We start from the raw sequence: 288,358 nt of genomic DNA, 5'->3' as shown, positions 1-288,358 counted from the left end.
AGAAGCTGTGCTGTGCTCCACTATATTCCCACTCTGTGGACCGTGCCACCAGAAGTCGTACTGTTAAACCCATACATACTGTAGGAGCGCAGCACACTCCTAATTGTATTACCTTTTATAAGAAGAAGAGAAAGAGCATTTATGCAAACAAGACTATAAGATAAATTTACTTCATATAGGTCCACTGTTTTGGCCCCTGATGAAGCAGATTTTGGCATGAAACATATGTCTGGTGTTTTTCCAGGAACTGTCTGAAGGTTTGCGGTACAGATTTCCCTATTTATGGTCTTTTTAAGAAAATGTCATAAAAGTGAGGTTTAAAATACACCTGTGTAATAATGATCTGCTCTTATACTAAACCCTATCTTGTACTGTACATGACTGGCGCTCTTACAGTAAAATGGCACCAAGCCTCTGCATCTTGGATCAGTCTCTGTGCACACTTATGATGCTAGCTTGCCGCTCTCCAATTAATGCCACCTGAGGCAAACATTTCACCCTGCTTCATAGCTAAACTAGCACTGCTTACACTGTTAATAGCAGAGGCCTCAAACCTGGTACACTCGGTCATTGGGTGACTGGGGTTTACATTCAGAAAAGGGGGCAGAGCCACAAACAGCCAATCAGGTTTGTTTAATTTCTATGGGAAAATTTAAATTATTGATGCCAAGAAACCCGAAAACTCACAAACTTGGTCATAAACTGTCTGTGTGTTAAAGTTAGAAAAAGTGGGCAGAGCAACAGCCAAATAATGTAATAATAATAAGCCAAACATTTGTATAGCGCTTTTCTCCTGTCGGACTCAAAGCGCTCGAGATGCAGCCGCTGGGACGCGCTCAGGAGGCCACCCTGCAGTGTTAGGGAGTCTTGCCTTGAACTCCTTACTGAATAGGTACTTGACCTAGCCAGGATTCGAACCCTGGTCTCCCATGTCAAAGGCAGAGCCCTTAACCAGTACACTATCCATCCCACCGCTGCCACCACTGTCACAGGAGCCCTCGTGGCTGACCGCAATTGGCCTTCTAGACGGTGCCAGTGCACAGATCGTGCGAACTCTGGTCAGTGTCAATGCGCAGGAACCGTTAAGAATTAGCCGCAGACAAACCAGAAGGGAGCCTGTGAGATATGGGTGATTACAACTCACACACGATTCAGGGTATACTGCCACCACCACGGGTAGGGGCCCGTGGACCCGACTGCCTGACTGATCCTGCGAATAAAAACGGTTAAAACACGCTATATTCTGTCTAGCCAAAAACAACCAATAGTAGCGTCTCTCCAGAGACTTGGGATCAGTTCCTGTGTACGGCTGAAAAGCAGGGTAGCGGAACAGTGAATGACTTGGAGGAAGTCGTTTATTCACGGCAATATAAATAATTAATATATACAGACAATTATTAAAATCAACAATTATTAAAACAGTAATAGCCAGTATGAAATAAAAAGGGAGAAAATACTTAGGGTTTGTGGAAATATGTCCTTTTGTGGGAAAATCATCAGGTCCAAGCAAACGGTTTCAAGTTCTTAAAGTTCTTTGTTCCAGAGATAGATTCAAAGTTCAGCAAGGTTTAAAATCCAAACAAAATGGAGGATGTCCTTTGTTTCAATTCAGACAAGATGGCCGATCAAGATGGCCGCTAGCCATGTGTCCTCTGGCTAGCACCAGACAGCTCTGTACAGATGGAATGTGGAGGACTCCAGCCCGCCTGCTGGCTCTGTGCTTTTGATGAAGCTGGTTTGGGGGTGTGGCAATGCCGGCCCCCTCTGAGTTACCAACAAACGACAGTTCATTCCCTCTGAGAGATTTTAGAGCTAAACTTATGAATTGCTGTAACTCCTGAACCATACACGTTATATTTAGGGGGGTAAGAGATTCATACTTGTTGGAAAATACAGATTAATATGGCATCAGACATGGCTAAGCCAGCGGGTCAGGCTCCTGAGAAGATTCATATCTCAATACCCGGATGTGCCATCACAATGAATTTCATATCAACCCGATGGCCAGATTTTACCGAACAAGACTATATGAATATCATAGCTGTGCAATATACGGTTTTCGTATACTGACAGGAAATCCTACCACCCATGCTTTCATATGGCCCGTGCTCGGTGCCGTTGAGTCTGGAGTGGGAGCAGGTTTTGAATAGCCCCCTGCTGGGATTAGCTTCCTGGCTCTCCCAGTTATGAAAGGCTCTGTTGGTTCCTTTAATTAACATCTGAATGTGAAATCAGCTGGGACAAGCTTTCTGAACTCAAGAGTTTGTCCCTGCTCATTAGCATATCAAAAGAGCCATCCTGCAGTTAAGGTGATGCTATCTCTCTGCTGAGAAAAGACTGCAGACTCTCCTACACAATAAATCCCGATTCTATTGATCTGAAGCGCAATCGATGCAGAGAATCGAGTGCGATCGCTTTTTCTTCACGGGCGGTTCGACGCGTCTGTGGCCCCGCAACCGTCCGTGACAGCCCCCCTCTGGTCTGCGGCTTAGAAACACATCCGCAAGATGTGTGGCGGCGCCGCTAACCTGGCTGATGGGTCTCGAGCTGCCGGCACGGCGGGAAAACCCATTGGCGCCTGCGGCTCGGTTCCACTGGATAGGTCGCGGTCTGCTACCTTCAGGTTTCACCCGACATGGACCGTTCTGGACAGGGCGTTGGCGCCACTGCGGTCGGATGTGGTGTCTGCCAGGACTGCTGACAACGGGCAGTGGTTTGGGTAGGTCAACAGCCAGCCCACGCAGGGGTTCCCTGCGAAGTGGCTGTGGACCTAAGGGAACCCCGCGGGAATCCCTGGACCTTCCCAGCTCCTGACAGGCGGCACATGCTTTGCAGTGGTTTGCTACATCCCTGTTCATCCTGGGCCAATAAAACTGCCTCCGAATACATGCAAGTGTCTTGCGGACACCAGAGTGTCCTGTCAGGGAATCATCATGTGCGGATTTCAACACATGTCCCCTGAACGCACTCGGGACCACAAGCCATTTGGTATTCGCATGTGATCTACCTGTAGGGGGCTGTACAGACTCGCTGTACAGTCTCCCACCTTCCCAGTACACCTTGAAAGCGGCCCCGTCTGCGAGGGACTCAGTGGCTTTCCTCCTGAGCACCTCCAGGCTTGGGTCGCTTTGTAGTGCTGCTGTGAATACAGCGCTGTCAGTTTCAGCCAACTTGCTCATGTCACACGAGGCCAGCGGCTGAAAGGTCTCATCCCTGCGGTCAGAGGAGGGGGAGGAGGCCGGAACCCCCTCCACCTGTTCTGAGCTCGGGTTATGAGCAGTACAGCTGCGCGGTACTGCTAGTACAGGTACACCTTTAGAAGGGCACAGACGGGCATTACTCAAATCATCGTTGCAGGCATTAATGACATTGACAGGTATAGACATTTTTTCATTACAGACAGGTTGGACAGTAAACTCAGGTACAGTTACATCATCATCACAACAAATACATACCCAGGCAACGTTTCAGGAAAGTGGTTGGAGCCTACAATAGCCAATCAAAATTCACCTTTTGATTTTCAAAGGGAATATTTAAACAGCTGCAATTCTTACACTGTTAATGGCAGAAGCCTTAAACTTGGTACAGTCAGTCACTGGGTGACTGGGTTTCAAATTCACTAAAGGGGCGGAGCCATACACAGCCAATCAGATTTCTTTGCTGGATAAACTGCTTCCATTCAAACATTTTTGATACCAGGAACCTAAAAGCTCACAAACTTGGTCATTGATTGTCTGTGTTTTAAGGTTAGAAAAAGTGCTCAAAAATATTTCACTGGGAAAATGTAAACTGCAGTCATTCTTACACTTTTAATGGCAGGGTTCTTAAACTTCGCACAGTTGGTCACTGGGTGACTGGGAAACTGTGGTTAATATTCCAGAAAGTGGGTTTTTTACATTGCTGCCATTCTTACACTGTTAATAGCAGAGGCCTCAAACCTGCAACAGTCGGTCATTGGGTGACCAAGGTTCAGATTCACTAAATAAGCAGAGCCACATACAGCCAATCACATTTCTTTGCTTGATAAACTGCTTCCATTCTCACATTATTGATGTCAATGACCCCAAAGCTCACAAACTTGATCATTGAGTGACAGTGTGTCAAGGTTATAAAAAGTGGGCGGAGCAAAACACATTTTCACTTTGAAAAATGTAAGCTGCAGCCATTCTTACACTTTAAATGGCAGGGTTCTCAAATTGGCACAGTTGGTCACTGGGTGACTGGGATTAATATTCAGGAAAGGGTGTGGAGCCTAAATCAGCCAATCAAAATCCACCTATTGATTTTCAAGGGGAATATTTAAATTGCTGCCATTCTTACATTGTTAATGGCAGAGGCCTTAAACCTGGTACAGTCATTGGGTGACTGGGGTTCAAATTCAGAAAAGGGGATGGAGACACAAACTGCCAATCAGACTGCTTTAATTTCAGTGGGAAAATGTAAATTATCGATGCCAAGGACACCAAACCTCACAAACTTGGTCACTGGGAGACTATGGGCTTGATTCACTAAGACAAATAGCATGCCTTATCAAAGTTAACACGCCTTATCAGAGTAGCACAGTGAGCACTACAAACTTATGTTATGCCTGCTAATTGGCAATGACAAGAGCTCCACTCGACCTGCCCTGAGCCCCTGCGGGTTCGTAGCGCTCGCTATGCTACTCTGATAAGGCATGTTAACTTTGATAAGGCATGTTAACTTTGATAAGGCATGCTATTTGAGTGAATCAAGCCCTATGTGTCAAGGTTAGAAAAAGTGGCGGAGCCAACAACAACCAAATATATATCTGCCCATAATTATGCTGGCTGGATAGTATAATGGTTAAGGGCTCCGCCTCTCACACAGGAGATCTGGGATCAAATCTCAGCTCTGCCTGTTCAGTAAGTCAGCACCTATTCAGTAAGGAGTTCTTTGGGCAAGACTCCCTAACACTGCTACTGCCTACTGAGTGCGCTCTAGTGGCTGCCTCACAAGCGCTTTGAGTCCGACGGGAGAAAAGCCATATACAAAAAAGGAATTATTAATATGATTATAATTATTCATACCTGTAACGATTGTGGAATTCTCTCCGTGATCAGCGCACCAGACGTGCGCTGACACTGCGGAAATCCTCCACAAGCGTATAATTTGAGGGAACCCAGCAAAAGGTGCAATGCACCTGTAGAGGGAAATTCCTGTCGACAGGTGGAGCTGTGGAGTGCAGAGGAACAGCTCCTCTGCCCTGCCACAGACGCCAGACAGGAATTGTACGAAGGGAAGAAACGCAGGGCAAGATAGCCCTGAAAGAGAGAGATCAAAGCGACAGAGGGTATGTGTGTCCACCAAACTAGTCGCCACCCTGCGACGACGAACACACAACCATGAAGACAAAGTGAGAAGGCAATCGCCAGAGATGGCGATTGCTAACAGCGACACAAGACCGAATAAGCACAGATGAGGAATGTATGTATGTCCACCAATCTAGCTGCCAACCTGCGACGGTGGACACACAACAGAAGAAACCAAGTGAGAACACAATCGCAAGAGAAGCGATTGCGGAAGAGAATGAGCACAGGGACAGAAAGTATGTATGTGCCCCAATCTAGTCGCCAACCCGCGACGGTGCACATACAACAGCAGATATGAAGTAGGAACGCAATCGCGAGAGAGGCGATTGCCAGAGGTGACACAAGGCTACAGCAAGGCAGAGCACGAGAGTAGCAAAGGCACAGCAAATCATACAATGAAAATAACAAACGCTAACTAAACGCGAACACCGCACTCATTCGCAACAGTGCGCGCATTTATGCGCGGTCTCCGCGTGTTAAGCACAACAGAGACAAGCACACCTAACTAACAACCGACAGACAAACATGAAACAGAGGACGCGAGCGATTGCTCAACGGTTACCTCACCGAGCCTCCAGCAAGCGTTCGCAGCAGACAAGACAGATACACGAAAACAGGAATAAGTGAGAGATACGATCCACTGCTCTTTCCGCCAGAGCGAGTGCGATCCAAGTATAGAAACAGAACGAGCTGGATCCACTGCTCTTTCCGCCAGAGCAAGTGCGATCCAAGTACAGCAAGAGAGATGGAGATCAGACGGATCCACAGCACTAGCACAAGGCGAGTGCGATCCAGGCAAGACAGATCAGATGAGATAGCTGGTAGCAACCGATGCTCCAGCTATACTCCAAGAACAAAGATCAGAACGACTTCCTGTCGACCACCGCTGGGACAGGACAATCGCAACAGACAAACAAAACAGATATGCAATCCTAACTGCACTAGGGAACCTGCCTAGTGCAGTCCCAGGAATTACTCTAGGCTAATCTTCAAACAATGAGCAAGGCTGACACTCCAGGAGTGTATCACAGGACAAACCCTTATTATCAGCCAAGTACTGTGGGATCACATGGTATATATAGAGCAAGCCTACAAAGGATGTGGCTAGGCAATTTGCATGACAAACGTATGCAAATTCCTCAGCAGCAGCAAGCTGCAAAACTGACAAAAGGTCTCTCTTCCAGAGACCTGCAGAATGCAGACCTGAACAGTGGTCAAAAAGCTGCCTGCCTGCGCAGGCAGCCGATCGGATCATCACAATACCCCTGGCAAATTTTGACTTAAAGTTACTTTTATTCAACCAGCAAGTAATTTTTTGATGGGGAAGGTCATAGGTGTCTCCCAAAAGTTAATAAGAGGATGTACAAGAGGCATTATTGTGGGAAAAAAACATTTCTCAGCTTTTATTTACATTTGAGCAAAATGTGTCTAGTCCAAAATGATTCATACCCTTCTCAATAATCAATAGAAAAGCCTTTATTGGCTAGTACATCAATCAATCGCTTCCTATAATTTCAGACCAGCTTTTTGCATGTCTACACAGGTATTTTTGCACATTCATCTTTAGTAATGAGCTCCAAAAATTTCAGGTTGGAGGGTCTTCTTGCCATCACCCTGATCTGTAGCTCCTTCCACAGATTCTTAATTGGATTTGAGTCAGGACACCCCAAAATGTTAGTGTTGTTGTCTGCTAACCATTTCTTCACCTCTTTTGCTGTGTGTTTTGGGTCATAGTCATGCTGAAATGTCAGTCACTATTGTTAAGGGAGATAACAGTTAACTTCAGTTTAGTTCATAAGTGCAGGTACCAGTAGGGATGATCAGAATTGCTAAAGCCTTCCACCCCTTCACAAAGTTCCCTCTTTTATGACTGACATTTATAATCAACCTAGGGTACCCTTTCAGCAGAATTTCATCAATGAAGACGCGTAGCTAGTTTGCATATAATATCCTTTTCTATTAAAAATGAATCCAAAGTCGAAAGGTGACTAAAGTAAAATAAGTATTAGAGAAATCCTAAGTTCTGATCATATTCAAATAGATCAAAGATTACCTAATCCAGGCTCAATAGTATCCTTTCTCAACCTTTTTACCATGGAGGAACCCTGTAAATTACATTTGGATCTCAAGGAACCCCTGCAAAAAATGTTTGGTCTCGAGGAACCCCTACATTTATTTTTCAGGAGTCAAGGTCCTTAAAGAGACACTGAAGCGAAAAAAAAATGATGATATTATGATTTGTATGTGTAGTACAGCTAAGAAAAAAAAAACATTAAGATCAGATACATCAGTCTAATTGTTTCCAGTACAGGAAGAGTTGAGAAACTCCAGTTGTTATCTCTATGCAAAAAAGCTATTAAGCTCTCCAACTAACTAAGTCGTGGAGAGGGCTGTTATCTGACTTTTATTATCTCAACTGTAATTGAACTGTTTACTTTTCCTCTGCTAGAGGAGAGTTCATTACTTCACAGACTGCTCTGAAAGACACATTTTGAATGCTGAGTGTTGTGTAATCTGCACATATTATAGAGTGATGCAATGTTAGAAAAAACACTATATACCTGAAAATAAAAATATGAGAATATTTTCTTTGCTGCTAATCTTCTAGTAATTATTCATAGTACACAACCAATTCATTATATCATATATTTTTTTTCGCTTCAGTGTCTCTTTAAGTAGGTTAGGCTGCTAATTTCACTATCTCCTATTACACTGCCACTCATTATACTGTCTCCTGACCCCCCAATTTAGTGCTTCTTGTTACAGTACCACCTATTATAGTGTGCTCTAATATACTTCCCCACGATGGGGTAAAATGCCAAGGAACCCCTGCAGAGTTCTCAAGGAACCCTGGGGTTCCAGGGAACCCTGGTTGAGAAAGCCTGCTCTATAGAGAATCAAAAATAGTGATTTATTAAGACTGCAATACAAGAGGATATTAATGTCTGATTTCTATAGAAAAAATGTTGGAGATTGTTCATTCCAATCTTAAGTGCATGCAAGTAACTCAGTGGAAATGATACAAATTGCAGAATCTGTAACTCATCCTGAATTGACCTAAAGCTATAAACCAAGTCTCCTTGATTTGGCTATGCCCATAATCTCTATTTTTTACAGTGGAGTCTTTAAAAGGGTTGTTCCTTCTAGCCACATATGCCCTCCTTTTTAACACCTCAAAGCACCGGCGTACCTACCGGGCATGCGACCCCCTCAGCCGCAGGGGGCCCGGGGCTGCTCTAGGGCCCGCTCACTGTGCGCGGGGGGAGCGCTGCTCTGGACCCCCCAGCAAGGTGCTCATTCCCCGCTGCCCCGCTCCAGCAGCCTGCATAGTCTCCGGCAGGCAGAGCAGGGCTACGGCAAGATGGCCTCCGAAGAAGCCCTGCACTGGAGACTATTTGTGTCTCTAGTACAGGGCTTCGGCAGCCATCTTGCCGTAGCCCTGCACTCTGCCTGTCAGCGCGGGAGATGTGCTGCAGGAGGACTCGGGGAGCTGCGAGCCAGATGCCGGGAGAGGAGAAGCCTTCTGTCAGGTAAGTGAATTGTTTTTTTTTTCACAGGTGCATTTTTTTTCTAGTGTCTGCTGCCTACATTGTGATTTTCTGGTGTCTGCTGCCCACATTACGATTTTCAGGTGTCTGCTGCCCACATTACGATTTTCTGGTGTCTGCTGCCCACATTGCGATTTTCTGGTCACTGCTGCCCACATTGCGATTTTCTGGTCACTGCTGCCCACATTGCGATTTTCTGGTGTCTGCTGCCAACATTGCGATTTTCTGGGGTCTGCTGCCCACATTGTGATTTTCTGGGGTCTGCTGCCCACATTGCGATTTTCTGGTGTCTGCTGCCCACATTACGATTTTCAGGTGTCTGCTGCCCACATTACGATTTTCAGGTGTCTGCTGCCCACATTACGATTTTCTGGTGTCTGCTGCCCACATTGTGATTTTCTGGTGTCTGCTGCCCACATTGTGATTTTCTGGGGTCTGCTGCCCACATTGCGATTTTCTGGTGTCTGCTGCCCACATTACGATTTTCTGGTGTCTGCTGCCCACATTACGATTTTCTGGTGTCTGCTGCCCACATTGCGATTTTCAGGTGTCTGCTGCCCACATTGCGATTTTCTGGTCACTGCTGCCCACATTGCGATGTTCTGGTCACTGCTGCCCACATTGCGATTTTCTGGTGTCTGTTGCCCACATTGCGATTTTCTGGTCACTGCTGCCCACATTGCGATGTTCTGGTCACTGCTGCCCACATTGCGATTTTCTGGTGTCTGTTGCCCACATTACGATTTTCAGGTGTCTGCTGCCCACATTACGTTTTTCAGGTGTCTGCTGCCCACATTGCGATTTTCAGGTGTCTGCTGCCCACATTACGATTTTCTGGTCACTGCTGCCCACATTGCGATTTTCAGGTGTCTGCTGCCCACATTGCGATTTTCTAGTGTCTGCTGCCCACATTACAATTTTCAGGTGTCTGCTGCCCACATTACAATTTTCTGGTCACTGCTGCCCACATTGCGATTTTCAGGTGTCTGCTGCCCACATTACGATTTTCTGGTGTCTGCTGCCCACATTGCGATTTTCTGGTCACTGCTGCCCACATTACGATTTTCAGGTGTCTGCTGCCCACATTACGATTTTCAGGTGTCTGCTGCCCACATTACGATTTTCTGGTCACTGCTGCCCACATTGCGATTTTCAGGTGTCTGCTGCCCACATTACGATTTTCAGGTGTCTGCTGCCCACATTACGATTTTCAGGTGTCTGCTGCCCACATTACGATTTTCAGGTGTCTGCTGCCCACATTGCGATTTTCTGGTGTCTGCTGCCCACATTGTGATTTTCTGGTGTCTGCTGCCCACATTGTGATTTTCTGGTGTCTGCTGCCCACATTGCGATTTTCTGGTGTCTGCTGCCCACATTACGATTTTCTGGTGTCTGCTGCCCACATTACGATTTTCTGGTGTCTGCTGCCCACATTGCGATTTTCAGGTGTCTGCTGCCCACATTGCGATTTTCTGGTCACTGCTGCCCACATTGCGATGTTCTGGTCACTGCTGCCCACATTGCGATTTTCAGGTGTCTGCTGCCCACATTACGATTTTCAGGTGTCTGCTGCCCACATTACGATTTTCAGGTGTCTGCTGCCCACATTACGATTTTCTGGTCACTGCTGCCCACATTGCGATTTTCAAGTGTCTGCTGCCCACATTGCGATTTTCTAGTGTCTGCTGCCCACATTACGATTTTCAGGTGTCTGCTGCCCACATTACGATTTTCTGGTCACTGCTGCCCACATTGCGATTTTCAGGTGTCTGCTGCCCACATTACGATTTTCTGGTGTCTGCTGCCCACATTGCGATTTTCTGGTCACTGCTGCCCACATTACGATTTTCAGGTGTCTGCTGCCCACATTACAATTTTCAGGTGTCTGCTGCCCACATTACAATTCTCTGGTCACTACTGCCCACATTGCGATTTTCAGGTGTCTGCTGCCCACATTACGATTTTCAGGTGTCTGCTGCCCACATTACGATTTTCAGGTGTCTGCTGCCCACATTACGATTTTCTGGTCACTGCTGCACACATTGCGATTTTCAGGTGTCTGCTGCCCACATTGCGATTTTCTGGTGTCTGCTGCCCACAATACGATGTTCTGGTGTATGCTGCCCACATTACGATTTTCTGGTGACTGCTGCCCACATTGCGATTTTCTGGTGACTGCTGCCCACATTGCGATTTTCTGGTGACTGCTGCCCACATTGCGATTTTCTGGTGACTGCTGCCCACATTGCGATTTTCTGGTGACTGCTGCCCACATAAGGATTTTCTGGTGACTGCTGGCCACATTAGGATTTTCTGGTGTCTGCTGCCCACATTACGATATTCTGGTGACTGACTGCTGCCCACATTAGGATTTTCTGGTGACTGCTGCCCACATTACGATATTCTGGTGACTGCTGCCCACATTAGGATTTTCTGGTGACTGATGCCCACATTGCGATTTTCTGGTGACTGCTGCCCACATGGCGATTTTCTGGTGACTGCTGCCCACATTGCGATTTTCTGGTGAACTCTGCCCACATTACGATTTTCTGGCCCACATTACGATTTTCTGGTGAACACTGCCCACGTTACGATTGTCTGGTGAATGCTGTCCACGTTACGATTTTCTGGTGAACGCTGCCCACATTACGATTTTCTGGCCCACATTACGATTTTCTGGTGAACACTGCCCACGTTACGATTGTCTGGTGAATGCTGTCCATGATACAATTTTCTGGTGAACGCTGCCCACATTACGATTTTCTGGTGAACTCTGCCCACATTACGATTTTCTGTCCCACATTACGATATTCTGGTGAACGCTGCCCACATTACGATTGTCTGGTGAATGCTGTCCACGTTACAATTTTCTGGTGACTGCTGCTCACGTTACGATTTTCTGGTGACTGGTGCCCACATTACGATTTTCTGGTGAACTCTGCCCACATTACGATTTTCTGGTGAACTCTGCCCACATTATGATTTTCTAAAGGCCCACATTACGATTTTCTGGTGAACTCTGCCCACATTACGATTTTCTGTCCCACATTACGATTGTCTGGTAAAATCCTGCCCACTTTACAATTAATTTACAGTGAAACGCTGCCCCATTACGATTATTTGGCACCTATGGGGGGGCCCCATCCGAATATTCGCAGGGGGGCCCAGTGATTTCTAGTTACGCCCCTGCCTCAAAGCAATTGGATGTAGACTCAAGGAAAGTTAAATCATGACATTAATTCCATCAAATTTAGGACCCTAGCTTCCCCTTGTAACCCCAAGGACCGGAGACTATAGAAGTTAAAGAGGAACTTTCACCCAGGACTGAACTTCATCCCAATCAGTAGCCGATACCCCCTTTCCCATTTCATAAAAATGTCAAGCTTCTTCATGGAAGTCTATGAGCCATTATTTTCTTCTTCTTTTTCAATGAGCCACCTAAAGGGTTAATAGGCACAGTGATTTCAATAAAATGAAGACACCTACACAGCTAAAGAAAAGCAAGATACCTCACAATTCACATTGACAGTTTTAATTTGAAAATTGGTTTTATAACATGGTGGGACAGTCTGATCACAAAGTAAATGATTGGTTTTATTATAATAATTTTTCCTGAAGTTTAAAATGTAAAGTGACATGGAAACTTAAAAAAAAAATCTTTCAAGGTACCCCTCAGTATAGAAATGGTGTCAGGGCTGGTATGCCCTTTTCCAGTTCATTACCAGCTTCAAAATGGACCAATTGAGATTTGAACAAAATTGAATGTGATTGCTCCATTTTTAAGCTGATTAAGTTTGCCTTGGAATTTTGCATAATTCTGAAAGAACACAGAGTTTTTCTCATTACTGACCATTTCTGATGAGTAGTCACATTGCTAGTTGAATTTTTTTTTTCTGTAAATATGTACTGATCTTTAAATTTTTGCATTTGACTAAGGCTGCATTAGCACTGTTTTACCAGGTTTGTGAATGCATGTTCACGGCCAACACATGTGTACATACGTATGCAGCAAAACATACGTTCTCGACAGCAGCACAATAGTTTTTATTAAAAATGTGTATGTTCTGAATGAAAAATCATGCCATTTTTATCTTATGAAACTATCAAAAATGACATATTTTGGTTAAAGGTACGTGCTGTAATTCCAAAAAGCCTCCTTTGAAATTTCTGAACAAATATTGCGCACAAGTGGTAATAACTTGGGAAACTATATAATTTAAGTCCTCTAAGGAAAATGAAAGGCAGTCTTCTCTCACACAGCAATGCTATATTAAATTTCTCAAAATCAGCTTAAATAGCGCTTCGCTGATGTAGATGTGAGATTTATATAACTGAACATATTTGATATCTTTGGCTGTTTGATCAGACTGACTGTGCAAATGAATGCTACACCCACCCAAAAGCTGACAAACTCTGAAAATGAATGACCGGTTTGTTTATCTCTAGGTATTGTATATATCATTAGATGTGAACGATGATGACGTCAATAGGTGTCTATGTAAACCAGTGGTATTGTCTATATGAATCTATACCCCCTCAGCTTCCACACCCACACTGTGCTTTTCATCTCTGTGATACAAGGCTGTATATGCTTGTTTGTGTTTATACAGCTGGACCATCCAACAACTCTCCTAAGAGACAATTGTTTCTTCTGGGGATAGGGAACTGATGCTACAGTAAGATACATACAAGAGAGACACATAGATGTTTTTCAACTACATCTGTATTTGGTAAGAGTGGAATTCCAGTTTTTGTGAGAGAAAACAATCGTAACCACATAAACAATGAATACTGCAAGAATTTTAGCAAGTCTTAAGGTGGCCATACACTTAAGATAATTTCTATCAATAACTGGCTAATTTGACCATTTGATCGAATCTGCTAGAAGTCGATGATACAAATTATTCCCAAACGATCGGTTGAATCAAGTAATCAATTTCCAGTGAAGGTATCACTCAATTGGAAGCAGGATGGTATCAGAATCAGAATCATTTTATTTCGCCAAGCATGGCTGGGTCATGCCCGGAATTGTTTTTGGCACAAAACATATGGCTCAGGAGGAAGGCATAGATAGAAAAGATACATAGATAGATAGCAGCGACGGCAGAGGCATCAAGTTAGCATTACAACACAATATACATCAAGTTAACATTGCAACACAATATCCATCCCAGTCCCCAGTGTGACACTGAGATGACTGGCAGTTAGTCTTATGGGCTGGTAGGTACGGTCCGCTGATCAGCCGTAGCGCAGCTGGCCCCGTGGCTCGTTGGGGCTTGATTTGTCGGTAGTATGTGGAGAGAATTTAGGAGGTTGACTGTCGAGGGGAAGAAAGAGTTCCTGTGTCTTGCGGTCTTTGCGGAAATGGCCTGTAGCCTCCGGCCCAATGGCAGCAGGCTGAAGTAACGGTGGCCTGGGTGTGAGGGATCATTCGCAATCCTCAGTGCCCTGGATTTCAGTCTTTTGTTGTGTAGGAGGGCAAGTGAGGGGAGGGGGCACCCAATGATCCTTTCCGCTGACCTGATGACCCTCTGTAGTTTGTCCCTGTCATAGGCGGTGGCACCAACACACCAGACCAGGATGGAAGAGCAGAGGATCGATTCAATGGTGGCGGAGAAGAAGTTGGTTAGAATTACTTGAGTCATGCCGAACCTTCTCAGCTGGCGGAGGAAGAATAGTCTCTGCTGGGCTTTCCGATGGGTGGCAGTGATGTTGGGCTTCCAGCTGAGATCACTGGAGATGGTAGTACCCAGGAGCCGGGCACAGGGTACACTGGCTACCTCAGAGCCATGAATATAAATTGGAGGTGGGGTAGGAGCAGACTTCCTGAAGTCAATGATTAGTTCAATGGTTTTTGCAGTGTTAAGCACCAGCTTGTTCTCCTTGCTCCAGTTGCAAATTCTCTCCACCTGCTGACGGTACTCCTGGACGTTATCCTTGGTGACAAGGCCAATGATGGTGGTGTCATCTGCGAACTTGGTGACCTTGACAGAATCTGCCTCAGATCTGCAATTGTTTGTGTAGAGGGAGAACAGCAGTGGTGACAGGACGCAGCCTTGAGGAGCACCTGTGTTCGTGGTCGCAGCTCGAGAGTGAATGTCGCCCAGTCTGATGACTTGGGACCTGTTGGTGAGAAAGTTCGTGATCCAAAGTTGTAGAGTTGGATGGACTTTAAGTGCAGCTAGTTTCCCTTGTAGAATGCGTGGGCAGATGGTATCAAAGGCCGAGCTGAAGTCCAGGAGTAGTATTCTAGCATATGTGTCTGGCCTGTCAAGGTGGTCGTTGATGCGCTCCAGGCATATATTGATCCCTGTAGGCAAACTGGTAGGGGTCTAGGTGGGGCAAAGTGGAGAGCTTAAAGGGAAGGTTCAAGCAAAAAAAAAAAGTGAGTTTTACTTACCTGGGGCTTCTACCAGCCTCATGTAGCCATCCTGTGCCCTTGTAGTCACTCACTGCTGCTCCAGTCCCCCGCTGGCAGCTTTCTGACCTCGGAGGTCAGGGCCACATTGCATACATTTTTACGCATTCCAGCTAGTGCAGGAACAAAAATTTACGTGTTGCACCACTAACACGTAAAAATGTATGCATTAATGTTCCTGCACTAGCGGGAATGTGTAAAAATGTACGCAATTCGGCCCTGACCTCCGAGGTCAGAAAGCTCCCAGCGGGGGACTGGAGCAGCAGTGAGTGACTACGAGGGCACAGGATGGCTGCATGGGGCTGGTAGAAGCCCCAGGTAAGTGAAACTCATTTTTTTTTTTTGCTTGGACCTTCCCTTTAAGGAATGCGTACATTTAAAAATTGCACCGCGAAAAAATGGTGCAGGGTGATGCCAATAATGGTATCTTGCTACTAAGGGTAGTTAGCATTTCAGAATTATCCTAAAATGTTAAATAACCTTTACCTGGTTCCGGCGATCCGTCTCCTCTCTACTTCCTGTTCAGTGTGCAGGAGCCCTGCAGCCAGCCAATCACCATGCGGGGAGTGAAGCCGCATGGTGATTGGCTGGATGCAGAACCTCAAAGCCCGCTGCCTCTCTCACACTAAACCTTACCATTGCACCCCCTTCCTAAATTTAACTAATGTACCCCTGCTGCGCTGCCTGCACCTGTCTTACTGCCGCCTGAGGCGGTAATAGTACAAACACCAATTAGAGGCAAGAAGTTTAAAATATGCTGCCCGATAAATAGCAGGCGCTAGGCGCCCACTATTTATCGAGCTCCATAATTTAACCTTTCTTGCCACTAAGCACGGTTAGTATTATTGCAGCCTATGGTGGCGCCATTTTTATAGGCGCTCGTGTTGCGTCATTTTTGCCTGCTCCCGGAAGGAAGTGTGTCGCTAGTGGCGTTCGATTTGAGGCCGACTGTTGCAACACGGAGCTCACCTTTCCCCTGTGCTTCCTCCTGTGTCTTCTCTTCGCTGTGTGAAAATCTGTTCACACTGCCCGCTGGGTCTCAAAGTCTCCCAGTCAACATGAAATCTATTTAATCTACATCTGTGTGTAGTGTATGGAGAGATTCGATCAGATAGATACCTCCCTGATCATAAAATGATCTGAGAGTGACCTACCCAATGGCCACATTGACTAGTATATGGCCACCTTTACACTAAAGTCTTCGCCTAAGTCCTCCTTTCCATAAATGCGGCAGCGGACACTCTAACACTGGATTTTCTGAAATAAGAGTGTTGTATGGAAGTTCGCCTTTTCTACAACTACACAGCCAGTGCAGGTACTGCAATAAGTAATGTTGCAGCCTTGGTTTCTTTTTAGATCTGTCGCAGCTCTCTAAAATACTTATTTACTAAGCCCCCAAAAACGTAAGTGCAATACCACTGTATATACTTGTGGGGAACTCTATGGTCATTTTCCTCTGGAGTCTGGAGTTTCCAGCATTAGTTGCATGCTGGAAATAGAGATGGCCCGAACAGTTCGCAGGCGAGCAGTATTCTGCGAACATCAGCTGTTCGCACTCGCGGTGAACAGCAAACATTTGGCGTGTTCGATTTGCTAAACTTTGACCCCTTATCTCACAGTCAGTAGACACATGGCAGCCAATCAGCTAGCACACCTTCCTGGACCCCCCACCCAGGGCCGGTTTAAGCAACAATGGGGCCCCAGGGCAAAATAAACCTGGGGGGCCCCCCAACAGATACCTTGGAACAAAAATTAAGGGACCTTTTTTGCAGCTGGAATAGTCAAGGTGTGAAGCCCCAATCGGTCGGAGCTCCACATTCTGGCTACCCCAGCCTGCATGGGGGACAAGGGGTTAAAAACTTTCGGGAGGGGGGATCTTACATAATTTAAAAAAAAAAAATTACCACACTCTAAACATTAAAAAAAAATTGGGAAAATAGGAAAAAATGCCAGGGATCTTCATGCAGCCATATTGCGGCTGTATAGCGATCCCTTGCCAAAGCGCTGCGGCTGCGTATGGACCCCCTGGAAACCCCATCAGGAAATGTATTGCTCTTTCTTTGGATACATGTAAAATTACACTACCGTTAGGTTTGCTACTAAAAGTGACATTTAACGCATTTAAAAGTATACTTTTTTCCTTTGAAACTTTAAAATCGATTTTCTCAAAAACTATACAGTCTTTTGAAAAATTGTTTTTTCCTCTTATTCCAAATGATCTCCTTAACATATCTTGCAAATTTAGGGTTTCCAGCATTTAAGGTGGATTTGCTATTAACCATTAAAGTCGGCGGGTTTTTACATGTGTATTTTCTTCCTTTGAAACTTTAAAATCAATTTTCTCAAAAACTATAAGGTCTTTTTGAAAAAAAAATGTTTCCCTTTTGTAGCCACTGGGGGCCCCTACAAGCGCGGGTGCCCTGGGGCAATTGCCCCTTTTGCCTCTATGGTAGCGCCGGCCCTGCCCCCACCCCCCTATCAAAAAGCAGTTGCTGTGGCAATATTGGATCAATTCTCTGCTGGCTGCTGACTGTTTGTGAGAGCAGGGTCAGACTTGCTGCAGATAGGTAGGGAAAATATTAGCAAGGCCTGTGTTCGTGTTCCTTACTTGCTGTGAAAGCACTCCAAAAGCCATTTTGAGGGCTAGCACAGTCTCCTGTGTTTTTTTTTTTTTGTGTGTGTTACACTCCAAAGCCCACTGACACACAGAGCTGTGTGCACACTACTGCTATTGCCTCATTAAGTTGCAGGCACAGAAGCACTCCAATGCATTATTATTTCACTGTATTCTGATAGTACTATCGTATATCTCTGTGTTAGACACTCCATATACCACTGACACTCAGAGCTGTACATAATGTGATTTCTGCCCATTAGGTTTATAACCCGACTTTGCGTCAACTCCATAATTTTTGGTGAGATTTTGGCATGGATCCCCCTCTGGCATGCTCCTTTCCAGGTGTTAGACTCCTTGAAACAACTTTTTCATTCCCTTTGTGGCCAGAAACAGTCTTTGTAAGTTTTAAAAATCACCTGCCCATTGAAGTCTATGGCGGTTCTCCATATTTTCCTGTTCATGAACATTTTGCGGGACTTCACTTTCACCATTCGCAAACAAGAAATTCTATGTTCGCGACATCTCTAGCTGGAAATAGGGTTGGCACATTAGTGTGGCGGATAGTACTCTAGCCTGGCAGTGATAAGTCCTCATTTAGTTTGTGGGCCAGAACACTATCTACATGGATTCTGCTTGCTTGCCCCCTCTTTGCATGAGATTCTTCTGAGCAGTCCCGTTTCCTCCCACATCACAAAAAAGTAAAATTAACTTAATTGGCTTCCTCCAAATTGCAAAGCGCTCACAGTTTAGCAAATTTCCATGATTTCCATGAGCGATCTCGATTTGGCTACTGTAGCCACTGATGCCCACTGCTAGTGCGACCACCCCAAAAGGGATCCACTGGCAAAGCGTTCTACCAATCGCCGCGATTATCAACTGCTGCCAATGCACGCCTAGTAGGTTACAGCCCTGAGTTATATTTAGACATAAATTAGAATTTATCAGCTTGTAAAACTGTTATTTTTCCCATCTGATTTTATTATTTTTAAGTCAAAATTCAAAGGATAAAGTTCTTCATTTGACAAGACAAAACAAATTTGATATAAAATGAGTTTACGTTAATTTGCATGTTGCTAAAAATGTTATGTACACTTTGAAAATTGTACAAATTTTGCTTATTTTCACTATAAGATGCAGACACATGAAAAACTCTGTAAACAGAACGGATGGTAAAAATAGTGGAGCAAAGCAAGAAGAATGTAATATCTATTTAAGAAATATAATACATATAACATATCTGTAATGTTTCTAAGATTGTGTTGGACTTTTGAGTAATGTTACGGTCACACTATGTGCATTGCATAATGTGCATGTTCCCACGCAGGCATAATGCACCATCACCGTGCACTCTGCATGTAGAAAAGTCCATATTTCATAACATATTGTGAATGTACGCTAAATGTTCAAATTGACCCTTCATTTTCCAAACTGATAAGGGACTGTTAATTTCTCAAGTACAAACTGAAAAACACATTGATCCGAAACATGCAATTCTTTTATTTTAGTTTAGAAATCAAAAATCCGAGAGTGATGTGGTGCTCTATTGACACCTGTCTCTCACAAGCAGTACTGCAGCAGCTGTGCTTCATTTTTCATTCAACCTACTTTTATACTTCACTTCTTACCTGCTGCTCTCAAATTCCCAAACAAGACACGTGAAAATAAAATGTTTGCAAACACAGTTACCGCTCTTGCGTTTCAGTATTATCAAGCATTTCCCATTTTAAAGGGACTCCGAGCAGTGCAGTAACTATGGAAAGATGCATACCATTTTGAAGCTCTCTTTCTCCTCTTTCCATTGATATATAAGCCACTCTATGCCTTTTAGTTTTCGCTATTTTCGCGATTGAAATCGCGTCCGTCATCTTGGATTCCTTATTCAGCATTGTATTGTGCAGGACGACACTTACTCCAGTGTCGGCAGCTCCATTCATTGCAATGCAATGAAATATAAGGAACCCAGGGGGATATAATTACAAACATCATGCCGGTAGGTGTGAGGATATAATGAATTAGTTGTGGGTATGCTTAAAGGCATACCCACAGGCACTGCTCGGAGTCCCTTTAAATCTATATATACACCATTATAAATCAATAATAATAATGATAATTTTATATTCCTGGGCTGTTTATTTTGGTCTAAGTTTTAAATCAATTTTGTAATGTGTTTAGATTATACAGTATATGGTTTGTTTAAATGTTTGATTATTGACGCAAAGGGATTTTGAAAACATGCCTTCATTTTATAATTGCCATCTGTCAACTTCTCAGCAATATGTTAGGCTCTCCACCCAGGCCAAAGCTGGATGTTATCCTAAGATATGCTTTCATAAATTACCATTTTTACTACAGAACCTAGGCGCTTGAAGATATGTTGTTCAGTTTTGTTTTGTTTTGGTTTTTTGTTTTGTTTTTTTGTGTGAAAGCCACATAATTGTGTGTGCATAAATGTTTCAACATTTTGTTTCCAAATAGATGTTTTTAATTGTAAGTTTCTATAAAGTAAAAAGATCCCAAAATAGGGTACATATTACATTCAAATATGACTATACTGACTTATACAATACCTAAAATATTCTAATCTGCATCTTCCCTGTATATATTCAGTTTTCCATTATTTGGAACTGCCATCTTGGAATGACCTAGACAATAGAGTGTGCTGCTTTCAAGTGCTCTGGTCTGCCAATACAGGGCATCTCTATGGACGGTATAGTAGAAGTGTCAGAGGTCATCCTGCTGTGATACAATACTATAGTGATCTATTGCATGAAGTTGAAAATCAACTAGATACAGTTGGTCCAAGAGGCTAGCAGAGGCTTGGATATGCATAACACTGCCTGACTCAACAGGAAACCGTGAGATCAAGTAACAACCATCCAATAGGTAGCTTTAGCACTGCACTGAGTTGGTAGGACAATAATAATCTTAGATAATACATTTTCTTAGTTAATATTTCATGTATAATTTTTGGCAGTTTTAAGAAGCCAAAAATTATTTTCTACATAGCATTTTAGCAAGGAGGTTTTTTGATCCCTTACATACTCCTAGGAGTTTTGGTTCACTCTGAGCCTGCTGGGGGAGTCTGTAACTCTGCATCTTCTAAGTCCTACCCCATCAGCCATATTAACCCATGCCATGCACTGATGAGGATCAACCAATCCAGAGGTGTCTGCATGTCTGCATGCATGTTGGATTAGTGTTGCTCTGTAAATTCAACAAGTTGACACACCATTGCATTCCAGCAGTTCTGGCGGTGTGTTTAGCTTACAGGGACATTAAAGGATGATTTTCATATTCAGTAGTGATGTACTGTGGGGCACATCATATGCTCACTCCAACCTGGATAATAGCAAAACACCTTCTGTTTTAAGAAGGCATAATTCTGTTTTGCATAGCATTTTAGTAAAAAGGCTTTTAGAGCCCTTTCAGCTCCTTGCACACTCCTAGTTCTGGTTCACTATGAGCTTGATGGGAATCAGTAACTTTTGAGGCCTGGTTCAGTTAACTTCTCTCTTGAGTTTTCTCACAGGAGGGCCCTTATTCAATTCACTTTTTCTCCTAAGTTTTCTCCCAGTCGATATTTTTACAACATATCAATAAAATGTCCCAAAAGCTACCAACAAGCAAGAAAATATAATAATTTTGACAGCACTTTTTTTTTTACAAACCTTTTGGTACTTTTTCAAGAGTGCTACAAAAGATAAAAGGAAGATGAAAAATTATCTCCTAGGAGAAAACTTAGGAGAAAAAGTGAACTGAATAAGGACCAAAACGTTTTCCTACTTTATCAGAACAATACATTTCCATCTATCGGCAAGCATAAAAGCTGTCGAAATAGATTGGCCCAAACTTACTGAACTTTGATATAACATTTTTTTATTTTTTATATTTTTTGTGTGCACAAAACAATCAACGGGAAAAGTTAATTGTATCAAGGCCTTGGGCTTTGAAGAGATTTCATATACTTTGCAAGGGTTTACAAAAAAATCAACATAAATCTTTTCGTTTTCATTAAAATGTCCAATAAAAAACATTCTAAAAAAGCTTGATCTTCTGTTCTTAACTACCATGGCTTCATAGTGTTTATTCAGCTGGGTCTTAAAATTTAAAGTTCGAGCATATAATCTGTCCACCCACTTTCCTCCTTTATGTTTCTTAGTCTAGCATTTTAATTTTCACGCTCAAGTCATATTTTGCAAATGCTGGTAGGCATGTGACAATTATTCGCTGGTCACATTCTCCATTACAGCGCCCGGGCACAAACATTGCCATCAATGTGCTAGAACAGATGTTTCTTTCCACACTGTTAGAGCCCTCAAAGAGTTTAGCAGAAAATGTATTCCTCTCTTTAAAAGAAAATGTAGCAGGAATATTATACCATTTAATATTTTTATGTTCTGGGCACAAAAAATTGTACATATGATTTTTTAAAGAAAATTATTAACATGGTTAAAAATAAGAAAATAATTGTCCAGACTGGGTGGCTGAAAAAATCACTAAGGCCCCGTTTACACTTAATCAGTTGGTACGCGTTTTTTTTTCTTCTCCATAGCAGTGCATTGTGAAAAATATTTCCGTTAAAACGCGTTAAAGGACCACTATCGCGAAAAAAAGTAGGCATTTAAAATCTGACAGAACCGACAGGTTTTGGGACAATCCATCTCCTCATAGGGTATTTCAAGGGTTTGCTTTGTTTTCAACAGCATTTCCTGAACAGCAGTTTAACTGCCAAAATAGCAAGATACCAGCCGGCCTCCCTAATCCCATGCACACTATTATGTCAGTTAGATTTTGCAACTGTTGTTCAGGAAATGCTGTTGAAAACAAAGAAAGCCCTGAGAATCCCCCTTAAAAAGATGGACTGGCCCAAAACCTGTCATCTGTCACATTTTAACTGCCTACTTTTTTCGCGATAGTGGTCCTTTAAAGACGACCTGTACTGAGTAAAATTATTTAAAATAAACACATGAGGTAACTTCAAATGAACATTACATAATTACCTTGCCATCAGTTCCTCTCAGAAGCTCACCATTTTCTTCTAACAGTGATCCCTTCCAGTTCTGACAACATTTTGTCAGAACTGAAATATATCAGTTGCTGTCAGTTTTATATCAGTTGCTGTCAGTTACAGCTGAGAGGAGAACTGATGTGTCCATGTTTCCCTATGGCTCAAGTGGGCGATGTTTACAGTTTAACTGTGTGCTGACCAGGAAGCTGGTAGGAGGTAATGGCCATTTTCAAAATGGAGGACGGAGAATTCCATTGATCACAGTGGACAAACAGGACGCGGGAAAGGAGAAAGACACTGAGGAGTAGACTACACAGCAGGTAAGTATGACTTGTGTATGCTTATTTTGACTATTAATTTTCAGTACAGGTTTTCTTTAAGTGTGAAAGGTGCTATAGGAAAACATTGGACTTACTTTGAAAATCAGTTGAAATTTCAGTTATAACTGAGAGCAACTGATTAAGTGTAAACGGGGCCTAAGGGCCCGTTCAGATCAGAAATGCGGATGGCCATGCGTGCGGAACGCGTGCGGACCGCAACGCGTACGAACGCATGGCCATCCGCGTTTGTGTGCGTTGCGTGGCTGATCCCATCACTGAAAAGTGAATGGGACAGCCACGCGTTTTTGAAAAATCTGCGTGCAGCATGCGTTCCCGGACCGCACAGGTCCGGAACGCATGCAGTGTGAACATCAGACATTGCACTCTATGCAATGCCTGATGTCGTGCGTTTTGGCCACCTGCACGCGTTTCCAAAACGCGGCTGGAAACGCGTGCAGTGTGAACGGGCCCTTACTCTGAAGATTAGAAAAGAGTTTACATAGGAAATATTTGAAAATTATTTTATTGTGTTATATTATTTTTATTATAACTTCACTAGGGAGTTAAAAAGCAATTTACATTTTTTTTTCTAGTTCAAAGTGGTCTGAAAGTCAGCATTTCTATTTTGCTCTAAAAGATTCCTCACAGCTTGAAAGCTGCTATCCCAGAATTTTTTTTTTAGCAGAACATCACTAAAAGGGTTAAACAAAGCTCTTTGTCCTGCTATTCAGCTTCAAATCCGCATCCAAACTGGAGAGAACAGTATCTTTGTTTGCATTCCAATGTTGATACATGTGTGTAAACACAGTGTAACAAGTGAAAATGAGCTCTCTGTGAAGCTCTCTGTGCTTCAAGCACACAAACAGCTCTGAACAGCTAATTAGAAGATGTTATTATATAATAAAAAGCAGTTTGAATAAAATGCAATGGCAAGTTTTAGGGCAAGATAAACTACACTTTGGAAACTTGTAATTTGTAAACAGACAATATTACTTGTGCACAAAAGCAAATATGATAACTGTATGAGTAATAAATAGTAGGAAAACACATTTTTATTGAATGTTATGTTGGAGTTTCAGACCACTTTAAAGGGAACCTAAACTGAGAGGGATATGGATGTTTCCTTTTAAAAAATACCTTTTGCCTGGCAGTCCTGCTGCAGTAGTGGCTAAATTACAGACCTGAAACAAGCATGCAGCTAATACAGTCTTACTTCAGTCAGAGCACCTGATCTGCATGCTTGTTCAAGCGCTGTGGCTGAAAGTAGTAGAGACACAGGATCAGCAGGAGAGTCAGGCAACTGCTATTATTTAAAAAGGAAACATTCTTATCCTTCTCAGTTTAGGTTCCCTTTAAAGAAGAATTTGACAATGCATGTATCTAACAAGCCTTTGTGTTATATTAGTTTCATTAGTTTGTTTTAAGAGTAAAAAACTGAACAAAATTATTTTAATCTGATTAGATACTCAAAATGATTTCCAGGCTCTCTAATTTACAAAGTATGAAAACCAGTTTGCATGAAAAACTTGTGCTATTATTATTATTAATTTATATAATGCCATCATCTTCCATGGAGCTATTACTGATTTTACTTTTTTAACGGCTTATTTTAGCACTAGCAGACCTAAGCACGTTTAAAAACGGGCTCTAGGTCTTTTTTCTACCGCCGCCAGTCAGTGTGCATGCACATGCACCCACCTCGCTCCCTGGTCCCGTCTAGCACACATGCGCAGTAGCAAAAAACAGGGACAACTGGATGCAGCGACACAGGGAGATTATAGAGGATGCTACAGACAGTAAAGGGTGTTATGGTGGATAGGTTCTATAGCTGCTGTAGATTTCTCACAAGCTGTTGTTTTTTAAAAGGTTGTGACATGTTTCACAGTGCTTTATTAAGATATGTAGTCTTGTGGCTAACTGTCCCTCAGAGGCGCCCCCAATCTATTCCCTCCCATAATCATACTGTATGTCCATTATAGTCAAGGTCCAATTTTGGAGCCAAATTGTGTTTGAGGGGAAAGATGGCAGCTAGATCAATCTACGTGAGGAGGCAATTAAAACAAACTCTAATGACAAACTAATGCTCTTTGCATTATAAAATATTAGTTACATTATAGACAAAAATACAAAAGGGCCTGTATGCTAGCCTTTTTTTTCAAAAGACAAATCATAAAGTTGAGTTTCCATTTGAGCGATTTCTGTTCCTTCCCCCACACACAAATTTAGATGCAGAATTACAGCTCATTGAAATCAATAGGCTTCTTCAGAATTTGACTGTGGGGAAAATAGGGACAGTTGGCACCTTTTTTTCGCATTATGCAAATCCCCATAGCTGAGCATGGCATGGTGTCTCAGAGAGATACACCGACACAAGCAGAAATGAGCCCTAAATCAAAAAAGGTGATGTGTTTCAGTAAAGACAGGATGAGAGCTGAATGGGGTTTTTATTGTTCTCTGCTGCATTACATGTGGAGCAACCTCCCCTACAGTAACACAGACAGCAATGAAAACCATGTTGAAGCTCTAACTCATTGCTACTAAATAAAAAATGAATTGCATGCTCTTCCTATTCAGTAAGCCAGCACCTATTTAATAAAGAGTTATTGGGCAACACTCCCTTACACTGCTACTGCCTACTGAGTGCGCTCTAGTGGCTGCCTCGCAAGCACTTTGAGTCCGACAGGATAAAAGCGTTATACAAATTAAGGAATTACTAAAGAAGAACTCCTAGAAATGCAATTTATAGTTAGTTAGTTAGTTAGTTAGTTAGTTAGTTAGTTAGTTAGATAGACAAGAAATCAAATATACAGCTACAGTACCTTGTTTGGCTACTAAAGATGATCTGCAAGGAGAATTCATAGAGAAGCACATGAGTGATCAGGTGATTGATTTCTAGTTCTCTGATTGGCTAGTCACAATCCTGCCTCACATTTTCTTTCTGTGTAGGCACAAAGGGGGACAGAAAGTGGCACAAAGGGGGACAGGAGACACAAAAAGGGACAGAAGGAGGCACAGTGGGACAGAGGAAGAAACAGTGGGTGCACAGCTGGGTAGAAGTGGCACAAAGGGGGACAGAAGGAGGCACAGGGGTACAGAGAGACACACAGGGGGACAGAGGTGGCATGGGGGGCAGAAACAAGCACATGGAGACAGAAGGAGGCACAGGAAGGCACGAAGGGGGACAGAAAGTGGCACAAAGGTGGACAGAGGGAGGCACAAAAAGGGACAGAAGGAGCCCAGTGGGTCAGAGGGATGCACAGGGGGCAGAGGTAGCACAAGGACAGGAGTGGGCATAAGGGGACAGAAGGGGGCACAAAAGGAGACAGAAAGAGGCACAGGGAGACAGAGGGTGGCACATAGGGGCACACAGTTGGGCAGAGGTGGCACAGGGGGACTGAAGGAGGGACAGAAGGATGCACGGGTGTGGAGGAGGGGGCATAGAAGGACACAGTAGAGGCTGCTTGCAACTTCTGGACCTTGCGATCTCTGCTCTCCAGGGACCGGAGATGCTTCTGATTTTCAGGACACCAAACTACCTGCTGCTGTATACATGCAGCAGAAGCAGGTAATCAAGCACTTGTGGTAGGGAGGGCTTCATTTAGGGGCAGGGCTCCGTTCTGGGGTATGGTGCCTCCAGGACCAATGGCACTCCAGGCAATGGCCTGGAAAGCCTTTGCCTAAAAATGGCCCTGTGTCTAGGAGAACTCATGGAGAAGCACGTGACTTGTTTGATCAGCTGATAGATTTGCAAAGCTCTGATTTGCTGAGATCACATCCTGTTTTAGCACATGATCATGACTAGCAAATCAGAGACCTACATATCTATCCCCTGACCAAATTGATCACATGCTTCTCCATGAATTATCCTACACATGACCATCATCACCACCAAGGTTTAGTTTGTTTTCAGTTCAGTTCCTCTTCTGTTTTTTCTCAAATGACCCATGGGGAGGTAGATGGTAGTAGTGACAGCAGTCAGGCTTGTTGAGCATTTGAAAAGGAAATACACTTTCTTTAGTATTTCAAGACTTCAAGCCCTCAGTATCAGGGTATAGAGACAGTACAGTAGCAGTTCACATGGTCTGGTTCACATGGGCACTCTGCCGGTGTTAAACGATGGCCACAGCACTCCTGCCCTCAAGCGATATCCATTCAATTAAATGGAAAGCAGTAGTACCGTCGTTTACCATTGATCACACAAATACTGCATTGCTTCTCGTCACCTTTTTCAGCCCTTATAGTTACATATAGCTTTCAGGATCGCCTAAGCAGCACACTTTAATGTGCGGGTCAAAAACAGCAAATGATGGGAAGCGCCTCTGAAGGTTGCCAAATGATTTTCTGCTCACTGGCATAAAAACATTTGAGCGAGACACCATGCTGCTGGTTCAGACGCCAGACGCCCTAAGACACCTGTGCAGTACACTCCAGAATACGTAACATCAGCAATACCGCGAGCGGCTCTCGCGCAGGCGCAGTAGATGTTGACCTGGCGAGGTCGCCATCTGCACCAGAGGGGATCCCGGACGACCGACTGTAGGCAGAACTGCGGCGAGGGTACAGGACGGCTGCCATGGGCTGAAGGAAGTCCCGGGTAAGTAGATCTTTTTTTCTTTTCTTCCTTGGATATTCCTATGTAGTGATGCAGTTATTGCTGATTAAATAGGGACATAGCTAAAATGGCAAAACTGCTTTGGTAGTTAAGGGAAAAAACAGGCTGAGATGCAAAGTGGTTAATCATTCTAAAATGCACAGTATAAAGTCAGAGTTGAATTTAAATTTAAATTGTACAGTATATTCAAAGATTCAAAGCCCCCAAGATTGCATTAGATCACTGACCTTTACACTAAACTTACCTATTAACGGTACAATTTTTATTTCATCAAATAAATCAAATAATGCTGCTGCATATGGTGGTGTAGGGGAGACTAGACTACTAGGCACCAGGGAAGCTTATAGGGACCACCAGACTCCAGGAATATATATCGGGGACCAATAGACACTAGGGACATATACATAGAAGAAGACCACTAGACACCCGGGATATATATAGGGAACCACTTGAAGACAGGGATAAATCTAAAGTGGACCACTAGACACCAGGGAAAAATATATAGGGGACTAGTAGACACCAGGGGTGTATATAGAGGACCACTAGACATCAGTGAGGTATATAGAAGACCGCTAGACACCAGGCACTAATATATAGGGTACCAGTAGACACCAGGATGTATATGGGGGGGGGAGAGAGCAATAGACCACTAGACAACAGGGAAACTTATGGGGATGATTAGACACAAGTGAAAATGTATAGGAGACCACTAGACACCAAATAAATATAGATTTACATAGACTAGATTTACAAAGCTTCCCTTATCTTGTCCTCAAGTACCAGCAACAGCACGTCTTGCAGAAAATCACAAACAGTAAAAGCTTGTGCCAGTGCCGCTGTCAATCACTCCTACATGGTGTGGAGTGTACTGCACAGGCTCAGAACTCCTGCACCTGCGCATTACACTCCACACCACCTCATATGCATGCAACGGAACAGAAATATGAATTAAACAAGCCAAATCTTATCCTGCTACAAATGAGTAATGCATGAGCCAAAGACAGCTGATAGAGAAAAGCGCAGGTGTTGTGGCTAATAGTGACTGTAACACAGGGGACCGCAAGGCTTTGCCCTGTCACCTGCCTCCTGTTATCATGTGGCAATGTCCTGTGTAAAGAACAGTAAAGGGTCAGTATGAAGAGCACACACACAACAAGGCCAAATAGGATGATTACAGTACCTGTACAGAACAGGAATGTCACTGACCCTGGCGGTACACAAGGAGGCATTGGCTGAAAGTTTGTGCTGGCTATTTATCATGCTTTCCAGGAAACACTTTAAAGGGAAACTACTTTTGTTAAAAAAAAAAAGAAAAAAAAAAAGAAGCCCCTCTTTTTCAGGTCTAGCAACAACAAGGAGATGTGTGCACAGTGGCGGACATACGGCTGTGCCACGGTGCCAGCACACGAGGGCCCCTCATGTTCCGTTTCTGAGGGGCCCATTCAGTTTCGTCCAGTTTTTTTTTTTTTTACTTTTTTTTAATAACAATTTTTTCCCCGGGGCCCGACTCCTATCCTACCAGGGGCGTAGCTATAGGGGTTGCAGAGGTTGGGACTGCATAGGGGCCCTTAGGCCAAATGACCCTGAAGGGCCCTCCCTCAACTACAGTATTAGCTCTCTATTGGTCCTGTGCTCATAACAATCACTTCTATAGATACTTTGAATAGTGGTAATTATTAACAAACTGTTCCCCGTCCCCTTCTTGCACCTCAGACATAGTGGTTGTCCTTGGCAGGTTTTGGTGCACCGTATCATTTGCTATGTACAGTATAGAGTGCTTGGTGGGCCCCATTGTTCAAAATTGCATTGGGGCCCACAACTCCTTAGCTGCGCCACTGTATCCTCCCCCTCCCTCAGCTCGGCGGGCCCCCCTCCTATTATGAGCGTTGGAGGAGCAGCGCTTACAGCAAGGCTCCGACGGGGTAATCAGATGCTAGAGGTCCAGCCTCCCGATCTTTGCTGTCTCCTCTGTATGCCGCTCGCACTGCTTCCTAGTTTAGTGTGAGTGGCATACAGAGGAGACAGCGTGGACCGGGAGGCTGGACCTCTATCGTTTACTTTATCACGCCGGAGCCTTGCTGTATCTGCCGCTCTTCCGCTGCTCATAAAAGGAGTGGGGACCCCCAGGTGAGGCAGGGAGGATAGGAGTTGGGCCCCTCACCCCCACTAAGCTACCTGTCTGTCTACCCTACCACCCAGCTACCTATCTGCCCACCCGGCTACTTATTTGCCTACCCTCCCACCCGGCTACCTATCTGCCTACTCTGCCACCCAGCTACCTAACTGCCCACCTGGCTACCTATCTGCTTATCCTGCCACCCAGCTACCTAACTGCCCACTTGGCTACCTATCTGCCTACCCTGCCACCCAGCTACCTAACTGCCCACCCGGCTACCTATCTGCCTATCCTCCCACCTGGCTACCTATCTGCCTACCTTCCCACATGGCTACCTATCTGCCCACCCTGCCACCCAGGTACCTATCTGCCCACCTGGCTACCTCTCTGTCCACCCTACCACCTATCTGCTCACCCTGCCACCCGGCTACCTATCTGCCCATCCTGCCACCCGGCTACCTATCTGCCCACCTAAATACCTATCTGCCTACCCTCCCACCTGGCTACCTATCTGCCCACCCTGCCACCTGGCTACCTATCTGCCCACCTGGTTACCTATCTGCCTACCCTCCCAGCCGGCTACCTATCTGTTCACCTGGCCACCTATCTAGCCACCCTCCCACCCGGCTATCTATCTGATGCTACCTATTTGCCCACCCGGCTATTTATCTGCCCACCCTGCCACCCGGCTATCTGTCTGCCCTCCCGGGTATCTATCTATCTATCTGCCGGCCCTCTCACCCGGCTATCTATCCGCCCACCTTGCCACTCGGGTGTCTGCCAAACCTGCCACCCGGCTATCTATCTGCCTACTCTCCCACCTGGCTATCTATCTGCCCACCCTCCTATCCCCACCCAGCTATCTATCTTATCTGCCCACCTTCCCCACGAGGCTATCTATCTGATCTGCCCCCCCCCCCCCAGGCTATCTATCTTATCTGCCCACCCTCCCACCCCCACCAGGCTATCTATCCATCCATTTATCTATCTGCCCACCCTCCAACTCCCACCAGGCTATCTATTTGCCCACCCCTTCCAGGTAATCATCCAGCCACTCACCCTCCCGACCTGGCAATTGTTTAGCCCACCCACCTTGAGTGTTCAGGCGCGGGGACAGACCGGAGGACATTGACCTGAACCGATCAAGCAAGCACCATGGTCAGTCAGTATCGGTAAGCACTGACATCTTCTACAGCACTTTACAGAGTACATAGTCGTGTCACTGACTGTCCTCAGCTGAGCTCACAGTCTAATCCTACCATAGTGTAATGTCCTACCATATTATGATGTATTTATATAGCACTGACATCTTCTGAAACACTTTACAGAGTACATAGTCATGTCACTGACTGTCCTCAGAGGCGCTCACAATCTAATCCTACCATAGTCATAGTCTAAAGGCCTCCCATATTATTATTATTCTGTATTTATATAGCACTGACATCTTCTGCAGCACGTTACAGAGTACATAGTCATGTCACTGACTGTCCTCAGAGGAGCGTACAATCTAATCTCTGCTATATGTATAGTAAGTAGGACATCATATTTTTATTAGGAGAGGGGGCTTCATTCAAAGTTTCCTGTTGATGCCCACTGTCAGTGAATTACTAACTGCTGCTAAGTTCATGTACTTTTGGTCCTGCTCATGACCCATCATTACCGCGCCCAGTGCACGGACAAGCCAATTTTTTGCCGCAGGTCGCCTGCCCCTGCGGTGGATCTAGCGCTTGCATAACACCTGCAAAAAAAATAATAATCTTGGAGCCACCCACTGTTTACAATCCACTGCCTTATCTTCCCAGTGCACCTCCTGCCTCCTAGCTCACTCACCATCTGTACTAGGTTCCAGCCAGGTAGTCTAGATTGCAGACTGCACCGTCTTTGCCTAGATTCATTTGCATTTGCTCCAGTCAGCTCCACACTTCAGTCAGAAACATCTGATTTGCATGCTTGTTCAGGGTCTATGGTTAAATGTATTAGAGGCAAAGAATCAGCAGGACAGCCAGGGCAATATGAATTGTTTAAAAGGAAATAAATATGTCAGCCTCCATATCCCTCTCACCTCAGTTGTGCTTTCAAGTATAAAAGACAGAGCCTGTCATGACATGCTCTGTCTTGATGCAGGATTGGGGTTAAGTTTTGCTTTTGTTCAGTTACTTGTATAATGCAGATGTTACATCAAGAAATATTTCTGGGCCTCAGGGAAGGTTGCCATAGACTGTATTGGTAAATATATGCAATGTGTAACCACACCCAATTTAGTTATGGGCACACCCACTTTTAGTTGCCTGTTAGGGGCCCACAATTGGTATTTTGCACGGGGGCCCACTGCTGGCTGTGTCCGCCACTTTGTGTGCATCACCAAGTTAAACCTGACTCACCTGGCTGCAAACTAATGCTACATACACACCAGCTTTTACATTGACCGAGATACCACTGCTGCAGTTTAAGCCTGTACAATATACAGCAGCCGGTGGAACGCAGGAAGAACCACGGGAACATCCGTGGGATGTGACGTCACGACTGCTGCAGCAGCTGATCCAGAAGCTGCACTCCACAGCGATACACAGAGCGGGGCTCGTGGAGAACAGCGTGAACGGCGTCTCTGAACGCCGAAAGGACAGATTGCCTGCATAACGCAAGGAGGGTCACCGGCCGGGACCTGACTGATATCTAAAAAATCCTACAGGAACTGTAAGTTATTCATTTTTGGGCAATAGACCAGACTATAAGGAAAGAAGTCAGGGAGACTGACGCAAATGCTAGCACCAGAAGAGGTCTATAATGTTGTTTTAACACTTGCTTCAGGAACTATTTGGTATATGATTTCACTATAATGTTTGCTTTGGCAATAACTCTCAATTACCCAAGAGATAACTGGAATTGTGTAGAATCATATATGTTAAGGTATTAAGCAATATAGTTAACCTGTTGCCGACTACTCCATGCCAATTGGCGTGAGCAGTGCGACAGCCCCAGGACCACTCCACGCCCATTGGCGTGAACGGTCTTCTATGGGGCTAGCAGGAGATCGCGCGCTGGATACGCGCACTGTCACAGAGACCCTGGTGGCCAGACCGCAAATTGCCTTCCAATCGGTTTCAGCACATAGACCATGCAAGCTGTGGTCGCGATCAGTGGGCAGAAACCGACAGAATTTGGGCAGCAGCCCGACCAGAAGGGAGCCTGTGAGGTACGGTAATTACAACTTACACACTATTTCAGGGTATAACTGCCACCACTTCTGCTTTCCTGGGCCAGAAGCACCCACTGACTAGCTATTTCTAGACCTGCAAATAAAACGGTTAAACACACTCTATTCTGTCTAGCTAACAACGAAAGTAGCATCTCCTCAGAAGTCTGGGTTCAGTTTCTGTGTATAGCTGAATAATAGGGTAGCTGAATAAACAAAGGACGTTTGAACGTTGTTTATTAAATATGCAATATGAATAATTAATATGTACAGAAAATTATTAAAATCAACAATTATTGAGACATGAGATAACACAGTATGAAAATTAAAGGGAGAAAACACGGATACTTAAAGTTCATGGAGACATGTCCTTCTGGGAAAATCTGAGCACATGGAAAATATGCTTTATTTCAGTCCAGGAGCAAAGTTCAGACAAGATGGCCGCCACTTGTTCCTCAAAGTGGCAGCAGCTCTCATGAAGGTGGAAAATGGAGGAATGAGGTCCGCCTGCTGGCCAGGTGCTTTTGATAAAGCTGGCTCGGGGGTGTGGCAATGCCCGCCCCCTCTGAATTACCCACCAATGACAGTTCATTGCCTCTGAGAGATTTTAGGTTTAAACTTATAAAATGCCGTAACTCATAAATGAGACATGTCATATGTAGGTGGATAACAGATTCATACTTGTCGGAAAATACAGATTAATATGATATCAGACGTGACTTGGGTAGCTTCTCAGGTTCCTGAGAAGATTCATACTGCAATAACTTGACGACATATTGCCCTGAATTTTATATCCGCACATTGGGCAGACTTTAACGAATAAGACTATATGAATTTCATAGCTGTGCGATATACGGTTTTCGTATACCGACAGGAAATCATACCACACATGCATTCAGATCTGCCCTTCATCGGTGCCAGGAAGTCTGTGGGAAAGCAGGTTTTGAATAGGCCTCCTGCTTTGAGGGAAGCCTTTCTCTGAATAGAGTCACCATTTGGTGACTAGGGACATCTCCCTGAGGTAATTAAAAATAAACATTCTACTTGGACATAAGCATTGTCCAAGCTAATTAACACCTCCCCCCCAGCCTTCTACAGGAATTCCCTCAACTAAGACCAAACCTCCCAGCTGCTCCTAGAGCAGGGGGAGATTACATATCACATCTCGGTTTAACGATTTGTGTCACAAACCGACCGCGATTGCATGTTGGCCGACTGGGCATCGCCTGGCATCACACGCGCATCTCCTGCTTGGGGGGGGAGGGGGGCGGAGCTCCGCCCTGCCTTCAGTCTCTGAGCGGGACTGTTAGACGGCGGTTTTGTCGTCTAATTACTTTGTACAGCGCTGCAATCTGCAGCAGCGCTGTACTAGGGACAGCCATGTGACACAGCTGTCCCCCTGGGACACTGGCGAGCGATCGGCTCTCATAGCCTGAAGCCTATGAGAGACGATCGCGTGATTGGCTGGCTGGGGGGGGGGGGGGGGGAGGGAGGGAGGGGAATGGGGAAACAACAAAAAAGTTAAATTTATTTAAAAATCTTGTATATAAATATTGATTAAAAAAATAAACAATGTGGGGGCAATCAGACCCCACCAACAGAGAGCTCTATTGGTGGGGGGAAAAGGAGGGGGGAATCACTTGTGTGCTGTGTTTTGCGGCCCTGCAGCTTTGCCTTAAAGCTGCAGTGGGCCAATTAAGTAAAAATGGCCTGGTCACTAGGGGGGGTTAACACCGCAGTCCTCAAGTGGTTAAAGAGGTAAAAAACTCTGGAGGCTCTTAAAGGGGAATCAGATGATCCTTGGATGCATGGAGGTTGTGTGAATGATGATCTTGTATGGAATGTAGTTCAATTTATTCGTAATTTATGCACACAGAATTTTGTGGAGATTGTATAGATATTTTTCCTGAGGATATTGACAGTATATATGATGATGCTGTAGTACATATGCATATATGACCATGTTGTAGGACCGGAAACAGTCCTTAGGATCCCCATTTTTTCTGGAATTCTATATATAGTTTTTATATTCAAAAGTTTTATTAAAACATTTTATAGTGTGAATCAAACCAGCGCCACTCTCCAAAAAGTTATTGGCTTCTTCTGTATATGTGGAGGGGAATAGGGGGACATCCCCATCCAATGGCTGCGGACTAGAAATTGGTTCAAGGTTGGAAGGTAGAAGCAGCACCCTTCAAATTCCTGTTTTTTTTTAATGCTACATACACATAGAGATAAAAGTCTTTGGAAAAGGCATGATCACAGATCAATTTTACCCCCATGTAGTATGAAAGTATACTCTACACAGTCTATTCTATTGAGCTGAACTCCCCTTCAGATAAAAATCTTTGCAAGATGCAAGATACTGTACACAAAGATGTTGTACACAATGAAAAGATCAGTATCTACAAAAGATCACTTCCTGCAAAAGGCATTCATAGTCTATAGGCCCATACACACGTCGGATTTTCGTGAACTACGGGTCGTTTGAACGTCCCGTCGTTCAGTCGTTCGCCCGCCAAATCGGGCGTGTGTACAGACTGTGGTTCGCATGATAAGACTGAGTTTGAGCGATCCGCCCGGCGGATCGCTCAAACGCAGTCTTATCCCGCGAACGACAGTCTGTACACATGCCCGATTTAGCGGGTGGACGACTAAACGATGGGACGTTCAAACGACCCGTCGTTCGTAAAAATCCGACGTGTGTATGGGCCTTTAATCTGCAGATCTCATACACACCTTGTTTAACAGATATTTATCTGCAGATCAGATCCACCAGGATGGATCTTCAGATGAATGTCCGTTAAACAAGGTGTGTATGAGATCTGTGATATCATAAACTATGAATGCATTTTGCAGGAACCGATCTTTTGCAGACACTGATCTTTTGCATGTGTACATCTTTGTACATCTTGCCTTTTCCAAAGATTTTTATCTCAAGTGTGTATATAGCCTTAAGCTTCCCATACACTGGCCCGATTTGCCGCCGTTTCGACAGCAGATTCAATCACTTGGATCGAATCTGCTGCCAATCGTTCGCGCTACACGCCGAATTTCGATCCATTTCGTCCGATCCCGTCGATCGCTCCGTGCGGAAAATTAACGTCGATCGTCCGCGGGTAGGGAGCGCGTCGCTAGCCGACGCAATAGAGCGGCAATACATTACCTGCTCCGCCGGCGCGACTACCCCCGGTCACCGCTGCTCCTTGTCCGCGCTGGTCTCCGGCATGCTTCAGTTCCTCCTGCCCGGCAGGAAGTTTAAACAGTAGAGGGCGAAGTAAAGGATGCCGGACCTGGAGACCAGAGCGGAGAAGGCAGCGGAGACCTGGGGACTGGAGTCGCGCCGGCGGAGCAGGTAATGTATGCGGGTATGCGGGCGGGGGAGGCGGCGGCAGCACCACCACCACCATCACAACAGATTGTGAACGGTTTCAGGCTGAAATCGGTTCACAATCTGTTTGCAGTAAAGGTAGCCATACGATCCCTCTCTGATCATATTCGATCAGAGAGGGATCTATCTGTTGGTCGAATCTGATGGCAAATCGACCAGTGTATGGCTACCTAAGGTGCCCATACACTCGTCAGATTGGCAGCAGATAGATAAGAAATGCATCTGATGATCTATCTGATGCGTTTTTAGAACATTTTTTACAAGGATAGAATTCCAATAGATTTGTTTTAAATCTATTGAAATTCGATCTGATGGCATTTTTTTGCCATCAGATTTCCATTAAGGCCAATGCAAAATGATAAGCAATCTCATCAGATCGACCTAGATTTTCCACCCTGCCAGTTCGATGGAAAACATCGAAATCGATTGGTCGATTAGCCAACCGATTTGCAATCGATCGATCGATTTGGATCGATCGGTCGGCCAGAAAATCGGCTGAGTGTATGGGCCCCTTTATGGTGTGTACACATTTGAAAGATTAATGAAAGATCACAGACCAATTTTACCCCCTTCCATGTAGTATGAGAGCCATACCTTCACAGTCTATTCTATTGAGCTGAACTCCCCATCAGATAAAAATCTTTGCAAGATGCTGCACACGAAGATGCTGTACACAAGCAACAGATCAGTATCTGCTAAAGATCAGTTCCTGCAAAAGATCAGTTTCTACAAAATGCATTCATAGTCATGATATCTGCAGATCTCATACACACCTTGTTTAACAGACATTCATCTGCAGATCAGACAATTATCTGCAGTTCTGAAGATCCATCCCGGTGGATCTGATCTGCAGATGAATGTCTGTTAAACAAGGTGTGTATGAGATCTGCAGAAATCATAGACTATCAATGCATTTTGCAGGAACGGATCTTTTGCAGAAACTGATCTTTAGCAGATGCTGATGTGTACAGCATCTTTGTATACAGCATCTTGCAAAGATTTGTATCTGATGGGGAGTTCAGCTCAATAGAATAGACTGTGTAGAGTATGGCTCTCATACTGCATGGAAGGTGGTAAACTTGGTCTGTGATCTTTCATTTTCCAAAGACTTTTATCTGATGTGTGTACCCACCTTTAACCACTTGAGGACCCACCCTTTACCCCCCCTTAAGGACCAGCGCTGTTTGTTGGGATCTGTGCTGGGTGGGCTCTGCAGCCCCCAGCACAGATCAGCGGGCACGCAGAGCGATCAGATCGCCCCCCTTTTTTCCCCCCTATGGGGATGATGTGCAGGGGGGGTCTGATCGCTCCTGCCTGCAGGCATGTTGCGGGGGGGGGGCACCTCAAAGCCCCCCTCCGCGGCGACATTCTCCCCCTCCCTCTCCTATCTGTCTCCTCTGGGGATCGGGGCTGCACAGGACGCTATCCGTCCTGTGCAGCCAGTGACAGGACGTCCCCTGTCACATGGCGGCGATCCCCGGCCGCTGATTGGCCAGGGATCGCCGATCTGCCTTACGGCGCTGCTGCGCAGCAGCGCCGTACAATGTAAACAAAGCGGATTATTTCCGCTTGTGTTTACATTTAGCCTGCGAGCCGTGAGCGGCTGCTTCCTGATTAATCAGCCTGCAGCTGGCGACGCAGTACTGCGTCGCTGGTCCTGCAGCTGACACTTTGCCGACGCACGGTATAAGCGTGCGGTCGGCAAGTGGTTAAACTAACTATACCGCCAAAAATGTTGCCCATCGTGCCCGCATTGTGTCCACCATTATTGGTATACAAATCTGCAAAATGGGTGGGACTTGCACGCCCATGCAAAATGTTTTGTGTGGACTAACCTCCACAGGGCAGTAAAGTTAGTTTTAGGCTACTTTCCCACTAAGACGTTGCGTTTTAGGGGACGTTAAGGTCGCATAACGTGCCCCTAACGCAGTGCGTGGTGGTGTTGAAGTTGGACATCAGATTGAGCTGCGTTATGCAGCTCTCAAAGCAGCCGCTCCAGGTTAGTGATAGGAAGTCAGGATCATTTTAAGGATTCGGATCAATTGAATCGGATCATGGAAAAGATTCGGATCTTTGAACCGAATCATTTGAATCATTTTACTAGGGAAGCAGACTGGGTGAAATTATTAGCAGGACATGACTTTCCCTGCACTGCACATTCTGTATGTTCCTGTTTCTTCCAGACAGACATCCACTGTGAACCGAATCTTTCATTGTGATGATCCGGATGATTCGACTCACAAAAAAGATCCGGATCAAATGAATGATTCGTTCATGATCCAGACAACACTACAGTCCTACCATGAGTCTCTGCAGTGCAGTGAATATTAATTAGTCATTCCTGACTGACAGAACACAGAGAGTATCCCTAGGACCTATAATGTCCAAACCTGCACCTCTACAATTCGGAGTGCCACAAGGATCAATCCTATCCCCTCTGCTGTTTGCAATCTACATGTTGCCACTCGGTACACTTATCCAACGACATGGCCTGACGTACCACTGCTACGCCGATGACACACAGCTATACCTGTCCTTCAAACCTGGTGGAACAGACCCTACCCCAAAAAAATAAACTCTTGCTTAGCTGAGCTTCAGGCATGGATGAATGATAACTGGTTGAAACTGAATGCTGACAAAACTGAGGTCCTGTTTGCCCAAAGCCAGTGCTCGCCATCAAAACAGCTCTATCCTAAAGCAACACCAATCAGGATTGGGAATTCAGACATAAACAGCTCCAACCTTGTGCGCAGCCTTGGCGTACTAATCGATGGGGAATTGAGTTTCAGAAACCAAATTTCATCTGTAGTTAAATCTTCCTTCTTTCATCTGAAGAACATTGCAAAGATTAAACATCTGATTCCCCCAGAGGATCTTCCAACCCTAGTCCACGCCTTCATCACATCACGGCTGGACTACTGCAATGCCCTTTATGCTGGCCTCCCTAAAAAGGACCTGCGTCGCCTGCAATTAGTGCAGAATGCTGCTGCCAGATTGCTAACAAACCAGCCTCGCCACTGTCACATTACACCGATCCTTCGCTCACTGCACTGGCTACCAGTAGAATGGAGAATACTCTTCAAGATTGGACTGCTGACATTCAAATCCCTGCACAATCTGGGCCCTGGATACATGAAGGACTTGCTGAAGCTGCACCACACCTCTCACAACCTCAGATCAGCAAGTTCTATAAACTTGGTCACTCCCAGAGTGCACCTCAAAAAATCTGGAGACAGAGCCTTCTGTCATGCTGCCCCTACTCTTTGGAACTCCCTACCACACCCAGTAAAGACAGCACCATCCCTGGAGCTATTCAAATCCAGACTGAAAAGCCACCTGTTTAGCCTGGCATTTCCAGATTTATAAAATTCTTCCCCTGTACCACGATGGTCGGAGCCATGCTTATGCGCTTTGAGTCCCACGGGAGAAAAGCGCTTTACAAATGTTATTTGTTGTTGTTGTTGTTGTTGTTAATTAGCCATGTGGCTGGCCTCGGAGGAGGAGGGGAGAACTCCTCCTCCAACATTACTGAGCATGTGCAAACAGTCTAACGTGGCTTAGCCCAGCATAACGTACAGCATGCAGCACTTTCTTTAAACGTGCTGCGTTACTATATAACGCAACGTGTGCACTGTGAACAGCACAATTGATTTTACAGTGCTGTGAGTTAGGCTGCGTTACTGGCTGCTGTAACGTGGGACTTTAACTTCCCACTGTGAAACCAGCCTAAGGCCCGGTTCACATTAGCGGTGGCTATCCGGAATAGCCGTGCCGGAGCCGCACCGCATGCTGGCCGGACGAAACGGACGCACGGCATAGCAATGTAAGTCTATGCCAGGGTTCACATGTGTCCGTTTCGAGAGAGAGAGGAAGAGAGAGAGAGAAAGAGAGAGAGAGGAAGAGAGAGAGAGAGAGAGAGAGAGACAGGAAGATAGAGAGAGAGAGAGAGAGAGAGAGAGAGGAAGAGAGAGAGAGAGAGAGAGAGAGAGAGAGAGACAGGAAGATAGAGAGAGAGAGAGAGAGATGAAGAGAGAGAGAGAGAGAGAGAGAGAGAGAGAGAGAGAGAGAGAGAGAGAAGAGAGAGAAAGGAAGAGAGAGAGGAAGAGAGAGAGAGAAAGAGAGAGAGAGGAAGAGAGAGAGAGAGAGAGAGAGACAGGAAGATAGAGAGAGAGAGAGAGGAAGAGAGAGAGAGAGAGAGAGAGGAAGAGACAGAGAGAGAGAGAGGAAGAGAGAGAGAGAAAGAGAGAGAGAGAGAGAGGAAGAGAGAGAGAGAGAGGTAGAGAGAGAGAGAGAGAGAGAGAGAGAGAGAGAGAGAAGAAGAGAGAGAGAGAGAGAGAGGAAAGAGAGAGCGGACTCCGGTGTCCGTTCCAACATGCGCTATTTTTTGGTCCGGCTCCTCCGGCAGCCGTATCCGGGGCGGAGCCGGACTGCACCATCCGGCCAATGGAAACCAATGAGAACCGGAGAGCGCACAACACACTGGCAAAAAATCCGGATGTTCTACCCCACTTCCTATGAGGATTGTTGCGGCGATATTGTATCGGGGACACATGGGCAACCATTTTGGAGTGGAGCAGCACGAGCTGGAGATGTTGGCAGCATGTTGGAGGTGGAGGTGAGTGCTAAACAGCGGAGGGCCTGATTCCACAGGTCCCCCTTCTGCTGACCTCCCAGACCCCAACATTTTTTTTTGTTTTTATACAGGTTGTTATCTCTTTAAGAATCCGGATCCGGACCGCAACCGTGTTCATACCGCACGGAAACCGTATGCAACCGGACCGGATCCGGACAGGAACCGTACGGTTCAGGTCTGATCCGGCTCCGGTGCGGTCCGGACATCCGGTGCGGTTTTTGCAAAACCGCAAGTGTGAACCGGGCCTAAGGCTTTATATATTCTGGAAAGAGAAAGCAATCTAACTTTGCATAAGCTATGCCCTTAGTTGAGCCAATCAAGCTAGAGGTGCCCAATACACGGTACAATGTTTTCATTTTTTTTTCTTTCAGAGAAGTTCAATCAATTATTCAGTTTGGTCGAATAGTTTTTCATATGCTTTTCAAGGTACCATACGTGAATGTTCGATTTTTCCAAAAATCTGAGAAAAACCATTGAATATGAAGAAAAAGCTGGTTTTATCTAATAGTATTTTCTTATACAACCTACCATACATTGTAAAATTTCCCAAGCAATCACCCAGATTTTTCCAACATGTCTGATCAGATTTTATAGAAAACAAAAATGAATAATTGTTTGTTTTTTTCTTGATCGAAAAAAAAAACAATTATTTTCGATTTTCACTCTTTTCGAACATTTTGGTCAAATAAATGGGAAAATTGAATGTTTTCATTGTACCGTGTATGGGTACCATTAGTTTACAGCCAGATGAGTCAGGTTCAGCTTGGTGATGCACACATCTTCTTGTTGTTGCAGTCATTGAATTAGGCCATATTTTCAAAAGGTGTACAAATGGCTCATCCTCTGCACAGCTGCACATTCTAGGCAGCCCATAGTCCAGAGAGAATGCATTTTCTCACCATAGATGCTTTCTCTTCTTGTCTACAAAATACATTTCCCGCACCCTCATCCTGCACCCGGTATCTTTCACCCTCACATGTCCAAGTTAATCCAAATGAAGGCAAAAAAGAAAAACACCCTTATTTGTATATACTCCCCTTAGCTAGGATGATATATATACCTTTAGTTTGTATCTGTGATGCCCCAATCCTCACTTCCTGCCCTGTTGATGACTACAGAGATAGTAGCCAGCTCTTTTCACTGCCCTCCTCCCTCCTGTCAGTTGTTTATGAAAACATGTAGAGGGAGAAATTAACTGTTTAGAGTCAGTGTCACCTGCAGGTAATGTGATTTCAGAATTTGGAGAAAGCAAGATGGCTTTTGTAACACAGATAAAATTAATTTTGCGGCTCTGGTCAGAATGAAAGGGTACAATACTTTGATGCTGAGTTTGGGAAAAAATAGAGTTATGCTGCCATCTTGTGTCAGAGTGCAAAACATGCAACTAGTATGCTTGTAATCGCTTCCCTTTCTTCAAAAACAACCTGAAGGCTGGTTCACACTACAAGAGCTTTTTAAAGGAAACCTTACCTAAACCAAAGATAAAGAAAAATAGTTTCACTTATCTGGGGCTTCTACCAGCCTCCTGCATCCGCCCTGTGCCCGCACTGTCCTGGAACGATCCTCTGGTCCGCCGCAGCGGCTACGTTTTGTTGTCCACTGACTGGCCAGTTGATGGCCACTGCACCTGCAGGGCTCCAGCTGCGCACTCCTTTGTTCACACTCCTGACGGTGGGAGTGTTCTGCACATGCGGCAGAAGTGCGAACGAGGCATAGTGTCCAACAACTGCCCAGTTAGGGGAAAGCAAAACTTAGCCACTGCGGGGGATTGGAGGATCGGTGAGTGACGGCGCGGGCACAGGGCCACCACATTACTCAAGTGAGAACACTTACATAGCATTATATTAACAAGTGTTTTTAAAACCACAAGCGCAGTGTGAACCGGCACTTAATGCATTATTAATGTGGAGCAACGGATGGAACCATGCAAATAATTCCATTTTACATTTGTATGCCAGGTATGTATACAGAACTACAGGTTTATAGGCCACCTTCAACTCTTCATTGCACAGCATACACAAGGACATCAGACAGTGCATAGCAGCAATGACTGATGGGCACACTTATGCACTGTCCAGCAATACGTTCTGTCAATGCACTACTGCAAGTATTTTGTGCACAATGCAGCAAGCCTTGCCTCATTAAGGGCCCATTTCCACTAGCTGCTGTGTGTCCTGCGAATCCCGGAAGCCGTGTCATGCACTGCTATGGGATTTACTGCTGCCCACATGGAAAAATGCTGCAGTGTCAGCCGAATCGCTATGGCAAGCGATTTGGGCGGCGGCAGCATTATCCCCTATGGCAGAGTTTCACTGCACAATTTGCCTGAATGTGTGGATTCGGCCCAATTTCCACTGTAGTGAAAAAAGGCCCTTAATGTAGTAGAATGGTACCAGTGCTACAATAGAGATTAACATAGGTGTTGTGCATTTTTGTTAAAAAGAGTTTGTTTGGTCCCTAAGCCAACTTCAATACCGCTGTTTCAGAGATAGTCACATTGGTAAGTTTGCAACGGGTATGCTACAGCTTCTCTACCGGTTTGAGTTCAGCAGTGTAATTACCTTCCTATGTTCCGTTCTTATAACTTAATGTTGAGTGCACGTTTCCTGCGCTATGCGATTTTTGGTGTGCTTGTCCAACCCCCACTCAATTATACTGAACGGGGTTGAAATGCAACCACACAAAAAAATGCAACATGCAGTATGTTTGCCAGTCACAACACCATAGGCAAACGCAGGGGGGGATTACAGTTGCCCAGAATCCCCGCTCAGACCAGGGCTGGTGCAGTGTCTGGGGACGGGTACAGTCAAAAATGGCGCGGCAGAAAAAATAGCACATGGTGCAGCCGATAAAACTTTTAAAACGATATTTATCGTTTTAGGGATATGTAGTAACTTTGAACCGTTATTTATAGTTCCGCCTATTCCTCCCCCCCATGTCCCACTGTGTCCTCCGGTTACCGTCTTCTGCCCCTCCTCGCATGTCCAGCCTCCAACCCTCGCATGTCCAATTTTGCCTCCCGGTGATCTCCTTTGTCTCCCGGTGATCTCCTCTAACTGTGCCCCCCTGTTTTGAAATATAATCCTACACGAGCAGATATTAGGAGCAGCTAATGGATGTACCTGCAGGCTGGAAGCTGTACTGATCCACCAATCATGTAGGGGGCGCTGCCCCAGAACCGTCAATCACAGCTACTCATTTCTCTGCTCAGTCTCCTAATTGGACCCAATGCTCCCGCCTCCGAGACCAGCGCGTCCAATTAGGAGACGGAGCAGAGAAATGAGTAGCTGTGATTGGCGGTTCTGGGGCAGCGCCCCCTGCATGATTGGTGGATCAGTACAGCTTCCAGCGTGCAGGTACATCCATTAGCTGCTGGTAAAATCTGCTTGTGTAGGATTATATTCCAGACCAGGGGCAGAGAATGTACACTGGGGGGGAAGGGGTCTGGGGGTTGAGGAACCATGAATAACGTTTTAAAGTCACTGGTACTACATATCCCGAAAACGATAAATATCGTTTGGCCTGCGCCATAATTTCTGGATCTGATGCGTGCGCCACAATGTAACGCTCGAAAACTTGCAAACATCGTTTACCATTGATTTGAATGGCCGCGCCATAATGATCCAGTGGAGCTGTGCGCCATTTTTACCTGCTCCGCTGGGGACAGGCACAAGTTGAGACACCAGAATATCTGCAGGTATCCTGAAGCTCACAGCACTGCCCCCTTTCTTTCCCTGCTACAGTTGACTTTGGATGTAGCAGCAGCAAGTGTACAGAGCATGGAGCAGGAGTGTGTGTACAGAGCATGGAGCAGGAGTGTGTGTACAGAGCATGGAGCAGCAGCGTGTGTACAGAGCATGGAGCAGGAGTGTGTGTACAGAGCATGGAGCAGGAGTGTGTGTACAGAGCATGGAGCAGCAGCGTGTGTACAGAGCATGGAGCAGCAGTGTGTGTACAGAGCATGGAGCAGCAGCGTGTGTACAGATCATGGAGCAGCTCTTGGGAACTTCACAGAGTCAGGTATGAGCACAGCCCTGTGCCCCTGTTGGGTGAATGCTTCCCTTTCCCCCTCATTAGCAATGTCGGGTGTCCTCATTATTATCTGTATCCAAACTGCTCCTGATCAATCTCTTTGTTGATCGGGAGCAGATCGGACATTTAAGAAAAAATTGTTAGGTCCTGTCAGTCGGACGGGAAATTGCATTATGTGTACCCAGTATGAAGTCCTACGATAATATTATACTGTATTGTGCGTGGCTGAGGGAGACCTTTCAGGAATCCCCACCTTGAAAATCCTGGGTTTGCCCCTGAACACATCCCATCACATTAAGCACAGCAGCAAGATATGCTTTCTATGCATAACATGCACAAAAACAAAGAATAGCTTGTGCATTGACTCAGCACAAACTAAAACCAGTCTATTTTGGATGCAAATTGTTCCAAAATTATGCAAATTTGTATGCAAATGTATGCAGTTTGAAAATGGACCAATCAATTTAAACTCAGGTTTAAATTAACTGGTCCATTTTCAAGCAGTATACATTTGCATACAACTCGGAACAGTTTGCATATCTGTGGTCATCCCTACTAAGAACCTCTGTTTTTGCTACTGAATACAATTTTGCAAATAGTTGTTTTTACCACTACTAGACTTGCAGAAAGCTTGTTTGAAAAATAACTACTCACTTCAGCACTTGCTTTTCCCTTTGTTCCTTATATAAAGGACACCAGAGCCGAAGGTTTTAGTAAAAAGTGCAGTGGGTAGGGGGGAATAAGCAAACACTTACTGCACCTCCCCTTCCCCTCTGTCACTCGCCGTTATCCTACAATCAGTGTTGTTATTCTGGGCGACTCCAAACCCGGACATACTGCACCACGCATGCACAGTATGTCAGTTCTGCTCCCCTGTGGCCGTGCAGAGTGATGGCACAGGACAGGAGCACCCTCGCTCCCCCCACGCCTCCACTCAGCGTGTGATGCTCACTGCAGTGGAATGCGCATGTGGTAGGAGCAAGCGCGCTCCTGTCCTGTGACATAACTGCTCGGCCACAAGGGAGCAGACATATTGTGCATATGCGGCACAGTATGTTCGGGTTTGGAGTCATCCAGAATAACAGCACTGATTGTAGAAAGGGAGTGACGGAGGGGAACGGGAGGGTAAGTATTTGCTTATACCCCACTGTACCTTTACTTTTTATCAGAGCCTTTTGGCTCTGGTATAATTTAAAGGTACACTTAAAGCAGCAAAAAAAAAATGAGTTTTACTCACCTGGGGCTTCTACCAGCCCCCTGCAGCTGTCCGGTGCCCATGCCATGTCGTTTCGATTCTTCTGTTCCCCGCCGGCAGCCACTTCCGTTGCGGCGACAGGCGCCGAAAGGTCTGGGAACTCGAGTGATTTTTCGCGTTGCTGGCCGCAATAGCAGTATAGAGGGCGCTATTGCGGCCAGGAATGCGAAGAATCATTCGCGTTCAAAGGTAAGTAAAACTCATTTTTTGTTGTTGCCTTAACGTGGATCCGAGATGAACTTTTACTCATTGCATAATTGTGTTCCTTTCCTATTGTTTATAGGGCATTCCTCAAGCCAAAAATGTTTTTGTTTTAATACTCTAATTCCCTATAAACTAAACAATCCACGCCCACAGGTTTTCAGAGAGCCAAGGCACTTTCAGACAGTAGCAAGGGCTCTTGGGAGCTCAGTCTGGGCAGAAGGAGGGGGGGGGGGGGGGGGTTACAGAGATTTCAGAGGCACAGGGGAGGAGGGAGGATTAGGTTTTTTTGCTCAAGATGCAGATAAGCCTGCCTCTGTGTAATGTTTACAGACAACATGGCTGCTGTCATTGTATCACAGGAAGAAATAATCATATTCTATTAAAGCTGTTTGCAGCTAGATTTGCTGTGTAAACTATCCAAACTTTAGATAAGATATATAGACAAGTTACTTGTTATAGTTAGTTTTTCCTCTCGGATCCGCTTTAAGTGACCCTTTAAGTCCCAGCAGGATAGGCATGGCAACCTCTCTTTGTGTAGGTGTCATTGTTATCATTTCTAAGAACAGAAACATAACACTGGTAAATAGCTCCAGTTCAAAATCCCTGCAGCCCCTTTTGGAAGCTAAGATCCTTCACTTCTGCAACCAAAACGGAAAATTGGATACTTACCTGACGGTAATTTTCCTTTCCAGATGTGTCCATGGCAGCACACTAGGGTTTAGCCCCGCCTCTTAACCCCCTTAGGACCTTATCTGTAAACTACTTCCTATTACTCCTCCCCCTAGTGTTAACTCGGCATTACCGAATCTAGGGTGGGAGCGTTGTGCTGCCATGGACACATCTGGAAAGGAAAATTACCGTCAGGTAAGTATCCAATTTTCCGTTTTCCATATGTGTCAATGGCAGCACACTAGGGAGTTAACTAGCACAAGAAATACACAGGGAGGGATGAGGTGTAATGCTGAAAAATTTATTCAAACACTCTCAACGTGAACACTCAATACATGTTGACCAAACTGTCTGGTCGAGTTGGCCGCCGGGTCAACTCTATAATGTCTCATGAAGGTATTCACAGACGACCAACTGGCCGCCTGGCATACCTTCTCTGCCGAAACTTTAGTAAATGCCACCCACGATGCCGCCACACCCCTTGTGGAGTGTGCCAAAATATGCTGTGGGGGAGTCATTTTATTAGCCTTATAAGCATTCTGTATACTAGTAACTATCCAGTTAGCTATCGTTCTTGAGGATGCGGGCTGTCCCTTCCTGTATCCCGTAGGTATGATAAACAGCCTTTCTGTTTGCCTACTTTGTAATATATAGTTCCTTAGGACATCTCCCACATCCAGAGGATGCGGAGTCGATTCTTGTTCACCAATTAGGGTTGGTAATGTCCATTCCGGATTAAAGTGGAATATTGTTGACACTTTAGGAATAAAATGCTGGATTGGTCTCAGCACTATTCTATCTGGGAAGAAAGTTAAGAAAGGTTCTTGCCAACCTAGTGCCTGAATCTCGGAGATCCTTCTTGCCGATGACATTGCCACTAAAAAGACTGCCTTGTGTGTTAATTGTACTAGGGAACAGTCTCTGGAAGGTGAATACGGTGACTTTGATAGATTCAGGCCCGGATTTAGGCCAAGGCCACCTAGGCCCTGGCCTAGGGCACCACAGGAACAAGGGCGCCAAAGCAGCAGGCTAAACTGGTGCAGCATTTGCAAGCTTGGAAATGCTGCAATGCAGGGAGATCAGGCGAGCGCCTGACTTGCTCTCTGTGCGCGTTTGCATTGGGGCAGGCATCTATGGACTTGGGCAGCATTGGAGACAGAAAGGAAGAGGAAGCTTCTGCACTTGGAGACGAGTGGAGAAATGAGTGACACTTTTGGCTGCTGCGGTAAGAAGGCAAGCTGGCTACTTATATTGAAGGGGGGTGGGAAAAGAAGGGATTAAGGGAGTCATCTGGCTACCTATACTGAAGGGAAAGGGGGGAGCGGTCATCTGGTTACCTATACTGAGGGGTCATCAGGCTACCTATACTGGAGGAAAGGGGGAGGGGTCATCTCGCTACCTATATCAAACGGGGGCGGCTGGGGACAGTGGCCTTGGGCGGTAAAGAGTACAAATCCGACCCTGGATAGATTATCTAAGACTAACGGCAAATCCCACTTAGGAAATAGAGTTTTCCGAGGAGGTCTCTCCTTCATCACCCCTTTTATGAACTGGACTACTAGAGGGTGAAACTCTCATCTCTTGTCAGTTAGTGCTGAGATTGCCGATATCTGCACTTTTAATGAATGAAAGCCCAGTCCTTTGTCCATACCAGTTTGTAAAAACTGTAGCAGTTGGGTAATTTCTGGCTTCAAGGGGTCAAAATTAGAGTGCTTTGCAAATTCAATTCATTTTGCCCATACTCTTTGATAGTGATTATTTGTCGACGGTTTTCTGGCCTTTAGGATCGTGTTTATCACCTCACATGAGAAACCTAAAAGTTCCAACTTCCGCCTCTCAATTTCCAGGCCGCTAGTTTTAAACTGGACGGGTTGGGATGACGTATAGGCCCCTGCGTCAGTAGGTCTGGAATTGCTGGGAGCATCAGTGGCTGTTGCAGTTTCATTTGCCATAATAACGGAAACCACGGTCTCCTCGGCCAGTAAGGGATCACAGCTATGAGGGTGACATCTTCCCTGCTGAGCCTCATCAGTAATTTGTGAATTAGTGAAGTAGGCGGGAACACATATGCGATGTCGAACGTCCACTTTGCCACTAAGGCATCTATTACTAGGGCTGATGGTGTGTATCTCCTCGCAATAAAGTCCTTGCACTGGGTATTGGCTGGGGATGCCATCAAGTCCAGCTGAGGATATCCGCGTTCTTGACATATCTGGAGATAGATTTCCTTGTTCAGACTCCACTCGTTGTTGTCGATATCTCGTCTGCTGAGGAAGTCCGCCTTCAAGTTCTCCGGGCCCGGAATATAGATCGCTGTTAATGTGTTGAACGTCTGTTCTGCTAGTTGGAAGATCGGTGCTACTTCCTGAAGTAACGCTATAGACCTTGTTCCCCCCTGCCATCTGATGTATGACACTGCTGTGCAGTTGTCCATGCGCAATACTACATTCTTCCCCCGTAAGTGTTGGCTGAACCTGTACAAAGCTACCTTCGCTGCCCTGAGTTCCAGTATATTCGCAGGTGTGTGTCCTTGTAAGGGGCTCCATCTGCCCTGAATGGACAGGGAATTCATTACTGCTCCCCAACCTCTCTGACTGGCATCCGTGGTAACCGTGGTCTGACAGAGGATCTGTATGGGCAGAGGTTTGGCGAGATTCTCCCTTTCCGTCTACCAAAAGACACTGCTCCTCATTGATGGAGTAATAATTATCTGCTGATTCATCCGTTTGCTTTCCCACTGGACTAGGAATCCTTTCTGCCAATGTCGACAGTGCCATTGCGCCCACTTGACCATTGGAATGGTTGAGGTTAATGTTCCCAGAAAGCTGAGGCCAGGGGCGTCGCTAGCCCTATTTTGGGGTGGCACGTGCCCCCAATCTGTCCTGGGGTGCCACGGATCTCCGCCCGGCTGCTCTGTCAGCAGCTCCCTCCAGCCGCCGCCGCCTCGTCACTCAGACCTCAGGATCAGGCGGCGAGCCGGCGACCAATCGTGCGGGCGCTAGGACCCAGCGCCCGCACTGATATGCGGAAGTGACATCACTTCCGCATATCGAGCGGGTGCGTCCGGCGCCCGCTGGTACTGGTCGGGTCGGGTCGCCGCTGATCCTGAGGTCTGCCAGGTGAGGGAGGAGCGGCGGCGGCTAGAGGGGGGGGTCTCCCTGTCACTCACTCACTACCTAAAGGGCCTCCCTGTCACTCACTCACTACCTAAAGGGCCTCCCTGTCACTCACTCACTCCCTAAAGGGCCTCCCTGTCACTCACTCACTTCCTAAAGGGCCTCCTTGTCACTCACTCACTTCCTAAAGGGGCTCCCTGTCACTCACTCACTCCCTAAAGGACCTCCCTGTCACTCACTCACTACCTAAAGGGCCTCCCTGTCACTCACTCACTCCCTAAAGGGCCTCCCTGTCACTCGCTCACTCACTCACTCCCTAAAGGGCCTCCCTGTCACTCACTCACTCACTCACTCCCTAAAGGGCCTCCCTGTCACTCACTTACTTCCTAAAGGGGCTCCCTGTCACTCACTCACTCCCTAAAGGGGCTCCCTGTCACTCACTCACTCCCTAAAGGGGCTCCCTGGCACTCACTCACTCCCTAAAGGGGCTCCCTGTCACTCACTCCCTAAAGGGGCTCCCTGTCACTCACTCACTGCCTAAAGGGGCTCCCTGGCACTCACTCACTGCCTAAAGGGGCTCCCTGGCACTCACTCACTGCCTGAAGGGGCTCCCTGGCACTCACTCACTACCTAAAGAGCCTCCCTGTCACTCACTCACTGCCTAAAGGGCCTCACTGTCACTCACTCACTGCCTAAAGGGGCTCCCTGGCACTCACTCACTGCCTGAAGGGGCTCCCTGGCACTCACTCACTGCCTGAAGGGGCTCCCTGGCACTCACTCACTACCTGAAGGGCCTCCCTGTAACTCACTCACTGCCTAAAGGGCCTCCCTGTCACTCACTCACTGCCTAAAGGGGCTCCCTGGCACTCACTCACTGCCTGAAGGTGGCTCCCTGGCACTCACTCACTACTTAAAGGGCCTCCCTGTCACTCACTCACTCACTCACTCACTCCCTAAAGGGCCTCCCTGTCACTCACTCACTTCCTAAAGGGGCTCCCTGTCACTCACTCACTCCCCAAAGGGGCTCCCTGTCACTCACTCACTCCCTAAAGGGGCTCCCTCGCACTCACTCCTTCCCTAAAGGGGCTCCCTGTCACTCACTCCCTAAAGGGGCTCCCTGTCACTCACTCACTGCCTAAAGGGGCTCCCTGGCACTCACTCACTGCCTAAAGGGCCTCCCTGTCACTCACTCACTGCCTAAAGTTGCTCCCTGGCACTCACTCACTGCCTGAAGGGGCTCCCTGGCACTTACTCACTCCCTAAAGGGCCTCCCTGTCACTCACTCACTCACTCACTCACTCACTCACTCCCTAAAGGGCCTCCCTGTCACTCACTCACTTCCTAAAGGGGCTCCCTGTCACTCACTCACTCCCTAAAGGGGCTCCCTGGCACTCACTCACTCACTCCCTAAAGGGGCTCCCTGGCACTCACTCACTCCCTAAAGGGGCTCCCTGCCACTCACTCCCTAAAGGGGCTCCCTGTCACTCACTCACTGCCTAAAGGGGCTCCCTGGCACTCACTCACTGCCTAAAGGGGCTCCCTGGCACTCACTCACTGCCTGAAGGGGCTCCCTGGCACTCACTCACTACCTAAAGGGCCTCCCTGTCACTCACTCACTGCCTAAAGGGCCTCCCTGTCACTCACTCACTGCCTAAAGGGGCTCCCTGGCACTCACTCACTGCCTGAAGGGGCTCCCTGGCACTCACTCACTGCCTGAAGGGGCTCCCTGTCACTCACTCACTACCTAAAGGGCCTCCCTGTAACTCACTCACTGCCTAAAGGGCCTCCCTGTCACTCACTCACTGCCTAAAGGGGCTCCCTGGCACTCACTCACTGCCTGAAGTGGCTCCCTGGCACTCACTCACTACCTAAAGGGCCTCCCTGTCACTCACTCACTCACTCACTCACTCCCTAAAGGGCCTCCCTGTCACTCACTCACTTCCTAAAGGGGCTCCCTGTCACTCACTCACTCCCTAAAGGGGCTCCCTGTCACTCACTCACTCCCTAAAGGGGCTCCCTGGCCCTCACTCACTCCCTAAAGGGGCTCCCTGTCACTCACTCCCTAAAGGGGCTCCCTGTCACTCACTCACTGCCTAAAGGGGCTCCCTGGCACTCACTCACTGCCTAAAGGGGCTCCCTGGCACTCACTCACTACCTAAAGGGCCTCCCTGTCACTCAGAGGCGTAGCTAGGGCTTTCAACGCCCGGGGACAAAGACAGGTTATGTGCCCCCCCATGGTGGCAAAGTGCAAAATAGGGGCGCGGCCCCGCATCAGAATAGGAGCGTGATCATCGGTGCTGCTATACAAATACATAATAATATGGGAGGACATTAGACTATGGCTATGGTAGGATTAGATTGTGAGCTCCTCTGAGGACAGTCAGTGACATGACTATGTACTCTGTAATGTGCTGCAGAAGATGTCAGTGCTGTATAAATACATAATAATAATATGGTAGGGCATTAGACTATGACTATGGTAGGATTATATTGTGAGCTCCTCTGAGGACAGTCAGTGACATGACTATGTACTCTGTAATGTGCTGCAGAAGATGTTAGTGCTATATAAATACATAATAATAATATGGTAGGACATTATACTATGACTATGGTAAGATTAGATTGTGAGCTCCTCTGAGGACAGCCAGTGAGATGACTATGTACTCTGTACAGTGCTGCAGAAGATGTCAGTGCTATATAAATACATAATAATAATATGGTAGGACATTAGACTATGACTATGGTAGGATTAGAGTGTGAGCTTCTCTGAGAACAGTCAGTGACATGACCATGTACTCTATAAAGAGCTGCAGACGATGTCAGTGCTATATAAATACATTATAATAATATGGTAGGACATTAGACTATGATAGGGATTAGAGTGTGAATTTTTATTAAAGTAAATCGAAGCATACACAAATAATAAATAAGGTTAAAAGGTATGCCATCATAAGGCTGAAAGGATAACTCCAATGCACATAATATAAAAAATAAGGTATGCAATAAAACACAACAAATCAAGGACAAGCTTTATCCCATGTATATTCCATGTATATATATAGAAAGGAAACAGAACAACACTTGCACTGTACCATAAGCAATAAAAGAAACAACACAATGTACCGTATTAGGGGAGACACCATTCACTACCATCCATACTAACATAACCAACATAACCACAAAAAATACAACATATCCCACTCCAAAAAAGTGAAAGACAGCACCAACAAAACACCATGCACACCTCACACATACCATGGGACTTTTACGCCCAAGAATACCCAGCAACATAAGACTGAGGACAAGACACAGGACAAGACAGAAACTAAAATAATACCTAAAGACAAGACAACACCTCACCTACACATAAAGAGAAACACAAAGGGATGCTCCCTGTGTGCCTGCGGCCAATACTTCAAAAATCAAGAAAAATCAAAATCTAGGGTGAAAAAAGAGAAAGAGACAGTAAGCTGCACCCAGGAGAGATTTCCACCAAGTCAAGGAGGCTTGATATTCTGCCACGCCAGAATCCAAGCCCCTCTCCCCAGCTTCTTCCTCTCCAAGTACCGAATGGTTCCCACCTCACCGAGAATAGTGCTCACCACCACCTGGACGGGCAAGTCTTTCTTCCTAATAGCTAAATCACACCGTGCTAACCATAAGTGTCTCCTGACCACTAGACTAACTATATACAAAGTGCACAAATCATAACCCTGGCGCTGATTAAAAGCTCCATAGGCCCACTCGGCATAACCAAGATGCGCCAGAAACGGGATATTCAGAACCCTCCCCACCTGATTATAAACTTCTACATTAAAGGGACATGACATCAAGAAATGGTCCATGGTCTCCTCAACAGCACACCCCTGCCGAGGACAACCACGTTCCTCCACATCCCGATACTTCATGAGCCCTCTAACGTAAAGCTTGCCCTGGAAGGTAAGCCAGGCGATGTCCCACAATTTGTTCGGAATCCGCAGCGAGTTCAACAAACGCAATCCCTCCTCCAAAATTGTGCCTGGGCAATCCCTCAAGGCCAGTGAGTCAGGAAAGTAGGAGTCCACCACCCATGCCGACAGGGCTTTCCTGTCGACCGATTTGATGTCCTCCACTGTCAATCCCCACTGCAACAGTTTCTTCAAACACGGCAAGACATAGGCCGGGAGGTAGCCATGACGCCTCCTCAGATTTTTCACTGGGCCACCGCTCTTCCATTCCCCAAGGTAAGGCTCACACCAAATCTGAAAGATCCCTACCCAACCAGGCGGGTTCTCCATTAACATACTACCAATATTGTACTTAATAAAAATTAAGGAGAAGAAAACAATCGGGTTGACCATGCCTAGGCCACCCTCCCGTCTAGTTTTATAGGTAATATTTCTACGCACATGGTTTAGCTTGTTTCCCCATAACATCTGGAAAAACAAGCCATTGACCCTGGTATACAGGGATGCTGGCAAAATCGTGACGTAACTGACATACAACAATATTGGTATCAGGTAAGTCTTGATCAGGTCAATCCTTTCTCTATAGGTCAAACTCCAACCTTTCCAGCGAACCACTTTCCTGTCGACATCTGATAGTTTGCTAACCCAATTTCGCAGGCCATAATCGCCTGGGCCAAATTTGATGCCGAGAATCTTGATTTCATCCTGAGGCACGGGAAAGGATCCGGGAAGACTAAAGGACTCTCCATCTTTGCCCATCCAGAGAGTTTCACACTTATCCGGATTAATCTTGGAACCAGATGCCAATGAGTACCGGGTGATCTCTTCAGCAACCACCAGCGCCTCCTCTGCATCCGAGACCACCACAGTGACATCATCAGCATATGCCACCACCTTCAAAGATGAGTTCCCAGAGATGCCCACCGGAACCCCACCAAGCATGCTGCCCTCTAGCCTTCTCACGAAGGGGTCGATGGCGAACACGTACAGCAGGGAACTCAGCGGACAACCCTGGCGGACCCCCGAGCTCACCTCAAAAGGCTGGCCTATCCATCCATTGATCAGCATAAAACTCTCAGCCTCCTTGTATAAAGTTCGCAACCAATCTACAAACCTCCCCTGCAAACCATACACAGTAAGTAGCCGCCACAGATACTTGTGATTGACCCGATCAAAAGCTTTGGACTGATCCAACGTCAGCAGGTACTTTCCCCAACCCTCAGCTCTGCATCGCTCCAGGACCTCCCGGACAGCTAACAGTGCTGAGAGCGTGCTCCTTCCCACAACAGAGCAGTGCTGATGGCAGGAAAGCACATCTGTCACCTGGGACAACCGCCAGAACAAAATTTTCGCCAGGATCTTCCTGTCGACGTTGAGAAGGCTGATGGGACGCCAGTTCTCAATCATCTCCGGATCACGACCTTTTGACAGCAGGATTACCGCAGATTGCCTCATGGAGGGTGGTAACCGACCCTCAGCAAGGCAATCATTAAGAGCTCCAGCCAATTGAGGAGCCAGAATGGACACAAAAGCCTTGTAAAACTCAGCCGTCAGTCCATCTGGACCCGGGGTCTTTTTAGGCGCAAGGCCACCAATGGCTCTTGCTACTTCATCTGCAGTAATCTCCGCTGTCAAGTCTATGGCAGAAATATCAATATCTCCCAGACCCGGTGTGGAATCCAAGAAGTCTTCCATCCTTGTCTGGTCAAGTGGCTTCTCCCCAAGCAGATCAGCATAAAACTCTCTAGCGATGGCTAGGATCTCCGACCTGGACTTTGCCAGAGACCCCGAACCATCCCTGAGACCGATGACCGTCTTAAGCACTGAACTTTGTTTAAAACTCTGGTAAGGGTCAGGCGAGTGGTACTTACCATGATCCCTCTCCAAAGCCAAAGAAGCCAGCCGGTCGTATTGCTGCTGCTTAAGGCGAAGTTTGACCTCAGAGATCTCCCCCGGATCTCCGCCCTCAGAGACAAGGATAGTCAATCTCTCCCTTAGAGCCTGGTAAGCCAAGTTTCTATCAACACCTCTACGGGTAGCTAGACCCTTGAAAAATCTGACAACACGTTTTTTGACCTCCTCCCACCACTCAGACCTATTGTCAAAGCAGTCCAGGATGGAAACTTGTGCTTGAAAAAACTCCTCAAAGGATTGTCTCACCTCATCTTCCAGCAACAGGGACGAATTCATTCTCCAGATACCCCGACCCCTGGGAGGAGCATCTGAAGCATTTAAGCCCACCGACAGAATAAGGTGATCCGAGAACTCCACCGCCAACAACTTAGGAGTTGAAGTGATGAGGCCCTCTGAAACAAAAAATCTATCTATCCTGGACCTACTACTACCTCTCTGAAAGGTGAAACCTGTGAGACCTGGGGAGTGACGAACGTGCACATCCACCAGGTCGGACTCAGTAACTATCTTCACTAAAAACCTGCTATCTACACCTATCCGGACCTGGGCCCTTGCCCTGTCCATGGCCCTAGTGATGGTGTTAAAATCACCACCCAGGATCACTGGATAGGCTGAAAAAAGGTATGGCCTGACCTGTGTAAGAAGGCGCTTTCTCTCCCCCTTAAATCTGGGGCTGGCATAGATGTTAATAAGCCTGAGATCCTGCCCCCTCACACAGACGTCTAGGACCAGACACCTACCCATCTCCACCTCAATTACCCGCCGGCAAGTTACCATGTCGGCCCTAAAGAGGACCGCCACACCACTACCAGGCTCTCCCGCAAGGGACCAAAAACTCGGACCGGACACCCAATCCCTCTCAGCCAACCAGAGGTCGGCTGCAGAGGTGAGTCTGGTCTCCTGCAGGAAAAACACATCAGCCTCATGGGCAGCCAAAATCGAAAAAGCCAATTTTCGAGCTCTGGTCATTTTGATACCGGCAACATTGATTGTAGCCAATATAAGTGGTGGGGGAACCGCCATCAGGGTGATTAAAGTTTCCCTTTATCCTTCTTTAGACGAAGACAAAAACCAAAGCAAAAAGACAACGTCTACAAAAATAAACAGAACACAAATCACAATGCCGCCCCTACGGAAACAGGACTTTCCACCACCATCTCCTCCTCTTCGGAAGCAAGAGGAGAAGTGGCTAATAACTCATACCTGTTGGTCAGGTTAATCTCCTTGTCCCTTTGTCTCCTTAGGTAGGCAGCTGTCCTGCTTGCCTCTCTCGGATCCTCAGGGAGACCCCTACACAGGGGTTTAACACCCCTTTTCTTTTTGGTTTTAAATCGCTCCTCAAGGTAGAACTTATCTTCCTGCGAGAGGTGTTCCCTTTTCCAAGGGGCAAGGGCCGCATCTGTAGGACAAGGGGCCGAAAAGGCATATCCAGAAGGAACAGGGCCAGCCATAGTAAATCCACTACTAATGGCTGACACGGAGGGGCGGGTGGGGGGGGGGGGAGTGAACGAGACAACAACAGGAGGGGCGGGGGGGTCCGGGGCAGTTGGAATGACAGGACTAGGAGGGAGGGGGGACACTGCAGGAACCAAGGGGGCAGGAGAAGGAAGGGGCTCTGCAGAAACTGGAGGGGCAGGAACTGAAGGGGCAGGAGTGGAAGGGGGCAAAGTAGAGCCACCAACAGGAGGAGCGGTGGCAGGGGGAGCTCTTGTCTTCCGAGAGAGAGACTTAGGCGTTAGAGAGCGACCCTGAGGAGCAGCAATGAGGGGCCGAAGGCCACCATCTCTCCTACTCCTTGTGGGTTTGAGTCGCTGCTCCTTGGGAGGAGGGTGACCTCCGCTTTTTGGAACAGCACCCCGGGCGGGAGCCGATGACTCAGGCCCAGGCTGCCTATCAGAAGCCATGTCAACTGAAAGAGGACCAAGGGAAGGGACTACAGAGGACGGATTCACACTAGACGTAGACACGGTAGGAGCTGGGATAGACTCAACACACACACTAGGATCAGCCACTGAGACATCTTGGTCCTCTACCATAGTAGTCAACATGGCGACTTTCAGATCCGAGGGCATCGTCGCCCAGGAGGTCGGGCACTCTGTGTAGGGATGACCGAATTCAAAGCAAAAATTGCATTTAATTCTCTTGCAAGACGACGCAGAGTGCCCGAACTCCTGGCAGCGACTGCACCTCGGATCCGGGCAGCCACTGGCCAAATGTCCCCTCTTGCCGCACCTGTTGCAGGTCCTGGGTTGGCCCGGGTAATAGGTTATAACTTTGTCCCGCCCTATGAGGGCGGAACGGGGAATATGGGTGACGACCCCCTCCTTTGTACGGAGCCGGATCGCCACCTCATACTCCCCCCACCAGATCCCGAGCTCATCCAGGACCCTGTGCGGCGGGGACATTATGTCCGAGTAATGTTGGACCCAAGTCATCAGGTCCCGCACCGGAATGCTTTCGTTCTGCACCACGATGTGTGCCTTTCTTTCCAGCGTTTGCCTGGATAAGGGAATGACTTTAAAGCCATGCCATTCATTACCATCTGAATGCCTTAAACGCTCCTCGAGAAAGGCTTCCATGCCATGCTGGGAAAGAAAGGACACATCGTAGTAAGGCGGAGGGTCCCCTGGAGCCAGGATCGCAAAGAGGTCTGCCGGCCTTATCCCCAGATCAAGGAGGTACTTTACGAACTGTTTTTTGTTCGGGATAGGAGTATGCGTATGGTCCCACTTGAGGCGGATCACGTTCCTCCGACCTGGGGTGCCATCTTCCAATCCTGTCTCCAGGGGAGCCAACACCCTCCTACCAGGAGCAGCGCTCCTAACCACTCTTGAATAAGACACCGGCCGAGCCGCTGAAGTACCCTGGGCCGAGGCTGCCAGAGGAGCAAGCGCCCCAGGATTCTGGGCAGGACCCAACTCAGGGAACCCAACTCTTATCACACTTTCCAACTCTGGCAGCCCCGGTCCAGCCACAACATCCCTCCCAACATCCACCACAACATCATCACCAGTGTCAATACGCACATCCGCATTAACACCTTCCCTGCCAGCATCAACTGTGGCTGTAGGGGTTTCAACACCTGTCTGGCTTAAGCTGGCTGCAGTGGAGACGGGGGGAGGGGGGGACCTATACCTGGGGGCATTCGGCCCGAGCCCGAATATGGCCTCCATCCACTCCATCTCCCCTGAGAAGGAAAATCTCGTAATCGTATCATTACGGACCGTAAATTTTTTTCCATCTGCTCGAAACTCGAGCTGGAGGCCACATTGGGGGTCGCCCGAGCCTACCAGGTGCAGGCCCCCATAGTAACCCCCCGGCTCCACCGCCATAACAACAGCCTCACCAGAGTGTTCGTTCACGACTATTAATCTGGTTTTCTCTAACCGGTATGTCATGTCAGTGGTTTTAAATTCTGTGACAACATCGCCACTTACAACAGGGGGGGGTTCTGGGTATCTATCTGTCTTTTGCTTCTTTTTCCCTCCTTTTTTACTACTCTCAGATATTAGGTCTGAGAGGAGGTTTCTCTCAAAAAGGGAATCAAGATCCCTATATCCATCACCTCTCTTCCCGGAGACACTTCCCCCTTTTTTCTGCACCATTAGAATCTCCCCACCCTCATTCTCCTGCACAAAGGCGGGGGGACCCTCTTCACCCTGAGCACCTTCTCCACCTTGAGAACCCTGAGAAGATATATCAGTCTCCTCCACCACTGACACTTTCCCACTTTTCCCCCTCCTCCCACCAACATCAATGCGTAATTTCTTAACTTTGCTTACTCTATTTTTCCCTTTTTTCTTAATCTTTTTCTTAGGCAGTTTATCAGGTAAAGAGGATTTCATCTCACCTATCCGGTGCTCAGTGTCCTCGTCCCCACTCTGCGCTTCAGAAAAGCTGGAGTTGCCCTCCTCAGCAGAGGTCTGGAAGAATTCCTGAGCTAGCTGATCAGCGTCGCTCTCACTTATTCCAGCAGGCTCAAGCTGCTCTGATCTGTCATTCTGAAGAACATCCTCGTCCATAAACTCCTCCACGGTCAAGTCCATTTCCAGACTTGGTTGCATGGCCATACACAAGACTTCTCTGCTTTGCTCTTTGCTGAGGGATGAGTTTATCAGACCTAGGAAAGCTGTCCCGCTCTCGTCCAGGTCCTCCCGCAGCATTGTGGTCGTGGTTGCCAGTGCAGCTCCAGGTTGTCTTCTCTGGGCTCTAATACCATCCTCCTCCTCATTTGCATCATCGCCGCCCACAGCAGCCGTCTCAGCTTGCACTTCACCGCTTGGCAATTGACTTCCTGCATCCCCTGCCTCCAACAGTGGTGTAGATGCATCCCCTGCATCCCTTTGCTGCATTCCGCCTTCTTCCTCATTCATCCCTATGGAGATTCCGTCATCACGGCAGTTTCCGCATCCATCTCCATCCACAGTGCTGGTGATTCCGTTTCTATGCGGACTCCCGGCTGCGTCAACCGCATTGGCCTTACTGATGATTCCACCTTCATGCGGCTTCTCGGTCGCGTCAACCGCATTGACATTGCTGACAATTTCGCCTCCATGCGGCTTCTCAGTCGCGTCAACCGCCATACAAACTTCGCCTTGACGCGGAAATACCGCCGCGTCAACGCATACAAACTTTCCGCGTTCCTCTTCATTGCTTTCAATGGTGGTTCCGTATTCAGACAGAACGGCAGCCGCTGACGTCACATCCGCCCCGCTGACCGGAAGCTGGCTCGGCGTGGACGGGGCACCTCGCGGCGAGCCGGCGCCATCTTGCTTGAATGTAATGCCAGGTGGGGAGCTTTCCCACTGACCCTGGGCGCACAGCCCCGCTCCCAGCTTTACCCCTGACCCTACACCGGCCACCATAGGTGACCCTGATGCAAGGACCAGGGGTCCACCAGGAGCAGAGACCATGCGAGCACCCAGGGAGGCCCCTGCAGCTGTAGCCACACCACCACCTCCAGGTAAGTTAGAGGGGGGCATGCCAGCCACAGCCACAGCGGGGACAGCACCGGCACCGCCACCCACTACCCCACCGAGGGCCCCAGCAGCACCTATGCTACCAGGACCCCCAGCAGCAGGGGTAGCGGCACCAGCACCATCAGCACTCACCTGGGCACTCGCCACAGAGCCCGGTACCGGCATCCCTTGCACCTCACTCGCACAGCTGCCCTCCATGGGGTCTTCATCACATACCCTCTGCCCGGGTGGGATGGGAGACTGGGACACTTCCTCCTTCACCCAAAGTGGTCTCTCCGGGGGGGTGCATTCCTCCTCTACAATCACGCACTCATCATCCGTGTCGCTATCATCGACATACTGCTCAGGTAACAACATTTTTTTAAATCGCTTCCTGTATCCTAATTGCTCGGCAAAGGGACCGCCAACTTTTTCAAGTTCTACCAACCTTGATTTCTGCTGTTTTATCTGTTTCCTCAGCTCTAACATCTCTTCGTCCTGCCACAGCATTTCAGGTTTCCACTTGATGCCATAACGGAATCTCGCCCTTGCAAAGTTATACCTCAGCTGGCTCAGGGTCTCTTCGCAGGTCTTCGCGGCTTTGACCCAGGCTATAGCGTTGTTGGCGATATCCCCTCCTGAGGAAACCTCATCATCCCCTAGGTAAGTTGATGAAGCCGTAGGGGGGGAATGAGCTGGCCGCTCCATGGCTGGAGCGGCCAGTTAGCTTAGGGTAAGCCCCTGCCCGGCAAGGCCCGGAGCAGGGACTTCAGGTGAAAGCTGTGCCCAGAAAAGATGCTCCAAGGCTGGATCCGGCTCTACAGGCAAAAAGACCTCCCCTGGAAGTCCAGGAGCTCTCTCAACACACGTCCTCCTCCTCCTATGCTAGGATTAGAGTGTGAGCTCCTCTGAGGACAGTCAGTGACATGACTATGTACTCTGTAATGTGCTGCAGAAGATGTCAGTGCTATATAAATACATAATAATAATATGGTAGGACATTAGACTATGATAGGGATTAGAGTGTGAGCTCCTCTGAGGACAGTCAGTGACATGACTATGTACTCTGTAATGTGCTGCAGGAGATGTCAGTGCTATATAAAAACATAATAATAATAATAATATGGTAGGACATTAGACTATGGTAGGATTAGATTGTGAGCTCCTCTGAGGACAGTCAGTGACATGACTATGTACTCTGTAAAGTGCTGCAGGAGATGTCAGTGCTATATAAATACATAATAATAATATGGAAGGACATTAGACTATGACTATGGTAGGATTAGATTGTGAGCTCCTCTGAGGACAGTCAGTGACATGATTATGTACTCTGTAATGTGCTGCAGAAGATGTCAGTGCTATAGATACAGAGACATGACAGAGAACATTTATATGGCGCTTTTCTCCTGTTGGACTCACAGCGACAGAGCTGCGACCCCTGGGACGCGTTCTATAGGTCTCCTACTGAATAGGTGCTGGCTTACTGAATAGGGGGAGGAAAGATTTATTTGAACCAAAGTCTCCTAGTAGCAGTGGGGTTAAGGGAATAGGAAGGTGCTTTGTGCTATTGAGATTGAATGATATGAATCCCCAGAGGGATACAAGTACTGCGCATGAGTCTACAGGGCATAAATATGTGCTAGGCATTATGCAATTGCAATCAAACAGTAAAATACACACTAAAAAAGTGCTAGTGCAAACTACTAAGTAACAAGATGACCAGTAGTGAAAGGGTTTCTGGTGAACGCTGCCCACATTACGATTTTCTGGCCCACATTACGATATTCTGTCCCACATTACGATATTCTGGTGAACGCTGCATAATATGTTGGCGCTTTATAAATACAATTAATAATAATAATAATAAAAAAGGGTTAGTGCCAAAGAATTAGGGACGCTGAACCAGTGGCGGACATACGGCCGTGCAGGCCGTGCCGCCGCACAAGGGCCCCTGAAGTTCTGCTGCTTCAGGGGCCCATTAAGTATTGCAGGTTTTTTTTTTTATTTTTTTATATTTTTATTTTTTTTTTTTTAACCTGGGGGGCCCAACTCCTGTCCTCCCCCCCTCACCTCGCCCCCCCCCCCCCCCCCTCATGCGGCGGGAGAGCGGAAAATACAAGAAGTCTCCGGCCGGGGCGGCAGCTGCAGCTTGGTCTCCAACTTTGGAGACATATCGGAAACTAAGCAGCAGCTGCCTCTAGCGTCTGCTGCAGCCCCGGCCGGAGACTTCCTGTATTTTCTGCTCTCCCGCCGGCTGCAGCGCATACCGGGAGGGGGGCCCCGAGGTGAGTGAGGGAGGATAGGAGTCGGGCCCCCCACCCGGATAGCTACCCACCCGGCTACCTTACCCACCCACCCGGCTACCTACCCCGCTACCTAACCATCCACCCGGCTACCTAACCAGGCTACCTACCCACCCACCCGGCTACCTAGCTACCCACCCGGCTACCTAACCACCCTGCCGGCTATCTACCTGGCTACCTACCCACCCGGCTACCTAACCACCCTGCCGGCTATCTACCTGGCTACCTACCCACCCGGCTACCTACCCACCCGGCTACCTAGCTACCCACCCGGCTACCTAACCACCCTGCCGGCTACCTACCTGGCTACCTACCCACCCGGCTACCTAGCTACCCACCCGGCTACCTGACCACCCTGCCGGCTATCTACCTGGCTACCTACCCACCCGGCTACCTAGCTACCCACCCGGCTACCTAACCACCCTGCCGGCTATCTACCTGGCTACCTACCCACCCGGCTACCTACCCACCCGGCTACCTAGCTACCCACCCGGCTACCTAACCACCCTGCCGGCTACCTACCCACCCGGCTACCTAGCTACCCACCCGGCTACCTAACCACCCTGCCGGCTATCTACCTGGCTACCTACCCACCCGGCTACCTAGCTACCCACCCGGCTACCTAACCACCCTGCCGGCTATCTACCTGGCTACCTACCCACCCGGCTACCTACCCACCCTGCTGGCTACCTACCCACCCGGCTACCTAGCTACCCACCCGGCTACCTAACCACCCTGCCGGCTATCTACCTGGCTACCTACCCACCCGGCTACCTACCCACCCGGCTACCTAGCTACCCACCCGGCTACCTAACCACCCTGCCGGCTACCTACCCACCCGGCTACCTAGCTACCCACCCGGCTACCTAACCACCCTGCCGGCTATCTACCTGGCTACCTACCCACCCGGCTACCTAGCTACCCACCCGGCTACCTAACCACCCTGCCGGCTATCTACCTGGCTACCTACCCACCCGGCTACCTACCCACCCTGCTGGCTACCTACCCACCCGGCTACCTACCCACCCACCCGGCTACCTACCCACCCACCCGGCTACCTACCCACCCGGATACCTACCTACCCACCCGGCTACCTACCCACCCACCCGGATACCTACCTACCCACCCGGATACCTACCTACCCACCCGGCTACCTACCTACCCACCCGGCTACCTAACCACCCACCCGGCTACCTAACCACCCACCCGGCTACCTACACACCCACCCGGCTACCTACCTACCCACCAGGCTACCTACCTACCTACCCACCCGGCTACCTACCAACCCACCAGGCTACCTACCCACCCACCCAGCTACCTACCCCGCTACCTAACCATCCACCCGGCTACCTAACCAGGCTACCTACCCACCCACCCGGCTACCTAGCTACCCACCCGGCTACCTAACCACCCTGCCGGCTATCTACCTGGCTACCTACCCACCCGGCTACCTACCCACCCTGCTGGCTACCTACCCACCCGGCTACCTACCCACCCACCCGGCTACCTACCCACCCACCCGGCTACCTACCCACCCGGATACCTACCTACCCACCCGGCTACCTACCCACCCACCCGGATACCTACCTACCCACCCGGATACCTACCTACCCACCCGGCTACCTACCTACCCACCCGGCTACCTAACCACCCACCCGGCTACCTAACCACCCACCCGGCTACCTACACACCCACCCGGCTACCTACCTACCCACCAGGCTACCTACCTACCTACCCACCCGGCTACCTACCAACCCACCAGGCTACCTACCCACCCACCCAGCTACCTAACCACCCACCTACCCACCCACCAGGCTACCTACCCACCCGCCTACCCAGCCACCCACCAGGCTACCCACCCGGCTACCCAGCCACCCACCAGGCTACTTACCCACCCGGCTAAGGGCTACCTACCTACCCACCCGGCTGCCTACCTACCCACCAGGCTACCTATCCACCCAACCACCCATGGGAGCTGCGCGCCGGATGGAGGCTGGGACAGGAGGTCTGCTGCTGCAGGTGAGTAAATGTTTTTTTTTTATTATTTATTTTAGCAGGTGTATGTTCTGGGCAGGTCTGCCACATGATTGCGTGTATGTTCTGGGCAGGTCTGCCACATGATTGCGTGTATGTTCTGGGCAGGTCTGCCACATGATTGCATGTATGTTCTGGGCAAATTTGCTACATGATTGCATGTGTTTTCTGGGCAAATCTGCCGACATGATTGCACGTATTTTCTGGGCATATCTGCCGACATGATTGCAGGTATTTTCTGGGCATATCTGCCGACATGATTGCAGGTATTTTCTGGGCATATCTGCCGACATGATTGCACGTATTTTCTGGGCATATCTGCCGACATGATTGCACGTATTTTCTGGGCATATCTGCCGACATGATTGCACGTATTTTCTGGGCATATCTGCCGACATGATTGCACGTATTTTCTGGGCATATCTGCCGACATGATTGCACGTATTTTCTGGGCATATCTGCCGACATGATTGCACGTATTTTCTGGGCATATCTGCCGACATGATTGCACGTATTTTCTGGGCATATCTGCCGACATGATTGCACGTATTTTCTGGGCATATCTGCCGACATCATTGCACGTATTTTCTGGGCAAATCTGCCGACATGATTGAATGTATTTTCTGGGCAAATCTGCTCACATTATGTGTATTTTCTTGAGAAAACCTGCACAATTATGTGAATTTTCTGGGGAAAGGGTCACCAAAACTTGGGCCCACTGTCTTTGCGTTGCACTTTTCAAGGGAACCTGAGGTGAGAATAATATTGAGGCTGCCATATTTCTCTCCTTTTAAGCAATACCAGTTGCCTGGTTGCCGTTCTGGTCCTCTGCCTCTTATTCTTTCAACCATAGACCCTGAACAAGCATGCAGCAGGTCAGGGGTTTCTGACAATATTGTCAGAACTGAGAAGATTAAGCTGCATGCTTGTTGCTGGTGTAATTCAGTTTATTACTGCAGCCAAATAGATCAGCAGGGCCGCCAGGCAACTAGTATTGTTTAAAAGGAAATAAATATGGCAGCCTCCATATCACTCTCACCCCGGGATCACTTTAAATTACAGTTAGCTCCGCCCTTATCCGGTCATTGCCACGCCCATTTTTTGCCGCGGCGCTACGCGCCGCAGGTTCTATCCACGCCCATTTTTTGCCGCGGCGCGCTTCGCGCGCCGCAGGTTATAGCTGCACCCATTTTGGGGCGCGGCGCGCGAAGCGCGCCGCAGGTCAGGGGGGCCCACAATTGATATTTTGCACAGGGGCCCACTGCTGCCTGTGTCCGCCACTGCGCTGAACTAAGTCTTAATAGAAGAAGCAGGCCTGGCCTGGCATACCATAGCAGAGAAGAGGAGTGAAGGAAGGAGTTAACATCAGGAATGCTATAGAAGCATGGAGAGTAAGGAGAGCCATCCTTCCGTGGCTGAAAGGGAAAGCAAGCAAGTGACAGGTAGAGGCAGCGAGTGGACAGCTTACTCTGGGAGGCAGCTGAAGTCAGTAAGAATATCCCAGGCTGTCCCGGTCTTGCTCTACAGTTTGCGGTGCTTGTATAAGCCAATCATAAGAGATGCGGGGCCATTACACTTCCCGGGTCTCCACTCTCCAGCTGCAGCATCCAGCATGTGCACAACACTTCCCCAGCTCACATGCAAAAGCGCAGCTCCTCTCCCTCCCTCTTCACTTGTGTCTCCACACGCGGCTCCCTCTGACAGCTCCCGGGGCTCCCTCCAATCCATTCCACCACACAGCATACTCAGCTCCATCTGGATAGCATGCACACGGCTCCCTCTGCTCTATGTGGATTCCGCACACAGTCCGATCAGCACTCCAGTGACAGTCCACACTGATAAGTCCCTGCACGATCCAGCCAGGCCTCCACTACTGACTCTAACTTCCCGGGGCTCCGGTGACAGCATCCTGCACGTGGAAGCTGCGTGCACAGCACGTAATGACGTGCGCTGGCACCGCAGCTACTCTCTGCATAGTCTGCAGACTCGGGCAGAGAGGAGATTGAAAAAAAACAAAAGGCAGATGGGCGCCCTTAGGGAGTCGGCGCCCGGGGGCACTTGTCCTACCCCGCCCACCCCTAGCTACGCCTCTGCTGTCACTCACTCACTGCCTAAAGGGCCTCCCTGTCACTCACTCACTGCCTAAAGGGGCTCCCTGGCACTCACTCACTACCTAAAGGGCCTCCCTGTAACTCACTCACTGCCTAAAGGGCCTCCCTTTCACTCACTCACTGCCTAAAGGGGCTCCCTGGCACTCACTCACTGCCTGAAGGGGCTCCCTGGCACTCACTCACTGCCTGAAGGGGCTCCCTGGCACTCACTCACTGCCTGAAGGGGCTCCCTGGCACTCACTCACTACCTAAAGGGCCTCCCTGTCACTCACTCACTACCTAAAGGGCCTCCCTGTTACTCACTCACTGCCTAAAGGGCCTCCCTGTCACTCACTCACTGCCTAAAGGGCCTCCCTGTCACTCACTCATTGCCTAAAGGGCCTCCCTGTCACTCACTCACTGCCTGAAGGTGGCTCCCTGGCACTCACTCACTGCCTGAAGGGGCTCTCTGGCACTCACTCACTAACCTAAGGGGGCTCCCTGGCACTCACTCACTGCCTGAAGGGGCTCCCTGGCACTCACTCACTACCTAAAGGGCCTCCCTGTCACTCACTCACTGCCTAAAGGGCCTCCCTGTCACTCACTCACTGCCTAAAGGGGCTCCCTGGCACTCACTCACTGCCTGAAGGGGCTCCCTGGCACTCACTCACTGCCTGAAGGGGCTCCCTGTCACTCACTCACTACCTAAAGGGCCTCCCTGTAACTCACTCACTGCCTAAAGGGCCTCCCTGTCACTCACTCACTGCCTAAAGGGGCTCCCTGGCACTCACTCACTGTCTGAAGTGGCTCCCTGGCACTCACTCACTACCTAAAGGGCCTCCCTGTCACTCACTCACTCACTCACTCTCTAAAGGGCCTCCCTGTCACTCACTCACTTCCTAAAGGGGCTCCCTGTCACTTACTCACTCCCTAAAGGGGCTCCCTGTCACTCACTCACTCCCTAAAGGGGCTCCCTGGCCCTCACTCACTCCCTAAAGGGGCTCCCTGTCACTCACTCCCTAAAGGGGCTCCCTGTCACTCACTCACTGCCTAAAGGGGCTCCCTGGCACTCACTCACTGCCTAAAGGGGCTCCCTGGCACTCACTCACTACCTAAAGGGCCTCCCTGTCACTCACTCACTGCCTAAAGGGCCTCCCTGTCACTCACTCACTGCCTAAAGGGGCTCCCTGGCACTCACTCACTACCTAAAGGGCCTCCCTGTAACTCACTCACTGCCTAAAGGGCCTCCCTTTCACTCACTCACTGCCTAAAGGGGCTCCCTGGCACTCACTCACTGCCTGAAGGGGCTCCCTGGCACTCACTCACTGCCTGAAGGGGCTCCCTGGCACTCACTCACTGCCTGAAGGGGCTCCCTGGCACTCACTCACTACCTAAAGGGCCTCCCTGTCACTCACTCACTACCTAAAGGGCCTCCCTGTTACTCACTCACTGCCTAAAGGGCCTCCCTGTCACTCACTCATTGCCTAAAGGGCCTCCCTGTCACTCACTCATTGCCTAAAGGGCCTCCCTGTCACTCACTCACTGCCTGAAGGTGGCTCCCTGGCACTCACTCACTGCCTGAAGGGGCTCTCTGGCACTCACTCACTAACCTAAGGGGGCTCCCTGGCACTTACTCACTACCTAAAGGGGCTCCCTGTCAATCACAATTGGTATCCCTGTCACTCACTACCTAACTGGAGGCGCCTGTCACTCACTAGCTAACCTGGGGGTCCCTGTCACTCACTACCTAACTTGGGGGGCTACCATATTAAGGGGGCATTCTGCCTATTTATGTGAAATGCTGTCTATTTATGTGCCTCATGACTGCTGAATTTGTCTTGTTGAGAGCCTTATGATTTGTTGGGGGCCTCAAGATTGCTGAATTTGTCTTGTTGGGGGCCTCATGATTTGTTGGGGGCCTCATGATTGCTGAATTTGTCTTGTTGGGGGCCTCATGATTTGTTGGAGGCCTCATGATTGCTGAATTTGTCTTGTTGGGGGCCTCATGATTTGTTGGGGGCCTCATGATTGCTGAATTTGTCTTGTTGGGGGTCACATGATTGCTAACTGCGAGACTATGGGAAAAGCTGAATCCTTATCATATGAGACAATAGCATTAAACCTACTTTTTTAGCTTTTTAAAACAGAAAATAAAACTGGGAGGTTCTAAAAAATTGAATACATTTTTCAGGAGTAGGATGGATGAAATTTGTTTATCTTCACAGTTTATTTTCAACTTGGATTTTCCATAATGTTCATGTATGAGTTAAAACGTTTGTACAGTATTTCGTTTAAATTGCTGTTGCCACTTTGCGATAAGTGACTTTTGGGTTGCAGTTTGGGCACCCGGCCTCCAAAAGGTTCGCCACCACTGTCATAATCTAATGTCCCACCATTGCTAGGTTCATGTAAATTTGTCTCCACCCGTTACCACACCTATATTCTGGTCCATGGCCCACCCATTTTTCGATGCGCCGCGATAAGCAGGGGCGTAGCAATAGGGGGTGCAGAGGTAGCGACCGCATCGGGGCCCTTGGGCCAGAGGGGCCCCGTAGGGCCCTTCCTCAACTACAGTATTAGCTCTCTATTGGTCCTGTACTCATAATAATCACTTCTATAGATACTTTGAATAGTGGTAATCATTAACAAGCTGTTCCCCATCCCTTTCTCGCACCTCTGACACTGTAGTTGCCATAGGCAGGGTTTGGTGCGCCATATCAATTGTTATGTATAGAGTGTTTGGGGGGCCCCACTGTAAAACTTGCATCGGGGCCCACAGCTCCTTAGCTACGCCACTGGCGATAAGCACGCCGCACAACGTGATCCTCATATTTTTGGCACGCTAGCTGCAGTGTGCTGAATTCTGCTGCCTACAGTATGTACAGTATACGCTGTTCTCTAGTGCCTGCACTGTGTGCTAATTTACCTCCAGTGTGTACAGTGTAAGGTGTTACTCTGTGCCTTTACTGATTGTAAACCAGCTATATTGTATGCTGATCCCTGCTACTTTCAGTATGTACAGTATTAGCTGTAAAGCCTGGTACACACATACAATTTTGATTAGCCAATTTTAGCTCTGTTCATAAAATTCATTGTCTGTTGGCCCACTTACTGCACGGGGGTGGTAAAATTGGGGGTCAGTGATTGACCAATCAAAATTGTATGTGCGTATACATCTTTGATCTATGCCTATACTGATTGTAAATTATCTAAATAAAGGACAGGGGGCTCCATCCAATATTTCGATGGGCAGGCCCGTTATCTGTAGCTTACACGGCTGCTAAGTTCATGTACATTTGGCCCCACCCATGGCCACGCCCACTCACCTCATGGTCACGCCCATTTTTTTGCCACCCTCCCCGCATGGTGCCCACAGGTGCCCCCGATCTCCAAGGACCCTAAAAACGCCCCTGGCTGAGGCATTGTCTTGCTGTTAAGGTTGTTGTGGCTATTATGTTCCGTGACAAGTTCTGTATTCTGGTTTGCTTGTCTAGTGGTAGACCAATCTGGTTGCGAACAGTGTGGAATTCTGCTCCTAAGAACAGGAATTGTTGGGACGGAATCAGTTGACTTTTGGACGTATTTATTTTCCATCCAAACTTCTGTAGCTCTGTTAGGAGTATCTGTTTGTGTGCCAGAATCTCTTCCTTCTGCCGATATAACAATAAGAGATTGTCTAAGTAGTGGAAAAGTCTGAGTTCCTTCAGCCTTAGACGTTCTATTAGAGCCAACAACACTTTTGTGAAGGTGCGAGGTGCCGTACAGATGCCGAAGGGAAGAACACGGAATTGCAGGTGTGTTTCCCCCACAGCAAAGCGTAGGTATTTCCTGAAATCGAAATGTATTAGTATATGGAGGTAGGCATCTTCTAGGTCTATTGATACTGCCCAGTCCTGTACCATAATCACTCTGGTGATTGTTTGCAGCATCTCCATTTTGAATCGCTTCAATTGTATATAGGAGTTTAGGCTTCTGAGATCCATCACTGAGCGTAGATCCCCAGTTTTTTTCTTTACGAAGAATAGGGGCGAGTAAATCCCCCGTCCTCTTTCCTTCAATGGTACCTCCTCTACTGCCTTTTTGTTTAGTAAGTCCTGTATATAATCTGTGAGAATTTGTCGTTTCTGATCCGACCTCGGAATATTTGTCATCCTGAAAATGTTTGGTGGTTTCTTTATGAACTTCCACCGATGCCCTTGTAGTATTGTCTGTGTCACCCAGTGATCTTCGATCTCTTCTGTCCAGACTTTGCCGAAAGACTGTAGTCTTCCCCCCACTGGTAGTGCCTGGACCGAGCAACTAGTGTTGGGCGAACACCTAGATGTTCGGGTTCGCGAACGTTCGCCGAACATCGCCGCGATGTTCGGGTGTTCGCGCCGAACTCCGAACATAATGGAAGTCAATGGGGACCCAAACTTTCGTGCTTTGTAAAGCTTCCTTACATGCTACATACCCCAAATTTGCAGGGTATGTGCACCTTGGGAGTGGGTACAAGAGGAAAAAAAATATTTGAAAAAGAGCTTATAGTTTTTGAGAAAATTGATTGTAAAGTTTCAAAGGAAAACTGTCTTTTAAATGTGGAAAATGTCATGTTTCTTTGCACAGGTAACATGCTTTTTGTCGCCATGCAGTCATAAATGTAATACAGAGAAGAGGTTCCAGGAAAAGGGACCGGTAACGCTAACCCAGCACCAGCAGCAGAACACGTGATGGAACAGGAGGAGGCGCAGGAGGAGAAGGCCACGCTTTTTGAGACACAACATCCCAGGCTTTGCATGAGGACAAATAGCGTGCGGATATAGCAATGCTTTTTGCCGCCATGCAGTCATAAATGTAATACAGATGAGAGGTTCAATAAACAGGGACCGGAAACGCTAACCCAGGCCCGCAGCAGCAGCAGCACACGTGATGGAACAGGAGGAGGCGCAGGAGGAGAAGGCCATGCTTTCAGACACAACAACCCAGGCCTTGCATGAGGACAAGAAGCGTGCGGATAGCATGCATTTTGCCGCCATGCAGTCATAAATGTAATAAAGATAAGAGGTTCCATAAACAGGGACCGGCAACGCTAACCCAGCAGCAGCACACGTGATGGAACAGGAGGAGGCGCAGGAGGAGAAGGCCACGCTTTCAGACACAACAACCCAGGCCTTGCATGAGGACAAATAGCGTGCGGATATAGCAATGCTTTTTGCCGCCATGCAGTCATAAATGTAATACAGATGAGAGGTTCAATAAACAGGGACCGGAAACGCTAACCCAGGCCCGCAGCAGCAGCAGCACACGTGATGGAACAGGAGGAGGCGCAGGAGGAGAAGGCCACGCTTTCAGACACAACAACTCAGGCCTTGCATGAGGACAAGAAGCATGCGGATAGCATGCATTTTGCCGCCATGCAGTCATAAATGTAATAAAGATAAGAGGTTCCATAAACAGGGACCGGCAACGCTAACCCAGCAGCAGCACACGTGATGGAACAGGAGGAGGCGCAGGAGGAGAAGGCCACGCTTTCAGACACAACAACCCAGGCCTTGCATGAGGACAAGAAGCGTGCGGATAGCATGCTTTTTACCGCCATGCAGTCATAAATGTAATAAAGATGAGAGGTTCCATAAACAGGGACCGGCAACGCTAACCCATCACAGATGGTCATTGTTCATGTTACTTGGTTGGGGTCCGGGAGTGTTGCATAGTCGTTTCCAGCGGTGTACTACTATTCCCAGCAGACACAGAGTGGCAGTAAACAGAATGCTATATAGTGTGGCTGAGCGAGGTACACAGAGTGGCAGTAAACAGAATGCTATATAGTGTGGCTGAGCGAGCGGTGTACTACTATTCCCAGCAGACACAGAGTGGCAGTAAACAGAATGCTATATAGTGTGGCTGAGCGAGGTGCACAGAGTGGCAGTAAACAGAATGCTATATAGTGTGGCTGAGCGAGCGGTGTACTACTATTCCCAGCAGACACAGAGTGGCAGTAAACAGAATGCTATATAGTGTGGCTGAGCGAGGTACACAGAGTGGCAGTAAACAGAATGCTATATAGTGTGGCTGAACGAGCGGTGTACTACTATTCCCAGCAGACACAGAGTGGCAGTAAACACAATGCTATAGAGTGTGGCTGAGCGAGGTACACAGAGTGGCAGTAAACAGAATGCTATATAGTGTGGCTGAGCGAGCGGTGTACTACTATTCCCAGCAGACACAGAGTGGCAGTAAACAGAATGCTATATAGTGTGGCTGAGCGAGGTACACAGAGTGGCAGTAAACACAATGCTATATAGTGTGGCTGAGCGAGCGGTGTACTACTATTCCCAGCAGACACAGAGTGGCAGTAAACAGAATGCTATATAGTGTGGCTGAGCGAGCGGTGTACTACTATTCCCAGCAGACACAGAGTGGCAGTAAACAGAATGCTATATAGTGTGGCTGAGCGAGCGGTGTACTACTATTCCCAGCAGACACAGAGTGGCAGTAAACACAATGCTATATAGTGTGGCTGAGCGAGGTACACAGAGTGGCAGTAAACACAATGCTATATAGTGTGGCTGAGCGAGCGGTGTACTACTATTCCCAGCAGCGACACAATGACTGGGGGGACCCTGGCTAGCGTGGCTGGAGCGCGAACTACCCTGCCTGCCTACCCAAAGCTAAACCCACAGACAAATGGCGGAGATATGACGTGGTTCGGGTATTTATTTACCCGAACCACGTGACAGTTCGGCCAATCAGAGCGCGTTCGGGTCCGAACCACGTGACCCGTTCGGCCAATCACAGCGCTAGCCGAACGTTCAGGGAACGTTCGGCCATGCGCTCTTAGTTCGGCCATGTGGCCGAACGGTTTGGCCGAACACCATCAGGTGTTCGGCCGAACTCGAACATCACCCGAACAGGGTGATGTTCTGCAGAACCCGAACAGTGCCGAACACTGTTCGCCCAACACTACGAGCAACCATCAAAAACTCTTTTGAGTTGTAGTAGTCTGCGGGGTTTTCTTCTGTTTGTTAATCCTTTGAAGAGTTGTCTGGGAACTTTGCCATGTCCTCCTGTATTCTCTGCCGGGTCTATAGGCTGCCCCTCTGTATCGACTTTGTTGGAAAGACGCTCTGGGGAAGAAAGTTGGCCTTTTATTTTTACGTTCTTGCGGGATCATTCCAGACTTTCCACCTGTTACTCGGCGAATCGCCGTGTCCATTCCCTCTCCAAACAGACTCTTTCCATCGAATGGAATTTGACACCATTGCTGCTTCGATGAGGGATCTGCTGACCAGCTCTTAAGCCATAGGGCTCGTTTGTTTATTACTGAATGGAGCATTGATCTGGCAGAGCATCGTATTATATTTACCGAAGCCTCACCAACAAAATCAGCCGTTAGCTTTAGGTCATCTAGTGCGGCGATGATCACTTCTTTGTCTGAATCAGCCTTTATTGCTTTCTCAATATTATATATCCATGCCTTCAATGCCTCTGACACTGTAGTAAGAGCTATTGCCGGTCTGCACGCTGCTCCAGACGACAAGTATCCCTTCTTCAACTCCGAATCCATTTTCTTTTCCAGCGGGTCTCCAAATCCTGCTGAGTCGTCTCTTGGCAACGTTACGTGTTTTGCTAGGCCTATAACGGAGGCCTCTACATTTGGTGGTTCGTTCAGGGAAGCTAGTTTACTCTCTTCCATCGGGTATAGTTTATTAAACTTATTTGCCACTGAAGTCTTTTTGTCTACTTTTTTCCATTCCTCAGGAAATATGTCTGCTATAGCTTTAATTAGTGGAAAGGGTTTGGAAGATTTTTTCAAGTGGGAAAAATATTCTTTTTGGCTAGGCCCAGGTTCTTCCTGTAGCTGCTCGTTTTGCCATTCCATGGCTTCACAAATTGAATTGATAAAGGGTTGAACAAGTTTAAAATTGAAACCGACTTCGTGCAAATCCAGCTCTGTGTCGGATGTTTGTGCGGGTCCTGCCTGGTCTGTTTGTTCTGATGTAGGTGGTTTCGGCAGATTAGCTATGTACTCATTCATCGTGTCTTTCACTGCCTCCTTGATCATTTTTGAGATATCTCTAGATTGTTCTGACTCCCTTGGCATTGATGCAAAACAGTCCTGGCAAACTAATTTTCCTGGTATAACTTTTCTGCCACCGGCCGAGCACTTTTTATCCGCCGAGTGCGTATGCTGAGATCCATGCCAATTCGGCGATCTGCTGTGGTGACGTCTTCTAGATCTGGATCTAGATCTGGATCTAGATCTGGAGCGCTCCCTCGACCGTGATCTATATCTAGACGGTGAGCGTCTCTTATAATAGTAGTGTTCTCCACTCCATGGCCTCTCACTAGGCGCTCGTGACCATCCTTTTCCCTGCTCTCTTGATCTGAAAGACAGATGTCAATCAGATTAGCTCTTTTCCTGCAAATGCAATAAGCTTACCTCAACATATATACATATACTCCTACCTAACAACCTGGATATGATCCTCTACAGGAATGTGGTCAGTGCCCAGCGTCTGTTGCCCACTGTATTCCAAACCTGCTAAAATGTATATAGTGCCTTAGAACATTCATATATAGTTAAATAACAGCGCTTAAAAGAATCATTAGATGCCTTCCTTACTGTCCTCCATGTCTCAGCCCGCTACTCAGCCTCCTCCGTTCACTCCAGCAGCGTGACAATGAAGATTCTCGGAAGGAACGCTGCTCTCCCTCTGCCTACCAGCCAATCAGAGAGGGCTGCAGTGGCACCAATGGGATGTCAGGCTTACCCGGAAGGCGGAAGCTGCAGAAGCCGGCGCAACCCAGAGGCGGAGCGCATCTGGAACGCACGCCGACCCGACCAGACGTTTCCGGATGTCCTCCGCATACATAGCCTCCGCGAACTGCGAAAATACAGTGGGACAAGCCTACCTGACGCTGTCTTCAGTGGCATTTAGCCACACACGGCCTCCTAGCCATACGCCCGCAGGTAAGGGCATCCATTTCTGAGCATTGCCCAAGGGATGGCTGTTTCTCAAACATTCTGTGACCAGCAGAACCAAGCATATCTTTTAGATTAGCATTGGTCTTCACACAGGAGAGCGTGAACCTGTATGGAAGGATTGTTTAGGTAAGGAACATTACACCTAGGTCCTTCAGTAGGTAATGGCGAGGACAAAAGACTAGGGGGAGGAGTAATAGGGAGTAATTTATAGATAAGGTCCTAAGGGGGTTAAGAGGCGGGGCTAAACCCTAGTGTGCTGCCATTGACACATATGGAAATACAATTTTACAATCTACTTATTTTAATTAATAGTAGTTCCAGCTTGTTGTGAGTGGAGAGGGTTAATGATAGCTTGTAGGGTACAGTTCTGATCCAGTTATGTATAATGCCTGAAGTATAAACTTAACATTTCAAAAGCTTGTAGCAAAACGATGCACAGTTAGTCATTAAAGGTATTACCTGAATCAACGTCTGTTGGTTTGATGAAGGCATATCACCAGGGTTATATAAAAATACCAACCGGTTTTGGGGGTGGCTGAAAAATTACAGGTTTGTGGAGAGAAGAGAGGTTACAGTCATCAAATTCTGAGAAGATGCCTGAATGGAGCTAAGAGTTGGAATAGGAGTGACTTGTTGCTCCCATAAAATAAAATTGAGAATGGAGTGGGCTGTTATCCCCCAGTCAGGCACATTGCTTAGTCTGGGAAACACTGGGACAGCCTATGTCAATTGGTAACTAGTCATTCATTGGCATACCTTGACTGCATCCCCAGAGCTGGCAGCTGTAGTGGGCAGTACTCCCTTGATAACAGCAAGAAGAGCAAGAAATCTGAAAGATACTTTGGTATCATCAGAATATGTATCCTCGAAAATTCCAAATGGTAAAAATTGATTGAAGAGGGGAATGCCAATAGGCATGCATAAATGAGAGAGATTTAAGATGGGTCCATATGTGGAGAAAACAAAAAAATGTGGGCATTCATCTGCTCCAGAAAAATATTCAATTAATAAATGTATCAATTGTCAAACCACCACAGTGGTATATATGATCATGTGCCCATGGTCGGGGTCATGTCCATTACAGGCACTGCGATTGGTTTCAGGGAAGCCTTGCTTCCCTTCCCCAACCACTGACACAGAAATACTGCAACCGCTGACACGGAAATACCGCCAAGTCCGAGCAGCAGTCGTGCACCCGCCACTTAAACACTGGACGCGGATACGCGTTCAGTTGGACTTAAGCGGTGCCATCTCCGATACTCGTCCAGATAGGCACCGCTCAAGTCTAACTGAATGCCTATCCGCATCCAGTGTTTAAGTGGCTTCCCCCAAACCAATCGCAGTGTCTGTAATGGACATGACCCCGATCAGGGGCCATGTCCATTCATAATAAGTACGTGAATGAAAGTGAAAAAAAAAAAGAAACACTTCCTGGTAATCCTGGGAGTGGGTCTGTTGCCATCTAGTGGTGATAAGTTAAATTACACACACCACAAACTTTTAATTTAAATATTAATATAATTAGTCTCTTCCAAAGCCCCCCACCCCACCCCAGCTACCAAGCAAACAGGTGTTTAAAGAAAAAAAACACAGTAAAAAAAATCCATAAATAGTTGCCTTAGGGCCTCAGCTTTTTTTTTTTTATATGTATGTAATAAGGGTATATTACTGTAATTTTAGTACATGAGGGCTTAAAATTACCAGTAATGGGACACAAAAAAAAACAACACAGAAAAAATACACCTTTATTTCCAAATAATATATTGCCGCCATACATTGTACCGGGAACATAATTTAAATGTTGTGAAAGCCGTGACTAATGGGCAAATAAAATGGGCGGGTTTTATTTATAGTAGCATTGCTTATTTTAAAACTATAGGTGATGGAATTGGAGAAATAGTGTATTTATGCATTTATTTATTTATTGTATTTGTCTATAAAATGCATAGAAAATAAAGTAATTACTGAAAACAAGTACCACCCACAAAAAGCTTAATTCGTGGCAAAAAAACAAGATCTAGATCATCTATGTGTGATGAGTGGTGATAACGTTATTGGCAAATGAATGGGAGGAGTGCTGCAGTGGAGAATTGCTTCCATCCTTTCAGGGGAAAACATAGGCTGAACTGGTTAATGTAGCAAAACATTTTGCCCAGGTGCACCAGAGTGATTGTGCCTCTTTTTCCTTTCATGAAAATTAAAGGGTATTTCCTTCCATTAGGGGTGGGGATCTGAACAAAAAGTTTCTTACACAAGAGGCCTTTTGGATCCTAAAATTAGGGACTCGTAGTCTCTGAGGTTTATAGTCTAATTAGGATCTGGATCTGCTATATTATATATTTTATCCCTGCATTTTTCTATTTTCCCAGCCTATTTCTTTGTATTGTAATTTTTGCTGCTGTTATTTGTATTACTGTATTATTATGAATACATTTGTATTTTATTATAACACTATGGTTCACGCATGTCCCTTTAAATCCTCACACCTTTGTGTGGGAGGTTTGCCCATGGTGGAGTCCGTTACATAAATTGCCTCAGTATTGTAGTGGTCTGTATGCTATGACCAAGGACCAACCTGATCCGAAACATATCAGCTGTCTTTAGTTGCAACGTGTTCAAATAAATCCTTTTCATCATGATCAGGCATGTGCGGACTTCTATGACTTCCTGTATTGTCCAATGTAGCACAATGTGTCAGTGTGAAAGTAACCTAAAGGAGGGGCATTAGTGTGTATGTAGGATTTTTTAGGAGACCAGTGTTTCAGAATTTTCTGGTAGTGTGCAGAACCTATAACTGTTTAACCTGTAACCGCTATCAAACCGCTAACCAATGTCCCCTCTGGTGTCCTCAGTGTGACCGACCTGTGTGAGTCCTGTTAGCACCTGCACAGCAGCATGGAGCCGCTTGTGCACTGCTTCTTTTCCTTGCACAAGTGGCTCCGTGCTGGTGCAGACAGGCATACATATTAGTATGCTGCAGGTGAGCTGGGCCAGGGGTGCCGCAAGCGTACAAGCGAGTCAAGACCCTGCTTCGGGCCTCACTTTAGAAGGGGGCCTCGCTCTTCTGCTGGCAGACTGCCCCGTGCTCCGTAGGCCGGCCCCCTCTAGTATAACTCGCATGCCTCGATCCAGCGTTGACTCTCGCCACTCTCTCCTGTCCCAAGCTTCGTGTCCTGTCACCATGGTTACCTCCGGCGGGTGCCTCTCATGACGTCACAAGTGCCTCCCGGAAGTAACCATGATGGTAGGACGCAAAGCGGGTGGCATAAGAGCGGGGAGAGTCTGCGCTGGTGTTACGGAACAATAAATAGGTATTGCAAGGAATGACCACAGTTTGCAGAAACACTGATACTGAAACAGGAATGTGCAAAAAGGTGTTTTATTAAGAACCAAATCATGCAAATAACATACAACCATATGCAAACAATATATACAGTGAATCTCCCGCAAACCAGACAAAACAGTGTGCACACATATAACCAAAACCCTGACTATCTATCTATCTACAAACGGCGTGCAGGAGATATATATGTACAAGCAAATATATATATATGTATATATATATATATATATATATATATATATATATATATATATATATATACACACACACACAATAACGCAGTATAAAAGGGAGCAGGCGGAGACAGGTCAAAAACGGGAAACAGTCAGCAACGGGTAATCAGATACATACAAGGTACAGAGGAATAAACATAAGCAGAGTCAGGACAAGCAAAGGTTCAGCAGCAGGTAATCAGATCACAGAGCAGGGTACAAGAAACCAGGTATCAGGAACAGAGGTGACCAGAGACTCAGACCTGTAACATAGGAAGTTCTGGCAATGACTTGCAGGAAGAGGCAGACTTATATAGTACATGTAATAGGAAGCAGCTGGTGGTAATTGATCAGAGACACATTAGAGGCCTCTGCAGGCCATACAAAGAACTGCAAGTCCTTAGATGTAATGATAAGCCACCTGCTGGTGGATAGTTGAAGTCCAGGGCAGTCCAACTCAATACCACCACCAGCAGGCAGGAGATGATATAACAAGAATAGTAACAGCTGGATTGGGGCATGTGAGTTACGGCTGGGGCAACTATAACTGATGACCTATACTGGGTGCACCTATAACTGGCTACCTATACTGAGGATCCTATACCTGGCTACCTATACTGGGGCACCTAAACTTGGCTTGGCTACCTATACTGAGGCACCTATACCTGGCTAGCTATACTAAGGCACCTATACCAGGCTACCTATACTACAGGCACATATACCTGGCTATCTATACTGGTGGCATGTATACCTGGATACTTATACTGGGGGCAACTATACCTGGCTAACCTATACTGGGGGGCACCTATACCTGGCTACCTATACTGTGGCGTCTATACCTTGCTACTTATACTGGGGCGCCTATACCTGGCTACTTATACTGGGGGCACCTATACCTGGCTACCTATACTGTAGGAACCTATACCTGGCTGGCCTATACTGGTGCACTTATACCTGGCTAACCTATGCTGGGGCACCTATACCTGGCTAACCTATGTTGGGGCACCTATACCTGGCTAACCTATAATGTTGCACTTATACCTGGCTAATTATACCGGGGGCACCTATATCTGACTACGTATACTTGGGGCACCTATACCTGGCTATATATACTGGGGCACCTATATCTGGCTACCTGTACTGGGGGCACCTATACCACGCTACCTATATTGGGGCACCTATACCTGGCTACCTATGCTGGGGGCACCTATACCTGACTACCTATACTACGGACACCTATACTTGTCTACCTATACTGAGGGCACCTATACCTTGCTAACCTATGCTGGGGCACCTATACCAGGCTACCTATACAGGGGCACCTATACCTGTGGATGGGCACAATTTTTGCACCCTCGTCCTGGGTGCAGTTTAGCCAAGAAACTGCCCTGTAACTGCAGATGGGGGAGGGGCAGAGCAGGGGGACCAGAAGTGACACACTGACACACAGGACGGGGAACCAGAGGTGACACAAAGCGGGACAAGAGTTGACACACAGCAGGGGAAACAGAGGTGGTGATACAGAGAGGGACAAGAGGTCACACAGTGGGACCCAAAGGGAAACATTAGAGCAACAGGAGGAACAGAGGTGACACAGAGTGGACAAAAGAGGCAACCGAGGGGGACAAAGGAGAACGGATTGAGGTTAAGAACAGACCTGCAGTACTTATCTCATTCATTAACCAGGGACTACCTGTATATCGCAGGTCACTTTATTAGGTATTAGGTACATGCTGAGTATTACCTTTTCTGCCATCAGAACTACCTTAATTCTTCATGGCATTATTCAAAGATTTTTGGGCCATATTGACATGATAGCATCATGCAGTTGGATCCACCCACATCATGTCATGGTCATGCCCATTTTTTGTGCCCCACTTACTTTAGTGGCAGGGCAGTCTAACATTACTGCTATGACGTTGCCTAGTTTCGATGATCGGCGCTGAGCTCCGTGCGCCAACACCACCTGTTTCGGCAGACAGGACAACAGGTGGGGTCCAGGATCATCCAGAGGCTTCACGCAACCTTGGTAAATATTAAAATTTCTCACTGGTTTACTTTAAACTTGAACCTGCACAGAGGTTCATGCTTATGGCAGGCCAACTGGAATAAAACAAATGATTAAACAGGTCTCATAATCTTGCTAGCCTGCCGTTCTGCACGTATAGCAGGAAGCTGCAACTGTAACGTGTAACTTTGCTCGTATAAACATCTCTAACCTTGAACACCAATTTATTGTCATGTGCTTCCCTGTAGCCCGGAGACAACCAGCCTCCGCAGTAATAATTAACAGTCTGACAAGTTTCAGCGCAAGGCAAATTATAAAAGAAAGTTTCTTGAAAATCACAATTTTGTATTTATTTTATTGTATTGTGTGACCTAAAATGATTAAAATATTGAAGATGTTGCTATAGTGCGTGAAATGTAACACATTTGTGTTTTTTAAGCTTTATGTAACATATTAGTAAGTGTGACCTCATTGGTCATGTGATGTACACAAGCAGAACTTGAATATGATGCAAGACAGCAGGCATAAACTACGAGCACTGCTGCCAATAGGAACATCATCATCTGTGTTTACCAAACAATCATTTATGAAGCCATATACATTTGTCTGCACTTTACAGGGGCATTCAGGCACTGTAAAACACTGCATAAACTATTGGAGCCTTCTAAATGCTGCAGTAACAATAACAATGAAAAGGTAATGGTATTCTTAGACACTAGAGCTGACTGGCTACAATATTTACACTATGTATAAAACAACAGAGCACATATGAGCACCATCACAGATTGCTACTTACTGTATATTATCAGAGCATAAATACTCAACTGATGGATGATTTCATCAGGATGATATGAATTCCAGGTTTGTAGGTTAAGAAAAGAAAAAAAGCAATTTGTATGGAAATACCAAGTCCCTGCCTGGAATATCTAACATTTCCTTTCCCTTGGAAGTCCATGAATTGAATATGAATACCAGTGAACCCCTGATAGGGAAATAAGGTGCAGCAAAGAAGTAGCTTCATCTTGATGTCATCAGTGCAGGAAGTGAAGTAGTTAATCTCAGATGTGGACACAGACAGTAACAATAGTTTTATTAGGTGAGTTGAGAGCAAAAACATAAAAAGAAAGAAGAAAAAGAGTACTAGTTATTTTCTGTCAGGACAATGGGCAAAGTTATCTCAGGTGGGGACAAAGACAGTACTAAAAACCTGCAAGAGACAACTTTAGCTATCATGACAGAAAGTGAGGGAAGATATTTCAGATGGAGACACAAATAGTAATAAAAAAATATAGACACAGAAAAAGGGAGAGAAGTGTATGCTTCAATGAAAGATAGCTTGTAGTTAGGTCTGTTTTACCAACTTACAACTGTGATTTATAGGTTGTATTAGAACTGTGTGTGCATAGTTATAAAATACAGCAAAGTACCTGTAGTACCTGTAGCCCTCCAGCTGGTTAGCTAGCTGTACACTGCACCTCAGGGCTGGATTTGACATAAGGCACTATAGGCACGTGCCTACAGGTGCTTGATGATGGAAAAGTGGCTCACTACCCTCCCCAAGTGCTTCCCTACTTCTTTACTTCCGCAGAGTCCCAAGTGGGGTGTAAATGAGCTGTTACTGTCGTGGGCACCTCTAGATACATAATACCTGGGGGTCACTCTAGCTACTTAATACTAAGGATAGCTCTGGCTTCCTAATGCTAAGGGACACCTATAGCTACCTATGGCGGCCAAGGGAACTAAGGGAAAAGTGACAGCTCGTCCAGCCAGCACACTTACGGTGCAGTTTGGTGAGTGTTTGTAGGTTCATGGAGGTCAAATTCTAGGGTGCCAGGACATCTGTGCCTATAAGCTCCTGTGATGTAAAAATTGGGCCTGCTGCACGTAGTACTGTAAAAAGAACTGTCAGCTATTGCATTCCTTGAGTGCAGCTGTGCTGAGTAACTTTGGTAGAAGTTAGTGTACAAATTGGTTAGACACTGTACTACAGCAGGATCATATTGTACCTCACCTAGCTGTATTATACTACCAACATAGAGAACTGTTATTCCGAGGAGTTATTGTATACTGCAGTTGAGTTACACTGTGTCCATTGCTCACCCCACTAAAAACTTCTTCATTTAATTTTATTTTGACATTTACACTCAAGGTGACTGACTGTTTGAAAAATAAAAAATACAGTCTTCTATTTCCCTGTTTATAACACTGACATATTGGACTGTGCTGCACCAGCACTGACTACACCAGATAGGTGGGGGGGGGGGGGGGAGTGCATTCTTTTATTTCACTGTTTAAGACACTGACATGTTGTATAGTGTAATGCCAGCCTTGATCACACCAAATAAGTGTAGCAAAATAATTTATTCACTGTTTAAGATACGAGCCTGTTGGATTGTGTTGCACCAGCACTGATCGCATCAGATAGGTGTAGCATACAAATTGTATGCTCATTTATTTTTCTTTTTAAGACACTGACGTGTTGTAAAGCATTACACCCACAGTGTTCGAACCAGACATGTGTTCAAATAAAATTGTACACTCTTAAATTTCCCTATTTAACTACTTGCTGACTGCTTCATGCCAACTGGCGTGAGCAGTGCGGAAGCCCCAGGATCGCTCCATGCCGATTGGCATGAACGGCCGTCTATGGGGCTAGCAGGAGATCGCACGCAGGCTGCGCGCACATCTCCTGCTTGGAAGGCGGAGCTCTGCTCCGCCTTCAGTCGCCGCTCGGGACACTGTTAGACGTCTAATTACTTTGTACAGCGCTGCAATCTGCAGCAGCGCTGTACTGGGGACAGCCGTGTGACACAGCTGTCCCCTCTGTCAGTGCGGAACTTCGGAAGTGATCCGCTGTCATAGGCTGAAGCCTATGACAGCCGATCTTGCTGATTCGCCAGCGGGGGAGGGAGGGAGCGGGGCTAAAATAATAAAAAAAAAAAAACAACACATCATTTTATTTAAAAATAAAAGATATAAATATTTATTAAAAAAAATAAACATGGGGGGGCGTTCAGACCCCACCAACAGAGAGCTCTGTTGGTGGGGAGAAAAAGGGGGGGAATCACTTGTGTGCTGAGTTGTGCGGGCCTGCAGTTTGGCCTTAAAGCTGCAGTGGCCAATTTAATGGATTCTGTTGCCCCAGCACTGACCGCGCCACATAGGTTTAGCAAAGAAAATTACATATTGTTTTATTTTACTGTTTAAGACACAGTCTTGTTGGATTGTGTTGCCCCAGTACTGATTGCTCCAGATAGGAGTAGCAAAAAAATTACACATTTTTTTATTTCACTGTTTAATGCTGGGAATACACAACGAGTTTTTTCGCCAGGTTTACTGGCCGATCGATTTTCCAATCGTTTTTTCCGATCATTTTTCGGATCGATTTTCATTCTCTCCTAAGAGAAAATCGATCAGAAAAACGATCAAAATCAGATCGGACCTGTTGGAAATTATCTATTGGGCCATCTATCTGCCAAAAAATCTCATGGTGTATTCCCAGCATAAGACACTGACATGTTGTGTAGTATTGCACCCACAGTGTTCGCACCCGACAGGTTTTTGAAAAAAATTATAAGTTGATCTACTTCACTGTTTAAGACACTGACGTGTTTATTTGTATTATGCTGCATATCACTGCAACATATTCTTACTTTGTGTAAATATATCTAAAGCAGAAGGCAAGGCTCGTTTCTGAGGGTGGGCAGGGAGGACATCACCTGGGGCGCAGAGACAGAAAGAGTCACAGCAACAGATGGGGTGCATGCAGAGTGTGCAGCGGGAACAGTTAAAATAACTCACCTCACCAGGATTTACAATTGCCTCATCTCCTTCCTGGTCCTGGGCATGCCATCTCACTGGTAACAGCACTCTCTCTAGGATCTCGGCAAGGTGAGTTATCTTAACCACTCCCGCTGCGTATTCTGCATGTACCATCCCCGCCACACTCTGGTTACCTAAACAGGGAGGCACTCTAGCGTGTATAGGAGGTATACCCTGAAAACACTGTGAAGAACAACAGTCTCTAGACTAAAAGTGCCCATTAACAGTACAATATTTTACTCAGATGCAATCATTCAAACAGATCTTTACGGATTGTTCAGAAAATCACTTAGTATGGGGCTAAATGTTATGTAAAACAATTCTACGGTCAATTGGAATACAAAATTTTGTTGATCGGAATTTTGGATTTTATGATGGTATTTAGGAGAAAGTGCCATAACCGACCAGGCCAGAAACCCACTAGAAGCATCTTTCTGAGCGCTTTGCGCTTTGCGATTTGAAAGCTCTTGCTAATGTAATGCTATGGGTGTGATCCCACTTGGGCAATATGATTTTATAAAAATCCCCCATATCATTGCATTAGCAAGACCTTTTTCAAATCACTAGTGATTCGAAATCGCTCCTAGTGGGTTTCTGACCTAATAATTACCTTCCAATTACTTACAATCCCCAAAATTTGATTGATGATATTATCTAAGGAAAATATTGCACCGGTGATGGGCACCTTAAGAGACGCACTACTGACAAGTAGTTCTAGCACTGTATTCTTTAATCAGTTTTAGAAAACAGCAGTGATAGATTCTTGGGGGTAACATGTTTTTATAATCCACATGGCAACCTCATTTAAATAATATTTGCCTGTATTTTCAGTTTCAGTCATCCGGCACATCCAGCCGCACCGAATAAAGATTGGGACCCACTCAACAAATACTATCTAGGGAAGGAACATTATTCCTTCCAAACAAAAACTGGCAATACAAACACATGAGCTCATGCGTTCGGTATTACAAGACCACAACAGAAAGAGTATAGATGAGTAACCAGAGTGCAGGCTGTGCCCAGGGCCTTACAGGCCTCCATAGCTGTGTAGAATCAATCACTGGAAACACTGCCAAAGACTCCTGAAAGGAAATGCGATCATTATCATTAATGTAACTTGAAACCCGTAAAGTCCTGGTCTGAATTTTACTCTTAATAACTTAAACATCTTTGCAAGGCACCATTTCTCATCAAACACTTTATCTAAATGAGGAAGCTAAAAAAGAAGAGGCCATGTTTGTTAAAATAAAAATACAAAAATCAATAAAATATATATCACTGGTACAGAAGCCATTTTGTAATTACATTTTCCTTAATATTATTAATTTTGTTTATTTCAGTCTGCAGCCAGCCGTGATATTCTCAGTGTGCCAGGATATTCAAATTACACATCATCGTAACCATAGAAACTGCTGGTGTTCACTAGTGTAGTTGTGTAACAATAGGTGTCAGCAACCAGAGAGAGAATCTGATTCTTGGCGATCTGCAGTATCCCCAAGAATACAGATATACCTGATTATTGGGGATCTGCAGAATCGCCAATAATCAGATATGACTAACCTCTAGACACCTGAGAGTGTAAGTGTTTTGGTGCAACAGTAACCTTTGGACCACCGGGGTAGCAGGTGGTCCAATAAGTAGAGAAGACTCTACTGCAGTCAAGGACACCTGGAGAGGGAGTCCCTGACTGATAAGAAACAGTGTCCCCTCTATAGAGCCGGGGACCCCTGCGGAAAGGCTGGACTCCCTGCGGGGGGTGACAGCCAGAAGGTCAGGCAGGCCGGGTCGGCAACAGAGAATCAGATATGTAAGGTACCAAATCAGAGATCAGAAGAATAGTCAGGAACGCTATAGGTCATAACAGATAACAAAACAAGGCCTAGTCTGAGGTGTGAGGTCCGTGATCTCAACACCCTGGAACTATGCTAGAGAATAACACAGATGATATACAGTATTCCTAGTCTGGGGTGTGAGGGCCGTGATCTCAACACCCTGGAACTATGCTAGAGAATAACACAGATGATATACAGTATTCCTAGTCTGGGGTGTGAGGGCCGTGATCTCAACACCCTGGAACTATGCTAGAGAATAACACAGATGATATACAGTATTCCTAGTCTGGGGTGTGAGGGCCGTGATCTCAACACCCTGGAACTATGTTAGAGAATAACACAGAAGATATACACTAACTGGCTAAGTGTGGATTCCCAGGTCCACCTGGTTCCACCACACTGAAGGATCTGACTAAGGTCTGAGTGCTAACACGTAAGCATTTGCAACGCCAGACAACTGAACAGCAGGAGATATATATAGTAAAAGCGCCCCACAGCGTCGCCCAGTTCCCATCAACCAATCACTGACTGAGCAGGAATCAGCTGACCGCCCTGATCAGCTGATCTTCCTCCTACTGGTATAAAGAGCTTGTCTTGCAGCGCGCGCGCGCGTAGCTCTCCATCTGTGTGCACTACTAGTTCCAGACAGCCCAGACACATGTTGCTGCGGGTAAACCGCCGCACTGGACGCGGATCCGCCGCCTTACCGTCAGAACATGCGGCGGCCCCTACGCCATTCTTCCCATGTGCACCATTAGTTCCAGACGACCCAGACGCATGCCGACGCGGACAAACTGCCGCGTCAGACGCGGAATCAGCCACCTTACTGTCAGAACACGTGGCGGCTTTTCCACTATTCATCACAAGTTGGCACTCTGATTTTCCCAGAAATCACTACCAGATCAGTTTTGGTAAAATGTCATGCATCATCATACTGTGGTGTTCCGGTGGATCTGACTTACAAAAGCCTCAATGAGTGTAGCTCTGATTCTGGAAGAAGTCTATTTACAATATTAGCAAAACACATGTTCTCACAAATACAACAGCATGAAACCATGCCACACATTATGTAAGTGTGTCAGTGAGCTATTTTTTTTTTAATTCTTTTTGATCAGCTGCATTCTTGTTTCAGGTGTGTGATGCAGACACTACTGATGCCAGAAAGATCCTCAGGATTGCCAGGTAACTGGTATTATTTAAAAGGAAATAAATTGGCACCCATCATATCCCTCTTGCTTCAGGTTTTCTTCGCCATCATATGTAATGTCCTTCTCTTCCGCTTATGGTTCTTGCATCATTAGCTCTGTGTGAGGTCAGCAGCAGGTATATGCTTTCCGGTACCTGCATGGCTCATGGAATTACTTGAGGCCAGTTTTACACTTTGCTGGTGCGGTGATCGCGTGGCAGGGCAGTGTGCCGACTGGTTCATATGCATAGTGCCCCCGCTCAGTGACGTACAGTCAGTACGGACGTGCACGCCCCGACATACTGCCTTCAATCGTTAATACTTACTGCGTCACCCTTAGACTTATACATTAAGCGTGGTGCTTGCAGCAATGCGCTGCAGACTGTGCTCGGGATTGCGGTGGGATGAACACTTCCGGAGCATCACCACACAGTAAATGTAAAAGGCCCCATTGACTTGCAGTGCTGTGTAACACCCTGCCGTAAAACAGCGTAATGCAACGCACACTTGCAATGCAAAGGATAAAAGGGGTCTGAAAGAGGAACTGTAGTGAAAATAATGTAATGAATAAAATTGCTTAATTTTTACAACATTCCATTAAAAATTATTTAGTCAGTGTTGGCCATTGTAAAATATTTCCTCTCCAATTTACATTCTGAAATTCGCAATACATACGTCAACTACGCGTAGCGGGCGAAGCTTCGCATAGCGGGACTACGACTACGCGGAAATGCGTACGTGTAGTTCTTAAACTTCGCCTATGAACTACGATGCATAGATTCGCGCTTGCGTAGTTTACGAGCAACCCTGCATGGAGACATCTTTAGTCCTACCAGATTATCTCAGCAGATTGCTCGTTTACTGGGGGTTTTATGCACAGATGGAGATACTGCTGGCTTGGCATTGGCAGCTGGACTGGACCACAGTCTCCTAAGAAGCCCTTCCTAAATGGTATCTATAGTACCTAAAATATAACCTTTAATAAGTTCCAATTAAAATATACATACTGTATAACCGGGCGATACAACCACCACCAAACATATATAGTGTGGAGGGGGTGATAAACAAACCCTCAATTAACTGGACTATACCAGATGTTCTGATAAACGACTGTATATCAAAACAGTTAAACGTATAAAAATGGTAGGGTTATTGACAAGGAAATGTACAGTATATATAAAGCCCTAAATAGGCTAAAGTTAGTTACAGTCCATATGAGGCAAAAGCACACATAGATCTATTAGTTCAATCGAGGTGTACATATCCAACATAATGGAATATATAAGGTATAGCGGTGTCACTACAATAGGGAAAACCTCAATTATGTGCACCACAAATCACCCCCTTAACCCTCCTGGCGGTCTATTAAAAACCGCCAGGGGGCAGCGCAGCCGTTTTATTTTTTATTTTTTTTAACCTCCTGGGCGATAATCCCGAGCTGAGCTCGGGGTATATCGCGCAGGAGGATTTCTCAGGCCCTGGTGGGCCGATTTGCATAATTTTTTTTTTGTTACACGCAGCTAGCACTTTGCTAGCTGCGTGTAACTTCCGATCGCCGCAGCTCGCCGCCGTGCCGCGCAGCCCCCCTCCCGGACCCCCTGCGCAGCCTGGCCAATCAGTGCCAGGCAGCGCTGAGGGGTGGATCGGGACTCCCTCTGACGTCACGACGTCCATGACGTCGGTGACGTCACCCCGCCCCGTCGCCATGGCGACCAGGGAAGCCCAGCAGGAAATCCCATTCTGAACGGGATTTCCTGCTTACTCTGATCGCCGAAGGCGATCGGAGTGGGTGGGGGGATGCCGCTGCGCTGCGGCTATCATGTAGCCATGGCGACGGGGTGGAATTACATCACCGACGTCATGGACGTCGTGACGTCTAAGGGAGTCCCGATCCACCCCTCAGCGCTGCCTGGCACTGATAGGCCAGGCAGCGCAAGGGGTCTAGGGGGGGGCTCTGCGGCGCGGCGGATAGCGGCGAATCGGCGCGGGGCGGCGGCGATCGGTGTGCTCACGCAGCTAGCAAAGTGCTAGCTGCAGGCAGCAAAAAAATTGTGCAAATCGGCCCAGCAGGGCCTGAGAAAACCTCCTGTGCGGCTTACCCCGAACCGCCAGGAAGGTTAGCATACACATCACCCCTCACAATTCGACATGTTTCGACATGAACATAATACAGTCTTCATCAGGAAAATAAAAAAAGGTGCAGTGCTTAATAGTGCATACTGCTATTATGCACTATTAAGCACTGCACCTTTTTTATTTTCCTGATGAAGACTGTATTATGTTAATGTCGAAACATGTCGAATTGTAAGGGGTACTATAGATACCATTCAGGAATGGCTTCTTAGGAGACTGTGGTCCAGTCTCAGTGTTTGGTATTCGCATATAGCCAATTCTACCTCTTTAGTTGAGTGTTTGTATTCACTGGCAGTTGGAAACAGCTGTTATTTCCCACAATGTAACCAGGTTCACAGACAGCAAACTATCAGGGCCTTGGCTCTGACATCACACTGTGGGAGGGGTTTCACCCCAATATCAGCTATACAGATGTCCCTGATAATCTCTTTGATAAAAGGGGCATAGGCTACTGATTAGGATGAAGTTCAATCCTGGGTTAAAGTTCCTCTTTAAAAGACCTCATGTCGGATCTTGCTGGATGCAAAACAATAGCTGCAATTTATTACCACGCCAAAAGTGCTTCTGCTGTTAAAGAGAACCCGAGGTGGGTTTGAAGAATATTATCTGCATACAGAGGCTGGATCTGCCTATACAGCCCAGCCTCTGTTGCTATCCCAAACCCCCCTAAGGTCCCCCTGCACTCTGCAATCCCTCATAAATCACAGCCACGCTGCTGACAAACAGCTTGTCAGAGCTGGCTGTGTTTATCTCTATAGTGTCAGTCTGCTGCTCTCCCCGCCTTCTGCAGAACTCCAGTCCCCGCCTGCATCCTTTCCCTCCCTGCTGATTGGAGGGAAGGGACAGGGGCAGGGACCGGAGCTATGCAGGAGGCGGGGGAGCAGCTGAGACTGACACTACAGATGTAAACATAGCCTCACAGCATGGCTGTGATTTATGAGTGATTGCAGTGTGCAGGGGGACCTTAGTGGGGTTTGGGATAGCAACAGAGGCTGGGCTGTATAGGCAGATCCAGCCTCTGTATGCAGATAACATTCTTTAAACACACCTCGGGTTCTCTTTAAAGCTGGCATGAAGTGCAGCAGCTTATTAGTCTCTTGTAAGGAAGACAACTGCAGGCAAGTATCATCATAATGTCAGATGATGCTCAGGTGGCATAAGCACCTGGGGAAATTTAGGCCTGCAATGGGCCTTCACCCTGCGACAACAGAATCTGTTCTTCAAATAGTCACACCTTGGTAGATGTGCCAGAGTTTGCTGCATTTACCTGGTAATTCCATCAGGCAGATAAGTAATCAGAGTGCCTTTATGTTGCCTTTTTGGCAAACAAAAGGGTTCTGAAGCTAAAAACCCTTTCTTAAAGGGAAGGTTCAGGGAGGGTGGGCAAAAAATAAAAATCAAATTCCACTTACCTGGGGCTTCCTCCAGCCCGTGGCAGGCAGGAGGTGCCCTCGCCGCCGCTCCGCAGGCTCCCGGTGGTCTCCGGTGGCGCGCCCGACCTGGCCAGGCCGGCTGCCAGGTCGGGCTCTTCTGCGCTCCAAGGCCCGGAACTTCTGCGTCCCACGCCGGCGCTCTGACGTCATCGGACGTCCTCCGGGCTCTACTGCGCATGCGCAGAACTACTGCGCATGCGCAGTAGAGCCCGGAGGACGTCCGATGACGTCAGAGCGCCGGCGTGGGACGCAGAAGTTCCGGGCCTTGGAGCGCAGAAGAGCCCGACCTGGCAGCCGGCCTGGCCAGGTCGGGCGCGCCACCGGAGACCACCGGGAGCCTGCGGAGCGGCGGCGAGGGCACCTCCTGCCTGCCACGGGCTGGAGGAAGCCCCAGGTAAGTGGAATTTGATTTTTATTTTTTGCCCACCCTCCCTGAACCTTCCCTTTAAAAATGTAGTTATGTGACTTGAAAACAGCAGTCTTTTCAAGTAAATGTCCCCATGGACAGGGAAGCTCTAGATCCTATAGTGCATTCTCAGTTCTCTCTTGTTCCCCTCATTCCAGCGCCATCACCCCCCTTAAGACAGCACTGTATGAGAAGTATGAGAAGACTGCCATCTGGTGTTTTGAAGTCTGGAATTCAGGCAGTGGGTAGTGTAGGGGCTCCGTCCTAAGTAGGTGGTTTAGCTCTGCTCTGCTTTCAGTTGAAACTGAAATGAAAGTACTATAGTTTGTATTGAGCTCCTAGGTAATGCTCCGGTCCTCAATAGTGCATTTTGGGGTTAGTGTAATGTAATCTTTCTGCTGTTTCACATTAATTAAGAAGCTCAGAAGTAACAAACAGGACTATATATAGCAGAGTGATTACTGAATTTCTTATTACATCTGCTCAGGTTCTTTTGTTTTTTTTAGCACATCACAACTATATCCATTAGCCATCCCAGCTAATATTTTACACACCACGAATAGCTGATGTCTGCTGGGGGCTGATCCATATGGCGAGATATTTAGGGAGGTCTCAGCGGAGGCTACCACTGGACAGTTCATAAATCTGGAGCTGGTAGAAAGAAGTTTTCTGCATTTGTACCAGATTTCAAGGCAACTGTTTGTACACTTAGAATAATGGAAAATACATAAAGCAGAGAGTGTGGTGAACAAGGAGACTGAGCTGTCATCATTTACAGTAGAGAAGAAAAAGTCTTGTAGTGTAGCTAAAGGCTGCCTGGAGCTAATTGGAGCAAAGGGATAATACAAGGGGAGCACATGACCGAGGTGGGCTGCATGGAGCATTGATGCTCGTGCTTTGGGACTTGGATTGGTCAGCTTGGGAACATTTTAGGAAAGCTGGAGATCAGTGGAGCTTTGTGGGAAGCACAGGGACGGATCGAGACCAAGTTGCGCCTGGGGCAAGGTCAGGTTTTGGTGCCTAAACTTCCATTCCCCATCCAGTTTTGGTGCCTAAAGGTCAGGTTTTGGCGCCTAAAGTGCCATTCCCCATCCAAATGTTTCCGCCTTTTTAAGAATTCAACAAACTGCGCCTGGGGCAAGAGACCCGTCTGCCCCCCCCTAGATCCGTCCCTGGGGAAGCAGAAAGGCACAGAGAGGGCAGAAAAGTTGTGGTGGAATTAAGAAGAAAGTTCTGAAGAAATAAGCTCCTAGCTCAACATGCTATTATAGTGAGTCGGATAACAGGTTTAAGTACACAGACAGACCTGGGCACAGCAGCAAGTGCAACACCTAACTAATGTGTCTTGTCTCCAGCCGTCTACAGTAGATCAAGGGCTTGATTCACAAAGCAGTGCTAACTGTTAGCACGCCTGTGAAAACCCCCTTAGCACGTTTAAACGAGCTTTTCGCGCGTAACACTTTACGCGCGCAAATCTTTATGCGCGTAACACTTTACGCGCACACTGCACAGAGCGCAGGGCGCTCCGCGCGAAGTGCCCATTAAAGCCTATGGGACTTAGCGCGCATAAGACTTTGTGCGCGTAACACTTTACGCGCAAAGTTAGCGCGCGATCTGATTGAGAGATCCGGTGCTAACATACTTAGCACCCTGGTTAGCACGTCATAAGACTTTAGACGTGCTAAGTAGGTTAGCACCGGTTTGTGAATCAAGCCCCATGTGCGCTATCCCGGCTGCGACCCTTGGAAATACCGTAGGAAAAGAAAGCATAGGAACCATTCTGTTTGGCTACCATGTTAGAGAGAGTTGGAGAAAGTGGAACAGTTAGATGGTCCAGGCTAGCAGGAACCAGTACAAATGAGGAAGAAAGGTGCAGCATGTCAGAGGAGTTTGCAGTAGCATAGCCCTGCACAGTGAGCGTGTGGGGGAGGTGGAAGGTGAAGTAGGGCAGAAATCGGTGCAGGGGGACAGCTCTCTGGTGCTTCCAGTGTTCCATAAGGGCTGAAAGAAGAAGAGATGTCGGTTCTGCAGGGGAAAGTGTTTATATACAGGATGAGTCTAGCTACTAGGGTCAGTGCAGCTGAGTTGGTGCTGGAGTGATTGGAGTCTCACTCTCAACCAGGAGGAATCATGGCAAATTTTCTGGCCTAGATTCTTCACAAATGTTATTTGGAAGTAGTTTTTTTTATATGACTGCCAAAAAATATAAGGTGGGCCAGTGCTGTTTCCTTTACAGTAGGAACAGTGATTAAAGATAAACTACAGGTGGTGATTGTCAGGATGTTGGTGCCTCTTCAAAAGGCATTCAGCATCCTCACAAGTCAAGGCAGTCATCAAAGAACATGGGACTGATGCCACAGCAAAGTGTATCTGGTGGCGAGAAGACTTTTCTTCTGAAATGTTTGTAATATCTGTTGGAGATAGGGTTTCTCAAAGGATGTGAGGTGTGGGGTGTCGGTAGTATGGGTCACAAAAGGCTCAGGTGTGGTGTGGACCTTTAAGGGTGCCTATTGCGGTGAGTTTGGGATATCCCTCTTAGATGCAGGGAAGAGGAGGTGAGCACATGGCACTTTTCAGAATTATAGGTGTTCTGGAAGTAGCCCTGCAGTAGTGTAGGGACTATCTGGACATGCAATATATGAAACATGAGGAGGTCAGGCAAATACATTTGTAGCAATGTCTGTAATTTTATGTACCCAAACCCATGTTTGTTTCTTATTCCGTATTCAGTGGTAGGGGATAATGATTGTAAGGATTTCAAGTCAACTTTTCAATTACCAGATGTCTTACAGAGAAAAAAAGAGGTGGACATAGGGAGGATAATAAGTTCTTTTCAATAGATCCTAACCTTCGAGTTTTACCATTGTGGGTGGTTCCAAAATGGTAACCTGGAAATGTCCAGTGTAACTTGTACATCTTTCAACTCTGCAGCTAATTGGCCAGGAGTATGTGGCAAGAACGAAGCACTGATGACAAAAGTGGAAACAGAGTCAGTGTTCGTTCTTCTACCCATGGAGCATGTGTCTCTTGAGACAATAATTTTAGATAGTATAATAATGTAAGGTAGCTTTCCTCTGGCCTGCACGCATTTTTGTGTGTGCCTATTTTGATACTTTCAGCTCTTTCTTAGAGTAGGCAACATAGAATTACATATATTGTGTAGCCTTACCTGATATTTAGAATAGTTTATTTTTGTGGGCCCAACGAGTTCAGATCATTCAGATATAATTTTAAATTCTCTAAGGGCCATTTCTTGACCATATTGTGTCTTTTTACCTCAGGAAAAAGTCCCTACAGAAGTAATTAGGTTGTCAATACGATGTAAAGTATTTATGGATGAGGTCACAACCTCCTTGAGACAGTAAAGAGGCCAAATAGTTAAATTATAGGGAACCCGAAGCAAGAGATAGATGGAGGCTGCCATAATTATTTCCTTTTTAACAATATCAGTTTCCTGGATCTCCTGCTGTTCCTCTGCCTCTAATACTTTTTTAGCCATAGACCCTGAACGAGCATATAGCAGATCATGTGCTTCTGACAAAAATCTGACAAGATTAGCCACATGTTTGTTTCAGGTGTGTGATCCAGAAACTACTGCAGCTAAAGACATCAGTAGAATTGCCAGGCAACTGGTATTGTTTAAAAGGTAACAAAACTTCTGGTGCCGGTGCCCCATGTCAGCAGCAGTCGCAGGAGCATCGGCCCTCGCTAAGAAGTCAACACCACACAGTGAGCCGAATCACCCTTGGAACACCCCCAAGGGTGGCTTTTTGTAAGGTGAGATGAAACTGGAACACCCATACAAATTGCATGCAAACATGGGAGGAACATACAGACTCCATGCAGATAGTTTGCAGGCCAGGAGCTGAACCTGTGAGTCCAGTGCTGTGAGGTGAGAGTGCTGACCAGTAGGTTGTATCAAGATCCTGCAAGAAGAACCCATCCTTTCATCTTACACATCTCCCTCGCCATGCAGAAAGAACCAAACATTCTCTCTTCTCACCTTACAACGTGAAAAGTACCTCTCTGGGTGCTGTGTGATCATTACAAATCGGGGGGTAGAGGCGCATGCACACAAGTTTGCCTCAAGCAGCAAAAAGTCTAGAGCCGGCCCTGGCTGGAGGAAGCCCCAGGTGAGTATGGAACCTGAGACTTCCTTCATCTCAGGTTCCCTTTAAAGAGAACCCAAGGTGGGTTCTAAGAATCCAATTAGCATACAGAGGCTGGGTCTGTATATAATACCCAGCCTCTGTTGCTATACTGTTTGCCCCAGTCTCCCCCCTGTGCTCTGCTGTACCCCTGTACATGCAGCATGTCGCCAGCCAGCTGTTTACATCTGAAGTGTCAGTCTCTGCCGCTCCCCCGCCTCCCCCATAGTGCCGCTCCCGCTGATTGGAGGGAAGGGACGCAGGCAGGGACCGGCGATATCGGAGGTGGGGGAGCGGCAGAAACTGACACTTCAGATGTAAAACAGCCGGCTGGCGACACGCTGCAGGTTGCCAGCACGGCGATTGATTTATGGGGGTACAGTAGAGCACAGAGCGGAGACTGGGGCAAACAGTATAGCAACAGAGGCCGGGTATTATATGAAGACCCAGCCTCTGTATGCTAATTGGATTCTTAGAACCCACCTCGGGTTCTCTTTAACTGGATACACTCTGTTAAAGGAGTACAAAGAAACAATAAGCAATCATGGGACTCTTAGCAAACTCAGTATCAAGTTAAAGTTGCATTATTGATCAGGAGCTGTTTGGAGCTGATATAAAAGATGATTTAATTAATACACAATTAATGGAATGTACCAAAGGAAATCTTTTCCATGGTTGAAAGACCACAGTAACAAAAGCTAGACATGTTGCAGACACAAGTCTAAAAATAGCATTGTTTTCAATTACTTTTATCTGAACTGGACTAAGCCACACTTGTTTACGACAACAGGTTGCTATTTCAGGTATATTCACACGTCTTGGGTCAAGAACTTGGTCTTCTGTTCTTCTTGTTTGGTGCTATATTTAAACCTGACTTTGTATCCTGATAGATAACTACAGTACTTTACTGAAGCTAAATAAAAGGACACTACTGCCATCTAGTACTCAAAATGTAAATTGCATTGACAGGCCTGAATTGTCCTGTGTTCCACTTATTGTATTACAGAATACTCAAGAACAGGAACCAAAAGGATTTTTGAAGAAGGCCGAAAAGAACCAAAAAGTCCACTTACATAAAATACTATGCTGAATATGATTATGCTTTCATAAAACAAAATTTGCAAGAGGAACCATAATGCTATAGTAGAAAATAGTAGATAATTGCTGCTCAATACACGGGGGCGTGCATGGAAAACAAGGCCCAGCTGGATAATGAAATGGCGCCGGTGAATAATGAAATCTCAATAACGATAAACATTGTTAACGAAATTGGTTAAATTATTGGATAAATACAGTTTAAAAAAAGACAGGAGTTGATAACGAAAATATATTAACGTTAAAAATCGTAACATGATTCAACAATACAGCTTAACCCAAATCTACTTTCTCACACAGAACCCTCCACTGGTGGTGCCTAAAACTAACTACTCCCCTGGTGGTGCCTAACCCTAACGCCCCCCCCGTGTTGCCTAATCCTAACTGCCCCCCCTTCCCCCGGGTGCCTAGCCACTCTCCCAGCAGAAACACCCTTTTACACATAGAAAGGATAATATCTTTGGTAACGTACAGTCTGTACATACAAACAAAATAATATGACAAGGACTATAACATTGCAAGCTTCTAAAACGATAACATACATCACAAACTTTAACCACTTCACCACTGAGGGGTTTTACCCCCCGACCACCAGAGCAATTTTCACCTTTCAGCGCTCCGTCCATTCATTCGTCTATAACTTTATTATTACTTATCGCAATGAAATGAACTATATCTTGTTTTTTCCGCCACCAATTAGGCTTTCTTTAGGTGGGACATTATGCCAAGAATTATTTTATTCTAAATGTGTTTTAATGGGGAAAATAGGAAAAAATGTGGGAAAAAATTATTATTTTCAGTTTTCGGCCATTATAGTTTTTAAATAATGCATGCTACTGTAATTAAAACCCATGAAATTTATTTGCCCATTATTCCCGATTATAAAACCGTTTAAATTATGTCCCTATCACAGTGTTTGGCCCCAATATTTTATTTGGAAATAAAGGTGCATTTTTTTCAGTTTTGCGTCCATCCCTAATTACAAGCCCGTAGTTTATAAAGTAACAGTGTTATACCCTCTTGACATAAATATTTAAAAAGTTCAGTCCCTAAGGTAACTATTTATGTTTTTTTTTTTTATTGTATATATTTTTTTTTTTAAATTACAAAAAAAAAAATTGGGGAGTGTGGGAGGTAATGAGTTAATTTATTATGTAAAACAATTTATTTGTATGTGTAAAATGCATTAGGGTGTAGTTTACTATTTGGACACAAGATGGCCACAGTGAGTATGTTTACATGCGACCTGTAAGCGACCGGAAGGACGCTAACAGGAAGCAGTAGGAGGCTGGGAGACTCACAATGATCGCGCTGTTTCTGAAAGAAGCAGCAGATCATTGCGGGGGCTTAGATCAACGAACGGGAATGGATTTTCCCGTTCATTGATCTCCGGGCAAGCGGGCGGCGGCGTGCACGAGCGGCGGGTGCGCGCACACGAGCGGCGGTAGCGCGGACAGCGGCGGGAGCGCCGAAGGTACGGATTTCTCCGTCCCTGGTTTTTTAGGAGGGAAAAAAGGGACGGAGAAATTCGTACCGCCGGGGGTAAAGTGGTTAATGTTCTAATGTTGTTAACAATATTTATTGCGCGCCCTTTTTTCTGCTATTTTTTGCCGTATTAACGATAATTGCATTAGAGTCTATGGCAGCGCCCTTTTCTTCCACTAGTCACCGGCGCCTTTTTTTCCGCCTACCCACAGGGGAAAAATCGCATAAATATTCACCTTGCCAACAGTAATGATAGTAATAACATCTCTAAAAAAATTAAGGGTGCATCTCTAAAAAAATTAAGGCTAGTGATGCTCATCCGAGCTAGGATATCCGAGATACTCTGATATCCTAACTCTTTTTTCACTATTCGAGCTCGAATACCGAGCTCGAATAGTATTAGCTATCCGGGCTGTGCTATCCGAGCGCATTCGGATAGCAATCAGCTATCCGGAGATATCCGAGCTATCCGAGCTCGAATACGGAGCTCGGATAGCGTCATCAGCGGGTGATGTCACCTCGAGTCCTCACAAGCGAATCAGAGGGCTCCCAGCCCTCTGACTACAGCCAATCACAGAGGGGGAGCCTGGCCAAGCCCCCCTCTATAAATAGCGGGTGCCATGTTGCCTCACTCGTCCTGCTTGTGACTTACTGACTGACTGTACTGAGAGACTGCTCCAGTGCTTTTTGTCTGTGCAAGTAGTGTATTTATTGTTCAATACACCAAACGTTTTTACACTCCAACACTTAATATTCACCTGTATTGCTTAGTATTGTAGATAGATTGTATTTTAGGCAGTTTAGTTTGTGTGATTAGGGACTAGGGAGGGAGACTGTCACTGGTGCTGCTGCAGCTGCAGCAGCTAGGCCCTGTGCCTAGGCAAGGCAGTAGGGTCGGACTGGGGGCCCACCAAAGAAATTTCAACCTGGGGCCCACACATCCCATAATTGCGGTGAAAAAAGGGTGTGACCATGCACCGGAAGGTGAGTGTGGTCATGATGTATTACGGACAGGGCCAAATGTACATGATCTTAGCAGCATTGTAATTCAGAGACACTGCTGCCCAGCAAAACTTTGCATAAAGTCCCCTCCTTCAATATAAAGTAATGTCCTACTTTGCAGAGGTTGCGACCGCATCGGGGCCCTTGGGCCAAAAGGGCCCCGAAGGGCCCTCTCTCAACTACAGTATTACCTCTCTATTGGTCCTGTGCTCATAATAATCACTTCTATAGATTGTAACGATCGGTGTAACACAGAGAGGGTCTGATTACCGGTGATCTGCAGTATCACCGAGAATACAGATATATACCCGATTATTGATGATCTGCAGTATCACCGATAATCAGATATATCTCTAACCTCTGGATACCTGGGTAATAAGAGTGTTTGGTGCAACAGAAATACTTTGAGGACCGCACCTGAAGAGCAGGCGCATAGCAGTAAGGAGTACTGCACAGTAACACGTTCCTTCCGTAAGCCTGAGATTCTCCCGAGGGAGGGGTCAGGCTAGGAGTAGGAAGGACAAGTGTGAGTGACACCAGGAGGGGTGTCACCCACAGGTCTGTGAGCTATCTCTTGACTGAGGAGATAGCTCTCGAGGTCGGATGACCCAGGTCGGCAACAGACAGACAAATCAGGGACAAAGACAGGAGACAGATGCGGAATCCTAAGACAAGCAGAGTACGGCAACAGAGTATCAGATATAGTAAAGTACCTAATCAGAGATCAGAAGAGTAGTCAGGAGAGCAGAAGGTCATAACAGATAAACAATGCAATTAGTACTTTAAGCTATCAAGAATCTGACTCAGTGTGGATTCCCAGCTCCAGCCGGTTCTGGCACACTGTCGGATCTAGCTAAGGTCAGAGAGCTAGCACATAGGTTTTCCCTAGACTAGGGTGTGAGGTCCTTGATCATCAACACCTAGGAACTGGTGTAGATAATAACACAGAATATATCACAGATACTGAATAGGTCTGAGTGCTACCACGTAGTGATCGCAACGCCAGACACCAGAGAAATGACCAGCACCCAGTATATATACACAAGCGCTCTCCAGCGCCTCCCCTAAGTGCTGGACCAATGAAACCTGATAGAATTGTCAGCTGATCGGCTGGATCAGCTGACATCCTTCTGACTGCCATAAAGGCTCTGCCTCTCAGCGCGCGGTTTCCCCGCGTTCAGCCTTACTGCTAGCGGTAAGCCCATGCGTGCAAACCGCCGCTTCGGACGTGGAATCCACCGCCTTGTTCACTGGGCATTAGAGTTGGGCTGAACGGTTCGCCTGCGAACGGTTCCATGCGAACTTCAGTGGTTCGCGTTCGCGTCCCGCAGGTGAACCTTTGCGGAAGTTCGGTTCGCCCCATAATGCACATGGAGGGTCAACTTTGACCCTCTACATCACAGTCAGCAGGCGCAGTGTAGCCAATTAGGCTACACTAGCCCCTGGAGCCCCACCCCCCCTTATATAAGGCAGGCAGCGGCGGCCATTACGGTCACTCGTGTGCTGCCTGCGTTAGTGAGAGTAGGGCGAGCTGCTGCAGACTGTCTCTCAGGGAAAGATTAGTTAGGCTTAACTTGTTCCTGTCTGGCTGCATACCTGTTCTATGAACCCACCACTGCATACCTGTGCTGTGAACCCACCACTGCATACCTGTGCTGTGAACCCACCACTGCATACCTGTGCTGTGAACCCACCACTGCATACCTGTGCTGTGAACCCACCACTGCATACCTGTTCTGTGAACCCACCACTGCATACCTGTGCTGTGAACCCACCACTGCATACCTGTTCAGTGAACCTGCCACTGCATACCTGTTCTGTGAACCCACCACTGCATACCTGTTCAGTGAACCCACCACTGCATACCTGTGCTGTGAACCCACCACTGCATACCTGTGCTGTGAACCCACCACTGCATACCTGTTCAGTGAACCCACCACTGCATACCTGTGCTGTGAACCCACCACTGCATACCTGTTCTGTGAACCCACCACTGCATACGTGTTCTGTGAACCTGCCACTGCATACCTGTTGTGTTCAGTGAACCCGCCACTGCATACCTGTTCTGTTCAGTGGACCCGCCACTGTATACCTGTTTAGTGACCCCGCCACTGCATACCTGTTGTGTTCAGTGAACCTGCCACTGCATACCTGTTCTGTGAACCCGCCACTGTATACCTGTTCTGTTCAGTGAACCCGCCACTGCATACCTGTTCTGTTCAGTGGACCCGCCACTGTATACCTGTTCAGTGAACCCACCACTGCATACCTGTGCTGTGAACCCACCACTGCATACCTGTTCTGTGAACCCACCACTGCATACCTGTTCAGTGAACCCACCACTGCATACCTGTTGTGTTCAGTGAACCCGCCACTGCATACCTGTTCTGTTCAGTGGACCCGCCACTGTATACCTGTTTAGTGACCCCGCCACTGCATACCTGTTCTGTTCAGTGAACCCGCCACTGCATACCTGTTCTGTTTAGTGAACCCGCCACTGCATACCTGTTCTCGCCATGGTGCGCACCAGTCCAACACGGCCGTCACTACACAAACAGCTGTTTGCGGTGCGTTACACGGTGAGTTTGGTGTGTCAGTGTGAAGCAGTACCTTAATTACACTACCTGATTGATGTATACACATGCAAGATGTTTTAAAGCACTTTAGGCCTGTCATTTAGCATTCAATGTGATTTCTGCCCTTAAAACGCTGCTTTGCGTCAAATCCAGATTTTTCCCGGGGACTTTTGGCATGTATCCTACTCCGCCATGCCCCCCTCCAGGTGTTAGACCCCTTGAAACATCTTTTCCATCACTTTTGTGGCCAGCATAATTTTTTTTTTTTTTCAAAGTTCGCATCCCCATTGAAGTCTATTGCGGTTCGCGAACTTTAACGCGAACCGAACCTTCCGCGGAAGTTCGCGAACCAGGTTCGCGAACCTAAAATCGGAGGTTCGGCCCAACTCTACTGGGCATGCGGCGGTTTCTCCGCGCTCCGTCAGGCTAGTGGATGCAGGCCCATGCGCGCAAGCTGCCATGTTGAACGCGGAATCAGCCGCCTTACTTTGAGTACTCGCGGCGGCTTTTCCGCGTTTTCTCACAGTACCCCCCCCCCCCTGAGGAGTGGACTCCGGACAGCTCCTACCCGGTTTCTCAGGATATAAAGCGTGGAACTCCTTCCTTAATTTATCCGCATGCATGCGACACTCAGGTACCCATGTTCTCTCCTCAATACCATACCCTTTCCAGTGAAGTAGATACTGCACTGAGTTTTGTACAACACGTGAGTCTAAAATCTTTTCTACTTTGTACTCAGGTTGGTCATCTACCATCACAGGAGGAGGAGGAGTGAAACCTACATGAACTGCTGGCTTAAGCAGGGACACATGAAAGGATCTTACACCACGCATGCTGGCAGGGAGATCAATGGCATAAGTAACATTGTTGATCCTCCTGGTCACTGGAAAAGGGCCCACAAATCTGGGTCCTAACTTGGGCGAGGGCTGTTTCAGGGTCAAATGACGTGTGGACACCCAGACCAAGTCTCCTGGCCGGAACTTCCACTCTAAGGAGCGTTTTTTGTCAGCTTGACCTTTCTGACTTTGAAAAGCCTTCTCCAAATTCTTTTTCACGATCCCCCAAATGTTCTTAAAAGACTTTTGCCAAGCCTCCAAAGCTGGAAACGGAGTGGAAGCTACTGGCAGTGGGGAGAACTTAGGCAACTTTCCAGTTACCACCTGAAACGGAGAAAATCCTGAGAAAGAGCTTTTCAAATTATTGTGCGCAAATTCTGCAAATGGCAAGAACTTGACCCAATCATTTTGCGCATCCACAACATAACACCTTAGAAACTGTTTCAATGACCGATTAATTCTCTCAGTCTGACCATTGGTCTGTGGGTGGTAGCCCGACGAAAATGACAGTTCCATGCCCATTTGATGACAAAATGCCCTCCAGAATTTAGAAACAAATTGGACTCCCCGATCTGACACAACGTTTTCCGGAATGCCATGTAGCCGGAAAATGTGGATGATGAAAAGATCGGCCAACTCCTGGGCCGAGGGGAGTCCTTTCAGGGGCACAAAATGGGCCATTTTACTGAAACGGTCAACTACCACCCAAATGACCGACATGCCCTCAGACCTCGGAAGCTTACCCACAAAATCCATGGACAAATGGGTCCATGGTTCACTCGGGGTGGGCAAAGGCTGCAACGTTCCCACAGGTGCCAGACGGGAGGGTTTGCTTTTTGCACATACTGCACACTCTCTAACATACTCCTTGCAGTCAGTTGCCAATGAAGGCCACCAAGCACACCTAGCAACAAGGTCCTGTGTTCTGGTGGCCCCAGGATGTCCAGCATTTTTGTGGGAGTGGAACATCTGCAATATCTGGAGACAAAATGGCAGTGGTACAAACATCACCCCTTCAGGCTTTCCTTCAGGGACATCCTACTGGAAGGAACTTAAAGTCTCCATCCAGTTTTTCCAGGTCTCTGTGGCTGCCAATACCACTTTCTGTGGGATAATAGTCTCTGGGTCTGAGGGCTGTGCTGTCTCTGGCTCAAAGCATCTGGACAAAGCATCTGCTTTAATGTTTTTACTACCTGGAGTGTACGTAATTACAAATCTGAATCTCGAGAAAAACAGTGACCACCGAGCCTGACGGGGACTCAATCTCTTAGCCCCCTCAATGTATTCCAAATTTTTGTGATCAGTGTAAACGGTAATTGTATGTTCTGCTCCTTCTAGCCAGTGACGCCATTCTTCGAAGGCCAACTTAATGGCTAGGAGCTCCCTGTTGCCTATATCGTAGTTTTTCTCTGCTGGTGAAACCCTACGAGAGAAATAGGCACACGGGTATAATCTTCCCTGCAACCCAGAACGCTGAGACAGCACAGCCCCTACCCCGACCTCCGAGGCGTCCACCTCCACAATAAAGGGATAGGAGGTGTCGACGTGTCTCAAAATGGGTGCAGAGCAAAACAATTCTTTTAAAGTGGAGAAAGCAGCCAGAGCTTCGGGTGACCAATGGTTGGTATCTGCCCCTTTCTTTGTGAGACAGGTGAGGGGTGCTATGACTGTGGAGTACCCCTTTATGAACCTTCTATAGTAATTAGCGAATCCTAAAAATCTCTGGAGAGATTTTAGTCCCACTGGCTGAGGCCATTACAGGACAGCAGAGACTTTGGCAGGATCCATAGAAAGGCCCGAGGTGGAAATTATGTACCCCAGAAAAGTGACAGATGTTACCTCAAAAATGCATTTCTCCAATTTAGCATAAAGCCTGTTCTGTCTTAACTTGTGCAGCACAAATTTGACCTGAGCCCTGTGCTCAGAGAGGTTATCTGAGAAGATTAGTATATCATCCAGATATATCAGAACAAATTTACCCAACACCTCCCTGAATACTTCATTAATGAGTTCCTGAAAGACGGACGGGGCGTTACACAACCCGAAGGGCATCACCAGGTACTCGTAATGCCCATCGGGTGTGCTAAAGGCCGTCTTCCACTCATCGCCCTCTCTGATCCGCACCAGGTTGTATGCACCCCGCAAATCCAATTTCGAGAAAATCTTAGCATTGGTGACCTGAGTGAATAAATCGTCTATCAAAGGCAATGGATAGCGATTTTTTACTGTGATTTTATTCAGGCCCCGGTAATCAATGAATGGCCGAAGGCCTCCGTCTTTTTTCTTTACAAAAAAGAAACCTGCTCCGGCAGGCGACCGGGAAGGGCGAATGAAACCCTTAGCTAAGTTTTCACGGATGTACTCTCGCATGGCCACTTTTTCTGGCCCAGACAAATTGTAGAGATGACCTCTAGGGGGCATACAACCAGATCGGAGATCGATGGGGCAATCGAAAGGACGATGTGGAGGTAGTTTCTCTGCAGCTTTGGGACAAAACACATCTGCAAATTCAGAATATTGTTCTGGTACTCCCTCCACATGAATCCTGGTCTGACCCAAGGTCACCCCCACTAGACAATGATGAAAGCAATGGGCTGACCAGCTTGTTAGCTGACCAGTGGCCCAATTAATCTGAGGAGAGTGAAGGTGCAACCAAGGCATGCCAAGGATGATAGTGGAGGTTGTCATGTGTAACACAAAAAAAAACAATTTCTCCCTATGCAACACCCCTATAGTGACTCCCACCTCTGGTGTCTGAGACAGAGGACGGTTACGTTGCAGGGGGGAATCATCCACTGCCGTAACTTGGATCGGGTGGAGGTGAAACGGGAGGAGGTGGAGTCACAGGAGGCGCAGCGTAGGACACCAACTTTACATGATTTCTACCCCGGGTCTGCCTCTGATAGCGTAGCCTACGGTCGATCCTGATGGCCGATGAAATGGCCTCATCAATGGTCTTAGGTTCAGGCTGACTTAACATAAGATCAGAGACCTCATCTGATAACCCTGATAAGAAACAATCTAACAGGGCAAAGGTGTCCCACCTGGCTGATACTGACCACCTTCTGAATTCAGCAGCATACTCCTCGACCGGACTCTTGCCTTGACGTAACAACTTGAGCTTCCGCTCAGAAGTCGAGGCAATGTCTGGATCGTCGTAAATTATTGCCATGGCTTTAAAAAATTCATCTACAGAGGTTAGGGCTAAGTCTCCAGCGGGTAGACTGTACGCCCAGGTCTGAGAATCGCCTGATAACAAAGTCTTAATAAATGTGATCCTTTGGGCCATAGTTCCTGAGGATCTAGGTCTCAACTCAAAGTATGATAACACTCTACTCCTAAAATTTCGGAAATCAGATCTGTGACCAGAAAATTTTTCAGGTACAGGCATGCGTATGTCTGTGCTAGGAGGAGATCGCACTTCATCCACAGCCGTCTGGAGGGTTTGTAAAGACCCGGACAAAGCGTTAATTAACGCCCGGTGACTACCCAGCACTTGGTTGATGGTATCCACCGAAGTGGTAAGTGCGCCCAGACGGTCGGTGTGTGCGTCCATTCGCTTTTTTCGGTCTGACGTTCTGTAATGATCGGTGTAACACAGAGAGGGTCTGATTACCGGTGATCTGCAGTATCACCGAGAATACAGATATATACCCGATTATTGATGATCTGCAGTATCACCGATAATCAGATATATCTCTAACCTCTGGACACCTGAGTAATAAGAGTGTCTAGTGTAACTGAAATACTTTGAGGACCGCACCTGAGGAGCAGGCGCACAGCAGTAAGGAGTACTGCACAGAAACACGTTCCTTCCATAAGCCTGAGATTCTCCCGAGGGAGGGGTCAGGCTAGGAGTAGGAAGGACAAGTGTGAGTGACACCAGGAGGGGTGTCACCCACAGGTCTGTGAGCTATCTCTTGACTGAGGAGATAGCTCTCGAGGTCGGACGAGCCAGGTCGGCAACAGACAGACAGATCAAGGACAAAGACAGGAGACAGATGTGGAATCCTAAGACAAGCAGAGTACGGCAACAGAGTATCAGATATAGCGAAGTACCTAATCAGAGATCAGAAGAGTAGTCAGGAAAGCAGAAGGTCATAACAGATAAACAATGCAATTAGTACTTTAAGCTATCAAGAATCTGACTCAGTGTGGATTCCCAGCTCCAGCCGGTTCTGGCACACTGTCGGATCTAGCTAAGGTCAGAGAGCTAGCACATAGGTTTTCCCTAGACTAGGGTGTGAGGTCCTTGATCATCAACACCTAGGAACTGGTCTAGATAATAACACAGAATATATCACAGATACTGATAAGGTCTGAGTGCTACCACATAGTGATCGCAACGCCAGACACCAGAGAAATGACCAGCACCCAGTATATATACACAAGCACTCTCCAGCGCCTCCCCTAAGTGCTGGACCAATGAAACCTGATAGAATTGTCAGCTGATCGGCTGGATCAGCTGACATCCTTCTGACTGCCATAAAGGCATTGCCTCTCAGCGCGCGCGCGCGTCCTTCTGAACCTGTGTGGACTATCAGTCCCAGCCACACCAGACATGTGTTGTAATGCATCTGTTGGTTTGAACGCGGGGCCAGCCGCACCGCTGTCAGAGCATGCGGTGGTTTCCCCGCGTTCAGCCATACTGCTAGCGGTAAGCCCATGCGTGCAAACCGCCACTTTGGACGTGAAATCCGCCGCCTTGTTCACTGGGCATGCGGCGGTTTCTCCGCGCTCCGTCAGGCTAGTGGATGCAGGCCCATGCGCGCAAGCTGCCATGTTGAACGCGGAATCAGCCGCCTTACTTTGAGTACTCGCGGCGGCTTTTCCGCGTTTTCTCACATCACATAGATACTTTGAATAGTGGTAATTATTAACAAGCTGTTCCCCATCCCCTTCTTGCACCTCTGACACTGTAGTTGCCATTGGCAGGTTTTGGTGCGTTGTATCAATTGTTATGTATAGAGTGCTTGGGGGGCCCCATTGTAAAATTTGCATTAAGGCCTACAGCTCCTTAGCTACGCCACTGCTCTCAGCATGAGTGATTACCACACTGAGAAGATAATTTTTGTGCTGCAGGCAGCAATTGGAGCTTTGTCAGACAAGGAGGGGGGGCCCACCAGAGACCTGGAGGTGGGGCCCACCAAGGGAAAAAACTGTACTACTGTGGCCCAGTCCGACCCTGCAAGGCAGCCTGCCCTGCTCTGTGCTCTAGTCTCTAGTTACCTGTGCTCTCACCTGTCCTACTCTACTGTACTACTTCTGTGTTAGATAGATTATTGTACTATTTTGTAGTTAGCAAGGCCCAGCTTTACTGCTATACCTGTCCTGTATCTGCTCTCTGTAATCTAGTCACACCTGTTCTATTGTTTAGCTAGATTCTTCTATTGTTTAGTTAGTACTGTAGTGTACTCTAGTCTGTGTATAGGGACCGTCCGTCACCGCGTTACCTAGGGTCTGTGTGCGCAGTGCACGTCTGCGCTGTCCGCACCCTCTCGTTAGTGCTACACCCGTCCTATTGTTTTTATTACTTGTATTGTGTATTCGCTAAATTGTACTGTAGTCTGTGTATAGGGACACCGTCAGTCAGCGTCAGCTAGGGTCTTTGTGTGCGCACTGCGCACTCTCTCGTTAGCGCTACACCGATCTCTGCTGTAGAATACACCTGTCCGTCACCCCACACACCCACCACCACCAGTCCCACCTCATTAAAGTACCTCACTTGTCCCACCCGCCTTTACAAACATAACTTTTTTTTTCCATTTGTATAATATTAAAAATATACGATGTCTGGCACTGGCAGCCGCGGTTTGGGCAGGGGCAGCAAGGGCAGCAAGGGCATCGGCAAGAGAGTAGGTCGTGGCAGCCGCACCACCACCATACGCAGTTCTGCGTCTGCACCAGTGGCTATTCTGCCATTAGCCACTGGCCGTGGACGCCTTAGCCGCTCAACAGCTGGGAGTCACGCTGCAGAGACACAGCAGCAGCGTGTGGCGCAGATGTTCCTCCCACCGCCAGGTCGTAGCCGTCCTATTGAGGAGAAGGACGCAGACTCTGTGCTGGAACTGATGGTGGATGAGCAGGCCACCATTAGCTCTGGAACCGAGTCCTCCACCCCCGCCACCACTCCTGTTCGCAAGAGCAGAAGCAGCCGCCCAGCACTGCCTGGGGAGGAGGAGGAGGAGTGCAGTTCTCCAGCCCCAGCAGGCAACACCAGCACCCTGTCACTCAGCACCTTCTTAACCCCAAGCACAGCGAGGCTATGGAGTGCTGTTGCGGCAGAATTGGAGGAGGAAGAAATGCTGATGGGCACTTTGGGGGATGATGCTTTGGACAGTCAGACAGTGGTGAGTGTCCATCAGCCCATGCATGCAGAAGGGGAGTTTGTGGGGTCATCCCAGCAGGACATGTTGCGGAGGGGGAGGATGATGATGACAAGGTGAAGGACAGAGACTGGGTGGCAGATCCTGGGGATGTCATCAGCTCTGAGGAGGAGGAGGAGGATGCGTCTGCGGGCCTTGCTAGAAGGATCAGCATCGCAGACATAGGCAGGATCAGAAATGGGCATGGTATGCGGGCCACACAGCGTGCTGATCCGGAGAGTTCTGCCAGTGCCACCAGCCGCACCAAGAAACCCCCCCCCCCCCCTCCCAACCACTACAGGGAGACCAGCGGCAGAAGCACCTTCGAGCCGAAGGGGAAACTTCACCTCCCCAATTTGGAATTTTTTCACCCTGCCATATCTGGATTACAAGCATGCCACCTGCAACCAGTGCCGCCAGCAGCTCAGCAGAGGGAAGGAGCCCTCTGCGTACGGCACCACCTCTCTGGTGAACCATCTAGCAGGGAAACACTATCATGAGCATGAGGAGTTCATGAAGTTGAAGGAAGCTGGCAGTGGCAGACCCGCCACCACTGCAAAGCCATCGGCAGCACCTCCTCCTCCAGCAGCACCAGCAGGAGTGCGTCAGAAACGCACTGCTCCTCCTCCCTCTGCAACTCCTGCCGCCGACACTGAGGCCTGTTCTGGCAGCCAGTCCTCAGTGGCCTCCTCTGCTCCCTCCAGTGATTCCCGTGCCAGCGAAAGGCGTCGCCAGACCCTGCTCAGCGACACCTTCCAAGGGGTGGTCAGGGTTCTGCCTCCCAGCAGTTGTTGTGTGCGTCAACTGAACGGCTTGCTGGCACGGGCCATGTGCTCCCAACTCCTGCCTTATTCCCTTATGCAGGAGAGGAGCGACATGCGTGCGCACCTGATGTGTGCAGCACCCAATTGGCCAATCCCCCGCACGGCCATCCCTGCAATTCACCGCTCTGTGATGGCCAATGTCGGAAGAGGGCTGGTTCACGCGGTGGGTCCACGGGTCCACGTCACCATGGACTCGTGGAGCAGCCGGTTTGGGACAGGCCGCTATCTGTCCTTCACCGCGCATTGGGTCAGCTTGGTGGAAGGGGGTGAGGAGGGGGGAGCAGCATCGGCCACTGTCAGAGCAGCAGCAGCAGCAACAATGCAGTGGGTGGTGCCACCATGCAGGGTCAGCGGAATTGCAGCAGGTTCCTCTTATCCGCTTCCATCCTCCGGCACACCAGCCCAAACCCCCCGCCTCAGCAGCAGCGTGAAGCCCCGCCACTGCCAAGCGCTGCTGGAATTGGTCAGCCTGGGGAAGACCAAACTGACGGCGAACCATGTCCTGGCCAAACTCCGAGAGCAGGAGAGGAATTGGCTGACCCCCAGAGGCCTCAGAGGCGGAGAGGTGGTGTCCGACAATGGGGCAAACCTGGTTGCTGCAATCAGCAGGGGAGACCTGACCCACATCCCCTGCCTGGCGCACGTCCTGAACCTGGTAGTCCAAAAGTTCCTGTGGACCTACCAGGGGATGGACCGACTCCTTGAGGCGGCAAGGAAGGTTGTGCGTCATTTCCGGCACTCGGCTGCAGCCGTAGCGAGCCTGGAAGAGGTGCAGAAGGAGCTGCACCTGCCACAGCACCGGCTCATGATCGATGTTCCAGCTCGCTGGAACTCCACCCTGGCGATGTTGGAGCATCTGGTTGAACAGAGGCAGGCTGTCAGCCAGTACATTGCACGAGCAACAGTTGCCGCCATCACTGCAACTGGGCGCGCCGCCACCAACCTCCCGTCCATCATCTCCACGGAGGACTGGAGGCACATGCAGCAGGTGTGCTCAGTGCTGGCACCCTTCCTGCAGGCCACCAACATGGTAAGCAGGGACCATGCAATGGTGTGCGAGTGGGTCCCCATGGTGTGTGTGCTGGACAGGGCCCTGTATGCACTGCTGGAAGAGGGAGAGGCAACCTTGGACCAGCAGGAGCTGCAGGCAGCTTCACAGGCCACCTCTGAGGAGGAGGGCTTGGAGTTGGTGGAGGTCCCTGACCTTGCTGCTGATGAGGGGGAGCAGCAGAGCGCAGCTGGAGTGGTGCGGGGGTGGAGAGAGGATGAGGTGGAGGAGGCAGAGGATGAGGGGGACAGCACTGTCGGCTCTGGGGCTGCCGATGATGTGCCAGCAGACGTGGCCAGACTCTTCCCAATGGCAGCGCACATGCTGAGGTGCCTGCGCAAGGACCCAAGGGTCATCCAGATGAAGCAGAGGGAGGACATCTGGATCTGCATGATGCTGGACCCACGTCTGAAGGGTAAGCTCAGCCAGTTCCTGCCTGCAGGAGGAGACCGTGCGCAACAAATAAGGGATTTGCAGCTGTCCCTTGTTGAGCGCTTGGAGGAAGCCTTCCCTTAGCCATCCACCCCCACTGTCCAGCCAGCACAGAGGCAGCAGCAAGCGCATGCGCACCACAGACCTGCTGTCTCTGACCAACGAGCTCTACATGAGAGCAGCCAGGGACTAGAGAGGAGGTGCCTGCAGCATCATCCTTCTCCAGTCACAGACAGCGCTTGACCCGCATGGTGGCTGACTACATGGGGTCCTTCAGCGGGCTTGACAGCGTTGCCCCTGTTGATCCCATGGAGTATTGGGTCAAGCACCTGCCGATCTGGAGCGAGCTTGCGCAGTACGCCCTGGAAGTGCTCTCCTGCCCCCCTTCCAGCGTACTGTCAGAGCGTTGCTTCAGTGCAGCCGGTGGAGTCGTCACTGAGAAGCGATCTCGTCTGTCTCACAAGTCTGTGGACAGACTGACGTTTCTCAAAATGAACCAGGCTTGGGTGGAAGGCGAATTCCTGGCCCCTGTTGTCGGCGAGAGTGGGACATGAAGTGGCACACACACATTACACCTGCTGCTGCTGCTGTATTTCTTCCTGCTGTCTGTGTCTCCACTGCCAGGGAACACATTAAAAGGTGCTGCTGCCCATGCGCCATCAGCTATTTACACTAAAAAATAGCTGCATTATTTTGAAAAAATAAATAAATAAATTATTTTAGAGGTGTCCGGGTTGAAAACTGTGCTGTCCCAATGGTGTATTGGACACAATGTGGGCTTCACGACTGCTGTCTGGAACCTCATGGTGTTCATTTACGGCCCTGGTACCACCGCTAGGAACCAGGGCCTATTATGTCTCGCTGCCTGCCCTCCTGCTGCCTGCTGCCAGTCTGCCACACACTCATCCTCCTCACGCTGCCTGCTGTTGTATTTCCTCCTGCTGTCTGTGTCTCCACTGCCAGGGAACACATTAAAAGGTGCTGCTGCCCATGCGCCACCAGCTATTTACACTCAAAAATAGCTGCATTATTTTGAAAAAAAAAAAATTATTTTAGAGGTGTCCGGGTTGAAAACTGTGCTGTCCCAATGGTGTATTGGACACAATGTGGGCTTCACGACTGCTGTCTGGAACCTCATGGTGTTTATTTACGGCCCTGGAACCACCGCTAGGACCCAGGGCCTATTATGTCTCGCTGCCTGCCCTCCTGCCTGCTGCCAGTCTGCCACACACTCAACCTCCTCACGCTGCCTGCTGCTGTATTTCCTCCTGCTGTCTGTATGTTTCCACTGCCAGGGAACACATTACAAGGTGCTGCCGCCCATGCGCCACCAGCTATTTACGCTCACAAATAGCTGCATTATTTTGAAATTTTTTTTAAATTATTTTAGAGGTGTCCGAGTTGAAAACTTTGTTGTCCCAATTGTGTATTGGACACAATGTGGGCTTCACGACCGCTGTCTGGAACCTCATGGTGTTTATTTACGACCCTGGAACCACCGCTTGGACCCAGGGCCTATTATGTCTCGCTGCCTGCCCTCCTGCCTGCTGCCAGTCTGCCACACACTCAACCTCCTCACGCTGCTGTATTTCCTCCTGCTGTCTGTATGTTTCCACTGCCAGGGAACACATTACAGCTATTTACAAATTAAATTATTTTAGAGGTGTCCGGGTTGAAAACTGTGCTGTCCCAATTGTGTATTGGACACAATGTGGGCTTCACGACTGCTGTCTGGAACCTCATGGTGTTTATTTACAGCCCTGGAACCACCGCTAGGACCCAGGGCCTATTATGTCTCGCTGCCTGCCCTCCTGTCTACTGCCAGTCTGCCACACACTCAACCTCCTCACGCTGCCTGCTGCTGTATTTCCTCCTGCTGTCTGTATGTTTCCACTGCCAGGGAACACATTACAAGGTGCTGCTGCCCATGCGCCACCAGCTATTTACGCTCACAAATAGCTGCATTATTTTAAAAAATAAATTAAATTATTTTAGAGGTGTCCGGGTTGAAAACTGTGCTGTCCCAATTGTGTATTGGACACAATGTGGGCTTCACGACCGCTGTCTGGAACCTCATGATGTTCATTTACGGCCCTGGTACCACCGCTAGGAACCAGGGCCTATTATGTCAGTCACATTACACTGCCTGACACACACTACTCCTCCTCCTGTAGCTGCATTGAGCTTCTGCTGTCTGTGTGCTGCTACCACTGCCAGGGAGAACAGAAGAACTATTTTTTGCTGCCACCCACTCTCCTACCAGCTATTACCACACTACAATAGCTGCAACTACTTCCTCCTCCTGCTGATGTCTGTGTTTTACCACCGCCAGGGTACACAGAAAAAGGCGCTGTGGCTTGCAATGTGCCACTAGTACCTATTATGCCATCAACACAAATATAACTATGGTGTTATTAAAATAAAATATTTCCACAAATGAAGTAAAAAAAAATATTACAAAAGAAAGGAAAACCAAGACACATAATATAATGGTAGAGAAGAAGAGGAAGAAGAAGAAGAAATAAGAAGATATAGAAGAAGATATAGAAGAAGAAGATGATGAAGAAGAAGAAGAAGAAGAAGAAGATATAGAAGAAGAAGATAGAGAGGAAGAAGACGAAGAAGAAGAAGAAGATATAGAAGAAGAAGAAGATATAGAAGAAGAAGAAGATATAGAAGAAGAAGAAGAAGAAGAAGAAGAAGATATAGAAGAAGAAGACGAAGAAGAAGACGATATAGAAGAAGAAGAAGAAGATACAGAAGAAGAAGAAGATATAGAAGAAGAAGAAGATATAGAAGAAGAAGAAGAAGATATAGAAGAAGAAAAAGATAATTGAAGAAGATACAAGAAGTAGAAGATGAAGAAGATTCGAGTAGAAGAAGATATAGAAGAAGAAAAAAAAGAAGAAGATATAGAAGAAGAAGAAGATATAGAAGAAGAAGATGAAGATGACGTAAATGAAGACTTCCAACTTACAACCATTTTGGACACACCTTCTCATGCAAACACTTTTCATGAAGTTAATTGTAACGATCCGCTCGGCTGCCTGCGCAGGCAGGCAGCCTTTTGATCATTATTCAGGTCTGCATGCTGCAGGACTCTGGAAAGAAGACCTTCTGTCAGTTTTGCAGCTTGTGCTTGCTGAGGAATTTGCATACGTTGTCATGCAAATTGCCTGGCCACATTCATTGGAGGCGTGTACTATAAGTACTATGTGTGTCCCACAATGCTTCGCTGCTCATAGAGGTTTGTTCCTGCTGGACTCACCTGGAGTGTCAGCCACTGCTATCTTAGTATAGTTAATTCTTGGGGAGTGCTCCTTGCATTCCTAGTTAGTGCAGTCAGTTTGTTTATAATTTGTACTGCCTATTCTGTCCTGTCTTGTCTGTCGCGATTGCGCTGTCACCAGCGGCGGTTGATAGCGAATCGCTCTGTCTTGTTTGGATCGCACTAGCCTCTAGCGGTAGCGGCTGTGGATCCTTCTGATCTAGTTCCTGGAGTGTAAGCTGGAGCAGCGGTTGCTACCAGCTACCTCATCTGATCTGTCTTGTTTAGATCGCACTAGCCGCTAGCGTTAGCGGCTGTGGATCTTTCTGATCTGTGTTCCTGCTTGGATCACACTTGCTCTGGCGGAAGAGCGGTGGATCCTTTCTGCCTAGTTCCTGTTTCTCGTTTGTCTGTCTTGTCTGATACGGGCGCTTGCTGTAGGCTCGATGAGGTAACCGTTAAGCAAGCGTTCACGTTCTTTGTTTCGTGTTTGTCTGTTGATGGTTAGTTAGGCGTGCTTGTCTCTATTGTGCTTATCACGTGGAGACCGCGCATAACCGCGTGCACTGTTGCGAATGAGTGCGGTGTTCGCGGTTAGCTAGCGTTTATTATTTTCCGTATCTTCTCATTGTATGATTTGCTGTGCCTTTGCTATCCTCGTATTCTGTTCTGATCTGCCTTGTGTCACTTCTGGCAATCGCCGTTCTTGGCGGTTGCGTTTCTGTTTTGCACCTGCTGTTGTGTGTGCGCGGTCGCGGGGTGGCGACTAGATTGGTGCACACACATACAACCTGTCCCTTTGCTCGTTCTCATTCGCAATCGCTTCTCTTGCGATTGCGTTCTGCGCTTCGTACAATTCCTGTCTGGCATTTGTGGAGGTACAGAGGATTGGTTCCTCTGCACTCCCCAGCGCCATCTGCCGACAGGAATTTCCCTCTACTGGTGCTTACACCAAAAGCTGGGTTCTAGTATCTTGACACGGTTGTGGAGGACCTCCGCAGTGTCAGCGCACATCTTTGTGCGCTGAACACGGAGATATCCCACAATCGCTACATTATGAGCAGCCCAACCCAAAACCCCAGTGTAGAGGGAATTTCTGATTTGTACGATTTTGCTGAGTATGGTTCCTGTGTCTTTAAGAGTTTCAAAATATTAAATTCAGAGACGAAAGAGGATTTTCTCTCTGAATGCGTAAAATTTTGTCGGAATCCTACTTTTCAAATTACTGATTCGTCCACGTCTGCTCTCCAATTAGCTTATGTGCTTTTGAAAGATGATCTGTTTGTATGGGCTCATGAAATCTTGCAAGACAATTCTTGGAATGATAATCTATATCAGTTTCTTACATTTACATTCTCCTACTGGTTTGAGTTGCCTTGCTTGCCACCTGCCCTGTATGAGTGTGTAGTTGCTAATGAGTCAGCTGCTCTACCTACTTCATGCAAAACCATTCAGTTTGAAAATGAATGCAGTAACTATTCCCCTGTGTCTAAACAGCAGCCACCTAAAGCAGCAAGGACTAAAAGCAGGAAAAAAAGGAAAACTTCTCAGCTGAAAAATCCGTTGCCCATAGCAACTACAAATAAAAAAATTGTTTCTGTAAAGTCTGAAATTTCTCAGTCTCAGGTTTCATTACCCCAAGAAAGGTCATTTGTGGATCCTTTGATAGGCAGAATTATTTTGTATATTAAAGGAGTAAGAAAGTCTTTGCATGTTCCTGACCCCAACCCTTATGAGGGTTTCTTGGAAACCGAGTTGTTTGAACCCCCATTTGCTCCATGGGATACTGGAGCATTAATTGAGGAGTTCGAGATTGATTGGAAGGCGTTTTGCGATTTTTACATCGCAAAAAGCGCAGAGATTCTTTATGCTTGTCTTGATTCGGTGTACGCTTTGATTGACTCTGATGAGTGTGACGAATGTTTTGTGAATCCGGTGACTTATGTGTGGCAGACGATTTTGGATGAATTGCACACACACCAATCAATTGACTTCAATAAAGAGACATCGTTATCGGATGATTGTTCCTGCCTTTCTGGGGTAAAGCATGTGAGTCTAGATATTGTGCGACCTGACATGAATGGGTGCACTACTGTGGTTGATTCCTGTGCGAATCTTAAAAGATTCTCTCCTGATTGCGTGAAGTTTGAATCTATGCGATGTAATGCCTGTTTCTCAGATGTTCCTGCAGATTGTGATCAACATGAATGTGCCAGTTTTCTCAAAGAGATGTGGGATCCCTTGTCATCTAAGAACAGATCTTTAAGATCTTCCATCTATGATCCTGCTATGGGAAAAATTCCTAAACTATGCAGCATCAAAAGTGAAATTAATATGCCTAATAAAGTTTATTCTGTTGATGTCGCTATTTCTTCTGCAGATGAGTCTCTGTCTCACCCTGTTCACACCTGTAAGGGCCCGTTGCCTGGGGACAATTGCTCCAGTGTTTCGACCCTAGATGCCTTGCAGTCTGCTCCGCAGATCGCGGAGATTTGCGCTATGGAAGCGTCCGTTTCACAACCTAAAGCGATCTTGGATTCGCAGGTTTTGCGTTCTGGCTCCTCGGATTTGACATTGTTAGCCGAATCTAAGAGTGAGACAGCGCTTCGGTTTTGCGAATCTGACTCTGAAACATCTTTGCTGGGTCCAGAGAAAGTTTCTCTGAGCCTGCCCTGTACCATGAATAACAATATGATGTCCAATCACACTGACATTTGTGAGTCCCTTTCTTGTTCTGAGGAAAGTGCTGATTCTGCACCCTGTACTCTGGATGAGTTAAGATGGCCTTGTTTAGAGTCTCCTGCAGTGTCCCTAGAGGCTCGTCTAGGTATTGCCACTATACTCACCTATTTTTCTGCAGTTTTGGAGTTACAAGCTAGTTTGACTGCCACACAGAATTCTGGGTACAGTGAGAATGAAGTTAGGGAGTCAGTGTGTGTTCCAGTAAATATACCTGTACATTCCCCTCATGATGATGAGATCCAGTCTCAGGTTATGGTGGAACCATTCCTGGGACATCTGCCCTGTCCACAAAATAAAGTTCCAGTTTTGCCCTGTAACATGGATAGTTCAGAATCCTTCCGAGAAAACTTGAAAAATGATGTTCCTGAGGTCTTGTTTGATGTTCTGGAGGTCTCCGAGTTCCTCCCAAAGGGTGCAGAACTTGTAGGAGATGTCTCCTGCCCCCCAAGTCCTTCTGAGGTGTTACCCTCTTCCGTAGGCATTGCTGCCTTGCTGGCTATCTTTTCAGCTCTAATGGAGCTTCACTCATATGTAGTCAATGATGATATTATTGTCACAGAAATTTCTGAATTTGTATCCGAGTCTTCTTGTGAAAGTCCAGTGCCTGTGACCTCCACTCATGATGATTCTCTGTCCGGTACTGGTTTTGGTCTTGTCGTGCCGGACTCTGAGGTTGGCAGTTCCCCGACATGTACTGAGGTGTCTCCTGTGCTGGTGTACCCCAGTGTGCTCTGTGACCCAGAAAGCCCAAGTGTGCCTCGGTTACCAGCGTACTCAGATGCTTCCTCGGTGGAGACATGCTCTGATTTAGCCTGCCTGCTTGCATGCCCAGAAGTGGTCCCTGAAAGTCTTGATCTTGATGGGTGTCCTCGTAATTCTGAATCCGGAATTGTCATTGGTTCCATGGGGGTTCTTGGTAATTCTCCATGTGAGCCTGGTGATTGTTCTGCCCTCTTGGGATCTCTGTGGAGCTTCAAAAGGTTCTGGGAGATTCCGGGAGAAATTTTGCTTGGTACACTGGATAAGATCAACGGTGGCTTTTGTGTTGTAAGGGACACTTCGAACAGGTATTGTGGCAGGTTTGGTATTTTCGGACGCTCCTTGGAAGGTGGTGGGTATTGTCTGGAGGGTGTCGATCGATGGCTTTTTCTCTGGTATCCACAGTCCTGATGGGTGTTACGCTAAGACTGGTAGTACTGATGGGCATGTTTCGGTGGCTTCTGTTTCCGATGAGGTCGGTTTCGGGTGGACTGACTCTGGAATTGGACCTTGTCGGGCTGCCCCAGTCTTCAGTTAGAGTTTTTTGGTAACGCCAGTTTTGAAAGACGTCTGGAATTCGTCCCTAGAGGGGGGGTACTGTAACGATCCGCTCGGCTGCCTGCGCAGGCAGGCAGCCTTTTGATCATTATTCAGGTCTGCATGCTGCAGGACTCTGGAAAGAAGACCTTTTGTCAGTTTTGCAGCTTGTGCTTGCTGAGGAATTTGCATACGTTGTCATGCAAATTGCCTGGCCACATTCATTGGAGGCGTGTACTATAAGTACTATGTGTGTCCCACAATGCTTCGCTGCTCATAGAGGTTTGTTCCTGCTGGACTCACCTGGAGTGTCAGCCACTGCTATCTTAGTATAGTTAATTCTTGGGGAGTGCTCCTTGCATTCCTAGTTAGTGCAGTCAGTTTGTGTATAATTTGTACTGCCTATTCTGTCCTGTCTTGTCTGTCGCGATTGCGCTGTCACCAGCGGCGGTTGATAGCGAATCGCTCTGTCTTGTTTGGATCGCACTAGCCTCTAGCGGTAGCGGCTGTGGATCCTTCTGATCTAGTTCCTGGAGTGTAAGCTGGAGCAGCGGTTGCTACCAGCTACCTCATCTGATCTGTCTTGTTTAGATCGCACTAGCTGCTAGCGTTAGCGGCTGTGGATCTTTCTGATCTGTGTTCCTGCTTGGATCACACTTGCTCTGGCGGAAGAGCGGTGGATCCTTTCTGCCTAGTTCCTGTTTCTCGTTTGTCTGTCTTGTCTGATACGGGCGCTTGCTGTAGGCTCGATGAGGTAACCGTTAAGCAAGCGTTCACGTTCTTTGTTTCGTGTTTGTCTGTTGATGGTTAGTTAGGCGTGCTTGTCTCTATTGTGCTTATCACGTGGAGACCGCGCATAACCGCGTGCACTGTTGCGAATGAGTGCGGTGTTCGCGGTTAGCTAGCGTTTATTATTTTCCGTATCTTCTCATTGTATGATTTGCTGTGCCTTTGCTATCCTCGTATTCTGTTCTGATCTGCCTTGTGTCACTTCTGGCAATCGCCGTTCTTGGCGGTTGCGTTTCTGTTTTGCACCTGCTGTTGTGTGTGCGCGGTCGCGGGGTGGCGACTAGATTGGTGCACACACATACAACCTGTCCCTTTGCTCATTCTCATTCGCAATCGCTTCTCTTGCGATTGCGTTCTGCGCTTTGTACAATTCCTGTCTGGCATTTGTGGAGGTACAGAGGATTGGTTCCTCTGCACTCCCCAGCGCCATCTGCCGACAGGAATTTCCCTCTACTGGTGCTTACACCAAAAGCTGGGTTCTAGTATCTTGACACGGTTGTGGAGGACCTCCGCAGTGTCAGCGCACATCTTTGTGCGCTGAACACGGAGATATCCCACAATCGCTACATTAATTTACTATTTTTGATACCTTTTTTTATAACTACTACATCACCACATAATCACTTGATGTTTTTCTTCATAAAAAAGGTGGTTTCATGCATCATTGACCTCCAATACAAGTTTTAAAAGCTATTTAAGGCCAGCTCGAATATTTTACTCGAATACAGACTCGGATAGTGACGTCGGATATCCGAGTTCGAATCGGATATTTGATTAACTCGAATATCGAACTTCGAGTGAATTCGGATAGTTTACTATCCGAATTCGACCAAACTCGAATAGGATAATGAGGTATCCGATCAACACTGACCAAGGCAAAGTAAGATTTTACAACAGGCAAACCCTGACTACATCATTTATAAATGAATATTATAAAAAATAATACATTGTAGTAAGTTATATTCTGTGAAGTTATTAAGAAGTTAAAAATGTATTTAGCATCCTCCGCTAACTGAAATATATATGTTCTTCATAAAAAAGTTTGTTATTACTTTTTACTATATTTGATGTTTTAAAGTCAATATATTTGTATATATTTTTTAAATGTAGTTACTGTATGTATTCTCTATTAAAGAGACTCCGTAACAAAAATTGCATCCTGTTTTTTATCATCCTACATGTTCCAAAAGCTATTCTAATGTGTTCTGGCTAACTGCAGCACTTTCTGCTATGACAGTCTCTGTAATAAATCAATGTATCTTTCCCCTGTCAGACTTGTCGGCCTGTGTCTGGAAGGCTGCCAAGTTCTTCAGTGTTGTGGTTCTGCTATGAACTCACCCTTTCTGGCCCCTCTATGCACACTGCCTGTGTGTTATTTAGATAAGAGAGAAGAGAGAAGCTGCTCTAATCAGCTGGATAAATGGTCCTCTGAGCTGGCTGGGCTTTCACATACTGAGGAATTACAAACAAGGGCAAAGCTGTTTGCAAGAAGAAAAGAGCAGCCTGAAACTTCAGTGCATGAGGGAAAGAAACACACAAATGATCTCTTGAGATTCAAAAGGAATGCTGTATACAGCCTGCTTATGTATGGATGTATTTTCTATGTGTGGACATACTGTACATCGACCTACTTCCTGTTTTGGTGGCCATTTTGTTTGTTTACAAACAAACTTTTTAAAGAGACTCCGTAACAAAAATTGCATCCTGTTTTTAATCATCCTACATGTTCCAAAAGCTATTCTAATGTGTTCTGGCTAACTGCAGCACTTTCTACTATGACAGTCTCTGTAATAAATCAATGTATCTTTCCCCTGTCAGACTTGTCGGCCTGTGTCTGGAAGGCTGCCAAGTTCTTCAGTGTTGTGGTTCTGCTATGAACTCACCCTTCCTGGCCCCTCTATGCATACTGCCTGTGTGTTATTTAGATAAGAGAGAAGAGAGAAGCTGCTCTAATCAGCTGGATAAATCGTCCTCTGAGCTGGCTGGGCTTTCACATACTGAGGAATTACAAACAACGGCAAAGCTGTTTGCTGGAAGAAAAGAGCAGCCTGAAACTTCAGTGCATGGGGGAAAGAAACACACAAATGATCTCTTGAGATTCAAAAGGAATGCTGCATACAGCCTGCTTATGTATGGATGTATTTTCTATGTGTAGACATACTGTACATCAACCTACTTCCTGTTTTGGTGGCCATTTTGTTTGTTTACAAACAAACTTTTTAAAACTGTTTTTAACCACTTTTAATGCGGCGAGGAGCGGCGAAATTGTGACAGAGGGTAATAGGAGATGTCCCCTAACGCACTGGTATGTTTACTTTTGAGCGATTTTAACAATACAGATTCTCTTTAAAACTGTTTTTAACCACTTTTAATGCGGCGAGGAGCGGCGAAATTGTGACAGAGGGTAATAGGAGATGTCCCCTAACGCACTGGTATGTTTACTTTTGAGCGATTTTAACAATACAGATTCTCTTTAAAACTGTTTTTAACCACTTTTAATGCGGCGAGGAGCGGCGAAATTGTGACAGAGGGTAATAGGAGATGTCCCCTAACGCACTGGTATGTTTACTTTTGAGCGATTTTAACAATACAGATTCTCTTTAAGCTATGTTCACGGAGGGATGTTGCCTTGCGTTAGCAGTGCGGTTCCATATAAAGCACCCACTAACAGTTGCAGTAAAGCATACTTAGCATGTACTGTATACATTATATGCAATTTTGCAGGATATGCAGCTCACTGCCATGCCCCATTGTGAATGTAGTCTTTTTCATGTGCCACCAGTAAGTTCTCAGTTCTAAATAAGAGTTCCTGAGATCAGGATACATTCACTTAAAGATGCACTGTAGTCACATATAGTAGAAGGCCATAAACTATTCAGGATACCCACTTTTACGTTAATTATCCTGGTTAACCCGCCCTCCCAGTGATGCCTAGACTTTTAAGCTATGTTTAATTCTCCTCCCAGAGCATCCTAGGAGACCAGGTATATTTTGCACTAGCTTCGGAACCTAAAACGAATATTCGGCAGAGCTGCACCTGAAAGGACTAAAGGCCCACTGTGATAAATTTCACAATGTAAATCAGAGTGAGGAAAGATTCGATAAGCAAAACACAATTTAATTTTAAAAACGAATAAACAAATAATCTATATTTATCTAACCACTTTAGCCTCAGCTACAGTATATCTACGTCCTCTGTGACTTCATCTAAGCCACGAGGACATAGATATACATCTTGGATCTGAAGCAAAGCTGTGCAAGATTTGGCTTCCTCCTGTGCACACCTCCAGCACTATCTGCTGCAGCACTAATTGGTGAAAGGGAATATTTGTTCCCTGAGGCAATAAGATTGATTTTCACCATTAAAATTACTTTTATTTTCTCAGTTCATAGTGAAAAATACACACTGTAGCATTATTTCAGAATCAAATATCCCCACCATAAACGGTGTCAGGAACATAATATACATTTTTTGATAAACGGTAGCTGTAGCCAAACAAAATTTCAAGGTTTTTTTTCTACAGTGGTATTTTGATTTTTAAATTGGAATTAGTAAAACTGAGAAACAATGTGTTTTGTTTTGTTTTTTCTTGTTTTTCCCATTAAAATGTGCAGAAAACAAAATTGTTCTAGGAAAACAAATGCCATACAATAAAAGTTTAGTTTGTATTGAAAAAGTAAATTTCATTTAGGTGTCATAAGTAGGTATAAAGTTATTGCTGATTAAATAAGGACATAGCTAAAATGTCAAAACTGCTATGGTCCATAAGGGGAAAACAAGGACTAGATGCAAAGTGTTTAAAATTTCATTTAAAAAATATGCAATTTTATTCATTAAATTATTTCACTACAGCTCCTCTTTAATACTGACTGATATTGACGATACACGTCCTTCTCCTCTCCCAGCAGAGGTTTCCCTAGATGCCCCTGGTTTAAACCCTGTCCATGAATGAAGCTTGTCTGAACAAATCCCCACCCCCAGATGAAGCCCTGCCCCCCGCAGGTGTTTGATCACCTGCACCTGCTACTGCTGTGTGTGTGCAGCAGCAGGAAGTTCGGTGCCCTTATAAGCAGCAGCATTAACGGTGCCTGTAGAGCAGACATCACAAGGTCTGTTTAGTGTAAGTTGCAGGAAGCCTCCCCTGTGTCCCTCTGTGCCACCTCTCCCCTTCTGTGCATCCCTCTGTATTTCCTTTTGTTCTCCTTTGTGCTTATTTCTGTCCCCATGTGTGCCTCCTTTTGTCCCCTTGTGCCTCCCCCTGTCCCGCTTTGTGCCTCCTTCTGTCCCATCGTGCCTCCTTCTGTTTTCCTGTGCCTCCTTTATTCCCTATTTGTGACTCCTTCTGTCCCCCTTTGCCACCTCTGCCCCTGTGTGTCCCTCTATCCCCTTGTGCCTCCTTCTATCCCATTTTGTGCTTCCTTCTGTCTCCTTGTGTCTCCTTTAGTCCCCATGTGCCACCTCTGCCCCCGTGCCTCCTTCTGTCCCCCTTTGCAACTCCCTCTGGCACTTGTGCCTTCTTCTGTCCCCCTGTGCCTTCCTCTGTCCCCCTGTGCATCGCTCTGTCCCACTGTGCCTCCTTCTGGCCCCCTTTACACCTCCTTCTGGCCCACTTTGTGTATCCTTCTGCCCCATGTGCCTCCTTCCGCTCCCTGTGCCTCCTTCTGTCCCTGTGTTCCTTCTTCCCCTCTGTGCCTCCTTCTGTCCCCTTTATGCCTCTCTCTGTCCCCCTGTGCCTCCTTCTGTCCCTCATTGTGCCTCCTTCTGTTCACATTATTGCCTCCTTCTGTCCTCCTTTGTGCCTCCTTCTGTCCCCATACCTCTTTCTGTCTCCCATTGTGCCTCCTTCTGCCCCCCTTGTGCCTCCTACTGTTTCACTGTGCCTCCTTTATTCCCCATTTGTGACTCCTTCTGTCCCTCTTTGTGACTCATCCTGCCCAACATTGTGCCTTCTTTTGTCCCCCATGGTTCCTTCTTCTGAACCCCTTTGTGCCTCTTTCTGTTCCCCCTGCCTCTATACATCCCCTTGTACCTCTTTCTGTCTCCGTGCCACCTCTGCCCCCCTTGGTCTCCTTCTGTCTGCCTTTGTGACGCCTTCTGTCACCCTCTGCCTCCTTCTGCCCTGCTTTGTGCCTCCTTCTGTTCCCCTGTGCCTCTTCCTGTCTCCCTGTGCCTCCTTCTGTCCCCTGTTGCTTCTTATGTCCTTCTGTGCCTCCTCCTGTCCCCATTTGTGCCTCCTTCTGCCCCCTTTCTGCCTCCTTATGTCCCTATTTCTGCCTCCTTCTGTCCCCATGTCTCTTTCTGTCCCCATTGTGCCTCCTTCTGTCCCCCTTTGTACTTCCTTCTGTCCCCTTGTGTGTCTCCTTCTGTCCTACTGTGCCTCTTCCTGTCCCCCATTGTGCCTCCTTCTGTCCCCTATTGTTCCTTCTTCTGCACCCCTTTCTGCCTCCTTCTGCCCCCCCCCCCTTCTGCCTCCTTCTGTACCCATGTCTCTTTCTTTCCCCTATCGTGCCCCATTTTGTCCCCCTTTATGCCTCCTTCTGCCCCCCTGTGCCTCCTTAATTCCCCATTTGTTACTCCTTTAGGCCCCTGTGCATCATTTTCCCCACTGTGGCTCCTTCTGTCCTCCTTTATGCCTTCCTCTAACCCCCTGAGACTCCTTCTGTCTCCTTGTGTGACTATCTGTTCCCGTCCCCCTCCTGCGCTCCGCCAGCCCATTGTGTAAATTCAGAGAATAGCACAGCATTATCTGTGCTCTTACCTCCCCACCAGCATCCAGCAGTGTGCCTGTGCGACCATCCTGTCTGTCTCCTGCATTCTCTAGTGCTGGCACGTCACTCTCCTCATGTCATGTGTAATTACACTACATGCGGCAGGAGATGCCGGGCTCTAGGCAGAGCAGCGAGCAGGTAGAAGCACACAACTGGACTCCAGTGGAGAGGTGAGAGCACAGCTTCTGCTACGCTATAGTCTGCATTTACACACTGGGCTGGGGGACTGCAGGAGGGGGGGGGGGGCAACAAAATTATACAGGCTTGTATTGTAGCTTGTATTATGTATCCACCCCATAGGTCACATGCTTTATATTCTCTAACATGTGTGTGTGTGTGTGGGGGGGGGGGGGTGCTAAAACTAGAGAAGGCTGTGGGGCTGTGGGGCCAGCTCCAAAGTTCAGAACTCTGTGCCACTAGGCAGATGGGAGAGGGATAGGAGGTGCCTTTAAACAAATTCTGATTGGAAGAGCACTGCTAGAGGGAAAACGGGATCACCCAATCACAGGTAACTACCACTTCTCAGCTACCACAATAGCTCATTCTCCTGCAGTATTTCCCATCCAAGCATTTTCTGGAAGGTGAGGAGAATCCTCAACCTGAAATACAATAAAGAACAGCCAGTAAACAGCACAAGCCCTTATCACATTCACACTATTCAGGTCCCCAGCATTCCCATGTATATTGCAGTCCGATGTAGGATTGCTGTTCTTCCATAACTCCTATATAAGCTCCTGGTGTACCTGTATCACAATTCAGTGAATGTAAAACACATTCCAGCAATCTCTGGCTATTCCTGTTCATTGATTGTGCAGTGAGAGACTTTTCCGGGATGTGACTTTCTTGTATCATTCTACTGAGAAATGGCTCTTACTAGGAGCGACTCCACAGACTGTCTCATGTGGGAATTCTGTCACTACACGAGCAATTATCTGACTACCGAGCTGCTTCACAATGCAGCTAGACACCTCTGTCAGAGATCTAATGAGACTTGTTAACATGAAATCACAACATAGCTGAATCTCCCTGACTGCTCTAAAGATAATAGTGAAACTGGCCTGTAGAGATATAATGGGCTACCATTGCTTTCTAGAAACTGTCTGCATGCTTATGCTCTGACTTCATAAATTAGTGTGCCTGATTCATAAAAACAGAAGAAAGAACTGGAACTACAGTGGAGTAGTTGCCCAGAGCAGCCAATCAGTTTTCAACTGCTCTGCTATTCTTTCAGGTTTCAGTGTGCTTGTCTTGTTATATTTGCCCCAGAATGTGTAACAAGCGGGGGGGGGGGGGGGGGGGGGGTAGCTAAAACTTGCCGCACCGCCCTGCAATGATCCTCTAACTCATCTTCCAGCTCCCCACCCATCCTCAGGGGCCTGGGTCTAAGGGGGCTCACACCTGTGAGTAAATGCAGATTTAAATGCAGATCAGAGGCGGCTGAGCGTCATACATATTCTGCTTCTGGAGGCATCACAGAACCTGCTCACTCCTCTTCAGTGCTGCTCCATGCCCTGAAGCCTATCACTTTGGGGCCCCTGTCTCATGTTATATGCATCAGGAACCGCATGGTGATTGGCTGCTAGGTGCTTGGCTACACTGTGGAAGGGAGTAAAGACCTGTCCTGCTGCCTGAAGCAGGCAATGTATGATGATTTGCTGCTGCCACTCTGCATTTAACTCTGCATTTGCCCACAGAAAAGGACCCCCTTAGCCCCCTCAATGGTAGGTTTTGTGGGGGCTATTGTTACGCTCCTAGGAACAAGTGTACCTCCCAACTTTCTGAGATACGACAGAGGGCACTTTTAAACATGTCCCTCACACACCTTCAGCCACGCCCTCAACACACCCCTAATCACGCATACCATGAAGAATCTTTGGGTAAAAGACATATTTTCAAAGTTCAAATAAATCAGCGATACACATCAATTTAGAGCATATGACTATAGTATAGAGTCTGTACATCGGTCCTGAAAGAAGTTCGTTCTCAAAAGGGGACAGTTAGGAGCTCTGTCAGCATAATTTAGGTACATTACATCAGCCCTACTGATCAATAATAAATAAACCACTTTTTGGAGATAGTAGGTAATGATCGGTGGATTTTAGTAGCCGGTAGGTAGATTCTCTAGTGGTTGGCAGGTAGTGCTATTTAGAATCTTGTGGTGAGAAGATAGTGATCGGTAATGAAGTATAGGCTCGAGAGGTGGTAGGGATCAGTAGATTCTCTAGTGGTGGGCAGGTAATGCTATTTAGAATCTTGTGGTGAGAAGATAGTGATCGGTAATGAAGTATAGGCTCGAAAGGTGGTAGGGATCAGTAGATTCTCTAGTGGTGGGCAGGTAATGCTATTTAGAATCTTGTGGTGAGAAGATAGTGATCGGTAATGAAGTATAGGCTCGAAAGGTGGTAGGGATCAGTACATTCTAGTGGCAGACGGGTAGTGATAGTCAGATTTTAGCGACAGGTAGATTGTGATCAACAGGTTCTAGTGGCACAGAAGCAGTGAGTGACCGGCAGGCAAAAGGTAAGTATTGGGCACAAGTGACAAATACTGTGGGTAACAAGAAGTGGGTGAGAAACAAATAGTAAATGCCAAGAAGAAGTGGGTGGGTGCATAGTCACAGTGATTGCACAGCTGTAGTGGGTGGTAATATATAGTAAGTGCCACTTCCACCGACCCCTCCGCTGGATGAATAATGCAAGACAATGGTACTCATTCCTTTGTGTTTTGCTTCGCAATCCTTCATGACTGGTTGCTAAATGACAATGTGAGACAGCTGTTTCAATGCTAGATTTTCACTTGAGACAATCACAAACAATCACACATAATGACAAAAGTATAGTGCATGTACAGGGCTTAAATGAAACCTGAGATGGGGGGGAGGATTTATACATACCTGGGGCTTCCTCCAGCTCCCTCCAGGCTTATCGCTCCCTCGCTGCTGTCCTCCTCTGCCTCATGGTTTTTCTGAAATCGGCCAGAGAAAGTCTTCCGGTCCCGCATGCGAGGCCCAGCTGCATGTGTGCCCCCTGTTGTGATCAGTGCACCTGCACTCACTGGCCCCAACTGGAGGACATTTCAGGGCCAGTTTCAGAAGATCCAGGAGGCGGAGGAGGACGAGGGAGCGATAAGCCTGGAGAGGGCTGGAGAAAGCCCCAGGCAGGGGCGTCGCTAGCCCTATTTTAGGGGGGCCCATGCCACCAACATGTCCTGGGGTGACCCCAATCTATTTCTAGGGGTGCCCCACTGTCACCCCCTCAATCAGCGGGCGACCACTAGTGCGGGCGCTAAGACCTAGCGGACACTGCACTGATATGCGGAAGTGACATCACTTCCGCATGTACAGCATGGTGCGCCCGGCACCCGCTCTAACTGGTCGGGTCGCCCGCAGATCGAGGTCTGATGCTGCTGCTGGCTGTCAGGTGAGGGGGGCGCCTGTCACTCACTACCTAACTGGGGGTCCCTGTCACTACCTAACCTGAGGGGCGCCTGTCACTCACTACCTAACTAGGGGTCGCTGTCACTACCTAACCTGGGGGGGCTCCTGTCACTCACTACCTAACCTGAGTGTCCCTGTCACTCACTACCTAACCTGGGGGACCCTGTCACTCACTACCTAACATGGAGGGCGCCTGTCACTCACTACCTAAATTGGGGGTCCCTATCACTCACTACCTAACCTTTGGGGCGCCTGTCACTCACTATCTAACCTGGGGGTCCCTGTCACTCACTAACTAAACTGGGGGGCGCCTGTCACTACCTGGGGGCTCCTGTCTCTACCTAAACTGGGGGCTCCTGTCACTACATACACTGGGGGGTCCCTGTCACTACCTGAACTGGGGGGCACCTGTCACCACATACACTGGGGGGCTCCTGTCACTAATTGAGCTGGGGGGCTTCTGTCACTACCTGAACTGGGGGGCTCCTGTCACTACCTAAACTGGGGGACTCCTGGTGCTACCTTAACTAGGGGGCACTTGTCACTACCTAAACTATTCAGGCCAGCCATCCCAGTATCACCACCAGCCAACCAGCCCAGAATCACTGTCAAAAAGGCCACAGCATCACCACCAGTCAGGCCAGCATTCACTTCAACCAGCCAAGCACAGCCCAGCATTACCGCCAGCCAGGTCACAGCATCACCGCCAGCCAACCTAGCCACAGCAATGGCCACAGCATCACCGCCAACCAACCCGGCCACAGCATCACCGCCAGCCAGGCCACAGCATCACTGCCAGGCCTTTCAGCCCACACATCATCCTCAATCCAGCCAAAAACAGTATTGCTAGGCACAGCAGCCAGTAGAGGAGAATTCAGAAGCCAGGTGAGAGGTGTCTACCATATTAAGGGGGCATTCTGCCTATTTATGTGAAATGCTGTCTATTTATGTGCCTCATGTAAGTTCATGTAAATTTGTCTCCACCCATGACCAAACCTACATTCTGGTCCATGGCCACACCCACCGCGCCGCACAATGTAACCCTCATATTTTTCAGCATGCTAGCTGCAGCGTGCTGATCTCTGCTGCCTACAGTATGTACAGTATAAGCTGTTCTCTAGTGCCTGCACTGTGTGCTGATCTAACTCCAGTGTGTACTGTGCCTTTACTGATTGTTGTGATGAATAGCGGAAAAGCCGCCGCGTGTTCTGACAGTAAGGCGGCTGATTCCGCATCTGACGCGGCGGTTTGTCCGCGTCGGCATGCGTCTGGGTTGTCTGGAACTAATGGTGCACATGGGAAGAATGGCGTGGGGGCCGCCGCATGTTCTGACGGTAAGGCGGCGGATTTCGCGTCCAGTGCGGCGGTTTCCCCGCAGCAACATGTGTCTGGGTTGTCTGGAACTAGTAGTGCACACAGATGGAGAGCTACGCGTGCGCGCGCTGCAAGACAAGCTCTTTATACCAATAGGAGGAAGATCAGCTGATCAGGGCGGTCAGCTGATTCATGCTCAGTCAGTGATTGGTTGATGGGAACTGGGCGGCGCTGTGGGGCGCTTTTACTATATATATCTCCTGCTGTTCAGTTGCTGGTTGTCTGGCGTTGCGAATGCTTACGTGTTAGCACTCAGACCTTAGTCAGATCCTTCAGTGTGGTGGAACCAGGTGGACCTGGGAATCCACACTTAGCCAGTTACTGTATATCATCTATGTTATTCTCTAGCATAGTTCCAGGGTGTTGAGATCACGGTCCTCACACCCCAGACTAAGAATACTGTATATCATCTGTGTTATTCTCTAGCATAGTTCCAGGGTGTTGAGATCACGGTCCTCACACCCCAGACTAGGAATACTGTATATCATCTGTGTTATTCTCTAGCATAGTTCCAGGGTGTTGAGATCACGGCCCTCACACCCCAGACTAGGAATACTGTATATCATCTGTGTTATTCTCTAGCATAGTTCCAGGGTGTTGAGATCACGGACCTCACACCTCAGACTAGGCCTTGTTTTGTTATCTGTTATGACCTATAGCGTTTCTGACTATTCTTCTGATCTCCGATTTGGTACCTTACATATCTGATTCTCTGTTGCCGACCCGGCCTGCTTGACCTTTTGGCTGTCACCCCCCCGCAGGGTGTCCAGCCTTTCCGCAGGGGTCCCCAGCTCTACAGAGGGGACACTGTTTCTTATCAGTCAGGGACTCCCTCTCCAGGTGTCCTTAAATGCAGTAGAGTCTTCTCTACTTATTGGACCACCTGCTACCCCGGTGGTCCAAAGGTTACTGTTGCACCAAAACACTTACACTCTCAGGTGTCTAGAGGTTAGTCATATCTGATTATTGGCGATTCTGCAGATCCCCAATAATCAGGTATATCTGTATTCTTGGGGATACTGCAGATCGCCAAGAATCAGATTCTCTCTCTGGTTGCTGACACCTATCGTTACAGAACGCCAGACCAAAACAATATGGAAGCACTTAGCACTCGTCTGGACACACTCACCACCTCGGTGGAAAATCTCATCAGAGTGATGGACGGTCAGCAGGCCCAGATCTCTGCTTTATCTGGGTCACTACAAGTCCTACAGATGACTGTCAATTCAGTGCGATCCCCTTCAGTCAAGGACTTGAGAATGTCTGTACCGGAAACATTTTCTGGCCATAGATCTGACTTTCAGAATTTTAAGAATCGTGTGATGTCATATTTTGAATTGAGGCCTAATCTGTCAAGGACAGAGGTACAGAGAATTACCTTTATCAAAACCTTACTTTCAGGGGATGCTCAAACCTGGGCGTATAATTTACCAACAGGGCATGAAGCACTTGGGTCAGTCGAAGAATTTTTTAAGTCCATGGCCATAATTTATGACGACCCAGACATTGCGTCTACCTCTGAGCGGAAGCTAAAGACCTTGTGTCAAGGCAAGGATCCAGTGGAGGTCTATGCAGCTGAGTTCAGGAAGTGGTCAGTCTCGGCTAGGTGGGGGGCTTTTGCACTACTAGATTGTTTTTTATCGGGGTTGTCAGACGCAGTTTCGGGGCTGATGTTGGGATACCCTGAACCTAACACACTTGAGGAAGCAATCTCTCTGGCAGTGCGTGTGGATCGTCGGTTACGATACCAAAAGCAAACCCGTGGTAAAGACAGGGTTAGATATGTCTCCTATGCCACATCTCCACCTACCTCACCGCCACCTGAGCCAATGCAAATTGGTCACTCCAAATTAACTCGTTCAGAGAGGAATCGTAGGAAGACGGAGCAGCTTTGTCTATACTGTGCAGAGGGGGGTCATGTAGTGCGAAACTGTCCCAAGAAGTCGGGAAACGCTGCCGCCTAGGTGTAGTCAGAGGTAATACCCTGGGCGCGCAGTCTTTACCTCTACATAATGATCGCCTGTTACTCCCTTGTTCGGTCACATGGGAGGGTCAGACTGCTTCTACGGAAGCCTTTATTGATTCTGGTTCAGCAGCTAATTTTATCGATTACGAGTTTGCTAAAAATTTGGGTATACCTATGCTTCCCTTGAATCAACCAATCTTGGTCACTGCGGTAGATGATTCTCCTCTGCAGAATAACCACCCCTTGTCCCAGACTCCTAATGTGCATCTCAAGGTGGGGGTCTTACATGGGGAGAGTTTGCAATTTCTGGTCTTGCATATGGCAACCTCTACTGTCATTCTTGGCATGCCCTGGTTACAAATCCACTCACCTCAGATAGACTGGGTTACGGGTCAGCTAACGAGCTGGTCATCCCACTGTGATCATCATTGTTTAGCGAAAGTAACCCTGGGTAATACCAACGTTCAGGTTGAAGGTGTACCAAGACAATACGCAGAATTTGCTGATGTCTTTTGCCCAAAGTCAGCAGACAAACTTTCCCCTCATCGTGTCTTTGATTGTCCTATCGATCTGAGATCTGGTTGTATGCCGCCCTGAGGTCATCTTTATAATCTATCTGGGCCAGAGAAGCTAGCTATGCAGGAATATATCAGGGAAAACTTGGCGAAAGGGTTCATACGTCCCTCTCGGTCACCAGCAGGAGCAGGGTTTTTTTTTTGTGAAGAAAAAAGACGGAGGTCTTCGCCCCTGTATTGATTACAGAGGACTGAATAAGATCACTGTGAAAAATCGCTACCCTTTACCATTGTTTGACGATTTATTCACACAGGTGACCAACGCCAAGATTTTTTCTAAGCTAGATCTCAGGGGTGCATACAATCTGGTTCGCATCAGAGATGGAGACGAATGGAAGATGGCCTTTAACACACCCGATGGGCATTACGAATACCTAGTGATGCCCTTCGGGTTGTGCAATGTGCCAGCCGTCTTCCAGGAGTTAATCAATGAAGTTTTCAGGGAAGTGTTGGGGAAGTTTGTTCTGGTTTATTTGGACGATATACTAATCTTTTCGTCCAACCTCGCTGCACATCGCAAGCATGTCAGATGGGTATTGGAGAGGTTACGCCAGAATCAGCTGTATGCCAAACTAGAGAAATGCCTCTTTGAGGTAGAGTCGGTAGCCTTTCTAGGTTACATCATCTCCACTTCTGGTCTCTCGATGGACCCAGGGAAGGTTTCGGCTGTCCTGGACTGGCCTCAGCCCGTGGGGCTGAAGGCACTCCAAAGGTTCCTGGGGTTTGTCAATTACTACAGAAGATTTATTAAAGGGTACTCTACCATCATCTCCCCTCTCACCAGTCTCGCTAAGAAAGGGGCTGATACTCATCATTGGTCACCTGATGCTCATGCGGCCTTCTCAACTCTAAAGAAGTTGTTCTGTTCTGCCCCAATACTGAGGCATGTTGACGTCACCTTTCCCTTAATTGTGGAGGTTGATGCCTCAGAGGTGGAGGTAGGAGCAGTGTTGTCACAGAGGTCAGGATTGCAGGGCAAGCTACATCCATGCGCTTACTTTTCTCACAGATTTTCACCTGCCAAGAAAAATTATGACATCGGCAACCGGGAGCTCCTAGCCATCAAATTAGCTTTTGAGGAATGGCGACACTGGCTGGAGGGTGCAGAACATGTTATCACGGTTTACACAGACCATAAGAATTTGGAGTATATCGAGGGGGCTAAGAGACTTAGCCCCCGTCAGGCCCGGTGGTCCCTGTTTTTGCTAGATTTAGATTTATAATCACGTATACTCCTGGAAGTAAGAATATCAAGGCTGATGTGCTCTCTAGGTGTTTTGAGCCCGAGTCAGTGCAGTCTGTCGATCCGGAGACTATCCTGCCCCCAAAGGTAGTCCTGGCAGCCACTGAGACTTGGAGAGATTGGGCAACCACTTTTAGTCCCTATCAACAGGATGTTCCAGAGGGGAAGCCAGAGGGGGTCATGTTTGTGCCACTGCCCTTTCGGTTACAAATTCTACAGTTTTTTCATTCTCACAAGAATGCCGGTCATCCTGGAGCCACCAGAACTCAGGATCTACTGGCTAGATGTGCCTGGTGGCCTAGTTTGGTGTCTGATTGTAAGGAATTTGTAAGGGAGCGCACGATCTGTGCAAGGAGTAAGCCCTCTCGTCAGGCCCCCGTGGGCACGTTACAGTCTTTGCCAGTCCCCAATGTACCTTGGACTCATATTTCCATGGATTTTGGGGGTGAACTCCCTCGGGCTAAAGGCAAGTTGGTCATTTGGGTGGTAGTGGATCGTTTTAGTAAGATGGCGCACTTTATCCCTCTGAAAGGACTCCCCTTGGCCCAGGAACTGGCTGATCTCTTCATCCAGCATATCTTCCGGCTGCATGGCATTCCGGAGAATGTAGTGTCAGATCGGGGAGTCCAATTTGTTTCGAAATTCTGGAGGGCCTTTTGCCATCAATTAGACATGGAACTCGCATTCTCATCAGGCTACCACCCTCAGACCAACTGCCAGACCGAGAGAGTTAACCAATCCCTGGAACAATTTCTCAGGTGCTATGTTGCTGATGCGCAAACCGATTGGGTAAAATTTTTGCTGTTTGCAGAGTTTGCGCACAACAATCTGAAGAGCTCTTCTTCTGGGTATTCCCCTTTTCAAGTGGTGTCAGGGAGATCACCCAAGTTTGCTCCTTTGCCAGTCGCATCAACTCCTTTTCCAGCTCTGGAGGACTGGCAGAAGGCCTTCAAAGAGATTTGGGGAATGGTTGAGAGGAACCTAGGGAAAGCTTTCCAAACCCAGAAGAAACAGGCAGATAAACATCGGTCTGTAGAGTGGAGATTTTCCCCTGGAGATCTGGTGTGGGTATCCACTCGTCATTTGGCCTTGAAACAATTGTCACCCAAGCTAGGTCCTAAATTTATAGGACCATTTCCAGTGGCCAAGAAGATTAATAATGTCACATATGCTGTTGATCTCCCACTCAGCATGAAAGGTGTGAGATCATTCCATGTATCCCTGTTGAAACCAGCTGTACAGGTGGACTACCTTGTGTTGGTGGATGACCAACCAGAGTATGAGATTGAAAAGATTCTGGATTCTCGCCTGGTGCAGAATTCCGTGCAGTATCTAGTCCACTGGAATGGATATGGCATAGAGGAGAGATCTTGGGTGCCAGATTGCCGCATGCATGCGGAGGATTTGAAGAAAGAGTTCCATGATTCAGATCCTGGAAAGCCTGGTGGAAAGTGTCCGGAGTCCACTCCTCCGGGGGGGGGGGTACTGTGTTGAAAAGCGGAAAAGCCGCTGCGTGCTCTGACAGTAAGGCGGCTGATTCCACGTCTGATGCGGCGGTTTGTCTGCGTCGGCATGCGTCTGGGTTGTCTGGAACTAATGGTGCACATGGGAAGAATGGCGTGGGGGCCGCCGCATGTTCTGACGGTAAGGCGGCGGATTCCGCGTCCAGTGCGGTGGTTTCCCCGCAGCAACATGTGTCTGGGCTGTCTGGAACTAGTAGTGCACACAGTTGGAGAGCTACGCGCGCGCACGCTGCAAGACAAGCTCTTTATACCAATAGGAGGAACATCAGCTGATCAGGGCGGTCAGCTGATTCATGCTCAGTCAGTGATTGGTTGATGGGAACTGGGCGGCGCTGTGGGGCTCTTTTACTATATATATCTCCTGCTGTTCAGTTGCTGGTTGTCTGGCGTTGTGAATGCTTACGTGTTAGCACTCAGACCTTAGTCAGATCCTTCAGTGTGGTGGAACCAGGTGGACCTGGGAATCCACACTTAGCCAGTTACTGTATATCTTCTGTGTTATTCTCTAACATAGTTCCAGGGTGTTGAGATCACGGCCCTCACACCCCAGACTAGGAATATTGTATATCATCTGTGTTATTCTCTAGCATAGTTCCAGGGTGTTGAGATCACGGCCCTCACACCCCAGACTAGGAATACTGTTTATCATCTGTGTTATTCTCTAGCATAGTTCCAGGGTGTTGAGATCACGGCCCTCACACCCCAGACTAGGAATACTGTATATCATCTGTGTTATTCTCTAGCATAGTTCCAGGGTGTTGAGATCACGGACCTCACACCTCAGACTAGGCCTTGTTTTGTTATCTGTTATGACCTTTAGCGTTCCTGACTATTCTTCTGATCTCTGATTTGGTACCTTACATGTCTGATTCTCTGTTGCCGACCCGGCCTGCTTGACCTTCTGGCTGTCACCCCCCCGCAGGGTGTCCAGCCTTTCCGCAGGGGTCCCCGGCTCTACAGAGGGGACACTGTTTCTTATCAGTCAGGGACTCCCTCTCCAGGTGTCCTTGACTGCAGTAGAGTCTTCTCTACTTATTGGACCACCTGCTACCCCGGTGGTCCAAAGGTTACTGTTGCACCAAAACACTTACACTCTCAGGTGTCTAGAGGTTAGTCATATCTGATTATTGGCGATTCTGCAGATAACCAATAATCAGGTATATCTGTATTCTTGGGGATACTGCAGATCGCCAAGAATCAGATTCTCTCTCTGGTTGCTGACACCTATCATTACAATTGTAAACCAGTTGTATTGTATGCTGATCCCTGCTACTTTCAGTATGTACAGTATTAGCTGTAAAGCCTGGTACACACATACAATTTTGATTAGCCAATTTTAGCTCTGTTCATCAAATTCATTGTCTGTTGGCCCACTTACTGCATGGGGGTGGTAAAATTGGTCAGTGATTGACCAATCAAAATTGTATGTGCGTATACATCTTTGATCTATGCCTATACTGATTGTAAATTATCTAAATAAAGGACAGGGGGCTCCATCAAAGATTTCGATGGGCAGGCCCGTTATCTGTAGCTTACACCGCTGCTAAGTTCATGTACATTTGGCCCCACCCATGGACACGCCCACTCACTGCATGGCCAGGCTCATCTTTTGCCGCGGCGCGCTGCACCCTCTCCAAGGACCCTAGGGACGCCCCTGGCCCCAGATATGTACAAATGTTTCCCCTTTTTCGTCTCAGGTACACTTTAAGTACCTGTAGGGAATATAATGTAATGAATAAAATTGCTTTTTTTTTTATAATATTCATTTAGACATTATATTCAAATCATTTCTTCTTGCATTTAAATTTCATGTAAATTATTTTTATTGGTCCAAGTTCAAGCTGCATAACATTCCTAATCAGGAATTAGCTGCATGGATCTTCTCACCACAATTTCATAGTAAAAAATATGCTGACCTTTTGGCTTCTCTTGTGTCTGGGTAATGCAATAAGCATTCAGCCAGTGAAGCAAGACCACTTGATCTGTGTGCTCATGCTGAGTCAGTGATTCATATTGTTTACAATGCACATATTGATCAGCAAGAAGGGAACTGACAATGGGGGAGTTTCATGTTTTGCACAAAAAGAAAAAATCTATTCTAGCCTCCCATAGGACTGATAACACTCCAGGGTAGTGCAGACAGAAGTTGGTTGACACTTCAATAGTGATTAAAATACATAACATTGATACTAGTAGATGCAAATCTTCTTTATTGAATCAAGCCACCAGCAAGGAGAAAGTTTTCTTTTTTTCATGGAAAAATAAGTACTTAACTTACCTGGACTTGGACACAGGGGTGGTGATTTCAGACAGACAGTGCACACAATGGGCTTGATTCACTAAACCGTGATAACTCAAATATCACCCCTTATCAAAGAGATCACACTTATCAAAGTTAACATGCCTTATCAGAGTAGCATAGCGAGCGCTAAGAACTCGCAGGGGCTCAGGGCAGGACAAGTGCAATTGCCAATTAGCAGGCATAAGTTCGTAGGGCTTGCTATGCTACTCTGATAAGGCGTGTTAACTTTGATAAGTGTGATCTCTTTGATAAGGGGTGATATTTGAGTTATCACGGTTTAGTGAATCAAGCCCATAGTGTGCACTGTCTGTCTGAAATCACCACCCCTGTGTCCAAGTCCAAGTAAGTTAAGTACTTATTTTTCCATGAAAAAAAGAAAACTTTCTCCTTGCTGGTGGCTTGATTCAATAAGTTCTAGTGGCCTGAACGATCCCAGCCATGGACTGCCTTAATTCTTCATGGAATTCCTCAGAGATTTTTGGTTCATATTGACATGATAACAACACGCAGTTGGTTCCTGTCACATCATGTCATGGCTATTTTTCACCACAGCGCGCTTTGCATTTAACTGCCTTGTCGGGATGGGGGGGGAGGGACAAAAATAATTGCCCACTTGGCCACAAAAGCCTTAGCAGCACCCCTGACTATCACAGTGGAAGAATGCATGTGCATTTCAACAATTTTTCTTTAATGCTTCAGCTGGAAATGCAAGGGGTGGCTATAGATCAAAGTTTGTACAGCTGCCAACTGCTGGGGAACTGCACCAAAGAAGTGCTGCAAACTGTCCACCTGAACAGGCACCGGTTTGCAATGGGCTTGATTCACTAAACCGTGAGAACTCAAATATCACACCTTATCAAAGATATCACACCTTATCAAAGATATCACACCTTATCAAAGTTGACACGGCTTATCAGAGTAACATAGCCAGAGCTACGAACCATTGCCAATTCACAGGCATAAGTTCGTAGCACTCGCTATACTACTCTGATAAGGCGTGTTAACTTTGATAAGGTGTGATATCTTCGGTAAGGTGTGATATTTGAGTTATCACGGTTTAGTGAATCAAGCCGCATCTGTGGTTCGGATGTCATCCATAAGTTAATCATTGGGAAAGGTGGCAGCATAGTGCTGGCAGATAAGGACAGATTTATACATTTTCCTTACTAAACAAACCAACCCCCATCAGTGGCTAACTCTAACCTATTCAACCACCCCAATCAAATTTCCACCAATATCTGCACCGATATCTGCACTCCCTAATTGCAAAATATTTTGGGCACCACTAGCGCCCAAATCATACCTTAGGCAGCACTATAGCCGCAGTTAAGATTGTGGTCTATGCAGCACTCATTTACTAATCCACGCTGGTTCCCAAATTACCTGCTTGCCCTCCTTCTGTATGTAGAAACAACACCTTGCATTTACAGCCTCTACCCCAAATTCCATTTGCAGCCCCTCTTTAATATGAAATGTCCATGTACAGAAGCCCCCCACTAATGTGTGTTGCTCCCCATTTACACCCGCCAGCCTTCCCTTCCATATGCAGCAATTCCCTCTCCTACAGCAGCAGCCCTGGGCCCTTGTGGTCTTTGCAGAAACCACAGAATAACAGTAGTTTCAGTCAAAGTGATTTAATCTATGGGAAAATTGACCAATGCATGGCAGTCTTTAGAGCAGGGCTTTTCAACCTGTGGTACGCGTACCACTGATGATACTTTGCTGTTGGCCAGGTGGTACACATCAGCTTTGCCTGCCACTTTATTGGCTGCCTACAACTTGTCCTAGTCCCGTCCTGCGTCCACAAAGTTCCGTTCCCCCTTGCTCGCTCCTCGCTGTGCTGTCCTGTGGCATACTTCAGATCTCAGATCAGCAGTAAAGAGACAGCCAGGAGATCAATGCACAGTGAGGAGTGAGCAAGGCAGCACAGAGAGGAGTGAGCAAGGGGTTACAGAACTTTGTGGTGAGTCACTGCCCAACTCTCAGCTGGTTGGGTGAGGCTACCTATATTGAAACGGGAGGGAGGAACTGGAAAGGCTAACTATATTGGCCAATAATGGTAATCTGTAGACTGGCAATCTACTTTTAATCCTTTTCCCCATGCCCCACCAGTGCCTCCTCCTATTACACTCCCATATGCCCCCCTTTTCTCAAAGTGTACCTGTAAGAAAACGTGCCCCTGGGGCTACTTACCTTGGGAGGGGGAAGCCTCTTTAGGATTCATAGGCTTCCCCCTCCCAAGGTAAGTACCCTCAGGGGCACTTTTTCTTACAGGTACACTTTTAGAAAAGGGGGGCAAATGGGAGTGTAATAGGAGGAGGCACTGGTGGGGCTGGGACCCCCTCCCCCCAAAGATCTCCTTGTTGGCATGTGTGTATGTGCAGTAGTAGCTCTCCGCTCAAGCTCTGGTGGAAAAAGCCGAGCCTGATCAGGGCTCTACTGTGCAGGCACACTGGTAGTATCACACTATTATGAAGGCACACTGATGGTACTTGAACATTTTCAGGTGATAAAAGTGGTCCAATTAGGAAAAAGGTTGAAAATCTCTGCTTTAGAGCATACATGTCAAACTCCGGCCATGGGCCAAATCCTCTAGATTGTAAGCCTTTGGGCAGGGTCCTCCTCCTTTTGTATCCTCCTGACCATGCACCTCCATTACTGTGCACCCATGCTATGCATTTGAGTGAACCTAACTTGCCTAATCTCCATGCTCCCCTCCAGTGACTGACTAAGCATTACCTTGTACTCATACTGTGCTGTGTGATCTGGTTTTCTTGTATTCCTGTATTGTCATATTGCTGTATGTCACCCCTAAATATTGTCTGTAACCTAAATTAATGTCCAGCGCTGCGTGATATGTTGGCGCTTTATAAATACAATAAATAAATAAATAAATCTGGCCCTCAGAGCCATTAAATTTGGCCCTCAAGTGGTTTCCCAACTTTGTATTATGTTTGGCCCACTGTAGACCACCAGGGAAGCTCTAATGGATGTGAAGCCCTAGAACACCAGGGAACCCACATGGAGGAGTTAGGGGTTTTTAAAACAATAAACACTAAAAAAAATGTATAGGGGGGTGGGGGCCTCTAGATACCAGGGAACTGTATAGGGGAGGGAGGACCACTAGACACCAGTGAACTGTATAGGGGTTGGAGGGGTGGCCATTAGACACCTGGGAACTTTATAAGGGAGGAAGGTGGCCACTAGACATTGAGGTTGGCCCCTGACTAGGTTCCAGTGTACAATTTTGGCCCACTTTGTATTTGAGTTTGACACCCCTGCTTTAGAGTTAGAGGCTCAACAGCCAAGCAAGTACCAATATTAAGAGAAAGTCCACACTAGAACCCCTCTATTCCTCTCCCTTCTGACTGCTAATATAAATATGCATTTTATACTCAGATAATTGATATAGTTGCATAAAGGGTTTGCATTGCTGCTCAGAGTGATAAGAGTGGAATGCAAAAAAAGAGATTAATGTTCTTTGGTTATGTTTCTTATATAAACTGTGATGAAAGTGAAATTCCAGCCAATTCAACGGAATTCCAGAGAAGGTCATGTCACCATTACCACAGTGGAGATGAGGTGAAGGATAAAGTATCATGTTTTTCATAATAAAAAGTCAGGGCTGCATACTGAAAGCTTGCAGCGCGGATAATATGGATGCTTCGTTCCCTTATCATATTAACAGTTGTCTCTCATAGTAAAGATTTAATTTCAATTTCTGGGACAGGCATTTGGAATAAGTATTCAATCAGTGGAACAAGGACTCTCCCCAGATTATTGCCAGCCATGTGAAGGATTTTACAGCATTTCAGGTTGATAGTAGCAAAGTCAGTCATTGAAATGAAAGAAGTAAAGGTAAAAATGCATCGAAAAGCCACAAAAAAAAATGTGTTTGGAAGAATTTTGAACCATTCTTCCAATAAATTGGCATGCCTCTCAATAGGACTGCAACTAGAGATGGGCCGAACGGTTCGCCGGCGAACGGTTCCCGGCGAACTTCGGTGGTTCGCGTTCGCCTCCCGCAGGCAAACGTTTCCGGAAGTTCGGTTCGCCCCACAATGCAATATGAGGGTCAACTTTGAACCTCTACATCACAGTCAGCAGGCCCAGTGTAGCCAATTAGGCTACACTAGCCCCTGGAGCCCCACCCCCCTTATATAAGGCAGGCAGCGCTGCCATTACGGCCACTCGTGTGCCTGCATTAGAGAGAGTAGGGCGAGCTGCTGTCTGTCTCTCATAGGGAAAGATTAGTTAGGCTTAGCTTTTCCTGGCTGCATACCTGTTCAGTGATCCTGCCACAGCATACCTGTTCTGTGAACCCACCCACCACTGCATACCTGTTCAATGATCCTGCCACTGCATTCCTGTTCTGTGAACCCACCCACCACTGCATACCTGTTCAGTGATCCTGCCACTGCATACCTGTTCTGTGAACCCACCACTGCATACCTGTTCTGTGATCCTGCCACTGCATACCTGTTCTGTGAACCCACCCACCACTGCATACCTGTTCAGTGATCCTGCCACTGCATACCTGTTCTGTGAACCCACCACTGCATACCTGTTCTGTGATCCTGCCACTGCATACCTGTTCTGTGAACCCACCCACCACTGCATACCTGTTCAGCGATCCTGCCACTGCATACCTGTTCTGTGAACCCACCCACCACTGCATACCTGTTCAGTGATCCTGCCACTGCATACCTGTTCTGTGAACCCACCCACCACTGCATACCTGTTCAGTGATCCTGCCACTGCATACCTGTTCTGTGAACCCACCACTGCATACCTGTTCAGTGATCCTGCCACTGCATACCTGTTCTGTGAACCCACCACTGCATACCTGTTCTGTGAACCCACCACTGCATACCTGTTCTGTTCAGTGGACCCGCCACTGTATACCTGTTTAGTGAACCCGCCACTGCATACCTGTTCTGTTCAGTGAACAGTTTGGTGTGTCAGTGTGAAGCAGTACCTTAATTACACTACCTGATTGATGTATACACATGCAAGATGTTTTAAAGCACTTTAGGCCTGTCATTTAGCATTCAATATGATTTCTGTCCTTAAAACGCTGCTTTGCGTCAAATCCAGATTTTTCCTGGGGACTTTTGGCGTATATCCCACTCCGCCATGCCCCCCTCCAGGTGTTAGACCCCTTGAAACATCTTTTCCATCACTTTTGTGGCCAGCATAATTTTTTTTTTTTTCAAAGTTCGCATCCCCATTGAAGTCTATTGCGGTTCGCGAACCTAAAATCGGAGGTTCGGCCCAACTCTAACTGCAACAGACCCTGCAGTGGAGATGTGTATGCGTTGTACTGAACACATGGGTTGGCGTCTTCTGCATATGCGCGGGCACACATGACCACATCAATGGGAGTGAACTGCGTCGGCACAGCATAATCCCAGTGACGTGGGTGTGCTCTCGCGGGGGGCGCTCCCATGCGCTCGTGCGCGCACTCCCATGCGCTTGTGCATGCACAGAAGGTGCAACCCATCGGGGGTTGGTGATCCTTACATGCTGCCAGCAGGACACCGGAGAGCACCGGAGCTGTGCCGAGGGACCCAAATGACTTCTAGGAGATGGAAGAAGTCCCGGGTAGGCAAAACTACATTTCTTTTTTGGTCTCGTGAGTCGTTTAATGACTAACTGTACACAGTTTATTGCAAGCTTTCGAAACTTTAAATATCTTCTTAAAGTGACACTAAAGCAAAAAAAAAACTTTTGATACAAAGAATTGTATGTGTAGTACAGATAATTAATTGAACATAAACCACTTGAGGACCACAGTCTTTCTACCCCTTAAGGACCAGAGCCTTTCTCTCCATTCAGACCACTGCAGATTTCACGGTTTATTGCTCGGTTATACAACCGACTATCTAAATGAATTTTCCCTCCTTTTCTTGTCACTAATACAGCTTTCTTTTGGTGCTATTTGATTGCTGCTGCGATTTTTAGTTTTTATTATATTCATCAAAAAAGACATGAATTTTGTCAAAAAAATGATTTTTTTTTAACTTTCTGTGATAAAATTTGTCAAATAAAGTAGAATTTCTGTATACATTTTTGTCCAAATTTATTGTGCTACATGCCTTTGATTACAAAAAAAAACATTCAGTGTACTGTATATACTCGCATATAAGCCTAATTTTTCAGTACAAAAAATGTGCTGAAAAGTTACCCCCTCGGCTTATATGCGAGTCAATGGAGCAGAACAGATGGTGGAGCAGGTTTTGTTACTGGCAGGTTTTGCTAGTGGCTCCCTGCTGTGTCCGTGCCTCCCATCCCCTGCAACATGGTGTGCAGAGTGCGCAACTTAGGACTACCTGTGTCCCCTGGCTTGTGGAGCGGAGCATGCAAGCAACGTGTCAGCAGTGCAATGATCGGGAATTATTTCAGTGTGGCAATTGCTGTGTATCATATCTATGACGCCATCTAGTGGGGCCTTAAGACACAGCTGTATCATCCTTGGGGCACATCTGCCTATGGGGAGGGGGGCTAACTTGTACTGGGGGCACACCTGGGTACTGTGGAGGGGGCTATACTGGGGAAGGGGCTTATATGTGAGTCAATCACTTTTTCCTGGTTTCTGAGGGGAAAGTGTGTGCCTCGGCTTATATGCGGGTCGGCTTATATGCGAGAATATACGGGTATATTTATTGGTTTGGGTAAAAGTTATAGCGTTTACAAACTATGGTGCCAAAAGTGAATTTTCCCATTTTGAAGCATCTTCGACTTTTCTGAGCACCTGTCATGTTTTATGAGGTGCTAAAATTCCAGGATAGTATAAATACCCCCCAAATGACCCCATTTTGGAAAGAAGTCATCCCAAAGTATTCACTGAAAGGCATGGTGAGTTCATAGAAGATTTTATTTTTCATCACAAGTTAGCGGAAAATGACACTTTGAGACAAAAAAAAAGTTTCCATTCCTGCTAACTTGTGACAAAAAAAAATTAAATCTGCCACGGACTCACCATGCCCCTCTCTAAATACCTTGAAGTGTCTCCTTTCCAAAATGGGGTCATTTGTGAGGTGTGTTTACTGTCCTGGCATTTTGGGGGGTGCTAAATTGTAAGCACCCCTGTAAAGCCTAAAGGTGCTCATTGGACTTTGGGCCCCTTAGCGCAGTTAGGCTGCAAAAAAGTGCCACACATGTGGTATTGTCGTACTCAGGAGAAGTAGTATAATGTGTTTTGGGGTATATTTTTACACATACCCATGCTGGGTGGGAGAAATATCTCTGTAAATGACAATGTTTTGATTTTTTTTTACACACAATTGTTCATTTACAGAGAGATTTCTCCCACCCAGCATGGATATGTGTAAAAATACACCCCAAAACACATTATACTACTTCTCTTGAGTACAGCGATACCACATGTGTGGCACTTTTTTGCACCCTAACTGCGCTAGGGGGCCCAAAGTCCAATGAGTACCTTTAGGATTTCACAGGTTGTTTTGAGACATTTGGTTTCAAGACTACGCCTCACGGTTTAGGGCCCCTAAAATGCCAGGGCAGTTTAGGAACCCCACAAGTGACCCCATTTTAGAAAGACAACACCACAAGGTATTCTGTTAGGAGTATGGTGAGTTCATAGAAGTTTTTTTTTTTTTGTCACAAGTTAGCGGAAATTGACACTTTGTGAAAAAAAACAACAATAAAAATCAATTTCCGCTAACTTGTGACAAAAAATAAAATCTTTTATGAACTCACCATACCCCTAACGGAATACCTTGAGGTTGTCTTCTTTCTAAAATGGGGTCATTTGAGGCATTTGGTTTCTAGACTACTCATGGTTTAGGGCCCCTAAAATGCCAAGGCAGTATAGGAACCCCACAAGTGACCCCATTTTAGAAAGAAGACACCCCAAGGTATTCCGTTAGGTGTATGGTGAGTTCATAGAAGATTTTATTTTTTTGTCACAAGTTAGTGGAAAATTACACTTTGTGAAAAAAACAAAAATCAATTTCCGCTAACTTTTGACAAAAAATAAAATCTTCTATGAACTCGTCATACACCTAACAGAATTCCTTGGGGTGTCTTTTTTTCTAAAATGGGGTCACTTGTGGGGTTCCTATACTGCCCTGGCATTTTAGGGGCCCTAAACCGCGAGGAGTAGTCTGGAAACCAAATGCCTCAAAATGACTGTTCAGGGGTATAAGCATCTGCAAATTTTGATGACAGGTGGTCTATAAGGGGGCAAATTTGTGGAACCGGTCATAAGCAGGGTGGCCTCTTAGATGACAGGTTGTATTGGGTCTGATCTGATGGATAGGAGTGCTAGGGGGGGGTGACAGGAGGTGATTGATGGGTGTCTCAGGGGGTGATTAGAGGGGAAAATAGATGCAATCAATGAGGGTCTGAGGGGGATCTGAGAGTTTGGCCGAGTGATCATGAGCCCGCACGGGGCAAATTAGGGCCTGATCTGATGAGTAGGTGTGCTAGGGGTGACAGGTGGTGACAGGAGGTGATTGATGGGTGTCTCAAGGTGTGATTAGAGGGGGGAATAGATGCAAGCAATGCACTGGCGAGGTGATCAGGGCTGGGGTCTGAGGGTGTTCTGAGGGTGTGGGCGGGTGATTGGGTGCCCTAGGGGCAGATAGGGGTCTGATCTGATGGGTAGCAGTGACAGGTGGTGACAGGAGGTGATTGATGGGTGATTGATGGGTAATTAGTGGGTGTTTAGAGGAGAGAACAGATGTAAACAATGCACTTGGGAGGTGATCTGACGGCGGGTCTGTGGGCGATCTGATGGTGTGGGTGGGTGATCAGATTGCCCGCAAGGGGCAGGTTAGGGGCTGATTGATGGGTGGCATTGACAGGGGGTGATTGATGGGTGATTGACAGGTGATTGAAAGGTGATCAGTGGGTTATTACAGGGCAGAACAGATGTAAATAATGCACTGGCAAATTGATAAGGGGGGGTCTTAGGGCAATCTAAACGTGTGGGCGGGTGATTGGGTCCCCGCAAGGGGCAGATTAGGGTCTGATCTGATGGGTAACAGTGACAGGTGGTGATAGGGGGTGATTGATGGGTGATTGATGGGTAATTCGTGGGTGTTTAGAGGAGAGAACAGATGTAAACAATGCACTTGGGAGGTGATCTGACGGCGGGTCTGCGGGCAATCTGATGGTGTGGGTGGGTGATCAGATTGCCCGCAAGGGGCAGGTTACGGGCTGATTGATGGGTGGCAGTGACAGGGGGTGACAGGGGGTGATTGATGGGTGATTGACAGGTGATCAGTGGGTTATTACAGGGAAGAACAGATGTAAATAATGCACTGGCGAATTGATAAGGGGGGTCTGAGGGCAATCTGAGCGTGTGGGCGGTTGATTGGGTGCCCGCAAGGGGCAGATTAGGGTCTAATCTGATGGGTAACAGTGACAGGTGGTGATAGGGGGTGATTGATGGGTGATTAGTGGGTGTTTAGAGGAGAGAACAGATGTAAACAATGCACTTGGGAGGTGATCTGACGGCGGGTTTGCGGGCGATCTGATGGTGTGGGTGGGTGATCAGATTGCCTGCAAGGAGCAGGTTAGGTGCTGATTGATGGGTGGCAGTGACAGGGGGTGATTGATGGGTGATTGACAGGTGATCAGTGGGTTATTACAGGGGGGATAGATGCATACAGTACACAGGGGGGGGGGTCTGGGGAGAATCTTAGGGGTGGGGGAGTGATCAGGAGCCCCCAGGGGGCAGTTAGGACCTAAACTAAAAAAATAGCGTTGACAGATAGTGACAGGGAGTGATTGATTGGTGATTAGGGGAGTGATTGGGTGTAAACAGGGGTCTGAGGGGTGGGCAGGGGGGGGTCTGAGGGGTGCTGTGGGCGATCAGAGGGAAGGGGGGGCAGTATCAGTGTGTTTGGTGCAGACAAGGGTGGCTGCAGCCTGCCCTGGTGGTCCCCCGGACACTGGGACCACCAGGGCAGGAGGCAGCCTGTATAATACACTTTGTATACATTACAAAGTGTATTATACACTTTGTATGCAGCGATCGTGGGGTTAACAACCCGCCGGCGCTTCCGAACGGCCGGCGGGTTGTCGTCGCGGGTGGGCGGAGCCAGTTGCCGGGGGAAGCGTGCGTCACCAGTGACGCGATCACTCCCCGGGCATGCTGAAAGGGTGCAACGCCGATGGGCGTATTGCGGTCCTTTCGGCGTCCACTTTGCCGCCGCCCATTGACTGTGGGCGGTCGGCAAGTGGTTAATAGCAAAGAAAAGAGTCTCATATTTTTATTTTCAATGATATAGCTTTTTTATTATAACATTGCATCATTCTGTCATATTTCCAATTACAAACCACACTCTGTATTTTAAACTATGAAACAGAGCAAAGCTAATGACCCTTTGAACTGCCCCGCAGTGAAACTTTATCTGAAGTTGCCTCTCACTGTTTCTTTGATGTATATGTGCTTCAGAAAATAGCACTGTCTCCCAACCCAAGTTGGATCAAAGAGCTCAGACAGGCTTTTCTGCATAGATAACAACTGAAGTTTTTTTAACTCTTTCTGTACTGGAAACAATAAGAGACTCGTCTCTTTGCTACTAAGGTTCTATTTCTTAGCTGTACTACACATGCAATTAATTATATCATAAGTTTATTTTAACTTCAGACTCCCTGTAAGGCATTATGCAGAACTGGATCAGAAGTGTACAGGGATTATGTAAATGCTGCTTTTACAGCTCAACTCCTGGAAACGATTAGGGTCAAGAGCTGAAGTAATATCTGCCTAATTACATCTGTAATAACGCAAAAGAGGTTCTAAACCAGGCAAGGGCAAACTTGGCCCTCCAGCTGTTAAGGAACTACAAGTCCCACAATGCATTGCAGGAGTCTGACAGCCACAGTCATGACTCATAAAGGCAAATGCATTGTGGGACTTGTAATTCCGTAACAGCTGGAGGGCCGAGTTTGCCCATGCCTGTTCTAAACACTTTCCACTTGATAAAAAAATGTAAATATTTTCCCATATGATTAAAATGTAATTCCTCTCCTGTATGCTCTCTTCACATCGGCAATAAACTGCAAAACCAGGATGAGGAAGCAAGCCCTGGACCTTGTATGCCTCAAATCATTAAAGTGGTAGCAGCACACAGTGTCTGTATATCCACCCTCACTGGCTGGTTCCACACATGAAGAGAGCGTAATCTGAAACGTTCCATGTAATCATCTGCCACAATGTTGTGACGCCTCTCCAGGAAGGGTGGTATCATATCTATCAGAAACCTGGGATAAAATGGAGGTTTTATTTGCATGCCACCTATAATACTGCTGGCCCATCCATGCCTGCTAATCACGTTGTCTGTGTCAGGTGAGTGATGCTGGGGACCGCCTGCCTCAGCATCCAGCAGAACAATGGAACACACTAGGAGACAGGCAGTGTAGACAAGCATCAGAAGGGAGCAGTGCAGTGATGTCAGAAGACTCCCACCTCCCCCCACCTCCACACAGCCAGAAGGAAGACTCCTCTGCTACAGGGAGGGAGGATGCAGCAGATCCAGCCTAGGGAACCCTGTCTGTCATTCTCCACGCTGCAATCCAGCCTTGGAAAAGAATGCACTTAAAATCTCAGGTAAGGAACACATTGCCTGTACTGGCTGGCACCAGGTGCTGCACCCACTTTATTCAGCATCTCTTTTCTGTGTGCTGCTGTTTCATGTTTGGCTGGGTGCCTTTTGTTCTGCTTGCTTATATTACACCTCTGCTGCATTGCCGTAAAAGAAAAAAAAAGGCTGGAGTGTACAATAATTTGATTGGTCGCATGGTGGCGGAACAGTCAGCGAGCTGGAGATTCCGACCGATACTACGTATGGTAAGACAAGGATGCATGTGCTCCATCTATTATGTCAGCAGAGTACAGAACACTGGTGCGTGGGGTCAGCGCTGAAACACGTTTAACTAACACGTGCCCTGTGTGGTTTGTCATACTTGGCATTGGCCCATTTGAGCGACTACTGGTGACTGGCTGTGGCTCAGTAGAACTGCACTGGACTACAGGAGAACTGCTAAGGCTATGGAGGCTGACATATTTGAAATAATGCATATTGCTTGGCTTGGCTGTCTGTCCTGCTGAACTTCTGCATCTTATAATTTTATCCACAGACCATGAATGAGCATGCAAATCAGGTCCTCTGACTGAAGTCTGACTGGATTAGCCACATGCTTGTTTCAGGTCTGTGATTCAGACACACTGCAGCCAAAGAGGTCAGTAGGACTGCCAGGCGAACGGATATTCTTAAAAGGAAATACATATGACAACCTCCATATCCCTCTCAGTACAGGTGTCCTTAATTAATAAGACCAAGGTGCAAAACTTCTGTTAATCAATCAGGATTTATCTTTGACATGAGGAGATGGACTAGTCCAAAACCTGTCGGTTCTGTCAGATGTTCTGCTTACTTTTTTTTTCGCTGGAGTGGTCCTTTAATTAATATGTTTCTTGGTTATGGCTTATTATATTAAAGGACCGATACTTTTTACATTTTAAAGTACTTAGGGTTGCGTCCTTACATGCATTTAAAAGAACGTAACTTAAAATGAATGATGCATTAAGAGTTCTGTAAACATGTTGTAGTTTTGCACAAAAAAAAAAGACTAAATACCATCTGTACCAATTCTAAGATCATCATGTCCTCCTCCTCAGTAATCTATAGCTGCCTCCTCACCTCCTCCACCCAGTCAGCCTGAAGCCCACTAAAAACTGAGAGCCAATGACAGGCTATCAGTCAGCAGGGAAGCATGACCTCAGCTGACATAACAACTTTCCCCCTCTGTATGGCCATGTGACTAAAGGAGGAGTGTCTCAGACTGACTGGGAGGGGAAAGGTAACTGTAGGTCACTGAGGAGGAGATGAGAATTTATGAATTGCTACAGTAAATATTTTTATTTTGCTAAAACTACCACATCCACATTACATGTAAAAAAAGGCCTGTGACTTCATGTGTTTCTTTTAATCTGCAATTACTGGAATTAGCTGCATTGAACTTGAAATTTGCATTGGGACGATCAGTTTAAGACGGAAATCTGGAAATGATTACGGTACTAAATTGTCAGCTCGATTGATTCATCAAGCTATTAATCGTTTGCTCAAAACTGTAAGGAGAAGTCAGACTATTTGTTCATCTCTATTTCTGTGTCACCAACTAAGATACCGATCAGATGTGGAAGGGCTAAAGGATGCTCTGGTATTAAAAGAAACCTGCAATAAGAGGAACGTGGATTAACTGTCTTTGTAGAAGCTATTTCATAAGCTGATTTGAAATAAATAACTTTTATTTGGTCAGGCCACTTCCTGCACCACAGACTATCAGTGCTATAGGCTGCAGTTTTCTCAGAGAGATTCAGTCTGTGCCTCCCCCCTTATAGTCTAAACTTTAGCAGCCCCACCCACAGAACCTGAAACTGACTGAATATATATTCCGGTGCCTCTGGACATGTGATGAAAATTTCAGGACAGGATTTTTAGCTGCAGTGGTCCCATTTCAAAAAGGTAACATTTAAGTACTATCATAACTAAGATATAAGATGACATTGGTTGGCTTTTTCCCTCTCTCCCTGGCTGTACAGGAGTAGCAGAACTATGCAGGAAGGGACATGGTAATTTCTACAGGGGAGGACGGTGTCATGCTAGCCATATTGTGGGGGATTATGGTGACCACACTTGTTATATGAGCCCTGAAAATTGAGCTGTGGGGCAGATGATGGTGCTTAAACTTTTAGCTCTATGTTTTGTAGTTATGCCCTGTAAGGGAGTATTCTGGGTTTGATTCAATACAGTTACGTTTTAAGCAGAGTTTTCTTCAGCAGCCTCTATGGTATAGGTAGGACTAGGTAGGCCTGTGTTCGTTCACTATCATTACGCCTGACTGGTGTGCGATTCAGCTGCTGTGCTGACTCAGCTTTCTCTCTAAAAGCCATTCTGTCTTCATGTTATGACTCCAGGTCGGATCCAAAAGATTAGAATCAGCATCCATTTGCAGTAATTGGCAGCAGCTTCCTGTCAACAGGATCCCTGAAGGCAAAAAGAGAGATGCAGAATATGTTATAGACCAGTTAGTATTTTAGAAACAAAATATATCTTTGGATGTTACCTTTTATTGAACAACAAAAATCTTTTAAGCGAGATGGTAGACAGAAAGCACAGATGTCTGTCATCACTGCTGGTAATCCTGTGCAGAGGTGACTAGAGATCAAGAGATACTGAGTGATTGTGTCAAATGTAGGGTGCTTCCACCAGGAAGTGCTAACTGCTTAAAATGGAATTGAACCAGATTGCAACAACAATTAATGGAACCACCAACAAAACTCTAATGGGGCATACCAGCCTGTATGTACAAGCACCTAATTATAGCAACAACCCCCCAAAGCCCCCCCCCCCCCCATTTTCCCACCTAGGTTTAGCAACAACCCCCCAAAGCACCACCCCATGTTACATAGTTACGTAGTAATTTGGGTTGAAAAAAAGACACACGTCCATCGAGTTCACCCAGATAACAAAGTACAACACCAGCCTGCTTCCTCACACATCCCCTTTGATCCAGTACCCACCTAGGTATAGCAACAACCTCCCCCCTCCCCCCCCCCCCCCCGCCCCCATGTATTACAATTTTGAGCTCAGACCCGTATATTGTGTTTGAAGCAGTATGACCATGATACAGTGCAGACATTCCCTAAAGCTGCACAGGGCAAGAAGCTACATCACACTCAAATACCAGAACTGTCATCTACAGAGAGCAGGACTTGTGTGACAGTTTGGGGCCAGGTTCTGTACAGGTGCAACACGTTATGTTGCTATGGAGGAAAGGGAGGGTCAGTGACACATTACAGAGCCATATAGAGTGAGTATAACAATCCATCAGCCTATGCTTGGCTGAGATGGTCCTTCTGGCTGATCACTTGTAGAGGCATCAAAGGGGATTGGAGGCCTCTGTACACATGCTTGATCCTTGGCAGAGGCAGCCCCAACTGAACACCTCGTCTTAAAACAATCTAGCGTGTTTAGAAGGCCTTAGGCCCGGTTCACACTTGCGGTTCTCTGCCAAACGGACCGGATGACCTGACCGGATCCGGACCGGATCCGGATCGGAACCGTACGGTTCTGATCCGGATCCGATCCGGATCCGGTCAGGTTGCATCAGGGGTTCATCAGGATGCGATCCGGATCCGTTTGGCAAAAGATAGTAGAAATAGAATAAAAATGTTGGAGTCTGGGAGGTCAGCAGAAGGTGGACCTGTGGAATCAGGCCCTTCGCTGTTTAGCACTCACCTCCACCTCTGACATACTGCCAACATCTCCAGCACGTTTAAAGTCACTGCTGCTCCACTCCAAAATACTTGCCCATGTGTCCCCATCCAAAATCGCCGCTTCAATACGCATAGGAAGTGGGGTAGAACATCCGGATTTTTAGCCAGTGTGTTGTGCGCTCTCCGGTTCTCATTGGTTTGTATTGGCCGGATGGTGCAGTCCGGCTCCGCTCCGGATACGGCTGCCGGAGGAGCCGGACCAAAAAATAGCGCATGTTGGGTCTTATGCCGGAGTCCGGATCCGGTCCGGACGAAACGGACGCATGTGAACGGACGCATAGGCTTTCATTGCTATGCCGTGCGTCCGTTCCGTCCGTTCTGCATGCGGTCCGGCTCCGGCACGGCAATTTCGGACGGCGACCGCTAATGTGAACCGGGCCTTACTCATTTTTTAAAACCTGGACTAATTCACTGACTCACAGCAGTTTTTAACACTCCTATCTGCTAGTTCTAGTTAGGTGTACCATGGAAACCACATGAGAACAAAGTAATCAAGCTAAAAAAAAATTATACACACACACACACACTTAAAGCAAAATGGAAAATAATGATTTAGCATTAAATCCTATATAGCCTCTCTAGTCCTCTCTCCTTTCCTTCGTTCCACCACCGGGCCCCATTACATTTCTTTGAGCAGTTTGTTCGAATACCTCTTTGGCCCTCCTTGGTCTCCGGCATGTGCAGTCCTCCAGTGGTTCAGATCATTCCTGACTGACAGAACACAGAGAGTATCCCTAGGACCCATAATGTCCAAACCTGCACCTCTACAATTCGGAGTGCCACAAGGATCAATCCTATCCCCTCTGCTGTTTGCAATCTACATGTTGCCACTCGGCACACTTATCCAACGACATGGCCTGACGTACCACTGCTACGCCGATGACACACAGCTATACCTGTCCTTCAAACCTGGTGGAACAGACCCTACCCCAAAAATAAACTCTTGCTTAGCTGAGCTACAGGCATGGATGAATGATAACTGGTTGAAACTGAATGCTGACAAAACTGAGGTCCTGTTTGTCCAAAGCCAGTGCCCGCCATCAAAACAGCTCTATCCTAAAGCAACACCAATCAGGATTGGGAATTCAGACATAAACAGCTCCAACTTTGTGCGCAGCCTTGGCGTACTAATCGATGGGGAATTGAATTTCAGAAACCAAATTTCATCTGTAGTTAAATCCTCCTTCTTTCATCTGAAGAACATTGCAAAGATTAAACATCTGATTCCCCCAGAGGATCTTCCAACCCTAGTCCACGCCTTCATCACATCACGTCTGGACTACTGCAATGCCCTTTATGTTGGCCTCCCCAAAAAGGACCTGCGCCGCCTGCAATTAGTGCAGAATTCTGCTGCCAGATTGCTAACAAACCAGCCTCGCCACTGTCATATTACACCGATCCTTCGCTCACTGCACTGGCTACCAGTAGAATGGAGAATACTCTTCAAGATTGGACTGCTGACATTCAAATCCCTGCACAGTCTAGGCCCTGGATACATGAAGGACTTGCTGAAGCTGCACCACACCTCTCACAACCTCAGATCAGCAAGTTCTATAAACTTGGTCACTCCCAGAGTGCACCTCAAAAAATCTGGAGATAGAGCCTTCTGCCATGCTGCCCCTACTCTCTGGAACTCCCTACCACACCCAGTAAAGACAGCACCATCCCTGGAGCTATTCAAATCCAGACTGAAAAGCCACCTGTTTAGCCTGGCATTTCCAGATTTATAAAATTTCTTCCTCTGTACCACGATGGTCTGAGCCATGCTTATGCGCTTTGAGTCCCACGGGAGAAAAGCGCTTTACAAATGTTATTTGTTGTTGTTGTTGTTGTTGTACATATGTGCCCTTCTTTGGAAGGACTCAGGGTGGTGAGAACTTCTAAAGCCTGTTGAGTAGTCCCAAAGGCACAGAAATTCAATGGGGTGCAGTGGTGGAATGAGGTCACGGAGTGAGGACCAGGGAGGCTCTATAAGATTCAGAGCCTCCCCTCTCCATACGTGAGTATCTAACTCATGTTTTGCAGCTCGCTTCAGTATTTCTTTAAACTAGCAACTCGGGGTGACGCAAAACCACTAGGAAAGTATAGGGGACTAAAAGAGACCGAAAAGCCCTCCTACCAAAAAAGCAATGCTAAGTGTGGCTTTCCTTCTTAAAACAGAAGGTACTTGCAATAATTCAGATTTAAGAGTGTAACTGTGGTTACCCACAATGCATGCTGCAAATCTGCAAATGATTTCTTTATGCCCCTGAAGCCAGGTTTACATCCAGAACCCCTGGTGTATAGCAAGCCAATAGCTTAAAATTTTACAGAGCCACATCAACCCAACATGCAGACAGACTGTTTCAGACTGTTGGTCGTCCTCAGTGCATGGAAGGGATTGATATGGCTCTACGTGAAGTAAGTTTTGACACTTGTCAATTAAATCCTGGTAGAGAGAACTGGGTCATTCTTATTCATTAGATGAATGGTCCAAAACTATTACCTTATCTTGCAAGTTAACAAAATGTACAGCCCACTGTGTGAGGGCACATAAAATCCTTCTGCAATGGTAATACACAGCAAAGAAACCAGCTAGGTTTGACCACTCTCATTCCAATCTGCGCTGGAGACTATGCAACCAAGTGGGGTCAACGTGACACACTGGGTGGAGATGCCCCAGTATCAAAGTCTTTTGGCACAAAATCCAAAGACTTGTATATGATGTTACCAATGTTACCGTCCTTTCTAATATGTAAACCATGTTATTCAACCTAGGGCTAACCAAAATTCATAACCAGTCTAGATTAATAGTTATGCATATTCTATTGGCAGCAAAACTGGCTATCACTAGAAACTAGAGATCGAAAAAAAAACCAAAGACATATACCAGGTTATACAAATCTTATACAATAACTTTATATGTCAAAAAATGTCTGCAAGATTACAACTCAAGGAAAGCAGACATACTGAGATATGGAAACTATGCTACACTGGAAGGAGAAGCAATGTGACTCTGGGGTCAGTTAAGTCCTATTTAGTTTACTGTCCATGTATTTTATACTTTCTAGGCTAAGTTGATATGCCTGTTGAGTTATGTAAATATAGCAGACTTCTTTAGATAGTTCCTCCTAGTCTCTCCATATATTTTTCATAATTCACCAATGCTGTCTTGAACCCTCTCCAGCACTTAAGTTTATTTCTTGTTCGTTTAATCTGTGTTTAAGAAAAGCGGGAAAAGATGGATAAGAGGTACTGATATCTGTATGTAGCTCGAGTATTATACTTGACGTTTTGATATTGCAGTTGATGAACAAAAGCTGACACTGTTATACTTGAGAGTTGATTGCAATTGCCAACATGTATTTTATTGTTTCCTCCTCTTAATAAGAATACTTGAAACAAAAGTAAGTTTTGAGACTCATAAATACCGTATTTTTCGGCATATAAGACGCACTTTTTCTTCCCCAAAACAGGGGGGAAAAATTGGGTGCGTCTTATATGCCAAATGCACCCAAAAAAATGTTGCAGAGTGCGCAGGGAAGCGCTTACCCATCTTGCCGCCATGCTCCTCTTCCCCTCGCTTCAGCCGCGATCCTCTTCACCTCCTCAGGCGCAGTTCTCGGATGCCACCTCCGCCGCCAGGTCCTCCGCTCCTGTGAAGGGGAAAAGAAAACATTAGTGGCATTGTCCCCCTCTCCTGCCGCGATCCGCTCGGCGCTGCCACTCACGGGAAGCCGCCGCCGCCCCCTCCGCCGCTACACGCCGAGCGTCCATCCTCTTGCCCTCCTACTTCCTGTTTACATCACGTGCAGCCGCGTCATGCGTAGCCCCAGCCGCGTTGCGCTCGGGCTACGCATGGCGCGGCTGCACGTGATGTAAACAGGAAGTAGGAGGGCAAGAGGATGGACGCTCGGCGTGTAGCGGCGGAGGGGGCGGTGGCGGCTTTCCGTGAGTGGCAGCGTCGAGCGGATCGCGGCAGGAGAGGGGGACAATGCCACTAATGTTTTCGTTTCCCCTTCACAGGAGAGGAGGACCTGGCGGCGGAGGTGGCATCCGAGAACTGCGCCTGAGGAGGTGAAGAGGATCGCAGCTGAAGCGAGGGGAAGAGGAGCATGGCGGCAGGAACAGGTGTAGTATTAATGTCATTGTAGTGCAGCTTAGTGTTAGTATAGTACAGTGTAGTGTAGTGAAGCTGTGTGTTGTGTCAGTGCATTGTAGTGTAGTATAGTGTAGTGAAGGGTATTGCAGTGGTGTGTTGTGTTAGTGTTGTGGTAGTGTAGTGTAGCATAGTGTAGTGAAGTGTATTAATGTGTTGTGGTAGTGTAGTGTATTGTATTGCTGTGTAGTTTAGTTGTTAGGGCAGCAGGGATTAGTGTAGTGTAGATAGAGTAGCTTAGAGGCAGTTTTAGGGGGTAAAAGGTCCATAAGACGCCCCGGCAATGTAGACGCACCTAGGTTTAGTTTATTTTTTTTCCCCTTATTTTTGCCCTCTAAACCAAGGTGCGTCTTATATGCCGGAGCGTCTTATATGCCGAAAAATACGGTAATCAATTATGTATAAAAAACCATAATAAGTATTTTTATTGAATAAAAAGAATAAAGTAATATTTGAAAAGCATTTCTACAAGAACATAGAGAACACATATCAAATTGGTGTATTTCAAGGGGTACTTGAAATGATTTTATTCACAACAGGAAAACACTTGTCAAACACCATCTTTCATGTAGTGGCACAAACTGTAATAATATTGTGAAATTTAAGATAGATGATCCTATGATTGATTTTAACAGCCCAGATTGTTGTAATAATGTGATAATGGTGTATATACACTTAACTACAGTAATCAGATTAACATGCGTAGTCTTGTGTATGTGTATATAAGTATTAAGAGATTGTGCTATTTCAGATGCATGCACACACTTGCAGCATTGACATCCAGGCTAGCCAGGTGTATCAAATAAACTACTTAGGCTGCATATACTTGTTATCACACCACAGCTGATTAACTTACCTTTCCACTTGTCCTCAAAGACAGGAACCATGGTGAGACAGCTCCGCCCACCTAATGGACAGGAAACAGAGAAGAGTTTAAAAGCACCATCCCCATATCTGCCCTTCAGTGCTTTTCCTGTCCTTTAACATAGGTAACAAAAGAGTTGGTTTCTAGGTACTATGTATTGTAGTCCTATGGTTTGTATTCTTGCCATTATGGCCTCAATTCATAAAGCATTACCGCATACGGTAATGCAGAAAACAGCTGACTTTACAGAGCACTTAAGAAAATGTCAGTTCATAAAGGCTGTTACCGGATGAAAAGCTGAAATTACCGAGCAGTGAGGTAATTTACTGACTTGTACAGTAAATACCTCAACACGTCAGTAAATGTTAATTCCTAAAAGCAACAACATGCGGTAAAGCCCCAAAATGTTACCGGCATCTCTGGTGTGGCGTCAACAGTGCAAGGACTGTGCGAGACTGTGGAAAGCCAGCCGTGACTCACAAAAGCAGAAGCAGATAGAGCTATGACTGACAGGAGCAGAGCCAATAGAAACAGCCCGTCTCCTGCAAGTCCCGCTGATCAGATTTTGATAGGTTGCGAAGGCTTCTCTGGTAGAACAAGTTTTCCTACCCCCCGGGGAGCGAGCAGAGAGAATAAAACAAAAGAGGTTTCCCCAGGAGCCCTTCAGCCATTCAATCATTTAGATTCATTTTTGAAGATGCGGAGGAACTAGTGGGGAAATCACCTAAGCAGGACATAGTTAAAGTTTCTTGGAGTTCTTCTAAGCTGTGGCAATTAAATAAAATGTTAATAAAGACTAATAGACAGATCAAAGGGAGTAGAGGCAGTAAAACATGTACATTCTAAAGGGATGTCGGGATGCCTATTACCATTGTATTGCCCTCACTGCACGGAACAGCTTGTAACAAAACAGAGCCAGCTCCACACTGCTCTGCTGTTACCACACAAGTTTTTGTCTATTAAAGCCGGTAAATTACCAAACTTCTACCGCACCTGTGAACATTTTTATGAATTAGCACACAAAAGTCTAAAATACAGAATGCGGTATTTTAACGTCCAGATTTTTTTATCGCACAGCCTTTTATGACTCGAGGCCTATGTGGTAAATCTTTGAAATGCAGGAGAAAATAGGCAGTGGCATCCAGGCTTTCATATTGGAATGACCCACTACTGGCAGGCCAAAGCAAGGAGGAATTTATTATGTTATGTGGAATTGATGGATAGTCCTATCAACCTTGAAAGATTTAGGTCCTTTTCAAACTGTGTCTATTGCATTGCGTCACCATTATTATTATTATTTATTGTATTTATAAAGTGCCAACATATTACGCAGCACTGGACATTAGTTTAGGTTACAGACAATATTTAGGAGTGACATACAACAATACGACAATACAGGAAAACGAAAAACCAGATCACACAGCACAGTATGAGTACAAGGTAATGCTTAGTCACTGGAGGGGAGCATGGAGATTAGGCAAGTTGAGTTCACTCAAATGCATAGCATGGGTGCACAGTAATGGAGGTGCATGATCAGGTAGGACACAAAAGGAGGAGGACCCTGCCCAAAGGCAAAATCTAGAGGACAATGGACAACATCATTTGAACAAGATGCAATGATATTCCTATGGGGTTTTCACATTGGTTGCGGTGTGTAATAATCCGCACAGCTGTCTGCACAGACAGACAGCTGTTTGACCATTCCTTAACTCTGAGGGCTGCAGGTCTCTGGAAAAGAGACCTGTATTTACTTTGTAAGTTTCAGACTTGCTCTGCTACTGAGGAATTTGCATACACTTGTCATGCAAATTGCCTAGCTGCCTCCTTTGATGGCTGGCAGTATAAATACCATGTTCTCCCAGGATCCTTTGCTGGTCATGATGGTTTGTTCCTGATAACACCTAGAGTGTCAGCCTTTGCATACGGTTGCTAAAGATTGTCTTAGAGTAATTCCCTGGGACTGCACTAGGCATTCCTTCTAGTGCAGTCAGGTTGTATTATTTGTATTGCCTTGTTCTGTTTCTCTGCCTCGATTGTCTTGTCGCCAGCGGCGGTCGACAGGAAATCGTTCTGTCTATCTGGGAGTGTAGGCCAGAGCTGCAGTTGCTGCTGGCTGCTCCATCTGTTTGTCTGTCTGGATCGCATCCGCTCTAGCGGTGGTTCCTTCTATATTCTGCCTTGGGGGTGCTGGCCAGAGCAGCGGTTGCTACTGGTAGCCCCATCTGTCTGTCTGTCTTGTCTGGTACAAATGCTTGCTGTAGGCTCGGTGAGGTAACCGTTTAGCAAGCGTTCGCGTTCTCTATTTTCGTGTTTGTGTACTTTGGTTAGTTAGGATGGCACGCTTATCACTGGGCGCCTATCGCGCGGTGATCGTGCTTAAACGCGTTCGCTGTTGCGAATGAGTGCAGTGTTCGCTTTAGCTAGCGTTTGTTATTTTCCTTGTTGTTCTATTGTTGTTGCTTGCTGTGCCTTTCTTGCTACTCTCGTGCTCTGTCCTGCTCGGTCTTGTGTCACTATTGGCAATCGCCACTCTTGCGATTGCGTTCCCACTTCGTTTCTGCTGTTGTGTGTTCACCGTCGCTGGGTGGCGACTAGATTGGTGGACACACATACATTCTGTCCCTGTGCTCATTCTCATTAGCAATCGACATCTCTTGAGATTGCATTCTCACTTGGTTTCCGCTGTTTTGTGTTCGCCGTCGCTGGGTGGCGACCAGATTGGTGGACATACATACACCCCATCTCTGTGCTCATTCTGTCTTGTGTCGCTGTTAGCAATCGCCATCTCTTGTGATTGCGTTCTCACTTGGTTTCCACTGTTGTGTGTTTGCCGTCGCTGGGTGGCGACCAGATCGGTGAACATACATACATCCCATCTCTGTGCTTATTCTGTCTCGTGTCGCTGTTGGCAATCACCATCTCTTGCGATTGCTTTCCTACTTGGTCTTCACTGTTGTGTGTTCGCCGTCGCGGGGTGGCGACTAGATTGGTCTCTGTGCTCTCTCTCTTTAAGGGCTATCTTGCCCTGCATTGCTTCCCCTCGTACAATTCCTATCTGGCATCTGTGGCTGTACAGAGGGGTTGTCCCTCTGTTCTCCACAGCTCCATCTGCCGTCAAGAATTCCCCTCTACTAGTGCATTGCTCCATTGCTGGGTTCTCTCAGATTATACGCTTGTGGAGGATTTCCGCAGTGTCAGAGCGCATCCTGTGCGCTGACCACGGAAATAATTCCACAATCGTTACATGGTGCAACGGGTTACAAAGCAGTAACACATGCATTTACAGAGGCAACGAGGCATACTTTCATTGTACTGTATGTCTCACTATATGGACTCACCGCAACAATACTCCACAATGTGATTTTTTGGCTACGATGTGCTGCGGTCATCACAATGCAGCTTTCTCAGTGTGAAGGGCCTTTGGGTAGAATTTTAATGTGGTAAAAGTTGGGTTTAATGCCAGAACAAAGTTAAGTGTTTTGAGAGGTAGATACTGCGGTCCAAATTTCCTGCCAAAAAAGGAAACACAGTGCTGTTATTCAGGAAATAGGAAAATTCCTGTCAGTAAGGTCAGTTTCTGTGAAAGGATAGATTGCACCACACAATATAAACTGACGCTAAGGCCCATATGCAGTTATCGTCTGAGTTATCTCCTAGGAAATTCAAATCTTCTCTTTAAACAAATTTTTCAGCATTGTACAATTGAAAAAGTACCCAAACATAGGTGAAAAAGTACTATGAAATTTATTTTGAGTATTTTCTTGCTTGCTGGTGGCTTAAAGGGCATTTTATGACAACTTGTGAAAATGTCATCCAGGAGAAAATTCAGGAGAATAAGTGAATTGCATATGGGCCTAAATTCCATGCTGGTGCTTACAATTTCCATTACACCCACTAACTATAACATTTGAGACTATGCTTGGTAAATAAATTAAAGGGGAACTGTTTGTTAGTTCTATCTATTCGTTATTGTGGTATGGTTTATGGAATCAAAGTCCTGGATTTCTTTGCAGTCTTAGTAATATCTATTACTTTACACGTGAACGTAGAAATGAACCGAATCCATGCAACAATCCAATACTTAAATGCTGATTAGCTGAAAAACAAAACAAACAAAAAAAAAAAAACACTTGGTCTGAACTGTTGTAAAATCAATCAATCAAAAAAGACCTTGATCATAGAATTGTAATCAATATACAAAAACCATTTGTGAGGAGCAAAAATTAATAAACCTGACTCCAGATAAACAACAAGCTTAGTCAGAAACCGGCACTCTTGACAGATGTGAATAATTATTTGCCTTACTGCCTCCAGGCAGATAAGAAGAGTAGTATAGCCAATAATTAGCCTATTACTATAGAGCAAAACTTAATCATGTTTTTATGAATGAGATTCTACACTTAGCCCCTGTCCTTGCGACAAATAGCTTGCTCAAGGACGGTTCTGCTCCTCTTCTTGTTCTATTTTTCCCCATGAGAATAAATATTTTCTCATTAATAAGGAGCATTTTGTGAGTGCTGTTCTGCGCATTAATTTGCATAAGCAGTACCTTGTTATTGTCATCTAGCTGTTCATTATACACTTTGCTTAAACAGCCCCATACACACGCTAAATGAAACTTAGTAGATAATGACCACCTCTGTGGAAATTCTGGCGTGTGTACAGAGACCCCTGATACTCTCAGATGCCTTGGCCAGTGATCAGCCAGGTGGATTGCACAGGCCGAGAGCACTATCCTCTCCACCAACCCCGCCTGCCGCGCTACACACTGCTCCTTTGGCCTTCCACAAAAATCCACTTGTCCGCAAAGATTTGTTGTATGCCAGTGACGCATCTGTACTGCCTTGACCCTGCAATTTTCCCAGTGTGTAAAGTGCTGCCCATAATTATTCATACCCCTAGCAAATTTTGACTTAAAGTTACTTTTATTCAACCAGCAAGTAATTTTTTGATGGGAAATGACATAGGTGTCTCCCAAAAGATAATAAGATGATGTACAAGAGGCATTATTGAGGAATAAAACATTTCTCAGCTTTATTTACACTTGAGCAAAAAGTGTTCCGTCCAAAATTATTCATACCCTTCTCAATTATCAATTGAAAAGCCTTTATTGGCTATTACAACAATCAAATGCTTCCTATAATTGCAGAGCAGCTTTTTGCATGTTGCCACAGGTATTTTTGCCCATTCAGCTTTAGCAAGGAGCTCCTAATCTTTCAGGTTGGAGGGACTCTGGCTGGGCCAGGTCAAAACGTTAATGTTGTTGTCTGCTAACCATTTCTTCACCACTTTTGCTGTGTGTTTTGGGTCATTGTCATTCTGAAATGTCCGCTGGTGCCCAAGGCCAAGTTTCTTTGCAGACTGCCTGATGTTGTCATTGAGAATCATCATGTATTGCTCTTTTTTCATGGTGCTGTTTACTGTGATTAGGGTCCCTGGTCCTTTGGCTGAAGAACATCCCCAAAGTGTTAAGTTCCCACCACCATGTTTGACAGTAGGGATGGTGTTCTTTGGGTTGAAGGCTTCACCTTTTTTACGCCAAATAAAGCACACATCATTGTGACCAAACAATTCCATTTTTGTTTCATCTGACCATAACACATTAGATCAGAAGTCTACTTCTTTGTCCAGATAAGCATTTGAAAAAGCCAAGCGAGCTTTTGTGTGCCTTATCTGGGGAAGTGGTATCCTCCTTGGTCTGCATCAATGGAACCCAGCAGTGTGCAGTGTCCGTTGGATTGTCTGCCTTGAGACTTTGCCACCAGCAGAGCCCAGATTCACCAGGATGGCCTTGGTGGTGATCCTTGGATTCTTTTTCAACTCTCTCACTATCCTCCTGGCCAGCACAGGTGTCAATTTTTGGCTTCTGACCACGTCCTCTGAGAGTTTCCACAGTGTGAAATATCTTTTCTAATAATAATAATGTGAAGTATTTTTTAATAATACTTTGCACTATAGCCACTGGAACTTAAAAACATTTAGAAATTGCCTTGTAACCCTTTCCTGATTTGTGAGCAGCCACAATGCGCAGCCTCAGGTCCTCACTGAGCTTCTTTGTCTTAGCCATGACTGCTCACAAACCGAGAGCTGCTGCTGCTTTTCACCTGTGGAGTAGATTAAAACAGCTGTTCCCAATTAATCAGGTTAATTAGGATGCTTTAGAACAGCTTGGACTATTTGGAATGGAATAGAACTCTGGATTTTCCCACATAATGTGACAGTTTGTGAAGGGTATGGATAAATTTGGACTGGACACTTTTTGCTCAAATAAAAGCTCAGAAATGTTTTTTTTTCCACAATAATGCCTCTTGTACATCGTCTTATTATTATTATTTTTGGACACACCTATGTCTTTTCCCGTCAAAAAATTATTTGCTAGAGATATGAATAACTATGGGCAGCACTGTATATGATTTTAGACATTCTATAGGAAATTAATATTTTGGAATGCCTGAATTTTGTTCTGTGGTGCACATACAAGTACACACACATGCACACTTGCACACACACACATTATTGCCTAAATCACTTTAAAATATTTGGTGCACGTGAGGAAATGTATGCTGTGTAGTTTCTGTATGCCTGTGTGTATGAATAATTACATAATTATTGAAGTTAAAAAGACATTTGTCTATCAAGTACATCTTCTGAGCCCCACCACCCCACAACGCAGAGAGCCATGAGGCCAGAAACTCTATGGATGGATCGCGGTATCACTTTCCAATACACACAAACATGGCTGTGGATGCCCTTCAACGCAAGGAAAGCAGCCAAATACAGAATTTGCCTGGAGTAAGATATTCCACATATTAATCACCCTTAGGCATGGGTCATACTTGACAAACATTGCATGAGTTTTTTCGAAATGCGAAAACGCATATAAATGCGCAATTGCAGTGCAGTGGGAGAAATATGCATTTTTCCTCTACAGGAGAAAAAAATAGTCACTGCTAGTTTATTTTTTAGCATATTTATTTTTTTAAATTTGGGCATTTCTTTTGTAATGTTTAATTTCATTTTAACCTTTTTTTCCTGCCACTGTAACAGGAAATAGCTGATGCCGGTTCCTCTTTAGCACTTACTGGTAAGTGTCCAAACAGGTCCTTTGATATTGCAAAAACAATGTGTTTTCTCACCTCCAGTTTTGCAAAGCTCCTTGTTTTTATTTCAGCTCTTTTAACAATCTTTGTTACATTTTTGTCACATCTAAAATATTATTTGAGTTACTTATGCATTAGCCCGTCAACAGCTGCTATTAGCAGTCTGGAAGAGCATCAGAAGAGCAGTATTCTCTCCTCTCCTTTGCTAACACTAGCCTGTCCTCTTGATGCCTAACACTAACCTCTCCAGCCACTACCAACACAAATCCACTGCTAATAACTAATGGGCTAATATATGAATACCTAATTTGACATGATAATGATATTTGATGACAGAATAACCACGTACTTCAAATTTTGTTCTACAGACATAGAAACATCTGTTCACAATGGCTTCAGCTGTAACGTCACCGCCGCCCGACCCTGCGGCTTCAAACATGGTCGCCCAGGAATTCTGGAGGTCGCAGGTGTGTGGATACTCTTCAGCAGTTACGGGTCACCTCAGCCATCGGGCCAACAATTTCAAAAGGCATCCAAAGAGAAGAAAACTAATCCGACCATCGCCTCCTCCTCCCCCCAACACCCCATGCCCACTTGACCTGATTGATTTTGTGGACTTTCACCCCCGAAGATCTTTTATGGAACTCTTGTTTAATGGATGCATATTGTTTGGCATTGAGTTCTGTTATGCAATGGAAACTGCGTATGTCACGCCGGTGCTACTTCAGATGGGTCTTCCTGATGAGTTCTATAGTATGGTGTGGTTTATCAGCCCTATCCTGGGTAATCATTTTTTTTTTTTCATAGCACTTTAGTCATATTAGTAAAACATCAAAATAAAGCTGTCCTGTGAAATGGTGATCTGCAATTATTATTCTAAAAGTTAAATTTCAAGCGATTTTAGTATGACATCATAGATTTACAACGGTGTAATATTCTCATAGTCACATGTTACTATTATTTATATAGCGCTAACATCTTCCATAACACTGTACATAGTAAATATCTAATACTGAGGAACATACATACATAAGAAGTTCACAACTCATTACCATCAGGACGTCCAGCAATTCAAATACAGATATGTCTGATGAGTAATTCGAGACATCACCAATACTCACGCATGTTTATATAATAAATTACAGCAGAACAAGAAACACTAGGAGGAGGCCCCTGCCCTTGCAAACTTGCAATCTAGATATTATATGGAAGTTGTTAGAAGCTTTACAAACTGAGCAAGGTCTCTTTCAGATGGGAGGCTTAACTGCATGCTTGCCAAGTCGTTCAGTGTCCCGTCAGCTGCCCGCCAGTGCAATTCAGGTGCAATGTAAATCCAGCTAAATTGCAGCGGTTGCAACACTACGCATGTCACATGGTGGTGTTACCTGTTGGCAGAGGACCGCAACATGCCGAGTCTGAGCACGACTGCAGCAGCACTCAGATCTGACTCTATGGGGGGACCACCTGTCTAGCACCGGTACCGAGTGCTAACAGGGTGAATTCACTGCCAGTCAGTTGCCCATCTGAAAGAGGCCTAATACGGTTGCACCCTTTATTAAGCAATTATCTGGGAAACAAATTATCTTAAAAATATATTCTAAACAAAATGTTATATAAAAATGGCAGAAGACCAGTACAGCTTCCCATTAAAGAATGCAGTTTTTGTTAACCTATGTTACTAATGTAAGTGTCTCACCTGTTTTGATGTCCAGTCTATAAAATGACACAGGCTATAATGTATTTATGTATTGTTTTCTAAGGCTTTCTTCTCCAGCCATTACTGGGGGCATGGAGTGACACTTGCACATCGAAGTTTGGCAGGAGGCGGCCCTTCATTCTCGTCCTTGCCATAGGTAAGTTTTTTTCTCTTGTGTAAAATGTAGCATTCAAAGTAACTACCAAAAATGTTACTGGTATAAACGGTGATCAAAACAGATCATTATTGTGTACTGTGGTAAAAAATAATAATAATAATTACATATGATGTAATCAAATGCACTTTTTTGTGTGGGCCAATTTTAAATGGCATACAATGTGCATTTTCATGTAAGCAGGGATTATCAGCATCATCTCATTGACTAATGACCATCTCCACCTGTCAGGCAGGGGTCACACTTGTGAAAATCGAGTACTTTTACCGCAATGCAAACTCATGTGAAAAAAAATGTTTTACTATGGGCCTACTGCGATGTCAGTAACTCTCTGTGCTTCGAGGGTTGCGATTTTGGTGTATTTTAAAAACTGATTCCATGCACTTCTTTATTGCTTGCCGCATGCCGCTATATAGCAGGAAATGAAAAACAGCAGCTAATAATTTTGTTTGGTCCAATCTCAAAATGCATACATTTGCATTAGAGGAACACAAAATGTGCCAGAACTCATTATCTTATTGACCATCTCTGATGAGGATATCAGCAGCTCTTTTTATAATTTATTTATAAATATAATTGAATTATTCATTTTTTATTTGCATAATTTAAAATAAGGATCATTCAAAAATGTTTCTGAACTGAAGCTTTAATACTAAAGAATACTGTTTGCAGTGATGGTTTATGCATTTAAGAGATGATACAAATAACATGCATGTATAAAAAATGGAGGATGAGTTATGACATAAAGCAAATACAGAAACCATGTGCACTAATTTGCACAAAGCAAAGATTTTTTTTTAAATTCAAACAAAGTCTGTAGCATTCAGAACCTACATGCCAAGCTGCATTGACTGGAGGAAACCTGTCAATATTTTAGTAACTAATAAGGGAAAATCAGCAGCTAAAACCATACACCCGAGTCTAGGAATAGCGCATCTCAATGCAATCCAGAAAATAAAAACACTGGCAGCCTTTAAAAATGCCTATGTGCTGATCATCTTATTCTTTCTTGTCACTGGACCCAAAATATGCAGTCTGTGGGCCTGATGTGGGCAGGACTGCAAGGCAACTGGTATTGTTTAAAAGGAAATAAATATGGCGGCCTCATATCACTCTCACTTCAGTTGTCCTTTAAAGGGATACTGAGGAGGTTTCAAAAAACAGAATTTGTATTTACCTGGGGCTTCCTCCAGCCCACCGTACGCTGCGAGGTCCTTCGGCGTCCTCCTGGCTCCTCTCCCGGTCCCGCTGGCTGCTTTGTTAATTGGCGACTGTCTCCTGAAGTTGCCAGTACGAGTTCCAGTATGTTGCATGTCATCATGCCGGCTGGCGTGAGAGTTCTGCGCATGTGCAGGTCAGAGTTAAAGAACCGCGCATGCGCAGGACTCTCACACCTGCTAGCCAAGAAATTTGCAGATCGCATGGTACAGTTGTTACTGCACTGCCAGGCAAAGAACTGGTTTGGACTTTATTTTCTCGTCTCATCATGAGTTCTACTAGTGGATTAAATGTGGAGAGGGGATTGTCACAGGACCCCTCATGGCCTGACCGCAAATTGCCTTCCAATCGGATTCAGCACACAGACCATGCAAGCTGTGGTCGCAATCGATGCGCAGAAACCGACGGAATTTGGGCAGCAGCCCGACTAGAAGGGAGCCTGTGGGTTACGGTACTTACAAAATACACACTATTTCAGGGTATAACTGCCACCACCTCTGTTTTCTGAGACAGAGGAACTCACTGACTGGCTATTTCTCGACCTGCAAATAAAACGGTTAAACACCCTGTATTCTGTCCAGCTAGCAACAACAGTAGCGTCTCCTCAGAAGTCTGGGTTCAGTTTCTGTATGGCTGAATAATAGGGTAGCTGGAGCAACCACTGACGATAGCGTCGGTTTATTAATGCAATATAAATAATTAATATACACAGAAAATCGTTAAAATCAACAATTATAGACACAAAGGGTAACACAGTATAGAAAATAAAAATGGAGAAAAAACGGATACTTAAAGTTCATGGAAATAGGTCCTTTCTGGGAAAATCCGAGCACATGGAAAACGTGCTTTGTTTCAGTCCAAGAAAATGGCTGCCAGCCGCATGGTCCTCTGGCTGGCTCAATCAGGTGATGGTACACAGGGGAGAACTGAAGTCCGCCTGCTGGGAATGTGCTTTTGATGAAGCTGGTTCAGGGATGTGGCAATGACTGCCCCCTCTGAATTACCCACCAACCACAGTTTAAGTCCTTGGAGAGAGATTCAGGTTTAAACTCATACAACGCTGTAACTCAAAACCGATAAAGGCCACAGTGGCGCTGATAACAGATTAATATTCCTCAGATGCTGACAATTCCTATGACATCAGACTTGAGTAGGGTATAGGGCCCAGTTCCTGAGAAGTTTGATAACTTGGTTGTAGGGGCCCCTGGGCCCCTCTCAACTGGTATCAAAAGATGCAGCACGGTTCTACCAATCCAATGATACAGTTCTCATAACTATCCTATTCACGGTATTCCGTAAATATGCAAAAGATCCAAACTCTATGCTTTCTAATGGCCCATACTCACGAGTGACATTTGTCGCCGCAACACGCGGCGCGCGCGTGTTGCGGCGACAGGTCGCCCGTGAGTATGGGCCGCCGCACGCGCGCGCACCCCGAACTGTCGCCCGTCGCTCATGTCGCCAGGCGATTGAAACTTTCAATCGCATGGCGACAGTCGCCGCTGCCCCCCCGCCGCAACTGTCGCTAGTCCGCGTGAGCACGCGGACTAGCGACAGCAACCTCCATGTAGGTACATGGAGCTTCCGGCGGGGGGAGGAGGAACGTCAGCGACAGCTTCCGCCTTGCCGCTGGTCCCTCTTCCGCGTGTGTACGCGGAGGGACCTGGCGAGAAGCTGTCGCCGGCCTGTCGCCCACACGCTCACGTGTGCTGGCGACAGGCCACATTTCTCGCCCGTGAGTATGGGCCTTTAGGCTGGCTGGACGGCTCCAGCCAGTCTGTGGGAAAGCAGTTCTTGAAAAGGCTGACCATTTGGTGGACCTATTGAGGTAATTAAAAGTAAACATTCTTCTTGGACACAAACATTGTCCAAGCTAATTAGCAAATCAAAAGACATCCTGCAGCTAAGTTACTGCCAGTCCTCGGCTGAGAGGAAGAGGGGAAAAAGTTGTATTTTAAAAAAACAGGAATGTCAGTTTCTGATCGCTGCAATGACTGGCAAATCTGACTAAGAAATCGGAAAAATCGGCGGCGAATCCTCCAGATTCGCCTACGTTCCTCCCGGCTGTTCCGTGGCAGATGGGAGCAAGAGAAACTCCAGATTGCTACAGGTAGCCCCTACACAACCAATCCAGATTTTATTGATCTGAATTGCAATCGATGCAGAGAATCGATTGCGATCGCATTTTCTTCACGGGTGGTTCTAGGACGCATCTGCGACCACGTAACCGTCCATGACAGGGATGTTTATCATAAGAAATGAGGTCTAATGAGCACTGAACTTCACACTGTTTTAGCCAGGGGTTAAGACAGATCACTTATGTCAGAATGTGCTTTTTGCAGTATAACAAAAATGAAAGTTCCCTTGCAGTGCTCAAGTTTAACATGCCAGGTGAGGTTACAACTGCAAGGCATTGGGAGCAGTGGCGTTCCTACCATAGAGCGCAGGGGGGCGTGGCGCACCGGGTGACTGACAGCTAGGGGGGTGTCACCACGACCCCCCACAGCAGCAGAGCAGGAGGGGGAAGCAGCGCTAGAAGGAGGGGCAATGGGGGCAGTGGCGGGAGGGGGGCCAGACCAGGTTTCCGTCTTCAATGCCGCCCACTGTGCTTCCTGATTAGCGGAAGCACAGTGGGCGGCATTGAAGGTGGAGATCTGTGACGACATGACGCTACCAGCTCTTAAAACACGGAAGTGAGGGGAGTAATTCTCCGCACGCCTCCTGCCGAGCTTACACTTGCCTGTAATCTATGGAGGGGGAGAGAGGCAGAAGGAGGGGTCCCAGGTGAGGGAGGGGGGGTTCTGGCCCCCCTCCCCGCTGCTGCCCCCACTGCCCTTCCTTCTAGCGCTGCTTCCCCCTCCTGGGGCATCTATACAGTGGGGACAACTGTACTAGCTATACTGGGGGCAACTAAACCAGCTATACTGGGGGCATTTAAACTAAGTTTACTGGGGGCAACTATAGTAGCTATACTGGGGCAAACTATACTAACTTCACTGGGGGCAACTAGCTTCACTGGGGGCAACTACCTTCACTGGGTGCAACTATACTAGCTTCACTGGGGGCAGCTATACTGGGGGCAACTGTACAAGCTACACTGGGGGCAACTGTACTAGCTATACTGGGGGCAACTGTACTAGCTATACTGGGGGCAACTGTACTAGCTATACTGGGGCAACTAAACTAAGTTTACTGGGGGCAACTATACTAGCTATACTGGGGCGACTGTACTAGCTATACTGGGGGCAACTGTACTAGCTATACTGGGGCAACTATACTGACTTCACTAGGGCCAACTATACTAGCTATACTGGGGGCAACTATACTAGCTATACTGGGGCAACTATACTAACTTCACTGGGGGCAACTAGCTTCACTGGGGCAACTATACTAGCTTCACTGGGGGCAGCTATACTGGGGGCAACTGTACTAGCTATACTGGGGGCAACTGTACTCGCTATACTGGGGGCAACTGTTCTAGCTATACTGGGGGCAACTGTACCAGCTATACTGGGGGCAACTGTACCAGCTATACTGGGGGAAACTGTATCAGCTATACTGGGGGCAACTGTACCAGCTATACTGGGGCAACTGTACTAGCTATACTGGGGGCAACTGTACTAGCTATACCTGTACTAGCTGTACTGGGGGCAACTAAACTAAGTTTACTGGGGACAACTATACTAGCTATACTGGGGCAACTATACTAGCTACACTGGGGCAACTATATTACCTACACTGAGGGCAACTATACTAGCTATATTGGGGGCAACTATACTAGCTATACTGGGGCAATGGCAGCGCCAGGGGGGTGCTTTGGGTGCTGAAGCACCCCCTAAAATTCTCCAAGCACCCCTAAAGCACCCCCCAGCGTGAACTGACTTTCGGCGTCTAATAGACGTCGTGTCAGTTCACTGACAGCAGCAGCCCACAGATCCGACAGCGGCAGAGCAGGGCAATAGTAAAATGATGTCTGAAGCCCTGCTCTGGAAACTTTGAGTCTGCAGTGCAGGGCTTCGGGCACCATTTTCCCGTAGCCCTGCGTTCAGCGCGGGAGTTTCAGTTGCTGGGTGGCTGCAGAGGATCGTGGGAGCTGCGCGCCGGACAGAGGCCGGGACAGGAGGTCTGCTGCTGCTTCAGGTGAGTAAATGTTTTTTTTATCTATATTAGCAGGTGTATCGACTGTTCTGGCCAGGTCTGCTACATGATTGAAGTGTTTTCAGGCCAGGTCGGCCACATGATTGCATGTATTTTCTGGTCAGGTCTGCCACATGATTGCATGTATTTTCTGGTCAAATCTTCCACATGATTGCATGTATTTTCTGGTCAAATCTTCCACATGATTGTATGTATTTTCAGGTCAAATCTGCCGGCATGATTGCATGTATTTTCTGGCTAGGTCTGCTACATGATTGCATGTATTTTCTGGTCAAATCTGCCGACATGATTGCATGTATTTTCTGACCAGGACTGCCACATGATTGCATGTATTTTCTGGTCAAATCTTCCACATGATTGCATGTATTTTCTGGTCAAATCTGCCGACATGATTGCATGTATTTTCTGGGCAAATCTGCTGACATGATTGCATGTATTTTCTGGGCAAATCTGCCGACATGATTGCATGTATTTTCTGGGCAAATCTGCCGACATGATTGCACGTATTTTGTGAGCAAATCTGCCGACATGATTGAACTATTTTCTGGTCAAATCTGCCACATGATTGCACATATTTTCTTGTCAAATCTGCCGACATGATTGAATGTGTTTTTTGGTCAAATCTGCTGACATAATTGAACATGTTTTCTGGTCAAATCTGCCAACATGATTGAACATAATTTCTGGGCAAATCTGCTCACATTATGTGAATTTTCTGGGGAAAGGGTCACCAAAACTTCGGCCCACTGTCTTTGCGTTGCACTTTGAAAGGGAACCCGACGTGAGAATAATATTGAGACTGCCATATTTATCTTCTTTTAAGCAATACCAGTTGCCTGGCTGTCGTGCTGGTCCTCTGCCTCTAATTCTATCAACCATAGACCCTGAACAAGCATGCAGCAGGTCAGGGGTTTCTGACAATAGTGTCAGAACTGACAAGATTAGCTGCATGCTTGTTTCTGGTGTAATTAAGCTCACTACTGCAGCCAAATAGATCAGCAGGGCTGCCTATTGTTTAAAAGGAAATAAATATGGCAGCCTCCATATCACTCTCATCCCGGGTTTACTTTAAATTCCAGTTAGCTCCGCCCTCATCCGGTCATGGCCAAGCCCATTTTTCGCCAGGTTATAGCCGCACCCATTTTTTGTTAGCTACCTATACTGAGGCAAACTTTAGGGGGGGGGGGGGGGCGAGCCTACACAGTCACTTTTTTATGGTGGGGGGGGGTGTCTTTTAATACCCAGCACCAGGTGTCAAATGCCCTAGGTACGCCACTGATTGGGAGCACTAAACTAACAATTACATCTTCCAGTATTTTGTGCAAGGCTGGGACGATACATAGAAGACTCACGTGCGGCATGTATTTGTATACATTCATTGTTTTTCTTAAGCAATGTCAGATTTCCCTTTTATTTGTCTATACTAGGAATGGACACAGCACTTACCTGTAACACGTAACAGAAACATTGCATGACAAGGGAACTCTTAATACAGGGTTATAAAGCAGAGCTGAACCACCCTTGTGTGCAGTACAATTGAGCCAACGCCCTTACAACACTCATCTCACTATTATCTGTTTACTGATAGTTGTCTAGGTGAGTCAGTACACAGGATCCCAACAAAGTAATGGCCAACACCTGGCTCAATAGAATGGCAACAGATTTACAGACTACAGTGTCGGAGTCATTTCCTAATGGGAAACAACAATGCCAATATGCAGGGGCCCCAAATTATCCCTTCTGCACTATAGAAGCAAGCAGGAACATAGAATACAGAGAACAGACATATAATAGAGTTAATTGCTTTTGTCCAACCAATAGACATGGACCTGGTCAATTAAATGCGACGCTAATGTAATTTTTTGCTGCTTAGAATTGGGTCAATCAGATGCCTTTCCTGAGTATTATGACTTGTGCATTAAATCTGCATCATCAGCATCTTAGTGAACATCTTATTGAACATCTTAACCGACCAAAAAACTATGCCAAATGTCCTAAAGAGATTAAAAATACTGTACTGGGTTATTGGGTTACAAAAAAGAGAGGATGAAGACCACAAATGATCCTGTAAATCTGACCATCAAAGGTCGTTTACTGTTTGATAAAAGGTTTGCAACCTTGCCTGGGTCATAAAGAGCAATGGTGATGGCTGCAAAAGGTTAAGGAGTTTTTGGTTGTGAGACTTACCTCCTCCAAGCAAACACAAGATAATGCCAATGTATTTTCAATAAAGTTATTTATTTACACACTCCAGAGAAGGATACAACACTTTATGTGGGCGTGACCCCGCTTCTTCAGGCAATAGGTTGGAGTATATACTGTGGGTAAGAGACAGATGGCTAAGTGAGGCTTGCATGGATATAGGAGAAAGTAGCAGAATAATGTATCTATAATAGTTTGGAAATGGACAAAAATAAACAGGTAAGTCCAGTACTGCCTCCTCGATTTTAAACTTTTTAGATATTTTTATCCTTTCGGCCAGGGGCGTCGCTAGCTCTATTTTGGGGGGGCCCCAATCTGTCCTGGGATGCCACGGATCTCCCGGCCGCCGCTGCCCCGCTCTGCCCTGCTCCGCTCCGCTGTCCCAGCTGCCATTAAGACCTCGATCACCGCCGGGCGACCAGATAGAGCGGGCGCTAGGACCTAGCGGACACCGCTGATATGCGGAAGTGAAATCACTTCCACATATTTGTGCCCGGCGCCCGCTCTATCTGGTCGGGTCGCCCGCTGATCCTGAGGTCTGATGCGGCAGGTAGGGTAGGTGGGGAGCGCGCCTGTCACTCACTATCTAACGGAGGTCCCTGCTGTCACTCACTACCTAACGGGGGTCCCTGCTGTCACTCACTACCTAACGGGGGTCCCTGCTGTCACTCACTACCTAACGGGGGTCCCTGCTGTCACTCACTACCCAACGGGGTCCCTGCTGTCACTCACTACCTAACGAAGGTCCCTGCTGTCACTCACTGCCTAACGGGAGTCCCTGCTGTCACTCACTACTTAACGGGGGTCCCTGCTGTCACTCACTACCTAACGGGAGTCTCTGCTGTCACTCACTACTTAACGGGGGTCCCTGCTGTCACTCACTACCTAACGGGGGTCCCTGCTGTCACTCACTACTTAACGGGGGTCCCTGCTGTCACTCACTACCTAACGGGGGTTCCTGCTGTCACTCACTACCTAACAGGGGCCCCTGCTGTCACTCACTACCTAACGGGGGTCCCTGCTGTCACTCACTACTTAACGGGGGTCCCTGCTGTCACTCACTACTTAACGGGGGTCCCTGTTGTCACTCACTACCCAACGGGGGTCCCTGCTGTTACTCACTACCTAATGGGGGTCCCTGCTGTCACTCACTACCTAACGGGGGTCTCTGCTGTCACTCACTACCCAACGGGGGTCCCTGCTGTCACTCACTACCTAACGGGGGTCCCTGCTGTCACTCACTACCTAACGGGGGTCCCTGCTGTCACTCACTACTTAACGGGGGTCCCTGCTGTCACTCACTATCTAACTGGGGGTCCCTGCTGTCACTCACTTTCTAACTTGGGTCCCTGCTGTCACTCACTACCCAACTGGGGGTCCCTGCTGTCAATCACTACCCAACTGGGGGTCCCTGCTGTCACTCACTACCCAACTGGGGGTCCCTGTCACTCACTACCTAACTGGGGGGTGCCTGTCACTACCTAACTGGGGGGTGCCTGTCACTACCTAAACTGGGGGCTCCTGTCACTGCCTACACTGGGGTACTCCTGGCGCTACCTTAACTAGGGGGCACCTGTCGCTACCTAAACTATCCAGGCCAGCCAGCCCAGCATCACCACCAGCCAACCAGCCCAGAATCACTATCAAAAAGGCCACAACATCACCACCAGTCAGGCCAGCATTTACTTCAACCAGCCAAGCACAGCCCAGCATCACTGCCAGCCAACCCAGCCACAACATCGGCCACAGCATCACTGCCAGGCCTTTCAGCTCACACATCATCCCCAATCCAGCCAAAAACAGTATTGCCAGGTACAGCAGCCAGTAGAGGAGAATTCAGAAGCCAGGTGAGAGGTGTCTACCATATTAAGGGGGCATTCTGCCTATGTGAAATGCTGTCTATTTATGTGCCTCATGACTGCTGAATTTGTCTTGTTGGGGGCCTCATGATTTCTGAATTTGTCTTGTTGGGTGCCTCATGATTGCTGAATTTGTCTTGTTGGGGGTCACATGATTGCTAACTGCGAGACTATGGGAAAAGCTGAATCATCATATGAGACAATAGCATTAAACCTACTTTTTTAGCTTTTTAAAACAGAAAATAAAACTGGGAGGTTCTAAAAAAATGAATATATTTTTTTAGGAGTAGGATGGATGAAATTGTTTATCTTTTCAGGTTTTCAACTTGGATTTTCCATAATGTTCATGTATGTGTTAAAACGTTTGTATAGTATCTAGTTTAAATTGCTGTTGCCACTTTGCGATAGATAAGTGACTTGTGGGTTGCAGTTTGGGCCTCCAAAAAGTTCGCCACCACTGTCCTAATCTAATGTACGATTTGCCCCGCCCATGGTCACGCCCACTCACTGCATGACCACGCCCATTTTTTGCCGCGGCGCGCGCGCACATAGCCCCCACCTAGTGCCCTCAGGTGCCACCGATCTCCAAGGACCCTAGGAACGCCCCTGCTTTTGGCACCTCTGTATCCATACCACATTGTACAAGTCCAGTTGGTGCAGAGCTGCTACACCTTTTTTCTTGATCTACGGAGAGCAACCTCTTATTCCTGAATGGGGACAGGTTTACTCTCCCCACCTACATTTACATTGGTTGCCTATAAGGTGACCCTGATTTGTGAGTATATTTTATTTACTCTTCCATTATATCTTCATCTACCAGTGCATACTACACTATATTGGGCTCTCGGCGTCCCTCTTTTAATATTGTACTAGTAGCAGCCTAACTGGTACGATGCTGTGTTAACACATAATATTTACTTGGCCCATTCATTGCCTAATCATCACCTGTTCAGATGTTGTGTACATAGGTAAAATATATAGTGATTTTTGTCTAACAACACTTTTTTCCCCCAGGAGCCTTATTTGGCCTAACGCTTCTGCTAAACGGGAGAGACATAGGCCTGTCTGGGTCGGATACAGCAACACACCATAAGTGGGGGCTCATTCTCACTATCTGTGGGGTTGTCCTCATGGATTTTAGTGCAGACTCTGCAGATAATCCCAGCCATGCCTACATGATGGATGTCTGCTCCCCAGGGGATCAGGATAGGGGACTCAATATCCACGCACTGCTTGGTGGTAAGTACTAAATATTGTTTGCAACTAAGCTTAAAATGAAGTGCAAATTATATTACAGAGTGTAGAACTTCTATATTGTGTTTATTGCTTAATGCATCCCTGTTTGGCACTTTACTCTAACTTTGGCCCCGTTTTAGGAAAGCAGTGGAGACACTGTGTTATCCAACAAACCTGGAATGGATGCTTTTGAATAACATAAACCAATCACTGAAGTTCAAATGATAATATGACTTTACCACAAACACGCACACACACACACACGCACACACACACGCACACACACACACATCTTTATCGGGGGGGGGGGGGTGAGGGGAAGTCATGAAGGCTGCCTAATACTGTTGTTGGGGTGGGCAGAGAACGCAGAAGTTACCTAATACTTCTATTTGAAGGGAGCACAAAGACTACTGAATACTGACATCTGGAGGTAGGAGCAGAAGTTACCTAATACTAGTTTCTTGGTTGGGACCCAAAGGAGAGAGAGAAGGCCCCTTGCATAGTTTGGTAAATCTAGCTACTGACTTTTATTGTCGTGTGGGGCAAGGAAAGTAGATGCATGTAACAGTTTATTATATCTTGTGATCCAGCAGTTTAATATTTTGACATGTCACTTCCATCCTCTATGACCAGTGCAGTTGTCAGATTATGGAGCATTGTTCGTCTAGTTTTTTTGCGTACCTAAGTAAATTTCATAATTTCCAGATCAGAGAAGGCTGTCATCTTGTACATATAATTAAAGGTCAGCTTTTTTTAGTCACAAATTAACATGAAAAGAATACTTTTTTGTCAGCCGCACCTAGAAATGTAACATAACAAATATAATGTTTCCTCTACAGTTTCCTGGTAACAAAACTAAGTGAGCATGCCTTTTGCACAAATAAAACTGATGGGACACAGTAGATACAGTAGCTGCATACATATTTGCATAGAAAACGTTTGTAATCCGTGTCAACTTGGATTTTTTAACATCCCATTAACCATCTCTAACAATGACCATTTTGACTAGCTGCTATGGTGACCAAGTGACTAGTTAGTGATGACAAAATCAGCAGAATTCAAGCTCCTTTCACACTATATACATTGTGTGGCACATCCTGAAAAATCGGCTCAAACACAATGGTGATGTAAACTTGCATTTAATGCACTGCATGCTGTGTGTTATTGTCATGATGCACCACAAAAGTAAGGGCCCTTTTACATTATATCAGTTGCTATCAGTCATAACTGAAAGGGCAACAAATTTTCACAGTAATGTCCATGGCTCAGTTCACACTATATGCATTTTAACGGAAAGCTTTTTCACAATGCACTGCTGTGGAATATTAAAACACATCGGTTTTTCAGCGTATCGTGAAATAGATGCCTAATAGTGTGAAGCCCTATTGAAATATAATTGCATTGCTTTGAGGTGCGATTATATTGTCCGTTCCGCCGTAACGCTATGGTCGTATTGTGCAAGGAGCCTCACACATATTGATCTTTTACATGACTACATAGTTTTCCAGTTCTAGTTTGATAAAAGATAATTTAGTAAAGAGAAACTAAAATCACGAAGATAACATTTTCTCTGACTAGCTCAATGTATCACCATATCCCCATCCAATAGAAGGTAATGGAGGCCATGGATGACTTTTTAATAAATAAGGAAAGCATCCAAGGCCCTTTTAAATGCACGTATAAAATCTGCCGTAACTGCTTTCTGTAGTAAAATATTCCATATTGTAAATACTCTAACTGTACAGAACCCTTTCTAAACAAGTGAAATTTATTTTCCCCCATACATAGTTCATGTCCTTTGTACTGACTCGGGGTCATTAGAACAACAACAGATTCGAACAACAACACTAGCCAGGATTTTAAAACAGCTAAATTCACTAGTGAAAGCAAATTGCTTTAATGATCAAAACCTTATTTGAAGATACTCAAAATGCATCTAATTAAATGTGCAGTAACACTGTAAGTTTTTAAATATGTATATTTTTCAATCATCCCATCAGGCCTTGGAGGTGGTTTTGGATACGTTGTTGGCGGCATTAATTGGGACAAGACAAGTTTTGGGAAAGCAATGGGAGGACAGTTACGGGTTATCTACATGTTCACTTCTATAACTCTGACGATCACAACCATCCTAACCTTAATCAGCATTCCAGAAAAACCTCTTCAGTCCTTCAACAAGAAGAAGAAAGTGATGAAAAGCCCCAGTCTCCCCCTGCCACCCTCACCACCCATATTTTTCGAAGAGCAACACAACCAACAGCAACCCTCACAAAACTCCAACAACTTGTATACAAGCTTTACCAGTCCAATTTCCCCACTCAGCCCCCTCACACCAAAGTATGGCAGCCTGATAAGCAGGGACAATTCTCTAACTGGTATTAATGAGTTTGCATCATCTTTTGGCACTACCAACATTGACAGTGTGCTCATTGACTGTTTCACTGGAGGACATGAGGCTTTCTCCACAACTGGTAGCTTGCCCAGGCAATCCAGTAGCCTTCCTCGTGTCCCTGAGAACCTATACCGTGGTGCTAACCGGAGCATGGACTCTGATGCTGATAACCTAACAAGTCCAGAGAGAGGGAACCTAAGGGTTGGCTCCCTTGATGCACCAAAGCAAAGAGCGTCAGGAATTCTGAAAAGACCTCAGTCACTGGCCATACCAGATGTGGTTACCGGGATATGTCCAGAAAGCAGCCGGAGACGGAATGTGACCTTTAGCCAACAGGTAAAATGAACAAAATAAATATTGTGTCCCTAAAGACTAATGCCACATGCCTATGTTTCCATTAAAACAGTTACAAAAAGATCAAAATAAGTATTAACCCTGTGACGAGTCTAGATAACAAATAATTAATGGTGTCATTTACATTTAAAAAAAACCCTAGATTTTCTATTCAATTTCATTTAATTGCCTTAGTTAAAAGACTGACGTTTGACGTTTGTATGAAAAGCGTGGCATTGATGACACGCTGATCCCCCGCAGAAATTTTACTTTCATGATTTTTTTCCGCAAATTATGTCCTTTAACAGAGCTTGGCTCTGGCTTGCTTTGAGAATATGATTCAGCTAATGTTTAATTAAAGATACAGCTTCAACAGAAAAGCACACACACAAAGGAATCACAGACAGCTGCATCAAGATAAAGCTAAACTGATTTAATATATAAATGTAGGACTCTTAAAAAGCATATAAAGGGAATACATATTCATAGACATCAAACATTAGAGAGATATTATTAACTAATGGAAGTTCCTTAGCTTGGGTTAAAGATGACCGCAGATAAAGATTCCTAGGCGTTGTCTCTTCTGATCTGAGTCATCCTAGTCTTAAATAAAGCCAGGTAAACAAGCTTGAGCCAACCCAGAGTGGACACCGTTCAGGTAAATAGGCTGGCACCAACCCAGAGTGGACACTGCCTATACAAGTGTTGGCAGTGCCCATACAATGTTTTGCAATCTTTCAGCATAGTATGCTGAGGGGTATAATGCAGTAAATAGCACCACTGCATGCGTAGCGAAGATAAATTGTACTTTTTCTCTATGGTTTTTAACTTGCCATCAAAGAAACATGCTGTCTTTTAAATGCATTGTGTTGAAGTTTGCAAGGTTGACTTCCTGTGCTAATGTCAGATTCCAACATGGCTGGACTAAACAGCAGTATGAGCTGTGTAGATTTCCCTTCCAAACCAATCATCCCCCACACAAAGCAGTGAGGGAGGAGCTTGGAGAAGATGCAGTCTTTCCTGTGAACATAGAGGTGACCCTGCCCACCTCCTCTCTGTACTGCCCACAGGAGGGAGCAGAGGGAGGGGGTAAGTGTGGTCAGGTGATGGCTCTGTGGAAAGGAAGATGCTCTCCGTGTGTTGGCACTGGCAACTGTATACTTGCAAAGTTCATATGAAATTTAAAATTGTGTGATTAATGGCATAATCCCCTATTCGCCTACAACAACAGTGAAAATGCCAAGGGGGTGAACTGGGACTTTAAATGTTAATTTTGAGGGCCTGTAAGGTAAATGTGCATGACTTAATGTTACATGGTTTGATTTCTAGGTGTTTCTGACTGTATTGTATGCTGATATGGAGTTCTTATGGTGCAGGTGGCTAACATATTGCTGAACGGTGTAAAGTATGAAAGTGAGCTCAATGGATCCACCGAGATATCTCACCAAACACTTTCTATGAAACTCCTCTGCTCATCTATCTGCAACATGCCTAAACCACTGCGAAATCTGTGCATCAACCATTTCTTAGGTAAGTGGCTAGTGGCAGAGAAGAGAAACAGTGGTCTGCAAGCAACACGCTAGCAAAGCTTTTCCTTCTATCCGCAAATGAGTGCTGACACAGCACATCTCAGTGGGACTCTTATTCTTACATTAGCAAGAAATGTTCCATCTGTTTATGTTGGTAATATCATCAGATCAGTTTAATCCATTCATCACTCTAGTACACTTTTATTGAAGGCTTTTAGTTTAAGTATATAGACAGCTCACAAAATTATTTGTAAATCTTCAACCCTTTCTCAAGGCCAGGAGTCATTTTTGACCCAACTATGCGTAGCTAGGGTTTTCAGTGCCCCCCCTCCTAGACAAAATGGGTGTGGCCACACATTACAATGTGGTCATGTTCATGGGTGGAGTCAAATGTGCAAATGCTGTTTAAATGGCCAGATATTCTCCTTCCCCCCAATTGGTAGCTATATGTGCCCCCCTTACCCCCATTTAGACAGCCAAATGTGCACCCTTCCCCTGTTCAATAACCAGCTGTGCCCCCCTTTAAGTAGCCAGATGTGCCCCACCTCCTACCATTTAGATAGCCAGATATGTCCCTCTTTAGCTAGCTAGATGTGCCCCCTATAGTCAGATGTGTCCCCCTTTAGAAAGCCAGATGTGGCCCACTTTTTCTGCTGCTGTTAATGTTTCTACACTGCTCTGCAGGGGGAGGGAAAGAAGTGGGGGCACTTCGGGCAGCTAGTGAGCCACCTCTCACGCACGTGGACGTGCAGTGGCCATGCTGAGTGCCCTCACAGTGCTGCACCCGGAGACATATGTACTCCTTGCTCCCCCATAGCTACGCCTCTGAACGATAGTCACCATATGACCTGTACTTTTAGTAACTATACTTGGGTCAAAAATGCTCCCAACATACTACATACCACAGTATCACACAAGGATGTGTCCCGTATCTCTTCGGTAACTCTTCAGGAGAGGACTTCAAGGTGTATGCACACAGGTGTATGCACATGTATGCAGCTCACAGAGATGAGTCAACTTGAGGGTTCTTGCTATCTCACTGCCTTCAGCTCAGCATTCTAATAATTCTAGCACAGCATATTGATTTTTCCCGCACAGCATCCTGATACATAAACAGTGAGGAGGAAAAGAGGAAGGAGCCAGGCTGCAGCAGTGGCAGTAATCACAAATGGAGGGCCACACTTTCTACAACTGATGTGGTGACCAGCTATCCAGAAAGTCCCTCAAATCACTACTAAAGAAGCAAGAGTCAGCTAATGCAACCAAAAGCTTCTTTAACCATTTGACTTGATTTGGTAGTCAAAAGGTTAAAGCTGAAGGCTATGCTTTTTGGTCGAGAGAAAACTACCATCCAAAGCTTCTTGGTTTTGGTGCCAGGACTCACAGTAATGTGCCTAATGCCAGCATCCTGAAAGCACTGTCAGGAGCTGCTTGTCTTGGGCAGTAATGCTCAGCAAGAACTGGTGACCTAAAGTTTTATCAGTGTAGGGTGCTTGGTTTGCCTGATGGCAAAGCCAAAGCTGGAGGCCAGAATATATATTAGGAAGGAGTTAACATGAGGCAGAAGGGTAGCGTTAGGAGTAAGGAGAAGGATAAGAGGTTATGTACAGGTAAGCAATCACTTGAGGAGCAGTACTGAAACACCAATGAAAACAAATAACTAAAGCACCAAATTGTCAGGAATGCTATAAATCATACCCTGCACCAAAACAGCACCAACTCACAGCATTCCCTGTTGTAACAAACGATTGGTCTTCAGTCTGACCACACTGGAGACTGTACTGTCCTATTTTGGATACTTATGCTTTGATAGGCTATGTTTAGAGATCTAAACATATACACCATTAGGTAATACTGTACTAAAACTGTATTATTTGCTTTTGCAGGCTGGCTCTCATTTGAAGGAATGCTGCTCTTCTATACCGACTTTATGGGTGAAGTGGTTTTTCAAGGAGATCCTAAGTCCCCACATGATTCTGAGGAATATCATAAATACAATGCAGGCGTTACAATGGGATGCTGGGGGATGTGCATATATGCATTCAGTGCAGCTCTCTACTCAGGTAAAAACACACGGTCATGATATGGTAGCGTAATCCTTCGCTGACACTAGTAGTTCCACCACTTGCACATATCCCACTTCTCCCTCCCCCCTCTATGGAAAGTATATGTATGGTGGGAAAAATTAAGAAACAGCTCTGATCGGTACTCTACTGACTGCAAAATTCAGTCAAACAATAGAGGCAGATCAGGAACTAACAGAACTGGATCATCCACAAGGCAAACCTAGGCAGCTGCCTAGGGCCTGGATAGAGTCTAAGGGCCTGGTGGATGCTTGCGTCCACCAAATCTAACTAAAAAAGCCAGGTGACCATAAGCCAGGTGGACAAAAAATGTTATCTTGCCAATGGCCCCTTTTCTGGGAACTAGGTACTCAGAATCATTGTTGATAACTGCAGAAATCTATTATTGCCAATACATAGGTGTCCATCTTCAGTGATAGATTCATCTCCTCCCATTGTCTTACGGCTGTTAGATATTTTATTTACACTGGATGCCTCTTATATTTTTTTGTGTTGTATCCTAGAACTTTGATTCACTTAAGGAAGGAATTCCCAGGTTCTAGTTATATTAGTGCTGTCTAAGTGACAGACCACATCCATTTTGTATCGTAGAGGGTGACCCTTTATAAAACATACCAACAACATTTTGCAAGCTGCAATCAATCTGTATATGTTGTCATTAGTTCATCCTTAATTTACTGTAGATTTCCATCCACCAGAAACCAACATGTGAACAGGTTAACATTCAATTTTTGTACTCAAGCCCCCCTGACCAGGTGGCAATGCATCACCTCCTAAAGTAGGAAAGACCTATTTGTGCCTTTGGGGAGTAGTAACCTAGTCACCTCTCTGTAAAATCTCTTCTCCTGCGGTCTCAGATAGTAAAACCAGTTAACCCTTTGCAGGAACAAAGTCCGATGAAGACTTATTAGCAAAAAGATCCTGATTCAGAACTTCTTGCTTTTACTGATGACTAACATGGTACAACACTCTACTCTGCTTCTACCACACTCACATGCAAATGATTTAATGCAAATCAATTATCCAGGAACCAATGCTATCCCAACAGCTAAATTAAAAAGCAGAGGTCTTAAAGAGGAACTTCAGCCTAAACAACCATACTGTCATTAAGTTACATTAGTTATGTTAATTAAAATAGATAGGTAATATAATCTCTTACCCACCCTGTTTTAAAAGAACAGACAAATGTTTGATTTCATGACGGCAGCCATCTTTTTGGTTGAAAGGAGCTGACAGAGAGCATGAGACACAGTTCCAACTGTCCTGTGTGCTGATCACCCCTCCCAGTTGCTAGGCAACGTGAATAACAACATAGGAAATCCCATAATGCTTTGCACAGCATCAGGGAAAAAAAGCCCGGGCAGTTTTCTTTGATGGGTGGAGCTTAGCTAAAAATGCAGCTAAAAATGATGCTTTGGTAAGAAACACAAAGTTCTGATGCTGTGAAACTGTTAAAGAAACACCGAGCCTTTTCAGTGCTGCCGAGTAGATTTTTAGTCCGGAGGTTCACTTTAACTTAGCTACATTGAGTTGTCAAATACAGACCGCAGAGGTTCCCCAGAATTCATATATGTTCTAACTCTGACCCTATAACATGCATAGTGCAAGCATGCAAGCATTCCGTTATTCAAACCTATCTAAAGATTAGAAGCACATATCCTGCCGTCCTCTTTTGGGACAGATAGTGCATCAAACTAATCCCACAAAGGAGCTTACAAAATACATCCATGTGCACCTTACACACCAGCATAAGTTGTGCATGCTGACAATGATCAGACAGGGAAATGAAGGAGAGCACTGGATTAAACCTTAGCCACAAGGGTAAATTACAAGAAAAAACAGAATCCTTGCTCCTCACCTCAAGTTAGTACATTAATTATGGTAGGTCAGAGTTAGGATGCATACAAATTCTGGGGAACCTCTGTGTGGTACAGCAGAGTCCCCGGTATCCGGCACCGGCGGGGATCGTCTGATGCCGGATAAATGTGCCTGCCGGTTGCTTGAGAAACTGGCCGAAAAAGCACAAACCTCTCTCTCCCAAATACCGAGCTTCCAGTGACATCTTGTAATCTTCCTGCAGCTCCTAACGGCTTTGCAGTGTCCTCTGTGCACGTAAGCCAGAGTGTCACCTGACTCGCATTGGGTCAGGTGACCGCCAGCTTCCGTGCACGGAGGCCAGAAAGCTGCTAGGAGCTGCTGGGAGGCTACAAGACATCGCTGAGGCTCAGTAAGTATTTTAATGCCTCCAAATCTGCCCGAAGCCACCCCAAAACAGTCCCCGTTATCAGGCACGTGCAGAGGGGGGTGCTCTGGGTGCCCAGGCACCCCCCCTTTTTAAAATCAGCAAAAAAGGCCCCTCTGATCGCGCAAAATAAGCCCCGCCCCCTACCGCGGTAAGCCCCGCCCACCCGCGAGAAGCTCCGCCTCCACCTGGGGCACTTTCAGGTGAAGAGGCCTGGATAGGAATCCTAGTGTGGCATACTGACCTCACCTTCCACCTAGGACCCATACTGGCCTCTACCTCCCCAAGCACCCATAGGGACTTCTCCCTCACCCACAGGGGCCTCTCCATCCACCTAGCACCCACAGTGACTTCTCCCTCCCCAGCACCCACAGTGACCTCTCCATCCACCTAGCACCCACAGTGACCTCTCCCTCCACCTAGCACCCACAGTGACCTCTCCCTCCTCCTAGCACCCACAGTGGCCTCTCCCTCCCCCAGCACCCACAATGACCTCTCCATCCACCTAGCACCCACAGTGACCTCTCCCTCCTCCTAGCACCCACAGTGACCTCTCCCTCCACCTAGCACCCACAGTGACCTCTCCCTCCCCCAGCACCCACAGTGACCTCTCCCTCCCCCAGCACCCACAGTGACCTCTCCATCCACCTAGCACCCACAGTGACCTCTCTCTCCTCCTAGCACCCACAGTGACCTCTCCCTCCACCTAGCACCCACAGTGACCTCTCCCTCCCCCAGCACCCACAGTGACCTCTCCATCCACCTAGCACCCACAGTGACCTCTCCCTCCACCTAGCACCCACAGTGACCTCTCCCTCCTCCTAGCACCCACAGTGACCTCTCCCTCCACCTAGCACCCACAGTGACCTCTCCCTCCACCTAGCACCCACAGTGACCTCTCCCTCCACCTAGCACCCACAGTGACCTCTCCCTCCACCAGCACCCACAGTGACCTCTCCCTCCCACAGTGACCTCTCCCTCAACCTAGCACCCACAGTGACCTCTCCCTCCACCAACACCCACAGTGACCTCTCCCTCCCACAGTGACCTCTCCCTTCACCTACCACCCACAATCACCTCTCCTTCCCCAAATCTAGCAGTGATCCTGCCTACCCCAGCACCCACACTGACCTATCCTTCCCCCAGCACCCACAGTGATCTTTCCCTCCCCCAGAGGCTACCCTCCTGTCCCCTGCAGCACTTACAGGGACCTCCCATCCCAAAAGCAGCACCCACACTGATCTCTCCCAACACACAGCATTCGCAACTACTCCCTCCTCCAATAACTACAATGACCTCTCCCAGCACCCACAGTGACCTCCCCTTCCTCCAGCACTCATACTGACCTCTTCCTTCCACAGAACCCACAGTGACCTACCCTTCCACCAGCACCCACACTGACCTCTACCTCTCCTATCCCCTATACTTCACCCTATAGCTGGCACCCAGTACTCACACCCTCTTGGCACAGTACTTGCACATTATCTGAACTCACATAAACCAGTACTAGCACCCAAAGTACCTGCACTCAGAATCCACATGACACACGATGCCCACCCCTAGCTAGCACCTAGTGCAGGAAATGCACCAAGTATTCGCACCAATGTACCTGCACCCAACACCCACGTTTCATCTGCAGTAGTTCCAGTTGCACTAAGCCACCACTTGGTGCTCAGCACAAACACCAAACACTCACATATGACATCTAGTACTTGCACCCAGAACTCACAAGGGCTTGAGTAACTGCAATCAACACCTACATGATGCTTGACACCAACCCATACAGCCAGAATGCACATGACACCCTGTGCCAGCACCCAGAACCCACATGGCACCCAGCTTCTGCATTTAGCACTCACATGACAACAAATACCCCACTAGCCAGCACCCATTACCCAGATGTTACCATGTACTCGCTCCCAGTACCCACTTGGCACTCAGTATTTGCACCTAAGACCCACATGACACCCTATAACCCCCATAATCAACACCCACATGGCATAGTACTCACACAGCACAAAGTTCCAAAGCCATTATATGCACCTAGTACCCATCCATGGCCAGCACTCAAATAGCAACCAGTACCCACCCTTGGTCTGAACCCATATGAGACTCAGTTCTCTCCCATGGCACACATCCAGACCACACATGGCACTCCCTACTCACTCATGTCCAACACTCACATGGCTCCCTGTACCAATTAGCGCTCATATGGCACCCACTATTGTTTATCACCATCTGCTAGTCATTCAGCACCCAATACAGCATAGAATCCACTGCAAATAAACACCCAATACAAACTGGACCTTGGTACCCACATCAGCTTGACACGGACTGTACTTTGGCACATCGGCACCCACTGCAAATTATCACAAACTGGACCTTTGCGTCTTACCACCCACTGCATCTGTGCACCCACTGCACCTTGGCACTTACTGCAGTTTTGCATCTACTAATGCTTAGCAACCACTGCATATTGGCAACCACTGCTTCTTTGCCTGAAAAGAAGCTTGGGTGCTGATCTAGAGGGACAGAGGTCCCAGTAATGAAAGGTGAATCCATGCCTACATCAGGCTCCACTGTGCCCACTCTAATAGTGCGCACCTATGACTGCTGATTTGAAGGTGGTGGCACCAAAGAAGTTGGTTGGAAGAAGACACAAAGTCTGCCTGATACTTCTATAAAGGTGTGTGTGTGTGTGTGTGTGTGTGTGTGTGTGTGTTGGTGTGTGTGTTGGTGTGTGTGTTGGTGTGTGTGTTGGTGTTGGTGTTGGTGTGGGTGTTGGTGTGGGTGTTGGTGTGGGTGTGTGTGTTGGTGGTGTTGGTGGTGGTGGTGGTGGTGGTGGGTTAAGACTGCCTATTGCTTTCTGGAGAAGGGGTATTACATACACAATTTAGCACAATTTATCGATTAGGGCCCCTTTTTCAAATTTGAGCACCCCCCCTTGAGAATCCTCTGCACGGCCCTGCCCGTTATCCACAGGCAAGCTGGTTAGTTGAGACTTCCGGATGCTTGAGTTCCAGATAATGGGGACTTTGCTATATATTTTTCCTAACTTGAGGTGATTGGGAAAGATCCTGTGTATTGTTCTTGTCTTAGATAGTGTAAAATTAAGAGTTTTACTGTCCAACCTTAATTTATTAAAAATATGCTTGCAGGCTTGGAGGACGTGTACCAGAATTGGCCAGTGAGGTTGAACTAGGTCACGGGTAGCCTTTCCCACTACCATACCTTCCTTCCACTCCCTCTCATCTATTTCTAATCACACATTCTCTTGGTTAGCCCAGCCATCCATTCCAGGTCTTGTGTGAAATTGCCTTACATTGTAGCTCCACCCCACGCAATTCATTGCTGATGAGTTGCTTAGCAACAAAATGTGGGAACAGTAAATTCGGGCGCCTGAGGCTAGTGGACAAATCGGGCGCCGCCATTCACTCCTATAATAAATATCGTTTAATGGGCGCCCGATAGGAAAAAAGGGCGCCGGAGAAAAATAACGTTTTAAAAGCGGCGCCCGGAGACTTAATGTTTTATTACTGTTTCTCATGATTACACATTATTTAATGATTTATACATTTTTAAATTTTATTTTTAAACGAAAAACAGTACAATATTTTTTTAAAACATTATTTTTAAACGAAAAACAGTACATTTTTTTTTTTAACATTATTTTTAAACGAAAAAACTAACAGGGGGGTCTTAGGTTTAGGCACCAACAGGGGGGTCTTAGGTTTAGGCACCAACAGGGGGGTCTTAGGTTTAGGCACCAACAGGGGGTCTTAGATTTAGGCACCAAAAGGGGGGTCTTAGGTTTAGGCACCAACAGGGGGGTCTTAGGTTTAGGCACCAACAGGGGGTCTTAGATTTAGGCACCAAAAGGGGGGTCTTAGGTTTAGGCACCAACAGGGGGGTCTTAGGTTTAGGCACCAACAGGGGGTCTTAGGTTTAGGCACCAACAGGGGGGTCTTAGGTTTAGGCACCAACAGGGGGGTCTTAGGTTTAGGCACCAACACAACAGGGGGGTCTTAGGTTTAGGCACTAACAGGGGGGTCTAGGGGTTAGGGGTAGGTACAGGGAGGGTTACTTAGGCACCAACAGGGGGGGTCTTAGGTTTAGGCATCAACAGGGGGGTCTAGGGGTTAGGGGTAGGTACAGGGAGGGTTACTTAGTAATTTTTTTTTTTAAACGTTATTATACGTTTCACTATTTAAACGAAAGATTAACGTTTTTACAATAGCCGATTTAAAGCACATTATTTAATGATTTATAACTTTATAAAACATTAATTTTAAACGAAATACAGTACAATACATTTTTAAACGTTATCCATGCTTATCGTTAAAAACCCGGCGCCCTTTTTTTCCCAGCGCCCCTTTTTAACGTACGCACAAAATGTGTAGGTGGTGGTATGTAGTAATGCAATTTTAAATGTGACCTGGCCAGGGCATTTGGAGTATCCTCCAGAGATCCTGCTGGCATTGTTTGGGCTGAGAACCAGCATATCTAATTGTTTTATATATTTGTTTCATATCGTTTATGCATTATATATTTTGGATAATTTTGTTAGAGTACATGTTAACCTCGAATTTAATGTCTATTCCATTAAAATATTGTGTAATGTATGCCTTCCTTTACACTTTTTTCATCGGAAGAAAATTGTGTGCTATCATTTCAGGTGCTATTCTGATTAGCAGACAGTAAACTCAGCTTGATACGCTCCATGTTCAGTCCTCCACACTAAACCTGATGAAAACTTGTATTACTAGTATTTACTTGTAACCTCAAGCCCACATGGCACCAGCTAATTGGAAACTCAGGCATTCGCATCATGCTGGAGTAAGAGCCAATCTGTACTGGGGAAAAAGGTATTCCGGTAGTGTGCAGATATTAAGACGGCCCAACTAAAATAACTTTCAAACTAAACTAATTGTAATTAATAATAAAAAATAAAATTAAGATTGCTTTAATAATACAATAAAAAATAATATTTTCCATTCCACCACCTTTCAGATCATTTTACTCATCCAAATCAAATGATTAACTGAAATAAATGAACTAAATGGTTAAGTGAATGATTTCTACATTCATAAATTAATAAATTCATTGTTTTTCATTGTAATTTTTCAAAACATCATGTGCATATCTATTTGTTATGTGACCACTTTTAGAACCAGCTGGTTGAGTAGTGGATGATGGATTACTGCAGCCCGCAGGTTTTGTGTTTGAAGAGGTGGATTCTTTTTAAACTTAATGACTATTAAATATGCAGTGATTGCATTTTAATTGATAAAACTGTACACTTCAAACACATATTATTCTATTTATATTGCAGCTGTTCTGGAAAAACTGGAAGAACACTTCAGCATCCGCACCCTGTACTTTATAGCGTATTTGACATTTGGACTGGGTACGGGTTTAGCCACACTCTGCAGGAATGTATACATTATCCTAGTGCTGTGTATAACCCATGGAATCCTGTTCTCCACACTCTGCATCCTGCCATACTCGCTCCTCTGTGACTACTACCAGAACAAGAAGGTACATATTGCTCACTGTTCACATTCCCCTAATTGTGATGGGATAGTACCATGGTTTACCATCCTTTATAATAATCATTATGTGTCTCTGCGTCCCACCCCTCACTTCCTGTGTGTGTGTGTCCCATGTTTTGCGCTACTGCGCATGTGCAGGGAGGGCCGAGAGACACTGAAGAGAGCTGAGGGAGGACGGGGCCAGAAGGGGCGGGTGTGTGCGGCGGGTGTGCATGTGTGTGCGCATGGGGCTGGCGCATGCGTGCACGCGGCTGAGTGGTAACAGACCTAGCCCGTTTTTAAACGGGCCAAGGTCACTAGTCAGTTATATTATTATAAGAAGCTGAAAACTGTCAAATGTCACGTCTGGTGGGAAACTGACACTTTCTCAGATACAGTGAATTGGTAAAACGAAATTTAAACAACCCACTACTTATACCTCCAAATGCTGCCCAGTCACCCACAAATGTTAGACCAGTTTCTCACAGTGAATTCACTACCTGTCAGCTGCCCCCATTCACAGCCTGGGCGCTTGCTAGCTTTGGCACAGGTGCTGGACTGGTGTTACATTTTCCCATTGAGATCAAGCAAACAAATGTCATTGGCTACTTTTGGCTCCACCCCTTTTTCTGAATTTGACAGTGTAAGAATGGCAGCAATTGAAATATTCCCCTTGAAAATAAATAGATTAATTTTTATTGGCTGTTGTAAGCTCCATACACTTTCCTGAATATTAATCTCAGTCACCCAGTGACCTACTGTGCCAAGTTTGTGATCCCATTAAGAGTCGAAAAATAGCTGCAGTCTACTTTTTCCCATTTAAAATGAATTGCTGAAATTTGATTGGCTGTTTTATGCTCTGTCCACTTTCACTGAATTTTAAACCTCAGTCACCAAGCGACCAACTGTGCCAAGTTTGGAGACTCTGGCTTTATTACTGTGACAATTGCAGCCTTCTATTTTTCCCATTGATGTCTGAAAATCTGATCGGCTGTTTGTAGTTCCACCGAGGTGCACGGGGGGGGGGGGGGGGGGGGGTTGGCATGAGACCCCCAGAACATATCTTTCCAGGTAGTAAGGGACCTGTATACTAAGTTTTGTTGAAATCAGTCAAGGCGTTTTCAAGTGATGGCGGCACATATGTACAGTACACACAGATACGTCTGATTTTATTTATACAGATTTCAAGGACACTTAAAGCAACCTGGGCACCAGTTTTTTTTTTATGATCCTCCCCATAAGGGAGTCTCGTAATGGTGTGTGCTAATGGAGGGGGGGAGGCGGGGTTGAGGTGAGACTCACTACTTACCTATAGGGTGCTTCGCCTCTGGCCCCCGGCCCATACGGGATGCACCATCTCCACCTGACTGGCCGCATCTGCAGGATTTTGTAGTTTGTGACAATGTTTTGCACATGAGTGCCACAGTACATGCCAGGAGATGTAGTCTGTGGATGTGAGTACAACTCTGTACTCGCATCCACGGACTGCATCTCCCATCATGCATTACAGCAAATGAGCATGTGAGATGCTGCCGGGAACAACAAAATCCCACAGATGCTTTCGTTCAGGTGAAAATGATGCATCCCGTACAAGCTGGGGACCAGAAGAGCTGCAACCCATAGGTTAGTGGTAAGGCTCACCTCAAACCCCCTCCCCCCCACCCCCGCAACGCAACTGCACACACCATTACAAACTTCCCTTATAGGAAGGACCATTTAAAAAAATAAAAATTATGGTGCTAAGTTCACTTTAAGTATGAGTGCACTAACACTTTAACAACACCCCTTCAAAACTGCCTCATAAATTCAAAACTGAATTACCAAAAGAGGTAGCTACCCATCTAAAGCTATAGTTGTTGTCAGCTTAGTATTCTTGTATGGTGGTAAGATGCCTATAGGTGTATTTGCTGATTAATCATTTTAACTATTACAGCATATACTGTATATTATAACGCAGGGGTCTCAAACTCAATTTACCTGGGGGCCGCAGGAGGCAAAGTCAGGATGAGGCTGAGCCGCATACCGATTTCACAAAAAAAAGTCCTCAAATGTCATTAACAGTTTTAATTATTTCTTCTGAACATGAAGTGTCCTACCTTATAGTTTGCTTCAGTGCTCCCATTACAAGTAATCCGCCGTGTCCCCGCCGCAAAATGAGGACTGCAGAGCCCCCAAATCGCCCGGGGGGCAATCCGCCAGCATTTCCTGGAAGGGGCAGAGCTTTCAGCTTCATCTCTGCCCCTCCTGACGTCAATCATGGCGGATTGCCGACTCTGCCCGCTCCTCTCACTCTTCCTTTACAGAGAGGGGCGGGGAGAGGCGGCGATCTGTGCGGCGATTGATGTCAGGAGGGGCAGAGCTACAGCTGGAAGCTCTGCCCCTCAGCGCAGTCGTGGATGTTTGCCTGGGGGATTTGGGGGCTCTGCAGCCCTCGTTTAGCGGTGGGGATGCGGCGGATTACTTGGGAGCACTGAAGCGAACTATAAGGTAAAATAGTTTGCTTCCGTGTCTCTTTTGCTATTGCTGGCGCGGGCCACAAAATATTGTACCGAGGGCCGCAAATGGCCCGCGGGCCGCGAGTTTGAGACCCCTGTTATAACGTGACACTACAAGAGTAGCATTCGTGTCTCTTACAAGATTTCTTTCTTCCAGTTTGTAGGCTCCAGCTCTGATGGCACCAAACGTGGTATGGGTGTGGACATCTCTCTTCTAAGCTGCCAGTATTTCCTCGCCCAGATACTGGTATCCATCGTCATGGGACCTCTGACATCGATTGTTGGAAGTGCCAATGGAGTCATGTACTTCTCCAGCCTCATGGCATTTGTGGGATGTTTTTACTCCTCCTTGTTTGTTATTTATGATATTCCACCAAGTGGAGATCTAGAGGACGAGGAGGAGCAACCTCTTCTGCTCAACATCTGAACTAGTCGCAAAATGTTTATAAACTGAACTTTGTTTTCAAATAAACACTTGCTGGATATTGAGCTGCCTTTCTTGACGGTATTTTTGCCACAGTATGCTAACAAATCCACCACAAAATAACAACTAGCGACAAAACAGTGTGAAATAAAGCATTACATATGTATGCTGGAATGGATATTTGTAAGCAATTTTTGTATCCTGAACTTCAAGTCATAATTCAGTTGACATGCTCTGAGTAGAGTTGGGCCGAACGGTTCGCCGGCGAACGTGGTTCGCGCGAACTTAGGTGGTTCGCGTGCGGGTGTCGCACGCGAACGTTTTGCGGCAAAAGTTCGCAAAAAATCGGTTCGCCCCATAATGCACCTGAGGGTCAACTTTGACCCTCTACATCACAGTCAGCAGGCCCAGTGTAGCCAATTAGGCTACACTAGCCCCTGGAGCCCCACCCCCCCTTATATAAGGCAGGCAGCGGCGGCCGTTATGGCCACTCGTGTGCCTGCATTAGTGAGAGTAGGGCGAGCTGCTGCAGTCTCTCATAGGGAAAGATTAGTTAGGCTTAACTTCTTCCTGGCTGCATACCTGTTCTGTTCAGTGAGCCCTCAGCCCACTGCATACCTGTACTGTGATCCTGCCACTGCATACCTGTTCAGTGATCCTGCCACTGCATACCTGTTCATTGATCCTGCCACTGCATACCTGTTCAGTGATCCTGCCAGTGCATACCTGTTCATTGATCCTGCCACTGCATACCTGTTCAGTGATCCTGCCACTGCATACCTGTTCATTGATCCTGCCACTGCATACCTGTTCAGTGATCCTGCCAGTGCATACCTGTTCATTGATCCTGCCACTGCATACCTGTTCATTGATCATGCCACTGCATACCTGTTCATTGATCCTGCCACTGCATACCTGTTCAGTGAACCCGCCACTGCATACCTGTTCTGTTCAGTGAACAGTTTGGTGTGTCAGTGTGAAGCAGTACCTTAATTACACTACCTGATTGATGTATACACATGCAAGATGTTTTAAAGCACTTTAGGCCTGTCATTTAGCATTCAATGTGATTTCTGCCCTTAAAACGCTGCTTTGCGTCAAATCCAGATTTTTCCCGGGGACTTTTGGCATCTATCCCACTCCGCCATGCCCCCCTCCAGGTGTTAGACCCCTTGAAACATCTTTTCCATCACTTTTGTGGCCAGCATAATTTTTTTTTTTTTTCAAAGTTCGCATCCCCATTGAAGTCTATTGCGGTTCGCGAACTTTAACGCGAACCGAACCTTCCGCGAACGTTCGCGAACCCGGTTCGCGAACCTAAAATCGGAGGTTCGGCCCAACTCTAGCTCTGAGTATCTGCTAAACATAAAATAATTACATTATAATAATAATAATATTTTAATCATTATTGCTTTAGTTATTAGTACTAAAATACTTTTTTTAAAGACAATATTATTTAATTTATGTAGTTGAAATGTTCTTAATGAAATTTGCAGTATTTTTATGAGCTCCTCCTGACTGTTAAACTGGTTACTTATTTTTCAAGCTCTTTAGCGAGGATGGTAAGGAGGACTGTTTCTAGGCACAGGCCTTCCAGACCTCTGCCTGGAATGCCTCCTAGTGCAGAGGGGAGCTCCGTTTTCCTAGGCCTCTTTTTCCACAACCTGTTCCCTTTAAAAGACAACTGTAGCGAGAGGTATGTGGAGGCTGCCATATTTATTTCCTTTTTAAGCTATACTAGTTGCCTGGCTATCCTGCTGATCCCCTGCCTTTAATTCTTTTAGCCATAGACCGTGAACAAGCATGCATGCATGCAGCATGCATCATGTGTTTCTGACATTATTGTCACATCTGCCAAGATTAGCTGCATGCTTGTTTCTGGTGTGATTCAGACACTACAAAGCCAAACAGATCAGCAGGGCTGCCAGGCAACTGGTATTGTTTAAAAGAAATACAGTGTTGTCCATAATTATTCATACTCCTGGCAAATTTTGACTTTAAGGTTACTTCTATTCAACCAGCAAGTAATTTTTGGATGGGAAATGACATAGGTGTCTCCCAAAAGATAATACGATGATGTACAAGAGGCATTATTGTGTGGGGAAAAAAACATTTCTCAGCTTTTATTTACATTTGAGCAAAAAGTGTCCAGTCCAAAATTATTCATACCTTTCACAAACTGTCACAGTCTGCAAGAAAATCCAAAGTTCTATACCATTTCAAATAGTCCAAGCTGTTCTAAAGCATCCTAATTACCCTGATTAATTGGGGCTGATTAATTGGGGCTGTTAAGTTGATTAAAACAGCTGTTTAAATCAACTCAATAGGTGAAAAACAGCAGCTTTCTGCAGTTGGTTTGTGGACAGTCATGGCTAAAACAAAGGAGCCCAGTGAGGACCTGCAGCTGCACATTGTGGCTGCCCACAAGTCAGGAAAGGGCTACAAGGCCATTTCTAAATGATTTCAAGTTCCAGTGGCTACAGTGCAAAGTATTATTAGAAAATACAAGATGTTCTGCACTGTGGAAAATCTCAGAGGACATGGCCAGAAGTCAAAACTGACACCTGTGCTGGCCAAGAGGATATAGAGAGAGGTGAAAAAGAATCCAAGGATCATCACCAAGGCCATCCTGGTGAATTTGGGCTCTGCTGGTGGCAATGTCTCAAGGCAGACAATCCAATGGACACTGCACACTGCTGGGTTCCACAGATGCAGACCAAGGAGGATGCCACTTCTCCAGATAAGGCGCACAAAAGCTTGCTTGGCCTTTGGAAATGCTCATCTGGACAAAGAAGTAGACTTCTGATTGAATTGTTTGGTCACAATGATGTGTGCTTCATTTGGCATAAAAAGGAGTAGCCTTCAACTCAAAGAATACCATCCCCACTGTCAAACATGGTGGTGGGAATCTAATGCTTTGGGGGTGTTTTTCAGCCAATGGACCAGGGAACCTACTCACAGTAAAGAGCACCATGAAAAAAGAGCAATACATGAGGATTCTCAACGACAACATCAGACAGTCTACAGAGAAACTTGGCCTTAGGCACCAATGGATATTTCAGCATGACAATGACCCAAAACATACAGCAAAAGTTCTGAAGAAATGGTTAGCAGACAACGACATTAATCTTTTGGAGTGGCCCAGCCAGAGTCCTGACTTGAATCTAATTGAGAATCTGTGGAGGGAGCTAAAGATCAGGGTGATGGCAAGAAGACCCTCCAACCAGAAAGATTTGGAGCTCATTGCTAAAGATGAATTGGCAAAAATACCTGTGGAGACATCCAGAAAGCTGGTCTGTATTTATAGGAAGCGTTTGATTGCAGTAATAGCCAATAAAGGCTTTTCTATTGATTATTGAGAAGGGTATGAATAATTTCGGACTGGACACTTTTTGTTCAAATGTAAATAAAAGCTGAGAAATGTTTTTTTTTTCCACAATAATGCCTCTTGTGCATTGTCTTATTATCTTTTGGGAGACACCTATGTCATTTCCTGTCAAAAAAATTACCAGCTGGTTGAATAAAAGTAACTTTAAGTCAAAATTTGCCAGGGGTATGAATAATTATGGGCATCACTGTAGATATGGAACCCTTTCAAAAATCTCTCGCTATAGTTGTCCTTTAAGCTCAACAGGCTGCCAGTCCCTCTCACCCACTGTATTATTGGACAGCATGGCAAAAGGTGGGAAGATGCCCCTGGCAAAAAGAAGGACGGACTGTGATTTGGAGGAGGAAAGCTACCAATAGAAGGTTAAGTTATGGAAGAAGTTCTGCCTTGCCCCTCCTTTCCACAATGTAAGAGCATGCCTGTCACCCATTCCCACTTGTTCTAACTACTGGTCACCCACTACAACTAATCACCAAGTGCTACCGGTCACACACTACCACTTATTATCCACTACTACCTGTCATCCACTGCTTGTCACCTACTTACTGTTTGCTACTAGGTACTATTTGTCACCTGCTACCTGTCACCCACTATTATCTGTCACACCACTAGTACTTGTGTCACTGGTAGTGATGTGATGACTGACGGTCAGACATCGAATAATAGAGAAAATGTTAAAGGCTTCTGCACTATATACAAATAAAAACACAGCAAATATACTGTATGTGGAACAACAATACCCAGCAGGCCACAACAATAACTCAGAAAACATCACAAACCTTATTAATCTAATTAACTAAAGACTTTGCAATATATGATTCATAAAACATAGTGAAGTGTCAGGACAGAATGCAGATATCAGGATCAATGAAATCAAGATCACAGAGCAGAGCATTTATGCTATAGGTGAAGCTTAAAGTGTACATGAGATGGGGACTTATATATAAAATATACATACAGTGGCATAGCTAGAGATTATGGGGCCCCATAGCAAAACTTCATGGGGCCCTCAGATGTAGTGACTCTTGAGCAATGCCACCTGCCCTTAAAGAGGAACTCCAGCCTAAACAAACATACTGTCATTAAGTTACCATTAACATTAGTTATGTTAATTAAAATAGATAGGTAATTTAATCTCTTACCCACACTGTTTTAAAAGAACAGGCAAATGTTTGATTTCATGGGGGCAGCCATCTTTTTGGTTGAAAGGAGGTAACAGGGAGCATGAGACACAGTTCCAACTGTCCTGTGTCCTGAGCACCTATCTCAGTTACTCGAAATAGACATGATGCTTGTCGGTTCTGGTACTGAGAATTTATTCATTTATACTCCTATTAGTCACTGGCAATGCGTTTCACGGGCACAATCCCGCTTCATCAGGCAATATACAAACGGAGTAATACACAGCAAAGAGTCCAGTGTCAGCTTGGCACCTCTGTGATGCTGGACTCTTTGCTGTGTATTACTCCGTTTGTATATTGCCTGATGAAGTGGGATTGTGCCCGTGAAACACGTTGCCAGTGACTAATAGGAGTATAAATGAATAAATTCTCAGTACCAGAACCGACAAGCATCGTGTCTATTTCGAGTAGCTGGTCCACCACCGCCTACTGAACGTTTTTAACTATTTTAGCCTTTTTTTATCCTATTGGTGCCTCTGTACATCCTTACAGACCGAATCATCCACCCTTGGTGGAAGGGTGGTACACCCTCCCGTTTCTTCTATCGACAGAGAGCGACGTCTTAATCCTGAGTGGGGACAGGTCTAATCTCCCCACCTGCCTATACCATGGTTGCCTTTGCGGTAACCCAGGTTTGTAAGTATTATACTTACTTTTCACTTAATTCCCATTATCCAGTACATACTACACTATATCGGGCTCTCGGTTTTTCTGCTTTGTACCTCTCACAGTTGCTAGGCAATGTGAATAACAACATAGGAAATCCCATCATGCTCTGCACAGCATCAGGGAAAAAAAAAGCCCAGGCTTTTTTTCTTTGATGGGTGGAGCTTAGCTAAAAATGCAGCTAAAAATGATGCTTTGGTAAGAAAAACAAAGTTCTGATGCTGTGAAACTGTTAAAGAAACACCGAGCCTTGTCAGTGCTGCTGAGTAGATTTTTAGTCTGGAGGTTCACTTTAACCTATGGATATGAGTTTATTGGGCAATATACATTCTTATGCTGTCACTGCATATAGTCCATGGGCACTGAGACAAAGTGAGAGGTAGGAGGAACACAAGAAAGTTAATAGTGAATACATCAAGTACTTTCTGGGCCCCCTCTGCTCCAGGGCCCCATACACATACCTGGGGCTTCCTCCAGGGTTATTGCGCCCATGCTGTCCTCCTCCGCCTCCTCGTTTGCCAGCAACTGACCTCGGTAAGTTGTCCAGTCGGGGCCAGTCAGCGCAGACGCAGTACAGCCGAGCACTCTCCCCTGTCTCGCTCCTGTTGCTGGAAGAGTACTGGGCAGGAGCAGAATGCTCCCGGTCCCGGAGACTGGAGGGAGACAGGGGAACTCGCACGGCCGGGCATGCGCAGTTGGCCTCGCACCAGACAGAGGACTTTTCAGGGCCAATTGTGGACAAACGAGGAGGTGGAGGAGGGCGGCTTGGAAGCGATAAGCCTGTAAGGGACTGGAGGAAGCCCCTGGTATGTATATTTTATACATCAGTTCACATCTCAGGTTTACTTTAATTATTATCCAGGCAAATGAGGAACAGCTGTTGGTGAGTTTGCAGTGGTTCTGATACAGGTTACAGGTTAAACGGTGAATAACCAGTTTATTTAGGGTTTGCAGGAAGCCACCTACCTGTTGATCTCATACAGATCTGGGCACATATTGCAATGTTTCTTACAACTCTTCTGCTACCACGGAGCAGTTCTGCATGCGTACATTCTGCTTCAAGCCCTGACCACATGATATGACGTGATCAGGAACTGAAGGAGTATGTCTGCATACAGCGCCGCACAAATAATGTGTTCTATAACATTTTTGTTACACAATGGGCCTGATGCTCAAAAGCATGTTAACATTGCCCTGCACAGATAGCACACAGCAATATTGCACTTACTTCCAATTAACGAGTTAGTACCGCTATTAACGAGCGTTAATAGTGGTACTAACGTACATTACCGTAACAATGGTCACGCTATTCGAGTACTGCGGGTCATGCTAATAGCGTAACTCACAGTACTTGCTCCCGGAGGTAAGGTTAATAGTGCAGTGCGCTGTCTGTGCACACCAGTATTACTGCAAATTTGTACATCAGATCCCATGTTCCTTGCAGGAACCACCAGACCCAACTAGCAGTTTCAGCTTAGGGGGCACTAAGTTCTGGATGAAACAGCAGGCACCACAAGAGTGTAAGACACGCTGACAGGCATCTGTGTGATCAACATCACATTAGCGCTGACATCTTCAGCAGCACTCTACACAATGCATAAGGCCGTACCCACTACGTGATTTTTACCCCAATTTTTTTGACCAGCAATTTTTTTGGCGCAACAAGCGATCTCGGGATGTGGGTCCAGGTGCACATTGCCCGAACACAACGCATTGGATCTTTAAGATCCTCAACAATTCCTATGCAAAGTACAGAGATAGTTTGAACTCTTGTTCGCCCCTTTCGTGTGCCATTGTGTGATATTGTGTGTTCTCGTGGGCAGGAATATGGATTGGGGAACCTCGTTCCTCGGGAGGCGTTGCTGTGAAATCCTCCATCCATCATCAGGTGAGTATTCAGCTTCACTGTTGCTGAAAGGAATTCACAATTTAATCCCTACCCATGGGCGTAACAATTGGGGATGCAGCCCCTGCGCCCTGGGGCCCGCTCGTGGCCGTTTTAGGGGGGCTGGAGGGGTCACAGCATGAGGGGAAAGCTATGGCCACACTCGGCGGGGAGGGGGGACGGTCCCTCCCCTCCCTCACCTCGGGCTTTCCCCTCTGCGCTCCCCTCCAGCTTCAATAGCTATATATGTGTAGCGGAGCGGCGGGCAGCGGCAGACAAACATACCTTCTGTGCGTTCCAGCGCGGACACTTCTCGCTCTAGTGACTGACGCGACTTCCTGTATAAAACAGGAAGTAGCGTCAGTCACTAGAGCGAGAAGCGTCCGGATGCACGGAAGGTATGTTTGTCTACCGCTGCCAGCCGCTCCGCTGCACATACATAGCTATTGAAGCTGGAGGGGAGAGCAGAGGGGAAAGCCCGAGGTGAGGGAGGGGAGGGACCGCCCCCCCTCCCCGCCAAGTGTGGCCATAGCTTTCCCCTCATGCTGCAACCCCTCCAGCCCCCCCCCCCCCCCCCAAATGGCCACGAGTGGGCCCCAGGGAGAGGAGGGACCCGCTCAGAATTTCTGCAGGGGGCCTGGTGGCTCTTAGTTACGCCAATGTCCCTACCATATGCAGTCTAATAATCTTAATGTATTTAAATGCCCGATTTGTGGAGAGAAACCAATTAATTCAATTTTTGGGGGGATGTGGGTGGAAATCAGAATGCCTGGAGGAAAACTACACAAACACAGGGAGAACAAGCAAGCTCCATGCAGATAATGTCCTGACCCAGATTTGAAACGTAAGCCCCAGGGCTGCAAGGCAGAAGTTCTTGTAACAACACCAGGCTCCATTTAATCATTTTAATCTGTGTTGGTAAGGTGTATCACACTGCTAAATGTCACAGAAAACTGCACATGTGTATAAGGTGAAAGATGCACGAAACATTACAAGTCTCTTAATAGCAATCTGTAGCTCGTTACAACATGGACTCTACAAGTCAAGGTAGCTACAAATTTCCACAAGGCAGTGACTTCTAGCTGATATGAGAGACTCTATTGCCATACTCAGTGGCGTACCTAGGAAATTTGACACCTGGTGCTGATTATTTTCAGACAACCGCCTCCCCCTTCCCAAAACAACAATTTTTTTGATGGGAGGGTTGACAGGTTTGGGGCGCCAAGCATGTTACTGCAAATTTTAGCGGATTTTGGGGGGAAAGGAGACGTCAGGATGTAAACGGAGCTAACCGTTATGAAACTCTGTACCATACAGTGCTGCAGAAGATGTCAGTGCTATACAAATACACAATAATAATATAGTAGAACATTAGACTATGACTATGGTACGATTAGATTGTGAGCTCCTCTGAAGGCAGTCAGAAAAGGGGGACATATGAAAGAGGGGATGCATAGATTGGGGGGGGATAAAGAGGTAGGGGCACAAGGCAGAGAGCGTGGTGGGAGAGGAGAAATGGCAGGAAGACTTCTCACCGGGACTGCAGACATCACTAGTGCTGTTTGGCGGGGACATGCTGTTAAAAGAAACCACTGAAATCTGAAAAAGAGGAAAGGTCACGGGGGAAGACAACAAGGAGGGAGGGGGAGCTGGGAAAATCGATAAGATTACCTGCAATCAAGCTAATATAAACTACCTGGAGCTTGCTTCTCTGCTCACTACAGAAGTCGGTTGTCAGCACCTGTATTACTGGCTTCTGCAACAGCACAGTGCCCTGCACTACTGATTCCTTACTCTGATCAGGATAAATAATCAATAGTCCAGGGCACACTGGTATTACAGCAGCCAGTGCACATGGCTACTAATGACAGGCAACTTCTGAAGCACTACATCCTGCCACCTCTCCCTGCTAATGTCCCAGCTGCAGCACAGCAATCATTCTCTCTACTCACCTTGCTGCTCTGCACATTATCTCACTGGAGGCTGTGTGTAAAGAGCGAGGAGACACATTGCCCCCGGGACAGGAAGGGGGAGAGGTGGTATATGTAGTGCAGGAAGTAGCACTGTCCCCTGCACTGCCTTCTGCTATTTTCCAAAAACTTGCCCAAACTATGAAAAAAGGTCCCAGGTGGAAGAACACAGTGGCAGAGCACCACAGCGGCACCCTAAGCCATGGCTACACCCGGGGCTGTGAGCACCTGCAGCCTTGTGTAGGTACGCCACTGGCCATACTGATCAATATCAAGATGCATTTATGAGTCATTCGAGATTCAGCAGGGAATTGATAATAATTCCCATATAATTCCTATATTTGTCCTGTGAGACTCAAAGCACTTGCAAGGCAGCCACTAGGCAGTAGCAGGGTTAGGAAGTCTCACCCAAAGAACTCCTTACTGAATAGGTGCTGGCTTACTGAACAGGAAGAGCCAGGATTTGAACCCAGGTCTCCTTCAGAGCTCATAGTTAGCAGGGGCATGTGTGCCCCTGCTAAACCGCCGCTATCCCGCGGCTAAACGGGGATCCCTTCACCCCCACCCCCGCATACCTTGGTCGCTACTGTCTAGTGGCTGCAGCGGGACCACTAAAACTATGAATTTTAGAAAAGCAAAGTTCAATCAAATTAGGCAGGCACTAATTTTGGTGAACTGGGATAATGTACTACAAGGGGAAGACACTGAAGGGAAATGGCAAGCTTTTAAACTTATACTCAATCAATATTGTAGTATGTATATCCCATATGGAAACAAAATGTCTAGGAATAAAAAAAGGCCTCTGTGGATGAAGAGAAAGGTTAAAGATAAAATGAAGAGGAAAAAGAATGCCTATAAGATCTTAAAACAGGAGGGGACCGAGGCTGCACTAAGCAATTATAAGGAGTGCAATAAAAATTGTAAAAAAGAAATTAGGCAGGCAAAGATTGAAGCTGAAAAACAAATCGCTAAGGATATCAAATCTAACACAAAAAAGTTTTACAAGTACATTAACTCTAAAAAAAGAAAGGTTGACTGTATAGGACTCCTAAAGGATGAGGGTGGGAACTCAATGGTGGATGACCAAGGTAAGGCAGAGTTATTAAATGCTTTCTTTGCTTCTGTCTTCACAAAAGAAACAGCACTGTGGCAAACTACAGAGGCGGAAGAGTCTCAATCTTCTTTTTTTTTTTTTTTTCAAACTCAGAAGCATACCTGGTATGGGAAGTTTGTCAGCCAATGGCGTCTCAGCCTTCCACAGCTGTTGGCCAGTACTGGGTAATGCCATCATCATGGTTTGATAGGTGCATAAGTTAATTTTATTATAACATCGTGTATTGACAATTACGCTCATATTTCTAACGTCTTCCCATACCCCTTACTCCCCTCCTCATTCTAATCACTCAATCAACCACCAGTAGGCTTTTATACCATTATCATCCTCATCCAGCACTCATTACATGCACACACTCAGTCTAACACGAACCTCGACCCACCATGTGCCTATCATTACCCCATCTCAGCCATGTCTGTCTTGCCCTCCAATCCACATGTGCCAGAAGCTTATGTTTTGTCCAGATATTTTTTTATAAGTGATTGCCATAAGTTATTACAGGATCTTAACGCTTTCGAACAGACTAAGACAGGTATATAGCTAGTTTTATCATTTACCCCATGCACTTCACCACCACATAACTGATTCATTCTGTTGATCCAGACGTCAAAACTTGGCGGGGATGAGTCTTTCCATTTATCTACTATGATATTTTTTGCGACCTTAGAGCCAATTTCTTTGATTAAAGTACTACCTTTACTGCTTTCTGGGCTTGAGATGCCAAAGATAGCTTCACTGGCTGTCAGCTCGAAATTCTCCTCTAGTAGCTCGCTGCTAAAATTACATATTTTTTCCCAGAAGTTCTTAATTACTGGGCAGGTCCACCACATGTGCATCTCTGTTCCACCCTCCTGCCCACACCTCCAGCAAAATTCTTTTTGTCTTGAAAATGTTTGAATACGGGCTGGTGTCATGTACCATCTGGCTAAGGTCTTATATTGGACAAGCTGGAGTTCTGTATCTTGGATCTCCCAGTTGGCTTTCCAAATCCTAGGCCATTCGTTATCTAGGGAGCAACCGAGGATCTTTTCCCATTTTTTACAATAAGTGGGGATCAAAATGTGGCTCTCACCTTGACTGATAAGTCTGTTTATTTTAGACAAGGCTTTGTCCATTTTCTTATTGAGGAGAATGTGTTTTTCTAAAATGTTTAGGTCTTTTCTTGTTTTGGTTAATTTCGAGTTTATTTTATGCAGGAAACTCCGGACTTGGGTTAGACCCCACGTATCTTTCTGCCCAAATTTGGTTAGCAGACTAACAATCCCCAAACCAGGACTGCCCCTAAGATTAATAATGCGTGTTTCGCTACTGAGTTTATTCCTGGTGAACCAAGACTTCACCAAACCTGGAGTGAAGTCTGGGTTCTCCCTCAGGGAGGTCAGAGGCGAGAGGCCCGTTTCTTTATGCCATTTTGACACAAACCAATAGAGGGTTTTTAGTGTAGGCCCTACCAGAGGATGCTGAGTGGAAGAGTATACTTTGTGGATGTTACTCGGAATCCAAGTGAATATTAGATCAAAATTACACTCTTCCCTTTCCAATACAGTCCATAATTTCTCTGTATCGCTGGAAGAGGACTCTATTTTCCAGTCTAACACTCTAGCCAAATGTGTGCTCCTGTAATAATTTTGAATATTTGGTGCCGCTAGACCTCCCGCCTCTTTCCCCCTCGATATGGTTGTGTAGCATATCCTACGCCTGGACCTACTCCAGATGAAATCCTGGAAGATTTTATGCCAAACTTGAAACCACGAGCTGGGGATGGCCACTGGCACACTTCGCAACAGAAAAACGAGTTGGGGTAATACTAGCATTTTAATTATATTTATCCTTCCAATGATATTAAAACAGGGACGGTCCCAAGATTGGAGTTTCTTCTTGTATACATTTAAGGTTGGGGAAAAATTGGCCTTAAATAAGTCATCAGGGTTTGGGGTAAGTTTTATTCCAAGATATTTGATTGCGCAATTATTCCATTTAAAATTACTAATTTGTTTTATATTATGCATAGTGTTGGAGGAGCAGCCTAAGTTAAGGATTATAGTCTTTTCATGATTAAGTTTAAAATTAGAGTATAAGGAAAAAGTTTCTAGGAGTTCCCTACACCTAATAATCGATTGGACTGGATCGGATAGAGTTAATAATAAATCATCCGCATACGCGAGTATTTTAAATTCGTCTTTGTTAGTTTTGATTCCATTAACCATGCTATCCTTTTGAATTAATTGGATAATTGCCTCTAAACTGAAATTAAATAGCCAGGAAGATAATGGGCAACCCTGTCTAACCCCCTTCTTAATATCAAAGACTTTAGTGATGTAGCCATTAACTTTAGTCTCAATCTTCTAACTGTAATATTAAATACTTAACGCAGGAAGAAGTGAAGGCAAGACTAAAAAAATTAAAAATAGACAAGGCACCTGGCCCGGATGGCATGCATCCTCGGGTCCTAAGGGAATTAAGTTCAGTTATAGATAAACCCCTTTATCTTATCTTTTGTGACTCTCTTGCAACTGGCAGAGTCCCAGTGGATTGGCGTGCAGCCCACGTTTTCCTATTATTTAAGAAGGGCAAAAAATCAGATCCAGGAAATTATAGACCTGTAAGCTTAACATCAGTTGTATGCAAACTATTTGAGGGGTTACTAAGAGATACTATACATGACTTCATAGTAGAAAATAATCTTATTTCTCAGCATCAACATGGGTTTACTAAAGACAGGTCCTGTTTGACTAACATGCTCAGCTTTTATGAGGTAGTGAATGCTAATATGGATATTGGGAATGCTGTGGATGTGATATACTTGGACTTTGCAAAGGCCTTCGACACTGTTCCCCACAAAAGTCTGGTGCAAAAGTTGAGGTTGCAAGGACTGGGGAAGAGTCTGTGTTCATGGATAGAGAACTGGCTAATGGACAGAAAACAAAGAGTTGTGGTCAATGGATCGTACTCAAAATGGGAGACTGTTAGCAGTGGGGTCCCACGGGGGCCTGTTCTGGGTCCTGTGCTCTTCAATTTATTTATTAATGACCTAGTAGATGCAGTAGTGAGCAATGTTGCTATTTTTGCAGATGATACAAAATTGTGCAGAATCATCAACTCTCAGGAAGATAGTGTCATATTGCAACAGGATCTGGATAGGATGGCTATATGGGCACATACATGGCAGATGAAATTCAATGTTGACAAATGTAAAGTCATGCATTTTGGACGTACTAATGGTCTAGCACCATACAAAATAAATGGGATACAGTTGGGGACATCAAACTTGGAGAAGGACTTAGGAGTACTCATTGACAACAAGTTAAATAATCGTACTCAATGCCAAGCAGCAGCAGCTAAAGCTAACAAAATTTTGGGATGCATTAAAAGGGAAATAAAAACTCGAGATGCTAGCATAATATTGCCCCTGTTTAACTCTCTAGTAAGGCCACATCTGGAATATGGAATTCAGTTCTGGGCACCACATTACAAAAAAGATATTGCAGTTTTAGAGCAGGTGCAGAGACTAGCAACAAAATTGATACGTGGGATGGAAGGTCTCACTTATCATGAAAGGTTAGATAAACTGGGTTTATTTAGTCTAGAGAAAAGACGCCTTAGAGGGGATCTAATTAACATGTATAAATACATCAGAGGGCAATATAACAGCTTGGCGGATGAGCTTTTTGTCCCTAGGCCTTCTCAAAGTACTAGAGGACATGATCTGCGCATGGAGGAAAAACGTTTTAGCCATTTATTTAGAAAAGGGTTCTTTACAGTAAGAGTGATTAAGATGTGGAATGCATTGCCACAGGAAGTCGTTATGGCAAACTCTATACCTGCATTTAAAGGGGGCTTAGATGTTTTCCTTGCGTTGAAAGACATCCATGGCTACAATTACTAGGTAATGCCTAATGATGTTGATCCAGGGATTTTATCTGATTGCCATCTGGAGTCGGGAAGGAATTTTTCCCTTTAGGGGCTAATTGGACCATGCCTTGCAAGGGTTTTTTCTCCTTCCTCAGGATCAACAGGGATATGTGAGGGAGCAGGCTGGAGTTGTACTTTGTACTGGTTGAACTCGATGAACGTATGTCTTTTTTCAACCAAAATAACTATGTAACTATGTAACTTGGTCGTGATTTATTTCTTCCTGGAGGCAGGGCTAACGGCTGCAGCCCTGCCTCCAGTTGCGTCTATCAGCGGCGCATCGCCGCCCCTCTCAGTGAAGGAAGACTGAGAGGGGCTGGGGAGAGGCGGAGATACGCGCTGACAGAAGCGTGTGGGGCAGGGCTGCGGCGGTTAGCCTTGCCTCTATGTGAAAGAGGGGATGCGCTGCACGGAGGGGGATTTGGGGGTGAAGGAACCCCCGTTTAGCGGCGCGATAGCGGCGGTTTAGCAGGGGCACACATGCCCCTGCTATCTATGAGTTCTGAAGCAAGATTTATTCTCACTTCAGACTCTCTTTTACCAGGGGCGCCGCGAGGCATAAAGCGAACCAAGCGGTCGCTTGGGGCCTCAAGATCGTAGGGGCCTCAGCGGCTCAGTGACGTCGGCGTGACGACACTGTTTTCCCGCAGACCCGCGGGGCTGGCAGAGCAGAGTAGGGCAGGGCTATGGGAAGATGGCCGCCGCCGAAGCCCTGCTCTGGAGACTATGTCTCCAGTACAGGGCTTTGGGTGGCCATCTTCCCGTAGCCCTGATTCAATCAGCGCGGGAGATTGGAGGAGGGAGGGAGCTCCGTGGGAACTGCGCGCCTGAGGAGCCGGCCAGGAGAGGAGACGGGGAGAGAAGACTTCTGCCAGTGCCAGGTGAGTAAATTCTTTTCTTTTTGCAGCTCTGAAAATGTGCCCTAATTGCGTTTGATTTCTGCTGAACTGTGCCCTAATAGTGTTTGATTTCTGCTGAACTGTGCCCTAATAGTGTTTGATTTCTGCTGAACTGTGTCCTAATAGTGTTTGATTTCTGCTGAACTGTGCCCTAATAGTGTTTGATTTCTGCTGAACTGTGCCCTAATAGTGTTTGATTTCTGCTGAACTGTGCCCTAATAGTGTTTGATTTCTGCTGAACTGTGCCCTAATAGTGTTTGATTTCTGCTGAACTGTGCCCTAATAGTGTTTGATTTCTGCTGAACTGTGCCCTAATTGTGTTTGATTTCTGCTGAACTGTGCCCTAATTGTGTTTGATTTCTGCTGAACTGTGCCCTAATTGTGTTTGATTTCTGCTGAACTGTGCCCTAATTGTGTTTGATTTCTGCTGAACTGTTCCCTAATTGTGTTTGATTTCTGCTGAAAATGTGCCCTAATTGCGTTTGATATCTGCTGAAAATGTGGCCCTAATTGCGTTTGATTTCTGCTGAACTGTGCCCTAATTGCGTTTGATTTCTGCTGAACTGTGCCCTAATTGCATTTGATTTCTGCTGAAATGTGGCCCTAATTGCGTTTGATTTCTGCTGAAAATGTGCCCAAATTGTGTTTGATTTCTGCTGAAAATGTGCCCTAATTTCGTTTGATTTCTGCTGAAAATGTGCCCAAATTGCGTTTGATTTCTGCTGAAATGTGGCCCTAATTGCGTTTGATTTCTGCTGAAAATGTGCCATAATTGCGTTTGATTTCTGCTGAAAATGTGCCCAAATTGCATTTGATTTCTGCTGAAAATGTGGCCCTAATTGCGTTTGATTTCTGCTGAAAATGTGCCATAATTGCGTTTGATTTCTGCTGAAAATGTGCCCAAATTGCGTTTGATTTCTGCTGAAATGTGGCCCAAATTGCGTTTCATTTCTGCTGAAATGTGGCCCAAATTGCGTTTCATTTCTGCTGAAATGTGGCCCAAATTCTGTTTGTTTTCTGTTGAAATGTTGCACAAATTGCGTTTGTTTTCTGCTGAAATGTTGCACAAATTGCGTTTTTATTTTCTGGTGTCTGGGGTAACTGTTGCTGCATTTATTATTTAATGGTCATAGTTGGCTATATTTGCTGTGCTACGGTTAAGCTCTGCCCATACAATGTCATGGCCAAATCCATCTTTCGGTGCCTCAATCACCCCCACATCCATTTTCCCCGCAAACAGCCCCGCCCCAATCCGCCCTCCAGCTCCACCCACATGTCATGGCCACGCCCACTTATGCAGGATAGCCACGCCCATTTTTCGCCGCGGCGGGCCACTTCCTACAGTCCGCTTGGGGCCACAAAAACCTTAGCTGCACCCCTGTCTTTAGCCATTACATTATCCAGTTATCAGCTTTAGGACTACATTTAAATAATTGCACTAATATGTATAGTGACAGGTGCTACAATATTCCCAGATAAGTACTACAGGCCTTATAAACAAAATAGGAATATACACCAAAGTAGTGAGAGAATCAAAACTGTTAAGCATAAATAGCAATGCATAAATGAAACCACAAGATGGTGCAATTTACCAAAGTATATGCTGTATATGAGTAAAATGAAAGTATTCTACAGTATATGGTTTCAAACCACAAATGAAGATGACTATAGGACAGCCTTTCTCAACCTTTTTACCTTGGAGGAACCCTGTAAATAACTTTTGGGTCTCAAGGAACCCCTGCAAACAATTTTTTGGTCTCGAGTAACCCCTGCATTTATTTTTCAGGAGGCATGTTTTAAAGTAGGTTAGGCTGCTAATTTCACTACCCCCTATTACACTGCCACTCGTTATACTGTCTCCTGAGCTCCCAATTTAGTGCTTCTTGTTACAGTACTACTTATTATAGTGTGCTCTATTATACTTCCCCCACGATGGGGTAAAATGCCAAGGAACCCCTGCAGAGTCCCTAAGGAACCCTGGGGTCCAGGGAACCCTGGTTGAGAAAGTAGGACACCCAATACTATCATTGTTATATGATATATATATACACTGTACAGCGCTGCGTAATATGTCGGCGCTATATAAATACTAAATAAAAATAAAATACTAAATAATAATAAAAATAATAATAATTGTTAAATACAAGTGCAAGATCCTTTGGTAAATGTTTTCTGTCTTTTAGTGAAAAGACTCCAAAGTGACAATTAGCAGCTAGGTTGGGGTAGTGTTAGGGATAGCGGAGACATTTCCCGCCGATCACGCGGAGATGCCAGCGCAGGCTGACGAGAACGCCGCCGCCGCGTCTGGTAACACGGCGGCGGGTCCTGCATTGCGACAGGCGGATTTTAGGCCGCGTGCGGACGCGGACCCTGGGCCCGGCCTCTCCAACGTCCAGAGGCAAAGGGTCTCGCGTGCGCGCGCAAGAATGCAGGAGTTTTACCGCGTACGTACAAAAAGGGCGCCTGGACAAAAAGGGCGCGGGGTGTAAACTCTAAATAATAATTAATCATTAATAGGGTTTATAAATGTAGTGTGCTATATTTCGTTTACAAATAATGTTTAACAAAATTATAAATCATTAAATAATGTTTATGAAATCGGAAATTGTGAAAACGTTAATCTTCCCTGTTTCAAAAGTTAAACTTATAATTACGTTTATAAAAAAACCAATAATATATGTTTAATTGTTATAATTGTATATTATTGTGAATAACAGTCATTTATGGTTTGTTCTTATAATAAAATCTGAAAATATTGTTTATAAAGATGATATAAATATAACTACGTTCGTAATAAGTGTTGTAATACATTAGTAATTATTACTAAAATTTTACTAAAACTATACCTAAGCCTACTCTTACACAGAACCCTACCTGTACCTATCCCTAACCCCTAGACTCCCCTGTTGGTGCCTAAACCTAAGACCCCCCTGTTGGTGCCTAAACCTAAGACCCCCCCTGTTGGTGCCTAAGTAACCCTCCCTGTACCTACCCCTAACCCCTAGACCCCCCTGTTGGTGCCTAAACCTAAGACCCCCCTGTTGGTGCCTAAACCTAAGACCCCCCTGTTGGTGCCTAAACCTAAGACCCCCCTGTTGGTGCCTAAACCTAAGACCCCCCTGTTGGTGCCTAAACCTAAGACCCCCCTGTTGGTGCCTAAACCTAAGACCCCCCTGTTGGTGCCTAAACCTAAGACCCCCCTGTTGGTGCCTAAACCTAAGACCCCCCTGTTGGTGCCTAAACCTAAGACCCCCCTGTTGGTGCCTAAACCTAAGACCCCCCTGTTGGTGCCTAAACCTAAGACCCCCCTGTTGGTGCCTAAGTAACCCTCCCTGTACCTACCCCTAACCCCTAGACCCCCCTCTTGGTGCCTAAACCTAAGACCCCCCTGTTAATGCCTAAACCTAAGACCCCCCTGTTAATGCCTAAACCTAAGACCCCCCTGTTGGTGCCTAAACCTAAGACCCCCCTGTTAATGCCTAAACCTAAGACCCCCCTGTTGGTGCCTAAACCTAAGACCCCCCTGTTGGTGCCTAAACCTAAGACCCCCCTTTATTATGTGGATAATTATGTTTTACTAATTGTGGATTAAAAAAATATTTTGCAATTTACGTTACGTACTGATCGCTTTATTTTGTGAATAATAATGTTTTACAAACAGTAAGGGATAAAACTTTAAATAATGTTTTAATTATTTAAATAAGATAAATATGTTTAGTATTTTCATAAACGTTATTCGGCACGGGTGCATTTTATAAACGTAAATCACCACAAGTTCAGTTATAAATCATTAAACAGCTCCGGGCGCCGTTTGTAAACTTTATTTAGCTCCTGGCGCCGTTTATAAACTTTATTTAGCTCCGGCGCCCTTTTTTCCTACCCGGCGCCCATTAAACGCTATTTATTATGGGAGTGAATGGCGGCGCCCTTTTTGTCCACTAGCGGCATGCGCCCTTTTTTCCCAGCTCCGTTTTACCTCCTACGTTGCCTGTATAGAGGATCTCGCTCACGGGGTTCCCATTCAGAGGTAGCCACACCTCTGAGGAATTGCCATGGGGTGGATATTTCCACACTTCCGTGATATTACTGTCTATTGTGTTATTTTGCTGGTGTCCAGAGGTTAGCAATATATCGGATTATCGGTGATATTGCAGATCATCAATAATGAATAGTCTTAGTCCCTCCCGATCTCTGGCTGGGGCCGGATTCTTTTTTGTACAAAAGAAGGACAGCGGTCTCAGACCATGTATCGATTATAGAGGTCTCAACAAAATCACTGTAAAAAATCGCTACCCTCTGCCTCTGATAGATGATCTCTTCGCTCAGATAACCAATGCTAGTATCTTCTCAAAACTAGACTTGCGGGGGGCATACAACCTGGTGCGCATCAGAGATGGTGATGAGTGGAAGGCGGCCTTCAATACACCCGACGGGCATTACGAGTATCTGGTGATGCCCTTCGGGTTGTGTAACGCGCCGGCCGTCTTCCAAGAATTAATCAACGAGGTTTTCAGAGAGGTATTGGGGAGATTCGTTTTGGTCTACCTTGACGATATATTGATTTTCTCTCCAAACCTTGGAGAGCATCGTAAGCATGTCAGATATGTACTGGAGAAGCTAAGACAGAACTCACTCTATGCAAAACTAGAGAAGGGTTTTCCCTCGGCCCAGGAGTTGGCCGATCTATTCGTGCAACACGTCTTCCGCTTGCATGTAATCCCGGAGGACGTGGTCTCCGATAGGGGAGTCTAGTTTGTGTCAAAGTTTTGGAGGGCCTTTTGCCACGCATTGGGTATGAACCTATCATTTTCATCGGGGTATCATCCACAGTCCAACGGGCAGACTGAAAGGGTTAACCAGGCTCTGGAACAATTCCTTAGATGCTACGTCGCCGATGCGCAGACCAAGTGGGTAAAATGTTTGCCTTTTGCAGAGTTCGCGCACAACAACCTGAAGAACTCATCAACAGGCTTGTCCCCTTTTCAAGTTGTGTCAGGAAAGTCCCCTAAGTTTTCCCCATTACCCGGGTGTTCCTCCTCCTTCCCAGCCCTGGAAGATTGGCAGGAGACTTTAAGGGAACTTTGGGGACAGGTAAAGAAAAATTTAGGAGTAGCTTTCCAAAAACAAAAGAAACAGGCTGACAAGAGACGGTCTGTGGAGTGGCACTTTGCTCCAGGAGACAAGGTGTAGGTGTAACCAAACATTTGGCACTTCGACAACCGTCTACCAAGTTAGGTTCCCGGTTCATAGGGCCTTACCCGGTGGTCAGGAAAATCAATGATGTGTCTTATGTAATTGATCTCCCAGCCAGCATGAGATGTGGGAGATCATTCCACGTCTCCCTACTGAAACCGGCAATTTATGTGGATTCCTCTTCCCACACCCTACCCCCCACCCCCCCAGTGGTAGTAGAGGGTCAGAAGGAGTATGAAGTTGAAAGGATTCTAGACTCTCGGTTGGTGCAGAATTCGGTGCAATATCTGGTCCATTGGAGGGGGTATGGTGTAGAGGACAGGTCCTATGTGCCGGAGAGTCGTATGCATGCTGAGAGATTAAGGAAGAGGTTTCATCAGTTACATCCCGAGAAACCTGGTAGGAGGTGTCCGGAGTCCACTCCTCAAGGGAAGGGGGGGGGGGTACTGTTAGGGATAGTGGAGACAACGCCGCCACATCGGCAGCATGGCGGCGGTCTCAGCTTCCCAGCCGGCAGTCTCCGCCGATCACACGGAGATGCCGGCGCAGGCTGACGAGAACGCCGCCGCCGCGTCTGGTAACACGGCGAAGGGTCCTGCATTGCGACAGGCGGATTTTAGGCCGTGTGCGGACGCGGACCCTGGGCCCGGCCTCTCCAACGTCCAGAGGCAAAGGGTCTCGCGTGCGCGCGCAAGGAGGCAGGAGTTTTACCTCCTACGTAGGAGGGTCAGCTGACTCTCCAGTCAGCTGACCTTCAGAGGTCTCCTGATTGGCTGGGGCTCTGGGGCGGTGCTGAGCTGTCCTCCAGCTACAAAAGGACTTGCTAGGCAGTAGCAAGTTGTCTGCTGTCGTGAATACATTCTGTGTTAGCGCTCAGACCCTAGTGCAGTGCCCTGGTGTTGATACTAAGGATTTCACACCTTAGCTTAGGAATATTGTTGTATATTGATCTGTGTTTGACTCTGGCTATCCCTGACTATTCTATCTCTTGCTGATCTTGTACCTTTTCCTATCTGATCCTTGTTGCTGACCTCTGCCTGATTACCGATTACTCTTCTGCCTTCCGTTCCTGTACTGCTGCCGTCATCTCTGTTGCTGAACCTTTGCCTGTCTGACCTTTCTCCCTTCAGTGGAACGTCTCCCACTGGAGGGTTATCGCTGAGGTTCGCCTCTCCGAGACGCTTGCCCCAAGCAGATGATTACTGCTAGGGGTCGAGATTCCTCACTTTGCTTGGATAGAGGATCTAACTCATGGGGTTCCCATTCAGAGGTAGCCACACCTCGGAGGAATTGCCGTGGGGTGGATATTTCCACACTTCCGTGATATTACTGTCTTTATTGTGTTCTTTTGCTGGTGTCCAGAGGTTAGCAATATATCGGATTATCAATGATACTGCAGATCATCAATAATCGGGTATATATCTGCATTCTTGGTGATACTGCAGATCGGCAATAATCAGATTCTCTCTGCGTGCTGACACCGACCGTTACAGTTAGCCAGTAAAATGTCTATTTGCAAGAAGCAAGTTTGCTGCTAAAGTGAAATATTTTGGGATCTTTAGTAAAATGAATTTTAAGAACTGTGGACAACAGCTGGGGTATCTAAAACCTCAAGCTTAAAACTACTGTATATGCCAAGAACTTAATGTATACAAGTGAACCTCGACTTCCCCACAGTTTTTCTAAAATGCTCATAAAAATGTTATGAAGTTTAACAGGGTAATTATGTCCTACTAGTAACCTTAGTCTGTTTAAAAACGGGCAAGGTGTGCCTGCACTCCTACAGGGCGCACGTAGTGATGGGCGAACAGTGTTCGCCACTGTTCGGGTTCGCCCGGATTTTGGCCTGTTTGGGTTCGGTTCGGCACCCCCCGAACACCTCATGGTGAACCCGATCGAACCCGATCAGGCCTTCTGTGTTCGACCGGAAGGAAGAGGACAGGAGGCGGGCAGCCGGCGATCACAGGCGCTAGTACCATCTGGTACTTCCGCCCTCTCTCTGACGCACTTCCTGTTTACATTTGTAAGTCGCGTCAAGAGAGAACAGAAGTACTGCGATGATGCGTACGAGGGTACGTGTCATCATGTAGATGACGCGTACCCTCGTACACGTCATCGCGGTACTTCTGCTCTCTCTTGACGCGACTTACAAATGTAAACAGGAAGTGCATCAGAGAGAGGGCGGAAGTACCAGATGGTACTAGCGCCTATGCTCTCCGGCTGCCCGCTTGCTGTCCTCTTCCTGCCAGCCTGCTACAGGTACTTTGGGGGACTTCTATTTAATCTTATAGGGTCCAGCAGAAGGGAGAGCTTAGCGGGGAGGGGTGGGGGGCATTTCTGACCCCCCCCCCCCTCGGGGCATGCTCTCCCTTTATGCTGGGACCCTATAGGGGTCCCAAAGGGACATGTTCGGGTTGGGTTCGGGGTTCGGCCTGAACATGCCGAATATCGGGGGCATGTTCGGCCGAACCCCCTCGAACCCGAACATCTGGATGTTCGCCCATCACTAGGCGCACGCACCCGCACGCCCACCACTCATGCACGTGCCCGCACGCCCGCCGCCGCTCGTGCACACGCCCGCCCCTTCTGGCTCTGTCCTTCCTCCGCTCTACACAGTCTCTGTGTTCCTGCCTGCACGGACACACACACACACACACACACACACAGGAAGTCAGGCACAGGGGCACAGAGACACTTGCATATTATTATAGAGGATGTAGTCTTAAAGATTTTTCTGTAATCATAGCTTTCCAGCTCCCTCTGGCCAGAAAGGTTCAAACATGTGACCGCCTGGCTATGGAGAGGGTAGACTGCAAATCTCTTTCCCAGGCAAGCATAAATTGCAACTTTATATTATATATAGGTTGATTAATTAGAATACAACAAAGAAATAAGACCTCTACCCAAGGGGGTCAGTTTGACATACTTTTTAAAATCTAGTACAGCGAGACACTTGAGAGTCTAAATAAGGATATGAGAAAATAAATTCAGAGGTTGGTTTCCATTTCTCAACAAATGATGTCAATGTACACACACACACGCACGCACGCACGCACACACACACACGCACATTAACTGAAACAAAAAACAGGTGTGTATGAGACCTGAGGATGAGGAGCAGCCTGACTGCCACCAAGGTGAGGTTGTGGAAGGAACTTTCACGTCACAGATAAAACACTGTGGCAAGACTGATCAAGGCAACAAGACACAAGGGGCCTGATGAACTAAAGTCCTTTAAAGTTGCCATGCCCAGAGAATGCATGGCAATTTTACTGTAACCAGGGGGAGCACCATTAGTGTAACGCACGTTACCGGGTTAATGCACACGTTTCTATGGTAGCATGTATTACCATAGTAACCTCGGTAATGCATGCGCCACTAATTAAGCCAGTGCACCTCATCCGCTAGTAACGGTAAAATTGCAGAGCACTCCCTGCTTTCGGCAACTTTTCCCAATTCACATTTTCTCCTAAGTCTTCTGTTGAAAATAACTTTTGCATTCTGCAATTGAAAACGTACCAAAAAGTAGATGAAAATGAAAAAATACTAGTACTAGTATTTTCTTGCTTGCTGGTGGCCTAAAAGGCATTTTATTGATCAGGTATGGAAATATTACCTAGGAGAAAACTTAGTAGAAAAAGCCCCCCTGCTACAATCAGCACAAATACAAATTCCATCATGCTTGGTTAGTGCTACATTTGTGCCCATTTGTGTCGCAGAAATTAAGATTTGAGCTGTTTTTGCTTTGAAGATAATAGCGCTTATGTTTACCAAAACAATAACATCACCCAGCCCCCGTACAACAACCTACAGACATGAAACTGGAATGCATGGGTAGTGCTGTGCATGTGCTCATTTGTGTTGCTAAAATCACCTTTTCATCTTTTTTAGTTTTTGAGATATTCAAGTTTTCATAAAGGTCAAAAGTTCACTCAGCCCCCTTACAACATTGCAAAGGCTGAATGAGTTAACTTTTGAACTTTATAAAAACTATGAATACCTCAAAAACTATAAAAGATAGAAATATGATTTTTGCAGCACAAATGAGCACACACACGGCACTACACACCAATTTCATGTCCATAGATTGTTGTACGGGGACTGGGTCATGTTACAGTTTTGGAGAAAATAAGTGCTATTATCTTCAAAACTAAAGCAGCACAAATCTTAGTTCTTGCAGCACAAATGGGCACAAACTATGTTTTTGGATCCTGATCTGGTTGACTCATTAAAAAAAAAAAAAAAAAAAAAGTACTTAACCACTTCACCACTGAGGGGTTTTACCCCCTGAGCACCAGAGCAATTTTCACCTTTCAGCGTTCCTTCCATTCATTCGTCTATAACTTTATCATTACTTATCACAATGAAATGAACTATATCTTGTTTTTTCCGCCACCAATTAGGCTTTCTTTAGGTGGGACATTATGCCAAGAATGATTTTATCCTAAATGTGTTTTAATAGGAAAATAGGAAAAATGTGGAAAAAAAAATAATTATTTTTCAGTTTTCGGCCATTGTAGTTTTTAAATAATGCATGCTACTGTAATTAACCACTTCACCACTGAGGGGTTTTACCCCCTGACCACCAGAGCAATTTTCACCTTTCAGCGCTCCTTCCATTCATTCGTCTATAACTTTATCATTACTTATCGCAATGAAATGAACTATATCTTGTTTTTTCCGCCACCAATTAGGCTTTCTTTAGGTGGGACATTATGCCAAGAATTATTTTTTTCTAAATGTGTTTTAATGGGAAAATAGGAAAAATGTGGGGAAAAAAAAAATTATTTTTCAGTTTTCGGCCATTATAGTTTTTAAATAATGCATGCTACTGTAATTAAAACCCATGAAATTTATGTGCCCTTTTGTCCCGGTTATAAAACCGTTTAAATTATGTCCCTATCACAATGTTTGGCGCCAATATTTCATTTGGAAATAAAGGTGCATTTTTTTCAGTTTTGCGTCCATCCCTAATTACAAGCCCATAGTTTATAAAGTAACAGTGTTATACCTTCTTGACTTAAATATTTAAAAAGTTCAGTCCCTAAGGTAACTAATTATGTATTTTTTTTAATTGTAAATTTTTGAATTTTTTTTTAATTACAAAAAAAAAAAAAATGGGGAGTGTGGGAGGTAATGAGTTAATTTTGTGTGTAAAAGTTATTTATTTGTATGTGAAAAATGTGTAGGGTGTAGTTTACTATTTGGCCACAAGATGGCCACAGTAACTTTTTGCTTTATTGCGACCTCCAAGCCTCCTTCCGGAAGCTTGGAGGAAGAATAAGGAGGCTGGACACGTGAGTTTCTTCTCACAATGATCGCGCTGCCCATAGGAGAGCAGCGGGTCATTGTGGGGCTTAGATCAACGAACGGGAATGGATTTTCCCGTTCATTGATCTCCGGGCGAGCGGGCGGCGGCGGTTTTACTAGCGGCGGGCGGCGTGTTTACGAGCGGGAGCGCGGACAGCGTCGGGAACGCGGAAAGTACGTGTTTCTCCGTCCCTGGTTTTTAAAGGATGGAAAAAGGGGCGGAGAAATACGTACGCGCGGGGGTAAAGTGGTTAAAACCCATGAAATGTATTTGTCCTTTTGTCCCGGTTATAAAACCATTTAAATTATGTCCCTATCACAATGTTTGGCGCCAATATTTTATTTGGAAATAAAGGTGCATTTTTTTCAGTTTTGCGTCCATCCCTAATTACAAGCCCATAGTTTATAAAGTAACAGTGTTGTACCCTCCTGACATAAATATTTAAAAAGTTCAGTCCCTAAGGTAACTATTTATGTATTTTTTTTAATTGTACATTTTTTTTATTTTTTTTTAATTACAAAAAAAAAAAAAATGGGGAGTGTGGGAGGTAATGAGTTAATTTTTTGTGTATAAGTAATTCATTTGTATGTGAAAAATGTTTAAGGTGTAGTTTTACTATTTGGCCACAAGATGGCAACAGTAACTTTTTGTTTAATGCGACCTCCAAGTGTCCTTCCGGACGCTTGGAGGAAGTACTAGGAGGCTGGGTACGTTTTTTTCTTTCACAATGATCGCGCTGCTTAGCGGAAAAGCAACGGATCATTGCAGGGCTTAGATCAACGAACGGGAATGGATTTTCCCGTTCATTGATCTCCGGGCGAGCGGAGGGCGGCGTGTTTACCCGCGGGAGTGCGCGCTAGAGCGAGCGGGAGCACGGGCAGTGGCGGGAGCGCGGAAAGTACGGATTTCTCCGTCCCTGGGGGTTAAAGGATGGAAAAAGGGACGGAGAAATTCGTACGGGCGGGGGTAAAGTGGTTAAACATCGTTTATGTAGAATTTGTTTTAAATCATAATAATTATAATCATCATTGTGAATATACAAACGTTATTGTAATTTTCCGTCTATAATTACAGAGAATAGCGTTTTACCAATACAACATTTCGTATACAGTGGCTTGCAAAAGTATTCGGCCCCCTTGAAGTTTTCCATATTTTGTCACATTACTGTCACAAACATGAATCAATTTTATTGGAATTCCACATGAAAGACCAATACAAAGTGGTGTACACGTGAGAAGTGGAACGAAGCTCATACATGATTCCAAACATTTTTTACAAATAAATAACTGCAAAGTGGGGTGTGAATAATTATTCAGCCCCCTGAGTCAATACTTTGTAGAACCACCTTTTGCTGCAATTACAGCTGCCAGTCTTTTAGGGAATGTCTCTACCAGCTTTGCACATCTAAAGACGGTAATCCTTGCCCATTCTTCTTTGCAAAACAGCTCCAGTTCCCTCAGATTAGATGGACAGCGTTTGTGAACAGCAGTTTTCAGATCTTGCCACAGATTCTCAATTAGATTTAGATCTGGACTTTGACTGGGCCATTCTAACACATGGATATGTTTTGTTGTAAACCATTCCATTGTTGCCCTGGCTTTATGTTTCAGGTCGTTGTCCTGCTGAAAGGTGAACCTCCACCAGGGGTGCAGCTAAGGTTTTTGAGGCCCCAAGCGGACTGTAGGAAGTGGCCCGGCAAAAAATGGGTGTGGCTATTCCGCATAAGTGGGCGTGGCCATGGCATGTGGATGGAGCGGAAGGGGGATTGGGCGACATTTCATCAGATAACAAACGCAGTTCAGGCGACATTTCATCAGATAATAAACGCAGTTCAGGCGACATTTCATCAGATAATAAACGCAATTTGGCCCATATTTCATCAGATAATAAACGCAGCTGGGCAACATTTAATCAGATAATAAACGCAGTTGGGCCACATTTCGTCAGATAATAAACGCAGTTGGGCCATATATTTCAGCAAAAAAAAAAGAATGTACTCACCTGACAGAAGTCTTCCCTTCCGGTCGGCTTCTGGCGAGCAGCTCCCCCGGAGATCTTGCTCCTCCTCCTGCAGTCTCCCGCGGACCCGCGCTGGCAGTCAGGCAGAGCAGGGCTATGGGAAGATAGCGCCCGAAGCCCTGTACTGGAGATACAAATAGTCTTCAGAGCAGGGCTTCGGCGGCAGCCATCTTCCCGTAGCCCTGCTCTGTGAACTGGCTTGCGCGGCGTCATTGCGGGGCCTGCGGCCTGCGGGCAACAGTGTGACATCACGATGACGTCACGGAGCGTCCGATGCCCATAAAAATGTGAAGCCCCAAGCGACCGCTTGGTCTGCTTGGTGCCTCGCGGCGCCCCTGACCTCTGCCCCAGTCTTAAGTCTTTTGCAGACTCCACTTGCTTCCAAGATTGCCCTGTATTTGGCTCCATCCATCTTCTCATCAACTCTGACTAGCTTCCCTGTCCCTGCTGAAGAGACACACTCCCAGAGCATGATGCTGCCACCACCATATTTGACAGTGGGAATGGTGCGCTCAGAGTGATGTGCAGTGTTAGTTTTCCGCCACACATAGCGTTTTACATTTTGGCCAAAAAGTTCCATTTTGGTCTCATCTGACCAGAGCACCTTCTTCCACATGTTTACTGTGTCCCCTACATGGCTTGTGGCAAACTGCAAATGGGACTTCTTATGCTTTTCTGTTAACAATGGCTTTCTTCTTGCCACTCTTCCATAAAGGCCAACTTTGTGCAGTGAACGACTAATAGTTGTCCTATGGACAGATTCCCCCACCCACTGTAGATCTCTGCAGCTCATCCAGAGTCACCATGGGCCTCTTGGCTGCAATTCTGATCAGCGCTCTCTATGTTCGGCCTGTGAGTTTAGGTGGACGGCCTTGTCTTGGTAGGTTTACAGTTAAGCCATACTCCTTCCATTTCTGAATGATCGCTTGAACAGTGCTCTGTTGGATGTTCAAGGCTTTGGAAATCTTTTTGTAGCCTAAGCCTGCTTTAAATTTCTGAATAACTTTATCCCTGACCTGTCTGGTGTGTTCTTTGGACTTCATGGTGTTGTTGCTCCCAATATTCTCTTGGACAACCTCTGAGGCCATCACAGAGCAGCTGTATTTGTACTGACATTAGATTACACACAGGTGCACTCTATTTAGTCATTAGCACTTATCAGGCAATGTCTATAGGCAACTGACTGCACTCAGACCAAAAGGGGCTAAATTATTCCGCACACCCCACTTTGCAGTTATTTATTTGTAAAAAATGTTTGGAATCATGTATGATTTTCGTTCCACTTCTCATGTGTACACCACTTTGTATTGGTCTTTCATGTGGAATTACAATAAAATTTATTCATGTTTGTGGCAGTAATATGACAAAATGTGGAAAACTTCAATGGGGCCGAATACTTTTGCAAGCCACTGTATATTATTTAATGATTTGAATTTGTAAAACATTATTGTAAACGAAATATTAAAATATAATTGTTTTATAAACGATATTTCAGATTAACGTTTACACCAGGCGCCCTTTTTTCCAACTCCCTTTTTGCATGTACGCCTTACAAGGGTCAGTGGGCTGCTACTCCTAGTGAGCAGTGGACTACTTTGTTGAGAGTCATTACCAGCTTGTAGCCATGGGATCAACCCACCAGTTAAAGGGAGAACACGATGTTGCAATGTGGAGATAGAACTAGCAAGTAGAACCAGGTTTATAAAGGTTAACTGGTAATAGAAAATATAAGCCAAGGTATGCACGCTAGCAGTTATTGAGGTCAAAGGCCAAGGTCGGGAGTTGGGACAGGCTAATATCAATCCAATCCTTGCTAAAACATAACACATCTAAAATGTTAGTGCTTGTCTTAACATTTCATATTTCTACTAGACTACTGCAACACCCCCCCTGTGTCTGTGATCTATCAATGTATTGGTTGGCACCTCTTCAGTCCATCCTGAATTCCAGTATTCAATATATTAATCTCTTCTCTTGCTTAGTCCCTCGACCATATGCCCAACAAAGGACACAGTTCAAGCTTCTAACTCGTAAGGCCCGTACACACGCTTGATGTGTAGGAACGACACGTCCGTTGGACCCTCCTGATGGGCGGGTGTTCCAGCGACAGTCCGGCAAGTGTACAGTCTGTCTGCAGACTGATAAGGCTGTTTCTGAGCGAGCCTTATCAGTCTGCAGACAGAGTGTACACACGCCGGACTGTCGCTGGAATACCCGCCCAGCGGGAGGGTCTGACGGACCCGTTGTTCCTACACATCAAGAGTGTGTACGGGCCTTTACCTACAAACTTCCCTCCAATTGAATTGCTCCGTACACTGTTACACTCATTTCCAGATACCGTCCTACATATGAATTTACCACACACAAACTATGTTGTACGCGGGTTCCTTCAGAAATTGTAAACTCACCCTTGGGTTAGAGAAAATTGAGTGGACTGTAAAGATCCTTATTCAATTTACTTTTCTCTAAAGTTATCTCCAAGGAGATCATTTTTCATTTTCTGTTTAAATTAACTTTGCAGCCCTCTGCTATTGAAAAAGTACCACAGAGTAGGTGAAAAGGTACTGTCAAAATTATTCTGAGTATTTTCTTGCTTGCTGGTGGCTTAAAGGACATTATATTGAGTTTTTAAAGCTATCACTCAGGAGAAAACATAGGCGTTCCTCCTACACTTTTAACCATAGCCCCCGAACAAGCATGCAGATATCATGTTTCTGACAAAAAAAAAAAATCTGACAAGATTACAGGTACTGTATATGCATTCTTGTTTCAAATATGTGATTCAGCCAAAGAGATAAGCAGGATTTCCAGGCAACTGGTATTGCTTAAAAGGAAATAAATATGGTATCGTCCATATACCTCTCCCTTGAGGTACGCTTTAAGTCCCCAGCTAGCAAGAAAATAATCATTTTGACAGTACTTTTTCAATTACAGAGTGCTGAAAAGTTATTTTAAACAGAAGATGAAAAATTATCTCTTAGGAGAAAACTTAGGAGAAAAGTAAATTGAATGTGAGCCAAAGTGCCTAATATATCTTTAGGAAAAGGTGAAGGAAATAAATGAGTCTCCTGGATAAGAATATATCCCCGTTTGGCATAGTCTAAGAAAGTTTGTGCCTGCTTTCAGGGGGAGTGAAAGCTCCTAACATTATGAATAGTGCATTAAACATGTTAGGGTTCTCAAGTTGCTATGGCAGACATTATCTATGGCACTGTTTGGGAGCTTGACCTTGATCTGCATGGAAAGAGGTTGTACACAGGAAGCAGGGGCGGTTAAGTGCTAAATAAATCCTTGCAATGTGTAGGAGCACTTGATCGACTTACAGCAGGAGTGCAAACAAAGAGATTTAAAGCAGTTTCTGCTGTCCTCTGGCCCATAATTTGTCTGTTATTGCTGCTGCCTGTTCCTTTATAAACATGGCTTGTATTCTGTGATAAGGCTTGTTTTGAGGGGACTCAGTGACTTCCTCCCTTAATGCTGAGAAATGCAGCCACAAAACTCTCTTCCCCATGGAGGTGAAAGAAGCCATTGGGGTAGCTTGGGCAAGACGGTTCCTTTTATTGCAGGTTTAATGTTATTATTTTATTTTAAAATGGACCTAAACCCTGCAATAGCTCAGTGTCCACATGTAAACCAGCCATAATGCTCACATCGATCAAAAACTTACCTCCAATGAAAAAAGCTTGCTTCCTTGTTCTAATGAAGTCTGAACATGTGGTAATGCCCACTGATGACTGCATAGCATTTTTTCTTTAGCTGTAATCACTGTGATTGGCTCACATTGATATGCTTGTCCTCTTGTATCCGATTGATCCCAGAACTGTTGATCACTGCAGTTACATACATCTGTCTGGTTTACCCCAAAGGAAACTTCCGAATAATGTATGGCTGTTACACGTTTATTTATATAGTACCAGCTGTGTCTGCAGTACTTTACAAGGTAAACATTATGAAAGACCTTCACCTCGGATGCTTTAGATGTGCTGCAATTAGCGTCAAAACCACTTACCATTACATGTTACCGGCATTTTCATGAATAAATGTCACATCTAAAACTCTATTCATAAATAAATAAGACTGTTATCATTCCCTGCATTTCTTGAATCTAGCTAGAATGGTTTCAACATGCCTTTTAGTATCATTCATTGATATTTAATGTGGGATTGTCAGCCATAAAATCAAATTTCATTTTCCCACTTTTCTGTGTTTATTATGCAGTCTACAACCTGATTCTGCATTGCATTCCAATATAGTCATAAATGTTTCTGCTGTAATAAATCTTATCTTAGTCAGCCTGGCTGCATTTGGTAAATTGCCGGTGTTACAGATTAGCCAGCCGATCATGGTGAACCAGAAATCCTAGGAGTGTATAAGGGGCTAAAAAGGACCAAAAACCCCTCTTACTAAAATACTATGCAAAACAGAAGTTTGCCTTCTTAAAACCGAGGTTTTTGCGATCATACAGGTTGAAGTGGGCTTATGATGTCTCCCACAATGCATCACTGCTGAATATGCAAATCCTCCCTTTGTTGGCCCTGTAAGCTAAACACACCTCCAGAACTGCTGGAATGCAATGATGTTTCAGCTTGTTAATTTGTACAGACCCACAATAATCTAACATGCATACAGACTGTTTCAGATTGGTTGATCCTCATCAGTGCATGGCATGGATTAATGTGACTCTATGTGATAGGACTTGAAGCACCCACAGTTACAGAGTACCCAGCAAGCTCATGTTGAACCAAAACTGTAACTCTGGGTATTTCAAGTCATATCACATAGAAAAAAACTGTACATTAAATCCCCCCATAAGGGAGGTTCATACCACTGAATGCTGTGAGGAGGGGAGCAGGGGTTAGATGTAGCGCGATTGGTTACCTACAGGGGTTGCTCGTGTAGCGCCCCCCCCATATTCCTGTGATGGTTGTTATCCCGTCTGCAGCCAGCCACAATTCAAAGGGCCCATATCTGAAGCTCACTCCTGGCCGCAATGTATGCTGGGAGCTGTATGCTGCAATGCATGCTTGGAGCTATAGTTTGTGGATGTGCATGCATCTCCTGCTGGGGAGATTTATGTACTACAGTTTCCGTTATGCACTGCGGCAAACAGCTTCCAGCATGCATTGCAGCCAGGAACGAGCTTCAGACATGGGTCCTTTGAAGTGCAGCTGGCTGCAGAAGGAATGTTGACCCTCACAGGGACAGGGGGCTACACATACATTTATTTTTCTGTGCTCTGTTCCCTTTAAGTGAGTAGAGCCATCTAGTCAGTAAGTCACTATCACTACTGAAATGTCATATGGATATGAAAAGACTGTGTTTTCACCAGATTGCCTTTCTTTCTTTTTACTTGACTAAAGACCTACTTTAGTCAAGTACTGCTTTCTGACCCATCCAAGAGCCCATCCTGTGTAGGGTGCAGCTGGAAAGGATGCCAGATCAGAACAAGGTGCTCAGCCATGTGGGGCCTTGTCTTTAAGTCCACATGTATTGGCAGAATGGAATGAAATAGATAAGAACAGGGCTGGCCCGCTCATGAGGCGGGGTGAAACTTTTGCCTCAGGCGGCACATTTCTAGGGGCGGCACCCGCCCGTCCGTGGGTGCGGAGAGCCGGCCGCCGAGCTGGAGGGGTAGCGGGCAGGACGGGGTTATTGGGCCTAGCGGCGGGGAGGGGGGTCGGACCCGCCCCCTCCCTCGCCTGGGTTCCCCGATCTGCGCTCCCCTCCAGCCTTAAATAGTTAAGAAGCAACCGCTACTCGTAAGAGGCACGGGCGGGGAGGACTCACCTCTTACTCGCTCCAGCGTGCGCTCCACTCCATTTTCAAAATTTGCCTCAGGCGGCAAAAAGTCTAGGGCCGGCCCTGGATAAGAAGCTAATTTTATGAAGGAGGGTAATAAAAAACCTAAAACTATAGTGAAGAAATAGCCCAAAGAAAAAGTTTTAATATATTAAATCGAACAAGGATTCTAATTGGTTGGCCTGGTGATCAAATGATCCATTATTTCTCAGGATTTCTTTGCAGCTGTCTTGATTAAACAGTCCCATTTGAATGCTGCTTGATCTCGTTTTATAATATCCCCTATCGACTATATTTGCCTGTTTACAGTTGCCTATTGATAATTTTCTATATGTTAAGTTCCAAGAGTTATTTGACTCCTCCTGTGCCCGTTTATAAGTGCACCCATGACCAAGGAGACCAAGGACAGCTCCATCTGTTGTCAGTTGTATGTGAAACAGTTAAAAGTTTTTCAGTCGGCCCACTCAGCAGCACAAATGCTTGTCTCCTCTGTACAACACACACTGCTCATTGTTTCTGCAGCGGATGGAAAAATGGCCACAGTGGGCATCCTGATGTAATTATCATAATATATGTAACATGGAAATGTCAGTGTGTTAGATGGCTGAGCAAATGTATTAAACTTTCTTTCAAAGTTTTGTTGAAAAGGTTAGAAGGGTTCTCAGCCTCTACACACAATTCTTAACAAATCCTTTCTTCTGTCTGTGATGGCATTTGGATACGGAGCTGCTGTATAATCAGGACCATTTTCAGCTTTTTACATCCCATCTACCAACAGCAAAAAGTGTAAACCAACTGTGATAAACAGTATGGACAGTTTCCAATACACAGACATAGTAAATAAACTACAGGGTGTGATTTTTCATTTTTACATCAGAAGCTTTTCTCAGTATGTATTATCTGTGTTAACTCATGATTGATCAAATCTTCTGTTTTATGTCAAAAATGATCTCTCCTCATCTATCTTATCTAATAATTTACGGTATCGCTCCTACCCTGCTTTTTTTTATGAATTATCTCCCCTTATTTGTTTATCAACAAAACTGCCTGATTGCCGTCCGACTTTAGTTCGTTTTAGACTGCTGGACGACAATCAGGCTTGTGGACGTGTAAAAAACGACTTGACGAGTGACTGATAAGTGCCTGATCCAACTGTCGGATCTACGTTAGCCTATGGTCATCTGATATTGTGCAGATGGTCCGTGTGTACAAGATGTTTAAACGACTGTTAAACGACTTATTTTCAATGTGTAGTCCGTCCCACTATCGTGCGTAGTATGTAAATCAGTTGCTGTTTATCCGCTCGGACGCGTGGACATACAAGTCGAGCGGTTGTCAGGTCGTGCGGTTCGTTAGGTCGTGTGCATGTTGTGCACAAGTTGGAAGTGTGTACTTAGCTTTATAGCTGAGGTGAAAATACGTAAGATAAGATAAATCAAGAAATAAGCTCTTCAATCAACCCATACAGAAAAGTTGATCATTTGGCCCTTGAATGGCACCATTATGTTACGGCGGGTATTTTTGCCATGCATGAAAGACACACATCCAGTTATATGCAAGAAGGTATATCGTGGTAAATACAGTAGTGGTTTGTTATACTGGAAACACACAATGCAACTTCCGGTCCTATCGACAGGAATCAGACGATTATTTCTGACTTGTTTCTGATTGATAAAGGGATACATTTCACAAAGTTATCATTGGAAAATCAATCCCTTTACCGATCGGGAGCAGTTTTGACATATACACATGATACAACTTTCCATCAGATTTCCCGTCAATCAGATGGGAAATTGCATCATGTGTTCCCAGCATAAGATGAGGAGCCAAGCCCTTACAAGCATAAACGATTGAAAAAAAAATCTTTGTTATTAAATAAACGAGATGCCCTGTAAGGTGCATTCCTGTATCAGTGTGACATTATCAATGCGGGCTGGCAGCCAGTATGTCGCACAGTGACAATAGACTCTGCGGCTTAGAGGATTTCCTCTTGTGTTGGCACGCCAGATAAAACTGCCAGCTACAGATGCAGGAAGACGTGTCATTATGATAGCCGGGTTCACGGACAGGGAACAGTAGGGGACAGGAACTATTTTCTTTTATATGTTGGTACATTTAAACTTCACATTAATTCAACATATATCTTGGCTTATAGAACACAACATTCTATTAATATTTATTGAGAACCAATATTTATACTTACAAATATTTGTATTTTAAATTCTTATTTAGATAAATGTGAAAGCTTACTTGTAAATATTTCATGTCTTACATGTAAAGCCATCATGTGGTTCTCCAAACAAGTTAGGCTAAAAACAATCATTACCAGTTTATAGTTGCTGTGAGTGTAGAAAGCATCATTTCAGCAGGGGAGCCCAGAATTATGGCTCACAGGGCCGACCTCTACCACCACAATATTTTTTCTTTTAAGGGGTGCAAGGACCTCAGTGAAACCCCCGGACCATAAGGCAGCTCTAGTCCAAACCTTTGTGAATCTGCACACACTGCATGAGGGGGGGTCCTTTTCCTCATATACTGTGGGGGGCTCTCTGGCTACTCATACTGGAGGGCTCTTTGGCTATATGTACTGAAAGGCCTACCTAACCTGGGGGGCTCTCCAGCTACTTACACTGGGGTGGGGGGGCTCTCAAGCTACCTATACTAGAGGGGACGCTCTTTGGCTACATAAACGGAGGGGGGGGGGGGGACACTCCCTGGCTTCCCATACTGGGGAGCTCTCTGACTACCTATACTGGAAGAATTCTCAGGCTACCTATACTGGGGGGACTGGGTGTGAAGTATTTACCCTGGTAGCTATTACGCTGAGAAAATGCCCTGCCCCTCTCTCCCCCAACATCCTCTGTAGCCTTGTCTTGTGTCCCCCCCCCCCCCCCCCCCCCCCAAGATTCTCTCTTTCCCCATTCACCCCAGCATCCTCAATAGCATAATTCTTTCCCACGATAAGCCCCTCCCTTTGCCCACCCACCCCCTTGCATCCTTAATAATCCCCACTGTCTCCCCCCCACCTCACCTTTTCCCCTTATCCCCTCAATGAAGGTTCGAGCATACGCTCTGTTGCCCTTAGCAATAGTGCATTGTTAGAGTAACAGTGTGAGGCACATGTGCTATACAGGCATAATTCTCGGATATATCAGAGCACCCTGTACTGAGGGGAGGAGAGACAACAGCACAAGAGGGGAGGAAGGAAAAGCGAGCAGTGTCCCAGGGGCTGGGTAAGCAAAAACACAATAGGGCATATCCACTAAATCGCAATAAAACTGCCATGTGCAGGTAGCGTTACTTATGCCAGTTGTGTATTAACACAACCCGTGTTATCTAAGTAATGTGTACACAACTGGCTAACAGTTAAAGCCTCATCTACACGTGTAGATGAGGCGGCGATCCGGCGGCTCGATTAGCCGCCGGATCGCCTCTTCCGCGTCCACGCTCGCCGCGCTTGCGCCGGAATCAGTACCCGCTCGATTCCCGCTCGTCCCCGCGCCGCTTATCTTCCGCTCGATTCCCTGCCATTGTCCCCTCGCGGGAAGCGAGCAGGGAATCGGCGGTGGGGAGATCCGTCCTGTCGGATCTTATCAATCAAGCCGCATCAGCGGCTTGATTGATAAGGAACATCGCCGCCGCATCTTCGCGTGTAGATGCGGCTTAAAATTGCTGTACTCGTCATACACATGGCAGCTTACCTCTGTGTAGTTATTATGCCCCAGTGTGCTTATTTGTCATTATACAATGCTTAGTTTAAAAACTCAAAATCATTGCTTAGGCTATGTTGCTTGGTTGCAGATTGAAGGAAATTTAGGGAACAGAGCTGGTTAGATAAGATTACATTTAGAGCAAAACTTACATTAATCTTTCCTCTACTTGATCTCATCTCCACCATGTCCGTACATTGTCACCTAACCTTGTGTGAGTGAGCTGCAGAACCAGTTGTCTCTATATTAAGAGGGCTGCTGTCTTGCTTTCTGCAAATGCTAAAAATGACTTTACTTACATCGGACACTCTTTTTCTGACTGTAACAAGTTCATTTCTGACTCTAGGCATTTCTGCAAATAGACTGTTTACATGAGAACGAATCAGGGGGCAAAGTTGCCGTCAGGAGGGGTTCAGTTAATACTTAAGCATGAAGCCCAAGAAGGGGGTTGACCGAAATTCATAATGTATGGGGTGTCAACCTAAACTTTTTAAATGAAAAACACATGAACAATATGTACTGTACCTCTGTACACTCTTAGCTACCGCGTCTGCTCTCCCCTGTTCTCATAATCCACAGCAGAAAAGTTTGACTAGGCTTGCTCTCAAGTGTCTTGAGCAAGAATCCTGACACTGACGAAGCGCTGAACCAGGAGTAACGTCCAGGGTTGGCGCCGTGTTCAACACGGAGGTGCTGGATTTCAGAAAGAAACAGCGGCCAAACTGGACACCTACAGGATGTCAGAAGATACCAAATGGAGTGTGCAGGGGGTAAGTATTAAGTGCACATGTATATTTTAAGGGTGCTTTTCAGATCAGTTGTCCTTTAAAGGACCACTCCAGCAAAAAAAAGTAAGCAGTTAAAATCTCACAGAACCGACAGGTTTTAGACTAGTCCATCTCATGGGGGACTCTCTGGGTTTTCTTTGTTTTGAACAGCATTTCCTCAACAGCACTTTAACTGCAGAAATTGTAAGATACCAGCCAACCTCCTTACTCACTTGCACACTATGTTGTCAGTTAGACTTAGCAACTGCCTTTCAGGAAATGCTTTTGAATACAAAGAAACTCCTGAGAATCCACCATGAGAAGATGGACTGGTCCAAAACCTGTCAGTTCTGTCAGATTTAAACTGCTTACTTTTTCTGTTGGAGTGGTCCTTTAACACTGTATGATGCCTAGAAAATTCTGACAACCCTGTAAGAGTTAGAAGGAGGCAGAACAGAAAGCCAGCTTCTGCTGCCACCTGAGACAGATCTCACAGGCAGGAAATGAGAATATCTGATCAATTGGACTCCTCATTTTGTATACAACCCTGCTTTAGAGGAGAAAATAAAATGTTTTTAAATTTAAAAGGATATAGAGAGTTCAGGTACACTTTAAAGGAAATCTGAAGTGAAAATAAACTTATAAGATAATGAATTGTATGTGCAGCACAGCTTAGAAATAGAACATTAGTAGCAAAGAAAAGAGTCTCATATTGTTTCCAGTACAGGAATAGTTAAAGAGAATCTGTATTGTTAAAATCACACAAAAGTAAACATACCAGTGCGTTAGGGGATATCTCCTATTACCATCTGTCACAATTTCGCCGCTCCCCGCCGCATTAAAAGTGGTTAAAAACAGTTTTAAAAAGTTTGTTTATAAACAAACAAAATGGCCACCAAAACAGGAAGTAGGTTGATGTACAGTATGTCCACACATAGAAAATACATCCATACACAAGCAGGCTGTATACAGCCTTCCTTTTGAATATCAAGAGATCATTTGTGTGTTTCTTTCCCCCTGCATCTCTCATGCACTGAAGTTTCAGGCTGCTCTTTTCTTCCTGCAAACAGCTTTGCCCTTCTCTGTAATTCCTCACTATGTGAAAGCCCAGCCAGCTCAGAGGACGATTTATCCAGCTTGTAAAAGATAAGAGAGAAGAGAGAAGCTGCTCTAATCTAAATAACACACAGGCAGTGTGCATAGAGGGGCCTGGAAGGGTGAGTTCATAGCAGAACCACAACACTGAAGAACTTGGCAGCCTTCCAGACACAGGCTGACAAGTCTGACAAGAGAGAGATACATTGATTTATTACAGAGATGGTTATAGTAGAACGTGCTGCAGTAAGCCAGAACACATTAGAATAGCTTTTGGAACTAGTAGGATGATAAAAAACAGGATGCAATTTTTGTTACGGAGTCTCTTTAAGACAGGGGACCCCCAACCCCCGGTCCGCGGGCCACTGCCGGTCCGAGGGCCGTTTGCAGCTGGGCCGCTGGTCTGTCTGGTCGTGTTACCTTAGCCGGCGGCCGCTTACTTTTTTATATCGCCTGCTCAGCCCCTCTCCAGCATGCCCCGGCTTCTTTCACAGCAGCGCGTCTCCCGGCTGCTGTGAAGAGGCAGGAAGCAGGAGATCAGTTCCCATGGTAACAGCGATATACATCGCCGCTACAGGAAGCCGCTCTCCTGCTTCCTGCGTCCTCCGAGCTTTCTGACACAACTTGGGGAGGTTGAAGACAGTGCTGTTTTCTAATGCACTTATACATCAAATAAATAGTGAAAGATAGCTTCAGTTAAGGTTTCACTGCAGGAAAGTTCAAAGTGTCATTAGCTCTGCTCCATAGTTTAAAATACAGAGTGTAGTTTGTAAACTGCAAATATGACAGAATGATGTAACGTTATAAAAAAAAAACCAAAAAGCTATATAGCTGAAAATAAAAATATAAGACTCCTTTCTTTGCTACTAATGTTTTATTAATTATCCATACTACACATACAATTCATGATTAGTTTTGTGGGGGTTTTTTTGCTTCAGTGTCACTTTAACATACAATGTACTTCAATTGTGTATGTTGCAGTCTGCCCAGAGTTCTGCTTTAAAATATGGAGTAGATTACGTCCAGATGCTCTTCATAGAATAGATGAATTTGGTGGTGGATAATGATGATGAAAAAACTTGGGTGAATCCACCACTCCCATTTTTATAAATATTTCCTTCAGTATTCATGTGTATTGGATGAAATCCAACACTTCACAGAAACATAATCATGCTACCAGCCTCTGCACAGCCTTGATGCAAATCTAAATTCACTGCAATCTAATGAAACATGGCAGGGACTGACAATCAAGTGTTTTATTTGCTTAGAGGTTCCTGAAAACCTCAGGGGGTGAAGTAGAAGAAAATAAATGTTCTGTTTGAGTGATAAGCTCACATTGCTAAAGAAAACTAAGGAATATCTATTATAAGCACACGCTAAATCACATTCAAAGACGAGATTACAAAATAGTGTGGCTGTCCTGGGGGAAATGTACAAAACATGCTTTGTTTTTGCAACAATAGTATTCAGAGTAGTGTCTAATGTACTATAGCAGCAGTTCCCATTCTTTCTGAAGTTGTGACACATCATGGTGCTTTACGCATGACACACAGCATCATACATTACAACCACAATCCATAACATTATCACAATATTAAACAGTGTGTTTCTTGCCATGATGACCTGTCTGGCCTTGTTAGAATGGCTCATTGGTGTCTGTAGTTACTGCACTGGCTGTCTGGCCTTGCTGGTCAGTCTGATGCTTCATACACACTTGAGATAAAAGTCTTTGGAAAAGGCAAGATCACAGACCAATTTTACCCACTTCCATGTAGTATGAGAGCCATACTCTACACAGTCTATTCTATGGAGCTGCACTCCCCATCAAATAAAATCTTTGCAGGATGCTGCACACAAAGATGCCCGTACACACTCAAAAGATCATTATCTGTAAAAGATCTGTTCCTGCAAAAGATCCATTCCTGCAAAATGCATTCATAGTCTATGATATCTACAGATCCTCATACACACCTTGTTTAACAGACAATCATCTGCAGATCAGATCCACCAGGATGGATTTTCAGATCTGCAGATGATTGCCAGATATGCAGATGAAGTCTGTTAAACAAGGTGTGAGGCCTAGTGCACACCGGAGCGTTTCCGCTGCGGTTTGCGATCTGCTTGCGGGTGCGGATCCGCTAGGGTAATGTATTTCAATGGGCTGGTGCACACCAGAGCGGGAGGCGTTTTGCAGAAACGCATACTCCCGGGCTGCTGCAGATTTTGGATTGTGGATGCGTTTCTGCCTCAATGTTAAGTATAGGAAAACCGCAAACCGCTCTGAAAAACGGCACTTCAGAGCGGTTTGCCAGGCGTTTTTTGTTACAGTAGCTGTTCAGGAACAGCTTTACTGTAACAATACATGAAATCTACTATACCAAAACCGCTACACAAAACCGCAAAACGCTAGCTAAAACGCTGCAGAAAAATAAGAAAAAGCGTTTCAAAATCTGCTAGCATTTTGCGGATCTGCTAGCGGTTTTTGGTGTGCACCAGCCCTGTATGATGATCTGCAGATCTCATAGACTATGAATGCATTTTGCAGGAATGGATATTTTGCAGGAACAGATCTTTTGCAGATAATGATCTTTTGAGTGTGTACGGGCATCTTTGTGTGCAGCATCCTGCAAAGATTTTATTTGATGGGGAGTGCAGCTCCATAGAATAGACTGTGTAGAGTATAGCTCTCATACTACATGGAATGGGGTAAAATTGGTCTGTGAGCTTTCATTTTCCAAAGACTTTTATCTCAAGTGTGTATGAAGCATTAAAGAGGAACTCCAGTGAAAATAATGTAATAAAAAAGTGCTTCATTTTTACAATAATTATGTATAAATGATTTAGTCAGTGTTTGCCCATTGTAAAATCTTTTAAATCCCTGATTTACATTATGACATTTATTACATGGTGACATTTTTACTGCTGGCAGGTGATGTAACTGCTGCATGCTTTTTTGGCAGTTGGAAACAGCTGTAAAAAGCTAGTTCCCACAATGTAACAGGGTTCACAGAAAGGAAACTGCCAGGAGTACCACGGTCCTCAGAGTTTCTTGCGGGAGGGGTTTCTCCACAATATCAGTCATACAGCGCCCCCTGATGGTTTGTTTGTGAAAAGGAATATATTTCTCATGTAAAAGGGGGTATCAGCTACTGATTGGGATAAGGTTCAATTGTTGGTCGGAGTTTCTCTTTAAAGTGCCCATTAACAGTATTTTCGATCAGATCATGTAGATGGAAAAAATGAATGGTGGAAATATTTCAGTAATAAGGGCCTGATTGGATATGCAGTGGTGTTAGATATCACGACAACCGACTGACCCCTGGCCAGTGTCCTCCCAGGTGTTTAACCACTTAAGGACCACGGGCTTAAACCCCCTAGTGACCAGGCCATGTTTTACAAAATAGGCCACTGCAGCTTTAAGGCCTCGCTGCAGGCCATACAACTCAGCACACAAGTGATTCCCCCCCCCCCCCCCCCCTTCCTTTTCTGCCAACCAACAGAGCTTTTTGTTGGTGGGTGAGGATCACTCCCAGGATGTTTATTTTTTTTTGTAAATATTTATTTCATTATTTTTATAACAAATATGTGTATTTATTTATCTATTTTGACCTTCCCCTCCCCCGCCAACCAATCAGTGCGATCGGCTGTCATAGTCTTCAGCCTATGACAGCGGATCGCTTCCCTGCTGCCCAGGGGGACAGCCATGCCACACGGCTGTCCCCAGTACAGCGCTGCCGTATCGCTGAATTGCAGCGCTGTACACAATAAATAGACGGCGCCGTCTAACAATCTCCTAGCAGGCGATCGCGCTGGGAGACTGATGACGGAGTGGAGCTCTGTCATCTAAGCGGAGATGCAGGCGCGATCTCCAGCAAATCCCCGCCCCAGGACTTTACGCCGATCGCCGGTCCTGGGACTGCCGCCGTGGTCACGCCCGTCGGCGTGACGTGGTCGGCTAGTAGCTAAGCATGTCTCCTCCCCATACGCAGAACACTCCCAGCCGCAGGAGCACTATCGAGGGTGTGTGTGCGGCTGGGACCACACATCTGCAGTGGCCTGTAAGTATAGATCCTTGTGTATTCTTTACCTCAGGTACTCTTTAACATTGAGTACAAGCACAGGGGGTTTGAATACCTATACACTTGGGGTGCAGCCTGGCAGGTGTTGGCATTATCTATAGATTTCATGCTGAAATGTATTGGAAATCGCTGTACAGTATATGGGCAGGCAATAGATCTCTGGATGATCAGATTCGATCAGAGAGGGATGGATCTACTGTATCTAATGGTCGATCTGGCCGTACTGTACATCAAATGATGTGTGGCCTCCTTTACTAAAAAAAAAAGGCTAATCTGGCAGCGGTATTATAAATCAATGCAATCACACTACAACAGTCCAGAAAGTACCGCTTCCCTGCAACCATACAGTGAGGCCTACTTTACAGTGAGAATATGTCTCACTTCTAGGTTACACATGCAAAACACACAGCAGCTCTTGTGTCGTCAGGATGGGACTCAACGCAACGTGATCAATGTGATAGCAAAGTTTTGTGTGACATAATGGAACGATGTAAGTGTAAAGCCCCCTCTACATGGTACAATTTTCCATTAGATCGACCAGTGATCTGATAAGAATCGTGTGTAGACATCTAAATTGTTCCCGTTAGATTTTGCAATGATAAGTACCCAAAATTGATCACAAAATGAAAATTATCTAATAGATCCGTCGATCTGACGGAAAATTGTGCTGTGTAGATGGGGCTTAAAAGAAAAGGAAAAAGAGAACAAAACACTTTATGAGTTTGAACTAGTTTTGTCAGATAAAAAAAGCAGGTTTATTTTAATTAATTTCCTGTGAGTTAAGGCGGGTGACAAGGAAGGGGCTGGCCTCTGTCTTATGCTAGGTACACTCTATACAATTTTCTGTAAGATTTTCTGTTAGATTTACCTGCCAGATAACTTTTTCCAAAGGTACCGTAAATCTAATGCTAGGTACACACCATACAATTTTCTGGCAGATTTACCTGCCAAATCGATTATTTCCAACACATTAGATCTGAATTTCGATCATTTTTCCAGTCGATTTTCGAATTGATTTCCGTTCACGGATCGGAAAAACCATCGAAATTCAGATTGGACATGATCTAGCAGGTAAATCTGCCAGAAAATTGTATGGTGTGTACCTAGCATTACTAAAAAGTAGCATTCACGCTTAAACAATGCAAGGAAATTGAATGGTGGAGCTGTAAGGCCTAGTGCACACCAAAAACCGCTAGCAGATCCGCAAAATGCTAGCAGATTTTGAAACGCTTTTTCTTATTTTTCTGTAGCGTTTCAGCTAGCTTTTTGCGGTTTTGTGAAGCGTTTTTGGTGTAGTAGATTTCATGTATTGTTACAGTAAAGTTGTTACTGAACAGCTGCTGTAACAAAAAACGCCTGGCAAACCGCTCTGAAGTGCCGTTTTTCAGAGCGGTTTGCGTTTTTCCTATACTTAACATTGAGGCAGAAACGCCTCCGCAATCAAAAATCTGCAGCAGCCCGGGAGTATGCGTTTCTGCAAAACGCCTCCCGCTCTGGTGTGAACCACCCCATTGAAATACATTACCCAAGCGTATCCGCAGCCGCAAGTGGATCGCAAAACGCAGCCGAACTGCTCTGGTGTGCACTACGCCTAAGAATAGATTTTGAATGGATTTTTTTGAAAGAATCTTCATCAGTAAAGTGTTTTTGCAGAAGCTGAAAGTTTGGCTCACAGGCGGCCTCCACTCAAAGGCTCGTAATATGATCTTCAATAAAATCTGTACTGAAATGTTCAGCTTTAAGTTTTATCACCAATTCAAATCTCTCCTTATCTGCAAGGCATTTAGATAAAAAACTTATCTTGAAAATCTTATCTAAATGTGACCCAGACAAGCACATGATAAAACTTATTTCAGACATGAAAAAGGTCCGTACACACACCGGACTTTAGGCAACGACGGGTCCGTCGTTGCCTCCCGCTGGGTGGGCGTGCCAGCGACAGTCCGGCGTGTGTACGCTCTGTCGTCAGACTGATACGGCTGTTTCTGAGCGATCCGCTGGACTGTCGCTGGCACGCCCACCCAGCGGGAGGCAACGACGGACCCGTCGTTGCCTAAAGTCCGGCGTGTGTACGCTGCTTAAGGCTGTGTTGCCGGGCTGCCCTAATGCTAGGTACACATGATACAATTTTCTGACAGCTTTACTGTCAAATCGATTATTTCCAACAGGTCAGATCTGATTTCTGTTCGAATTTCCATAGAAGTGAATGGAAAATCGATTGGAAAATAATTCGGAAATCAGATTGGACCTGTTGGAAATAATCGATTTGACAGTAAATCGTGTGTACCTAGCATAAGCCTCGTACACACTCCTGACTTAAGTCTGCTGAGGCAGGCTATAACGATCACCATAGCCAGTTAGGGTTAGGATTTGGGAAGTAGTTCACATGAGGAGAAAAGGTCAAGGTGAGGCATGAGGAAGGAGTTTATGTTAGGATAGGCGGTAAGGCATTAGGAAGGACAATGGACAAAGGACGTTTGAGGTCGGTTGTACATATGGGGCTTGATTCACTAAACCTTGATAACTCATATCACGGCCATTTTTTCTTGTGCAATCGCGAGTTTTTGCACACAATCATGATTGTTTGCGTGAAAAATGTGCGATTGCACACGAAAACTCGTGATTGCGCGTGAAAATTCACGAAAACGGACGTGATAAGAGTTTTCATGGTTTAGTTAATCAAGCCCATAGTGTGGTGCAATCGCACCAATGCATACAGATTGTTCCATGGCAGACTGCGCCGACAGGGAAATCTGCATGGCTCTGCCGCCACTCAGGGATGTACTTACTGCCTAACAGGAAATACAGTAAGTCATTCCAATTCCCCCGATCTGCGCCTGCGTGCCACACCGCTACAATCATTACAGATCATCCTTTGTCATTAACTCACAAGGCGTTGTGCGCTGCGCTTTACCACTTAGCAACGCACTGCAACTTCCGCGTCACCCAGGCTACTTCCGTTGCGTCGCACTGCGGGTACTATGGCCTGTCTCATTGAGATCAATGGCCACTGTAATGAGCTGAGACAGGGGAGAGTACCACAACATGACATGCTATATGTACAACGGGCCTAAGGGATAGCTGAGCAATGGGTAGAAGTGCAGAGAAGCCTACTGAACGTTCCATCACAAATATCAGGAATTGCACTTTACCGATACACTAAGTATCTGCCTCAATTCACACTCAACTGATCTTGTGAACCAGACTCACTGCAGCCATAGAAATTAGATTGTTGACTATATTGCAGCACTAAACAGAAATGTTCCCTGACAGGGGAATAAAACTTAAAATTTAATAAATCGTTAAAATCCTAGAATACTGTCATTATGATAGCTACATAGAATAGTTGAATCAGTAGGTTAGGTATATGGAGTGGATGCCTCCGCCTACTTCAACTATATAGTACTAATTACAAATTACAAAGAATTTGTAATTAGTACTATATAGTTGAAGTAGGAGGAGGCATCCACTCCATATACCTAACCTACTGATTCAACTATTCTATGTAGCTATCATAATGACAGTATTCTAGGATTTTAACGATTTATTAAATGCTAAGCTTTATTCCCGTCAGGGAACATTTCTGTTTAGTGTTGTTTATCTCAGGATCTGTGTTGTTTGACTATATTGCAGGCAAGACCACACATATCAGGTGACTTTCATTATATGACTATAGGTTAGTCAGCATAATATGTTGGCTTTTTATAATACCTCTAGCTATTAGGGATCACTGAATGCACATGTCAGGTCAGAAGATCAGAAAGCACACCAGGTGAAACATTTTGAAAATGATTTGGCATATCAGACTTGATGACTTTGAAGAAACTGTAGATAATATTGAAACATAGATGTGTACATGTCAGGCAGGTTCTGCCAACGTGTTGGCAGCTTTATGCAAATGACAAAAGACAAGAACTGTCAACTGAACAGCGATAAATGTTGGGACATTTGTGGTTGAAAGTTTGCCGCAGCCATTATTAACTGAAGAAACATCACTAACCTGTTTAGCAAGAAACGAGTCTGTTCTATGAATATGTATACTGTGTCCTCAGCTTAATGACAGGCTATTGTAGGAGTGAAGGACAAACTGTGTAGGTAGACAAAAAATGTAGATGGAAATCACAAATAAAGGGCTTTCATAAATGATTACTAGAAGTGTTGAGTTACCAGGGGCCAATGTGAATCCCACCTTCAAAAGTCTCTGAGAATGAGGAATCGAAATGTCTAAATAGCTACTCTATATGTCTAAATAGCACATCTTCACCTTTAAAACCACTGGCCTAGTACTGACCAGTTCATATCCTCCTCCCTACAGCACTATGTGCTAAAGGTTTGTTATTTTGAGTTGAAAAGATTGTAACAGAGAGAAAAAATGTGACAAAGAGACCATTGCAACATGAAAGAAAGCTAGTGATAATATGCTTATCAACTCATAATAACTGGATTATTAGTAAGTAGAGGAAGAACAGGACTAGGCAAGGCCTTCATGTTTGTCATCAACACTTACTATCTTCAGCATTACATCTTGTACAGGTAGTCCCTGGTTAATGAACGAGATAGGGACTGTAGGTTCGTTCTTAATCTGAATCTGTTCTTAAGTCAAAACACTGTGCCATCTCTGTCCCCTGTACCTCCTCTGTGCCCCCTGTGCCCCCCCCCCCCCCCCCCCCCCCTGTGTCACCACTGCCCTCTGTACCTGCTTATACAAGTTTAAAAGCAATTTTTTCTTTGAATTTTTTTAAAATCAATTTTCTCAAAAACTGCAAGTCCAATTTGAAATGTTTCTTTGGGGGGGGGGGGGGGGGGGGGGGGGGGGGGGTGAGGGAAGGGGGTCTTGTTACCATGAAAACACTGAATCCATGCCGTTCGTATCGGCGGGTCCTTCGTAAGTCGGAGACTACCTGTATTTGGATTCTATGTTAAATAATGTTTGGTATTAAATATAAGTTAGCAATGTATGTTCCTAAGAATATAGTTCTATAAAGGACATGGGGTAGGGGAAAAAACACAAAAAAACCGCACTCAGAAAACTGATGATAAAAGGGAGACCAGCCGGTGGTAGACAGATCTCACCTGATGTGGTGGCTGATATGCCCTAATGGGTACTATCAGCTTGCAGGCTTTTGTCCCTCTCAGACCAGGGACCAGGTCAGAAGCAGGCTCTTTGTCCAAAGGGATCCTGTGGCTCGAAGCAGGATATCAGGAGCAGCTGTCTGGTTTGTAGCCGTTGGTGTCCCAGCACTGGCTATAACACCAGAGCTGCAGGTACCTGTGGGCTGTATGAGACTCAATCCCTTAGCAGGGAGAGTCTCCTTCCTGAAAAGTTAGCAATCTACACACTGCTCTGTGCAGATACACCAGGCAAAGGTTTGCCTGAAGAAAGGAGGAATGGCCTCCTGAAACTAGTTGTATTTGTTACATTAATTAAAGAATCAGTTACTTCCAGCAGGGGTCTCCCGTGCTTTCTTTCAGCCACTTCAGTGCTACTGCTCACCACCCAGCCACTGCTGTGGTGTATCTGAACAGAGCAGTGTGTAGATTGCTAACTTTTCAGGAAGGAGACTCTCCCTGCTAAGGGATTGAGTCTCATACAGCCCACAGGTACCTGCAGCTCTGGTGTTATAGCCAGTGCTGGGACACCAACGGCTACAAACCAGACAGCTGCTCCTGATATCCTGCTTCAAGCCACATGATCCCTTTGGACAAAGAGCCTGCTTCTGACCTGGTCCCTGGTCTGAGAGGGACAAAAGCCTGCAAGCTGATAATCATAATACCCATAAGGGCATATCAGCCACCACATCAGGTGAGATCTGTCTACGACCGGCTGGTCTCCCTTTTATCATCAGTTTTCTGAGTGCGCTCTTTTTGTGTTTTTTCCCCTACCCCATGTCCTTTATAGATTTCTCTGCCACTGCAAGTGGACCACACAGAGCAGCACCGACTTCCATCACCCAACACATCCTTTACATATAGAAGACTAATTTTATCAAGCTCGCTCCCCGTTCTCATTTCAGCACGGGGGTTATGTAAGTTTACCTATCTGTCTAAGAATATAGTTAACACAGGATAGTCGTCCTGTTTGATACCTTCTTTACTACATTGTTAAATGAGACCTCATTGTCAGAGAAGGATTGGTACCCTCCATTGAGAACAGAAGGTACAGAAACCATAGGTAGCAGAGAGAAAGGGAAACAGATTTTAATTTTGCTGTGTCTGCTTACAAGAGTGCACTTCCTCATTATGATCTGGTGTTGTGTCTACTAAAAGTTAGGGCCTTCTATACATTGGTTTGTACAAATACTAGACAGTGAAATCAAATTACAGAATCACTCTTTATGTTTGTTTAAAGTGTGTTCTTCCATTTCTTTTACATGGGTAATCTCTGAAAACCATTCTGTTATTATTAGAATTCCCTTACAGTGCCTGGGTATTAATATCCTGGGGGTCTTCATCAGATGTCTATTCAGGGATTTTTTTTTTCATATTTGCTATACATGCTTATCATGGCGGAGATACAATTTGTAATCATTGGATATCCTTACTTCAGTTCATTTTGTGTGATTTGGGGGTATTCTTGGATATTTCCAGAATTTGTGTAGCATAGTACCCCTATGCTGCTGACATCTATTGCAAACAGGATTTACTCTAGGTAAGATTGTGCATACCCTGTCTGGGATGTTATACCACCTAGCTAAAATGTTATTTCCAGATTTCTGTAATCTTGAGGATATTGATGCTTTATTGGCAGATAAAGGAATGTTTCACCATTGTAGCTCTATAAAAGAACATGGTAGATCCCATAGACAACTTGTATGGAAATGCTGAGCGGGTCTCTAATAGTGCAGAGGAGGGTTTCTCACATTTTCAGATCCCATAAATAGGCCTTTGAATAGGGTTGTTGGGTGGAAACATCCAGCCACTAAGCCTTGTGATAACAAGCAGTATTTAATCTGAGGGTGGCTCCACTCATTGAGGTTCTGAGAAGTCTGTGGGCCTTTGAGAGACTGTTATGCTGGGAATACACGTTTCGTTTTAGCCTTCGTTTCGATTGTGCCTTTTGTCCTTTTCGTTCCCTAAATAATCGAACGTACGGTTAATATCACCACCCACGGTTTCGTTTTTTTTTTTCGATTCTGATGGTTATGTTTTTCCAATGATCGAAGGCTGCAAAGAAACGAAAATCCCTTTTTACAGGGACGGACTAACATAAACGAACATATAATCGATCTGAACAGCCATCAAGCCTACCAATGGCTCGATTAGATGGATAAAGAGAGATAATATCAAACATGTTCGATCACTAGTCGTTCGTTTTTGGGGTCTATTAATCGAAACTATAATGAGATTATGACTATTTTCACATACGTTTTCAACACTCGATTCGTTTACTGAACGAATCGAAGGCTAAAACGAAGGCAAAAACGAAACGTGTATTCCCAGCATTAGAGAGATCCAGCTGACCTCTGCTATAAGCTGATTTGCTCTTAATAGACCCTGTGTTGCTCTCCATAAGAAAAATATGAAGAATTTTCTAGCTATACTGGGATTTGTTGGTAAGTAAACAGGGTGTTTGGAGGTAAAACAAATGTAAGTCTGAAAAAAAAAAAGAATACTTACCTAATAAAGTTGACTTTCCCATCCTGCAGTGGCAATGCAGCAGACATTTATGGGCCAAAGTGATACGGTGACTTTCTCCATCTTGACTCAGTGCGTGCCACATGTAATGATATCATCCCAGGCGTGCACACAGCATGCTCATGGGAATGTGCGGGTGGCGGAGGAAAGGGGGAGTGGAGGATTCCTAAAGGAAATGTAGGCAGGGGAAGCATCAAACTAACAGTATGTCTAGATAATGCTGTATAACCAGGGGTGGGAGAACACTCTTTAAAGAGACTCCGTAACAAAAATTGCATCCTGTTTTTTATCATCCTACAAGTTCAAAAAGCTATTCTAATGTGTTCTGGCTTACTGCAGCACTTTGTACTATCACTGTCTCTGTAATAAATCAATGTATCTTTCCCCTGTCAGACTTGTCGGCCTGTGTCTGGAAGGCTGCCAAGTTCTTCAGTGTTGTGGTTCTGCTATGAACTCCCCCTTCCAGGCCCCTCTATGCACACTGCCTGTGTGTTATTTAGGATTAGAGCAGCTTCTCTCTTCTCTCTTACAAGCTGGATAAATCGTTCTCTGAGCTGGCTGGGCTTTCACATACTGAAGAATTACAGACAAGGGCAAAGCTGTTTGCAGGAAGAAACAAGCAGCCTGAAACTTCAGTGCATGAGAACAGGGGGAAAGAAACACACAAATGATCTCTTGAGATTCAAAAGGAAGGCTGTATACAGCCTGCTTGTGTATGAATGTATTTTCTATGTGTGGACATACTGTACATCAACCTACTTCCTGTTTTGGTGGCCATTTTGTTTGTTTATAAACAAACTTTTTAAAACTGTTTTTAACCACTTTTAATGCGGCGAGGAGCGGCGAAATTGTGTCAGAGGGTAATAGGAGATGTCCCCTAACGCACTGGTATGTTTACTTTTGTGCGATTTTAACAATACAGATTCTCTTTAATTACAAAGTTAGGCACAAACGCTTCCTTTGTTCTGTGTAGGTACTCAGTAGAACCCAGTAGAAGCTCCTTGATTAGTTGGTGTCAAATAAACCATTTTTAATATAACTGGCCGGGACACCCTATACCAGCTGTTTTCTGCAGTCTTCCACAGCTGCAAGCTCTGATATACTCAGCAAGTTCAGTTTATGCTCCATTCCCTGTGAGTCTAAGCAGCATGATAATCCCTAGGCAAGCAGAAATTCCAGCCCTGCCATCGTAGCCTCCTGCACTACTTTAGGTCATTTAAAGGAATACTATCGATTCACATATTTTTTTCAATTGACACAGGAATTGTTTGGGAAGTGAAGCCAAGTACTGGTGTATACATTTTAGTAGCAACTTCTTTGTTTACTGTTATCAAAATACATTCAAACTTTACTGATGCAAAAACTGACAGCTGACTGAGCCATGAGGAGAGGGGAAATTCCCCTCAAACTTGATCAGTTAACTCTATGTGTAGCTCTGTGTGTGACAGAGAAGAGAGCTCCCAACAGCTGCAGCTCCTGTGTCCTGTGTTTCTGACTGACGTGTCTGAAGAGAGCATAGGAAATGTAACTAATTGTCACAGCTTTTTCATACTGTTTTTGCTTTCAGAGTTTGATATTTGCTTTCTGTAGTCTGATATGCAACTCTGGCTGTGCATTGAAGCAGACACCCCTTCTGCAATTGATTTGTCCCAATATAGCTAAATCCTACCCTCAATAAATTACAGCTTTTGCCTCTGATATTTAACATAAAAAGTAGGAAAATGTTTACACAGCTACTTAGACATTATTTGCACATTGTCATTTTAGAACACTTGGGTATCGATAGTATTCCTTTAGGGCTCTTTTCCACTATGAAATGCGGTTGCGATTGCGATCGCGATTCCGATCGCGATCGCAATCGCGTTTTAATTTCCACTATGCGATTGCGATTGAGCTACTATACTCATTATAGTATAGCTCAATCGCATACAAAACGCGGCAGGACACCGATTGCGCTTTGACCAAAATCGCATCGCAATCGGATCGCACTAATGGAAATTGCTGCTGCAGTTTCCATTAGTTTAATGTACCTTGCGATTTGCGATCAGAAGCAAATCGCAAATCGCAGGCTAGTGGAAAAAGGCCCTTAAGGGCTATCGCCATTTGAGTACTTTTAGCCAGGCTTTGGTATTGTGGGTGATTCCAAAAGCGCTAGGCTAATGAAAGTCAATGGCTGCAAACCCACAGAAGCGATTGGGATTAGGGAAATTAGGTGATACATTATTCAAAATGCAGAATGCAAATCGCAAGCACTGTATAGCCCCATGTACAGAGCATGCAAATGTCTGCAAAACTTGCCAAAATTGCAGCAATAACAATGCACAAAGTTGCACTCTAGGAAGCGCATGTGCTGCTCCCAGTGGGCACTGATTTTTTAGCTGCACAAGCCTCATTTAACACAAAATGATACAGCTCGGCAGGGCTGTGGAGTCGGTACAAAACTCATCCGACTCCTCAGTTTAGGAAACCACCGACTCTGACTCCAGGTACCCAAAATTGCTCTGACTCTGATCTCCTTAGCGTAAGGGCCCATTCACACTTAAAAGCGCAAAACGGTAGCGATTAGCTCTACTGTTTTGCGCGAGTGATTTTTCCGCGATTAGTGTTGTGAAATCACTGTATACTCCTGTGATTTCGAGTGATCGCAATCAGCGCTTTTGTAAGCACTGTATCGTGATTGCTCCTGAATCGTGGAAAAATGTTGCAGGGAACACGTTTTGTAATTACCGATAAATGCGAAACACCCGCGATCGGCGGCAATCGCGGCAGTGAGATCACTGCCATAGATTAATATTCAAAAAGCGCTAGCGCTTCGGCGAATAGCGGGAATCACCCACTAATTGCCCAAGTGAAAACGGGCCCTGATTCCTACCAGGGCTCTCGAATTGGAGCAAAAATCCTCCGACTCCTCATATTACCTCTGACTCCAGGTATCCAAAATTGCTCTGACTCTTCGATTCCCCAGCCCTGCAGCTTGGGCACACTGTTATCAAAACTCTTGGATGGTATATTTAGACCCGTTCCTGGAATTGGGGTTTACAAACAGGGCTCTCGTTGTTCCAAATTTATATAAGTGTAAGGGTCTCCCTCTGCCTCCAAGCCATGCAGACATGCACCCTGCTACTACTGCAAGCAAAACTGACATAGGTTTTAGGTGGAGCTGCTTTTAAAACTTTGGCAGTAATGAAGACAGAGACCAAATTCAAGAAATAATTTTATTTAGGATTTTCAGTATTAATTTGGTAACAACATTGTATACAGTGCTTTACAGAATAAATACAACTAATTACATCTGTCATTTCAAAAGCACGCCCAGTCTAAAGCTGCCCATACACTAGGCCGATTACCCGCCGATCGACAGCAGATTCGATCACTGGGATCGAATCTGCTGTCAAATCGTTCACGCTAAACTTCGATCGATTTTGTCCCGAAATAGATCGGCCCCATCGATCGCTCCGTGCGGGAAATTACCGTCGATTCCCCGCGGGTAGGGAGCGCATCGCTAGCGGCGTACGATCACCGCAGGTATACATTACCTGAAGCTGGCTCCAGGCATCTTCTCCACATCACCTCTCGGCTCCCGGCTGGCATCTTCTCCGCATCACGGCATCCGTGTATAACTTCCTGTGTCACTGCAGTGACAGCGGAAGTACAAATACAGGGCGCTCTATTTGAACTTCCCCTGTCACTGGAGTGACAGAAAGTTATACACGGATGCCGTGATGCGGAGAATATGCCCGGGACCAGGTTTCAGGTAATGTATGCGGGGGGGAGGGGAAGGCGACAGCGGCAGCTCAGCAGATGGTGAATCGGTTTCAGGCTGAAATCAATTCACAATCTGTTTGCAGTAAAGGCACCCATACGATCCCTCTCTGATCAGATACGGATCTATCTGTTGGTCGAATCTGATGGCAAATCGACCAGTGTATGGCTACCTTAATGCTGGGAATACACGGCTCGATTCTGAGCCCTTTAGATGGCTCGATAGATAATTTCCGACAGGTCCCGCCCGATCATTTACACGCTCATTTTTGCATGGAGGACAATGGGAAAAGATAAGAAAAACCAGCATAAGATAAGAGGAGAATCGAGCACGGGAAACGATCGGGCGCGGAATCGAGTGGCAAAATCGAGCCATGTATGCCCAGCATTATGTTTCTACTTCACAGACATATAATAGCATTAATTAGGTCAGATTCCAGTTAATCTGTCACACAAGCACAGGGAGAACATGCAAATTACATGCAGATGTTGTTCTTGGCAGGACTTGATTGCAGAAGCCTAGAGCTGCAGGCAACTATACCCAACTACAAATGTAACAAATGCATGTCGTGCATGCTGGGACCTGAATTTCCTAAACAGCTACAGGCTACCAACACCAGGTTTTTCAATAGATGGCAGGCACAGCCAGTACTCTACCAAATGTCATACTTCAGGCTTTTCATAACAGACTGAAATCTAGCTATTGTAGAATAAATCCAATGAGCACCTACAATGTACAGCAGATGTTGCTGACCTCATCCTCAGCTACACAATAATCATCTTAGTCAGCTTCATACCCTTCACTTTCCTCCTCCTCATCTCCTTCGCTGCTCTTCTCTTCTGCTGAAGAAGCAAACAGGAATGTTACAGCTTTGTTCCAGGCAAATATAAAAGCATGATTAAATTCATTTTTATGTACAGGCAGGAAAAGTACCTGAATTTTTTTAATATCAGTTTGCATAATTCTTGCACAGTTAAGCCTTGTACAAACAGTAGATGGTTCTCGGCCAAAGCTGCCTCTGCTGAGACTCTAGTATGAGTACGGTGACCCCCAATCTCCCCCCTTACCTCTCCTGCTCCATGCTGCTCTGCTGAAATTTTAGGTAGTTAGAGATGCCGCCAAGTATTAGACAGTTGTACAGTCCCCGTATTAGGTAGCCAGAGGTGCCTCCAAGTATTAGGTAGCTAGAGGTGCCCCCAATATAGGTATCCAGAGATTTTGCATCAGTATTGGTAGCTAGAGATATCCCTGAGTATGGTTATGTATTCGGGAACCAGAGTTAGCTCTTGAGTATAGGAAGCCAGAGGGCCTCCCAGTATTAGGTACCCTTCCTCCCCCCAGTATAGGTAGCAGATGTCCCTGTTAGACAAGCAAGAGAACATTTTTGTTTTTTAACATCAGGCAGAGTAGGGGAAAGCTGCCAAAGCATACAGGTTAACACAAAACAGCTATGGCCTGTCTGCACTGACCCTCTCTCCATCATTGTAAGGTTGTACCTTTCTACTTTATGCATGAGGTTTAGATTTTTTCATTAATTTGGAAAAATAAAACATAAAGATTTTATGAGGATGTGTAACTCCACAGTTTCTATTTGAAGTTATGTCTATACTGTACGTTGTCCTTGGAGACAGTGCTCTAACTGGAATAGCAAACTGTTTCTTGGCTCCCTTGTTATATTAACAAGAGCTGAACCATAACTCTACTCGGGGATAACCAGATTTGGCAGCTTATGACCACTTACAGAGAATCTAAAGTGAGAGGTATATGGAGGCTGACATAATTATTTCCTTTTAAACAGTACCAAATGTCAGGCTATCCTGCTGATCCTCTGCCTTTAACACTTAGCGCCCTTTTCCACTTGCGGCGATTGCGATGCTGTCGCAAATTGCTAGCGATTTTTAAATCGCTAGGGTTTGCTTAATAACATAGGAATCGCGGTAGGTAATTTCCACTCCCGCGATTCAATTTTTACTAAAGCGTGATCGGAGCAATTTTGCTATGCAGTGCATTACATAGCAAAATCGCAATTGCTGAAAAAAATTTGCAAATTGCGCTAGCGATTGCAAGTGGAAAAGGGTTCTTATAGCCATAGACTATGAAAAAGCAGATCAGGCATTTCTGACTGAAGTCTGGCTGGATTAGCTGCATGCTTGTTTCAGGTGTGTGATTCAGACTCTACTGCAGCCAAAGAGATCAACAGCATGCCAGACAACTGGTAATAATTAAAAGGAAATAAATACACATTATCCTTTAACCCCCCCTCCCCCCACCTCACCTACCTCTTAACTACCCACCCCAACACACTGCACTTTCACAGCACAGACTACTACTTCCCTATGTGTGCCGTTTTACATATGTATCTATGTTTCCAGTCCCCTCCCTCCCCCCACTATAAGCTCCTCCGTGCTCGCTTGTCCTGCCTCTCCATCTCTGCTATCATCTTCTGCTGTGTCCTCTTATGCTATTCACATGTTTTCTTTCTATGGCTCCTCATGTCTTCAGTCAGCCGCCACCCCAGCAGCCATCACCCTCTGCTGCAATGTGCTGTTCCCAACAGACTCATGTTTGTGTTTGATAAAAGTACACAAAATGACCTTCATCCTTCCCCCTGAAATTCCTCTGTGTGCTCATCATTCTGCGGCTGTTAAGAGGAACAACATAAACTAAACATTAAATATTGAGCAATCACTGTGAGAGCTACATCGCATGTCTAAAAACTGTTTCACATTCTCTATGAATTATTGTCTACCGTCCTGACACTTCCCCTCTGTGGCTATTTCTGCCTTACAGTCAGCAATAAGGAGCACATAAATCCCACACTCAGTTACTGTATACTCCTTATAAGGCATTATGTGGCCTCTAGCTGTAACTTCTGGCAGTGCACATCAGGGCACTCTCTGGCCTGGGAGTACTTTCTCCACTTTATGGATAATAACATTCTAAAGCCTAAATTCATGTACAGATCTAGGTACTTATCCGTTAGCCGGGCGCATCCGGCAGGTGGCGCTGTTGATGTTAATTCCAATCATAATTACTTCACGTAAACCTGTGAATGTAAACGCCGGATGCGCCCGGCTTAACAGATCAAGCCGCCGGCTTGCTTCGTGTCTCGCTCTTCTCCCCCTCTTGCCCTCTCTCCTATAGAACACTGGGGAGAGGACATGCGTGTCCCCCCAGAGTCGTTCGTCGCAATGCCGCGACGAACGACTCTGGGGGGACACGCATGTCCCCTCCCCAAGGCTCATACGAGAGAGGGCAAGAGGGGGAGGAGAGCGAGACACTCACGAAGCAAGCCGGCGGCTTGATCTGTTAAGCCGGGCGCATCCGGCGTTTACATTCACAGGTTTACGTGAAGTAATTATGATTGGAATTGACATCAACAGCGCCACCTGCCGGATGCGCCCGGCTAAGGGATAAGTACCCAGATCTAAATACACAATTTGATAGCTCAGTAAGATGCAAGTTCAATGTTACTTTAAAAATAAATAAAACTAACACTTTCCTTTCAAAAAGAGAAGCACAGGATCCATTTATTGTAGTCACATGACCTGTGCACAGTGTTCTGAAGAGGCAGTGTCCGACTGGGAGGTGGAAAAACTGAGGAAATCCACCTTCTGGGCAAGCAGCAGAAACCCTGTGTTATCACTCCCAATAAAAACCTGCAGCAAGTCTTCACTGTGAGCAGCAAGACCTGATTACTGCTGCTTGGCCAGCAAGTGGATTTCCTCAGCTTTTCCCGCTCCCAGTCTGACACTGTGAAGAGGAGACTGAAGCTCTGCTAGGGAGTGTCCTCACTGTAGTCCTACGCCTTCAGTACTGTCAGTGTAGCTATGTGGCTGTTCTTAGGTGGCTCAAGTGAAGTGAATTCCCTCTTATGCTGGGCATACACGGATGGATTGCTTCTTATCAATCGAGCCGCTGATGGCTCGATTGATAATTTCCGACGTGTCTGATACCCCGCCAGATCGATACTGCGCTCGATCCCCGCGGGCGGACAATGGGACAAAAACGAGCGGAAGATAAGAAGCGTCCGCGGGGACGAGCGGGAATCGATGAGGGCGCACGGGGGGACGAGCAGGGACCGAGCCAGCAGCTCGATCCGGCGCATAATTGCATCCGTGTATACCCTGCATTATTAGCAATGCAATTCTGTCAAACCACTCTGATAAGATCTAAAATAAAGCTTGAAGGTAATTCACCTCACCTACTCCATTCAAAGTCCACACATGCAGCAGCTATAATCAGACCTCGGGTACAGACCAGTTGTAGGCCTCTTGCACACTACACACAACTCCGATTTTGTTATACAATCCGATTTTTTATTTTGATTAAAAAAAGTACTGTATGCTGCTAATTTAATTGCTATCAAAAATCGGATTGTATAAAAAAATCGGAATCGCATGTAGTGTGCAAGAGGCCGTGTAGTGGTTGGTACACAGCAATCATAGGGTTGAAATAATATAAATTCAAATAATAAAAAGCTACTGAATTTGGGCTTTGCACATTAACATTAAAGGGGTTCTCTAGCCCTTAAAAAAAAAAAAAAAAACCTGCCACTTACCTGGGGCTTCTATTGGCTCCCTGCAGCTGGAATGTCCCGCGCCGTCCTCCTCTAATCACCCGTTCCCCGCCGCCAGCACCAGTGTAATTATTCGTCTAACAAGACGAATAGAAGTGCGGCTGCGCCAATGCGGGAGCTTACTGCGCAGTACGAAGTTTTCCTATACTGTGCCTTCGCAGTAAGCTACCGCTGAGGTGCGCGGGAGCGAGCACGCGCCCGGCCTTGGCCGCGCAGCTGCACTTCTATTCGTCTACTTAGACGAATAATCACCGGTGCCGGCGGCGGGAAACGGGTGATCGTAGGAGGACAGCACTGGACGTTCCAGCTGCAGAGGGCCAATAGAAGCCCCAGGTAAGTGCCCCAGGTAAGTGGCAGTACTGAAAAACAATGTGTACCTCAGTGCAAGAAGGTGAAGGTACTGTATCACTCCAACTTACACTACTGCTCTTCAAACTTAAAGCTGCAGACACCTGATGTGAGCGCTGCCACCTGCACTGAGGTACTGTTTATATACACCCTTGATGAGTGCATGTATCCAGCTGCGGTACACTTTCTGTTTGCGCTGAGGTACACATTGAGTGCAAGAGAACCCCTTTAAGGCCAGTTCACACTACAACGCAAAACAGACATTCTTTTCTCTGCTTTGCCAAATCATAAAACTGACAAGCTACGGATATTATGTTATTTGTAGGATCCATTCACACTTGTTAGTCTGCAACTGATCCAACGCAACACAAAGTCCCATCCTGTGTAGAAACACATTTGCTCCAGACTCCAGGGGGCGTACCTTTGAAAAAGCCGCCGGGAGACTTGGGCCCAGGATATAGCCGGTATATGGCTAACCCTGCTCCTGCACAACTCCCGGCGGTGTTAATTACTATTTCCACTCCAGGTCAACGTGGATGGTAGGGAAATACGTAATTCAGCTTCCAGCGATTGCTGGCAGCCGAATTACAGTGTTTTAAAAGTAACTTCAGCTCCGTCATCTGACGGCGCCAAAGTTACTCAGTGTGCACCGCTAAAGCCATAATACCCATTACGGTCTATGGCGACGCCGGCTGCGCCCAAACCTCCTGCGCTGGATTCCTAGTGTTCGTCCAAGTGGACCACACTTCTGTGACTGAAGTTACATGTTAGCAGAATGTAGGGCAGGTAGCTGGAATGCCCTTTATTCTTGTACTTTCACAGACTTTGTTTACATTCCCTTAGCAGGAGTGTCTTATCTCTTCCTATATATGGAAACCATTTCAATATTTACAATGCATTGTAGAACTTTGTCAGCTGCTGACATACACATTTTGAAACTGGCCATTACCCCATAACAGCTTCCTGGTCAGCACACTGTTAAACTGTAACATCGCCCACTTGAGCCATAGGGAAGCATGGACATTACCTTGCACATTCAGTTATATCTGATAGCTGCTGATATATAACTGACAGCAACTGGTATATTTCAGTTCTGACAAAATCTTGTCAGAACTGGAAGGGATCGCTGTAAAAAGAAAATGGTGAGCGTCTGAGAGGAACTGACGGTGAGGTTAGTATGTACCGGTAATATTCATTTGCAGCTACATCATGTGTTTATTTTAAATAAATTTACTCGCTTCAGGTTCCCTTTAAGCCTACTCCTGCCACACTTATTTTATTTTTGGAGTGGGAAACGGTTTGCCTTTACTTCTGTCTACAATCCATTAAAATTCCAACAAAGGCAAAAAATGGCCATACTAGAGAAAAAAAACAAAACTTTTTTTTAGCAAAGCATGGAAGACATGAAAAGCTATGCTGTTTTTTTATGTCGTCCCCTCCCCCGGGAAGAATGTCCCATTTGATCAGTACTAGTGACACACAGTACATTTTGCATGGTGAAGCCAGACCATCCTTTCCTCTCACTACTGCTCAGGCTTTAAAGTAGCTCTACACTTAAGAGTTCAATAGATTAGACATTAGATTTAATATAAACATCAAATGTAATAAGAATCTATTGGATTATGTCATTTCTGATAGATATTGCAATCAAAATACCATTCGCATTTAGATCAGAAATGCCATTTGCTGCTATGATTGATCTAACTTGGAAACACGCAGTAAGGCTGTGGGCAGCACTATGTGATTCATAGCTTTGAACTGCTTGGGGCAGTACAGAGCTCAGAGCTACAGAAAAAGATCAATATAGTCAAATCAAGAAAGGAGACTGGGGGCCTGATTCACAAAGCGGTGCTAACAGTTAGCACACTAGTGAAAAGCCCTTTATCACGCCTAAACTCTGTTTAGGCATGATAAGTTTAGGTGTGATAAGTTTAGGTGTGATAAGTTTTTAGGCGTGATAAGTTTAAGCACCAACTGGGTTAGCACCGCAGTGCACAGCTGATCAAAAGTTTTGCGCTAGCAAAGTCTGGTGCACTTTGCATAGAGTTTAATGGCGCTGCTTTGCGTGCGGGACTTTGCGCGCGATCTAAACTTATCTAAACTTATCATGCCTAAATTTATCATGCCTAAACTTATCACTCCTAAACTTATCATGCCTAAACTTATCATGCCTAAACTGAGTTTAGGCATGATAAAAATGGTTATCACGCCTAAAGTCTTTAACTGGGTTATCACCGCTTTGTGAATCGAGCCCTGGGTGTGTACATTTTCATACCACATTGAGCAGTACAAAATATTAAGAGCTGGTTAACACTCAGGCACTGGTGATTAGAAAAGCGCTGTTATAAGTGTATCCCTACAAGACCAGTCTCACTGCAGCGCTTGAACTTTGTGTAACTAGCAAATACGCTGCATGCAGCACTTTGGCATTCGTAGTGAAATTCTCACTCTCTTCAACGAGAATCCTAAAGCACAATCAACGAAAATTTGCCAGTACTCGGATCAAATTTTAGATAGGGAGCAAAAAAACAATGCTTTTCCAAATTGGACACACAATGTGGTACTTTGCACTGCACACTGGGAAGGGGTGGGGGTGGCATTTATCAAAGCACTGGTACTATACAAGTGTGCATAATAATAAATAATGTATATAACTATACTTATTTATGTGCCACTATGGACAGTGGAGTGGGGATATAAACTACTATTGCAATGTAGATCTGTAAGGTGATTAATGCTGTGTACTGCAGTATAATAGTGCACTGAGGGGGGATTGTTCCCTCCAGGGGGGGTTATTAGTTGAGCAAGAGGGGAGGGTTCTGTGTGAGAATAGGGTTTGGTTGGGTTGCATTTTCTGATACAGATAGGTTAAAGTCAATGGTTAGGTTGCACTTTCTGACAGCTATACCTATAAATAAATGCAACCGGTTGCAAAATCTGATAAAGTTGCAAAAAATTTCACCACACCACCACTGTACTGCTAGTGAGAACAAGCTCTGATCAGCCCATGTATCTAGTGAGCTGACTACTGTACATGAAAAACAAAATATAATGTACCAGCACTGACTGCATGACCCTTTCTGATATACAAATACAAACTGAAAATCTGAAACACACTCACAGTTCTGTGTCAGGCACAGCCTTTTCTTTTCCATCCTCTCCTATGTATTTCCATTTCTTCTGGCATCCATATCTTGAAAAAAACAAGCAATGCAAATTATTAAATATACTAAAGTAAAAAAAAAACTAACTGGGGCGAGGTGAAGTCCATTGGACCTAATGCACGAGATGCCCAAACATCCTTGCAGCAGAAGGCTTCACTGGTGGATATAACACAGCAAATTATTAGAAAAACTACCTAGGTAGAGACGGAGGGAGGAGAGGCGGAGCCAAACAACACATCTGCCAGAAGACAGCGAACCCTCCCCTCCCTTCTGAGCCGCGCGCTCCCGAACTTTCCCTTCTGAGCCGCGCGCTCCCGAACCCGCCCGAGCACGCGCGCTCCCCAACTCTCGAGGCGAGCGCGCAGGGAAACAAAGGCTGAGCAGTGAGCACTCAGTCTCGCGCCACCACCTGGTGCAGGGAGACACTTCAGGCGCGCCCCCGGCAGAGAGCAGAGACAGAGAGCACATACCTCCCCTCCCACTCATCTCTCGCTTTCCTGAGAGGGAAACTCGCGCGTCAGTTTCCCGCACATTCTGTAATCTGTAGTCGATGCGTGCGGCTCATTATGGTAAAGCTAAACTTTGTTGAAACTTTCATCAAATTCATCGGAACTGTGCTATATTCAGCTACAGCATGTGATATACTTTTTTTTTATTCAAGGGTTATGGCCCATTCTCACGGGCAACCAAAACTGCATGTCGCTAGCTCACGGGAGCGTGTGCACGACAGTTCGGCGACAGCTCGTCGCCACGTCCCTCCGCATATACACTGCGGAAGAGGGACTTGTGGCTAGGGTTGCCAGGTCGGCTGATGGAGAAAACCAGACAGGGGGTGGAGTTAGGGGCGGAGTCAGAAGCGCACTTTTATGTAGGGTGGGGCTAAGCAATGGGCTTTTTAAAAAAAATTTTTTATAGTATTTATATCGCACTGACATCTTCTGCAGCACATTACAGAGTACATAGCCATGTCACTAACTGTCCTCACCAGTAGTACTGGTCCAGTGCACATAAGAGACAGTTTTTCACCAGTAACTGCACATAAGAGACAGCTTTTCACCAGTAAATGCACATTATAAGAGACACCTTTTCGCCAGTAAATGCACATAATAAGAGACAGCTTTTCCCCAGTAAATGCACAAGAGACAGCTTTTCACCAGTAAATGCACATAATAAGACACAGCTTTTCACCAGTAAATGCACATAATAAGAGACAGCTTTTCACCAGTAAATGCACAAAAGAGACAGCTTTTCACCACTAAATGCACATAATGACAAACAGCCAGTGTTCCCAGTATATGTAGCCAGGGATATATGTGCCCAGTATATGTAGCCAGGGGGTATATATGTCCCAGTATATGTAGCCAGGGGTGTAAATGTCCCAGTATACGTAGGCAGGGGTATATATGTCCCAGTATATGTAGCCAGGGGGTATATGTGCCCAGAATAGGTAGCCAGGGGGTATATGTGCCCAGAATAGGTAGCCAGGGGCTATATGTGCCCAGAATAGGTAGCCAGGGGCTATATGTGCCCAGAATAGGTAGCCAGGGGCTATATGTGCCCAGAATAGGTAGCCAGGGGCTATATGTGCCCGGAATAGGTAGCCAGGGGCTATATGTGCCCGGAATAGGTAGCCAGGGGGTATATGTGCCCGGAATAGGTAGCCAGGGGGTATATGTGCCCGGAATAGGTAGCCAGGGGGTATATGTGCCCGGAATAGGTAGCCAGGGGCTATATGTGCCCGGAATAGGTAGCCAGGGGCTATATGTGCCCAGAATAGGTAGCCAGGGGCTATATGTGCCCAGAATAGGTAGCCAGGGGGTATATGTGCCCGGAATAGGTAGCCAGGGGCTATATGTGCCCAGAATAGGTAGCCAGGGGCGGGGGGAAGGGGGGCAATCTCCCCCCCTTCTTACCTCACCTTAGGGTGCTGTCTCTCTCCCCCGCTGTCTCCTCCAATATTGATGTGCAGGCTGGCGGGTGGCTGCGGGCGGAACTTACCTCTGTGTCGCAGGCGCCGGAAGTTCGGGTCCCGCAGTCGCTGAGTTTCGACTCAAAAAAGATCCGGATCAAAGATCCGAATCATTCATGAGCCGGACAACACTATTCAGACTGATAGTGTTGTCCGGCTCATGAATGAGATTCTCAGCGGCTGCGGGACCCGAACTTCCGGCGCTGGAGCGACACAGAGGTAAGTTCCGCCTGCAGCCACTCGCCAGCCCTGCACATCATATTGGAGGAGACAGCGGGGGAGAGAGAGCACCCTAAGGTGAGGGAAGGGGGGTGAGATTGCCCCCCTTCTCCACCGCTGCTCCCAGCTCTCTCTCTGCTGCGCTGTTCTCCTCCTGCGCTGCGGGGGGGCTCTAAAACCGGACAACTTAATTGTCCGGTTTAGCATGTTTTTTTACACTGGACACAGCGCACAAAAACCGGACTGTCCGGTGTAAAACCGGACACCTGGCAACCCTACTTGTGGCGCGACGGAAGCTGTCGCCGACGTTCCTCCTCCCCGCCGGAAACTCAGTGTGCCGGCTATGGGGTTGCTGTCGCTAGTCCGCATACACACGCGGACTAGCGACTGTGGCGGCAACTGTCGCTAGGCGATTGACCGCGTCAATCGCCGAGCGACGGTTCGGGGTGCGTGCCCGTGTTGCGCCTCATACTCACGGGCGACAATTGTAGCCCGTGAGTATGGGCCATAACTGTCATGTAGCACTGCTGTTAATTCAGTGTGGCAGCCTTTTGTTCTGCACCTGGTCACTAACCTTTGGCCTGTGAGCAGCTCATCTGCAGGCATGTTGTGTCTGTACACATAATTCCATTAGCTGAGCTGGCTGAATGAAACTTAAAGAGAAACTCCGACCAAAAATTGAACTTTATCCCAATCAGTAGCTGATACCCCCTTTTACATGAGAAATCTATTCCTTTTCACAAGCAGACCATCAGGGGGCGCTGTATGACTGATATTGTGTTGAAACCCCTCCCACAAGTAACCCCTCCCACAAGAAAAGTTCGAACTTTTGTGGGAAATGTTTACACCTGTTTCCAACTGCCAAAAACTATGCAGCAGCTGCATCACCTGCCAACAGTAAAATGTTCACTGGAGTTCCTCTTCAAAGGACCACTATCACGAAACATTTCATTTTTAACACCCCCACAGAAGTTACACCAAACATACAGATGATCCCCTGTGTCATTTATTTTAATTTGTGGTATAGTGTTTAGTGTTTAAACATTCACATATCACTGTGTTCTATATACGTCAGTGCCTGCACTTGCGCTGACGGACTTTTGTAACTAAAATCCCTTCATAGGGGTAGCCATGTCTGGTGATCTGTTATTTGCAACAGATGGTATAGCCCTTTTTCCCCTTGTCCCCAACTGCCATATTCCCGTAAAAGCTCAGGCTCCTAACCGCTATTCCTCCGGCGCCGACAGTAGAGGAAGGTCCCCGCACTCTCCCTGTGTCCTGCAGGCATTTAGGGAGGCAGCTCTCAGTGCAGCGCGGACACTGCTGTGCAATGAAAGCTGGAGCAGCTCTCCTCGTCCATTGAATTGCCGCTGCTCTGCCTGCTTGCAATGAATCACTGAATCATTGCAATCAGGCAGAGCAGCGGTGATTCAATGGACGGGAGATCGGCTCCAGCTTGTCATTGCACAACAGTGTCCGCGCTGTGCTGAGAGCTGCCTCCTGGAACGTCTGCAGGGCACGGATTTTCAACAGCATTTCCTGTACAGCAGTTTGACTGCCCAAATAGTAAGATACCACACTATTTTGTCAGTTAGAATTTGCAACTGCTGTTCAGGAAATGCTGTTGAAAACAAAGAAAACCCTGCAGGGGTCACACTTACCGGCTTTCGTACGCGTTTTCTGCACAGGAAAACTGACTTCAACTGAGAACTCATGTTAATCAATAAGCAAGGTCACACTTAAATGCAGATTTCGCATGCAGAAAAAAAACTGACATCTTGCGCAATTTGTCAGTTTTCTCTATAAATTACATTAGATTCTGTAAGGCAGGGGTCACATTTGTCTTTCAGTTTTCTGCAAAGTGTAGAAACTGAAACACAAGTATGACCCCTGCCTGAATCCCGATGAGGAGATGAACTGGCCCAAAACCTGTCGGTTCTGTCAGATTTTACAGATTTTAACTGCCTACGACCACTTTTCCCATGAGAAATCTTTTCCTTTTCACAAATGGATCATCAGGGGGCTCTGTATGGCTGATGTTGTGGTGAAACCCCTCCCACTGTGTGATGTCAGGACCATGGTTCTAAGTAGTAGAGATCAGCAGCACCACGTAGATGTATTTAATCTCTTTAATGCATAAAGATAAAGGCCAGGGACAGCGACAGACGCTGTTTCGGAGGCAAGCTCCTTCCTCAAGCTGTATAGGCTCGCTGAGCCTATACAGCTTGAGGAAGGGGAGTGAGCCTATACAGCTTGAGGAAGAAGCTTGCCTTCGAAACAGCGTCTGTCGCTGTCCCTGAGCTTTATCTTTATGCATTAAAGAGCTTAAATACATCTACGTGGTGCTGCTGATCTCTACTATTTATGCTTTGGGAGCTGCTGGACTACAGCGCCATATCAGCTTAGCACACGGATACCCTCACTAGGGTGCCTATCGACTGTGGTGTAACAGGACCATGGTTCTGACAGCACACTGTGGGAGCCTTGTTACATTGTGGGAAATAACAGCTGTTTACAGCATCTCCTTCCACTGACATCACCTGCAAGCAGTAAAAATGTCACCATGTGATAAATGTCAGAATGTAAATCAGGGAGAGATTTTACAATGGGCAAACACTCACATTTACACATAATTATTGTAAAAAGTATGCACTTTTTTATTACATTATTTTCACTGAAGTTCCTCTTTAATGAAAATATCCCCCACAACTTGAAGGATATCTGAGCTTGAAATTAAAAATGGACACTATGTGTGTGTGTGGGGGTGGTGTGCAGATTCTTACCGTACCTCCTGTGTGCCAGCATCCCCCTCCATTTAGCTGTAAAATGCCCTGATTTCTCTAGTAAGTCAGCATGATCGGCGCTCTTTGACCTGGACATAGTTCTCTGCACATGCGCAGTATGTTAGTTCAGCAGCCTTGTGACCACACTCCCCGCTCCTTTCCTATGTGTGTATGCACTCATGTGGGGAGCGCGCTCACAAAGCAGCTAACCCAATATACTGCGCATGCGCAGAGAAGTATGAAAGGCTTAAAGGGCGCCGACCATGCTGACTGACATGTTGCGGTAAGAATTTGCAGACCTCCTCCCCACACACACGTAGCATCCGTTTTTAATTTCAAGCTTGGCTCGGGTATCCTTTAGTTGCTAGATCAGGCTTTTTCAACCAGGGTTCCTTGAGGACTCTGCAGGGCTTCCCTGGCATTTTCTGCCATCATGGGGGAATATAATAAAGCACATTATAATAGGGGGTACTGTAATAAGAAGCACTAAATTGGGGATCAGAATAATCATGAGCACAGTAGAATGAGTGGCAGTGTAATAGGAGTTAATTAAATTTACAGCCTCACCTACTTTTAAAGACCATGCCTCCGGAAAAATAAATGCAGGGGTTCCTCGAGATTAAAAAATTGTTTGCAGGGGTTCCTTGAGACCCAAAAGTTATTTGCATGGTTCCTTCAGGGTAAAAAGGTTGAGAAAGGCTGTGCTAGATTGATGTTGCCCGCCAGGTCAGGCATCATTGTTGGGTCACTAGTAATCCCAGAAATATGTAGCAAATTTGGTGACAACATGTTTGGGTGGGTGCTTTGCAATCAGCCAAACCCCATTTGGATTGAACACTGCTCCTGTTTAGAAATGTGTTTTCCTGCCTAAAGTTTAAAATCATTGTTCTCAAAAACTACAAGGTCTGTTTGAATTTTTTTTTTTTATATTTCCCACTTTTTCCCTGGCATACATAGTACATTTGGTGACAATAGCACGTACGGGGGCTTTGCAATGGACTCAAATTAAAAGTAACAAAATTAGGCACCATAGACTTCAATGCAAAATTTGCCCCAACAACACATTTTGGCCTCAAAAGAACTCACTTTAAAGCATACCTGACATGTGACTTGATGAGATAAATATAGTATCCTGGCCTAAGAATTTGCCTGAAGCACCTTTCTGCTTTCCTGTAAAGCAAGTGTCAGGCCTGGAACCCACTAGAGGGTTTTTTTGAGCATTTAGGGAGTGCTTTTAATCGCTAGCGATTTCCCTAAACACTCTGCCAATGTACATGGATGGGACAGATTCCACTAGAGCGAATGCGATTAAGGAAATTGCAATCGCAGGACATGCAGCATTTTGGGAGCGTTTCCATTCTAATGAATTGCATAGGATCAGGAAAATCGCTCCCAAAATCGCTTGCAAGATGCTATTACAAATCGCTAGCGATTTGCGATAGCGTTTTGCGCTTTCTAGTGGGTTCCAGGCCTCAAACTAGTGTTATCTATGCAAATGAGCTTGTCGAACAGCTTATCGAATTCAGCCCATTCTTGGTAACAGATGAGTGAAAAAGGGCCCATAAGAGAGCGTTAGCAATTTCTCCATGTTGGACACTGCGGTAAAATGCAGGGCAGCATTTGTGTGAACAAGGCCAAAAGCAATATGCCTCTGTATTCAAAAACATTATCAAGTACAGGTGGAGCACCAAAAAACTGAACTGAAAAAAACCCACTATACCATTGTGTAAAAAAAAAAAAGATGGCTGATTGATCACTTCCTATTGGCAAGAATAACCTGCAGAATGTTGCAAACAAACCCAAGTTACTATAAACATATTTTGAAATACCAATTGAGGTAAAAAAACAATGATTGTTATTAGCCTGCTAAAGCTTTCAAAAGGCTTTTATTACATGTAATAAAGTAGATTACTATATGGCACTTACATCCATGCTGTAATTTGTGCAGCAATGCTCCTGCATTCCAGCACTTAATCTCCTTTCTAGAAAGCAGATGGCTCGTCTCAGGCAACACTTGCCAGAATGGGCACATGGAGACTGTTTCGGCTGTATGTTTGTGGATATGCAACTACTAATGCTTTGCTGATCTTGAGTTATCTAAACAAGTAGTATGTAGGACAGAAAACAAGACTTCCCATCACTTGATTCAATTGGTAGTCCAGCCAGGATCAGTATAAAAATCCCGCAGCATTGACTTTAATTCATAATTCAACAAAATTGAAGTAAAGGAAAGCCATGCCACATTTATCATTATTTTTTTTTGTAAAAACTGCTTGCCTGGCTGTTGTTCTGATCCTCTATTTCTAAAACTGAATCACTGATCCAGAATAAATACTGTATATACTCGCATATAAGCCGACCCACATATAAGCCGACCCCCCAACTTTTACCTGAAAAAAGAGGGAAAAAGTGCCCAGTATGGGTAGGTAGTGCCCCAGTATAGCTAATATAGTGCCCAGTATAGCTAGTATAGTGCTCAGTATAGCTTGTATAGTGCTCAGTATAGCTAGTATAGTGCTCATTATAGCTAGTATAGTGCTCAGTATAGCTAGTAAAGTGCCCCAGTTTAGCTAGTATAGTGCTCAGTATAGCTAGTATAGTGCTCAGTATAGCTAGTAAAGTGCCCCAGTTTAGCTAGTATAGTGCTCAGTATAGCTAGTAAAGTGCTCAGTATAGCTAGTAAAGTGCCCCAGTTTAGCTAGTATAGTGCCCCAGTTTAGCTAGTATAGTGCTCAGTATAGCTAGTATAGTGCTCAGTATAGCTAGTATAGTGCTCAGTATAGCTAGTAAAGTGCCCCAGTTTAGCTAGTATAGTGCTCAGTATAGCTAGTATAGTGCTCAGTATAGCTTGTAAAGTGCCCCAGTTTTGCTAGTATAGTGCTCAGTATAGTGCTCAGTATAGCTAGTAAAGTGCCCAGTGTAGGTAGTATAGTCGCCCCCTACCCCCACTGCTATTACCTGCCCGCATCTTCTATTCCCCTCTCCGTGCTTGTAAAGATTCACAGCAGCGCGCCCGGCGCTGCTACTGTGACGAGCGGCGAGCCAGGAAAGAGCGGTTCCCATAGTAACAGGAAGCCGCGCTCTTTCCTGCCTCGTCACAGTAGCAGCGCCGGGCGCGCTGCTGTGAATCTTTACAAGCACGGAGAGGGGAATAGAAGATGCGGGAAGGTAATAGCAGCGGCGGCGGCCGTGGGGGGAGCGGGGGACCAGCGGAGGGGGGGGGACCACGGACTAACATGACTCGCATACAAGCCGACCCCCCAACGTTTGGCCCCCTTTTTGGGGGTCAAAAATTCAGCTTGTATGCGAGTACATACGGTACGCATATAAGGTGTTCAGACTCAGCAATGCAACTTTTTCAAAATGAATAAAAATGGCAGCTTCCGTATTCCTTAGTAGAGAACCATCAAGATGCATAGAGAACCATTTTTTGTATCTTAAGTTTTCCAACATTCAGCCAGCCAAACCAAGAGGATTCAGGAATCCCATATAGAGTCACTCATGCACGAACAGTTGGACTATGAAAAAGCTGGACGAAAAAATACTTACTTAAAAGGCATTGGGACATAGACATTTATTCGTTAGGTAACATTTGTAGATAACTTCTACCCAAGGCTGCTTTATTTGAATAACAAAAACAGAGCTGTCAAATGAACGGTGATTAAATTGATGCTGAATAAGAAACACCACTAACCTGCTTAACAAGAAATGCGCGTGTTCTGTAACCATATGTTCTGTCATCAGCTTAAGGACAACATGGAACATAACATTGCAGAATTGTGAAAAGCAGAATATTGTAAAGCAAAATCACACAAGAGCATTCACAAAGGATTATTTAAAGTGTTGGATCACTGGACGTTAAGGAAACATCAGGCGATACATTATTTTTTTTTAAAAAGCAGATCTACTTCTGGGGCTACCTCCAGCCCCTGGCAGCTTATGAGTCCCTCGCCACAGCTTCGCTCTCAGCCAATCTCCTGGGGTCCCCTTCATTGCACACGCCAACTTGGCGAGGTCCGCGGCTCCTGCGCCTGCACATGGCCACGCCACTCACGGTTGCGCTCCCGCAGCCGGGAGTGTTCTGTGCAGATGCAGAACTGCGAAGGACTCATAAGCTGCCAGTGGCTGGAGGAAGTCCCAGCTAAGTAGATCTGATTTTTTTTTTTTTTTATTGCCTGATGTTTCCTTTCAGTTCTGTTACAGGGATATTCCATTTTGAAAACAACCTCAAATTAAATAAAGGAGGCAGCCCAGAATACATTATACATTATACTTAAATAAATACATAAATAAAATTAATGTAATAAAGATGTTCTAGGTCCTAGGTTCTCAACATGTGGTACGAGTACCCCAGGGGGTACTTCTGATGGTTCCAGGGGGTACTCGGGCTTGATTTAATTAACCAAATATAACAAATTTAGAGTTTTAGATAATGATAAATGTTAATCAAACAACACCAAATTAGTATTTTAGCTAATTAAAAGCAATAGTAAATGCTTGGAAATTGTTTAGAACCAATTATGTACTACAATTTAAATATAGATTTTTGTAGATTTGTCAAGGGGTACTTGTGATGTTTACTATGCTAAGGGGTACTTGATGAGTACAGGGTTTTAAAAGGGGTACACACCGATAAAATGTTGAGAAACACTGTTCTAGGTAACCTAAATCAGAGGAACCCAGAACCACTAAAATTTTGTAAGGCATGAAAAGGAGCCTAAAAGCCCCCTTACTATAAAAGACATTCTACGTATAAATGTACCTTCTTAAAGCGGACCTGAACTCTTTCACAGGAGAAAAGGAAACAGAGAAATCCACCCTGTGTGTGTTTATAGCGAACAGACAGTCTAATTCTCCCTTCTTAGCAAGTAATGGGCCAGTGTAATTTGAGCTGTCAGCTGTCTGCCGACTCTGCAGAATTCTGGAAGCCTCTGGACGATCAAGAGTAGGTAGGTAAGTATTTATCTTTTTTGTTTCAGTCCGCCTCAGGTACACTTCGAAAAAGAAGGTATTGGCTGTAACACACCTTTATGTGAGATAGAAGGATCTCATAATATGCATCACTTCTGCTTAGTGAGAGAATATGCAAATCATATTGTAATGAAAAATGTTTACAGTTTTACCCTTTAAAATGACACATTTGGAAGCATTGTCTATAAAAGTGTTGAGCAGCACTTCTGTCCATCAGAAGAGCTCTGTTTACTCCCTATCATAATCATCTTATAGTCTAGGGGAACCAGTTAACTTATCAGTATGTTTTTGGGATGTAGAAGGAAAGCCTATGTGAATGGGAAGAACATACAAACTCCATGCAGATAGCATCCTAGCCCAGATCTAAAGCTAAAATCTAGTCATTTGGATGAGTTCCATCTATAACAACATGAACAACATGTGAGAAGGAAGTTCTCTGTGCAGACTTATTATTGTACTTACTGCACCATACCACACCAGCGCCATCCCCCCCCCCCCCCCCCCCCCTTAGGCTGCAGCCACTACCACTGCTGTTGCACCTTGCGCTCCCACCATGAATACTGTTGTGGTTATTGTGCTATCACACTACCCTTGTTTATTGTTTTTGATATCTACTTGTTTGATTTTATGCTCTGCTGTTGCCAAAACCAAGTGGCTTCTAGTCTATGCCTTTACATTCATAATAATGCTGATGTTCCTACAATTTCACTGGTAATAATGTTATTTACACCAATGTTAGGTCTCTGTCAAACGGGCAGCTGAGAGTCAGTGAATTCACCACCTGTCAGTTGCTCTCCTGCCCTGGCTGGGTGCTAGCAAGCTCCAGGTACCGGCCCTGGACAGGCGGCCCCCGCACATGGAGTCACATCTAAGTGCGGCTGCAGCTGTACTCAAACGCTACATGACGAAAGCGAAAAAAAGGCTTAGATACTCACCTAAAAAGAGAAAAGGCTCTGGATTCCTTAGAGATTTCCTGATGCTCTCTGTGCCATCGTTCCACCGCTGTCACCCAGGTCGTCCCTCCTCAGGCAGCCTTTGGAAATACTCGTGTTGGAGTACTTTTGATTCATACTGCTATTGAGTCTAAGCTTGCACTAGGGTAGTACGGATGCGCCCATCTTCGGAAGCACTTGGGGACTCAAGTGCATGCAAAGACTATGGGGTACAGCAGTGGAATGAGGAGTGAAGACTGGGAAGCTTCTAGGGGATCCAGCGCTTTTCCTTTTTTTAGGTATTTGATTTCGGCCACTTTAGGGTTGCCTTAATTGCAGCCCAAATCCCCACACACTGAACTAGCCTAATGTTCCACTACTCTTCTTCAGGGAAGGGGAGGGGTTTCATCTTTGGGGTCACATAGCTGAAATCATCACTACTTCCTCCTGCCACGTTTGCAAATGAAGAGGGAGATTGGCACAAACACCACAACCCTTCCCAATGTCACCATGAGAGAGGAAGGGCTGCTGTGAAGAAATTAAAGCTCACCTCCACAAGCTGATAAACACCTGAATGGAAGCCCTGGTAGGAATGGCATGCAAGCGGGAATTTATAGCATCTCATTGACCAGCCGGCTGCCAAATAACGTATCAGTACAACAGTCACTTCCAAATTGTTTTCTAAGCAGTCTTTCTGGAGGACAATTGTTGAAAGTGTGTACATAGATTTAGACTATGGAAGGAATATTAGACTAGCTATGGTGGGTATTAGATTGTGAGCTCCCTTGAGGACAGTGACATGGCTATATACACAGTGAAAGATGTCAGCGCTTTATACGTACCTAAAGGAATACTTTAGCCTTTTCTAAGAAAAAAAAAATTCCTTAAAGAGGAGCTGTTAGGTATAAGGTCTCAGAGAAAATAAACACATATATCAGTAGCTAAAGATTGGCTGTACTTACATTACATATGCATTTCACTGTCCACGTTTGGATTTCACAGAATTTGTATATAGTATATGCAGAGATAGATGCTCCTGACAGCTCATGGCAGGCTCCATGTTTTTCTGTCAAATGTGTCCTCATGTCCTGCCTGCTTCCTGATCACAGAAAAGCTGGTACTAAATAACACAGTGTGCAGTGAATATTAATGAGCCATGTGGCTAGGAACAATAGCTGACTCCTGCAGTGTACTCTGCCCGAGATTTATCAGTGCTACGCGCTGGACTGATTACACAAGCTGCTGTAACGTCTCATTAGCAGCCGAGGGGAGGGCCCCAGAATGCTTTGCAGTTTAGTATGCGGCTTGCGTCCTTATGGGTCTATAACAGCACACATCAAAGGTAACTGAGATTTTTATCTTCACTAATTGCTTTTGGGCTTCCTTCTAAACTGTTTAACACAGGAGAATAGAGGTTTAAATTAGCTTCTGCAGCCTGACAGTTACTCTTTAATCCACATGTCCTTTTTAATTCCACATACCTGTTCCTGCACTACTCGTCCTCCATCCACTGAATCCCAACTCCCCCCTCCCCCCCGGTTCCACCCCTTTTCTACCCATTTCCACCCTCTGCTCTCACATCATCATAGATGGGCTCTCTGAGCGTGCTCCTTCAGCATCTGACTCGTGCCTGTGTGGTGTTGAATGTATTGCAGCGCAGTAGACTGTGCTCATACAGTCCGGCGACTGCTGCGCCGACCTATCTGTGCATAAGAGCTCTCTGCAGATGCTCATATCTAATCGTACACTGCATTAGCACGCTCCTATGACCCTGAGTTACTTTAGGTGTCACGGCCATCTTGGGTCAGCAGGATAAAATGAAAAACGTTTTTATTACTATAAAACAGCGGTGGTGGTGGTGGGGGGTGTTGAAAATAAGAAGGATGGAGTACTGAACACATCAGAAAACAGGTAATATGTATATTTTATGACAATTGGTATGGATAACAGATCTGCTTTAAAGAGAATCTGTACTCTGAAATTCTTACAATAAAAAGCATACCATTCTATTCATTATGTGCTCCTGGTCCCCTCTGTGCTGTTTCTGCCATTCTCTGCTGCAAACCTGGCTTGTAATTGCCAGTTTTAGGCAGTGTTTACAAACAAACTAACCAGCTTCTAATAGGCTCAGCTAAGCAGAGTGTGTTAGTCACACAGAGCCTGCAGGGGGTGTGTACAGCTTCTAGCTAATCACAAGCAGCCCTGCACATTCCAGTCTGACTGCCTCAGCCTGACTGTGCCGACTATAGAGAGAAGATTAGATCATATAACAGAGATAACACAGCTACTGTGCAATTAGGAAAAGCTGCAGTAAGCCAGACCACATTAGAAAAGGCATAGGAACTTATAGCATAGAAGAAATAAAGATAAACAATTTGTTACAGAGTCTCTTTAAGTACCACCTAGCGTATAAAAGTGACTAGACTAGACTGGACAAGAAACTTAATGAGAGGCTCTATGTTGGAGGATGTAGCAAGGAAGTTGTACCTGCTCCACTAGAATCAAAGCTACAATCTGGCATACTAGTTGAGCAGGTATTTTACGTTCATTTATTATGCATATTAATTATTCATTTTTTGGACTAGCCCTTTTTTATCTGGTCCTGTAGTGTACAACACCTTTCTTGAAACAGTTTTTTTTCCCCCAGACTTAAAGCCTCGTACCCACCCTATGATTTTCTTGGTGATTTTTCAAACGACTGCAATTTTTTGAGCAATTGTTTCTGCGATCTTGTGACATGGGTACAGGTTCAGGTACAGACTAATGACATTTGGTGACGTGTGGTGGATCAGATCTTTAAGATCCTAGCGTAAGGTACCACAATCGCTTAACTTCCTGTTCATGCCCGCTGTGTGCCGTCATGTGGTCCCGCAGGTAGGAAGATGGATCGGGGAAACCTTGTTCATCAGGAAGCCGTTGCTGTGAGGTTCCCCGATCCATCGTCAGGTGAGTATTGAGCTTAAGATCTTGGGCCTTGATTCTAGTTATTAGTTTCAGGAATCTTGGTGGTATTAGGCAATAAGTAAAAAACAGGGAGTTACTTTGGCTTTCTTGGTTATTGTTGTTCAATATAATTTCTGTAGGTATCACGCAGTTTGGACTTTGGGCCTGTTTACAGTGAATGTGCCTACCCAGTGCTTCTGCCGAAAGGCAGATTCCAGGCCTTTCTCAATGTAATGGCAATAAATCCACTGTGCACTAGAAAATGCATGCAGCAATGCGTTGTGCATTGCAACAGATGCTTTACCATTGCATCGTATTGGCACCATATCTGGGCAGTAAATTATGTACTAGTAGTGCAGCGCATTCACTGTAAACCAACCCTAAATCAGACGCGTGATGAGCTGGATTAAGTCATTGTATAGTCTTGCACACACTAAGGATTCCACCCTGATATATAGAGGAGTGCTACAGCTGAAGAAGAGGGATAATGCCCCCCTAGGTAACGCACTGGCACATCCAAAATTGTTCTTCAATAGTTCTGTATAAAAGACAGGCTGCAGCTGCTTTGCTGAATACACATCGCTTTCTGCAAGTGGGAGAGGAGTCTTCTACCATCTTCACTACCCCATAGTGGATTTTCTTATAACAGCAAACAGATGGTTGCATTTGAGTAAATCCTGCCTTGAGAAAGGGGCCATGCGTGGCTCCGAAACATTGGCCTTGTCTTTTATACGGATGTGACAGCTCGTTACTTTCTTCAGCATGATGAGCTGGATCACAGCACCACCTGAAACAGGCCACACCCCTCTGTACCAGTGAATACACCCGATGTAACCTGCTATGCTTGCCAGGATTGTGAGAGACCAATCAGTTCACCTAAGTACAGCCAGTCACAACTGGCATCTACAACTGCTTTGTAATGACTTCTGTAGTCTAAAATATCAGTGCTGTGTGAAGGGATTCATTCTCAATGTGAGGCAAGAATCTAGCATGTACTTTTCAGTTGGTTTTAAATGCTTCTCTGCGAAACATTTGTATTTTAAGTGTCATATAATGTAATGCCAATTTATACATGTACACCACTATCCATTCACTTACTAGCATAATGTATGCATACAGGCCTCAAACGACTCAGTTTTTCTCTTCCTTTAGGCCTTTTTCACAGTAGGACGTTGCGGTTTGATGCAACGTTAAAGTCGCAACGCAAATTACAGCGTAATGCCCCCAAAAAGTCGCACAGCAATAAACGTTTTTTAAAATAAAAACGAACACTTACCTGGTGCTTCTACCAGCCCCCTGAAGCTGTAATGTCCCACCCCGTCCGCCTACGATCCTCGGTTCCTCGCCGCCGGTCCTGGTAATATATTCGTCTAACAACACAAATATTGCCCTCTCCCGCACATATCATCGGGAGCTTACTGCGCAGGACGAAGTTTTCTTGTACTGCGCCTGCGCAGTAAGCTCCCAATGGCGCACAGACTCAACCGTGCAGCGGGTCTCAGATGCCGATCGGACCGGCGGCGGAGAATGGCGGATCGTTGGAGGACTTGTGGGACATTACAGCTTCAGGGGGCTGGTAGAAGCCCCAGGTAAGTGTCCGTTTTTATATTAAAAAAAAACCCCAAAGAACTCCTTTAAATCCTAAAAGCTGTTCTATTAAGTGCAGACACAGTGACTTAAAGAGGCATTGTAGTGACAGAATGCAGTAAATCAGGATAAGGCCTGGAACCCACTGCAAACCGCAAACGCTAAACGCAACCGCTAGCGTTTTGTCTGAGCGGTTTGCAAGCTGATTCATGCGAGTTTTCGGTCGCGTTTTGCAACAGTGTATTTTTTTCCTCAACGGTTGTGTAGCGTTTTGCGTTTTTATCCTGATTGGTCCTGTGAATAATTTTTAATTTTGTTACAGTGTGCTGAACCGCAAAACGCTAGCAGAACCGCTCAGTTTAGGTTTTGCTGAGCGTTTCTGCTAGCGTTTCAATACTTTGCATTGAAGCGCTAACGCTCCCAAAATGCTGCATGTCCTGCGTTTGCGTTTCTGAGAAACGCAAACGCTCCTGTGGAAGTTGCCCCATCCATTAACATTAGCCCAGCGTTTTGGCAAACTGCTAGCGTATCGCAGTGCTGCCAAAACGCTGCCAAAAGCGCTCCTGTGGGTTCCAGCCCTATCTGCTTTTATGGTAGAAACACTTCTATATTACTGCTTTATGTAGTCTCAGCCTCCCAGAACACTCTGGAAGACTAGGAATTTTCGCAGAGCTGCACCCCACAGTACTAAAGATGTCACCACCTGTGATAAATTTCAAAATGTAGATCAAGGTGAGGAAAGATTTTACATTGGGCAAACACTGACTAAATTTACTGAGTATTGTAAAAAAAAAAAAAAAAAAAAAAAAAAAAAAAAAAAAAAGCAATTTTATTGTTATTTTCAGTAGTTTCTGTTCCCAGTATATGCACTGCTGTACACATTTCAGCAACATGTATAGTTTGCAAAACGCGAGAAGGGCTTCTACTGTTCCAATCATATGAGCTGCGCAATTGCACTACTGCATTTTTGAAAATTGCAGTGTTGACCCATTCACTATGGGATCAGCAGTGCAGATGGCATACAATGCCATCTGCACTAATTGATGTGAACAAGGCCTTACTCCTACCAAGCTGCAGCAATGAGTCATGCAACAGCTGCTTCACTAATGCTGAGAATACACCATGAATTAGTTTTGTAGGCAGATATTTTGATTGGTCAATGATTAGTCAATGTAACCCTTAAAAACAGGATTGTGTAGGTAAACTCTCATACTACATGGAATGTTGTAGAATTGGCCAATCGAGAGCACCTAAAAGAAGCCAGAGCTCTTAATTTAGTTATTTTTTTATTTATAAAGTGCCAACATATTACACGTTAAGCCTGGTACACACATCCAATTTTACCACTTCCATGTAGTTTAAGAGCTCACCTAAACAATCTGTTCATTGGCCCTCATACTACATAGAAGCGGTATTATTGGCCAGCGATTGGACAATTAAAATTATATGTGTATATAGCAAGAAGATTGAACCATCCGGCACTACATATCAAAGTTAAGCATATTTGTCATTTATTGTATCCATTCATCTGGTCAAACAGACAGGTCCATTAGTTTCATACATGCAATGACATACCCTTACTGTTCCTAGCTGTGGGGTAGTGTGGGAGCAGCGGTCCGCCTGACAGCTGTTTTCGCTCTAAACTGAGCTTCTTCCGAGGCTCCGTGCACGGAGCCTCGGAAGAAGCTCAGCTTAGGGCCCGTTTCCACTATAGCGTTACGAAATCGCCGGCGAATCAACGCAGGCAAATCGCACCCGCATGCGTTTTTTGCCGCGATTTCGCATAGGTAAGGCTGTATGCGATTTTAAACATGTCACTGCCTGTGTGAATTAACATGGGTACCTATGCGAAATCGCGGCAAAAAACGCATGGGGAAAACGCATGCGATTTCCCTATTAAATACATTGCGTGCGATTCGCCTGCATTCCACACGCAGGCGAATTCTGAGGCCCCTACCCTGCAGATTTTTTCTGCACAGAAAAACGTGCGGGGAAACGCACAAGTGGAAACGGTCCCATCCACTTGTACTGACTGTGCGAATCCGCATGCGTTGCCCGCATGCGGATTCGCGATAGTGGAAACGGGCCCTTAGAGCGAAACAGCTGTCAGGCGGACCGCTGCTCCCACACTACCCCACAGCTAGGAACAGTAAGGGCTCGTTTCCACTGTTGCGACGCGATTTCGCCGGCATTCCGACGCTTGTAAAAACGTTTTTACCCGCGATTTCGCATGGCAGGGTGCCATGCGAAATTAACCATGACACTGCCAGGGCAAAATAACATTGAAAAAGGTGCAAAATCGCGGGTAAAAACGCATGTAACAAACACATGCGTTTTTACTATTAAATACATTAGCAGCAATTCGCACGGATTCCCGACGCAGGCGAATTCGCTGGGTCCCACCGTGCAGATTTGGCCCGCCGCCAAATCGCTCCCGCACGCCGCACATGTGGAAACAGCCCCGGCCACTTCAGTGTAACAAGCGAATCCGCATCTCGTCGCCGCATGCGGATTCGCTATGGTGGAAACGAGCCCTAAGGGTATGTCATTGCATGTATGAAACTAATGGACCTGTCTGTTTGACCAGATGAATGGATACAATAAATGACAAATATGCTTAACTTTGATATGTAGTGCCGGATGGTTCAATCTTCTTGCTATATGTACATTTGATGTTTGCTTCAGCATCCCGAGCACACAGGAGGCAAATACCCCGATTCCTCTTGATTGAATTGCCTCCAAGCTAATCCCACGACCGCAGTGCCAGTCTGCTTCTTTTTTCTTTACTTTTGAAAAAAACAAATTATATGTGTGTACCAGGATTAAGCCAATTATACCAATTCCATGTAGCAGGAGGGTCACAGATTTCCGAATACTATAAGCAGATTGTGTAGGTTAACTCTCATAATACATGGAGATGGTAAAATTGGTCAGAGATTTGCCAATCAAAATGGAAGGTGTGTACGAGGCTTTAAAGTTGCATACACAGCCAGTTTTGATGTAACTGTTTCCATGTAATATGAGGGCCAACACAATATACTATGAACAGAATGTGTAGGTGAGCTCTCATACTACATGGAAGTGGTAAATTGGATGTGTGTGCCAGGCTTAGGAGTTCCTGTACCTGTGGGAAAAGTATCTCCAATGATAAGTCACTTTGGATTCTGGACATCACACCAAATCACCTGTGCAAGTTGAACTACCTAGGAAGTAGAATGCTGACTAGGAGCCTCATACACAAACATTTACAGAAGCAAAGAAAGTAGACTTTTTTTTTTTATAAAAGAAATTTATTTATAGTACTTAACCTGAATATACAAAGTAGTGGTCAAGCATCAACTAATGAGGTATACAGTTTTTATAACCTAGCCATAAACCATGACTGCCTATGCCTCAAAAATCTCTGCCATACACACTTTGATAGCACATTAGGATACAGAGAAAAATTTACACGTTGATCCTTGCGTTTTTCAAACTCTGCTTGCACCACAACTATATACCAAACAGCAACAACCTTGAGTCCAAAGATCTATACAGAATGCCCAGATTTCCCTTCTGGCGATACAAGACCCATATCTTTGGCCTTCATTGCATATGAATGTTCTATTCTAAACACCTTTATATTACAAGAAGGCAGCTTCACTCAAGAATACACATGGCTGTACTATCATGAAAGACATGTGCTTCAAAGATGGACAGAAAAAAAGCAAAGCTATACCACCACTTATAAACATTAAAAAAAAAAAAAGTTAAGATCTTTTTTTTATTGTAGCAATCAACCAGTACAAACAAGCACCAATAAATAACATTTTACAAAAACCTTAGCTATCTTGGCTGTGTGATGTTACAGGTCCTCTAGTGCATGTGGGTTTACAGTATATAAAAGTCATTCTGTAAAATGTACAGATATAAAGCACGTTCTCTACAATTTAAAGTCAACCATGTCACTTAAGCTATAAAATGTCTGGAAAGGATGGGTGAGGGGATTAGGCGGATTCTTTCACTTCTGTGGAATCTCCATTCTCTGTTTTCTGTTTTTTAGTTTCAGATTTCTCCTGGAAGCAAATAAGACATGAGTTATAATCAGGTATCTTTACTTTCATAGCAAAACCACCAATACATTAAAACAGAGTAACCAAGCAGCTTAGGGTGACCCAAACTACTAGGCATGTATAGGGGGATGAAAGGAACCAAAAAGCCCTCCTACTAAAAAAGCAAAGCTTGGTGTAATTGCCTTCTTAAAACAGAAGGAAATTTGCAATAATTCAGTTATAAATGAACATTTGTGGTTACCCACAATGCACACCTACTAAATATGCAAATTATCCCTTTCCGCCCTTGTTATACATACAGCCTTATCAATCCCTGCCATGTACTGATGAGGACCAAAAGTCCGAAACAGGCTGTCTACATGTGGGTTTGGTATGGATGTGTAAAACTTAAAGCTATAGGCTTGCTATAAACCAGCGGTTCTGGATGCTTGCTTGGCTTAACAAGGGCGGAAAGGGATAATTTGCATATTTAGTAGGTGTGCATTGTGGGTAACCACAAATGTTCATTTATAACTGAATTATTGCAAATTTCCTTCTGTTTTAAGAAGGCAATTACACCAAACATTAAAACAGAAGTCTTATTTAAAGTCCATTCTGAAGTTGACCATACACTATGTGATGTTTGTAATAAGGAGACCAATAAAATAAAACAATCCCTTCAAAATGTTAAATATTCAAGGAACAGAGCCATTATTTTTACCAATCGGGTGGGAGTAGTGTGGGGTCAACATCTAAAGTTCTACATGGCAATCGGTCAGCATCAAACAAGTGGTATTGGTATTAAGCTCAATCTACACGATACGATTCTTTGTGCGATTTGATTAAGATTCTATTTACAATCCGATTAAATTACACATGTCCGATCGGGATTTGATTTGCCATTGCAAAACAATGGCAAATCGAATCCCAATCGGATATGTCGGATTTAATAGGATCGCAAATAGTCGTAATCGAATCGCACAAAGAACCGTATCGTGTAGATGGTACTTTAGGTATTTAGGTCTTTTGCACACTACATGCGATTGTAATTCCAATTGGCGATTTTGACCTGATGTTACATTGCCTTTTCCGCTCGAGTGACCTCCGGTCCCCGCCGTGGGTTAGTTTAGTTTTTGGCCCCCAACAATGCATACTCTTTGCATTCCTGCCGTCAAGTGTGTCCTGTGCAGGTGCAAGCGTACTGCGCCAGCGCATGACGGCAAAGAAAAGTACGCGTTGCTGAAAACGAAACTAATCCGCAGCAGGGACCGGAGGACACAGGACAGCTGCAGGGGGCTTGAGGAAGCCCCAGGTAAATGAAACTTTTTTCCCCAGGGTTAAGGTTCACTTTAAACAGATTACTGCAAAAAGCTAATCAAGACCAAGTATCAAGTAAAATGATTTCTATTTCAAGTCAGGGAGATAGTTTGCTGCAAGGCAGTGTATAAGGATGTCCATACTGCACATGCACTAGTGCAGTTTGTGCAGGCGCAGTAGAACAAAGGTGCTCTGACATGGCTTTTCACACAAGCGTTTTGTTCTACTGGGCCTGCATAGACCGGGCTCTGCATGTGCAATAGCAGCCAATCTTCTCTACCACCATGGTCGTACACTGAAGCAAACAAGGGACCCAACGTTTGAATGGCATGATGTGAAAGATATAGGAAGCCTCTGGACTATCTAGAGACCCCCCCCCCCCCCCCCAAAAAAAAAAAAGATTTCAAAAATACTTGTGAACGTAAATAAATAAACTTACTGCAGGTTAGATACAAAGTAGGGAGGCCAAAGTAAAATGAAAGCTCTGGAAACAACAGTGCCTCCCCAGTCCATTGTGCCTGTGCAGTGTCCCTTTGAAGGCAATTGACCTAACAGGCTGCCCAAGTAGTGCTAAAGACCCAGTCAGTTGCATAAATGGGGGACAGCACAGAAAGGAAGGGACAAACCAGGATGGCTCTATGGTATCCAGAGCCTTCCCTCATGTATTACATTAGCCAGCAATTTTGCTAGTAACAGATCAATGTGTTGCTCCATGACAACTGTTAGACAGCCAGCAGCTGCATTTTTAGTTACATGAAGCTTGCTGACATATACCAACAGTTCAAGCTTTTCCTACTTGTAATGTTTCTGGCCTTAAGAGAGAGTACTCACTGAAATTAATTAAAACTACTCTAACCAAGTCCACAGTTAAGTGTGCAGAAAGCAGTTTGAAAGTGGCTTTGGAGTACTTTATTATATAAAATGAATTATTTGTAGGTATTCCATTTGTTAATGTCACAGGGAAGACTTAATTGCAAAGGATATGCACTGACATACACCATCAGATATATTTCAATACCAGGTAAAAAATATTATATGACGACAGGTATCAATTGTTCACATGAATCCTGCAGTACACCGATGAATGTTCCATCAGGTGTTAGCAGTCCATTAACGGAATGTCGATTCAATCATTAATAGCCTTGTACTGCTGCATGCAGACAGCATCCCAAGAAAAAAACCACAACAAAACACAGCCTTTCCTAAAAGGACTTATATTTTTAACAAATCTTCATTAGATTTTTTTCTTGCCTTTAACATCTGATCTATTAAAAATCTCCCAACAGTGTATGGTGGCTTTAACCTGCTGAGCGGTCTGGACGAGCTCAGCTCGTCCAACACCGCCAGAGGCTGCCGCTCAGGCCCTGCTGGGCCGATTTACATCAAATAAAAAGCAGCACACGCAGCCGGCACTTTGCCAGCCGCGTGTGCTGCCTGATCGCCGCCGCTCTGCGGCGATTCGCCGCGAGCAGCGGCGAAAGAGGGCCCCCCTAGCCGCCTGAGCCCTGCGCAGCCGGAACAAAAAGTTCCGGCCAGCGCTAAGGGCTGGATCGGAGGCGGCTGACGTCAGGACGTCGATGACGTCACTCCGCTCGTCGCTATGGCGACGATATAAGCAAAACAAGGAAGGCCGCTCATTGCGGCCTTCCTTGTTTATTCTGGGCGCCGGAGGCGATCGGAAGATCGCCTCCGGAGCGCCCTCTAGTGGGCTTTCATGCAGCCAACTTTCAGTTGGCTGCATGAAATAGTTTTTTTTTTATTTAAAAAAAACCCTCCCGCAGCCACCCTGGCGATTTAATCAGAACGCCAGGGTGGTTAAAGGGGCCCTGAGCGGTACATAAAATCGAAATTTGGACTTACCTGGGGCTTCCTCTAGCATCCTCTTCTTCCCTCTCCTCTGGGATGCTGGTGGCTCCAGTAATCGGTGGCTCTCAGGTGAAGTCACACATGTGCACCTGTCTCCTTATCACGCTGGTCTTCGTAAGCCTCCTATGCGGTTCAGTCTTTAAAGAACCGCGCAGGACACTTAAGGTGACCGGAGTGTTGACACAACAGAGGCGCAACTTTGCCCGAGAGTAGCAGATTACCGGAGCCGTCAGTGTCCAGCGGAGAGGAAAGAGGATGCCAGAGGAACTTGCGTGGTTTCAGTTTTCGGCCATTATAATTTTTAAATAATGCAAACTACTGTAATTAAAATCTACGTAATTTATTTGCCCATTTGTACCGGTTATTACACCATTTAAATGATGTCCCTATCACAATGTCTGGCACCGATATTTTATTAGGAAATAAAGATGCATTTTTTCAGTTTTGCATCCATCACTAATAAAAAGCCGATAATTTATAAAGTAACAGTATTATACCCTCTTGACATACATATTAAAAAAGTTCAGTTCCTAAGAAAACAATTTATGTATTTTTTATAATTGTAAATTTATTTTATTTTTTACAAAAAAAAAAAATAAATGTTGGCAACTGTTGGGGAGTGTGGGAGGTAAGGGGTAATTTAAAATGTAAAAACAGGTCTTTGCATTTAAAAAAAATGCTTTTAGATGTAGTTTTACTATTTGGCCACAAGATGGCCTCAGTCTTTTTTTTATACGTCCTGTAAGCGAAATATGTATGCTTGCAGGAAGTGTACGGAGGATGGGAAACTTTTATTTATTAATTAGAATGATCGTGCAGCTTCTCATAAAAGGCACCGATCATTGCTAAGGGGACTTAGATCAATGATTAGGAATTGCTTTCCCATTCATTGATCTCCTGGCAGGCAGATGGCAACATGAACGAGCGCACAAATAAGCGGGAGCACGTACAGCAGTGGTAGCAGCGGGAGTACGTATATTTACTCCCCTGGGCGGTTAAATGAAGTCTGCAGGGGAGTAGATATACTGTACTGAAGCTGTTAAGTGGTTAAGGCTAGGTTCATGTTTGTCAGTTGCACAGTGAACCTAGCCTTGGTAAAAAAAAGTGTCATTACAACAGAAAAGTCTCCATGTGTTGTAACTGATAAGACATTTTTACTGCAATGCAGTGGAACAAGGGCTTTTTTTTTTTAGTATTTTGAGTTAGACCATCAGGTGGAGCTCTAAATAAATGGTTTCCTATATTTGTACATACAAAATAGAACTGTATGAGCGGTGAGATGGGCTGGAGGAAGCCCCAGTTAAAAAGAACCCGAGGTGGCATTGCATTATGCTAGTGGGGCACAGAGGCTGGTTGGGCACACTAACACCAGCCTCTGTTGCCCCATCGTGTGCCTCAAAGACCCCCCTGCTCGCCACTATACCCCCGCAGTGCTGGCGACACGCAGCGTGTCGCTAGCACAATGTTTACCCTAGCGCTGTCTGTCAGCGCCGCTCCGCCGCCACCCGCGTCCCTTCCCTCCCGCTGATTGGAGGGAAGGGACGAGGGCGGGTAGCGGCGATGCGGAGGAGGCGTCGGAGCGGCGCTGACAGACAGCGCTAGGGTAAACATTGTGCTGTCGACGTGCTGCGTGTCGCCAGCACTGCGGGGAGTATAGCGGCGAGCAGGGGGGTCTTTGAGGCACACGATGGGGCAACAGAGGCTGGTGTTAGTGTGCCCAACCAGCCTCTGTGCCCCAGTAACATAATGCAATGCCACCTCGGGTTCTCTTTAAAGTCCAAATTTCGATTTGATCTACCGCTAAGGGTCCCTTTAAGGCTAGGTTCATGTTGGTCAGTTGCACAGTGAACCTATCCAACATAGAACTGTATGAGCAGTGAGAGGACATGCAGAATTATTCTGCAACGCAGCTGAGCACTAGGAACTAGCCCTAAATAAGAATTTTCACAGCTTTTTTAAGGTAGCCATGATGTATCTACAATAGATTGTTTTTGCCAACAAAATACATGTTGCTTACCTCATCCTCTGCTGGACGTTTTACAGGATGACCATCTGATTCTGTCTCTTCTCCTTCCTCCTCCTCTTCTTCTTCTTCTCCTTCACCCTCTCCTTCTCCTGGAGAAAATTGTGGAACGTTACCAAGTTATTCTATGCATCACTCTGATGCTGTTACGCAAAATTAAAAACAAAAAAAAAAAAAACCACGACAACGACTTTCTATATAAGATATAGTTTGTGAATCAGTCTTCTAACTCTGGGAAAGGGTATCTTAAAGCGGACCTGAACTCTTGCACAGGGCAGAAAGAAAACATAGAAATACACCCTGTATGTATTTAGAGTTTAGCTTGTTTAATTCACCTCCATCTGTGACTAAACATAAGTTGTAATTTGATCCCTAAGCTGTGTCAGCTCCTGCCATGGCAGAGATCCAATTGGTAAACAGGATGTTAATGGGTCTGCTTCCATGAAAGCAGGAAGTAGACACACTGCAAATGTATTGCAGTATTTGTATCAGCTGTAACAACAAAATGTTTTTCTTTAGAGGTTATTATGCTGTTGTGAATCTTTTAAAGGAAAGGTTCAGGGAGGGTGGGCAAAAAATAAAAATCAAATTCCACTTACCTGGGGCTTCCTCCAGCCCGTGGCAGGCAGGAGGTGCCCTCGCCGCCGCTCCGCAGGCTCCCGGTGGTCTCCGGTGGCGCGCCCGACCTGGCCAGGCCGGCTGCCAGGTCGGGCTCTTCTGCGCTCCAAGGCCCGGAACTTCTGCGTCCCACGCCGGCGCTCTGACGTCATCGGACGTCCTCCGTGCTCTACTGCGCATGCGCAGTAGTTCTGCGCATGCGCAGTAGAGCCCGGAGGACGTCCGATGACGTCAGAGCGCCGGCGTGGGACACAGAAGTTCCGGGCCTTGGAGCGCAGAAGAGCCCGACCTGGCAGCCGGCCTGGCCAGGTCGGGCGCGCCACCGGAGACCACCGGGAGCCTGCGGAGCGGCGGCGAGGGCACCTCCTGCCTGCCACGGGCTGGAGGAAGCCCCAGGTAAGTGGAATTTGATTTTTATTTTTTACCCACCCTCCCTGAACCTTCCCTTTAAAGCAGAAAGAAAGTTCTGAGTTCAGGTCCGCTTTAACAGGTTCAGCCTCAAAGTTAGTATATGGTACACAAGTTTCCAATATTTACTTTCCAAAACATTTCCTTAAAAGAGCAGTTGTACACAAATTACCTTCATCCTCCTCCTCTTCGGGATCTTCTGCATTCTTTTCTTTATGCTTTGCACCGTTCTCTTCCTGGAAAGAGGAACACAAAATGTACTGAGTAACCACTGCCAAGGCTGCTACACCTATACACAGTGGCTGGATAGTGTAATGGTTAAGGGCTCTGCCTCTGACACAGGAGACCTGGGTTCGAATCTCGGCTCTGCCTGTTCAGTAAGCCTGCACCTATTCAGTAGGAGATCTTGGGCAAGTCTCCCTAACACTTCTACTGCCTATAGAGCGCATCCTAGTGGCTGCAGCTCTGGCGCTTTGAGTCCGCCAGGAGAAAAGTGCGATATAAATGTTCTGTGTTTGTTTGTATACACAGAGGTTATTTTCTCTGAATGAAGCTTGCAGGGTTTACTGACTAAAGCATGAAAAACAAAAAGGCTTCTGATGAAAGCTAGCTACATGTTTTATATTTGAATTCTAAATGTAAAATTATAAACTTTATGCTACATTGTACTACCAAAACAATCCCGTCAAATTGCATTCTTCATTGTGTTAGTACCCACACTACAGTTGTTGCCAAAATTACACAAGCAAAACTGCACAATCACATTGTAACAAGGGAGGCGTGACAAACTCCGGTGGTGTATCTAAGCTTTTCCTGATCAGTAAGGAGACATTGGGCAACACTTCCTCACACTGCTACTGCCTACAGAGTGCACCCTAGTGGCTGCAGCTATGGCGCTTTGAGTCCACCAGGAGAAAAGGTGCAATATGAATGTTGTCTTTATCCAAACATGTCAATATATAGAAAATGTAGCTACATTGTAATGTCTGCTTGCAATGTTTATCAGCCACTAATAACTGTCAACCTTCATTTTACAAGCCTACAAGTTACATAGCTAGAGATGACAGCACAAGTAGTACACTATAACTGTATGTACTGTCTCATAAATGGCAAGAGCTCAACAGGTTGCTACATAAACACTGCAGCTGAGCAAAAGCAAGAGAAAACAGTTTAACGTAACACATAAGATTCTTCAAATTAATAAAGATGGTAAAGAAATACGTACAGTCCCATTGGCTGGAGCATCACCACTTCCATTTTCTGTTTTCTCCTTCTCCTTCTCCTCTACAACTTCTTTCTCTTTCTTTTCTTTAAGATCCTACCATAAAAAAAATATATATTATATATTAAACGTGAGCATGAATACATAAAATGAGATCTTCTATATGAAATACAAGTATAATATATATATATATATATATATATATATATATATATATATAGAGAGAGAGAGAGAGAGAGAGAGAGAGAGAGAGAGAGAGAGAGAGAGAGAGAGAGAGAGAGAGAGAGAGAGAGAGAGAGAGAGAGAGAGAGAGAGAGAGAGAGAGAGAGAGAGAGAGAGAGAGAGAGAGAGAGAGAGAGAGAGAGAGAGAGAGAGAGAGAGATATATATATATATATATATATATATATATATATATATATAGATATATATATATAGATATATATATATATATATATATATACATATATATATATATATCACCATGTAATCATGTGTTGAAGGCACTATAACAGAATCATTTACAGGCCTAAATTTCATGGCATGTGAAATGTAACTAAATCTTGTCATGTGGTTTTAAGTAGACAAAATAAAGAGCACATTAAAACATATTATTATTTACATAATAATGTTACCAATCCTAAAATAAAAACAAAACAAAAAAATAATAATTTTGTTGTCTTTTCTAGTCATGAATTGATTGCAAGCCAATTGAAGGCTATTCTTCATTTTCTCACTTTTACAACTGAAATTCACTACCATACAATCAATGCAACATGTGGAACCAGTTATACAACTAATGCATTATAATGTGAAATACCTGGACAATGAAACACAGGCAGTGATAGAACAGAGGAGACAGCCGCAGAGCAAAGCGGGGGAAGGGCGGAGGAAACCTGAACATCTGCCAGATGAATGCGCGCCCCCGACCGTTCTCCCCCTCCCACCCACTGAGGCGAACGCGCAGCAAGACAAAAGACGGCCAGGCTCCTCGCGCTGCCACCTGGTGTGCTGAGATGTGCGCGCGACCAGCTCAGAGCTCCGCCCACCCACCAATCGCTCCCGCCTCCTTCCCGCCGATTCCCTCCTCGATGCGTTTGAACTCGACACCAGAATAGAAAGAGGAAAAAGGAGGGAGAGGGTTGGCCGGTCGCCAGCGCAGGTGGCAGCAGCTCTCTGAGGAGAGAGATGAGGGAAAACATCGTGCGCTATAAATAAATGGGCTCCGCGCTGAGGGGCGCCTCGGTAACCCTTTCAGTAACAAAAGAAGCACCCCAATGCCATTTCTGGACATAGCCGATCATAGAAGCCCTCTAACCTGTCGGCTTGTGTATCCCCGGCGGTGCGGAGACGTGATCTCCTGCACTGTCCGGTCCCCTCCATACTCCGCCTCCCGCGCTCGCCTGGAGGAGCCGTCCCCAGTGTCGCTGCAGCGGCTGTACACCTCAGCGACGGCCGTATGGGAAAAGCCGAGCGTCTTCACCGTCTGGGAGATGCTCAGTCCAGCCCGGCGAGCCCCGTCTATCATTCCCTGCTGGAAGTCTGTCAGGTCCCCCATGTACAGTGAGCCCTTTCAGGTGTCTCACACCTAATAAAATGCTCACGATGGGCGCCCTCTAGCTGCGGGGGAGGCGGGTTTCCATTATTCTGGCCAATGAAAAATACGACTCGTAACGTCACATTCAGTTTCCCGGGGTAACCAGCGGCCAAATCCATTCCATCGCCGGACACGACCTCCCTATGCAGCGACGGCGGAACGGACCCGCGCCGGTATACTGAGCATGCGCAAATGGGCTTTTAGTATGCCTCAATAATAGGCATAAATCGATAACACACCGGGACAGCCAGAGAAAAGCGCGGGAGAAGCGGCCAGGTGCGCGCACAGGTGACCAATCAGAACACACGCAACAGCTCCTCAGGCGCAGCAGCCAGGTGACCTGCGGAGGCGAGTTACCTCAGGAGAGAGCCGGGGACACAGAACAATACCAGCTCTGCCGCAAGGGACGTTCATGCTGGACAAAATGATCACCTCAGTCATGACATCGGGACAATACTGTACTAAGGGCTGCAAGTCCGCCGCTTCGACTTCCCGGGACTTTCCTGAGAGAAGAGAGCTCGCCCGTGTCTCCCCCGCTGCTGCCCCCCACAGCCCTCCGACTGCCAATAGCAACGCCGCTGAGAGGAATGGGGAACCTGCTTTCTCCGCCGCCTCCGCGCACCTGAGGCAGCGCAACAAAGACCTGCGGCTAACAATGGAAACAACGCGTGACAGGAGCGCACACAGAGGATGTTCTGCACGCTGTGCCGTACCTTAGTGACGGGGACTTCAGTGGTGGTGGTATCAACGTCGGTGTCTGCCATGTTTCTTGGAAGTTTTGTGGATGAAAACGAAGAAATGACAAAGAGGAGGAGGTGAGAGACGAGTAAGCGACACGAACGTGTGGAGAGGAATGAAACAACTGGACCACAGAACGACAATTAAATACGAACAGAGCTTGGGCGGGAACTCACAAGCTCAGTCTCTTCTGATTGGTCGGCGTGGGCCCACTGCTTTGTCCTGGTTGGAGGTGTTGGCTGTCCATAAATGCCCTTTAGCCGGCCCCCGTTCAGTTGCCTAGGTGATGAGGGTATGATTGGTTAGTAAGGAAGGGGAAAATTCCCCGCCCAGAATGTAAATGATGTCCCTTTTCAGTTGGAAAAAGGATGCTGCTCCGCTTCTATTGGTGGGCAGGGAGGTTGGCTGAATGGCATGGCCCGCCCTCCGCAGGTCATCATCTGGAAGATTGTTACTGGCTGGTACCACAGCACCGTCCTGCTTCCATTTCTCCGCTCCTTATTGGCTGCTGGCCGAGTGT

General features: G+C 45.9%; 2 protein-coding genes and 2 long non-coding RNA genes across 8 annotated transcripts; 1 reads left to right on the top strand and 3 right to left on the bottom strand.

Annotated features, from left to right (window-relative positions):
* Positions 1-150,496: 150,496 nt before the first annotated feature.
* SLC45A1 (solute carrier family 45 member 1) lies at positions 150,497-196,204 on the top strand. 2 transcript variants are annotated; one of them, XM_068240481.1, is made up of 11 exons: positions 150,497-150,729; positions 159,476-159,588; positions 166,512-166,548; positions 166,933-167,347; positions 168,325-168,417; positions 178,887-179,111; positions 181,109-181,836; positions 183,210-183,363; positions 185,249-185,425; positions 193,021-193,226; positions 195,872-196,204. In XM_068240481.1, the coding sequence occupies exons 4-11, from the start codon at positions 166,954-166,956 to the stop codon at positions 196,139-196,141; spliced, it is 2,247 nt and encodes a 748-aa protein (XP_068096582.1). In that variant the 5' UTR covers positions 150,497-150,729; positions 159,476-159,588; positions 166,512-166,548; positions 166,933-166,953; the 3' UTR covers positions 196,142-196,204. The 2 variants fall into 2 exon arrangements, with proteins under 2 accessions (XP_068096582.1, XP_068096583.1); XM_068240482.1 differs by lacking the exons at positions 159,476-159,588; positions 166,512-166,548.
* On the bottom strand, positions 152,410-244,494 carry LOC137521350 (uncharacterized). Its single transcript, XR_011022105.1, has 4 exons — positions 244,200-244,494; positions 162,803-162,973; positions 159,456-159,506; positions 152,410-153,169 (listed from the first exon to the last, which is right to left on the bottom strand). It is a non-coding gene; the product is annotated as an uncharacterized lncRNA (long non-coding RNA).
* Positions 244,495-249,962: 5,468 nt separating this feature from the next.
* On the bottom strand, positions 249,963-266,634 carry LOC137522662 (uncharacterized). 3 transcript variants are annotated; one of them, XR_011022388.1, is made up of 4 exons: positions 266,545-266,634; positions 265,513-265,683; positions 258,573-258,644; positions 249,963-251,366 (listed from the first exon to the last, which is right to left on the bottom strand). It is a non-coding gene; the product is annotated as an uncharacterized lncRNA (long non-coding RNA). The 3 variants fall into 3 exon arrangements; XR_011022386.1 differs by lacking the exon at positions 265,513-265,683; XR_011022387.1 differs by lacking the exons at positions 265,513-265,683; positions 266,545-266,634 and adding an exon at positions 258,810-258,897.
* Positions 266,635-277,578: 10,944 nt separating this feature from the next.
* Positions 277,579-288,001, bottom strand: LOC137521348 (parathymosin-like). 2 transcript variants are annotated; one of them, XM_068240480.1, is made up of 5 exons: positions 287,814-288,001; positions 285,508-285,600; positions 284,455-284,518; positions 283,251-283,348; positions 277,579-278,074 (listed from the first exon to the last, which is right to left on the bottom strand). In XM_068240480.1, exons 1-5 carry the CDS (start codon positions 287,862-287,864, stop codon positions 278,006-278,008), a joined length of 375 nt encoding a protein of 124 aa, XP_068096581.1. In that variant the 5' UTR covers positions 287,865-288,001; the 3' UTR covers positions 277,579-278,005. The 2 variants fall into 2 exon arrangements, with proteins under 2 accessions (XP_068096581.1, XP_068096580.1); XM_068240479.1 differs by lacking the exon at positions 287,814-288,001 and adding an exon at positions 286,822-287,101.
* Positions 288,002-288,358: the final 357 nt, after the last annotated feature.

Source organism: Hyperolius riggenbachi, chromosome 6 (assembly GCF_040937935.1).
Source record: "Hyperolius riggenbachi isolate aHypRig1 chromosome 6, aHypRig1.pri, whole genome shotgun sequence".
Lineage (NCBI taxonomy): Eukaryota > Metazoa > Chordata > Amphibia > Anura > Hyperoliidae > Hyperolius > Hyperolius riggenbachi.
The sequence above is the reverse complement of the archived record's forward strand: the minus strand, read 5'-3'. Positions and strand labels throughout refer to the sequence as shown.

Excerpts from the sequence above, each read along its gene's own strand:
- SLC45A1 (XM_068240482.1), top strand. The coding sequence starts at position 166,954 with ATGGCTTCAGCTGTAACGTCACCGCCGCCCGACCCTGCGGCTTCAAAC. Across the intron at positions 167,348-168,324 it reads GTTTATCAGCCCTATCCTGG|GCTTTCTTCTCCAGCCATTA; the intron begins GTAATCATTTTT and ends TTGTTTTCTAAG. Across the intron at positions 183,364-185,248 it reads GTGCATCAACCATTTCTTAG|GCTGGCTCTCATTTGAAGGA; the intron begins GTAAGTGGCTAG and ends TTGCTTTTGCAG.
- LOC137521348 (XM_068240479.1), bottom strand. The coding sequence starts at position 287,061 with ATGGGGGACCTGACAGACTTCCAGCAGGGAATGATAGACGGGGCTCGC. Across the intron at positions 284,519-285,507 it reads ATGCTCCAGCCAATGGGACT|GAAGAGAACGGTGCAAAGCA; the intron begins GTACGTATTTCT and ends TCCTCTTTCCAG. Across the intron at positions 283,349-284,454 it reads CGAAGAGGAGGAGGATGAAG|GAGAAGGAGAGGGTGAAGGA; the intron begins GTAATTTGTGTA and ends AATTTTCTCCAG.